The sequence below is a fragment of the Chelonoidis abingdonii genome, chromosome 2, assembly GCF_003597395.2.
Source record: "Chelonoidis abingdonii isolate Lonesome George chromosome 2, CheloAbing_2.0, whole genome shotgun sequence".
NCBI lineage: Eukaryota > Metazoa > Chordata > Testudines > Testudinidae > Chelonoidis > Chelonoidis abingdonii.
Window position 1 is genome coordinate 165,611,938 of NC_133770.1, and position 284,573 is coordinate 165,896,510.

Sequence of the window (284,573 nt, forward strand, 5' to 3'; positions counted from 1 at the left end):
GGACTGAAAGTATCAACCGATTCATATGGGTGTAAATCCATCAGTATGGCCCCTGCTGGCGATGGGCAACAGTGAGAGGAGGAAAGCTCTCTATGATTTTTTGTTTCATGTTTCTATGCCTTTGTTAATTGGTGTATATCAGTACTGTAAAGGTGACTGAAATGTAATATCAGGGGAGAAATAAAATCATTTGGGGTCTCCAGGTTTGGGGATTAATGCCGTAATGTGGGTATTTGGTCTTTGCTGATTATAGCAAGCAAACTGCTGCCTATTACTGTGCCAGAAAGCTATACTAGGGCAATCCCACAAACTAGATTGAAGCCAGAGTCTGTCATACAAGGGCCTGGGCATAAGCGCTCCAAAAAGAGACACGGGCCAGCACCCACTGATGTGCCTTAGACTGCAGGTGGGGGAGTTTCCCCTTGGTGTGCTGGAGGATGGGCCTGGCTGGGGCCACCAGAATCAGAGACCACCTGGACTACTCTCAGAAGGACTGGGTGCATGCTGCAGCACTTGACCAGTGCATGGGGCTGCCCACCCTGGGTGTCCCCTGTCGTGTGCTTCGGGAGGTGAGGGCAGCTTGGTCTCCTGCTTCTCTTGCTTTCCTTGAGCTGGTCCTGTGGGAGAGGGCTCCCACCCCTACCCTTCCATAATGTGTCATTGAGCCTCTGCTCCCAGAGCCTCCCTGGCCACCCCGAACACACCACCTCAGCCAACGGAATGATGTCCAGTCGGTCTGGCTCCAAACTGCATCCACAGCACATCTGTACACACTCGTGCCTCACAGCATCCGCTTCCTTGTGTCCCACATTGTGTGGCAGGACCTGTTGCTGCATGGGCAGGGTGAGGAACTCCAGTGGTCCAGACTATATTCTGGGCCCACCAGGGATATTGGTGGCTCCTCCATGGAACCATGAGCACAGGCATGTATGTGGCATGGATCACAAATTCCTCTGACACTTGTCCCTTCTGCAGTGAGAGGGAGCCCCTAGCACACATCCGTGTAGCGCATCAGGTTACAGCTCCTCCCGAACCTCTTCCTGAGGTTCTAGCTGCACTTTTCCCCACATGTGCTGATTTATGGACATCCCATCCAGGGTCCCACCCTCTCACAGGACAATCTTGTCAGTCTCCTCCTGGCACAGGACAAGGCAGCTATCTATCACTGCGGGAGGGGCGGGTGCTCTGCAATTTGGGGCTTATTTCCAGTCACATGTCCAGTTGTGTCTCTGGGCAGTGTCCACTGACTCCTTAGATGCCTCTGAGGAGCGGTAGGCATTGCTGAGGGTTCTCTGCACAGTATCCTCTGGAACCCTCATTTTTAACCTGTGACCTCACTCCTGTTCCTGTTTTCTCCTTCCTTGTCTCATGTAAGCGATTGTGCTCTGGGTTTAGTGGTTTGTCCCTGTTAGTAGGGAGGGAAGCCCCTTAGGTTTGTGGGGGCCTGGATGCACCTGCCCCAGTCCAGCAAATAGCAGACACAGTGTCCCTATTACAAAACATTTAGAATGCCCCAAAGTCCAGCTAGCCTTTTAAGACTGAGGTCACCTTTAATGCTTCCCAGGACTACTAGAAATCCACAACACCCCAATGTCTAGTCACTTGCAAGAAATTGAAACGTCTTCCCAGCATGCTTCCAGAATGAGTTCTCAAGCTCTATGTCCACAGAGGCACTGTAGCCAGCTCCTCTGGTGGTTCACCCTTTCACAAGCACTCCAAAAAAAACCCTCTCCCAAACCATCACCTCCCCTCCTCCCTCAAAAGAGGGTTTAATAGCTTCCTTCTATTGCAGGGCAAGCCTCAGAAACCCCACAGGTGGAAGCTCTCTCTAGCCCATCTAGTCTTAAAAGGAGACACCTGTAGCCACATCTGCTTAAGGGGAGCAGTTCAGCTGCACTCAGCTCCCAGATTGGAGCCTGTAGCAAGTTTCCTACCTGCAGTAGAAAGGACCCCACTACCTGTCCCCAGCTATACCTAGTATCTCCTTCAAGGTAGGTAAGTCTGAGCCTCCAGTTCAAGTATATTGATTAGGGACCTCCTGTAATTCCTGTTCACCCAAACCACTAAACCCTTTCATCATATAAATGAGGACTACTTACCCTAGTTCCTTCTTGAGTGTCTCCTCTCTGACCCATGTTAAAATTCTTGCTTAGAGCTTGTCTTTCACCAGATCACTTTGGTACAGAGCACCGGGCCCAATCCAGCATTTCTGTACTGGCAAAGCTCCTAATTGAAATCAATAATTTTGCTGGAGTCAAGACAACTGGATCAGAGTAATGCTTGGTAGCAGGTTGCAGACAGCACTCTAGTGTCTTGCTAGCTAGATAGTGTCTTTAAATCTGGAGTTTCATTTATAATTTTCTGCTCTTATCGGGCAGGGATTATTTACAGCTTCATGACAAATACCAGCTTTGACCAGATGTTTAGTTTTCAGTGCTATTGAAGGCACAACCGGTTGCAGGTGTCTGACTGGGTGCTCCAGGGAGGGAGTGAATACAGTGTAAAGCATTGGGATGTGGATTGGAAGTGGGGCTTCCACAAGACTATCTGGGGGAGAAGGCCGATCATGTGTCTTTATCTGCTTTTTACTGTTGAAAAGTCTGCTAATGAATTACAAAGAACACATCACATTAAATTACTCTATTACTCTGAGAATTACAAAGGAAACAAAGACAAAAGAAATGACACCGATCAAACTGCATCAAAGATAAGGTTTTAAATGAAACGCTTGCAATCTGATAGGAATGGGTAGTCAGAGTTGTTGCTTTCAGCAGTCATTCCATCCCTATCTTGACACAGTGCTTAGCATGTGTGTAGGGTTTTACTGTGATCGGTATCTAGGGAGCTTTTCCTACCATTAGCAGAATCTGTACCATAGAGCAATAGAACTTACTGCTTCTCTTTGTTAATTGGTAAATCCATATGCACATCACTTGGTTGAGTTTTCTTTCTTTTGTTAAAGCGCTGGTAGCTATGCACAAGAGATGATCGCATTCACGTTTTCCAAAAGGAGTGCAATCTTCTGGTCACTGATCTAACCAGCAGAGGACCAGGGGTAACAGCTTAGGTGCTTTGTGCCTGTGCTGAGATGGCTTTTCTAGAGTAGTATCCAGACTGGGAGTTAAAGATACCAGCACAAATATCTGAGCCACCAGAGCAGAATTTAACATTTCAACTAGCCTATTGAAATTACAGATGTTGTAGAAAGAAACCAGAGGGAATAGCACATGACATAGACTATTTGCTCTAAATAAACACCCATAAAAGGTGTTCAGGCATTCTCCATGCAATTTCTCAATCAGTGTAACTATTTTGGTAAGGGTGGGGTGACTTTTTTTTGTTATTGAAATAGTTATAGTGGTACAACCTGGAGGGGACACAGTTCTATCAGTACAAAGTTGTCTTAGAGCAATATAACGTCTTCCCTTTCCCAAAACTATGCTGGTCTAAAACTGCATCCACACAAGGGGAGGCTGTACTCTTTTACCTGCGCTAGTATAGCTAAAGCAATATAACTTCTGTGTGCAGACAAGCCCCTGCTGTGCACTCATTATCATGGAAGGCCAGTCAAGTTTGGCTCTGCAGAGAACTGGATAACATGAGTTTCCATAGACCAGGACACTCAGGTCACATTTTAAAAACAGGGTTTTTTCAAAACAGCTGAGGGACACTGGCAGACAAGTGACGAGGGAAGCCATTTACAAAAGAACTGTTACATGTTTGACACTTTGGGTTTTGCATATACTGCAGGATAAGCAGATTTTTCTCTGTTAGGGAGTATGCTGTGATGTTTATCCAGCATCAGGTTGCAATAAGGAGCATAGTTATTAAGGATTTCATGCAACCTAAGTGTTATCTAATCTGGATGATCAAAAGCAGCTCTGTTGTATGACTCCTGTAACCAGTTTTCCTATATTATGTTCCTTCCCCTTTCCAAAGGGTGACAATGGATCTGTTACAGGAAATGAGTTGCACAATTTATAGGACAGCCTGCAATAAGCTGCTACAAAAATAAAAAGGCATGTCCAACTGATTTGTCTCTGGAAAGATAGTCTCATTTTTTGTGAGCGTTTATCTCAGCCCATGGGATTCTTTAACAAAGCTCAGCTAGGAAGGGACATTTGATACTGTAGATGTTTGTTTTGGTGCAAAAGTGGCTGGATGCTTATTCCTGTTAAAAGCTTTATGTGCTCCCAGTTGGACTTTTCAGATGAGCGCTGCCTCTTGCTAGAAATAATCATGGTAAATTAACTTTCACTGATTCTGTTTCCCACATCATCTAAAATAGCCACATTGAACATATAGCAAATACTTCCAAATATCATTAATCCTTTCTACAGTTACGCATAGGCAGATATGTCATTTATGAGTGTAGGCCAAAGGTTTTCAAAAGTGGCTAGTGACTTTGGGTGCCTAATTTGAGACATCTTAACAGGCCCTACATTTTAGAAAGCACTGAGCTCCCCTGCAATCCAAACTTTGTAAGGTTTTCACGTTGGGCATCCAAAATCACTGTTCACTTTTGAAAATGTTGGTCACAAGTTCACATATCAAATGAGGGAAGTATTATGGCACGTTATACAGGAGCTCAGAGTAGATGATCACAACTGTCCCTCCAGGCTTTATAATCTATGAATCCAACACTTGGCCCCAGAGCCACAAAGGTATTTAGGCTCCTAACTTCCACTGAAATAAATAAATGAAAGTTAGACCCTTAAATACGTTTATGGATCTGGACCTTGGTTCATCGAAGCCAGTGTAGTCTCCATGGGTGATTCATACTTGATGGTTCAAAGAAAGGCAAAGTATCACCATAAAGCAGTTAGTCAAGTGTGAAATGCTTTAAGGTGGGAGGCAGAATTCCTTCCTGACTCCTAGAGTGATCATCCCTGAAGCCTGAGATTTGATTACCTATATATTTGTCTTATCCTAAATTGCTTAGAAATTGTGTTTTGCAAGCTCTAAAGAGCTTGGTCATATCCAAAACATGCACAGAAAACTACAACTGATCAAATAAATCACTGAATAATGTTTTGATAGCTTATTTGAAACTTATTATAGAATCTATTTGATGTTTATTATTATCCCCCATCCAGTTATATAGCTGGGCTGATAATTTGACAAATACAATAGTACCCTGATTTTATGAACATTTATGTTATGAATGACTTCTTATATGAACCAAAGAAGAGATGTGGTTCTCTCAAACCAAGAAAAATCAGACACACTGTACTGTAGACATCTGTCACCATTCATTATGTACTCTGTCACTGAATGACTGTAGTTTTGCTATGTTCAATTTTATTAACCCCCTAATTAGTTCATAAAATAGGGGTCCTACTGTATATTCATGAATAGTTTATTGGAACTACATACTATTTTAAAAAATGCCTTTTGATTTGTTGTGTATTCACCTGGCTGGTCCCCTGACCGTGATTCTCCGTTGCATTCATTAATCCTCACACCAGTACTCCAGGTATGTAAGCAGTAGGATTCTCAATTTACAGCTGGAGCGACTCTGGCAGAGATCTTGCCCCCAAAAGATTCCACTGGGAGATTCTAAAAGTCTGAAAGAGCTATGGAGAGTGGGGCCCAGCAGTGCTGCCTTACTGCCCTCTGCTCTGACCACTCTGTAGCACTTCTTCCCAGGGCAAGGACTCCTTTGTTCTAACTGCTAGGTAACACTGCATCCCTGAGCCCGGAGGAACCTTAATTTTCCCCTCTTTTGCATAAGATGTGCCAAGAACAGCTAAACTCTTCCAATACAGATCTCTGTGTTTTCTGGGGTTCATTACTTGTCAGCAAACCATGTGCTAAAAGATGGGCTTGGCTGGCAGCCTAGTGCAAGTGTTGCCCCTATCATTAGTATCCACAGACCTGCCACATGTTTAATGGCAGGTGATTAATGGAATTGTTGATTGGGTTGAAATAGCACAGCTGGGATTTTTTAACATAATGGGCTGAGTGGTGGCATTCGCATTTGATTTCCTGTCTCTTGTCACTTTGCCTCATCTGTATGTGAAAGCCCAGTCCCCAGGTATTTAAAAATACCTATCATTCCTTGCTGACTGTTTTCTACGCCTGGAAATCACACCCCTTTTCTTACCCAGGCTATGTTTTCTTTGTTGCCTGTGTGCATTGATTCCTTGGGCAAACCATTTCATAACCTGAGCACACACTGATTTGTTGTTACAGAAGGTTTGAGCATTGGCCTGCTAAACTCAGGGTTATGAGTTCAATCCTTGGGGGGGCCATTTGGGGATTTGTCCTGCTTTGAGCAGGGGGTTGGACTAGATGATCTCCTGAGGTCCCTTCCAACCCTAATAATCTATGATCTATAAATGTGGGGCTGTGTATGCTGGTTAGTTATTGTAGGGTCACTCTGTAGTACTGGGCTGCATGCACTGATTTGCTCCTTGGTGCTGGGCTCTGCCTGCTGGTTTCTTGTTACAGGACAGCATGTGAGTGCTGGGCCTGTGTGTTGCGTTGTTATTGAAAGGTTACTCATTTGGCTAGTTTTGTTTTGTACCGTTTCTCAGGAGTGTTGGGTGGCTGCTGCCATTTTCATTTTTTTGTTTGGTGAAAAAATGGCAACCTATTGCTTGGTAAAGCACAGCGCAACAAACTTCTTAACAGCCAAGAGCCTGCAGGGACCATCTCTGGAGCTGGGAAGATAACCCTTGGCCTCTCTTCTAAGACTGCTACCACAGGGCCAGATAGTAAAGGCCTGAAACCTCACTAAGGATGAAATGGAGACTCCTTTAAACAACAGTATGACCCAATGTGTTTTCCTGTTGGGTAGAAATACACGATGGCTCGACAATGCATATCAGTGTCCTAACTGGTACTGATAAAGTTAACTCTACTGTGTCCAAGGGAGACATCTCAGCTCTGTCCCAAAGCAAGCAAATCTAACTGCTTTCCTCAGGATAGCCTCAAACTTGCTGAGAGGGGTCGCTTCCCAAGAGGTATGTTCTGCAATGGGACAATGAGGACTGCGTGTTCCAGCTCCTGGGGATCCAGAAATGGTGCTGCTAAGCTGTGGATTGTGGGGGGAATAGCACTACAGAAAATGCATCAGTTGTCTCCAAAAGTTCCAGACATTAGCTTGTCTCTTGGGGGGGGTTAACTGGTAGGAATGCATTTGACAGCAGCTGTTTGCTTCTTCCTCACATGGTTAGTAGCCTTCTCCTTAGCACATCTTTAGTCCCAGGGCGAGTGACCACCGAATAGACATTGGAATGCAAAGCTCTCTGAAAATTATCAGTGCAAATCTGTCACTAACTATTAAATGCACCCTGCAGCTTTGGAAGATTGCTACTGCATCTGTGTTGGGGTGGCATGTCAAGCACAGGGCAAACCTCCTCCCAGTTCACTTCCCATTGCTCAACAGGCTAGCAGAGCCTCCCTCTTGGGTTTTGTCTGCACACCAACCTGCTGCAGACCCCTGGGCAGGCACTTGTATTTCTAGGTAATCATGGCTTAATCTGGTTCAGCTTCACTCTGTTCCTGACTGACTAATGCTAACCTGAAATAAGCCTGATTTAAACCAAAATCAGACTCTCCACATGGGTTTGCAGCTGTGGTTTAACTAAATGGGTTTAAAATTGTGCCTTTTGTTAACCCAGTGCTTTGGAAACCAGACAAGAAAAAGAAGTTTGGTGTTGCATGCAGGTGTGCAATGATGCCTGGTTGGCTCGGGGCTGGGGTGAGCGAGAGCCTCTCCTCTGGTCACTGGTTGCGTTGTAAACCAGTGATTGGCTGTCATTACCACTTGTGGGCTTTCTAGTGGCCTGGGTCCATTTCTTACCACACAGGCATCCACATCACCATAGTCAGTGCTAAGGATCACTCTCCAGGGCTGTCTCTGAGCTGCTAGAGAATGGGCAAGCCCAGAGATGCTGTCTCATTGTTAGAGGCCTGGCCCCTCAAGGATTCAGGCTTTGTTCCCTCTATGTGCAACACAGGAACTGTCTGAGCTAGTAGAATCCTTCATCATAGGGGACTCGGGGCCCTTAGGAAGTCAGGGATCAGGGGAACCCTATCAGAAACAACCCCCCTCACCCTGCCCTCATCTACCCCTTCAGGGTGCAATGGTCTCATCTGCTTGTTCTGTGTTTGTACAGCACCTAGCGGCCCTGCTTTCTCACTGGGGTCCCTAGGGGCTCTTGCAATATAAATAATACTCATAGTAGGGGAAGGAGTGCCCAAGGAGGCGGGAGACCCATGGCACAAGGCCAGACTTGTTCTCTGTTACACCAGTATGAAACTCCACTGAACTCATGGTTAGTTTCATAGGGGGCAGGAGAAGTCAGACCAGAATGTGCCCCCTTGTCTGCTATCCCCCCGAGCCTGCAGCCCTACTTCTGTAGGGAGACACTTACACCTGGGCCAAGTCCCCTTCAATCAATGGTGTTCTTTCTGCACAGGTTCCAGCAGGTCCTGCCCTCCCAGTATACATGCCTGCAGCCTGATCCAATTAAAGGATCAGAGCCCCGTTAGAAATTATTTTTACACATTTGTATTTTATTTCTGGCACTATTGCTTTCAGTGCCAGCTAATGCTGGGAAATGCAGAGGCTGCAGGACCTTATGGCAAAACACTGTTGAATTGAATAGGGAAGGGACACTGAAAAGACCAACAGGATTTCCCTCTCTCCAGGTTTCAGAGGGGCAGACGTGTTAGTCTGTATCAGCAAAAACAACGAGGAGTCCTTGTGGCACCTTAGAGACTAACAAATGTGTTTGGGCCTAAGCTTTCATGGGCTTTTCTGGATGAAGTGGATTTTAGCCCACAAAAGCTTATGCCAAATAAATTTGTTAGTCTCTAAGGTGCCATAACGGCTCCTCGTTGTTTTTTCTCTCTCTTCAGTTCCTTCTGTTGGGTTTTGTATCCAATCCACAGCAGATGAATCCTCTGTTCAGTTCTTCAGGGTAGTTGCTCAAACCTATCACTGTTAATAGGCAGCAGGTTTAAAACAAATACAAGGAAGTTCTTCTTCACACAGCACACAGTCAACCTGTGGAACTCCTTGCCTGAGGAGGTTGTGAAGACTAGGACTATAACAGGGTTTAAAAGAGAACTGGATAAATTCATGGAAGTTAAGTCCATTAATGGCTATTAGCCAGGATGGATAAGGAATGGTGTCCCTAGCCTCTGTTTGTTGGAGGATGGAGATGGATGGCAGGAGAGAGATCACTTGATAATTGCCCATTAGGTTCACTCCCTCTGGGGCACCTGGCATTGGCCACTGTCGGTAGACAGGATACTGGGCTAGATGGACCATTGGTCTGAGCAGGTACGGCCGTTCTTATGTTACCATTCTATTAAGTTCTATGGGGATTTTCCATAGGGGATTAAACTGAGAAGTAAGGGGGTGGAAGAAGCATACTAGGAAGGCTTTGTCATTGTCTCCTTCAGTGTAGACACTCGTGACACTGACAGGCAGGGTTCTCCTGTTCCTGTAGTTAGTCCACCTCCCAGAGAGGCAGTAGCTAGGTCGATGGAAGAAGTCGTCTCTCAACCTAGCGCTTTCTACACCCAGGGGAAGATGAGTTTAACTATGTTGCTCAGGGGTATGGATTTTTCAAACCACTGATGACATAGCAGGGTCAATGAATTAACCTTTCCTAGAGTAGGAAAATCTCCAGTTAACTTCAGGGTCAGTCTACACTGGAAACTTGCATTGGCATAGCTGTCCCTGTCCTGGGTGTGAAAAATCCACCCCCCTGTGAGACGTTGTCAGCTCACCTGACCCCCAGTGTAGTCAGCCCTAGTCGATGGAATAATTCTTGCGTTGACCTAGCTACCACATCTTGGGGAGGTGGATGGCCTGTAATGACAGGACAACCCCTCCCAGCTCTGTCATGAGAGTCTGTGCTGAAGCGCTACAGAAGCGCAGCTGTGCCCTTGGAGCGATTTGTGTGTAAATGTAATCTGAATTTGGCAGGAAGTTTCAGGGAGGGTTTTACTTTATCTCACTATCTTAGGTATTTGTGAAATGCTCAGATGCTGTCCTTTAATGTCTCTCTCCTCACAACACCTGTGAGGGAGGGCAGGGCTGCTAGCCCCATTTCACAGATGGGGAACTGAGCGTAAAAATTTACAGAAGCTACTAGATGAGTAAGGAGACCAAGTCCCATTTCTAAAGCTAACTTAGGCACACAGGTGCCTACAGTCCAAGGACTTCTGCTGAGACTGAGGCTCAGAAGTGACTGGGGTGCAGACTCTGAACAGGTATTTAGGCGCCTAACTTCCATTTGTGTCTAGAAATCTAAATGGGACTAGGTTCCTTACTCACTTGGGGTAACATTTTGTAAGTGACATCCTCAGATCCCCCCTGCAGTCTGTGGTAGAGCAGGAAACTGACCTGAGGCTTTGTCTACACTTACAGTTTTGCAGCGCTGGCAGTTACAGCTGTGGTCGTACAGCTGTGTATGGCCAGCGCTGCAGTGTGTCCACACTGACCAGCGACCAAGCGCTGCCAGTGTAGTCCACACTGTGCAACCGTTGCAGCGCTTGTTGCTGAGTTGGTGCATTGTTGGGCAGCGTATTCCCACAGAGCACCTTGTCCCATTTGTCGTCGCTGTGGTTGTGGGAAGGGACAGAAGGGGTTCGGGTCATTCCGCTTCCTGTTGTCCAACGACCCGGTGCTTTGCCAGGGGAATCAGGACCCCGACGGCCTAGAGGGCCCGCACCTTAGGCAGCCTTGTTTAATTTATTTTTTTTGTTAAACTTACCCCGGCCCCAGTTGCGGTCTGCTCCATGATCCCGCTCCTTTGAGTGAAGCGTGGAGTGGGAGCGCAGGCATGGCCCCGCATCTCCAGCTAGAGCGCCAGCCGGGCTGCGGGGGCGTTGCGGCGCTGCCGCCGGGCTCAGCCATGAGAGCAGAGTCGCGGAGCTTTGCCGCGCGTCTTGCTGGAGTGTGGCAGGCCGGCGGCTTCTGGCAATTCCCCGCTCTCCCGTGCTGAGGCTTTCCGGGCCCTTTAAATAGCCGCCCCTTGAGCCCTGGGCAGTTGAGGGGGGGGTATTTAAAAGTCCTGGGGCTCCAGCTTGCCTCTGGCCACCCCGGTCCTTCAAATAGACCGCCGGGCCCGCTCCCTCGTTGCATTCCCCAGGCTCCCGCGGCTATTTAAAAGGTCCCCAGTAGAAGGTTTGGGGGCTTAAGTTAAAAGGCTGGAGTTCAGCTGCCTCTGCTGCACCCCGAATGACCGTGCCCACAACCAGTCCCGGCCCCCCCTGGCCTGGCAGCCAGCTTGCACCCCGTGGCCCACAGCCCACCTTGCCAAAACACCCTGGCCCTGTTCCAAGCCGAATCCCTCCACACAAACCCGCTGGCAGCCCGTGCCCAAAGCCAGCCAGGCCCTCCACACCACTGCTGCCCGCACCACGCTCTTGCACACAGCTGCCCAGCCCACACCCCCTGCGCCTGTTTCCATGTCACCCTTGACTGCACCCCACTGCCTCGAAGCCAGGCTCGCCCCACACCCCTTTGTCTCCAACCAGCCCACAATCCCATTGCCGCTTGCCTTGCAGCCCAGACCTACCTGCCAGTCAGCCGCCTGCGCCTGCTGTCAAGCCAGCCGCCACGTCCACTGCTGCCCTGCAGGTCCAGGACATTAACCCTTACACGGGAGCAGACAGGGAAGCCAAACATGTGACACCACCCCCAGGAGTTGGCAGGGGACCCACACGATGGTATGAAACAGCAGGTCATTAATAACCAACAACAGGTATATTGATGAATTGTAGTATAATTTTATTATATTGCATATAGTTATGGAAGTAAAAATTAAACATGAAAGAAATGAGAGGCTTTTTTTTCCCCACTTTTTTTTTAGTCATCCCTGGCCAATCTGTGCTTTGCTCTTTGGTTTAGTCGAATTTCCTTTCTCTGGCATTCCTTCTCCTTTATCTTGGTAAGGCCTGTTCCTTTTTCATGGTTTCGCTGTATCCCTCCAGTCTTGCCAACTTTTTATGTTCTGTGGAATACAGATTCATGAACTGCTTTCACAATCTCTGTCTTAGCTCCTGTGTTTTTCTTAGCTTTTTGCAGTCTGTTCAGAAGTCTGCACTGATGGAGCATTATTCAAGGTCACTTTAAAAAAAAAACACAGAGATGGAATAACTGTTGAATACAGAGCCTGCATTGTTTTTAAGAGTTTTGCGTAGATCAATTTACAGCATTCTGGCATAGAGCAGAGAAGCCGCGTGCAGATAGAGGATGGCAAAGTTTCCCCACACGCGGCTCACAAGTGGAAGTGGGGCTGCCACGGTTGGCTCACCTGGGAAGGCGGTTGGGGAGTGGGGGTTGCTTCACTGATGGAAGCCATGGGTTGTCTGATGACTGTGTGGAAAGCAAAGAGTAGCATTACAGGGCGAGAATAACACAACCCTACACCCAATCTTGCCACAGAGCTACTCTCAGAGCGCATCTTGCCACATGCAGCGTCACCTGGGAAGGGGGTGGGGGTTGCTTCACTCTGTGAGCATGGTTTCATGTGGTTGTGGAAAGCGAAAGAGCGAGCTACAGGGAAATTCAGATGGGCTATATCTACAGTCTAGGCATGCTTGCAGACAGCGCATAGCCCCCGCTGCTCCCAAAACATTTGGCGGTTCCTTATAAATAAAAGCTTCTTACCAGGAAACAGGCTCCGTCTGCTGGGCTCTTCACTACCGAAGTCCCAACAGCTGTGACTGGCTAGTTCTTCCTGGCTGTTAAAGATAGCTCCTGCCTTGCGATGATCTCTGGGAAGTCTCCAAACACCTCAGTTAGCGCTCCGCTCTGCGGGTTTCCTCTACAACCTCCCGCCTCCTCTCACAGGCTTCTGAGCCCAGGGCAGTGGAGTGCAAAGCAATGACCAGAGAGGCTGAAAAGGAGATGCTGGGGTAAGTCCTAAATCCTGGAGGGCCAGAATAAAAACGTGTGTAGTGATCCACAACTGATGGACCCAGCGCTGCGATTCACCAGGCGCTTGGTCTTCGCTACACCGGAAGCAGACCCAGGTGTACAGCCAGCGCTGCAAACAGGGAGTTGCAGCGCTGGCTGAGCTTTTAAGTGTAGACACCTGCTAAGTTACAGCGCTGTAACCCCCTCGCCAGCGCTGCAACTTGCAAGTGTAGCCAAGCCCTGAGTTTGTGCCCTGCCCATTGGGCCATCTTTCTTCTGAACCAGTGCCTTATCCACACTGTTCAAAGGGACTGTCTCCAGCTGAGCCTGTGAGTGAAAGGATCAGACAGGGAAGGTAGAACCGGTGCTGCTCTTTGCCCGGGCAGGCAGGGCAGTAATCAACAGTTTGCTTTAGCATTACTCTTGTGCCTTTGATAAGCAATTTCCCCATAAACAGCCTTTCAGACTGTTTACTCTCACTTGCTCCTTTTCATATGGATCCAGAGCAAATTCCCCTTATCTTCCCCTCCTTGAACTCGGGCTTGGCCTTCCTGAAGGTGGATATTATTAAGCAAACAGGCACGTGGTAATTCCCACAGGTTTCCATGGCTGGCAAAGACCTTTGCAGGCCTTGAACTGCAGAATGATCAGGCTAATGCTGTCTGCAAACTTACACTGCTGTCAGGTCAAGTACAGCAGACTGGAGCAATGACCCTGTCAGGAATCTGGTCTCATGCACTGAGAGAAGAAGCTAAAAAGATTCTGAGGTTCAGTGTTTATAGATTCCCAGGCCAGAAGGGACCACTGTGATTATCTAGTCTGACCTCCTGCATAACATGCCCTAGGACTCCCCCATAATAATTCCTGGTCCACTAGAGCAGGGGTGGGAAAACTACGGCCCAGGGGCCACATCTGGTCCTCCAGATGTTTTAATCCGGCCCTCAAGCTCCCGCCGGGGAGCAGGGTCCAGGGTTTGCCCTGTTCTGTGTGGCTCCTGGAAGCAGCGGCATGTCCTCACTCCAGCTCCTACATGTGGGGGCAGGCAGGGGGCTCCGCACGCTGCCCCTGCCCCAAGTTCCACCCCTGCAGCTCCCGTTGTCCGGGAACTGCGGCCAATTGGCGGTACAGGGGCGGTGCCTGCAGACAGGGCAGTATGCAGAGTTGCCACACCTCTGCGCAGGAGCCAGAGTGAGGACATGCCGTTGCTTCTGAGAGCCACTTGAGATAAGCGCCACCTGAAGCCTGAACCCCTGATTCCCCTCCAAACCCCTCAATCCCAACTCAGAGCACCCTCCTGCACCCCTAGCCTCCCATCCCCAGCCCCACCCCAGTGCCCGCACCCACAGCTGGAGCCCTCATCCTCTCCTGCACCTCAAACCACAATTTCATGAGCATTCATGGCCTGCCATACAATTTCCATACCCAGATGTGGCCCTCGGGCCAAAAAGTTTGTCCACTCCTGCACTAGAGCATAGTTTAAAAAAATCCAGTCTTGATTTAAAAATCGTCAGTAACGGAGAATCCACCACAGACCTTGGTAAATTGCTCCACTGGTTAATTACGCTCACTGTTAAAAATGTGCACCTTGTGTCTGAATTTGTCTAGCTTCGACTTCCAGCCATTGATTCTTGTTATATCTTTGTCTGCCACATAGAAGAGTCCATATCAAATGTTTGTTCCCCAGGTAGCTACTCTCAAGCTGTGATCAAGTCACCCCTTAACCTTCTTTTTGTTAAGCTAAATCGATTGAGCTCCTTGAGCCTATCACTAGAAGGCAGGTTTTCCAATCCTTTAATCATTCTCATGGCTCTTCTCTCAACCCTCTCCGATTTATCAGCTTGACTAGCAACTAAAGCATTGGCTACTTCTCTACTTCGCAAATATGGTGAAAGTATGTTTGTTTTCCCATGAGATTTGCTTCCTGATTTCAGCCAAGTTGCAGGTGATGCAAGAACTGCATCTCTTTTGATTATGTGGGGTTTGCTTTTCCACGTCCCCTTGCTCTGATGCTGGAGCCTCCTGTTCTAACCTGCCACCCAGCTGTTGGAAAGGTTGGGATGATTCCTCTCTCCCTGGAGACCAGTAATTCATCCCTGCCCAGGCCAAGTTGTAAAGATGTTTCTGAAGGGCAAATTCCCTGCCTGTAGAAGATACCAAACTGCTCCAAATGGCAGGACGCTCACCCCAATCACCTCATCAGTGAGTTAGACACTACACTGCAGTGTCTGCATGCTCAGTCAATGGCAGACCCTCCTGCTGACTTTGATAGGGCCAGGATTTCACCCAACACATTGATCACGAATCTACACAGACACACACAATATGTCACGGAGGGAAATTAGAACTGTTCACCAGACCTGGCTTAGGTGCAAAGCATCATGTCCCTCGGCTTGTGGGCAGCTCCAGCGTTTTTGCTGCCCCAAGCAGCAAAAAAAAAAAAAGGCACAATCAGAGCTGCCGCCACTTCATTCTTCAGCGGCAATTCAGCAGCAGGTCTTTCCCGCCGAGAGGGACTGATGGACCCGCTGCCTAAGAGCCGGACATGCCGCCCCAAGCATCTGCTTGCTGTGCTGGTGCTGGAGCTGGCCCTGCTTGTGGGACTTAGTAGCAGAACCTTTCATGAGCACTAACCGTGCATGCCGCAGGCCAGCAGCTGCGGAGCCTGCATTCTGGTCAGGCTGGAGAACTGCAGTCTAGGAGCTGAGGTTGTGGATACTGCAGCTTGGATCAAACTTCAACTTGGGTGCGATTCAGCCTGACCCAAGCAGGGGCTCTCTCTCCTTCAGGAATCAAACAGTGAAACCTGTGCTATGCACCTTTCCCCCTGCTCAAACCCTAGTCGAAAGCAGCCAAGTGGTTTCCAGCGCAGTTTTGTTCCTCTTTTAGTTAAAGACCACTGGCCCATTCAGCTGGTCTCTGGATGGGCTCTCAAGGCAGATTTCACTTCAATTTCAGCACATTTTGGTTGGTTGATTGATTTATTCATTTCAGGTCCCAGTTCTACCCTCAGATGCTTACAGTAGCACCACGAGGTCCCATGATGCCACGTGCAGTACGTACACATCATGAGAAACAGTCCCTGCCCCGATGAACTTACTATCTAAATAGAGAAGACAGGGAGGGAGGGGAACCTGAGGCACAGAGCAGGGAAGTGACTTGCCCAAGGTTGCACAGCAGGTCACTGCCAGAACAAGGAACAGAACACAAGCCTCCTGGCTTCTAGCCCAGGGCCCTACGCACTCGCCCGCCCTGCCTCTAATGGATGACGGGCCTGTGCTTTGCATTGACTTCAGCGAGAGTCCTGGTCAGGCACCCAGAGGCAGGACTTGCCCTTCACAAGGGGCACTGACCTCAGAACACTGAGACATGGCTACTGCATGAAAGGCAGGGAACACAATAACTGGCACTGCCAATGGAAACTGCCCGGGCACATAGGGTCCAGAGGCCAGAACGTGCCTGGTCTCACTGCACTGCTGTTCTTTCCAACAAAAGCTGCGTCCCTGCGTTTCTCTTTAACACAGCAAATGTATATTGGGCTGATGCTCACAAGGGCTGCAAAGCTTTTTGCTAACAAAGATTAGGTCCTATTCATAGTGCAAGCCCCAGAGCTCTATGCCCTTAAGTAGGCACCATGCATAGCAAGATCAATGAGATTTTATCCTGAGTCTCCCAGTGTTTGATGTTCTTCTTAAAGCCCTGGTTCCCGGAGTTGTAGGAAAGTCTCAACTTTCAAAGTACCCACGCGAAACCTTGGAAATGCAACCGTTAAAGGCTCAACACTGAGAAGGCAAAAAGAGCCCCCAGGTTCCTGGTTTGTTTTTTAAACCAGACTTATAATTTTGGGGGCGTGTGACTCATGTTTGGCATTAGCACAGTGCAAGGCTTTCCCCCTTTTTGGAACAGTTTAATGGCTCCTGCAAATGACCCTCAAGTGGCTTGTTAATTACTGGCGGGTCTCAGCAGGATATGCCATCTGAATATGTAAGCAGCACTGGTGATCAATGCCAGGAGGAGGGCCTCTGCTGTGAGAACCAGACGTGCTTTGTTTATCCCTGGGCTTGGATGTGGATTGGAGTTAATCAGGCCAAAGCCCATGCTGGCGGCTGGGGAATGTGGAATCCTCATGCTGCTGGGGCTCTGCAGCAGGGAAGGGACTCGGGAAGGGCTTCTCGACCTCTGCCCCAACATGAGACATGCTTGGCTTCTCCTGGGAGGCATCCCAGAATCCTTTGGGCTTGCTCTTTGGGGGCGCCATGAGCACTAGCTCTGTGGTTTGGGGGATGCTCTGAGCATGACAAGCAACAAGGGAACAGGAACCTTCATGCGCTCATCACCATTCCCATGAGGGTGGCATGATTTGCACTCCCAGAAAGGGCATCCAGCTCTTGGAGGGAATGCATGACAGCGCTGGGGCAGGCCAGGCCAGCTCTCGGGGTGGAGAGAAGGGGTCCCCCAGGCCCTCTGCAGATGGTGAGGGAAGCACAAGTCACATAGGTAGCAAACTTCCCAAAAGTCAGACAATCCTTCAGTAACAGGTGGGACACCCTGAGCAAGGAGAAACACAGGGCTGGATAGCAGGGATTGCTGGGAATGAACCAGGTTGGGCTGTGGGCTAGTGTCCCCTGGGGAGTGGGGAAGGTCCCCTTGCTCCAGATACTTTCAGCTAGCAAGTGAGGAATGCCTTGCCTTGCCCTGCCCTGGGGATGGGCTGGGTGGGAACTGTCCAGCCAAGAAATGCAGCTGGGCTTCACCACCTGCACCTTTTGGAAATGTGACCTTCTCCTAGTCATGGTGTGGCTTCTTTTATCTCTTACTTCCCTGATCCTTAAAATGGGGGGAGACCCTGGCTCTGGAACAATGTCACAGGGGCAGGGTGCTCTTATTGACAAGGGACAGAGGGGCTCAAGGAATGCTGTGCAGTAAAGCTGGCTGCCACCAACAAATGTCTGAGGAAAGAAAAATCATTAGGCAAAGAAAGCAGAGAGATGCCCCACCACCACCACCTCCAGACTCAGGCCAGGACCAGCCTGTGCATGGAAAAAGAAACCTCTCCCTTTCACTCTCTGCAATCCAAATGCTGTGCCCTTGTCTAGCAAACCACTCACAGGAGATGCCATTCTCCATACCTTACCCAGAGAGAAACTGAGGCCCAGTGTGAGGCAGTGACTCACCCGAGGACCTGCAACATGCAGTTCAGCCCCTTGTATGTATGCATGATGGTCCAGTCTTTAATGACATAATCGCATGCTATGCTTTGCCTTGACCCCTGGCCTCATTCAGTGCACAGGATGGACCTGCTCAGGGATGTGTCCAGGTTGTGTACTGAATGGCGGTGCCCTAGGAGTCTGGCTGCAGCTCCAGGACTCCTTGGGAGTGGGGTGGGGCTTTCTCTTGTTACACAAATAACCACATCCCCACTATCCAAAAGGTCCCAGATGTGAGACTGAAGGACATGGGTAAATTGTGTAACTGGGGGGAATCTCTTCCTTGTTTTTAAGATGGGGGAGAAGAGAGAGAGAGAGAGATTCATTTAGCTCTTTCCTTCCCAGGAGGCAGGTGTTTCACAAGCTTTGTCCTCCAGTGAGAGGTGATCTATGAATCAGCCAGTGACCATTCTCCTGACTCATTCTCATACCACCATATGCATGTCCCTCTTCATTGGGCTGCTTCGTCGTCTTTCACAAAGCCTGTCTAACTACGTCATGCCTCGGCTATCAGTGTGTCCTGCTCAAATGCACTCATGTGCACACATGCACATATATTTGTTTAATCAAAGGGGCCCAAATGCCACCTCACCATTTTCTGGGACCTGAGAAGTAAGAAGGATGCCAGTGAAAGCCCCCCCCCCCCATCACCATCATTCACTCCCTCTGGAGTCTCAAGCAAACCAACCACACCCCCAAGCAGGGCCATTTGGAACTTGTTGGGAAGCTGCTATTTTCCCTCGTAAAAACTGTATGATGAAAATGAAACATTTTTTGTTTTTGTCAAAAATTGCCTTTGAATTTTTTGGGGTTTTCATCAAAAAATGGAAACACTTTTTTTTCTGCAGTGTTTCACAATTGAAATTTTGAGTTCTGTAGGTTGTTTTTGATTTGGTTTTTTTCCTACAACAAGACAACCAAAATAACTTTTTTCTACAAAAAATTTCCATTTGGTTGCAAAAGCTGTTTTCTGTCCCCCCCCAAAATGTGTTGATGGAAAAATTTTGCCCAGCTCTATGGTATTGCAGGCTGCTGATGGATCAAAGGATTTCAGCACTGACACATTGGCCCTACCCTCAGCTGGCTTACTTGCCTTGATCCTTTTCTTTCCCTGGGCTAAGCTGGTTCCTCGTCATAAGTTAGAGCAGTCTGAGAACTGTTCTAGTTTCCAGTGACTGCTGGTGGCCCGAAGGCCAGCAGCTGGGGAGCTAACAGAGTGAGCAGAACCCTGGTTTGGCTGTTCCCAAGACAAGATTTCAGAGCTGTGTCTCTGTGGACAATACATGGCCGCACTCACTGCTTGGCTCTGGAGTTCATTAGTTCGGGTATGTTTGAGAGCATGAATGGCTTGCAGAGCCTACCTGCCTCTGGGCTAAGCGCTCAGCCCTGCCACGCAAGAGACAAATCATTGGGGACTCTCTCCCGCCCTTGCCCCTCCTTTCCGCCCCCCTTTGCCCCTGCTTTCCAGGAGCCGATCAAAAAAAGAAGCAACAAGCTACAGGCCAAACAAGCTACAAGCCAAAAACTAGCCAATACGCAACTCACAAGCCAATTAAGCCAAAAATAAACCCAATTTCTGCTTTTTTTCCCCCATGGGTTTGGCATGTCTGGTGGCTTGATCCTCAGTGGTGCTGGAGGCCCCCACTGCTGCTCAGGAATGTTCACTGCCTTTGCAGAAGCAAGCATTTTCTGCTTTGCCGCCAGGGATGGGATCAGTGCTGCAGAGCGGTAAGGGATTCTCTGCCACAGGAGCTCCCCTCCCCAGGAGGCCTTGAAGCACAGAGGCAGGACAGGGAGAGTGTGTGTGAAAGGGGAAGGTATAATGGAGATTAAAGCCAAAGAAGCAATTGCAAGAGTGAAAACAAAGCACGATACTGGAATGTGCCAGGCACCATTTTATTTAAATATGTCAGTTCATTTATTGGTCAATAATACAACAAAAGACCTTTAATTGTGGGTCTAGTCATTTAATCATAGTGTAGTTATCATGGCTTTAACACCTGTGAGTTAGATTTTAGAGATAAAGGGATACTGAAGAAGCTGGAAACATGAGCTTAGCTAAGATTTTTCAGTCTAGAGGAGTCAGGTCTGTGCCAGTCCAGACCTCTGCACCTCCATGACACTCACAACAAGTTTGCTTGCCAATAGCAACCCTCTTGCTGTTTCTGGTTACTAGTGAGCCCTGCAGGGGTTGAGAGGAAGGATGGTTTTGTGGTTAAGTTGTTGGCTAGGACTCAAGAGGCCTGGGTTTAAATCCTGAGACTGTTACAGAATCCCTGTGTGACCTTGGAGAAGCCAATGAATTGCTCTGTGCCTCAGTTTCCCATCTGTACAGTGAGGATAACAATAGTTCCTTTCTGCCACCCTTGTCTGTTTAGACTAAACTCTTCAGGGCAGGAAGTGTGTGCATGTACAGCACCTGGCGCAATGGGGTTCCAATCTATGTACCCAGTTACCCAGTGTAATACTAATTATAAAAAGAATGCCATGTGTTCATTGTGTCTAAATTCCCAAGACTGCTTTGAAAATCTCAACCATTAGTGTGATTAAATATTAAGACAAACGCCTGTGCCTCTCCTCTCAGCCAGACTGTAACGGGCCAGAACATTTATAATACATGGAAGAAAAACAAATTGCATTTGCAATGTTTAACAATAATGAACAGTAACAAACGAGACAGAGCTAGTGGCATTCTCTGTGGCTCTGTCCATTCCAAGGTCAAATTCTGCTCTCTGCCTCCTGGGTGCCTCTGCTGGGAGGTGCGGTTCTGTCACTGAGAGCAGAATTTGGCTCCTAACATTTTTGCAAGAGATGCTTCACGTCAAAAATCCTGCAAACTAGAACCTTTTCCGAGTGCAGTGTCTAGAAATATAGACACCGAAGGAAACAGTGCTTTCACAACCCCTGAGGACAAGGGCAGAGCAGATAACGCTTATTGGTTTGGTTTTTACACATAATACAGCACGTAGAAAAGGGAAAGCCCATACAAAGGAAAGTAACTAGCATGCTGCATTTTTTTTTGCTGGAAAACTGTTTTGTGCAAAAAATAATAATAATAATTAATAATAATTCCCAGCTCTAGTCAGCAGTTCTGCCACCCCTCTAGGTGCTCTGACCTCCGCCTCTTTGTGAATTACATGATTCTCTTGGTGACCATGCACAGAACAAACTCCGTGTGCATTACTATGAAAGTAGCGATAAAAATCTCTTGGCCTACATGCATGAAATATAGATCTATGTATTTACAACATTCACAGAACATTATGAAGAGTTATTTACATCTGAGAGAGTACGTTTTGCTGGTCAGCATTGGCCCAGTTCAGACAAAGTTGCGGCACGGGTTGCTGGGGGAAGGAAACATCCATGAAATTCCCCTTGCAGAGCTTGTCTTCCCAGATTCTCCCATTGGGGTGGGGTCTAATGTCAAGGGGGAGTGTTGTGCATTTCCCACAGCCCTGCCTTTATCCTCCTCAGTCATCTTCTCAGCCTTCTCTAGTGAGGGCTGCATGGAAAGGCCAGGTCAGAATCCCAAGAGGACAGCACCATGCAGGAAGCTTGATCCCTGTCAAGTATTAATCAGTGGGTGGGTGATGACCTGAGCCTTTGTCCTTATAAGCATTTAGACTTCAGATGCTTGGGGATTGGTTCCTGGCTCCACAGGGCTTATTCCCTGTCACCTCCAGGGTGGGACAAGCCTTGAGTCTCATGTTGGTAGCCTGGCCATGCTCATCACTGAGCTGCAGGTTCTCTGTCACCCAGAGGAGAAGAGCTTGCTTCAGTTGCAGCCACATTCCTCAATGATCATGTCTTCATGGTGACGGAGGACGACTTCCCCTTTCTCGTAGTACAGCATGGAGAGGGGGCTCATCTTAACTGGAGCACAGGCTGGACAGGGCACCCGGTTGGGCTGGTACAGCTTCAGCAAACTCTGTTGGGAAAGGGAAAGGCATTAGTCACCTGGCTTGTACCAATGCAGCCTGTGGCCAAGGTTTGCCAACAAGTCTAGTGACTGTGGATGCCCCACTTGAGACCCTTACATAGGCCTGATTCTCAGAAAGTGCTAAGCACCTCCCCTTTGGGAATCCGGCCCTGGCAAGTCCTCTCTAGCCATGCTCCCAAAATCACTAAACGGTCAGTTCCAGTAGCACACGCAAGCTCCAGCCATGAATTAGGATCCCCTTGTGCAAGGAGCTGTACAAACGAAACAAAAGCTTCCCCCTGCCCCCAAATAGTCCTTGCTCTGTGAGTAGCCCTGCTGAAGTCGGTGAGGTCACTCCTAGAGCACAGTACCCACTCAACAACAGTATGGGTGGCCCTTAAATAGCCTGGATGCACCAATGTTCTCAGGATAGAACCTGCTGCAGGTAAAGGAGCCAACCCTTGCACAGAACCCCATTGGCTGCAGGGCCTGACTGATATTCCTGTGGCATGAAGGAGCTGCTTTCACGGTGGTGCTTAGGCCAGCGGGTAGTGACCACTTGAGAACCTCCCCATCACCCCAGTCTTAATTAACCCCAATGTGTTCGGGTGGCAGAAGCCCTGTGCACTGAGATATTTTAAAACCAGACTAGACCATACTCTAAAAAGCATAGTGGCCAATCCTGCAGTGGCTTTAGGATGGGAACGGGGACGTGGACTTAATGGGTCCTTCCCGTTTTGAATGTCTTTGGTTCTAGGATGCTGTGGTTGGCTTAGCAGTTCATTTGAGACGTAACTTGGGAAATTGTTCACTATTCTTTTGTGTTTCACTGTAATCTCCATGCGCAGCAGACCACACCCTGCACAGAGCCAGGGGACAGCTCATCTCGTAGTGCTGGGGAGCAGTTCAGGGAACCTCTTCAGGAAACCTCTGCTCTAGCAGAGACGAAGAGGCCTCATTTACCTGGATATATGCATGGTTAGTTGGTTTGAAGGTCTCATCCACGGGCGCTGGGCACTCTCCCTCACACCGGTAGGCGTTGTACTTCTTGGGGTAGACGATCCAGCTTCCCCAGCCAGTCTGCTCAAAGTTCACGATCATATCCACCCTCCTGCACAGAGACCTGCCTTCCTCCCCCAGGCCTGGGGTGGAGAGGTCGGCCATTTTAATCCTTTGCCTCTCCTGCTTGTTCCGGCGGTGCCGGCGGTTCCCCAGCTCTTTGGAGGCGTTGTCAGTCATGACATGCTTGGAGGTCTCTGCAGTTCTGATGAGGGTGGATGCCCGAAAGGGCTCTGCTGAAGGTTTATCTTTGGAGAAGACAACCAGCAGGACCTTGTCTGTCACACCATGGGACACAGCTGGCTCCACCTGGCTGAAGCCACTGGAATTCTGCACACCCGTTGATCCAGTGGCATTGCTGTCTGACCCGGTCCTCTCTCCCCTCTCCTGCGCCTGGAAGCCCTTAGCATCTGCATGCTTCCTGTTGCCAGAGGCCACCCATTGGTGGAGCCATGACTGGAGCAAGCTGGTGATGTTGAACACTCTCCAGAAAGAGTGGCTGACAGCGGGACTGCTGGTGAAGGTGCCCAGGAAGAGCCTGTCCACACAGGTCTGGTTGCCCTGGCACTTGTGCTCGTGGCTGTGGTAAATGTCCACCGTCACATTGTGGGACTGGGGGAAGGACAGCAGGCGGACCCGCAGTTCAGCCAGCCTCACCTCATGGCTGCTGGAGATGGACGTCATGTCAAAAGAGAGAGTCCAGTGATCCCCTGCCTGGAGAGAACCTGCAAGAGACCAACACAATGCCAGAGGTGAGGGACCTGCCCAGCACAAAGCATTCGCTCCACAGCCCTTTCTGGGGACTGTAAAGAATCCAGGGGTTGCCCATGGGGCACTGGTATTGCAGTGAGGGGCGGGCAGAGCTGCAGTGCCCCAGGAGAGCACTGGGGGGCACAAGGCCTCCTAGAACTTCTGGGGGTGCAGCTGCTCTTTGCCTGCTCACACAGCCCTCCCCCCACCCAAGCCCACGAAGGCCAGTCCTGCTGGTTGGTGCAGGGGGTTAGAGCAATAGGCCAGGCCTGGGGGAGCAGGCCTCTCGCTGTCACAGTGGTCATGTCCCCCAGGTGTGGGATGCTTTGCCCCATTCCAGAGCCAGGAAGTATGGCAGGAATGAACCCCAAACTGCACTCTGCCTTCCCTCACTAATACCAGCGCTGCAGCAGCAGCTGAGGGTTTAATGCACCCCACTAGTACTAACTGATGATTATACCCCCAGCAAGAGGGGCAAATCTAATCCTATGCCCTCTGTTCTACAGGAGGTCAAAGTGTGACTCCTCCCCACATCCACCAGCTGCTTCTCCCAGCATCCCTTCCACCTTACCCCAACTCGGTTGCAGCCAGCTTGCCCTGACCCATAGCACTGATTAACACAGTCCTACAGTTAATGAGGGCTGGGGGCTTCAAGGAACCTTTAAGGGAATGAGTGGTCAAAATCTCATTAAAATTCAATGGGATTGTGGCTTCTAATGTACTTAGATGCCTTTGAAAATCCCAGCCTAAGTAGTTTTACTTTTGTTGGGTTGTTTGCAAATGTAAAGTACCATAGCATCCACCAATCAGCCAGGCTAGGCTTTGATAGCCCATTCATTTCCATAGGATCAGGGTGCTGCATAAATACCTACTTCTCACCTAGTGCTTTTCATCAGTCGTTCTCAAAACCCTTTGCAAAGGGGATGGGGAAACTGAGGCACAGAGCAGTAAAGTGACTTGCCCAAGGTCACTCAGCAGAGCAGTGGCAGAACTGGGAATAGAGCTGAGTCCTTGCCCAGGTGTCTAGCTCCTACCGCACACTGCCTCCTGATAGAATTGTTCATTAATGCTGTTCGTGCTGTTGCTATTGGATAAAATTTGCACATTTTACCCAAGTGACTTAGGGTACATGCTTTTGAAAAAGCTCCCTGTTGTCAGTTATTTACAGCATTAATAATATAAAGTCAAGTGGAGAAAACAGGAATTATGCTGATGGGAAGAAGCCCCACCCTTATTCCAAAGCACTAGAATGAGGTTTGCCAGGGTGTCTATTTCCTTCCTTCTAGTAACTTTGCTAGATGGTTGATTATTTAAAACTTTCCTGGAGCTGGCCATGCTTGCTCCTGCAGCTATTTTAGAGGCTTTGCTTGTCATCATACAGTCTTGTTCAGAATGTGAGGCCACTGCCGCTGCAGTCGGCAGGCCGAGGGCTCCCATAAATGGAGTGAGAAATGCAATGCCCATCTGTGCGCTAAGGCTTTGAAAACTGCCTTGTGAATTAGATGGTCTGCTCCCTTCACCTTCCCCAGGGCCTGTTCTCCTTGCTGTGTCCATGTTCCCCTTTGCATCCAATAAGCAGTTAGTTAAAATCACTGCACTCTGCCCCTAAATACTGCAATAGCACTCAGCTAACTCTACAGCCTGAGATGACACCGGCGTGTTTAAGGGCACTAGCCAATCTCCCTGATCCCATGCTGGCCTTTGGCAGGCTGAGGAAGGGACCTACTCCGCTGTACAAAGATTTGCCTTTCCAAATAACCTGCCAGCCAAAGTCTGGATACCAAAGGCAACACCTTAGCTTTTCAACCACTGGCAGGGGAAGCCAGGGCAAGCATCCTCCCACTGTAGAGTTCAGGATCCAGGCTCAGAACTGACCCCTTCGGAGCAAGACACCCCCCACCCCCGCTTCCCTACTCCATGTTTTCTCCCTCTCTCCCCCCACATGCCACCCATTAACAAAACAGCAACTGGCTATTGCCCAAGCTTGTTCCTGCCAGATGTCAAAACAGTACAGATGTGGATTGGGTCCCCATGGGGTCCCTTCTTCACAGACGTCTGGGGTCCCAATCCACAAAAGCAATGGATAGAAGCACTGGAATAGCCAACGCCCTACAGGGAAGAGTCTGATAAGCAGCAATCTGTCAATAAGGTACTGACAAACCTGAGGGCTCAACCCCCATCACTGCATTGCTGCTGCTGAGCCAGATATTAGGGCAAGCTAGAAACACAGGGAAGGAAGAAAGGAAAAAAAGAGAGAAAAAGAATAAAGGAACATCACCTACTTCTAGCCACGAGGCTTAAGACTGAGTCAGATTCCTGCAGTGCTGATGTCTCCATGGTGGGCTGTCCAAGGTGATTCCCAATGACCAGAGATCTGTACAGCTGCATCATGTACAAAGGGTACCGGAGAGCAGGGTGTGGGTGCCGGAAGCCACGGGCTGTAGACAAATTCTTTAGCCCTGGGCTAGGTCCTGCTGTATGTAACTGCTGCTCATCCTTCTGCTGTGAGAGACTAGTCCGCTCTGACGTGCCCAGCTGCATGAGGATGAGAGCCCAACACACCAGCTCCAAGCCACATGTGTTCCTGGGTGGCATAGCTGCTGCTGCTCTCTGAACTAAGCTTCTTACACTTCCCTCTGGCTCCTTTCAACACCCGGAGCTGTCTGGCTCTCTGAGTGTCTTTCCTCTTCACTGCTGCCTATCGACACTATATACCTGAGGCTCCCTGAGCAGGCTCTAGCCTGCAACCTTTGATGTCAACACTCCCTCCATCCTGAGTCCAGAGCTGTCAAACCTTCTACAGTCTCCACATGGTCCCTATTCTTATGCAACCCCTCCCTCTAATGAGGAAGTGATGGGAAGACACACAGAGCAGGTGATTAATTATCTCTCAAAACTCTTCCCCATTATGCATTGGCCCAAACTGGAATGTGGCCTGAGTGATCATTTCCCAAGGGCCTGAGAATGGTCAGATCCTGAAATTCCCCTTCATTTTGGTGCATTTGCTGGTGGCTTCTGCTTTTACACTTTGCCCAGAGAGGGAATCTGGATTTGGGTGGCAATGCCTCTGGTTGTTAGAAGCTCATGATTTTAGTCTGGGTGATTGCCGTGTGGCACTTGTGAAAAGGAGGCTGTGGAGGTGAAGGGTGAATTGTTTTATTGGGACACTTTGCAGTGCAATAAGTGCAAATTAAAGTTATTCAGAGCATGGAAACAGGCTGGCTGATTTTAACAGCAGCAAACTGAAAGTGAAGTGTCATGAGAGACAATATAAAGCTAAATTTTTTATGATAAGGAAAGCACAGAGATTGCGGAAGAACAAAGAGGAGAGAGAAGACTAGGGCATTTCACTCCCTGTTTTTGCTTGTTGCTTTAGTTTTGTAAAGAACCTACCAGTTCCTTTTTACTAAGATCCCATTAGAAAATAGAATTCTCTCTTCACTCCAGAATGGGCATACAGTTAGACAATAACTGAATTTCTCTAACCAATAAGAGGAAGCAAAATGCTTTTTTTGACAACATCCCAGTTTCAAAGCAGAATTTCGTCTCTCTTCTTCAACTGGGCAGAGAAATTCACATCAGTAACATGCCCTGAGGTCAAAGTTTGGTCCTGTGTTCAGTCTGGTTTACGTTGTGCCATACTGTTTTATAAATCAGTAGAGTCCTCTTGAGTAACCCTTTTTACAGCAGCACTGTCACATTGCCAAGCATTTCCCCAGTATCCATCACGGTGCTGGGAGAGTGCTGTGCTGCTGGAAGTGCTCCTGGCACATGAGGCATCCTATGTGGCCACTTCGTTTTTATGGCATGTTTCATAAAGAGTAGGGGCGCTGATTGGCCAAATTCCAGTGAGGATAATTCTATTCTGCCTCCCTGAATTCCACCCGAAGCATTTTCAATCAGATAGAATACTCTCCCGCTAACAATAGGATTATTTATTGAGTAAGATGCTGCTCCGCGTGAGAAGGGGGATCAGACCCTGGCATGGGGAGAGTAAGGACATACTGAGAGTTTGTGGGAAAAGTCGGGAACTGAACAGAGATCTCCCAAGTCCCAGTCTACTGCCTTATATTCAAAACTAAATCACGCTCCTAAATCTTTATATCCTATCTACCTACTGTGCAATTTTTATGTATTGTGCGATGCCATCTGAAGCAGGTATATTAGAGGACAATGAATGTAATTTAGTCCCTAGCCTTGATGGAATAATACATGCGTAAGGGCTATAGGGAACTGTCTGGCTCCATGTGATTCAATGGATCTTTCAGCTAACTCGAGTTGCAAAGGCAAGCGCTAGGATACAGAGATCTCTTGTGGATTTGCCACTCCCTGAAGGATTTTGGGCTCATAAACCAGCAATCCTGTATCCATTTAAGGACCCAGTGGCTTCCTGTGTGGAAGTTCATGGGGGAAATTCGAGTGCAGGATCTGGTCTTGTCATTTTCCCGCCCCAATCTGTGATGGGCATAAACTGGCTGCTAATCTATGGAATAAAAACATTTGTTTGCTTAATCTAGTTGTACTTTGACACACATTGCTGCTGTAGGTGAGAAATATTCTTTGCCTTGCAGCTCTCCAGTTGGAGGAGCCATGAGGGAATGTTTTGATTCCTGCTCCACTGCAGACTCCCTCTGTGACCATGGGAAGTTGCTGAGTCTGTCTGTGCCCCAGCTCTATCCGTACGATGGGGACAAGATCATTTCCTTCCTCACAGAGGTGTGGTGAGGATAAATGCACTGGACTGTGAGGCACTCGGTGAGGCAGGCCATACCTAACATACATAAATGGAGATGGCCCACCCATAACAGGAGAAGAAGCGTATGTCCCGGGTCAGGTCTTTCACCACCAAGCTTGCCCACGGAAACCAACATCTGCCACTGCTTTAACCAAATCTGTGCCCTTGGAAACCCACGTCTCCTCAAAGAAACATACCAGTGCCCTGGCTTCCTGCTCTTCATTTAACTACCCTCAAGGACTCTCCAGCCAGCTACCATAATGAGATCCACAGCAGCAAGACCAGCCACCAACACCAACCCCTCCCAACAGAGGGAAGGAAACTGTGACTCTAGGAAGAAGGGCACCAGCCTTTCTGGTGTTCAGAGGTGTTCTCCACGGCACTCTCTGTTCTCCTAGCCAGTCATTGGCAGCAGCCCTGGCAATACGCCTCCACTCTACATGAAAGAATCCATCCTTGTTCTGATGCTTCAGATCTCATTTGAACGTCCAATCAACTTCAAAGCAAATCCTATCATCTTCTTGATTTGAAAGGAAGTTCCAGCGTTGATCCATAATCCACTCGGGCTTGTTTACCTTGTTTCTTTTTATACTGCCTCGCGCCTTGGCAACATGACGTCACATGTCTGGAACCTGCATCTGGCCTTGCGTCTGCCACGGGCAGCAGAGGAGCCGCAGTCATCACTACTAGAGGCAACGATGCCCCACCCATCAGACTGCAAGGTAAGGCAAGACAGATACAAGGTCATTGGTGGCTAACCCAAACAATGGTCCAGATTCATCCCTGGCACAATCCCATTTACAGAAGTCAATTTGATCCATTATGCTAAGTTCTGAAGGCTGCTGAATGCAGCTTCAGTGGACCACCAAGGAGAGAGGGTTACAAAGGCGGAGGGCCTCTTAATGAGACATCCCTGCCAGTGGCCCTGAAGAGTTCAGCCCCCAGTACTGAGACCAAGAGCCTCCCAGGTCACCTTAGCTGTTGTAATGGGATATAAAGTGAGAGGCATCTCTGGGTTAGTGGGTCCCAGACAGCTTAGCGCAGATTGTCACCAACAGCTTCATGGCACCCTCAGATGAAGCCAGTACCAAGACCTGAACATGGGTGCAATAGGACCACAGTGACCTGCCCTGCTTAGATCATCTGGGTATATCTAATTTAACCAATTCCCTGCCATTGCAGGGGTTACCCCAGTCCCTCCTACTCTCTGCCTGTGTCATACAACAGTTTAGTCTCCTAAGGGCTGTAATATTTTGGTCTAATTCAGGTTGTTGTGGTTGGTGTGCTGTGGCTGGGTGGGGTTTAGTGTCCTGTGGTACACAGGAGACCAGATGATATGGTCCGGTTAGGCCAGAAGGGACCAAACTTTATGGCTCTGTCAGAAGGCACATGGCTGCATTGCATTGCATGGCAAAGGCATGGAAGTCCATTGTGAGGCCACCATCTCTTGGCCAGCCACGGATGGGGAAAGGTCCTTGGGCCCACGAGCTGTGATGAATCCAACTGGAGTCTACCTTGCTGAAAGGCAGGCAAACATTCCCAGTATTCCCTTTTGCTGCCATTACCACTGCCACCTCCTTTTGCTTTTCCAGCAGCTGGCTTGCTGGCACCCAGGTCCTTCTGTTAGCCACACACTTTGGATGCTACAGTCTCATTCAGCTTTGATGATGATACTCCTTTTTAGTGTATCCGTGCAGCCCAGGCTGTTTCACCACCCCTCCCAGTGTCTTCACACACTGCACTCATCGACTAGAAGGGGAGAGGAAACCTATCCCTTCATGAGAGAGCAATTGCCTTGTGCTGCCCTCTGGGGTTCCTCACAGAGGAGGATGTTGGAATCACTTTCAGAGTGTAGACTCTTTGGGCCAGCCATTGTGTCTGCACACAGGAAGGAATGTATGTTTAAGGCAGGATTGGTGACAGTTAAACTGACTCAGATGGAATAGAAGTAAATCGAAATGCAAAATGAAGTAAATCCATTTTTTAAAAAATTCGTCTTAGGTGTTGTAGAGAAGAATTAGTAATAATTAAAAGGGAAGCTGCTACCCTGATGATCAAATAATGCAGCATAGGCTGGAAAAGCTCTGCTCTGAGAAAGTGTTGGAAATCAGTGAGGGCCTAGAAAGCAGGTTCTGTCACTCACGCTATGTTTTGCTCTTAGTTTGTTTAATGCAGCGCATGTCTGGCCAACCAACTGTGAGATCAGCCAGGTGTAAGGTTTGAAAGAAATGGTAGAACTTGTCCAACACAGATCAGTAGCTCTATTGAAACAGAACCTTTTATTTTTTTTCCCCAATATATCCCTCTTGCTTATCCTTGAGTGCATATACATATACTGAAACATTCAGCCCTCACATAAGCAGGTTCAACTTTGTGAGTTTCAAGGCTGTTTAAGGAGCAGTTTCACATATAGCCGTGTGTGAACATTTTAAATAGCACCCAAGCCCTATTTTCAAAAGTGACATGGGTACTTGGGCCCCAGTGGAAATCAATACGAGTTAGGAACCTAAAAACCCTTGTGGCTCTGGGCCTTAGGAGCTTACTTTAAATTCAATGGTGGTTAGGCTCCTAAGTCACATCACATGCTTTTGAAAATGTTACTCTGAGTCTAAAATTGCAAAAGTAAGGTATTTCCGGGGTCCACTGACACTAAGGAGTCGTGGAAAGATGTCTGTCTGCTAGACATTTTAAGCTTGGACGTTTTGTGGCAGTATTGTTTGCATACTTCCCTTTACTTAAGCAGAGCTGTTGTTATTCATGGATTCATTTTCCCTAATGCAAATGTAGGGCTGTTATTTCTGGGAATGTTTTGTATTACATTGCTTTCTAGCATTCGTCTTTCTCCTTCCAGGCATGTCCCTGTGAGCTAGCCTCTGACATGGGTTCCTACTGCCACCCAGCGGCCAGAGAAGTAAATCTTCTCTTTCCCTTACTGTCTTTTTCCCAGAGAAAGGTCTCTTGGGACTATTTTCCATTTCACCCCAGCACGAAGTTAACATACAAGATTCCAGCTCTCTCCTCTGCTGTTAACTTTTCACCAGCATGCATTATCTGGGATGAAGTGGAGCTATATTTTCCCCATCTTGTGAAACACACTGTCCATATTCTCACCGTAGTTATTCCCATCTACCAAGATGAACCAGGTAACTATAGGTCAGTTAACCTGACGTTGATCTTGGGCAAAATCATGGAAAGGCTGATACAAGACTCAATCAGTAAAGAATTAAAAGGTGGTAGCATAATTAATACCAACCAGCACAGCTGTATGGAAAATAGGTCTGGTCATCTAAACTCAATATCATTTTTATGCGATTACAAGTTTAACTGATAAAGGTAATTGGGTTGACATGGAAAAACTTCTATAAAGCATTTGATTTAGATTTGCCAAGTATGAGCACTATATACAATCAGTATAGCTCAGATTACATAGATTAAAATCCAGCTAACTGGTTGATTTTATAAGACAATTGTGAGTGAGGAATCATCATCCAAAGGAGGTGTTTGCAGTGCAGCCCCACAGGGATCTGTTCTTAGTGCAATGCTATTCAATATCTTTATCAATGATCTGGAAGGAAATACAAAATCATGGCTGGTAAAGTTTTCAGATGACACACACATTGGTAGAGTGGCAACTAATGATGAGGCCAGGTCAGCAGTACAGACTGACTTGGATTACTTTGTACACTGGGCTCATTTATACAGCAGTGAATTAATACAAGCAAATGCAAAGTCACATATCAAGGAACAAAGAATGTAGGTCTCAATTAAAGAATGGGGTGGAAAAGTACCCCAGAAAGCAGTAACTCTGAAAAGGATTTGGGGGGTCATGGTACATGATCTCCCAGCGTCATGCTGTTGCCCAACAGTACTAATGCAACATAAGATGGGGAATATCAAATAGGAGTAGGGAAGGAGTATTAGCTTTGTATACCGCATTGGCGAGACTATTACTGGAATGTCTGGATTCTTTATCACTTAAAAGTCTTTAAGTCAATACTGGATGTCTTTCTAAAAAATATGCTGTAGTTCAGGGGTAGGCAACCTATGGCATGCGTGCCAAAGGCGGCACGCGAGCTGATTTTCAGTGGCACTCTCACTGCCTGCGTCCTGGCCACTGGTCTGAGGGGCTCTGCATTTTAATTTAATTTTAAAAGAAGCTTCTTAAACATTTTAAAAACCTTATTTACTTTACATACAACAATAGTTTAGTTATATTTTACAGACTTACAGACAGAGACCTTCTAAAAACGTTAAAATGTATTACTGGCACGCAAAACCTTAAATTAGAGTGAATAAAAGAAGACTCGGCACACCACTTCTGAAAGGTTGCCGACCCCTGCTGTAGTTCAGCCACCAGTTATGGGCTTGATACTGGAATCACTGAAATTCTATGGCCTTTTATTGAGTAGACTTAAAATATATTCATCTATGTATGTAGCTCAGAATAATATAAGAACAGTCATACTGGGCCAGAACAAAGGTCCATCTAGCCCAGTGTCCTGTCTTCCAACAGTGCCCAATGCCAGGTGCCCCAGAGGGAATAAACAGAACAGGGAATCCTCAAGTGATCCATCCCCTGTCACCCATTCCCAGCTTCTGGTAAACAGAGGCTAGGGACACCACCCCTGCCCATCCTGGCTATAATAGCCATTGATGGACCTATTCTCCATGATTTTGTCTAGTTCTTTTTTGAACCCTGTTATAGTTTTGGCCTTCACAACATCCTCTGGCAAGGAGTTCCACAGACTGACTGTGTGTTGTGTGAAGAAATATTTCATTTTGTTTGTTTTAAACCTGCTGTCTATTAAAATAGTAGTTTAACTAGAAGTTAATATTAAAACAGAAGAAGAAGTTTGGTCTATGTTAATGATAGTATACGGCTCATAGCACTGAATTCAGAGGAGCTGTAAGTTGCACATTAGTAAGTTCATGTGAATATGAATTTAATGTGAGGGTAAACTGTTGTAACTTACCCGGCAAAAGGGTAGGGTTATAGCAGGAAAAGCAACAAACAGGAGAGTACAGGGAGCTTTAAGATAAAGTAAAGGGGGAGATTGATATCTCTTAAACTCTCCTGTTAGTCTTGCTAGCAGGAGTTTGTTATAAATCAGTTACTTCACAGATGATCCCTATTGCCATTTTAAGATGAAAATGCGACTGATTCTTGATACATGATTTTTATTGGTATCTGACCCAGCACCAATTGAAATGGCTCTGGGTGGAGCTGGAAGCACAGCAGAATACCAAATGCACATACTCCTCCTCGCCACACAACTCTGCACATGCTCAGGACATCAAGGATCCGCTCTGTCTCTAGCTCAGGATCAAAGAGTCCAGTTATGGCCCCACAGCCACTTAGGAAAATGAAAAGAACATTGTTGTTTCTTCCTTCTGAAGTGTTTAAAATATTGATGGCCTTTAAAAGCGCTTAAAGCCAAGAGAATTTGGACTTAGAACAGACTGATCTTGAAAGCCTGCTTTCACTCTGAGGAAAACGGACTCATTTAACTCAACTGGGGCAAAATGCTACACTCTAATGCGGGCAATGTACCTCGATTCCCAGCACGTGTAGAACTCAGTCAGATCATAGGAATGGTCCTTTCAGTCTGGCATCTTGTCTCCAACACCACCAGTACCAAATACTTCAAAGGAAGGTGCAAGAAACCCCATTCTGGACAATGATGGAATAATCCACCTGGATGAAGAGTTTTTGGTGTAAGCAGAGGTGTGAGTGAGAAGAATTGTGCATACTTCTGCAGTGCCAGAGCCAAAAGGACTTGGAGAGACTCAACCCCACAAGATTGCCACATCTGAAACCAGCAACTTCAACTTCCCAGCCTCTTATGGGACAGAACTGATTCCCTGTGGGTGAGGCAGAAGGATTTCCCTGCCTGAGTTCCACTCCTCTGCTGTAAGACTCCGGCTTGGCTATGTGAGATGTCCCTTTCCCAGGCTTGAGAGCCACCACTCCAGCCCGAGCCATAACATTTACACAAACTCTGCTAGCCGGGATCCAGGCCTGGAGGCCTCCCCAGGTGCAGTGTTGATATACCCTGCATGACCGAGGGAGATGACTAGACTAGCAGAGAGCTCTCCTCAGTGTGGTGATGCAGGAGATGGATGGGAAGGAGGTGGGGGAGATGACAGAAGATCAGGAAACTGGACAGGGGCCTGAGGAAGGGCGGGCGGCCGGGAGGGGGATGGAGTTGGTCAGTGTCTGGGGGCGCGAGAGATGGAAAGATGCCATTAGTGGTAAATTAAGAGAGAGACTTTCAGCACCAACAGGCTGGACAGCAGCTCCCCAGGATGAGGACTCCACCACAAGAAAGCAGCTCCAGGGCACTGTTACAATCCCTTTTATTTCTTCCTTGGCCAAGGAAGGCATTTGCTTTGTCTTCTGTTATTAGTTAATATTTATGTAGACTGCAGTGACTTCCCAAATTCATGATCATCTAGGCCTCCAACATAACCCCGGCTGTAGTATTTCACCCATGATTCCTACTGAGCCCAGCATTTTGTAGGAACTAGTGCACTCTGTTGAGAGAGACAAAGGGAAGTGTCTACCGGCATCCCGGCAAGGACTGCTTGCCACAAGTCTGCCCTCATTTTATGGCTTCTTACGGCTCACGTCATTGAAATACGTAGGTGTCATTGGACAACAAGTACAGTTAGAGAAGGAGGCCAAGATTTGCAATAATGGATGCCCAAAGTAAAGCTCCGGAGTACATATCTAGGCACCCACAGAAATAACCTGATTATACAGGTCAGCTCCCACTAATTGAGTTTGGTACCTAAGTCTGGATTTAGGAGTCTAACTGGAGTGAACCATTTTTAAAAACCTTTCCCTAAATTTGATTAAGATTCCTCTAGATGATCCTTCCCTCCCCTTTTAATAAATGAGCATATTTACCTCAACCTTTATCCAGATTGTGCCATTTCTATTTGTCAGTTACTATATGTGACAATCTTATCTTAGCTATCAGTGTTCAGATACCAAGATGATAAGTACCTTAGTGATACCATTAAATTGAGAAAGAAACCAAGCAAAGTAATAGAAGAGCTGATCTGAGCCTCTAAATAACAGGAAGTATATGGGATGATAACATGGCATTTGCTTCTGAACAAGCCTATTTCTTCCTGCTTTTTGTCTATCTGAGCCCCAAACCATTATATAAACAAGGGGAGCAGATGGGTCCTAATACCAGGGAGACCTTGGTTTCTTTGGTAAATTGGACATTTGTCACTGTTTGTATTACAGTAGCACTCCAAGGCCCCTGTCATGATGAGGGGTGTCATTGTACAGAAGAAGATACAAACATAAAAGAAAAGGACAGTCCAGGCCCCAAGTACTTTACAACCGGAAAAGGAACAAGAGGCATCAGGACAACATGGCATAGACAAGGCTGACAGAAACAAGAATGCAAGGTTGTATAGTCAATTAGCTCAGCATGACATTTGGAGGCTTAAATGTTTAAATAAGACAAATGCTGACGAGACCATGGTGATGGGTGCAATGTAAGAACATGAATAGGATGGAATATTAATGAATCACTAATTGGCCACACACCTAGCCAGGATCACTAGCCAGTGTACCTGGGTATAGAGATGGGTCATTCAAAGGCACTGGAAGTAGGACAGGGTCTGTTCATATTGAGTTGGGGAGGGCATTTGTCCAACTCTTGCCCATTTGGATGTGCAGTTAATGGCAAGGTTGATGCTGTTATTTCTTCCTTTAATGTTCCATGTTTTAAACCACTCACATAGCACGTCAAAGGGCCTCATTGAATGGATGGGAACTTCTCCTTTGATGTCTCAGGCTCATTCAATCACAGGACTCTTCCCTCTCTGTTGGAAAATATTGCAAACTTTTGAGAAAAGATTCATATTCCTTTTGGAGATGCCTGAGAGGCTATCGAAGGCTGGTGATCTGGGCACATGACCAGGAGCCAAGAACAGCAGAGCTCTTCTGTTGGGCCTGTCAATGAATCATTATGTGACCCTGGGCAAGTCACTTTGCCTCGTTGTGTCTCAGTTTCTCCCCCTGTAAGATAGGGATAGCATTTCACAGGGATGCTGTGATGGTGAAGGCCTTTGTCCCTCTCACATTAATGGGAGTATTGACACTGACTTCAGGGAGAGTCCCATTGTCTGTGAGTTAATGTTTGTGCAGTGCTTTGAAGATGAAAGTTACTTTCGAAGTGAAAGCAGTAAAGAGTCCTGTGGCACCTTATAGACTAACAGACGTATTGGAGCATAAGCATTTGTGAGTGAATAGTCTATAAGGTGCCACAGGACTCTTTGCTGCTTTTACAAATCCAGACTACCACGGCTATCCCTCTGATACTTTAGAAGTAGTAATTACACTGCCAGGGTCTGGCAAGTGCATCTGTGAACCACTTCCTTCTATTAGATTATTAGCTGAGAGAAATCTTACCTGTATTAAAGTAGTTTCTATAAGCCAGTGGTTCTCAACCAGGAGTCTGGGGGCTGGGGCCCCCTGGGAGGCCATGAGCAGGTTGCAGGGAGGCTGCCAAGCAGGGCTAGCATGAGACTTGTTGAGGCCCAGAGCAGAAAGCTGAAGCCCCACCACATGGGGCTGAAGCCTGAGGCCCTGAAGCCTGCCACCTGGAGCTGAAGCCAAAGCCTGGGCAAGTTAGCTTTGCGGGGCCCCCTGTGGCATGGGTCTCTGGGCAATTGTCCTGCTTGCTACCCCCTAACACTAGCCCTAGTTTTTATATGTAGAAAGCCTATTGTTGTGGCACACCTGGGCTGTGGAGTGTTATAGCATGTTGTGGGGGCCTCATAAGGAAAAAGGTTGAGAACCCTGATATAGGTCTCAAATCAAGGATTAAAACGCCATTGTGGTAGGTATGGACAGACAGGCATATCCCTTCTTCAGAGTTTAAAAGCTTTAGTTTGAGGAAAGGTGCAACTGTGGCAGCTGGAGGGGAAGCAAACTAAGGGAGGACAAAGTAATAGTGATACTGATGAATTTTAATGGAGACAAAACAAACAGATGCGTTAGTTGGTGTCGGTCTTGCTTTGAGCAGGGGGTTGGACTAGATGACCCCCTGAAGTCCCTTCCAATCCTGATATTCTATGAGTTGCGGCAATCTCAGGTTACCAGCTGCCCTTTTGGCAGAACCGCTTCTCTTCAGCAGCTAGATGCCTGGGAGCCTGGTGAGGTCACAGCCTAGCAGTATGACATCAGCATCGTGCCGGCATGATACTGAGGTGCAGTATGTTGATTCACTGCACAACGGGGGACATGCAGCGCAGCACGCTGATGTCACGGCACGGCACATCACAGTAAGGTCACTGCACTGCAGTGGGCTGATGTCATGGTGTGACACGGTGAGGTGACGGCAAGGCCCGCGGATGTCACTGCGCGGCAGGACGCTACCGCTCCGTGATGGGACCCAGCGCTGGCATCGCCCCTTTATGGAAGGGAAAGGAAATCCCGCGAGAGCCCAGGCGAGAGTTTGGTGCGACTGCGCGGGAGGGAGATGGCGGCGGCGGCGGCGGGAGCAGCGGTGGCGCCGGCGCCGGAGGAAGGGGAGGTGGCGGCGCCGGAGGCCGCGGCCGGGGACCCCCCGGGACCCCCTGAGCAGGGCGCTGGGGACTCCGAGACCGGGTGAGGCCGGGGGAGTGGATGGGAGCCGCCCGGTTACCCCGGGCGCTGCCCCTGCAGAGCCCCCCCCGTTACCCTTGGCGGGGAGGAGGCGGGGCGCTGCCCGCCTGGAGCGAGACGCCGCCGGTACCCCAGGGTGGAGGAGGCGGGGGGCGCTGCTCCTGCAGAGCCCCCCCCGTTACCCTTGGCGGGGAGGAGGCGGGACGCTGCTTACTTGGAGCAGGGCCCCTGGTTACCTCGGGGGCTTCTCACCGTCTCTCTCCTGTCCATGCAGGGGGGACACCACCCTGGTCGATGTCACCGCTGGCTTGGAGACCGAGTCCTCTAATGGGAAGGATCCCCTGGTCCGTGAGTTCTGCAGGGCCGGGGAGGGGCAGCTCCATGGGGCGCTGGCACCAAGTCCCTAGCGGGTTGGAGGAATCCCTGCGGGGCAGGGACCGTTTTTTCATGTGTTTGTGCAGCAGCTGGCACAAGGAGAGTCTGATCCCTGATGGGTGCCTTTGGGCATTGCCACATTACAAAGGAGGCATAACAGTGTGTTGCCTGTGGTATGTTGCTTGTGTGCATGCCCTGCAGTCTGGATCTGGCTCACTGTGCCAGAAAGCCTCTGTGTGTAACTTGTCAGACCATGCATGTGGGTCACCTGTGTGCTCATCCCTAAGATGTTTTCATTAACCCCAGAGGGGTTGCCCCATGAATGAACTGAATCATTTTGTACGTAAAGTGCAAAGTATTTCTGTGGGCTGGACACAGACCTCGCAGGTTGGGGCGTCATTAACACCTATGCAAAGCAGGAATAAAATTATACAACTGGTGTAAGGTCTGGCCCACCAAAGGAAAATTTGTATGTATTTTTTTGCGTGCTTGCTCAGAATAAGAATAGAGAACTTAGTAGGTGCCTGTGCCTTGTCTATAGGTGGGGCCCTACCAAATTCACGGTCCATTTGGGTCAATTTCACAGTCATAGAACTTAAAAATCATAAATTTCATTATTTCAGCTATTTAAATCTGAAATTTCATGGTGTTGTAATTGTAGGGGTCCTGACCCAAAAAGGAGTTCCGGTGGGCCTGGTTGTCACAAGGTTATAGTGGAGGAGTAGGGGGGTTGCGGTCGGTACTGCTAAACTTCCGTCTGTGCTGCTGGTGGTAGCAGTGCTGCCTTCAGAGCTGGGCAGCCAGAAAGCAACGGCTGCTGGCTGGGAGCCAAGCCCTGAAGGCACCTGCAGCAGTAAGGCTGGCATAGTATGGTATTGCCACTTTACCTCTGCTCTGCTGCCTGCAGAGCTGGGCCTTCAGTCAGCAGCTGCCACTCTCCAGCCACCCGGCTCTGAAAGCAGCAGCGCAGAAGTACGGGTGGCATGGTATCGCCACCCTTACTTCTGAACTGCTGCTGGCAGGGCGCTGCCTTCAGAGCTGGGCACCCAGGCAGCGCAGAAGTAAGGGTGGCAATACTGCAACCCCCCTAAAATAATCTTGCGACACCCCCTCCCACCCGCAACTCTCTTTTGGGTCAGGATCCCCAATTTGAGAAATGTTTGTCTTCCCTGTGTAATCTGTATAGTAGAGGATAAAATCACACAAAAGACCAGATTTCACAGTCCGTGGCGCATTTTTCATGGCCATGAATTTGGTAGGGCCTATATATAGAGTCCAATGTTGGCAGAGCCAGTGCAAAAAAATATTAAAAATGTGTGCAAACGTTTGTAGTGTAAATTTCCTCAATGTGTGGCACATTTTTATTTGGAAGCATCTTACAGTCTCTACCCAGATGTAAATAGATACACAAAGCAGTCGGGTGGCAGAGAATCTTGCCTAATATATTTTCTCCGGTGGTCAAGCTTAAAGCTTGTTTTTTTTAAATGTTCTTTTGGTACTTAACAACACCAAAAGCTTAGTACACCTGGCCTGATTCACTTATTACTTTGGGAGGAAACTGTCATAAAGATGCTTGCAGAAAACTCTTTTTTGTCTTTACTAGTGTATTATTCACTGTTGATTAGCACAGAAGAAGGGGAAATATAATTAAAAATATAAAATACTTCCCAGGAGGCATCAATAAAATGTTATTAGCTATCAGCGGCGTGGCAAAGCATGAAATGTCAGAGGCCTTGAAAGACTAAAGTTACAGATTGGCTCGGGTACAGCTGGATTCAGACTAGCGATGGAATGAAAATGCTGGAACTGCGAACTATGTAAAGAAATTCAAACTGAAATTTCAAAAAGTTACTTTTTAAAAGCCATTGCTGTATATGAACAATTAAACATATTCCTTGAGTCCAGAGAGAAAAATTTTTCTCATTTTGGCTTTTATTCACCTCTAAATCTCCTCTCCCTTAACTTACCATGCTATATTGGTCACCTATGCAAAAGGCAATTTTTGATTCAGCAGCTAAAATTGTCACCTGTTTCCATGGAGATGCTCTTGTGGCTGTCTCTGCTGTCTGACACCATCCAGTAGTTAAACCCATTCGCAGCAGAGTTGTACCTCAACTATTGGCATTTTGAAGAAATGAGAAATCTTTTGATCCTTTTAACTTTAGCTATCTCTACAGGGGACTGTAATGGACAAAATATGACTTGATTGACATGGGATTGTTCTTGGCACTCTGTTTAATCAAGTCCAGACCTGTTAATGCTCCTATGATTGCAGGAAGGTGCTGGGGACAGTTCTGAAGTCTTGGACACTCAGACAGGTTCAGTGGATGAAGAGAATGGGCGACAGCTTGGAGAGATAGAGCTGCAGTGCGGGATTTGTACAAAGTGGTTCACAGCGGACACCTTTGGCATTGATACTACGTATGTAATAACTCTCGTTAGTACTCTGCAGATAATCTGTTCTTCTCTTCATATATCAGTACTTATGGCTGCTCAGCACCATAGTATTTTAGTATCTTCCAGAATTTACTCTAAAGTCTATTGAACTTCTCTGTAAAATGGTAGTTTGTTTTTTAAGAACAAACTCCAACCCAGGAACGGCATACTTGCTTGTGAAGTGCTTTTGATTCCAGCTGAGGGAGGTCTCCAAAAAGCACAGTTAACTTAGAGCTAGGGTTGCTCAGGGCTAATTTTTGTATCAGTGCACTCACTAAAAATCAAGGAAATTCCCAGTTAAGGCAAACATAACAACCACATGCACCCTCAGATTTCAAAAAGTTAAAAAGCTTAGTGAAGCAGAGCTAAGGAAAGTAACACATACAGTAGAACCTCAGAATTACAAACTGACCAGTCAACCACATGCCTCAATTTGGAACCAGAAGTACGCAATCAGGCAGCAGAGATCAGAAAGAAAAAGCAAATACAGTACAGTACGGTGTTAAATTGTCCCTTGTTAAGTAGTTTTTTTGGAGGGTTTTTTTTTAAAAGGACATGGCAAGGAAACTGTTTCTGTACTTTTAAATTTAAGATAGTTAAAAGCAGCATTTTTCTTCAGCAGTTAAGTTTAAAAGTTATATTTAGTCAATGTTCAGTTGTAAACTTTTGAAGGAGGAACCATAACGTTGTGTTAAGAGTTATGAACATTTCAGATCTATGAACAGTCACTATTCTTGAGGTGTTCATAACTCTGGGGTTCTGCTGTGTCATTACAAGAGATTCTGAACATTTTTTTACATCACAAAGGTGATGGAGTGAAGAATTTTGTTTATTAAAAGATTCAGATCCTAAACTCAGTCAAATCAGTACATTTTGAAAAGATACTGCCAGGCAGAGGAAGTGCTAAATCTAAGTTTTGTTTTGTTTTAAACAAAAATGGAAATATTTAGAATGTAAATTCCCTGGGGGAAAAGACCTTGTCTTCCTATTTTGTTTGTGTAGAGTCTAGCACATTGAGAGTTATGTAAACAATATAACACAGCTTTACATAACACAAAGTGTTTATATTTTTCTTTCAGTTCAATGAAAAATCTTTGTTTGCATTTAGACATTTTCCTGAAGTATTTGCAGCCTTGGGCTATTGCATGAGACAAATGTGAAACTGACTTAAAAAGGGATTGGGGGGAGGGAAGAGAGAGTTGGCTAGTTTTATATTTGCTGACTGAAGAGCAAAAAAGTAAAGAGACACTGTAAATGGCAAGTAAGTTCAATTTAATATTTGAGGTGTCTAAGGAATCTTCTTTTTAAAGGTAACTTTAATGTGTGTGAAATAAAAATTTAGTTTTAAAATGGACTTGGTTAGTGTTTTATGGGGAAGTTTTCTATAGCTATAGATGTACCTTGACTAATCCATGGTTCATTGTTAAAGGCCCCGAGTTGCTTTCAGCTTACCTTGGTGGCCAAATTTCAGGACTGCTTCTTAAAGCAGAAAAATGACATTTAGTCCATATTCACGTTTTCCAGAATTTAATAGTTTTCATTGTTGTTGACACTGAGTTACCAGATCTGATGAAAACATCAGTGAATGTGTGTGGGGGAATTTTTTAATGAAGAAAGAATAATCATTTTCTTTTTCTGATGTAATGGAAAAGCTGTGGATAGTGTCAAATGATTTTGCTGTTTCACAGGTCATGTCTGCCTTTCATGACCAACTACAGTTTCCATTGCAATGTCTGTCATCACAGCGGGAACACATACTTTCTAAGAAAACAAGCAAGTAAGTAAAAACAAATGCTTACTGCAAAAGCTTGATTTTCTTTCCCTCTTTGAATCTTTGTTGGGGATGGAATGGTCCTGTGTGACCTTTGTCCTGTAGCTGGTTAAAGTCTGTCTGTGGGTCTGGTGAAGATTTGCGGTGCTGATTGCAACACAGCCTGCTGGAGAGCTGACTTCTCTAGATCTGGAGGATGCCACCATTGCAAATGAATTTCTTAGGTTGGTAGAATTCTTACCTTCAGCCAAGGCTCCTCTTTTTATGAGCACATAACTCACTCTAGCATCCTCATTTCCAAAACTCAGGATATTGTAGATGCAAAGCCAACTAATAGAAGTTCATCTAAGCTTAGATCTGCTGTGTTCTTAGTATTTACCAACCTTATTGTTATATATAAATACACTTGACCTTCATCATCAAGGATGTAACTAGTTTTGGTGTATTTTTGTTTTGTTTTTAAGATCTGAAGGAAATGTGCCTTAGTGCTCTGGCCAACTTGACGTGGCAGTCAAGGACACAGGATGAGCACCCAAAAACTATGTTCTCAAAAGACAAGGTACAGATATAATTAGACAGTTCCATCTGAACGTGAGTTATGACTTGACAAAAAGGGAATTTGCCTAGATCCACAAGTTCAGACAAAAATTGACAATGTGAGCTGTCAGTTTCACCGGCTCTGATAGGTCCATTATGTGTATGCTCTGGAGTTGAAAGATATGTTGGCTTAATAAAGTAATTTTAACTCTTATCATATAACTGTTTTAAGGCCTCATTTTATTAACTTTTTTTTAATAGGATATTATACCGTTTATTGACAAGTACTGGGAGTGTATGACAACTAGACAGAGACCTGGAAAAATGACGTGGCCAAATAACATTGTAAAAACAATGGTAAGTAATGAAAAGTTTAAATTTGCAGAGGATCTTTGTTAATGTTTGACCTGCTTTCTGATAGTCTTATCTGAGGATAATTAGAATTGAACTAGAAAAATAGTTCAGACATTAATACTGTCCCTGTGACTTCTTACTTTGTGGTGTGTATCTACTGTAAATTTTACAGTTATTCTTGGGCATGACTTGGTCTTCTGAAGGTGTTTCTAACTCCCATATTTCAGTGTAAAGAAAGGGATGTGTTCTTGGTGAAAGAGCATCCAGACCCAGGTAGTAAAGATCCTGAGGACGATTATCCAAAGTTTGGGCTACTAGATCAGGTACGTGACTGAGGCGCAGGAAAGTTCTCCCTTCTGCTCCATGGTTCTCATGACTCGATGTAACTAATATTAAGAGCATTTGAGCATTAGGACTTCATATTGCATTGCCAAAGACTGTGGTACATGAATGTGCATTGAATGAAAGGTGTGTTTATAAACATAACAATGCATATTTAAGTACACATTTGGAAAGTACGCATGTTTGCCTGCTGTTTGACAATGTATTTACAGTAAGAAACTGGAGACCCCCAGGAATTTAATTCCAGAGACCTAGTTAACTTTTCTGATACAAATTCCCATTATATGTCCTCTTTAGCACATTCTGTGCGGTTGTGCTGTGCTGCTGTTCCAGCTCTGCTGGAGAAACATTCAAGTCAAAAGAATATGGGAATGTTGGGAATTCTACCCACCAGCTGCCTGGCTAAACTCAGTTGCATGATTTGGCAATAATTCTGGAAAGGATGCGTGATAGTCTACTATTGTTGGGTGCTAATCCTTTATTTTCTGGTATGTGCAAGGGCTTTTAAAAGATATCTCTATTTTTATGGCCCTTGTTGCACTCTCTGATGGCATCAGAAATACTCATTCTTAATGCTTTTCTGGTAACATTATGGTGTAATTGAAACAGAGTCCTGCCTTTAGTAATGGAGACTATCCTGTTGTTCTCCTCATCCTTTGTGTTGTGACTCACTCAAAATGCATGCAGGAATCTTGCCTCCATTTTTAAAAGGCATGTCCCTCAGCCAGCGTGGTCTAGCATATAGGAAGGCTTAAGATCTCTACTAACTTATTCCTAGCTGTTTATATGGCATACATGGTGCACAATCCCAGAGATTGGTAACTTCTGATGCTATGTGACTGTTTCTTAGCACAAATAAAAACGGTAAGAGCTTGACCCACAGGGGACTATGGCTGTGTAGTTTGGGTCCTTTTTTTAGAACTAGAAAAAACATAATCCATCCCAAGGTATTAGATGTAAGACTTCTACCCTGAACTTGTTGTTTTATGCCGTGCTGCTAAAGTTTCAATAGCACTTCAATTCTTGGAAATCCTCAAGACCAAAAACTTCTTGCTCAGACTTTGAACTAGACACATGCTCTCAGAACAAGTGGTAAGTACTAACCGGCCCATAAATCTGTAATATTGTTAAACTGAGTTTTTCTTTTTTCAGGACCTTGCTAATATTGGTCCAGCATACGATAACCAGAAGCAGAGCAATGCTGTATCTACTAGTGGAAACTTAAATGGCAAGTTCTTTAATTTTACTAAAAGAAAATGTGCTGAATATTTATTTGGAAATATTTCGCATTTTTTTCAAAGTCCTACAGCTGAGCACATCCTCTGTTATATTAACGTTAATGTTTACAGCTTAATAAAAATTAAACACCTATTAGCCTGTATGTAAATAGTCTCATAACGGCTATTTCCAGAATTTATTGAGCCAAAATTTAAATCTGTCTTGTTTTTCTGTAGTGATATAAATTAGGTTTTACCCCATCACAGATGCATAAGATGATCACACTTTTAGACAGCTGAACATACCATAGTAGTACACGTGCTTGCAAGACAGCTGTTTAAAAAACTGATACCTTCACTGAAAACAGAGTTTGCCTTCCTCTTTCTCTGTCTAACCCCAAAATGTTGATTTTAATTGTGACAGAACATTATCACGCAAACTTCCCTTTCCTCATTCTGAGATTTCAGGAGCACTTGGGAAACTTTATTCAATTATACATTTCCGTGTAATGCTCACTTGCAGCTTAGTGCTCTCCCCCTTAGAGGAATGACCGTGCGGATGGAGTAATCTCTTCGGCTCTGCCCATACTATGAGCTAGAGGAGTGATTGCCCGCTTGCCAACATGTACTCGTGGCTGCAGCAGCATGGCTCAGCTGTCCACCGGGTTCAGGTGGGTTTGTATTCCACTGCTGCATCCCATGTTGCCATGGCTACACAACTATTTATACCCACGTAGCGTGAGAATGTCTGTGCAAGCTGGGAGTCACTTCCCTTGCTCAAAGTGCGCGCACAGCGTTCATGTGTGAGGCAAACTTTTTACTGGTACCTAATATAAACTAGCCACAAAAAAGTGCTGGTTGTGCATGGTGTTAAACCATTTCTCAGTAACCCCACGACCCTGCATTATCTAGTGCCTAACCTGAAGTGGTTCTCTTTTTAAATAAATAAATAAATAAAAATGTGCACCTGTCCATCATTGCAGATCTCTGAGATGTATATTGTCTCCATTTCATGCACTGGTTATGTTTTCCTTTAGTTATTAAAATTTGACAAATACATGGTGCCACTTCTGTCCTTACAGGTGGAGCCTCTTTGGGAGGTGAATATTTACCTTTCAGCTTCTAAAACTTAAGTATTATTGTGGTTTGGAAAAGCTTTTTTGCTCAATTGTCTTAGAAGCTAAAGTGAATTAAAAATCTGAAGCGTGTCCTAAAAATGATTGTAGTAATATTTAATATGAAACAGTAATTCCAGTTTTTAATGTTTAGCAGTTAGAAGCTTTTAAATTGTCATATTCTGCCTCACATGACTGATGCAAAGTGTCCCTTTCACTTTAATTTGTTCTCTCGTATAGGATTCAATTTGTTACATTCTGAACTTCAGTTTAGTATCAGATAACTGGCTTTTGAAGAATTGGTGTATTAAACACAAGCACAGAATTTACACTGTGCTATTGATCAGGTAAAATTCAGACATGCTGGGGTAGCTTTAGTTTTTTGTGGTTTATAAACCTACTATGACAAACTACAGTGTTAGTAATCTGCAGTGTAGATACAAACAAGTACAGTTTTTAGATCAGTTCATGTTTGTGCAGAATATGATCTGTCTCCAAGGTCTCAATCCCTTACGCTGCAAAAGGTATGCTGATAATTTAAAAGCTTGCTACCTTTTTAGTTACGGTACACTACGCAGTTGTTAAAGGTGTTTCACTGCAGTACAGCAAAATCGTGTATTCTTTCATTTTTAGGTTGGTACTGTAAGTAAGCTATATTTTTCCTCTGGGGGATGTGATGTATTTTATCACTTTAGCTAATAGTATATTCAATACAGGTTCAAAGTAATTTGGTTTATCAAATACATTAAAGGAGTTGGGACACTAATTTGGCATAATTCTGGTGTTAGATGTTCTGTTTTGTCTTACCCTGCAGTTTGATGAAACTAGTGTTGAAGACATTAATATTAACATGAAATGCCTTGCTCTTAATATTTACATTGCAAAAAATAACAATTTTGGAAACACTGCAGAGAAACACCTTTTTATTGCTTTTTATTTTCCTCATTTTGGTGTATTTCATTTTATATATTGAACTTAATGTTAAGTGCTTACTGCTGAAGCAGATATTGTGTGTTAGTGTATCGCAAGCATATTGTAAATCATTGAGGCAACTGATAGTCTACTTAAAATGGGAAAAAGTTGACTTTGGGAGCGGGGGTTACTTCTGCAAAAACAAATTAAATCCTTTGTTGTCCTCGTGTGTTTGGAACTTCCATGAAAGTGTGTCAACATTTTGCTCTCAAACTAAATATACAAATACCACCATTTGGAAAGAAAACTATGGGCAAGTAAAGATTTATAATTCACGTAAGAAAATTGTTGAGTTTCCTCCTGTTCAGTGAGTTTTGATAAACTGACTTTATTATCCACACATTTCTCTTAAAACTGATTCGAGACTACAGATAAATTTTATCTTTTGCTAGATTAGTTTTCTCTGAATGGTGTCAATGTCAAACTTCTATATAAGTTTGTTTTTCGTTTAATGAAGCCATTTGATAGTGACACACATGGAGTTTCTGCTCTCACAGATTCCCTGTATCACCAACTGTTGCATATAAAGCACTAGCTGATGTGGATTTGTGGGTAATTTCTCTCCAAAGGGGGCATTCCAGCAGGAGGTAGTGGGAAAGGAAGAGGAGCAAAACGCAAACAGCAAGATGGAGGGACCACAGGAACAGCCAAGAAAACCAGAAGGTAAATAGAAAGACACAGGCTAAGTGAAGTAACTTAACAGTGGCAGATGGACAAAGTACAGGAAAATATAGGGAACACTCTTGTATTGGCCAGGGTTATGAGGGTGGTCTTTCTTAACAACAGAATAAGTGCCTCCCATCTGTGATGCAGTTCTGCACATGCTATTTGGAAATTAAGAGGGTGCAACCTTGTTATAAACGTTAATCTCCCACAGTTCAATCTAACATTTTGATATAATCTGTCCTCACACTAAGCTGTAGACCATCATATAATATAAACTTCCTATATGTGACTATACGCGCAGCTGTTTTAGAAACTGTCACTTTGAGCACCACTTAAGGTCGTCAGCGGTGGGATGCTGTAGTCATCTACATGTCTTTGTAAAAGGCGGGGAAGTATTTGAAGGGTGGCTTTGCTTAAGGAAATGATTAGAATGTTGTTGGTGTCTCTAGCGGTTTATGGGTATGTGGTTCCTGGCAATTATGCTGAAGTCAATGCTAACATTTTTCCTTGTGCTTTTTCCAGTGACCCTTTGTTTTCTGCTCAGCGCTTGCCACCTCATGGTTACCCTCTGGAGCACCCCTTTAATAAAGATGGATATCGTTACATTCTGGCTGAGCCTGACCCCCATGCGCCTGATCCAGAGAAACTGGAGCTAGACTGCTGGGCAGGAAAACCTATTCCTGGAGATCTCTACAGAGCATGTCTATATGAACGAGTCCTCCTAGCATTGCATGACCGAGGTAAGCTGGATAGCCAGCTCCCTGTATGAGGGATCTTCTCTATAACCTCACTGTCTCAGTTAGTAAAGCTTCAAAACATAATTGTGCTGGGAAACAAACATGGATGTTAAATTGAGCATCGCAACCTTTGATCTGTTCACTCACCTGCTTGTTAATTACAAATCGCATCTGTCTTTCTAACTTCTGTAGCACCTCAGCTAAAGATCTCTGATGACAGACTGACGGTTATCGGAGAGAAAGGGTACTCCATGGTACGAGCCTCACATGGAGTGCGGAAGGGAGACTGGTACTTTGAGATATCTGTGGATGAGATGCCTCCAGACACAGCTGCCAGACTTGGCTGGTCACAGCCACTAGGTAAATTAATGCTGAAGACCCCTTAGGAAAGCAAAGCTGCTTGCTCTGGTTTTCATTCCCTGCAATTTGAGTAGCTCAGACCCCTGAACAATAAGCCTCAGTACTAACTCTAGAGAGGAAATTGATGTTGATTGGTTCTGTAAGTGCTAGAACCCTTAAGTATATTTTTCTGAGAATGTGATTGGAGCAGGACTGCTGCAAAGGCTTTGGAGTATTGTGTAGTGAGTCATAGTGCCTGAGTGCATAGTTTCCTGCTTGAGTACAGATTAGTCCTGCGGACTCTTGGCCTCACTGGTGCTGGCTGGGCCTCGCTAATCACTTTAGGGTTTATTAAGTCTAGTCCAGTTCAGCAGTCCGTGCCATAGTTTTAAGAGCTAACAGTAGGTGTGTCATGAATATTTATGAAGTAAATATTTTCAGTATTTAGTGAAAAACTTTGCACTGAAACACACAGAAATATGTAGCCTGGATGGAAAAATCCACGTTTCATGTAGGATTAGATGTTAGTGCCTGGTAAACCTAGCTGCTTTTAGAAACAGTACATTCATACAAGATCCTGAAGAAAAGGATCTCGTGCTTCCAGGTCTGACATCTGGTTTTCTACAGGGAACCTGCAGGCTCCCCTAGGCTATGACAAGTTCAGTTACTCCTGGCGCAGCAAGAAGGGAACAAAGTTTCATCAGTCCATAGGCAAACACTATTCAGCTGGCTATGGGCAAGGAGATGTACTGGGGTTTTATATCAGTCTTCCTGAAGATACAGAGACAGCAAAGTCACTGCCTGATACCTATAAAGATAAGGTAAGCTGGATTCCTCTAGGCTGTGCCTAGCTGGTCTGTTTGTTTAACTATACCAGACCTTGGCTATGATAAACAGGGCCCAACACTTGAACGTGTAGTAACACACAGTGGAAACTGGGCTTGTCCAAACCTCAGTCTTGCAGTAGCCCAGGCTCTATGATGAACTGGAGTCCCTCTGACTGAATGAGAGGCAAATAATGATGTGTTAACTCTTACCACTGACTAAGGAAGTAGCATGGTGTGACGGTCTAGAGGACTAGTCTTATAAGCCCCAATTGCCTTGCATAAACAAAAGTCCTTACCTGAATTCCAGACACTACAAGCGAGGGTCAGATGAGCAAGAGATGGGGAGAAGAAGAGCTTGACTACCTCCCGGTTATTCAGTAAGGCGCATCCATGTCTTGGTTCCACGAATGTGCCAATCTACAGCAATGCTGCAGATGGGACTAGTTCAGAATTCTGATTCCATACTTAATGGAGCCTCATTTGTCATTGGTGACTAGGCATTGATATATCTGGGTCTCCAGTTGTGAGGGGCTTGTGTACTAACCAGTACTATCACATCTGGTTACCATTAACTATATTACAAAAAGTAATGGTGTGAATGTCTTGCAGCCTGGCTCTGTTGCTTACCTTTTTTAGGCTTTGATCAAGTTCAAAAGTTACTTGTATTTTGAAGAGAAGGACTTTGTAGATAAAGCAGAGAAGAGCCTAAAGCAAACTCCTGGAAGTCAAGTAAGTTGGATGTTGGGAGCAGGTGGAAACTTGAGACCAGACACTTTAGAAATCCCTAGAGAACGATAGAGCACCACAAATGTATTGAACAGGTTCACTGTACATTCCCTTATAGATTTGCACTTAAGATTCTTGGTGTTCATTTATTTGAATCTTATTACACACTTTTACAAGGATGTCAAGTTGGATGGTCTCTGTTAAGCTTATACAGACTTGAATAAGCAAGTAATGCAGCTTGGGTTACACCTTCTTTGACTTGTAATAAAACACTGCAGCTAGTTACATTTTGTGGAATGCAAGATTTTAAAGACTGACTTATTTTTCAGTTACAAATGCATGAGGCATCTTGCAAAATGAAGCAAAGAGATTGTTGCTAACAGAGCATAAAGCCTGAATGCATAAGCCAACAAATTGGGGAGTGGGGGGATGAGAGAAGGGCGACTACAAATAACGTAGGGCTAGTCAGTAAAGCATGAGTGCCTCTTGATTCAGTTACTGTTTCTATTTTGCAGATAATCTTCTATAAAAATGGTGTCAGCCAAGGAGTTGCCTTTAAAGAAATTTTTGAAGGTGTTTATTTCCCTGCCATTTCTTTGTATAAGGGCTGCACGGTAGGTACATACTGAGGCAAACGTACAGCTGGTGGTGCTTGGGGGATAGGATTTGTATTATTTGTGTTGGGAGAGTGCAGAGGTGGCCCCCTATTGCACTGGGCAACGTGCAATCACAACACAAAGGGTCCCTGCCAGTGTACCATCTAAATGTTCATTGGGCGGGGGGAGTCGAACAGAACTAAGCTTTTTCCAGTGATGTGGGCCTGGTGCTTTCAGAGTACTCTTGCAATAGCTCATCTGCCTACTGTGAGCTGCAAGCAGATGTATAAAGAGACCCCACTTGAAGCTTCTCTTAATTTTAGTTCGGTTGTTATCACTAGTCTCCATAAAGCTGAGGCAAAGCACTTACCTGTGCTGGATGAGATCATACCTTTCCATGTCACCTAAAACCACCCAGCCTGTTAAATGCTGAGTGAGCAATTTCCCTTGCTACCTGGTTTTTAGTATTACTTTGCTTTGTGTTGTGCATGTCCATGTGATGCTAAATAGATCTAACTCCCTGTCACAGGTTTCAGTAAACTTTGGACCGTACTTCAAATACCCTCCAAGAAACATCACGTACCGCCCTGTAAGTACTAGTTCATAACTACATCTGCTTTTTCTTGTGCAGTTAACATGGTATAGGTTTTAAATTCAATTCTTGTATCTTCATTCTATCAACAAAAGGAAGTTCAAGATTGAGTGGACCCCTCAGTTGTTACGTTGTTCTCTTTTGGAGGGGGGCAAGGAGAAGCTAATCTGACTGTATGAACAGGCATTAATAGTAACTTTCTGCTGACTTTGTAAGGACAGCTACCTTGCCAAGGTGTGTATTTGAGCAACATTTTATTGAGCGGAAAAATAGACTGGGTTTTAAAAGTCCAAAAACACCATCTTAGCTTGAGGTACTTGATGGATGGTGCCAACTATTTCTCTGTAGTTCACATGTGCAACCTTAGACTGTTTTTATCCCATGATGTGCCTGAAGTGCAGTTCCTAAAACAAGGCCCTCTTCACCTCCAATATATTTACTAGAAGTAAAATTAGGGGGAAAAGTCTAAAATCAAGTGGCAGACTTCATCTTTCCCATTACCCTGTATTGCAGACTCTTGCTTCTGGCTCTACTGAGAGCAAGTTAGAAAAATTCAAAGAAGGATTGGACATTTACTTGGCTAATATACTGCAGTTCAAACAGCAAGTAATTCATATCTTTCAAAACACATGCTTAGGGGTCACATTATCCCACATGTGCCTCCAGTCCCTTATATTGAAGCATCTAGCCTAGGAATTGCCAGACTGGATCAGGCCTGTGTCTTCAAATACTGGAGGGTAAAAAGAAGCATTTTGCCTCTGAAGCATTGCCTTAGACTGCTCTAGAGACTCTGTCAACTCCAGTGTTCTATCTGTGAACATATGACCCCACTCACAAATGGAAGGTATTGCATCACGTATTCCTTGAACTTTCCTTTGCCCACCAGTTCTCTACTTTGAAAAGAGTGTAGGCTTGCCAAGCGTATTGTGGTGGGGGATTTGTGTTTTCTCCAATAAATCTTCTTAATTGTCCTTAACCAACTTCCTAAACAGGTATTAAAATAGAGGAATGAGCTAGATTGGAGTAGGTGAAAGCCCTGTATGTGCATTTTATTACTTAGTACAAGACTCTGGTAGTTTGAGTATTGCCTTTTCCATAGGGTATATTCTAGCAGAAAACATTCCTTGAAGGCAGTTTTGCCCATTGCTATATACAACGAAGACTTGTGTGACAGTATAAAGAAACCTTACTTCTGAAGTTAACCCATTTCCCATCAGAGAAGTGATAGAAAACAGCACAGTGCGAAGCTGTATTCTGCACCCCAAGTAATTAAAGCAGGGCTGCTGTAATCTCTTCTCTTCCCCTTCCCAACAGATGAGCGACATGGGCTGGGGTGCTGTTGTAGAGCACACATTGGCAGATGTCCTGTATCATGTGGAGACAGAAGTTGATGGAAGACGAAGCCCGCCGTGGGAGCCCTAGAGGAGATGCTGTATATACTGATTTCTTAAACACTGGACAAACATGGTTTATTTCTAGAGAATTGCAACATCAGTTTCTGAACCATCACTACTTTGTAAAGGATGAACCAGGCTCAGCTGCTACCTAACTGGCAAGTATTTATAGAGGGTTTGGGTTATTGGGGGTGTACACTATATTTTGAAAACCCAACCTCCGCCACCTGGCGTCAGTATTTGATCATATCACAACTTCATTTAATATCCAGATTAGTCACTGCACCAGGAGTGGGCAATAGCCAAACAGCCCTGCTTCATCATACATTTCAATTGAGCAGTTGTAGCCAAATACCTTAACACAGGTTAGTTGAAGGATTTTTAAAACTGTAAACAGCTTCCATACAAAGGGATCTTGCTGTACCAAAAGTACTATGTAAAACTGAAGTTATGGGGGAGAGATTGCGATTTTTATATTAACTGGCAACCAGTTTAAAATAAAACCTTTCCCCAAGCTTGTTACAGCTTTTGTCTGTTTTATGGGTAAAGACTTGAGAGCTTTGATCTGGCACACCACCTATGCTATGGAGGTTTATGATATGCTCTTAGCTTGACCCCCCTTTCTCCAGGCACTGTAGGAAACAGTGCAACATCCTTACCTTAAGGCTATGTGTAGGAGTCAGTCAGTGTACATGTCCACTTAGTCTCAAGAACTGGGGGAGTGAGTTTAAATGCATACTGCAGGGGCTATTCACTAGAACTGTGCCCACCTGATGTAAGTTAAGGTTTGACTTGCAGAGGCCAGCAGCTGTAAGCTACTTTTTAGGTCTTATGGCCCTAAAAGGTTTATTTTGTTGTGGGTAGGTGTAGAGAGCACAAGCTGAGTTATGCTTGAAAGCCTGGCCCCTGGAATTTAATCTTATGTTGTACAGCCTCAGCAATGTAGATAAAGTAGTTAATCTAGTGCCTGTAAAACACTAGATACACACTCCTCCAGGATAAGGTAATCGCAGTGGCTTGTCTCTCAATATATGTTCTGCTACAAGTCTCTTCTTCTCACTCTCAGGTTTCTTACAGATAACACTACTAATAATGGAGAGAGAGGATTTTTATGAAGCTGTTACATTTGCACTCTGTAGTCTAGATAAAGAGAGCCAGTCAAGACTTTTAATCTTTTTCAGCTATATGTTTTAAAAGTATCTATATATCTTACATCACATTGGATTATTTAAACTAAGTCAGTACATTAGGCTACTACAGAATTACATTGCAAATATTTTAGTGTTCTGCATAGCAACAGTCCTATCTCAGCAGGGCCCAGGAATTGGTTGGTTCTAGGGAAGTCAAGCATTGCTTTATACTACAAGGTCAGACAAGCATTGTTGAAGAGTTCACTAGTGGATAAGGAACCCCCACCCCCAAAATAAACTTGCTTAGAGCTCCATGGTCACTGAGAATAAATATTAAATAGTCCATTATGCACATCTATACAAGAAAAATAAATACCTGCAAACTGACTTTATAAATTAACTTCCTACAGCTGAATTCCACTGAGTGCAAAACTAATGCTGGTGTATTGGGTTCTTAAGTAAAAGTGTAAGCTTACAAAGATGCACTGTCCTACTGACTTGATTTCTCATAAGACACTTTATACAGTTAGACACTATCCAGCCTATTAAAAACCAAGACAAGTTACAGAGCCTCCTCTGAAAGAGTTGGGGGGACTAAGTACATGCTTACTGCTCAAATACTGTGATCCAGTTGTACCCAACAGACCAGGCTACTTTGTTGCTCTTTTCAGTCAGCAAAGGATGTAACTAAGTAACTTACTTACATTAGCACATTTAAATGAAACCAAAAGCTAGCTTGGTATAAATTGGCAAATCTCCCTTTGCACTAACACTTCAATAATAGGATCTGCCCAGGGATGGATTGTTGGATATTGCAAGATGCCTCGAGCTATATATTAAACCTGTAACTCACTTCTGATCTTAAGGCTCAAGAGTGTGTTCCTGTACTGCACATTACTGTAAGTAAGTACCTATGAGGGAAATAGAAACGTGGAAGCTGAGGGTTAAGCTGGAGCTCTTGCTGAGTGTTCTACTCTTTGCCTTGAAGTCAAGGCCCCTGTTTGACCGGAAGTAGTTTCGCTGTGCAACCATCAAAAGCTGTTGCAGAGCACACAGCCAGCAACACTGAATCCTACTACATGTAATTACACAGAGCACTAGGCTTTTCAGTCAGTCACTTACACATACTTTCTGGGGGATATTGAAGTGATTGCCTACACCAACAGATCTGATATGTTCAGCTAAGAAGGGAGCCCAGCTGGGTGGTGGTTGGAGGCCTAAATGCCCATTGTTGAACTCAATGTAGCATTAAAAACCTGAACCCATTCATTTTCCCAAAAAAAAGCTCCAAAGCATGTCTTAAATAACACACTACACGGGATTATCAGCTCCAAGGCAAAATCTAAACATCAGGTAGGCTTCTGGCTGTCCCTGAAGCTGCAAATGCCACTGAAGGTTAATAGTTCTTTAGGGTGCAACAGCAACTGCTTCAGCAGCTGACAGCAACTGGAGTGGTGGTGGTAGCCAAGCGCTTGCGGAGGTGGTTGGCAAAGTCTACCTGGGTCTGGGAGAGTACTTGGTTGATTATTGTCTTAGGCAGCCAGCCCTGAAAAAGGAGAGAGCAGGAGTGTGTTAAGCCCAGGAACTACCTCCACTTTAAGGAGTAGGGGGTTGGAGGGAGTCAATCTTGCAGTTTAGGTTGTGATGAGATTGGCAAGTGCGTTTGGATAAAACATGAACCACTCCTTTCTGGTTGGAAAGAGCTGGAATTTCCAGTGAAGATGAAAGGGTTTTTACTTGAGTTAGGAGAATTTCATTTCAAGTAGTTAAACAACTGCGCATAATTTCTTAAGCTTAGACAATGTTCAACTACCCCCTTCCTAAGGAGTCTGCCTGAGAGGACTCATTTATACTGTTTGAATGCAGTTCACCATGTGCACTTACCTTTAGGTCAATGCTGAGTAGCCAGGTTAACTTGGTCTGTGAAGGATTTTCAGCCCGTGGCCGGAGAACCATACAGGTAGGACCATTCTCAGCTCTGGAGAAGGGCAGGAAGACATTGCATTAGGAAACCAGGGGCGATGATTTACCATCCAAGTGTGTGTGTGACAGTCAGTTTTAAAGGCAGGAAGGTGGCAATACCTCACCTCTCAGGCCAAGAGGTGCAGCATACACTACTCTCAGGCTGGAGTTTGGTACAGAGCACTAGAAGATGTTTCTGGGGAGAGGTTGCAGCATGCTCCCAGCAGCCAGAAATTTCTCATGGCACAGTCACTGCTATCCAGGTAGTGTCTTTGTTCTGGTGGGACTTGGCCAGTAGTCCTTCTGCTGATTTAAGTCTCTCTAGCCCTTGACCCCAATTTTTTTTTAAAATTCAGGTTAAATAAAGGATTTTGAAGAATAGATCTGCTTAACGGAGGTGTAAAATCAGTATTGCAATGGGTGCATGTGCCAAGCCTGGCTGCTAGGCTGAGAGGGAAGGGACTAGTTGTTGCTACCACCATGCTATTCACTAGTGGGGGGTGCAGTCCATGCTCCTTCATGGAGTTAGTAGAATGTAGAAATAAGGGTGCATTTACTAGACACCTGATGGGAGAGGAAGGAGGAACAGTACCAGTCAAAAGAGGGGAGGGGAAGTTTAGAGTCCTGCCTATTTCTTGGTAATGGGAATGAGATACCAGATCAATTCCCTGCCATGGTGGCACCTCTATCTCTGCTGCTGAACACTGAAATGCTGTGGGGCTTTGAGCTCAGTAAAGGGACAGCTAGGTGAAATTTAATGGCATGTACTATGCAGGAGGTCAGACTAGATGATCTAATAGTCTCTTCTGGCTTTAAACTCTACAAAGTGAAGAGCCTCCTGTTCCATGGCATTTAAGGCTAGGAGGTCCCAGGTGATGGTCTATGGTACATAGGAGAGCAGGCTAGAGCACCATCTAGATACCGGTACAGTAGAACCCTCTTTAGCTGGCCTAAGTGGGATTAACCAGAGAATGGGAAAATGCAGGGCTGGCTAGTGGCCATAGGAGAGATCGCCAGCTTTTCACCCTTGAGTCCTGGTTGTTAGGTGAATGCCAAGAGCCAGTTAAGGGAGAAACAGGCTATTACAGACTACAGGATTTCAGTCCCTGGGGAGAAACTGAGGTATGATCACTGCCTGAGCCCCAGCAATGGCAGGGAATTGCTAATGATACAAGGTAACAGCTCAAGCAAACTTGAAATGTATAAAATAGGCAGGACTCCAAACTTTAACATACTCACCACTGTTACAGCCCTCCTCCCACACCAGGCTGGTAAGGAGGCTCTGTATGTCAGTAGCTCTCAGAGCTGGCAGCCATACATATGTTAGCTCCACTTGAGCTGTTACTTCCAAATAGCAGCAAGGCCTTGGCCTCTTGGGTTAGCCACCCCCCTACACTCCCACCCGACCCCCAGCTCTGGACTCAGGCAGCTGCAATCACACTGCTGTGTGCACCCGAGCTGGGAATGGCACTTCCTTTTCCTGGCTGTCCAACTACTGCTGCTTTGGCTCAAGGGTTGTAAAGCAAGATAACAGCTGGAGGGCTCCCTACCTTATAAATCCCTTCTGTTCTGGCATCGCGCCGTAGCTTGTGGCCATCCCTGCCAGGACACACGTAGAGCCCCGTCTTCTAGAACACCGCACGCTGACAAAGTCCCGTGGTCCCACCACATTGCCAGGCGTGGCCGCAGCAGTCTCATGAGTGATCACAGTGTCTTTCCCAATCTTCTGGAGAATCTGGACAGTGACAGTTATGCAATGTTAAGCAAAGCCAGCATAACGTGGCTGGTTACACAACCATTCCATTTACTAGCTCGTGGGTTGTGGGGTATGTCTCTGTTACTGTGTCTGTGACACACTTACCTCTAGGGCTCCCTGTACTAGGAATCTTGCAAGGCATTTAATAAAGTTCTGTACCTTCCTCCCCCTAGCCCTAGGCTGCTGTGTCTACCTCATTGGCTGTGTAGTCCCACGACACTGAGGGAGGCTGCGTTACAGATAGGGAAATGGATTTCAGTATTCGGCAGTAACATACACGGTGCTCTAGGAGCAGGCTGTGCTGTGTGGGAGAACGTTTAACCTAGTGTGAGATATGGCTGTCAGGCAGGCGGTACGCCGGCACTGTTACCACTTCAATGTATAAACCACACCCACCCACTTGCAATGGGATTCCATAACCTCCACCTGGAAACACAAGCTGCGGAGATAAAGAAATGGACTTCTGCCATTTGTTAACACCTTGTGGCGATTGCCAAACAAGCTCCATATCAGCTGCAAAGCAGGGTCAAGATAACAGCCGAAGCTTGGAGCTGGCACTCAAAGGCTGGAACACCCTTCAGCCCAGCTGTATTTACCCCTTTGGGCACATTAGATGTTTCTCTCTAAAATATATAGTAGAAAAACCCTTTATTTTACTGCTTAATCATAAAGGCCCCTCTTCAGCAAATCATGTGCTTAAGTCCTTGGCTGAATTGGGGCCAAAACAAGCAGTCCTCCTCCTTTGGAGGATGAATGCAGTTGAGTCTCTCACCTTGATTTCCTTGATGGTTGGATTCCAATCTCCCATCTGCTCCATTCTTTCCACCAGCTCATCATACACAGAGTTCAAGGGCTGGTCCACAACCACTTCTAGCCGGAATACCTTCCCAACGTCTGGGAGCATCTTGCTCAGCACTTTGTCTCCATTCCCCTAAAGAAGTCAAAGCTCTGAAGAGTTAGTATTCCCAGTAGGTTCAGTTAAGAAAGGACAAGTTAGAAAACCACCACAAGTCAGAAATCCTACCGCTACGGTCTCAGTTTTCCAGCCATCCTGGTCCCCGAGGATGCTGAGCGATTTCTGAAGGGCTTCCTCTCCCTGTTTAATGTAGGACATCTCCACTTCACTGAAGGGCTTCTCCTCCAACCTGGAGCCTGAAAGGGGTTGGAGTAGAGGGTTTTACTGGGGCATTTATGCAGTGCTGTTTGCAGCTCTATCCTCTCAATGAATCACTATTGCATTGCATTGGACAGAATTACTTAGTTCAGCTAAGTAATCTTTCCAGTCCAGCACCAGTGCGGGTGGACTTAGGAGTGATGCTGGTTTCCTGCTATCTTTCTGTATTTATATTTTGCAGAATAGGCTGTGCATTTCTATATGCATCAACAGGTCTGAGTCTGTATCACAGATGCAGCCTCTGAAAGGACTTGGGCCCCAGTCCTGCTCCCACTGGAGGCAGGTGCAAGACTATCAGGCTTGAATGGTGCAGGATCACCCACTTTGCTTGTCACTGGACATTTGGCAGACTATGGTACTCACTGAGTAAGGAGCTCCTCCTGCGAACTTGGTTGATCCATTTACTGGGACCAGGGCCAGCAAAGGCGAGTTTATTCAGTTCCTGGCTGATGGCAACAACCGCCTGCCTTCTCAAGCCTTGAGATGAGAGGGTAAGATTGAAATGAAAAGAGCTATGAACTTCACAGTTTACTTTTCATGCTTCACTATTTGTGACCCTGCCTGAAGATAAAGCTGTTCCTGTTCAATTTCCTCCTATCAGGCCCACACTGATTTTTCTTTTAATTTTATTTACTTTCCATCATCATTGGCTGTGTCAGTACATCTACAGAAACAGGGTTTATCATCATCCACACACGGCTGAAGCAGCAGCAGCATGTCTATACAGCAGCTACCTTTGGATTTCTGCAAGAGTGGTGCTCTTTAAAAAAAAATCCATTTAGGCTCTTCCCCAATAGAGTAACAATTGTATTTGGAGACCATACGTGGAGCCTAGGATGTGCAAAACACAGGGAATGGGGACTAGCCACATCCCGGGGGCAGCTTAGAATCCAGCAGTTCTCAACATTGGAAAATTCACCTTACACTGGGACTAGAAGCTGTTTTAGAAACTGCCTATGCTCCTACTTTTCCAATTATACAGCATGCTGGGATTGGAGAGCTGTGCACGCCAGTATGTGCAACACCAGCCCAAGCAGAAGAGAGGCAGACTTCTTCCAAACCTGCAGAATGACTTTTGCCAAAGAAATGGTCTTTGGCATAAACCTGGTGCGATGTGTAATCTAGACCTCAGCCTGGTCCCTAGTCCAGCAGAAACCAAGGCAGCCAGAAGCCAAGAAGAGTCTGGTGGAAGTTTCTCCTGCTCTCTCTCTCCACAGTTTGGAAAAGAGGGCAGATTATCCACTCCAGTTGCTAGGAATCTAAGTCCTTTCCATGTGAGCTCTTCAAGGCAGGAAGCATGTTTTATCTGTACGTAGGTACATTTGTGGCATTATAAACAACCTCCCTGGAAACACAGACTGTTCTGCATTCAGAAACAGGCATACTCTTCCCCCTGTCGAGCTAGAAAGAATCTCCTGACAGCAAAAGGGAGAGGCGAATAGATTTTAAGGCCAGCTGAGACCACTGGGGACATGGGACAGACCTTTAACTCGAAGGGAAGGGTGACAATTTACACCAGCTGAGGGTCTGAGCTGCGTAACACACAGCAGAGAATTCCCTGCTGGCAAGCAGGGCATAGAGCAGGGTTGCCTCCGGTTGCCCAGTGCTTGGGGCAAACGGGTCGCACACAGAGTACCCGTACTAGCAATAAACATCACTGCTAAGGAGCAGGAAATGAGGCACTTTGAATCTGACAGTCAAATCCACAGCAATGGGGCCTTCAAGCCAGCCAGTCCCTCCCCTCCCCAGCCCAGCTCCTGAGGCAGCTGTTGCCACAGTGACAGCTGCACATCCCCCTCACCGGTCATGTTGCGCAGATGCCTGTAGGAGATCCCGGCGCACAGTTTGAAAGTTGCTGGCAGCATTTTTCTTTTCTGGTCTCAGTTCAGGCTTCCAGTATCAGAGACTCCGGGGCTGCCTCCGCTGGACTAGCGTTTCTCTGCTGCAACTCTCCCCACTCGCAGCCTTAAATACTCCAGCTGAAGGATGCTGGTTAGTCAGCAGAGAGATAAGAAAAGACATCACTTACCCAGGCCGGCTGGGGGCCAAGGCCAAACTCTTCTCATGCATCTGTCATGTGGGCAGCGTTACAGAGGCAAAGCTGATTAAGGGAACAAGCCTATCCTCCCTTGGCTACATTAACCCTCTGCAGCCAACCAGACGCTCTCTCTCCAGAGCGACATGTGAGCACAGTTAGCCAGACCTAGTCCCAAAGCAAAGGCTGCCAGCAGGCCAGCGTTTGGAGTTCTTGCTGAACCATAACACTGATTCCCAGGCCCATAGCCTAGCACCACCCGAATGCAGGTGTCCAGCACACGCTGAGAGCGGCCATCTCCTATGGAGGGATCAAACAGTGCAGTGATAGTTAGACATAGTCACCACGGCTTAGATGCTGCCGTTCACCCCAGGCAGGGGTTCTGCCCTCCCTACCCCCATGATTGGACAGCCAGGCCCCAGAGACTGCTGTCCATTGCCCTGGATCAGTGCAGCAGGTCACAGGGAAGGCACAGGATGGCTCACGGGGTCGGCAATGGAAGCTGCCTTCACCTAGGACAGGGTTCCCATTTGGAGAGTTGCTCACAGGCACTGGCTGGCTATTGTAGAGGGGCTTGGGAGTGCCAGGCTAGGGTAACTGAATGGAGCACCAGCACTTTAAGGAACGAGTTGCATGGATTTGCAAACAAAGACCTAGTTGTAACAGGCAGGGCTAGTGGACGTGTCCTTTAACTTAGAAAACATGATCTTTAAAAAGGGGGGTGGGGATAGAGATGCAGCCTCAAGCAGCCAGTGGAGTCACTACCCTTGGGCAGAGCATTAGGAAAATAGAGCCCCTGTGTGCTGCTCATCCCCGGACCAGCCGCGTGCACCCCTTACAAGGGGCATATCCCATGATGAGGGCTGTTCTGGGAGGATAGCCTCTGGGGTTTCAGTCTGGATGCTGGGCCTGAAAGGATCCAGCCCCTGGAGCCTTAGCAGGAGCAGACCTGGCTGAGGAAAGATGCTGCTGGGGGGCTGTATAGGCAGCAGTCCCACCTGTGAGAGCGAGGATGGGGGAAGGTAGGTTGGAACTATGTCATGGGGCTACGCAGCCATCTCTGAGCACAGGGCTGCCCCATTATGTACATCCCTGCACCCTCAGAAGCCCCTCGCCCCCCCTCCCCAGGTGCCTTGAGTGGTCTTCTGAACTCAGCCACCCCCGGAGCCTCGTCAGAGTGAACAGAACCATTGGCTTTGGGGAAGGGGAACCCATTGCTCCCTCCATCCCTTAGGCGCATCACTGACCAAACCTGGCCCTGGGGGTGTCAGCATGCCCCCATCTGAAGCTGGTCAGGATGGAAGACAGGAATCTACAAAGCCACCTAATACAGCTTCCTTACACAGCGAGTGTTAGGGACAGCGCTCTCCCCCACCCCTGCTCCAGGAGCCTGGGCCCATGCTGGCTAGCTGCTGGAACCTCTGAGCATGTGCTTCGCCCGGCAGAGCAACGAGCGTTCTCCCAGCACATTGGGGAGAGAGGAGGACACAGTCTGCCCCTCGAGACAGAGAAGGCTGTCTGGCTCTCGGCTCACCCACTCCCCAGGGCACAGTGCAGTATTCGAACCCTACAGGACATGTACTAACTGAAGCAAGATTAATGAACAGCAGCACTTGGCTTTTATGTGCCCTTTCATCCATAGAGCTCAAAAAGATGTGGTCAGTACCATCATCCCATTTTGCAGAGGGGGAAAGTGAGGCACACAGGGGGACATGCTCAATAATCCAATTGCTGGGAGATGAATCACTGAGGTTGATTAACCAGGGAAACAGTTTGCCAAGGGACGTGGTGGATTCTCCATTTCTGACCATAGAGATTTGCTCTAGGAATGATTTTGGGGAGGGTCTCCAGCCTGTGTTACACTGGAGGCCTGACTAGTTGATCCCAGTGGTCCCTTCTGGCCTGGGAATCTCTGAATGTACCAGGTTACCCGGCAGGGCAGGGGACAGAGCCCAGGTCTCCCCAGAGGCACTGCTCTACAGTGCAGTGCAGATGCAGTCATCCGAGGCAAGGGGAAGTCCCCCTACACTGAGGTTTTCAAAAAGCCTGTATTCGCCGGGCCAATATCTCCTTCAGATGTTGGATTATCTCCCATCAGGGTGGGCAAACTGACAGCGAAACGATAACACTCAAGGATGGGATGACATTTCCCAGATGAGTTACAGCCAGCGAGGCAAAGGCTCAGAAGAGCCAGTGAATCACCAGCTGCTTCCTTTGACGTCAGCGTTCGTACCCTTGTGCGGGGAGCCTGACCTTCCTCTTGATGTTGCAAGAATGGAGGAGGCATGAGGGCAGCCCCCTCCACGCCATTAACCCCACAGTCCGGCCTTAAGCCAGCATAGAGGGGCTGGAGGGGGGTTGGGGAGGGGTGTGGCCAGGGCACCAGGCTGGGACTCAGGAAAACAGGGCTCTGTTCCCCAGACCTGCTTGGCAACTCCCCCATTTTCCCTGTGACCCTTTGTCTTGCGAGCTCTTTGAGGCAGGGACTGAACCCAATTATGACCCTGAGCAGCACCCAACATGGGGTTCCAGCCTCTCGGTGCTACCACAATACAAACAACTGCTATTACTGAGAGCAAGAACATGTGCGTCATCTGCCAGCAGCCTCCAGTTCCTCGACCTGACACAGCTCAAGCTGCTGGGCCGTAATAGGTTCCAGCCAGGGCAGCATCCCAGCTCGGACGCCTGCAGCTGGCCCAGGCGTGAGCGTAGGCCTTGGGCAAGGGTAAAGTCAGGTGCCAGTTCCACACATGGGAAACATTTCTCTCTGGCAGATCAATTTAAAAACCAAGCCGCTGCTGTGGGCCATAGCTGCTCGGGCCATAGAATGGACTCAGGGGAGATGGGCAAGCAGGCAGGTGAATTTCAGACACAGCCATGGTGCTATCATGTCACCGATTCACCCACCCCTCTCAGCAGGGTGTGTGACTAACTATTTGTCCTCACCCTAGCTAGCGCATGCACTTCCCCTTCTCTAAATCGTGCTGTGATTGTTTGTTTCTATGCAGTGGCCTTCAGGCACACAAACAGCCTTTTCTGTCATGCTAGATAAGAGATATCCAGCATTTAAGTGAGTAATAAAATCAATTAGCTAGAGCTGCCTGGTAGGATTAGGATAAAGTGTTTTAATACAGACAGATAAACTATCAGTCCTGGCTGCAAATTACACAACAGGCAACAACTGAAGCACAGCCTGGAGTTGGCTTTCCTCACAACATGGGTCGATTAGAGGCCCCCACCACGCTCGGCTCCAATCAAACATCTCTGAGCAAAAAGGTTTGAGGTGAAACGTGGCTTTTCAAACAATAGGGAGATTTCTGTACGTTTTCCACTCCCCCTCTTCTGCATACAGAGAAAAGGGTCTTTTTCTCTTTCAAAGTATTTGCACAGAAAAGACTCACCATGTTGTGATGCAGCCACAGAGCAGAAAGGTTCCAAGTCTGAGCACGACAGAGATCTATCTATACATACAGTGACCAGATAAAGTCAGCAACAGTCCCTGGAAGGAAAAACCAGTATGTAAAAAGGTCACATTTCACTCAGGAAGATTTTTCCCCCCCATCCCAAATATCAAAGACTCACCTCAGACGTATTACTTGGCTGGTTCTTTGTTTTGTTTAGAGTGGGTAGAAACATGCAGGGGGAAAAGTGCAATTTTTTTGTGAAAATTAAGAATTTTTTTTAAATTAAAAGAAGTTTCCAGCCAGCTCTTTTAGTGCCAGCTCTTTGCTGGAATTCACAGCTCAGCTGACAACACAGGCATGGGAGCAAAAGCTGGAATGACGGGATGAATCCCTTGATAAATTGCTCTGTTCTGTTCAGTCCCTCTAATACATCTGGCACCTGCCACTGTCAGAAGACAGGACCCTGGGCTAGATGGACCTTTGGTCGGACCCAGTAGGGCCACTCTTACGTTCTCTGCCATTTGCAGGAGTTTGAAAGATTTTCCAACAGAACCAGGATGACAAAGCCTATGCCAGGCATCTATCTGGCACGGTGGTAGGCGCCCACCACCGTGCCAGACACCTCCCAAGCAGCCCTGAGTTCAGCCTGGCAGCCCCTGGCAGGCAGGGCAGCATCGCCCCAGTTGACCTAGGAGGAATGGACACACACTCTATTCCCAAGCTGGACTAGAGACGGGCACTCAGCTTAGACCAGCTTTCCCAACGCCTCCACCTACGGGGATCAAGTCCATCCCTGCTGATGGCCACAACAGAGGCTAGTCTAGTCTGAGAGAAGCTGAACCAGACCCAAGTGCAGCTCTGCATTCTGACCAGCACTGGCTGGCAGTACCCTCTCTCCAGAGTTAGCTTGGAGGTGAACAATGCTGCTACTGACCCTGCCTCTCCTCCTCCCAGAGCAGACAGATCATATTCGGTTACTTTAACTCTGGCAAAAGCCATCCAACACCCAGCTCCAGCTGTACTGGGAAAAGCCAGTGTGTGAGAGCATGCCTCCAGACACAGGGCTGCCCACCACTGCCCCTGGAAATAGATGCCAGTAGAGAACACCCCCACCTTCAGAGCATGGCTCTCTTAACATGGCTGGTCTGTGGTTAGTCGGTTGATAACAGGGTTTGTTTTGCTGCCACACATGTTGGTCCCAGTACTGTACTCTGCCCCACCCCAGCCACTGGCTGTTGTGCACCTGGACAGCTCTATCTGCAAACCCCAAGGACAGTGCCGTAGGCTCTGCATTGATGGGACAGCCAGCTGGCCGCCCGCATTGCAGCTGGTAGATAAAAAGAGTCTAAATGCAATTGTTCGCGTCACATCTTTCACAAGAACCACGTCCCCAGAACTGGATGCAGAGCTGCAGATAAACAGCAGCAGCAGGACAGAAAGTCTAGGCATGGCCAGGAGAACAGCAGTGTTTGCAGGGGACAGTCTCTCCATGTGCATAGGCACAGGGAGCAGACCGCTGTGCCAATGGGTAATGAGGAACCATCCCAGATAGGGAAACCCTGAACCCTTCAAACTCCATCTTCCCCAGAGGTGCTGGTCAGACTAGGTAGCCCAGAGCCCGTGTGGTTGTGCAGCCTGTATTTATCCACACAGAGCAGTCGCTCCCAAAGGCAAGGCCTCTGTCCAAGGACATGGTTTTGTTTTGAAAAGTGTCCAAAACCAAACCCACCCCCAAGAGCTCAGGACAGAGCCACCTCTGCAGTTCCTGGTCCCAGACGCTAGTGTCAGTTGTAAGACCAGAAGGGATGATGGGCTGGCCCCGCATGTGACATGCTGGAGAGTGCCTGCAGCAGAGGGATTGCTGAGACAGAGGTGCTGTCTGAATGGGACAGGCCGTCTCACTGCACCAACAGCCACTGATTTGAAATCGATGCTCTCGCCTCCCAAAGCGGAGTGCGCCTGGGTCTCGGAGGGGCAGGGTTCGGACTCCCGGAGCCTGAGGCTTCAGCCAGACCTTCCGGGTAGAGCAGTTGAGTCCCGGGAAGCTGATCATAGTGACAGGTTCCATTTTACAAAAAGCAGCTCCAGCGTGAACAATCCCACCATGGCGCCCTGGAGGCCCTTGCTGCAGCGTGACCCGCTCGGCAAGGTCCTTTGTTTCTCCCAAGACTCTCTCAGGACAGGGGCAATTGCAGCTGGAGGAGTTAAATGTGCTGCTGGCTTCTCCTTTATGTGGCTGGCCCTAGATGCTGGGGCGAAGTGCCACAGTCTGACTGGCAGGCGCTGGGAGAAATGCCACCCTAGAGACTAATTCAGAGCCAGGATGGAAAAGGCTGCCTGCAGCACAGCACCGAGCTGCCAGGTTTGTCTGGAGCCAGGATATCAGGCTCTGAATCAGGGGAACATGGGGAAGGACAAGGGGCACCGATGTTAGAGGCCTGCACACTCCTGGGTAGGGAAAAAGGAGTGACCCAGGACAGGTTATTCACTCAGTATCATAACAATGCCTGGCTCTGACACAGCTTTCTCCTCACACCCCCAGGAGGCAGGGCAGTGCTACGATCCCCCATGTACAGATGGGAGAGCTCAGTGACTTGCCCAGGGTCACACAGGAAACCTGTGGCAGAGAAGGATCAATAGATCTGGGTTACTGTAGGGGCAGTAATCACTTACCCCTTCTATTAGCCACTGGGACCAAGAGGGGAGAGCGGGTTGTCCTAAAACTGAGCCGAGACCCTACAGGACTGAAGTAATCAGGGGTTTCAATCAGCTCCTGACAGCAGACATACTGGTAAAGGCGGGATGCGAACTGGAAAAGTGCTGAGGATCCAGCATCGGCCCCATGGAGCAGAGCAGGGGCTCACATGCTCGGCTCACAGCTGCAGGGGGATGCTGCAAACCCAGCCCGAGCCCACCCTCACACAGAGCCGAGGGTTCTTTGGCTCATTCGGTTTCCAGAGCAACAGGAACGGAGGCGATTTTCCCTGCTCTCCTCATCATTTGCAGGGAGCCTTTGAGCAGCCGGACCTTGGAGAGGGAGACGCGGGAGGCAGGGCTGGCTGGCCAGAAGATACTTATGGCTGGAAGCACCAGATGCTCAACTGCTGCACCAGAGAGGGAGAGGTAGGTGCTGGTGCCTAGAGCGGTCACATCGCCGTTGGGTCTATGGGATGCAGCTGGTTTCCTCGGGACTTGCTCGGGGACGGGCAGTCGGACACCCAGTCTGGCTGTTATGCAGGGAAGGGGAGGCTGACATTTTTGTTACCGGGATTGTCTAACGGAGGCTGGCAGTTTGCTTTTGGCATGGAAAGGCTGAGATGTGCTAGTCGGGCCCTAGGCTCCCAGCGTGAAAGGCTCAGAAAGAACTGTCTGGAACAGACTATTTCCCATCTCCCCTCCGGCCATAGCCGTCAGCACAACTTTGCTTGCAGGCTCTGAGCTCTTTGGGGCCAGGCCGGTCTTTACTTCATATCTGCCCCAGGCCAGCATGATGGTCCCCAGCCTGGTGACCTCTACATGCTACTGCACAGAGAGATGAAACCGCAGCAGCAACGTCCCAGAGGTTCCTGGCCTTCTCTCCTGCAGCTGGGAGCAGGAAGCTCAACAAGCTGCTGGGGTTGAGAAAAGGCCCATTTCCTATTAGAGACACTTACAAGTCTCTCATTAACCTTGCTGACATCCCCTTTCCCACCCATCCCAGGCCCAGCTGTGCCCCAGAGCAGGGGCATGTGCAGGAGTCAAAACCAACAGCTTTTGGAGGGGCATGTTCTGTGCCCCCACTGGGGCCCACAGAGCTGGTCACTAGCACTCTGGCTGTTTCCAAAGGAAGCCTCTCCACCCCCAAGCATTTTACAATGCAGCTCACCCTCTCTCCTCACCACAGTGATGGACAATAGGATCCCTGCAGGGCACTGGGATGAAGCTGGAGCACTGCATGCTGGGATCTGTAGTCTCCATAGGGCAGATGCAAGACTTTGCCCTGTTACACGGTACATAGGCGCTCCAGTCGTGGACCTTCTGTGCCAAGCGCTGTACGAACAACAAAGAACCAGTCCCTGCCCCAAAGAGCTCACAGTTTGGGTGGTCCAAACAGGGTGGATATGGCGACATGTAGAAGTTAGGGGGGTTGTTCCAATCGGAAGATCACCTGCCTTTCACTGCACGCTTCAAATAGTTGGTTTTGGACAATTTTGCCTTGGCAACTTTTCAAAATGAAATATCCTATTTTTTCTGTCCAAAATAAACAAAAAACATTTCAAAACGTTTCTTTTCGTGGAAGTTTTCATTCACGTCAATACAGTTTTGCAAAAACAACTGGTTTACTTGAAACTGCATTTTCTGGCTGAAAACTCGACACATTTTCAACCAGCCTCATTTAGGATCTTGCCTCTTAGACACAGGCCTCAAAAACATATTTCAATAGCGTGTTCTGTGCCCTCAGCCATTGCTAAACACAGATCATAAACAGCACCCCCTGCTGCCCAGACACTGACAACACCAGCAAAGATTAGGCCCTTCTCCTAAAGACGGACGTGTTGTCTAGCTGCCCATGGGGGTGTGCAGCCCATGGGCAGCCCTGATTTAAGGGTTCTATACTTTGGTTCCCAAGTGAGCCCGGTGTCTGCAATCTACAGCCCCTCCACACCCACAGCACACAATCGTCATGCACTTCGGGCTTCTGTGGCTAGCCTCACTGCTCAGCAGGCAGCAATGGCCCCGCAGGGAAAGAGGTCTGGCACCCAAACAAAACCCAGGTACCCCACAGCAAAGCTCTGCCACAGCCCATACTGCTCCTGGGGCTCAAGTGGCAAGCAGCCATCTCAGGGAAATACGGGGCACCCTTCCCCAGGAACGGGGAGCCCAGCAGGGGCGGGGGAGGTTGAATCCAGGTGGAGCTGCAAACACAGGCTCTTTTATACAGGGTGGAGGAAGGAATTTGGAAACAATGGGTCCTCGATTCCCACGTACACTGAGGCCACCTCACCCCACACTCACCCTGGCAAGGGGCGGAGACAATCTGCTCCCATGTTAAAGCCCCTTTCCCATGCCAGAGGGGCTGTGGTGAGCCTGCGAACCAGGCCTGGCACCTCTGAGCTTCCCAGGGCAGGGAAGGCAACTCAGGCCTGTAATCCCCAAGCCCTATGCTGGTATGGTAGTGGAGGGATCCCAGCCCCGGCTCCCTCCCAAGGCAGATATATCAAGCATCTAGGGCCTTTTGCCATGCGTGCAGCCCTCGAATCCCAAGGTCCTGCCTGCTCCACACACACCGAGGATCATGGGTCACTTCCCAAGGAGTCAGGGCTCCCCAGGGTCCTTGGCCAAGCTGTCCTCTCCCCAGCCGGCTGCGCAGCATTCGCTCTGGACATCTGGCTGCTACCTCCGCACTGGCTGCATGTCTAGAGGGCTCTTGCAGGGGATCCATTGAGAGAATGGGATCCTGGGCACAGCTGGCTCCTCTCAGCTCAGCCTGGCACAGTGCAACCAGCCCGTGCTCTCAGACTCAGAGATAGGGCCAGGTTAGTCACGGGGAGCCCAGAGTCGCTGCATTCTCTCTTTGCAGGTGCCTGGAAGTCCCTGCCCATGAGACCATGCTACCAACCAGACAGTGTTGAGAAGATGCCAGAATCCATTCCCCTAGGAAAGGCCTGGGTTATCATGAACCACACAGAGGGGCTGGGGAGCGGTCCCCAGCCCAATGAGAACATGACGTGGTCTCCTTTGGCCCCGGAGCCGTTCCCGTGGGAGTCCCACACCATCATTGTGGTGGCTATCTTCTGCTGTGTGTGCCTGCTGCACTTATCCGCCTTCCTGTATGCCATCTGCTTCCAAATCCAGGGCCACTCCAGGCCAGCCCCTCGCCTTGCCAGCACCGGTGTCTACGAGGAGAACGAGATTGCCACCTTTCAGCCATCCCCGTCCACCACCAACACGCCAGCCAGGGCCAACCCTTCCTGAGAGCAGCAAGAGGGTGAAGCCAAGACACCTCCGAGGCCAGCACTGCGGCTGGTGTAAGTCAGGGAAGCTGCTGATTTCAATGGAGCAAAACCAGTTTGCATCTGCTAGGGATCCAGCCTGAGTGGTTCACCGGCTGGAGCACATGGTTTAAGGGCCCAGCCACTGTTTGCACCAGTGTGACACAGAGGGGGTTAAATTGTGGCATCTAGCAGCCTACTGTGTCTTTGCTAGGGGACTACAGCACCAGTCCTGGACACGGATGGCTGGTGATGCTGCAAACTGGCAGCCCCAGACAGGCCAGCCCCGAGGGAGCTCTCCCCAGGCCCAGCGAGGTCTCAGCATGGCACAAAGGGCCGAGATCATTCAGCAGCCCGAACAGGGAGACAGTTCCACCTGCCCACGCCCCCGCCTGCCCCCTACCCTGCACCTGGTAACTGTTGGGGGCCCCTCTCCATAGGAGGCAGTACAAAAGCTGTGTCACCCCACAGACAGCATGGGGTGGAGTGGGCAGTCTGTGAAATCCCAGGGGAAAGCCATCCTGCAACCTTTGGGGAGCGAGTGCTGTTTAGCCTGTGGGCACAGTGCAGGGCCCAGCCAGTACGGGACCTGGCTTGTGGGGCTGGCATCAGGCCTTTTCCCTGGAGAGCCCCAGTGCACAACACTCCCCTCCATGAACATGGCACATGTGGTGAGGAAGATCGGCTTGTGCATGGGGCACTGGGCGAGGCCTCCAGAGACCCAGGTTCAGGTCCCAGCTCTGCCACATGCTGCCTGGGTTACTCTCTGGGCCCCTTCCAGCAGCTGTGGATGGGAAGAAGGACCCTCCCTTGGTCTGGCTTGGCTGCTCAGGCTGTGAGCTCTTGTGCAAGGACCGTCCTTGCTACATATAGCACCAAGGGGTCTTGAGTGCCACCAAAACGTAGCTTGCAGGATGCAAACCCTGCACACTCGCTCCCTGCGGCAGCCTCCATCCCAGACCCAGCTGCAAGGACAGGAAGCTTTTTAAGTTGCGGTCACTACAGTGTTTTACCTTGTTCTCCAGGAGCTGGGGATCGAGTCTTCTCTCACACAAGCAGCTCTCTCTTCCCCCAGGCTCCAGACAGGGACTTTTAGCCAGAGGGCAAAGGCAGGCAGCCTGCAGAAAAAGCCCCCTTGCAAGTGGGCCTGGAAGCTTCCCCTTCCCACAGGAGAAAACAGAAGAGACCAGTCCTCTCTACCCCAGGGCCCCATTGGTGGCACCTGTGGGAGGAGGCTGGTGCTAATTGATCGTTAGGGGGATGGCAGGAACTTGCAGGTGTGAGAGGCTTTAGCAGACAGGGCTTTGGCTTCAGTCTGAAATCTGTGCCAGGCTCCGATACAGGTTGAGCCATGGACTAGCTCTCTGCAGGCCTGCCCCACCCACTCACCAAGGGTGGTCAGGGGCTTGGGCACTGCCATCTGGTTTCCCTCCCCACACAGGCGCTGCCTGGGAGCCATGTGGTAATAGTGCATAGGGCAAGAGCGCCTGAAGGCAGCAGACAGCTCCCAAGAGTGGGACAGCAAGGACCGGCCACCAGCCTACGCTGCAGCACAAAGCGGGGAGCTGCCAATGGCCCTGCAGCTGGGGAGGGGTGTGGAGATGCTAGAATCCAGCTCACCTACCCCTCCAGGCAGTTGGGCCTCTTTGTCAGCTCCCCCTCCCCACCACAGAGCCTGCCACTGCCAGAAACAGACCTGCTGCCCCAGGCAGCACCCCATCAGCCTGCTCCCATAGCAAGGATGGAAACACTCCCTGGGGGCGCTTCCCTCGACTCTGCCGGCTGCGGGACTGGCCCCAGGGGGATGTAGGCAAGGGGTCTGCACTACGGGGTGCTTTCCTTTCCCTGGCTGGGCAAGCAGGGAGAAGGGTAACCCTCTGCCTACGCTGGCCAACAAGGGGGGGAACGGCACAGTGCTCGAGAATGTCCCAGCTGGCCTGCCATGGCTGCAATGGGCACTGCTACCAAGGAGGGTGCTTGCCCTGCCGTTGCTGGTGCTGCTCCTGTCCAGTCGAGGGGGGACCTGTCTTCAGTGTGGTCAGTTTGGGGGCCTCAAGAGCTGGGGGCAGTAGCACCAGTTCTGCAGAGGGCAGCCAGCTGTCGGGCTAGCCCACCGCAGAGAGCATTGGCAAAGCAAGGGAGTGAAAGGGCCAGAGGAGAACCCGGGCCTGGTGCCTTGTTTCCCACAGACCCAGTTGGGCTACAGCAGCAGCCCCTGTGCATTGCAGACACCTGGGTCCTCTGGCACGGGCCATGTTCACCAGAGCCTGTCTCCCTGCCAGGGTCCACCCCTGCTCTCCCAAGGCCTCGGGCCAGACTCTGAGGAGATCCTGGCTTGCGGCGTGCACCCCCCACATTGGGTGCTGAGCTGAAAATCTGACCCTGAGCCCACAGCCCTCTAGGGCCACCCAGTGGCCAAGACAGCTTCCTGCAGCTCAGGGGTCTGTGACAATTCATTGAAAAAACAGAGCGTAAAGCTGAAAGGGTTATTTCAAAGACCATTTTACCTCTAATGGGCTACAGGGGATGCACTCAGGAACCGCAGGAAGGATGAAGAGGCTCAGGGCTTATGGGACTGATCTTATTTGGTGGGGAGTGATGGGTTTCTAGGGCACATAGGACCTGGCAGAGAACCAACGGCTTCTGCTTCTAGAGCGACAGCATGGGCTGGTGCTTAGAGCACAGCAGCGGATTTGATCACTGTGTCCCCAAGACACCTTAAGGAACATTTCCGCGCTCTCATTATTCAGAAGATTCTTATGTGTTGGTTAGCTCAGCCCTAGGTTGGAAGCCTGCAGTCTCCCTTCCATGGAGTAGCACAGGACACCCAGCCGGACAGGTGCAGCTGCTGCAGGTTATGGCCTCAATCCTGCAATTGTATCTGCCTGGGCTGGCCCCAGCACTCACATGGGGCCCAAAGAGTCCAGCTGCATGGGATCTGGTTGCAGGACCCGGCCCTGTCTTTGCACTCCCTATAGAATGGCTTTGACAACCTTGCGTGGCTGATCAGTGAAATGGAAAGTATCATATGCACACACAGCGCTCATGTTTCTAGGGGAAGGTGTGTATATTGTTACTGGTGAGGGGCAGGAAAACCAAAAATACCTGTATATCCAGAAGTTATAAGGGCACACTCCAAAAAACAAAAATGACCATGCATGTAATTTCAGTGCTTTACAAAATGGAAGAGGAAAAAAAGAAAACCCATCCTAAAATATAGTCCTGTAATTAAAATTACAAATTAGAAAGTTGTAAAAGCTTACTACAAAAATATAGCGGAGTAAGAGGGCTTCTCCTCGACTGGGGTAAAGTGACATCCACTTCTTCCTCTGAGAGGCTGGGTTTGTTTTGTTTTAAATTCCCCATAAAAATATCCCTGAAACATAGATATGTACAAGTCACCACATGGCTTGCTTTGCTGCTTTTAGCTTTAAAATGTACATCCAGGCACTCACCATATAAGGATTTACACATGTTTACAAATGTACAAAAACCAAACTGAATACTCCAGAACCAGAAATTTACAGTGTAAAAAACCCATGGATGCTGAGAGAAAGGAAAATACAAAAATACAGGTGTCTTTTTGCAAGGGGGAAACTCAGTCTTGTTTGGAATCCCCAGAGCATCCCGCTGGAGAAACTGGCACGAGACAGCACCCTATCCTTGCATAGAAACAGACACTGTCCATGTGGCGCACAGTCTCTGTCTGGACAAGCTCAGTGGGTCACAGAGCATCTTTCAGCAAAAGGCAGTTCTCAGTCTGCTTAACAAATACACCCATTTTCTCTCTCACACTCCCTGTTTTCAATGGTATCAGAAGACATTTTCCTCTCCCATGAGATGGAGCAGGATACAATCATATTCAAGAAACTTTCTCTGCCCAGCCCCCCACATAGAATCATAAGTTCTTCAAAAACCAAGCAGAGATTATTTCAGGATCTCTGTTGAGGCTCCAGAGATAAGAGATGTGGCATCTGAAACAATCTTTCCCGGTTCATTTACACCAAAGCCATCAGTTTGTATTTTTCAGTGGGATAGTCTTGTCATCTAGGCCCAAGAGCTACTTTTTCCTAAATGAAGTGTTTCATAGAATTTAACAATTGGATCAACCTGAAAGTGTCAATGAACACCACCTAGTCTGGTTTTACACCTCCTCCTGCAGTATTTGCAACTCACTCTCTGCAACCTTGGGCTGGTTCTGGAGAACTAGGAAGTGAAACCCACTGACACCAACCTGCCTAATTTCTCCCTCCAAGCTGAGCAAAATGCATGAAGGGAACAAGAACACAACTTTTTGCAATCACTTTCCGTTTCAGTTACTGTTGGTAACATGAGTGCAGTGGGATCAGTGTTTTTTTAAATTTGGGTTGAGGCTGTCAAGCAGTCTAGAGGATTTAGACACATCTTCCATTGATGCATCTAAATCTCCTGCAACATTGCACTGTTTTCCCCCTGACCAGTTTGCGCTTCTAGCCAAGCAGGTTGCCAAGACCAGGGCAAAGCAAGGTCCACGCCAGTCCAGCCAAGCCAATGGCTGGGACACAGACACTTCCAGAGACCAAATCCAGACCCCAACAGCTCAGCTCCAGCAGTGCTCCTGGGGAGCAGCCTCTCCAATGCGTCATCACCCGACATTTCACCAGCACTGTCTTTTCCTTATTTTACAACCTAGCATGACCCCCAGAGCACTGATAGCCCTGTCTGCACTGGCAAAGATATGACCCAGCAGTCACCAGTGCCACAGCCCCGCTGGCGAGAGCTGTCGTGCAGGCCAGGCTCAAAGCTGGGTGAGAGACGGTCCCCAGCCCAGCCTGCACTGCAGCTGTCACCAGCAGGAACTCAGCTCCACCAGCGCAAACCGAACTGGGGAGGTGAAGATTCCTCCTGCACAACCACCAAGCAACCAGGAGTCCAGCCAGGCCTCGAACCCCATCACCCCACTGCACTCCCAGAGATTCCCACTCCCCAGAGGAGACATGCTCACGCTAGAAGTAATTTGAATGCGGGACCTGCTGAGGTCATCACAGGCATGGCTCACGCTCCAGCTGAGAGAGGGGAGGGGCATAAGGCTGTAATACCCTTTCTTACCACAGGGGGCGGGTGTCAGTCGAACAGAAATGGCTAATCTTTGGGCCACCGCTCACAAGGTTCGCTCTGGTCAGGCCTAGAAGACCATGGCAGGGGCCAGCTTTACCTGCTGCTCTAGGCATGAAGAGAGGGAGAGCTTGAGTGGGACTGCACAGCAGAGCCTGCTTTTAACCTTGGTTCCCCCCATCAGAGAGCACCTCCCTTGGGACATGAGTCCCCTGCGGCAGATTGTCCCCATGGAGCGTCTTGTTTGGATTCCGATGAGCCGAGTGGCCAGACAGAACGCACAGCTCCCTCGAGAGCCAGTGGCTGGGGCTGGAAGAGCGGGCTACGTGCCCCGCCGGACCCCGTGGCCCACTCCTGCCATCGAGCTCCCCGAGGAGTGGTCAGGCTGAAGAACAGAAGGGGGTTTGTGCATTGGACTTGGAATCAGGGCAAAACCATAAAGTGCAGCGAGTCTGCCGCTCTTGGCCTGGCAGATCTGGTATGGCTCAGGAGTCTTATTGCCAGCCCCGGCTACTGGGACAACACAGCCTCAGGGGCCAGTCTAGAGAGAGGAGCCCCTTTGGCAACTACTGACCTGGGCAGTGAGATGAAGGAATTGTTTCACATAAAGAGGAATTGAAAGGTGTTTCCCCTGCCGCAGCTCATGACGTCGCTAGCATCAGGCAGAGCTGGGAGCTTCCTTCCCGACCCAGCCCTAGGGGGCCGGAACACCAGCCACTGGGCCAAGAGAGAGGGTCTTTACTCTGCCCTCAGCAGGGGAGCAAAGAGGCACCCAGGGCTGTATAAGACATCGGAGTCACACCGAAGTCTGAGCGAATGCAGTGTGCTCATTCAGCAGCTCAGCTTGGGGGTGGTTCCTTGGAAATCTCTTCACTCCCCTGCTCAGAGACCAAGTTTGGTCATTGCTCCCTTCACCAATTCTCTCCAACAAGGGGGTGTGGGTGCAACTGACTGATGGCCTTCGTGACCCCAAATTAAAGTACCCCTGGGTCCTACCCCACTCAGAGTCTCCTTGTTCCCCTGGCCTGGGCTCCCCCAATCCTGCTGGTGCCCTTCAATCCTGACCCACAGCCCCTCTGCTATCCCAGCCCTGGGACCCCCCAGCTCAGAGCTTCACTGGCGCCCCTCAATCCTGACCCACAGCCCCCCTGCTATCCCAGCCCTGGGATGCCTCCAGCCCAGAGCTCCACTGTTGCCTCTCAATCCCAACCTACACACCCCCATCCCAGCCCTGGGACCCCCCAGCCCAGAGCTCTACTGATGCCCCTCAATCCCGACCCGCAGCCCCACCAGAGGGGAGCAGCAAGGTGGAGAGTTCAGTCACATGACCTCCACCTTCAGTTCAGACATTTTTACCCTTCTTTAGCAAACCATAACTCCAGATTCCCCTGCACTGGCAAGACATGGCTGGCTGAGCCCCTCTATCGGTGCTCTTGGCGGAGGTGGGGCAATGCTAGAACAGGAAAGATCCTGCCTGGACTGAAAAAGGCCAAGCAGCTACAAGACACACCGCACACCTGCCCCCTGCTCTCTGCAGCCAGCTGGCTATGGCTGGCCCCTGTTCAGCCTGAGCAGCTAGGGGCTCCCACCCGGGCTGTGAGCCCCACCTCTCCTCTCTCCCAAACCCTGCAGACAGGAGGGTGACACCAGCAGGGAGCACCCTTCTCCTGACAGATGCAGGGTGGGCACAACGCCGACAGTACCTCCCGGGGCAGGGTTCGCAGCAGGAACCGCGGGGGCAGAGCAGGAGGCCACCCCAGTGAGCACGGCAAGGAAGTTATTGGTGCCAATGAACGCCGATTCCATCCTCTCTCTCACATGCACAGAGCGATCCAGTCTCCCTTGCGCAGTCTGTGTTTGGCATGCGGCTGTGCCAGCGCAATGTGCCTCCCGGAGCAGGACTGAGCCAGCTCTGGTGGCGGTACCCAGAGGCAAGCGGATGGAATGAGGTGCAGCGAGAGTATCTGGCACACGGTCCTGCTGGGGGGGCTGCATCTTCCCACTCAGCCTCCATGAGTGACTCAGCCCAGCAGGGTAGGGTGATGGAACAGCCCCTTCACCCCAGCTCTGGCTCCAACAGCCTCAGCTTCACATCCACGGTAACCCTGAGAAGGCAAGGATGGCAGCTCCACGGGCAAGCTCCGGGCCTGCCTGCGCTGGCTCTAACGGAGCAGGGTCTCCATGGTAGAACAGAGGGTCAGGAAGGCGCCTGTGCCATGGCCCGGCCTTGGCAGACGGAGTTGGCCATGGGAGGATGTGAGTTCACGCCCGCAGTGAGGTTGGAGTGTGTGTTGGTGCTGATGGTGTAATCAGCTGGCTGTGGGGGAGACAGATGGGGACAGCGCATCAGACAGGGGCTCAGTCACTCCTGCCTGCAAACTGCAGGCTCCCCGACTATAGACCTGGCCAGGAAGGCAAGGGACAGAGGAAGGGCTACCGGAGAGACACCTGGCAGAGAGACCCACCCAGGGAGCGAGGTCTCAGGGCTGGCCACGTGCCCGAGCCCTTCATACTAACAGCACAGAAACCAGGCAGGGCCGGTGTTGGCCAAAGGCGTCCACACAGCCAATGCAGGGTGTTACTGGGCCAGTCTCAGCCATGAGATGCCTTCTGCCAGAGCCTGGCCAGCTGACCCCAGGCTGGTCTGAGGGGGTGTTCGCTTCCCCTGGGCCGGAGCGGGTCAGAGCGAGCCAGCCTTGGCTTAAGTGCTGGCTGAAGGCAGGCGTGGAACTGGGCAGTCTCTAGTGCCTGCTGAAGTGCATGTGGGGTGGAGGGGAACCCCAGCATGGCCAGGGTCCCAGACCGGGGCAAACGTCTCAGGGTGTGTGGGCAGGACAGACAACAGGCCTTACGTGCCGCCGGAAGAGCCGCTGAAGCAGGCTGCGCTTGGGCGGCTCGGGGAGCTGCTTCCAGTCCAGATCTGGGGAGCGCATCCCATTTGGTCCAAACACATTCAGGTCTTTAAAGCACTCGGTCTCTATCATCTGGGGAGAGGCGCACAGGGGAAAGCTCAGCGGGAGGCACCTGGGGCCACAGGGAGCCCAGAGATGGGACTGTCTCTCAGGCAATCAGAGGCAGGCTCCCTGGGGAAGGCACTCTCCCTGCATCTCTGAGAGCAGGGGGCTGGCCAGGACGGAGGCATTGGGGTGCCAGCACACTGGCGCTACCATCTCTGGGAGCCAGCAAGAGAAGGGACAGCCCCATGCCCTGGGGCTAGGGCCGGATTGGGCTCTTCTTTGTATTCCTCAGTTTAAGCCATGGGGCTTCTGCCCCTCCTCCCGGGGCAACTCCCTCCTGCTGAGTCACCCTGGGCTCCATTCCCACGCACCCTCCTCGGGGCTTGCAGCTGCAGGGGAGAGGCCTGGATCCCAGCTGCCCCAGGCTCTGCCCCAGCATGGTTTCTGGTGGGATGGGGCAGAGGTTCTCCCAGACCCTGCCGTGGGGCCCAGCTGCCCAAGAGGGAAGCCCACCACCTGTCCTGCCAGAGAGGAGTTTGCACACCCTGGCATGCCCCACAGCCCTGGTATGAAGGCAGAGGGCTCAGTAATCAGGGCACCAATCTTCCTTTGGGAAAAGCAGACAGGCCAGAGCCCCCCGACCAGCGACATGGACTCAGCCTCCCTCTTTGCCAGCTGCTGTGTCAGAGAGAGGTGTGGGGGGCACTATCTGCGGGCACACACAATGAGTTGAGGGAGGAGTTCAGCCGTTCTGGCTACAGAGTCCCCGTCCCCCTCCCCTTACCTCATTCTGCCAGGGGATGGAGACACTGCCTGTGGCGAATTTGGCATAGAAATCACTGTCCGTTTGGTCCAGGTTGACGCCCTTGACGGTGGAGAACTGCTCGATGTCCAGCACGTCCTTGCAGTACACGGCCCGAGGCTGCAGGGCCCATGGAGAGGCTCAGTGGGGGGCAGGGGACTGATTGCCCCGAGCATGCTCCCAGGCCCACTCCCCTGGTACTAGTGGCCCCTGGGCTGGGGAGGCAGCCCCCTCACACCCAATATGCACCCACTGGAGGATCAGCCCCTCACCACTGACCCAGCACTGACTCGTGGTCCTCCCCGCTACTGCTTGGCCTGTGCCATGTTGCCCACCCTTCCGCCCCCACCCTGCCTCTCCCGGGCTCTTACATCTGGCACAAACGATGGCTTTATGACCCCAGCCTCCAGGCGCTTGAAGTTGATGGTCCTGAAGAACGGATGCTGCTTCACCTGGGCGGCCCCATCCTCCCCGCAGCCCAGTCGCTGCTTCGGGTCCTTGGTCAGGAGCTGGGGACACAGGGACCAAGGGCCAGTGGTCACATGGGGGGGGGTAACACGGACTGAACGCAGCGCAGCGGGCTAGAAAGAGCGGGCAGGCACTGCCCCCACAGCTGGGTGCACAGAAGAGCACTGGGGATGGCACCCGGCCTGGCAGGGAGCTGGGGAGAACAGTGGCACCCCCAGACCTCAATGAGCCCAGAGCCCCATTGTGCCAGGCGCTGTCCCCTGTGAGATGGTCCCTACCTGGTGAGCTTACTCTGCACTGACAAGGGACTCATCACCCTTCATTCACAGAGGGGCTGGAGCTGTGGCCACATGTTGAACGCAGCAGCAACATCCTCCCACAGCTGTAGCCAACCCACCACCCGGTCGAGGGAAGAATTTGACCCAACGCTGTTTTTCCTGGGGGGTGAGTCAGCAAAGCCGTGAGATTTCCTCTCAGTGCTTCCCCTGTTCCCCAGAGCTGGAAGCTGGGTAGTGTCTGCAGCTGAGAGCAGCAGCAGGCTCTAGACTGTGGGCCTGTGGGGTCAGGGAGGAATCACATACCCACAAACCTGGCCCTGCCAGCAGGGCCCCCAGTGGAGCAGGCCTGGGCACCCCTGCTGCAGGGCGCTGGCCCCCGCTGCGGACAGACAGGCCTTAAGGGATGAGCACAGGGCACGGTGGCTCTAGCTGCCAACTCACCATCTTGCAGATGGCCTTGGTGTCCTCGGTGAACTTGTCGGAATACAGCTCCTGCTCCTCCTGCACCCGCTTCTCCACCTCCTCCCGCTTCACCCTCTCCTTGCGGGCGCGGAACGGTGACTGCCCCTCGATCATCTCGTAGATCAGGCAACCCAGCCCCCACCAGTCTGGGCTGAAGGTGTAGCGCTCGTTGTTAATCACCTCTGGAGCTGGCAGGGCGAGAGCAGGGGGCAGCCCTCAAACAAACCCCATTCGGCATCACTCACCAGCTCCCAGCCAGGACCTGAGGCCAGGCTGCCAACAGGTGGGAGAAGGGCCCTGCCACAGAGCACAGCCATCCTGCCTAGCGGTTTTCCCCTTGAAACCAGCACCTGGCCCAGTGCTCTGGGTTCCAGCCACCCCCCCAATCCTGTCAATGGCAGCCCCAACACCTACCCATGTAGCCCACGGTCCCGACGCGGCCACGAATCATCTCGCCCTCCGGAATCTTAATGGCCAGCCCCAGGTCCGAGATCCGGATGTGTCCTGCCGTGGGAGGGAATTCAGAAGGCTCAGCGGTGGGACTGCCCACCACTGCCACTCCATCTGGTGTTCCCAGCTCCATAGGCCTGCTGCCTCCCTTCAGCAGGCAGCCCTTCGGAGACTGAGGCATCAGCTGCGTGGGCTATTCTATGGAGATGGGTTTAGGGAAAATCATCCCAGAGGGGAACAGAGGGAGCCACTGACCTCAGGTGCAAGTCAAAGGGGGCAGATCGTCCCCTCCCATCCCAGACCATGGCACCACGTCCACCCCCAGCAACAATGAAATGCAGCCACCTCTGGCGTGAGAGCAGCAGCCTGGGGCTGGGTGGGGAATTCCAGCTCAGCAGCCCCTAGTGTGGCGCAGACAGAGCCTCCACTTTTAGTCTCACCTGGGAGGCACTGTCCCCCACCCATGTGGTTCCTGACACTGTTCTCAGGGGGGCACTTCAGACCTGATGCCTAGAGTCTGAAGCCGTTCCCACTATGGCAGGAGTCTGCCCCCTTCACCCTGACATGAATGTAGATTCCTGGGCTGCTCTGTCTTGGGCACCCCCTCCAGCTGGTCTCTGCTGAGCCCAGCTCATGGGGTGAGCCATACCAGCTGGGGCAGGAGGAAGCCCGGCCCCTGCCCTGGGAGGGGGCTCAGGGCTGGGGCCAGCCTGGGTGGAATATGCAGTGCAAGCTGACGCAGTAAAGAGAGTCAGAGCCAAGCAGCAGCCAGGAGGGGCCAGCTGGGCTCCTGCTCCCACCAGCCTGGGAAGGGGCCATGTAGACACAGGCAGCTCCCCCCGGGCGTTCCCCACTCACCGTCATCATCCAGCAGGATGTTCTCCGGCTTCAGATCCCTGGGGAGGAGAGACAGACCCAGCTCAGAATGAGACAACCGGGGCAGTCCAGGCTCAGGTACATCCGCACGTGCTCCCTGGTTCTGCTGTGCAGCGCATGCCAGCTGGGGCTTGCTAGCGCAGCGGAGTGCACTAGGGGAGGGCTGGGGGACCCAGTGAGCCACTCGGACACTGCTGGTCAGCGTAGTGTGGGAGCTGGGTCACATGGCCCAGGCCGTGAGGACGGGCTAGATCCTAGTCAGTGAAGCGGGAGGGCATGGCCCAGCATCTTGTTCCAGGAGCACAGCCCCGAGGCCTGGGGAAAGCCGTGGCCGGCAGCGTGCAGAGCTTGAAAGGACAGGCACAAAGCAGCACAGGGAAGGGGAGAGGCCCGGGGCTGGCACACAGAACTCCCCGAGTGCCTGGCCAATCAGGAGGGGCCCTACAGGGAGCGATCCTGCCCAGCCCCTGGCATGCGGAGAGAGGGAGGAACTCACTCGGGGACCATCTCCTCCCTGGGTGAGCAAGTGCTCAGTAATGGGACAGGGCATGGTCCCGACCCCACAGCCCGGCACTGCCAGTCTGCTGCCTGAAGGCGGGCACCGCTGCTGTGCAGCTCTCATGGGGAGCCATGGATGGCCTGAGTCAGGTCCTCTTACCTGTAGACAATGCCCTCCTGGTGCAGGTGCTGCAGCCCGCAGCAGATCTCGGCGGCGTAGAAGATGACACGTTCATCCTCAAAGCCGGGGTTGCCCATGTTGTAGATGTGGAACTTGAGGTCGCCCCCGTTCATGATGGTCAGCACCAGGCAGAGTGCATCCTTCGTCTCGTAGGCGTAGGCCAGGCTGACCTGCGAGAGCGCCCCGCCCCCGCCAGGCAGCGTCAGAGCCAGCACCCTCAGCACAGCCAGGCCTCAAACAGCTGCCTGTCGCCGTGGCTGCATCAGGTTGTACAGACCGGAGGGCACAGGGTAGCAAGCCAGCTGGGTCCCCCGGCATCTCCCTTCTGCTTTCTTCACTTCAAACCCAGCCACCCCTTTACAAACACCACCAGTCCCAACCCACGTGAGGAATAATGGGGTGATTCCATCCCGCTAACACCCAGTGGGGTCTCCCCAATGGCCAGCTCCAGGGAGAATGGCTCCTTAACCGTCCCGGAGCCAGAGGAGGGAGTAAGCAGTGTCACGGAGTCACCGGGCGATGCTCTGGAACAGCTCCCCACAAAGCCAGTCAGGACTTTGGGGAGCCTCCTCTCCCTTGGAGCAGACATGTTCAGGGCAAGAAGCTCACACGGCTTCACCTCCTGGGTCTCTCCTTGGAGCATTCAGCATCCTCTGCCCCTCCGTGCACTTCCACAAGTCCACCCAGGTGGGGTCCTGGGAAAGCCCACAGGGTCCTGCACCCCACTTTGCAGTCAACGACTGACTTAGCCAGCCAGTAAAACAGAAATTTTATTCGATGACAGGAATAGGGTCTAAAACAGAGCTTGTAGGTACAGTGAACTGGACCCCCTCGGCCGGGTCCATTCTGGGGGCAGTGAGCAAGACCCCCACATCTGCACTTCACCCCTCATCCCGAGCCAGCTCCACTAAACAATCCCCTCCAGCCCCTCCTCTCTGCTCAGCCCTTCTCGGGCCAGGAGGTCACCTGACCTCTTTGTCTCCAACACCCCTTCAGCTGGCACTTTGGCAGAGGAGGGCCCGGCCATCAGTTGCTAGGAGACAGTGTGTCAGGCATTTAGGTGCACTGGCCCTTGCTCTGCCAGATACTTAAGAACTGCCTAGGGGACACGAGGCAACCAACACAGTATTCAGAGAATTTAGGATGGCAATATACAAAACCCTGTAGGACAGCACTTCAACCTCCCTGGCCACACTATAGCAGACCTTAAGGTGGCCATACTGCAGCAAAAAAACTTCAGGATCAGACTTCAAAGAGAAACTGCTGAGCTTCAATTCATCTGCAAATTGACACCATCAGCTCAGGGTTGAACAAAGACTGTGAATGGCTTGCCAACTACAGAACCAGTTTCTCTTCCCTTGGTTTTCACACCTCAACTGCTAGAACAGGGCCTCATCCTCCCTGATTGAACTAACCTCGTATCTTCTAGCTTGCTTGCTAGCATACATATACCTGCCCCTGGAAATTTCCACTACATTCATCTGATGAAGTGGGTATTCACTCACGAAAGCTCATACTCCAAAACATCTGTTAGTCTATAAGGTGCCACAGGATTCTCTGCTGCTTTTATAGTATTCAGAGAAAACATTAAGAACATTCCCAGTTTGTCACAAGCAGCAGCACCAGGCAGGGCTGGGAACCCAGCACTCAGGAGAGTGACACTCACCACAAACCTGCTGTTGACTTTCTCCAGGATCTGCTTCTCATTCAGGGCCATGGCCTCCCCTTTCCGCTTCTTGATCCGCTTCTTCTCCAGCTTTTTGCAGGCGTACATCTTGCCTGTCGCTCGTACCTGGCAGGCACAGACCTGGAAGCACAGACACAGCACAGCGTGAGGTGGCTGGGAAGGGCGGTGCCTGGTGCTTGGGAGATTGGACTGGACTAGCTGGAGGAGACCCCTGGACCAAGGCCCGGCATTATCCTTCCAGGCATGACCAAAGCCATGTCTCTGTCCAGAGCCGTCAGGAGAACAGTCTCGGGCAATGACCCGGCTTCCTGATCCAGTCTGGGCAAGACGCAAGGGGGCTTCCCCCAGGGGATCATGGGGTTTCCGGGCCGGCAGCAAACTGACTTATCTGCTGCTCTGTGTCTGCCCTCTCAACTCAGCCAGCCCCCGTGCCACACAAAGCCAGCCCAGAGGCCAGCCAGCAGGGCCCAGCTGCATGTCCCCATCGGCGAGCCCCAGGCTCCTCCATGGAGGGTGGGGACAGATAATGCCCTTGTGCCCATCCCTCACGACGTGGCTGTGCTCACATACTGGCCTCTCATAGCCTGAATCACCTCATTTCTGGCAGACAGACCCCTGCCCAGTGCTCCTGGGGCTAGCAGTGCTTGGAGACCAGGGCCTCACAAGCTGGCAGCACTGCCCAGGCTGGTGCTGCCATGAAAGGGGATTATTTTACACAGAGGCTAGAGATCCTGTGCCACGCACCAGGGAAAGCAGCCCTTGCCCAGCCCTGATCGCTCCCCGGCGGCACAGCCCTACCTCTCCGAAGCCCCCCTTGCCCAGGATCCGGTACTGCCGGAAAGTGTCCTTGGTCACTGACTGCCTGAAACGACAAAGCCGCAAGGCGTGTTTAAGACCCATGAGACCCTAGCTCAGCTGAGCTTAATGCAGCCCGGAGACAGGCTCAGCTGGGAAGCCATCACTCACCTTTCCAAGTACTTCCACTGCAGGAACCGGTCGAAATACATGCTGTCCTGATAGTCGGCGAAGGGCGCGCCGCTCAGGTACTCATGCATAGGGCTGGGGGAGAAAAGGGGGATGTTAGCTCTGCTCTCCTGGCTGTCTCACTGAAGGATCCCTCTCCAGCCCCACGGATCATGGCCACGCGGTATCATGCATAGCACCGCTAAAGACCAGGCCCAATACTCACTGCAGACAGCTGCTGAAGAGGTCTTTACAGGCACTTTTCTGCAGGTTCTCCATGCACTGGTTCATGAAGGCCTGACTGATTTCCGGCATATAGTCTGAAGACTGAGGCAAAAGGAGAACACGGCAAGTCTGAGTCCTGGCTGACGTCTCCAAGCCCAGCCAGCTCCCCACCTGGGTATTTTCCGCCTACCTGATTGATTCTTGGGCAGGAATCCTGGGAGATCCCAAGCTGCCTTGCCCAGCCCTAGGCAGTCCAGGGCCTTACTAGGCTCCTAGTACCTTGTCTAGCCCAGCAAGAGCAGTGTGAAAGTGCAGCCGAAACCCTGCTTTCTGGCAGGGACGCAGACCTGCATCTTCTCCATGCTGCCAGCAAGGGGCGCACTCCCCTCACAGAGCGAGCATGCAGCTTAGCGGACACACTTCCCTCTGGCCAGCCTCTGCCTGTCTCCTTCCCTTGTGCTCACGCTCTGAGGGCATGCGGGGGACCAGGCACAGACTCACCTCGCTTTTAAAGAACCTTCGGATGATCTCGTCGCCCATCTCCTTGCGCCGCTCATCCGGGGAGAGCTCGTAATCGATCTGGGCGGAGCAGAAAGGGGCATCAGACTGAGCTGGGCTGGATTCCAGCTCCAGTGGTCATTGCTTTGCAAGGCCTGGTGCATTTCAACACCGCTCCAGCCTTGGCAATGAGAGGCACATCCCTCTGCCAGCCCAGGCGGCCCCTCAGCACCTCTGGGTTCACCAGACCCAGACAGGCACAGCCCAGAGTGGTGAAGCCAGACCCAAGTCCCCACCCCCCGCAATGGGCAAAGCAGGGCTCAGTGCATGGCAGGGCTCTGCCTTTTCACCATGGCACCAACTCCAAGGGGTGAAGGAGCCGTTAAGGCAAACACTGTGTTGGTTCCACACCTCTGCCTCCCATTGCCTGGCACTGCTGGGGAGCCTCTCGACAGAGGAAACACCACGGAGTGCCCGGAGGCACCATGCTTCCCCCTCCAGGTGGGCACCATGCTTCCCCTTACATCAGGACCTGGCCTTGGAGACCAGACTGGATGGCCTGGGACTCCCCCTCAGCACAGATGTGCCAGCCCTCGCTTCTCTCCACCCTGTAGCCCACATGCTGCCCTTGATCCCAGGGAGCTTGCACCAAGCAGGGTGGCCCAGGGGTGGGCTAGTGGGGCAATTTGCCCCAGGCCCCGGACCACGCAGCGCGCCCACAAGAATATAGTATTCTATAGTATTGCAACTTTTTTTTATGGAAGGAGCCCCCAAAATTGCTTTGCCTCAGGCCCCCTGAATCCTCTGGGCGGCCCTGGTACCAAGCAGGGTCTCCGCGGCTGAAGCGGCCAGCAGCATTACAGAACCAGGCTGCAAAGGGATTTCAGCATCAGGCCCGGTGCTGCCCTGCCCCAGCTATCCCAGGGCCGGCAGGCCTGGCCTGTCCTTTCTCGCCCTTTATGCTAGAGCTCTGCTGAGACGCTCTCCCCCCTGCCTGGCCACAACACCCCTTGCCAGCTCAGGCCTGCCTGCCACAGTCTTGGGACAGGCTTTGTGCAGTGCTCATGCTCCCCAGGAACAGACCCTGCCCCTGTGCTGGGCACCACGGGAGCTGAGGCTGCAGCTCACGGGATCAGCAACTACTTGCTTGCCATGGCATCATGGCTGGTGCCCCAGATGGCTCCCGGGTGACCTGGGCACCCCTACAGGCCGTGACTGTATTTACCTGCGTAACGTTATTGTCAGTCAGTGTCGACACCTGTGGGATTCTGCCCCAGGCAGAGCTGGGCTAACCCTCCCATCCCTGCAGTATAGCTCCTTGGAGAGGCAGGAAGCCAGCGTGATGGGGTGGGGGGTATATAGCCAAATGTTCCCACCCAGCAGCCAAACAAAAGGAACAGCTGTGCGGACAGTGGGAGCCATTTATAACCAAACAACAAGCAACAGCCTGTGAAGGCGGGGGAGCCACTGGCCGGAACAGCCTGGACCCACACACTGCCTTGGGGAGAGCTAACATGACACATTGCTCGGGGGGACTCACCCACGCTGCATTGACCCCAGGGCTCTGCTAAGCACTCACTGCTAGACCTCCCGGACACAGCTCCAGGCGGAGCAACAGAGGAGAGCTGGCTTTGCTCGTCTTCCCCCTGGGCCAGAACAGCTGAAAAGCAAGGGGGCACAGATCCTGCCTGGGCTCGAACACCAGTGCCTGTAAGGCAGTGTGACGAACTGGGAATGTTCTTAATGTTTTCTCTGAATACTGTGTTGGTGCCTCAGTGTCCCCTAGGCAGTTCTTAATATCTAGGTGGTGGAATAAGGGTGTGTGATTGCTGCAAAGGAAGAGGCCAGTGCACCTAAATTCCTGACACTCTGTCTCCTAGCAACTGATGGCCTGGGCCCCTTCTCTGCAAAGGTGCCAACTGATGGTGTTGGAGACAAAGATCAGGTGACCTCCTGGCCCCGAGAAAGGAGCTGAGCAGAGAGGAGGGGCTGGAGGGGGTTGTTAGTCTGGACTGGCTCGGGACGAGGAGTGAAGTGCAGAAGTGAGGGTCTTGCTCACTGCCCCCCAGAATGGACCCGGCTGAGGAGTCCGGTTTGCTGTACCTACAAGCTCTGTTTTAGACCCTGTTCCTGTCATCGAATATAACCCTCTGTTTTGCTAGCTGCTGAGAGAGCCACGTCTGACTGCAAAGTGGGGGTGCAGGACCCTGTGGCTTCCCCAGGACCCCGCCTGGGCGGGCTCGCTATGGGAAGCGCACGGAGGAGCAGAGGATGCTGAATGCTCCAAGGAGAGACCCAGGAGGTGAAGACATGTGAGTTTCTTGCCCTGAACAAGTCTGCTCCAAGGGAGAGGAGGCTCCCCAAAGACCTGACAGGCTTGGTGGGGAGCAGTTCCAGAGCATCACCCGGTGACTCCGTAACAGGCAGCAACGAACTCTGCCAACCCCACCCGAGAGACCCTTGTTCTGCCGGTGACTCACCCTGGTGCTAACACCGACACTAACAGGCCTGCAGGGCCTGAACCGGCAGAGAGCAGGGGATGAGCTCCCAGACACAGGAGCAGCCAGACTTTTTGGCCAAACCCTCATTAAAAAGCCAATCACACCAGGAAAAACCTACCCTGGGCCAAGCGCCCAGACAACCTCCCCGACGTCTCCTTCCCACTTTGCTACTGTTGGCATGGGACCCCTGCAAGCCCCTCCTGGCATTCCTCCCCGATTTCCACCTCCCTGCCCACGCTTTCCCATTGGGTGTCGGCGGTTTGCCTTCCTCCAAGAGCCACGCTTTGCTGCTATTAAAATCTGACCTGCTGCTCCCTCGGCCAGTGTTTTGGGAACTCAGCTGGGCGCTAGGAGACGCAGGACACAGGAACGACCCCCAGCGGCAGGGATGAGCAACAGGCGAAGGATTTGTTCAGAACTCACCTCTCCCATAGGGCAGCAGAGTCAGGTATGAAGCTGGCTAATCACCCGGTCCCCTAATAAAGAGGGGCTGGGAAGAGAGCCAATCAGGGGAATAAACGGAGCAGGTGCTCTCAAAACCGTCCCAGGCTTCAGCCGCCTTGAACAGGAAGGACGGAAATAGGCTCTGGAGGGCCGCCATAGCGGGGATGGCTCACGGGTCGCCCTCATTCTCAAGGCTCAAGTGACATCTGTGTTTTCCTTAATAAAAAGGCCACTGGATGACAGCCATGAGAAACAAACAGGCTGGAATGTCCCATGAGGAGCTGCATAAGCCTCTCCAAGCCAGCCCTGAACAAGCGTGCTGGCTGGGGGCTCTCCTTCCAGGGCAGCTCCTGAAGGACCACTGAGGCCCCGAGATGCTAGGGAGTGGGAGGGGGCCGTAAAGTGACCAGGGACCAAGCTGTTACCAGTCCACTTGCCAAGACAGGGTACAGTGACAGTAGGTGACAGGGACAGCCCCCGCTGTCCCCATGACCCAGGGTGTTGTCCATAGTTCCACTTTACAGATGGGGAACTGAGGCACTGATCGGTTAAGTAACAGGACCCAAGATCACACAGTGATTGAGTGGCAGAGTCTGAAATAAAACCCTGTGGCTACACACCTGCGCTTCCCTCTGGCCAGAGCAGGAAATAGAACCCAGGAGTCTGGACTCCCCGCCCCTTGCTCTAACCTACTAGACCCCAATCTGCTCCTATAGCTGGGGACAGCATCCAGCCCTCCTTCTCTCCGCTCTAACTCACTAGACCCCACTCCCCTCCCAGAGCTAGGGACAGAACCCAGGAGTCCTGATTCCCAGCCCCCACTGCTTTAATCCACTAGACCCCACCTCCCTAGGGAGCACAACCTGCGAGATCAGCAATTCCTCTATGGACACAAGGCAAGTTCAGCAACTCTCAGAGCCACATGTGGCCCCAGGCCATTTCCCTCCCACCTTTGACATTTCCTGCCAGCAGCCAGCCTCGTAAAGAGAGCAGCCTGTAACAAACCCCAGCACCAACAAGCCAGCACAACCTGCAAGGGCCCCCGGGCATTCAGCCTCAGAGCCAACGCGCCAAGAAAGACACACTCCGTGAAGAGACACCAGCCCAAGGATGTGCACAGAGACGGCTAGCAATCACAGAGCAAGTCCCCAGGGCCCGCGCTGCAAGGTGCATCCGACGTGCCCTCAGTAATGCCACAACACAACAAGACCAGAGCCGTGCACAGGGGCTGTAGGGATCGCTCACAATTGGAGCTGGATGGCAGCACGCTGCAGGGGGGCCAAATGAGACCCAAGCACCACAATTTATCTTTCCTTCAGAATAAAGAGAAGCCTGCCCCTGGGATCGGGGCCTTACAGCACCAGGTAGGCGCAGGCCCTGTCCTGCAGCATTTCCACAGCCGGGGCAGCTCCAGGCACCAGCGCTCCAAGCACGTGCCTGGGGCGGCAAGCTGCGGGGGGTGCTCTGCCAGTTGCCGCTAGGGCGGCAGGGAGGGTGCCTTCAGCGGCTTGCCGGCAGAGGGTCCACTGGTCCCGCGGCTTCGGCGGACCTCCCTCAGGCACACCTGCGGGAGGTCCGCCGAAACCGCGGGACCAGTGGACCCTCCATGCTTAGGGCGGCAAAATGTCTAGAGCCACCCCTGTCCACAGCACAGCCTCATACACACTGCAGCGTTATACACTGCACACCTTTCCCCCTTTGCAATATGCCAAACTAGATCAGTGGAGCATACCGTAGTGCCCAATCCCTGATGCCTTCCAAGGCCAGTGAAACCTCACCCCTCCACCTGTGCTAGCAGCGAGCTGGGAGTAAAAATGCTTTCCTGATCCCCACAGCCCCCTGGGATCTGACAAGTAAGCTGGGCTCCTTCCATCCCACTCAACACCACCAGCAACAGAGACTCTGCAGGCCAGGCTAAGTCAGGCCCTCAGCAACTGCCGTGGAACGAGTTTGCAAACTGGGGGTGCCTGGTCTTTGACAATGGGGTTGCAGAGGCCCAGCGGGGGCAGAATATGGGCTACAGAGCCTATATTCCAGCCGGACCGTCAAGTCCAAGAGGGGAGTGTGTGGACGGACAGCTAGAAGAGCTGTTTCATGACTAGACTGAACTCATTTCATCAGGGCTCCCAAGCACATTTTAGAGAATAGCCTCACATTAAACTTTCCTCAGCAAGTAACCCGACTGCACTAGCTCAACTGCTGCTACAGGAAAGTCCAGCCCTGCCTTGGGGCCAGGAAGAGGGGCTCAGAAATCCAGCTCAGGCCTGGGTGACACACACAGCTGCTCAGGTTTACCTCACAGAACAATTTCAAGCAAAGCAAGTGAAACCAGTGCCAAACCATATGTGGACAAAAATGTCAATTTAATCTTGTTTCTAACAATTTAGCCTGAAGTGGTAAATTTCCAGGTACCAGCTAAACTGAAATACCCAGTTTTAAGCTAGTATCAGTGTGCACACACTGGGACTTGCCCAGGTTTGATTAAAACTGTTTTTTAAACAGACTTGAGTTTACCCCAGTGCGCCGTGTGTGTTTTGACAGCCCTCACAACTGTAAATCCACCAATAGAGCAAGCAAACAACACACACCAAGCATTAAAACCCCCTCAGTGCTGCTCCACATCCCCACCCCCTCCGTGCTGGGTTGGGTTTTGGGATTGCAATTTTTCCGCCCACTCGTCTCCTCCATCCACTAGGCGCAACGCATTGGCAGAGTTACTCTCTTCTAACCTGACAGAGACCTTATAAACCAGGCAGGACTTTACACCACCCCCAACTGTCTTGGGGTCACTTGAAACCCACCAGCAAGGACTCAAAAAAAAATAATTATTTTTTTTTCTTGAACCACTGGAAAGAGAAACCAAAAGGCAGGTAGGCGTGAGCAGGAGGCAGCCTAACCAGTGCCGTTCTCACCTGGCATCTCTGGAGCCATCGCTGGCCCAAACCCACCTTACAGTTTGCCTCCGCCGTGAGGCCTACACCACACTCAACAATGGCTAGGCAACTGCTGTGCTAGGTCTGCTGCCCGTGACACCAAGAGCAACCACCTCCATGTCACCTTGTGCTCCCCCCGTGTCACCTTGTCTCCTGGTTAGATGGTAGGGGCTATAGGGCAGGAACTGCCTGCGTGTGCGTCACTCTCCGGCACAACGCCCCCCCCCACCAATCAAAAACACTACTAGAGACTGGAAACTGGTTTCTTTATTGGGACCGTCTGCATGGAGACGGCGCTTTGAGTGCGCTCCCTGAGCTCACAACAGAACTTCAAGAATGCAGAGCCACACAGCCCCCCGGTGTGATGCCAGGCTGCATGGCTTGGGAGGTATGCAACAACAGCACAGACCCGGAGCCGCGCCAGGAAGAGAAATCTCACTGCTGTGCAGAGGGGTTAGCCCCTGATCGCAAGCTTCTTACAGACAAGCAGCTCATTGGGGAGGCTTCCCAGAGCTGTTAGCAGTTGCCACGGTCATTAGCTTCTCTGTAATTTCCAACATGCCTGGAGGGCCCTGAGCACGCTCTGAACAATGACATGCAGACCGCAAAGGGCTGTGGTGCCCGTAATCCCAACCAGGAAGCCACACGCCCTTTGCATATCGCTGCCAGGGCCAGGCAGGGACATTTCCAAGTGAAATGAGACCAGCGTACGCACTGACACTCAGGCCGATGGAACGAGCTGCCCCCACCCGGCCCTAGACACTGCTCTGGCAGCACACAGGGCCCAGGAAGTGGCCAGAAGAGAATTTTCTCAAGTGCAGAAGCATAGTGGGGGGTATCTCTATGATGCTGTGCTAAAAATCGCCTTCCCTCCAGGCCGTGCCAAACCAAATCTGACCTCATGACTGCACCAAACAGCAGCTGAGAGAGAGCAAACAAGACTCAGAACCCACTCTCTGCCAGAGAACTGTAGCCCACCCACCAACACCCACTAGACCAGGGTCAGAGAGACAGAGACCAGGGGCAGATGCAGCCCTTCCAAGACAGAGCTCTCAAGTTCAGGACGGGATTCCAGAGCCGGGATTGGAGCACAGGGACTGTCTCTCCCAATCCACAGAGAATGGATGGTGCGGGCCAGAGTCTGCGTAGCTTCTCCAGTTCAGTTTCTGCAGCATGCCCAGACTCAGTGACCTCACATGAGCCTCAAAGGGACTCTGCCTGCTAACTGAGCCAAGCATTCCCCACTCAGCCAGCTCAGACAACAGCATAAAGCAATATACGAGCTGCCTACAGTGCCCTACAGGACAAAAAGATGCCCATTCTATCAGCTGGGTGGGAGATGGATTCCCCAAGCAGAGGGCCCTTCCCTGTCTATAGCTAACCACATGCATTAGAACCAGCGCAGAGTCTCGTGTCTTAACCAAGAGGCCTAGTTCTCCTCTCCAGGCATGCAAGAGAACTGTCTGATAATGTAGCCATCACCCTGGAACATAGTGATGCTTAAACATGATCAGCCGCTGGCGTTGGAATGCAGGGACTGCTCGTGGTGTGAAAGAGGAGAGACTGCTTCTAAAGCAGCCCAGACTCAAGCAATCTGGAGCTTTAGAGACTGAAATCACAGCTGAGTCAAGAACAGGGACAAATTTCACCAAGACTTAAGTAAAAATGTTCTTTCCATTTTTACTGGTGAAATTTGGATGTGAAATTTCACTGAAACATCAGAAGTTACATGCTTCACGTCACAAAATCTAAATCACCTCCTTGAATCGCAGTGAATGAGGGGCCACGGCAGACTCTGGGTGTAGAAGGCAGTGCACATACATGTGATGTTGGTCAGGAGAAAACGGCTCTTTCAGCCCACAAGAGAGGTAGGAGAAAAGGAGGGGATTGAAGGAAAGGACAGTGGAGGGAGGAGGAGCTGGAACATCCTGCAGAATTTTACTAGCTGGAGACAAAAGGGTTTGTATCTGGAGACATGGAAGAGTCCCAGTAGGTAGAGGCAGCCTGTGGCTTTGTTACATACCTGTACTTACCAGCAACCACCAGATCAACTTTGGTTGGAGGAGTTTTATTTAATTGACTTAGATGGGCAAGAAAAAATATTTTTTTTTAAAGCTTCCATAAGCTCAAAGAGCCTCACACAAACCCAGGACTGTTTTTCAGGCATGTGTTTCCCATTAAACACCCATATGACTGGATCGGCCTTTCTGCCACTCAGATGCATCAAGACTATGCGAATAAAGAAAAATGCTTAAGTTTTTCTACACCGGCTTAAATTGCTGGCAGGACTGGCTGCTTCCTTCGACACAGAGAGAGATTTTCCCCTGACCCAAACCAAATGGAACTAAGCAAACTCCTCTCAGTCTGAAGGGCAAAAGCTCCCTCAGTTACATAAACAATTTGGTAATGGGAAACACAGATCATTCTGGGAGGCTTACGTTTTCTATTAAACAGCATCTAAAATTGCCTCCTGGCATCAGAAGAGTAACACCAGATGCACATGGATTTCAGATCAGAACTGCAAGTTAGCTAATGAAAAAAGCCCAAATCTTCTGGTGTGACCCAGAGTGAAACCAAGCCCTGCTGGGCAGACCAGGCTTCCAGAACCAGGAAACCTTCGAGGGGAAAAACAAAAAGCCCTTGAGAACGCCAAGATATGATTTCACTAGGAGGCCTGACTGAAGTTACACGTTATCTGGATGGAATTTTTGCACGGGTGCCTTAGAAAGGGCTGTGACACGCACTGCCCCCATAGCACTGGTGCAAAGAGTGCACTTTAGCAATTCCATTTTCTCCTGCATCTAAGAAGCACCAGTCCATCGCCAACACCTAACAAGCCAATAACAGGGAAAGAACATAGATGGAAGGCAAGTGACCTTTTCTCCCTCATGGAAACATCCTAGTGAATGCCATAGGAAATCACCACCTCTATGGAGGCTGGTATTTACAAAGCCATTTGAACAGCAAGAGAAGCTTGGAACCTTTCTACAGAATTCAATGGCAGAGATATTCTCTATGGCCCCATTCAACCATAGGTGTCTAATTGAAGCACATGAGTCGTCCCAAAGCCCTGCACAACTGGGACCCCACAGCTCTGCTGTAGAATTCAATAGGATGGTTCAAAAGATCCTCATTCAATCTTACATCCTATGAGGCTTTAAGAGCAATTTCCAGTCCCCGTGAAGTTGTGTGGGACATTTCCATAGGACTGTTCTGATCAGGAGCTATAGGCACGGTGCAGGGTGGGTTTTCTGTCTCACTACACATGTTCCTGAGAGACTTCCAGCTCCCAGAGAGATCAGTTATTGGCAGAGCCAATGCTACATGGGAATTCCCACAGCCCATACCACACACCCCTACATCCACTTTCCCCTTCCCTTCGGAATCCCATTGCTTTCCATTTGCTGCATCCCTTCTCGCCCCTCCGACAGAGCAAACACGGGGCTCCCTACACTCCATATATTGCAGTGTCATCCCACCTGCCAGTGCCGCCTCCCAGCTTTTTTGCTACCCCAAGCGGCAATGGGGGAAAAAAAAAAAGAGGCCGATTGAGCTGCCACCAAAGAGGCAGACAGGGAGTGAAGGAACCACCGCCGAAGACCCGAATGTGTCGCTCCAATAATGGACAGAGTGCCACCCCTTTCTGTTGGCCGCCCCAGGCACCTGCTTCCTTCGCTGGTGCCTGGAGCCGGCCCTGCTACCTGCAATCGTACAAGACAGACATCCCTCCTGCCACGATCCTCTCAAAACCAGCAGGTTACTCTGGCTTCAAACTGCACCCGACCCCAGGAGCACCAGAGTCCTCGGGCTGTTGGTGACTAGAGGGGCTCTTACCACAGCATCCAGGAAGTGGATACAGCGCTGCAGCTCTGGCCGCCTCTCGCAGAACTGACGGAAGAGCAGCCGGCCAATGGGCTGCTTGTCACACAGGCTGCTGTACTCCCTTTCTGGAAAAGAAAACCAAGGAGGAGATGGGACAGAAGCATGGCTCAGGACCATCCACATACATACTGGGCCATTCTGCAGACACTGCCTTGTGCTGTGCCCCAGAGATCATCTCGCGGACAGACGAGCTCCAGGGCCACCCAGAGGATTCAGGGGGCCTGGGGCAGGGCTGGGTCTTTGGCAGCAATTCAGCGGCGGATCCCTCTTGGAGGGAAGGACCTGCCGCCAAATTGCCGCCGATCGCAGCTTCCCCCCCTCCACTTGCGTGCCTGTACTCACTGGGCGGCGCTCCGAGGCTTCGGCAGCACTTCAGCAACGGGTCTTTCACTCCCTCTGAGTCTTCCGCTGCACTGAAAAACCCGCTGCCGAAGACCCGGAGCGAGTGAAGTGCCCGCCGCTGAAGTGCTGCCGAAAACCCAGAGTGGCTCGCAGGGGCCCCTGCAGGGCCCAGGGCAAATTGCCCAACTTGTCCCCACCTCTGGGTGGCCCTGATGAGCCCTCCCAGCCCATAACCCTCCACAGCTCTGTTCCCAAACGACTGGGTTCTGCAGAGCACTGATGAAGGAGGCACACAGCTCTGCAGAGAAGCATTTCTTTAGAGCACTGCTGCATCAGGCAACAGTGCAACCAGGCCATGGGATGAGAGCCACTGCCCTGCTTTAAAGTACCACTGGCCGCTTCCCTGCGCACACCTGGATCGCTGTTCCAGCTGGTGGACACTGGGTGGTGAAGTGGTAGACAGAGAGCATTGCTGCTGGCTGGTGGGTCACAGAGAAGCTGTGATTTCAGCCCAGATCCAGCCAGTAACTCTGCAGGTGAGCCCCTGAGCTGAGGCAGAGCCATAGGAATGTCCATGGGGCTCTTCCCAGGCCCGATGATCCACCCACACAGAGTCACTGGACTGGGCTCATGAACAATATTTGTCTGTGGGCCACTGCGCAGCCTTCTGCTGCAAAGGCTCTGAAAGCAGCCCCTGAAACAGGAAGCTGCTCCCCCAGCCAGCAGGTTTCAGAGCACCTGCATGTCGCTGCCTTGGTTAAAGGAACAGATGGGCAAGAGTTAAACACTGGTTTGCACAAACCACACCTGTTGCCTTAGCTGAAGTCACTGGAGCGTCCACTGCATAGCATGGCTGGGATTTCTAGGGGACCAGCTCCTCAAGACAGTGCGTGTCCCCTCAGAAAGCCTCCTCCACAATCCCTTTTGCCCCAAACACATCAGTGGCCCATGATCGTGGCCTCTGACCTCGCAGAGGCTCAGGTGCATCTGGACGCTATGCCAGGCCTTGCTGCAGCTGTCTCCAGAGACTCCCCAGGGCAGAGGGTTCTCATGCATCAATCCTGCATAGCGTGACAGGGGCCCAGCTCCATGCTGGGTCCAGCTGCACACAACGAATTCCAGGCCAAAGCCCCCAGCAGCTGCAAGTTGTGAGTTCTAGCAAGACTAAAACATTGCAAATGTCTTTCCCTCCACTCCTCTCCTTTCTCTGAGCTGGAAACTGACCCCCCTGGCCTCTGCCTAACCACATTCCCAGGCCATATAAACACACCCGCTCCTTGGTGTTGCATCCCAAGTCCCAGTGGAAGAAACAGCCAAGCATGCATTAGGGGAAGAGTCACTGACATCTCCGAGGGAGCATGGGAGAAGGACACACTTATCTTGGATTCTGAGAGCGCCTGCGCCAGCACCCTCCCACTCAGCGCGGGCTTCCCAAGAACCCTGGTTCCACCAAACTCCGCTGGGTGCTCAAGGGACAATGTTCCTACGCTCACCCTCACAGAGTCAGCAGCAGATCTGCCCTGGGTTCAACAGCTCTGCAAGATGTGAAGTACCCTCCAGAGGCTGGAGGGGGCCGGGGCTAGTTTTCTCCTCTTGGGCTCAGTCCAGCTTTTGGGGGAGCAAGAAAAGCACCAAGCGGGCACTGCTGATGTCACCCCCCCCCCCATCATATCCCCATTAATGGAGGGTCTGGCCTGAGTAAGGGACAGTGCCCTCCCCCCCCGCCCCCACACACTCCCGCCAATGTGGACACTCACCATCTACCTCCTCCAGTCACTCTTTCTGCGTTGGGGGAAGGTCCCAGAGGAGCTAGGGCCAGGCTTTCTGAGTCCTCCCCAGACACCATTCAGACCTGAGCTAGGGGCATAAAGGGCACTGGTGCCATGCGTGGATTGTCCCAGCCAGGGATGAGGACCAGATCTGCCCTGACTGTATTACATCCCATCAGCTGCCTTGGATACTGCTGACCACAAGGTTTCACTGGGGACCCAGAGGTTGCTAATGGAGTGAAACTCCCCACCCCCCCGTTCTAACCATTAGACCCCGCTCCTCTTCCAGTGCTGCAGACAGAACCCAGGTGCCCTAGCACCCAGTTCCCAGGGCTGGGCTTGCAATTGGGGGGCAGGCCAGGAAGAGAAGATTCACTGGCACAGCAAGGCTGCGCATTCCCCTGAGCAAACAGCTCCAGAATAGAGCTGACTCAGAGCCGGCAGCCCTCCCAGAGAAAGAGCCACAGCCCTTCTATCAAGGGCTTATCGCCCCGCTGCCCCCTTGGACTATTAGCAGGTTTGAACCCGGGGCCATGTGGGGTGGGGTGGGGTGGGGCGATGCCAGACACACAGGGCCATGCGATGGTGGTCGGATGTACGGGGGCGATGTTGGCACACAGGGCCATGTGACAGGCCAACAGAGGAATGTGCAGGACCGGGATACTATTCAGGAAGATCTGGACCACCTTGTACACTGGAGTAATAGGATGAAATATAATAGTGAAAAGTGCAAGGTCATGCACTTAGGGATTAATAATAAGAATTTTAGATATACGTTGGGGACGCATCAGTTGGAAACGACGGAGGAGGAGAAGGACCTTGGGGTATTGGTTGATAGCAGGATGACTATGAGCCGCCAATGTGATATGGCTGTTAAAAACTGTCAATGCGGTTTAGGATGCATTCAGGCGAGGATATTTCCAAGGCAATGAAGGAAGAGTTTAGTGCCAGTTATTACGCGCTGGTGAGAACCCCACCATTGTAATACGGGGTGCAGTTCTGGTCTCCATGTTAAGAGATGAATTCAAACTAACAGGTTCAGAGACGGCTACTAGGTGATCGTAGGTAATGGAAAACTCTGCCTTATGAGAAGGAGACTCAAAGAGGCTTGGCTTGTTAGCTCAGGCCAAAAGAAGGCTCTCAGCAGGGGAATATGCTTGCTATCAATAAATTATATCAGCGAGGGATTAATCAGAAGGGAGAGAAATTATATTAGTTTAGTACTGAGCCGCAGAGGATATGGGTAAACTGGATTTAGGAATTTAGATAACCTTGAATTAGACGAAGGTTTCTAACCATTAGGGAGTGAGTCTGGAACGGCCTTGGCGAGGGAAGTGTGGGGCAAAGACTTTATGGCTTAAAGGCTAAGCTTGAGTAAGTATATGGAGGGGATGTTATGATGTGTACGTTAATTGGGCAATTGGATTTTGGATTATCGGCAGCATAAGTCTGCTCATATGCGTAGGGGATGTTGGATTTATGGAACTGAGTACTGCAGAGGAATCTTTTGGTGCTGGCTTGGTTCGAGTCTGCCCCACATTGCTACAGGGTTTAGCTGATCGCCATATTTGGGGTCGGAAGGATTTTCCTTCCAGGAGGGAATGGCAGGGGCCTGGAGTTTTTTCGCCTTCCGTCTGCAGCGTGGGATGGGATCGCACTTGCTGGTGGATTGCCTCTAAGACAGCTTAGGCTGTCAATCTCAATTTTGAGGATTTCAATACTCAGTCATGGTTCGGGGTTGTCTTAAATGTGTATGGCAGGGTTTGTGGCCTGCTTGTGAGGGAGGTCAGACTAGATGATGCATATTGGTCCTTCTGACCTATCGAGTCTAGTGAGGAACCAATGCACGACACTCAAGTGATGAACAGAATGTTCTTAAATGCTTTTTTATCTGTACTGTGTAGGCCTCAGTGTCCTTAGGCAGTTCTTAAAGTATCTGGCAGAGCAAAGGGCAGTGCACCTAAAATGCTGACACTCAGTTCCTAAGGCACCTGATGCCTTTGGGTCCTCCTCTGCAAAGTTGCAACTGTAAGGTGTTGGAGACAAAAGAGATCAGGGTGACCGTCCTTGGCCCGGAAAAGGAGCCCCTCGAAGCAGAGAGGAGAGGCTGAGGGGCTGTTAGTCTGGAGCTGGCTGAGGGCAGATTTGGGGGTCTAGCTCATGCCCCAGAATTGACCCGGCCAAGGGTCTGGGTTTGCTGTATTACAATGCTCTGTCTTAGACACCTGTTCCTGTCATCGAATAAACCTCTGTTTCACTGGCTGGCTGAGAGTCACGTCTGACTGCAAAGTGGGGGTGCAGGACCCTGTGGCTTCCCCAGGAACCCGCCTGGGTGGACTTGCTGTGGGAAGTACATGGAGAGGCAGAGGATGCTGGATGCTCCAAGGAGAGACCCAGGAGGTGAAGACATGTGAGCTTCTTGCCCTGAACAAGTCTGCTCCAAGGGAGAGGAGGCTCCCCAAAGTCCTGACTGGCTTTGTGGGGAGCTGTTCCAGAGCATTGCCCGGTGACTCCGTGACACACAGGGCCGTGGGACAGTAGGGGAGTGTACAGGGCAGGGTAGGGGCGATGCCAGAAACACGGGGCCATGCAATGGCGGTGGGACGTGCGATGGCAGGGCAGCAATGCTGGAAATGCCGGGCCATGCAATGGCAGGGGAGTGTGTGTGGGGGGGGGTGGCGATGCCAGGAATGCAGGGCCATGCAATGGCAGTGGGACATGCAATGGCAGCGGGGCGATGCCGGGAATGCCGGGCCATGCGATGGCAGGGGAGCGTGCACGTGTGCGCAGATGCCAGGAACTCGGGGCCATGCGATGGCAGGGGAGCGTGTATGTGTGTGTCGGGGGAGGGGGGGGCAATGCCAGGAACGTGGGGCCGTGCAATGGCTGCAGGGTGTGCGGGGGGTGATACCAGGCACGCAGGATTACCTACAGATTGCACGTTTGCAAAAAACCGAAACAGCAAACATAGGACAAGCTTCTGCTTCCCATCTCCAACCTGCACATCTTCTCCTGGCCCCTTCAGTGCTCCACCCTCCCGGCTCCCAGTGGAGCATCGAGCGCCAGGCTCTGGGCAGCTTTAGCATGCGCCAGGCCGACTCTCCTGAGAAAACTGCAGCCCGGCTGTGGGCATCAAGCCTTTGGGACTCCATCATCCCCAGCCCTGAACACCCTCTGCTCATTGTGCCTCTCGAGGCCCTGCATATGGCCCTCGCTCCCACCCTCCCACACAGCCCTGCTCCCTCCTGCTTAGGGCCCTACCAAATTCACCATCCATTTTGGTCAATTTCACAGTCATAGGAATTTAAAAATAGTTAATTTCATGATTTCAGCTATTTAAATCTGAAATTTCAGGGTGCTGTAATTGTAGGGGTCCTGACCCAAAAAGGTCACAAGGCTATTGCGGGGGGGGGCGGGCAGGCGTCACAGTACTGCTATCCTTACTTCTGTGCTGCTGCTGGCGGTAGGCTGCTGCCGGCGGTAGGCTGCTGCCTTCAGAGCATGGTGCCTGGCCAACAGCCCCCGCTTTCCAACAGCCCCACTCTGAAGGCAGCGCAGAAGTAAAGGTGGCAATACTGCAACCCCTTAAAATAACCTGGTGACCCCCCTGAAACTCCCTTTTGGGTCAGGACCCCCCATGTGAGAAACACTGGTCTCTCCCGTGAAGTCTGGTCTTTTGTGTGCTTTTATACAGATTTCATGGTCCGTGACACGTTTTTCATGGCCATGAAGCTTCTGTCGCCTTGGTCCTGGAGTACGCCCCCCGGAATGTGCCCCTTCTTGCACCAACCATTCCCCCTCCACAGCAAGAGCCACACCCTAGCCCCTCCTGAGCTGCCCTGCTCAGGTCTCTCCAGTGCCCCAGGGGTGCCAGCTCCTTGGTGCAGGGGACACTTCTCTCTGGGCAGATACGGTGGCCTAGTATATAACACTGTACACCGTTATGCTGACGCCCGCCTGCCCACCTGCTGCTGCCGCGGGTGGCTGGATGAGCTTTGTGCAGCTAATGGCTCCCCTAGACCCCAAGTCCCGTGGGACCCTGAGGCCAGCAGCAGACATGAGGGAAAGGCCTAACCCCCGCTGCAGACTCAGGAAGGGAGCTCTAGGGAGGTGGCACCCCGCTGAGGCTGGCTGTACCCAGGGGGTTTAGTCTTCATGCTCAAGTGCAGCTCCCTCTAAGTCCATGTGTGTCGCTGGCAGAGGGCGCCCCAACCCCTGCCAGGGAAGGGCCAGGTTAGTCACTGACACTGATCAGGGACGTTTGTGCACCAGGGTGCCCGAGCGGAGAGTTGGGTCTGGGACAAGGTGGGGGTGACGCAGAGTCAGGGAGCGCTGCAGCTGTATCTCCAGACACGTAGCCCACCGGGCCTGCCCTGCAGGAGGTGCTGCTTTCCTCCCACCTGCACTTCTGCCACACACGCCGCCCCTCCCCACCCGGGCAAGAGCGAGTGCATGGGGGTAGTGCCTAGCTGTTCGCAGGCAGCGCAAGTGTCCCCAGTTGTATGCATGGAGCACACCCTCTCTCCAGCAACACTTAACAGCCCCAGCCTTGACCTTCTTCCTGCCTCTCTGCCCCACCCTCCTTGGGCTCCTGATAAGCATCTCTCCTCTGCGCTGGCAGGAAATGATCACAGGCTTTGTTGTCAAGTGCAAGAGCTGTAGCATGGAGCTCCCCATGGGCCCCTGGCATTTCCCACTGCTCTCTCTGTATCCATTACTGCGCCACACTGGCTCTCTCGGCCTCTCTGCTGAGCGCAGCTCGGTGTGCCAGCCTGCTCTCCCCGCACGCTCCCCTCCTTCCCTGCCGGCTTGTACCTGCTTATTCGCAGCAGGCACCCAGGCTCTGCGGCAAGCAGGTTTTGCCAGTTCTTGCAACACAATCCCCGCACGCCCCTGCACGAGGCTTGTCTTGCTGGCCAGCTCCGGGGAGCAGCCGGGTTGAGGCTTGCCGCTTACCCAGGCCTTTCCGAAGGTCATCACACTGGCTGATGTGTGGGAATCTGAGGATCTCTTTCCATTTCTTACTCCTCCCTTTCCGCTTCCCTCCACCTCCTGCAAGGGACAGAGAAGGGGGCAGGAGAAGGAGAAATTAATCCAGAGACAACAGCCGTTGTCATTAGAGCCTGGACACTGAAGAGAGGGACAGACCGTGAGTGCTCATGCAGGAGGAACAGCACTCATGGCATCAGGATAGTGATGCTTCACCCGCCAACCAAGGACTTCAACGCACCCTTAACCCAGTCCTCAAAACCCTCCTGGAGATGTGGGGGAGAATACTCCTCCCCAGGGGAAACTGAGGTGCAGAGAGGGGAATGGACTTGGCCAAGGTGAGGCTCAGAACTGGGCCCTGAATCCACTTCAGACACCAAGGGAGAAAGAGAGAGAGTGCAGATGATGCCCCTTCTCAGTAGTTTCTACAGGACTTTTCCCCCCATTAGATCTGCAGTTTTCCCTCCCCGCCATTGCTGGAGCATCAGAATTCGGGAGAACAGGATCAACTTTACTCCAAAAGGCCCCAGCTCACACTGGGCACCCAGGGCAAGGCAGGGGTGACGCAGAATCAGGAAGCACACGGTCTCCTTTTCACACTGCAGAACAGGGATGATCCAAACCCAAAGGGAAAGAGACTCCCCGTGATGTCTATGGGGCTTTGGAGCAGGCCTTCGACGTGGAGAGGAGCTTCCTGCTCCCAAGCACAGGGGACAGCCTGACGGGGCCCTGCAAGGAGCAGCTCCCAGGCCCCATGCCAGTCAACAGGAGACGCGCCCACTCCTGTGCATGGGCTGGCCTCAGGGTGCTTCGCAAGCTGTTAACCAGTTGTTCCCTGCCCCATCCAGGCAGGCAGCTACTGTCACCCCGTGTTACAGGCGAGGCAGAGGATGATTCAGCCCAAGAAGTCACCCCCCTACCATGTCTGGAAGGGAAAGGGCCACAGTCTGTGTGTTAATGCACAAGCAGTTGCACTCCCGGCTCCCAGCCTTGTGCTGGCCTGACCCAAAGACACCAGCCCCACCAGTGTCCATTTGTGCACGGTGCTGAGCGCACCCAGGAGTGGCTGAGCATTGTGGGAAGCACAGCACCTCTCCCAGGGGCTTGGCATCTTGCAGGATTCGGCAGGAAAGAGCCCTGGTTTCCAAGCGCCCTGCAGCCCCATGGTGCCGCTTATGGCTGAAGTTGCAGAGGAGCCAAGTCTGCACAGCCTGGTCTCCCGCGACTGAACACGCTGTCTCTCTCCGCTCTGCTGTGTCTGAATGCACCGATCAGTGACTTGCTTTCCCCCCACAGCTAGCTGCAGCACAGTAATACGCACCCGTTTTGCTCTTCCCCGCACAGCAGCACTAATATCGCAGTGCAAACCATACCCTGACTGCAGGTCCGGGCAGGAGAGGGGCAGCCCCGCTGCCAGTTCTGACGGCGGCGACCTGGCAGGCAGGCTGCAACATGGGTTTTCTCCACAGGAGCTGAGCCTAGAAGCCAGAAGGGGTTTGCGCTTCCTTCAAGAACAATGCCCCGTCCTCTGCGCTAGCTTGCTAATAACCATCTGGTTTCCTTATCTCTCAGGCTGGTTTATTGTTCCACACGCCATTCTCTGCCGGCCGGACTTGCTGTCACCTATCTGCCCTCATCTGCGTGCAGAGGATGCAGGCCTGACTCTGAAGGAATGAGCTCATGGCCTGGCACGCTTCCCCAGGGGACAGACAACCTGCCCAGCCTCCCTGGCAGCTGCCTGCCCACCACAAGCCACGCATTCCTCACCCCACTAGCATCCCCTCTCTGTCCAAGTCCTGCAGGTCAAGCAGTGGCTCTGGAGAGGAGTACCGGGACCCTGGGAGTATATTCAGTGGGGAGGGGTGGTCTTTTCATACTATGAATGCACAGCCCCTAGTACAGTAGGACAGAGACTCCCTGGTGCAAATAAATAGTAAGTCTCCAAGATCCAGAGCAGAGCTCTCAACCTGCCAGGGAGCGACATGCACAAACGATCCATCCAGGGACAGTAAAGGAGATCCCTGGGAGATCCCTTCCTACACCATCAAGGCAATGGCACTGCAACATCTATTGTTGCGAATTCCTGGCATTTAAAATAACAGAAGGGAGGGGGAGTGTGTGTGGAGGACACCGCAGGGAACGCTGCAGGATCACCCCAAGGTAGAGGAGAACCCTGCAGAGACATCCCTAAGAGATGTTCCCAGCCCAACACAGCACCCACCATGCCCTGGCAGAGTGCACCCACATTCATCATGGGGCCCTCCTCAGCAGGGAGAAGCAGCATTTTGGATTTGTTCGTTATGGAGTGACTGGACGGCGTGCCAAGGGCAGCAGCCCAGTCCCATCCTCTCATGGGGTTCCCACAGCTACGGCAGCAGGGACAGGTGCTGCACACACCAGTCTACTTCAATCACAGCCTGTGGCACCGGCCTGGGCCTCCCACCCCGACACCAAGAGGAAAGGAGGCCAGGGCTGCAGAACAGCACAGATGAGCTGGCCGAGGCAGACACCTGCAGCAGGTGGGTTTAATCCAGACAGGCATCTTACCAGCAGCTCCAGGGCTTTCCCGGGGCAGCCACAGCCCACGTGGGCGTCCTGCTCACTCCACACCTGGCTCTCCGACACGTACAAAGGCTGGAGAGCGGAGCCTCGCAGCAGCAGGCAAGGAGCTACCATGGCCCCACCTCACTTTGCTCCTACTACGCCCATGATACTGCATCCTCCTCTGCTCCCACCAGCAGCACAGCCATGAGAATGGGCCTGCTGGGTGCTCCCTCTCAGGAGGGCAGCCTCACCCGGCCTCACCCCTGCCTCCAGGGAGGGCGAGCAAGGAGCAGCTGTTGGGAGTTCCCAACCCACAGTACTCCTTGCAGGACTGAGACGCCTGCCCCAGACAGAGCAGCCACGCGCAGAGCTGCGCCTGTGAGACTCCAATGCTATTGCCCAGCAGCTCCCAGGCCCAACTACTGGCTGCAGACACACAGCAGGTACCGTGGAACTTGCCTTTGGAGCCTGAGAGCATAAGGGACTGGCGACCCGAACGGCATTGCATACCACTAGCCAGAAAGGGTTTGCTCTCCCACTCTACCCTGCACAGGGCTGGCACGTCCAGTGCCTAGAGTGCCAGATGGCATGTGGCCTTTGAGAGGGGGTATCTTTTGTACAGGTACAGCATGGCTCTGCCTCACCAGCAGGCCTCATTCTGCCCTCAAGAGCCCCAAAGGGGCTCAAACACCATGGCCCAGTCAGTTCTTGGCCTTGGCACGGAGTCCACAAACCAGGGGCGAGTCAATGCCAGCTGTGACATCAGCAGGAAGGACTAGGCCAAGAACCCAGCTTGCTACCCTCACTTCACACCTAGGCCCTGCACAGCTGGGAGAGGATAGCTCCCAGCCACACACACCCCCACCTGCCCCAGGAACAGAGCTGGGTGGGGAAACACGGAAAATTTTCAACCCAAAAAAACCCTGCAAGTTTTCCAGAAATTTTGCAAAAAAAAGATTCCCCACCCCCATTCTGCTCACAAGCCAGTTCGTGGTTACAACCGACAAAAGCCGGGAACCAAGGCAAACTCTGAGACGTGGGGAAAGGGAATGAGCTATGGGGAGCCTTCAGGATCATTGCAGGGTTTCTATGGACTCTTTCTTTCCATAGGCACGTACACATGCCTTTCACTTATGGAGTAATCCCAGTGGGGATCTCACATCAGCATTCATTCCAGCTGCTTAGGGCTGGGTGTCAGCCAATAACAATCTCCACCATTGACCAGCTGCCATCTAAAAGGTCCAGTTACGTCAGGCTGAGCCAACAGGAAGCCAGGACCCCGCTACAATGCTGCTTGACAGAATCCCGGGGTCTTGTCTGCAGAATCCTGGCCAAAGGCCCCAGAGGGCCCATGTTTCACCAAGTCCTCTAGGGATTTGGTCCAACAGAACTTCCTGCCGTAATCAATTCACTTCCTCATGCATGAATAGGCCAAACGTCAGAGTGCTGGAACTGGACAGCAGAGCAGTCCCAGGCCCGGCAGTAAATATGATGCAGGAATTACACCAACTTCTGCTGCTACGCTAATTTGCCTCTGTCTGTTCCCAGCCAACAGGGCTGTACCTGGTAGACACACCATCTGGAAAGAGTCCCTATCTCTCTGCTCCAATATGGTTTCAGGAGCTGGGGAAAACAGTGGATTCCACAGCTTCCCAGTTAGCATTTGTGGTGTGCTGAAGAGTTCATCCTTGAGCCCTAGGATATTGAGGGAACTCATCTGTTTTCCACCAAAGAGGGAAATCAAAAGGAGCAAAGCCATCTGTGCTAGGAAGTGCAGGGCGGCTGCTAGGGGCAGTTTTATCCCACTCAGCTTTTAATGCAGCATATCAGGACATTATTCCTCTCGCGGATAAACACAGAAGCTTGGTTATTATTAGAGGTAAACCAAGAGACAGCCAGGCAGCAAACCAGGGCAAGAGGGATAGTTCAAAGTGCCAGAGGGTGACACTGGAGCAGGACTTTGCTGTTCCACCAAATAGAGACAGGAACAAAATAGCTTTGCTGAACCAACCAAACCAAAAACAACAATAAATACCCCCAGCCTTTCCTGGGCAATCATCCGGCCCATTATTTCTAAAGCCTCTTTCTACAGCCTCCGAAAAAGTGAACCCAGCTGCTCCCATGGAACTGACCTCATGCCAGGGCACCGCGCCATACTCTGCAACAGGTGTCGAGCAGCATGCAGAATAAGGATGGTTTGCAAGAGTCCTGGTCCCATCTTGGGCACCGAGGGTGGGGGATGGAGAGGAGGGACAAGGCCCCGCTTGCTGTCTGGTGATGCTCACTCACGCTCTGCTTCTGGGATCGGCAGTCAGGTGCTGGCTGCCAGGAGGATGGTCTCTAATTTGGAAGGGGCGAGGAGCCTGCAGGTGGCTTCTGTTGAGTGTTTAGCACTGGGGGTGGGGGTGTCAGCTGGAGACAGATTCCCTGGCAGCTGCATTCCAAGGACAACTGTGACTAGCTGGGCCGGAACTCTCCCATGAGCAGGAGAAGCCGCTTTCAGATCAGTAACATCCTTGTTGGTTTGATCAAGGGCTTCCCCAAGGAGCCCTTCTGAGTGCGCCACACCAGCGTGCTCCAAGGAGCGGCGTGATGCAGGATGGTCACCTCCCTGCTGCAGCAGACACACAGCCAGAACAGCTGCCCGGTGGATTCCAGGCAGAGCATTTTGGCCCAGGGAGCCTAGTGCCAGGGCAGAGACTTCACACCTCAGTTCATGCTGCCGGGGGCCAGCCACCCTGGGCACAGGTCTCACTCGCAGCAGCAGGATGCTGTATCTCCCCTCAGTCCTGCTTAAAGGGACAGCATCACTCAGTGCTAATGCCATTTGCACCCTTCTGGTGACAGCCCCAAGGGAGCCACTAGCAGACCAGATCCAGATCAGCTTCCATGATCCTCACCAGCACAGACCTGGCACCAGCTTGGCCAGCCGGCTCCTTCAGCAAAGGAGAGCTTCCCGCTGGGACTTGCTGTTGGTACCAGCATCCCTAAGGGAAGGCCTAGTAAGTGCTGCACATGAAGAGAGCGCGACAAGCATGGGGGCTTTTTGCAGGAGCACTCACATGCTCTGTCCCCAGCTGGTACAGACAGCTGCCCCACTGCAGTCCAAGGAGCTGCATCCTACACCCAGCCATCAGCTCTTTGAATTGCAACCATAGTGTGCAAAGCCTGGGGGGAGGGGGGGGGGATGCTGTAAGGGCAAAGGACACTGTTAGCAATGGCCTTGCGCTAGCCTTTGCCAGCACTGCCAGTTATTAGGCTGCTGGTAAAATTCAGACAGAGGAGGACTCTGCTGTCCAGGCCAGAGACCCAAGGAAGAGAGAAGTTGCTTTTTGCTTTACCCCTGCAGGGTTCTTAGAAACCGCCTTGGGGCCAGGGGTATCCTGCTCCCTCTGCTGCCCTTCGGACATCTGGCTAAGGAGAAGACATGCTATGCTAAGCTAGCCTGCTGCTTTCAGGCAAGGTCTCAGCCAGCTGCTGAGAGCTTCTCAGGGCCAGGGACCCCGTCAGCCAGCACTGGGACCCCAGCCCTGTCTGTCACGGACACAGGCACCACGAGCCTTCTGGGGCCTGACAAGACCCATGGTGGAATTCCAAGGGCCTGCAAATGCCACTGCTCCAATGTTGCTGTGTACATGACGGTTGCTAGGGCAAAGAGCAGCTGATTTGCTGTCAAGTGGTTGCATGGCAATTAGTGCTCCTTAATGTGGAATCCCTTGATCACGCAGTCCATGTGACCCAGCAACTGGCTTCCTGCTCCCCACAGAGCCCTAACCACTGGTCTCCGGAGCACCTGAGACCACAACGGATTTCCCCAGCAGCCCAGGGGTCTGAACTCTGCTCAGCCAAGGCGGGGAGCCTGGGGGCCACACAGGTGTGCGTAACGCTGTGCAGCTAGGTGGGGAAAGACCTAGAGGTGCAGCCCAGAGACTGCCAGGCCCCACCTTACCAGCAGGGGTTTTCCAAAGCACCCAGAACTCCCCCTGGAGCCAATGGGAGACATGCCTACTCCTCACCTGGGAGCACGAGGCCCAGGCTGCTCCTCCAGTGCCTGCTAACAGCAAGGCTACACCTCCCCACCATGTCCCAGTTCCACTGATGCTCCAGGGAAGGAGGGAAGGACTGCAGCACACCCACCTGAAACCAAAGGAGGGATTTTCCTGCCTGGTCCCTCCTCGGACCAACGCCACTGAAGAAGCTGTTTAATATGGATTATTAAAGTGATGAGGCCTTGGATGACCTGGGCTGACTGCCTACTTTCCCGTGTGGATTTATTTCTTTATCTTCTTTTATAGACTTCTGTGAGCTAATAATTCTCTAGCCAGGCTGCCTCAGAAATACAAACTCAGCAGGAAAGGGCCAGGGTTCCCCTATAAACAAGACAAGGCATTCTCTTCTTCATTACTATTATGGTTGCGCCCAACAGCCCCAGCTGCAATCGGGGTCCCATTGTGTTAGGGGCTGTACAGACACATTGTAAGAGAAGCATAAGAAATTTGCTGCTAGTTTCAAGTTATTGTACGTCACTAGAAATGCAGGTGTTGTGTGTGCGCACCAAGATGTGTTACATCAGCAGGATTCTGCTCCCAAAGAGCTTTTTGGTGGCGTGTCAGCAGCTGCTTAAGAAAATGGGAATCACTGTCCAGAGGAAACCAGACAGACAACACGAACAGAGCACATTTTTTACTATATGACCACGTGTCCAAAGAACAAAGACACTATTCCCATGACCAGGCCAGGCCAGGTGAAGCAACATAGATGGCAAGGAGACTTAAGAAGCGCAGGTACATGACATCTGAGCACGACCCTCGAGCACAACCTGGGCGTGGCTCTTAAGAAGCGCCTATAAGCTAAACAAGAACTCTGTGCTGAGCTGCAGGAATCAAAGGAGGGACAAGGCCGTGCCCTTCTCAACTGTACCAGCGGAGAGGGCACCAACCCCAAATTCTCCCCCTTACTCCTAACCCCCTTGGAGTTAAGAAGTTACAAGTCAATACATCAAAACACTGGCTGTTTTGTTCCCAGTTCCTAGGCCAGTGGGTTCAAATTTTGTCCAACCACGAGGTCAGGTTGGCAGCCCGAGGACCACCCTTAATTAGCACAAAGGAGACTGATGCAAAAGTCAGTCTTCAATGCCGCTCCCCAGCTGAAGCAGTGCAAGCTGGGACTTGTAGGCTGCTCCACTGCATTACAGTCCAGGGCAGATGCAGGCAGGTTGCATAGCTCCATGGCTGCTGTTTGCCTAGGAGGCGGAGGCTACTCTCAAAGGAATGAGACGCTGAAAGGGGCTCGCTGCTAGAAGGGGCCTGGGACTCCTGGAGGCCGCTGGCAAATGCCATGTAACATAAGCCAGAGACGCAGGTTGCTGGCGCCGCTGAGGACTGAAGCCCCTTTCCCCTCACTGGCTCACGAGACTAGTAAACCCCACACTGTGTCACATAGAAGAGTGGGACAAATGCTGTTCCAGCTCCTATCCAGCAGCTTGTCCCATCTGTCACGGAGCAGCTCCTAGAGCCAAAGGCCTGCCCCATCCCCAAACCTGAACTTCCCTGCTGCCAGGGCAGCCTCTGATGCCTTGTTCTGCCACTGCTAAGAAAAGCAATGGATCCCTGTCCTGCCAGAGGCCAAGCTCTCCACCTGCCCTGCACCCAGCTCCCCATGAGGACTCTGCCTGTTCCATGTCACCCTGCAGATGTTTGGGTTCGCAGCGATAAAGCCAGTGCCATTAGCTGAGCTGGCTCTAAACACCACAGGCAGCCCCCCACTTGCTGGAATTTCTGCTTGGAATGGCTGAGCATGGCTCAAAGTCCTGTACAGGGTTTGTTCCCTCACAAGCTCAGCCCCCACCCATATTCACACTGTCTCCCCACACAAACGCAAGCGGCCGAGGGGGTGCCAAGCAGAACCAAGAGCTGGCGGGCACTGCTCAGGCAGCACGGACGCCCGCCTCAGTTTCCCTGCGTGACGAACTGGGACTGTTCTTAATGTTTGCTCTGAATACTGTGTTGGTGCCTCAGTGTCCCCTATGCAGTTCTTAAGTATCTAGGTGGTGGAATAAGGATGTGTGATTGCTGCAGAGCAAAGGGCCAGTGCACCTAAATGCCTGGCACTCTGTCTCCTAGCAACTGATGGCCTGGGCCCCCCCTCCTCTGCAAAGGTGCCAATTGAAGGTGTTGGAGACAAAGAGATCAGGTGACCTCCTGGCCCCGGAAAGGAACTGAGCAGAGGAGGAGGGGCTGGAGGGGATTGTTAGTCTGGAGCTTGCTGGGGACTAGGAGTGAAGTGCAGACCTGGAGGTCTGGCTCACTGCCCCCCAGAATGGACCCGGCCAAGGGGTCCTGTTCTCTGTACCTACAAGCTCTGTTTTAGACCCTGTTCCTGTTATCGAATAAACCTCTGTTTTACTGGCTGGCTAAGAGTCACGTCTGACTGCAAAGTGGGGGTGCAGGACCCTGTGGCTTCCCCAGGACCCCGCCTGGGTGGGCTTGCTGTGGGAAGCGCAAGGAGGGGCAGAGGATGCTGAATGCTCCAAGGAGAGACCCAGGAGGTGAAGATGTGTGAGCTTCTTGCCCTGCAGACAGTCTTCTCCAAGGAAGAGGAGGCTCCCCAAAGTCCTGCCTGGCTTTGTGGGGAGCTGTTCCAGAGCATCGCCCGGGGACTCCGTGACACCCTGTAGCGGCAGTTATCCACGTCCCTGAGGGATTGGGACCCCAGCCTCCTTTTCTGAAGCCATGGCCAAAGCTGGGGTCCCAAGCTCTCGGGGACGTGGGTAACTGCCCCCACAGAGTGCACGTGTGCAAATGCACACTTCAGCTTTGCAGCTTGAGAAGGTGGCCCTGGGCCTCTGTTCCGCGGGAGATTCTCAGGCCGGGAAAGGTGTTAGAGGAAGAGGCCCAAGGGCCATGGCACTTCTCTGCCCCCCTAATGAACAGGAGCTGGCTCCCGCTCCCCTACACAACGGCAGCCTATCACAAGGAGTGTCCCCAGGGCAGCTCTCCTGATTTCTCGTTTAGCACATGGTATGGGGATGGCTCATGTGTTGGCACAGAGCTCCCCAACTCGGATGCCTGCGGATGCACAACACTGTGTCATGTCCTGCAGGATCTCAGCCCAGTTCCTAAAGCAATGGGCACCACATCTCACAGACAAGCCTGTCATGGTGATCCCCATCGCTGCAGGCTCAGCAGCGACACCGAGGAGCCAATGGCCCTTGGGGACACTCTCCCCCCCAGAGGACTCTCTAGCAGGGAGGTGTGGACGCAACCTGTGGGAGGGAGGCTCTCCTTCCTAGAGCAGCCAGCCTCTTGCCACTTGCTCACATCCATCACTTAGCCCACCAGAATCCTTCCACTCCATAGGAAAGGTCTCCGCAGCTCCACCCTTCTCCCCCTGCACAGCCTGGTAGCGCTAGCTCTGTGTACAGCCTCCCACTCGACATGAATAATCCACTACTAGCTTAGCGTGCCAGACTGGGGGGAGAGAGGGTAGGCATCGCAGCTCCAGGCCCCTGCAAGTTACTCACCAGAGCTTCCATTTCCTCCTTCACATCCCCTCCTCTCCCAGCTCCCTCCTTCTGCAGCCGAGGGGCAGCCCTGGCAGGAGGCAGCAGCTCCCCACTTGCTGAGACAGATGAAAAGCAAAACTAACAGTCCCTCCTGGCCTTTAGAGTGCAGGAGATCTGCATAGCAAGGGTTGGGGGGGGGGGGTGCAGCCTCTAGTCCCTTCATCATCATGGGGCCACAGAGGCCTGAGATGGGGGAACCAGCCTCCTAGGCACCCACTTTGGCTCTAATACCTATTGCCCCACGAGTCTGTTTCTTTACTGCACTTAGCTTTACCCAGCAGCTCTGGACCGAGGTGCTAAGTGGAGACCCCAACTCGCCTGGAGTCATGCGGAAGCCCAGCTCCGTTGCTGCTCCTCAGCAGAGACTCTCCATGAACTGAATTTCCCAGGGCAATGGGACACTGTGGGCACGAATGGGATCGCTGGTCCCAGGCCCAGGCCCAGGCCCAGGCCCAGGCTCCCGGCAGCCTTGGGTCACCTTGGACAGGGAGGCAGAGCGAATCACACCCTGCAAGGGGGAACACAGACCGCCCAGAACTCCAAATCTGAGCCGTGACCAGGGCGTGCCTGCAGAAGGGAGACCTGGCGGGACAGAATCCCCCACCACATTTATTAAAATCTCATAACATTGGGGCCTGGAACCATGTTTTTTTAATGATCACGTTGCCGATATTGAACCACTCTCTCAGCCTTGTACAGAGATTCAGAATTTTAGTCCCAGGGTAGGATGACACTAGAACAACTCGGCTGTAGCATCGACACTTCCTCCATCCACAGGAGGGGGGTTCCCATCTGTGTGGTTAACCCACCTCTCCAAGAGGCAGTTGTGAGGTGGCTGGAAGAATTCTTCCATGGACCTTGCTGTACTACACTGGGAGTTAAGCCAACCTAACTACATCACTCCTGGCGCACATTACTTCACAGCCCCGCGCAACATAGCTAGGCCTATCTCATTTTTAAGTGCAGACCAGGCCTAAAGCGGAGGGATTGCTCAGACAAGAGGTTTCTGATTCGGGCAATAATCAGGAGAGGAAAATGATCCCTAAAGCATTTGTGTCTGAAATTCATTAATGATGGGAAAGAGCTTTGACTTGAGACCCCCAACTGGTCTCTCTATTCCCAACAGGACTGGAACAGCCCCAAGCCAACGGCAGAGTTGGCCAGTAGCTAGTTTGATGTCCAGAGGTGAGTGCCCAATACAGAGGCTGGGAGTGGAGTCGTCGTTGGTTAATAGGTTCCTTAGCTCCAAGTGGCTTTTATAGAGTGAGTCCCCGTTTTATTTATTCCAGATCACTCAGCAGCACCTGAGCAGGACTCGGCCTGAAGCAGAGAGACTCCAAAATTCAGCAAGTCAAGACTAGCTCCTATCACACAGGGCAATATTAACAAAAAGCACCCTGGCTGTGAATTCTGGCCTGTGGCTTTCAGCTCTGGTTATCTACCCCCCTGGGCGAGGAGGTGGCTTTTCTTAATTTGAGACAAAGAGCTTTGCATTTGCTGGTTCTTGGAGAGAGATTTCTCCCTCTTTCACTCTGCACAGGAACTGAAACCCCCAGCCTGTTCCTCCCCTGTGTTTTAATCAATTTCAATAACAATCTTACTAATCTTACTCGTACTTCATTTCGGTCATCAGCACTAAGCCACGATAAGAATGTAGACGTCTGGCATTCTAATAAAATTACATTCTTCCATGTGTTTTACATTGATTTTAAATAGAAAGGGCGGCCAGTGCCAGGCTTTGCCAAGCTGTCGCTGTTTCCTCCTCTTTCTCTTCACTTTTATTTGAGTTTGAATTCTGTGTGGTTGTTGAAAGGTGCCAGGCTGACCTTCCCCTCTGGCCCATTCAGCCCTCGGCCACCTTTAAGGCCTTGTCATCACTGCTAAACAAGAGTGTTTTTACCAGAGATAGTAAAACAAGGTGAGGTCAGCACTATCCTCACCTGGGATTGGCCTCAACTAGTTTGCCTCTCAGTAAAACCAAAGTGCCTTGTCGTCCCTGTGTTTAGACCTCGGGATACCGTGTGCAGTAGTTAGCTACCCTGATGTCAAAGACACTTTTTTTTTTTTTAAGTAAGGAAGACACAGCTTTAGATTGAGGGCCCCACTTAGCGCTACCAGTGAACGGAGTGACACTCTGCCACATTTCACCAGGGATCCACTGAGCGTCTCAGCAGCTAGTTAAAAACAAAAACACCCCACACGCCACATTTCAGCCACTGCTGCTCCATGCTGGGTTCAGACTGCCAGCCAGTCTTATCCTCTCCTCTTAGCAACAGGATATTCTGATCGAGCTAGGCAATGACCCAGGCAGTGACAGTTAGCTGTGCCTGCTGCAAGAAGAGGCAGTGGCAAACCAAGACAATGGAGACCCTTCCATTTTTAAACTTCATAAAGAAACCCCCCCACAAATTTGGCAAGAAATAATATGAAGTAACATCAAATGCTTGTTTAGGAGAATAAAACTGAAAATTACCATCACAATCAGAGAAATCAGTCAACGCCATGCTGTGCCATGCCCACGAAGGAATGAACTCCTCCCCTCTTCAGCTGCAAAGTCCAGCATCATCCCTGCTGTGCGGCGGCGATGCACCGTCCATTCACTGCTGCACTGGCCACCTCTCTTTCCAACAGCTCCACTCGTGAATGACAGCTCCTCGCCTAGAGTGCCACCCCCTCCATCCACATCCCAAAAGTCAACCTCACAAGCCATATGCTCTGTGTCCTTCATGGTCCAGGTCCCTCAGCAAATCCTCTCCACTGCACTGCCAACTCTTTCCACCTCCTTCTTCACAAACCACCTACCAATGGCTCCCTTCGGGCGGATCCTGAGGCCCCTGCCCAGCTCCCGCTGGCCTCTCTCCCCGCAGCACAGCTGCAGGCCCCACCATTCTCTCACTAGGTGCTACGGCCATGACCCTGGACCAGAACAAGACTCATTTCAAGAGCATCTGATCACTAGGGCCAGCAAAGGTCACACCAAAATAGCCCTGGAGATCAGGGCCCTGTTGCGCTAGACCCTGCACAGACAGTCAGAGACAGACCCTGGCCCAAAGAGCTCACAACCAAAATAGATAAGGCAGATGCAGGTTGGTCGGAGGGTTATTACTCCCTCTTATTTCAGATGACAATGAAGCACAGAGACATTAAGTGACTCGCCCAAGGTCAAGCAGGGAGTCTGTGGCAGCGGGAGGTCTTGAGCTGAGTTCTCCCAAGCCCTAGCCCAGTGAGTTAGCCACCTGGCCACCCTCTCACCTTGGAAGCAAGTGGAGGGTCAGTCCCTCTGCTTGATTCCAATACAAAGGCCTGGAAGCGAGTCGCTGAGAGGGTATTGGAAGGTTTGTGTAAGAGTGAGACACCATCCCCCTGACCAGCTATGGAGGAGGGGCAATGCAGGGGAGCAAGTACCCCACTTAGCCAAGCGCAAGGGAGGGAGGACCATACCCAGCACTTACATGCAGCCCTGGGAGCCCTGGAAAGCTGCTAGGGAGCGCCTTGAGGGAATTCCCCCAGCTTCAGTCTCATGCTAGAGAAGGCTGCATTTCCCCAGTAAGCAAAACAGTGGGGCATGGGGAGCAACGATGTCTCTCTCCCACTTCTTGCACAGAGGGGCCAGGCGGCTCGGTTACACCTGTGAAGCACTAGGAAATACTTGTTCAAGGTCCACTGGGCCATCACGAAACAGAATGGAGCTTGCAGCTGCCTTGCCAAAGGTTAAAAGCAGCCTCCCCATTTTCCTGCACTGTTCATTCCAGTTCCCTCGAAATATTTACATAAGCATTAGCGAATGGATGGAAGCCAATAACCCCCTTGCTTTAACTCTGGCATTTCTCCCCGCACTCTACTGCTGCTCACCTCTCTGGGTAGGAGCAACCAGAGGCGCCTTTCTCAAAGACAATGCTCTGGCTGCTGGGCAGGAATCACTGGGTGAAACTCTCTGACTGTGTGCTGCAGGAAGGCAGCCTGGATGATACCAACGCTCCCTTCTGGCCTTACAGCCGATGCAGTGTGAACATACACACACCCCTCTTCCCAAGTGACAGGTTTCAGTGCTTCCCAGGTCCCTCGCACGCTAAGCCTGCAAACTCAGAGCCCTGGAAACTTTGAGGGGAGCACAGAGCCGCTCTCTACCACTGACAGCCAGCGAGGAGCTCTTTGCACAGCCCAGCCCCTCTGCAGGAGAACCAGCACTCAGCCACACAGAAGGCGCTGTTACAGGACAATATTTGGAAGCCGCTATCTGGATATAAAATAGACAGCAATGGGGATTGCATGCCAGCCCCTCCCTGAGGTCTGACACACTGAACCCCAGACCCAGTCCAGGTCACACACACCAAACTCCTACATCACCTGCAAAGGCAGGGAACCTGACGCGAGCCAGGCTGGGGAAGGCAAGCGAAACAAATCCAGACACACCTCAAAGCTTCTGTGCTCCCAGCCCACCCTGCAGTACTCAGGGGCTCTGTCTGGGCTTCCGGTATTTCACTGCCTGAGGGCTGGCTCTCCATACGGGTCATCCATGCCCCATACGTCACAGGCTGGGCTAGTTAGGACAGTGCCTGCCGTTAACCGCGCTCTTTCAGCTGGAAGGCAGCCAGGATTCTTGCTGGGTCCTTTGGCCCATGAAAGGGAAACATAGTAAAGTCAGCTTGATGTGCCAGCATACAATCAACTCAGATTGTTAACCCATCACACCCTGCAGCAGTGAGACTGATGCCCAGATGGGGTCACGCGCCCTGCCTGCTCCAAACACACGCTTCCTGCAAATACAGCTCCACTCCCAGAGCAGTAGCCTGCCCTGAATCACACCCTGCACAAACTGATAGTCACATAACCAGGGCCCTGGGCGACCCCTTTCACTTACTCCCAGCTCAGATGTGAGGGGAAGCTTCGGGGCAAACTAATGTCTCGGGGGGAAGGGGGTTGAGGAATCTACTGGGCCAACACGCCCTAGTCAGACCCAGCAGGCAGGTCTGCTCTGCTCCTGGGCCAGCAGCTCCATAAGCCAGGATAAGGCATCTCATGTTGTCAGCCCCAGAGATGGTTCCGTGCTCCCGGATACCAACCGTGGGAGAGCCAGGGTGGGTCAGGACCAAGAGACCCCACCTTGCAGAGCATTGCTAATGGGCTGTGGTCATGGCAAATGTACACACTTAGCACAGGACACTGAGCAGGAGCACCAAGCCAAGTCTCTCCCACTCCCACAGCACCAGCCTGCATCTCCCCTCTGCACACAACCCCATAGCACCTGGCCAAGTCCCTCACCCAGTCAAGCCATGGCATCAGGCAGGGACACCCTCCTCCAACACACACACACACACACACGCACGCACACACACACACAGCCCCACCACGGTACTGGCCTAGATCCCACCCACGCACCAGTCACTTGGACAGCTTTTCCCAAACCCCTTGGCATCAGACCCTACACCCAAACCAGTGCCTCCAGCCCCTGAGCTGACCCTCCTGACCCACACAGAGCGGGTCCTGCTCCATCCTGAGTGGCAGACACCGCACTGGGGCAGGCTGCGCTCCTTGGCGTTATTTTTAGCACCTGCAGGCAGGGTGTGCGTTTACAAACAGAAATGCACTATCACCTACCGAATACAGTGCTGGCCATGCGCCAAGCCGGCTAGGACACAGTCAGAGGGTGGCAGAGTTTGGGGACAGGGTTTAACTGTGTTTCAGAGTCCTTCAGGCAATGATCTCACACTTTCCATTCGTCCCAACTGCCTTCCAGATTGCAGTGAGATCTCCCCACCCACCCCGAGTTCCACATCTGCCCTCGCCATGTCTCTCCCGCCCCCTCAGCACTCCCAGGGGAGAAAGACTCACTCACTCTTTCATTCAGGCTGCTCCGCATCAGCATTGGGCCTGTGTCCCGGTGCAGAGCAAGAATCCCCAGTGTGTGTGCATGAGAGAAGGCAGCGAAGTTTAGGGAGTGTAGGCCACAAAGCCACATTACTCATCTTCTCCCACCCCGGCCCCTAGCTGTTAGCCCGAGGGAAGCCAACATCTCCTTAGAAGGCCTGGACTGGAAGGGGGACTCCAGGATACAGCAACAAGAGCTAGAAGAAGGAATCAACCCGCGCCCTGGCCACAGCCTGTGCCTGAGCCTGACAAGCTTCTCCAATGAGTCAACCCTCCAGCCGCCAGAGTCTGCAACCCATTAGCAAGTCCATGTTGACTAATTGGTTTGCCACAAAACAGGAGGACAAGCCCAGTCACTTTCACACAATGTCGGTGGGGATCCCCGTTCTATTTTCCCGAGGAGGATCCAGCACACAGACAGCAACCAGGTTCAGGGCTGCCTGACACACTCCTAACACAGAGAGCTGGGAATCTCACCCTCCAGCAGCTGGCCAGATGCGTACTGCATGGGAGCCCAACGAGAGCAGGGTTTCTGGAGAGAATCCCAACATGCAGCCTGGTTTAAATCAGGTCAGAAGTACTAAGACAGCTCTGCTGTGGGTCCTAGCCGAGCCTGCACAATGAGCGGTGCAAACAAAAAGCCCAGGGTGATGAGCAGAACCTCCCCAGGCCGCATTATTTGACCTGAACCAGGCCTACTAAAACGCGCGCCTGCCTTGAGCGTCCCCCCGTGCTGCCCACATCACCCACTGAGAACTGTGGAGCCAAGGGGAGGTCACAGGTGGGAATTGTTTGTGTCTCAGTGTAGGCACAACAGGCCCAGCTACTATGGTGGGTGCCGTACAAGAGACTGTAATAAATCAATCCATCCCAGCGTGGCTCCCGAAGGCTTTCTGGAGCCCTCCTTAAACATGTGAGTGTGATGAACTGGGAACGTTCTTAATGTTTTCTCTCAATACTGTGTTGGTGCCTCAGCGTCCCCTAGGCAGTTCTTAAGTATCTGGCAGACCAAAAGGCCAGGGCACCTAAATACCTGACCCTCTGTCTCCTAGCAACTGATGGCCTGGGCCCCTTCTCTGCAAAGGTGCCAACTGAAGGTATTGGAGACAAAGAGATCAGGTGACCTCCTGGCCCGGGAAAGGGGCTGAGCAGAGAGGAGGGGCTGGAGGGGGGTTGTTAGTCTGGAGCTGGCTGGGGACGAGGAGGAAAGTGCAGATATGGGGGTCTGGCTCACTGCCCCCCAGAATGGACCTGGCCGAGGGGTCCGGTTCGCTGTACCGACAAGCTCTGTTTTAGACCCTGTTCCTGTCATCGAATAAACCTCTGTGTTACTGGCTGGCTGAGAGTCACTTCTGACTGCAAAGTGGGGGTGCAGGACCCTGTGGCTTCCCCAGGACCCCGCTGGGGTGGACTTGCTGTGGGAAGCGCACGGAGGGGCAGAGGATGCTGAATGCTCCAAGGAGAGACCCAGGAGGTGAAGCCATGTGAGCTTCTTGCTCTGAACAAGTCTGCTCCAAGGGAGAGGAGGCTCCCCAAAGTCCTGACTGGCTTGGTGGAGAGCAGGTCCAGAGCATCGCCCGGTGACTCCGTGACAGTGAGATCCTACATACACTCTGACTTCCGAACCCCTATGTCCAGCCCTCCTCGTAACCCCACAGTGCGGAACCCTCATGCATAGCCTCTCGTGAGCTAGCTCAGCTGCAAACCCCCGACACAGCCCAAAGGGAGAATCTACCCAACCCAGCAAGAATGAGCTCCTGCAGCACCACAGGTGCTGCTTGGCACAGCCAGCTTGCATGAGCCTATCACAAGTCTCACAATACTTTGGGTTTCTCTTGAAGCCCCTGCTCTTGGAGTCCAGAGGAGGAGGCCAGAATCTCAGCTATCACTAACGCATGTGAGTTTCCCACCCTCCTGGTTGTGGAGATCCACAAATCTGGAGCACCTGGGTTGGCAAAGCATCCTGCTTTCCCTCAGGCATGCTGGGGACCAGAGAAGCCCAGGCTTGGCTACGCTGGGGGACAGCAAAGGTGGTCAGGCCCAGCTGCGGCATTGTCATTTGGGGGTGGGGTGAAGTTTGGATTAAAGCACTGAAGAGAGAACTACAATCCTCTGAGGAAGGGGCCTTGCTGTGCTGCCTACGGGAGGTGGGAGGAATTCGGAGTCGTGCTCAAATATCAGACAGACTGGAGGGATGGGGTAGGGGTGTAGATTCATGCCAATCTCTGGACAGATCACTAGTACAGCTAAATACAATTACAGAGCAGCCCAGGTTTCACTAGGCCATAGAGAAACTGCCGAGGGCTCACCCCCCATCAATCCAAGTGATACAGCAGGTCAGAGAAAGACACGGAAATTGAACCCAGGAGTCCTGACCCATAAGGTTTTTCTCCATCTTCTGGGCAGGAACATCACCACACGGGTCTCCAGCACCTTCACACCTCAATGCACTTTACAGGCTGCCTGTCAGCAGAAAGTGCGACAAGCAGCTGCCTCTCCCTGCTTCCCCAGGGGTACTGGAATGCAGCAGACACCCCAAAGCCAGAGGCTCCCAGACCACCAGAGCACCTCAGTGGGTGGGAGCTGGGTTTGCACTGGCGCTTTAATCCCTAATCTAGAACAATCCCTGGGACACTGGCCATTCCCTAGTCTGGGATCTCTCTGGACACTTTTACAGCCCTTATCGCTGTCGTCACTGAGTATCTCACACTCATTCCTGCAGCTGAGGCTCCTGGCCCCGGAGGCAGGGAAGGGTTAGCATCTGTTTTCCAGATAAGAAACTGAGTCATAGGAGAGATTAAGGGTCATACAGCAAAGCCGGAAATAGCACCCAGCTCTCTGTGGAGTGCAATAATCCCTAGCCCATCCTACATAACCCTTGGCTATGGGGCATGAGAGGCCAGGAGAGACAGGCAGTTTAGTCTCAGGGTCTGCCCTGGTTTTCCTTGCCTTAAAAAGGAATTGCATTCCCCATTAGAGACACACACCAGCTACATGTAGCCAGGAGACACAGCGCGACCTGAGCTTCAGCTTGATTTGATTTTGGGGCAAGCGGAGGAAGACTAGAGCAGAGAGATGGCCAGACACGCTGGGGCTTTCCCTGCTGCTTAGGCTGGCTGCCCACTGCAGCTAGTTTCGCCTGGCCACCCATTAGGTTTGTGCTACTGTTGTCCAGTTTCTAAAGCATTAACTAGTTTGTAGCTCACTTCGGGCTTACAGCAGCTCCATGCTTTGGAACGGGTCTGTCCCCACTGAAACTCTGCGCAGAATCAAGCAAGGCTGAGAGAAAGCCAGAGACGCACAGAGCCTCAGAATCAGAGCCAAGGGCTGGCAACGTGCAGCCCCAACATCTACCCTGTCTCTGACAGAACCACTAGTGCTGCTTCTTCCCCGTCCAAGAGGGGAACATCTCCCCTCCACACAGGGAGCTGGATTGAATATATATATCTGGCCTCTTTGTTCGCTACCCACAAAGAGCAGGTGCATATCTGGAACCCTGCAGGCTGGAGACCGTCTCTCCTCAAAGATTCCTTCCCCCAGAATCTTTGCCCAGTCACTGTGCATGGCTAGCAGCAGACCAAGCCTTCAGACAACATCACACTGTGCATTTGCCGTCTCCTGTCCCGGGGCAGAGGAGGGCCACCACCCCAGGGGAAAGGGCTGTACTGAATGGCTTGTAACCTAGTGTCATAGCTTTCCTACTCAAATCTGAACCTTAAAGTTCAGAAAATAAGTTGCTAGCACAAAACCTCCAAGCTTAATTACCAGCTTGGATCTTATAGCGCTGCCACCAGCCAACAAGTTCCATGTATTGGTCTACTGCTGGTCTCGCCGAACCTTCCTGGGGACCCTCAAGACTCGATGCCCTTGGGTCTCCACAAAGGGAAGCCATCTTCCCGGTACGCTCTTCCTCTCCAGCTTCCCTTGCATGTAGGTTACCCTGGATACTTGTTAAACTCCTTGATTCAACGAGAGGGACATTATTCGCCCCTCCTCCTTTTTCCCTGCCCCCAGTCTTTCCCTAGAGAGACGTTCCTGGCACAGAGCATTCCTATCCCTTGAGCCTCAACTAGAAAAGAATCACAAGTTTAAAAGATGACAGCGTATTAAAGAAGAAAAGACTAAATGTCTCTTTATCAAGGTCAATCTACAGGGTCATAATTGGAGTCTAAAGAAAAACCTGATAAACGCCTTATCCAAAAGATGTTATTTTTAACCATTCCGCTTCACAGTAAATACAAAAAATGATAACCTTATTGTCTTTACCTTGTATACAACTGCGGAACAGAGATTGAGACCTGAAGGTAGAGCGTTCCTTCCGAGAGACGAGAGCACAGCAGAGCGACCAGACTAGGACACTTAACCCAAATTCCCTCCCTGAGTTTTTAAATCTGGTTATCCTATTGGTCCTCTGGTCAGGTGTTTGGTTCCCTTTGTTAACCCTTTACAGGTAAAAGAAACATTAACCCTTAGCTATCTATTTATGACACCTAGGACATTGAAAGGTAGTGCATTCATTCAGGACTGATCAAAGCAAAAAATACTGCACCCTTAGCCTGTGGAATTCATTGCCACAAGACACTGAAGCCAAGAGCACAGTAGGATTAGAGAGAGAGCTGGACACTGACATAAGGGATCTGACTATGAAACAATCTTCGAGAGACGATCAGGTGAAGCCAGAGTCTGATCATCTTTAGGAAACATTGCAAGGCCTTCCTTTAGAGAAAGACTTTCCAGCATAACACCACCACCTAGCTCTTACATAGCTTTCCATCAGTACAGCAAAATGTGCTCCACAATCTTGTGTATTTATTCTCACAATCCCCTGAGTTAGAGAAATGCAGGTGGGAAAACTGAGGCACAGACTTGCCCAGGATCACCCAATAGGCCAGTGCAGAGCTGGGAATGGAACCCAGGGCTCCTTGCCCAAAGACCAGATCCCTACATCCTGTACCACATGGTCTCTTCTCTTTGCAAACTCCCCTCTCCTCCATGTAGCCCATCTGACACGAGGGTCTGGAGCAACCACCCAGTGCCAGGATGGCTCTGGAGATGGCTGCCTTTGCTGGTAGGATCTACTCATGGCAGCAGAGCACAAGGCTGGGGGGGATGAGGGGAGGATGAATCAGCCACTGAGGCCCAAGGAGAACTGCAGGCAGGAGATATACATCTTGGTGGAAAGGTATAAGCTAGTATGGAGGAGAGAGACCCACTTCCCTGCATGTTAGCAGCTGGCTTCAGCTTCTCTGTGCTCTGTAAACACTGCCAGGCAAGTGAGAGCCCTCCGCTAGCTAGTGCACACCTCACAGGCACACAATAAAACACAGCCCAGATGGCAACGATGGGACCTACCAGGAGGGGCGGGGGAGAGGTGGGGCTGGGGGAGGGAACCAGCCCCACACGTAAATAAATGTTCCTTACATGAAGTTTTATTTCTTTCCTGTTAGGGGAAGGACGTGGTTATGACAGAATCTTGGAGTAGGAGGGCAGAGTAATGGCCCAAAGTAAATTATGCACATTCAGAGCTTGGAATTAGCTTTCCCAGCCAAGACTAAGTCCGGCTGTGCCAAGACAATACCCCGGGGGCCAAGGAAGCCGGAGCTGTGGCAGCCTGATCCCAGTGCCACTCTGCGTGCCAGATCAGAGGAAAGATCATTTGGGTCCCACCAGAGGGAGTCTGGGGCCCAGGGTGCAATGCGAAAGAAAGATCCTGTTTGCAGTGCGACGGGGCTGCAGATAAGCCGAGTCCTCCTCGCACAGGTCTGCAGATCACTTGGGAAGGTCTGTTCTTAACCACAGGGAAGCGAGTCATCAGTCACAGAGCTGGGTAGCACCACGGAGCACATTCCCTTCAGCCGCTGTAAACCCAGTGAGCAACTTCGCTGCTTTGACATCACACACGACAGGCGAGACGTGCTCTCCCCTAGAGCAGTTAGCGCTGGGCATTTTCCTTTAGGCTGTTCTGAAGCTCAGTTGCTGCTTTACCTGGGCAGGTGTAGCAGTTCCCAGCAGCAGAGGGCTACTAAGTCTGACATGCCACCCCTTGAAGCAGCTGACAACAAAGTCTCCCCTTCACTAGAAACCGCTGTAGCACTTGGATGACGCCCGCTCCAGAGGGCTGGAGGAAGAGTTCCTCTATCCACACCGGGCAGGGGCAGGGAGGAAGGAATCCCTGGATATGCGCCCTTAGAACTTGCCTGCTCCAGAACGTGGTATGTGCGACTCTGCCACACAATGCTGCTCGCACGCCAGGCCCTGTGTTACCACGAGCACTGCCAAAGCCTCTGCGCAGAGGGGTTGCTTGTGCGTGCACAACGCTTGCTGGCTGTGCAGCATGCCACCATTTGCTAGAAACCCCACGCTAAGATCTCACTGTGGGTGCTGGTGAAACAGAGAGGCGAGTTCAACCAGGTTTCCTTAGCTTGCCCCATTGGCCTGTCTGTGCCGCAGCCTACATGGCTTTCCAGTGACACCCCCTCACTCATTGCTACTCCCTGCACACCAGGGCCACAGCAGCAGCCCCACAGGGGTGACTTCAGGACATTGTTCTCCACTCCGAGCTCCCAGCCACCCACCAGGAGCTTGCAAGAGCCTGGATGACTGATGTGCATTACCCAGCTCAGAACACACGCTCTGCTCTCGGAAAGGACTCCGCTGAGTGCTCTTGGCTCAGCATCAGAGCCACCACTGTAAAACAGACAAGGAGGACCCCATATGACTCTCCACATGCCCTCCTGTGGCGCACTACCCCAGCCATTGGCACGGTGCATCACTGTTGTTGCGCCGGCTAAAAATCAGAAGAGGCCCCATCTGTTCTGCATGGATATTAAAGGTACCACAAAAACAATACTGGTTTTATTATTCCAATAACCCCAGCCAGGATCAGAGATCCGTTGCACTGGGCGCTGCCTCCAACAAGGAAGACGGGGAGAGGAGAAGCCTGTGTGCAGATGTAATATCTCCTTGGGCGCGTGCACATGCGGAGCTAGCTGCGTTTCAGCGGAGCGTTGTGTAAAACTTTTTGGGATCCTTGGGACAGAAGAGGGGCTATAGAAGGGCTGCAGTATTATTAGATACTGACAGCAGCGACTGTCAACAGCAAAGGTTTGTAAGTCACCGCAGGTCTCTTTTCCTTCCAGTCCCACAAAGCCCCACTTCTCAGCTTCTCCTGTAAAAACGACCTACATGGAGAAAACGCCCCACAGGCTTGGGGGGGCTCAGCCCCTCCCTGTTTTACACAGAGGTTAAGTGAGCTGCCCAAGGCCCACAGTGGCAGCACTGGCACTAGAACTCAGGAGCTCTTGGCGCCGCCTGCCCAGTGCACTAGGCCAAGCTGCGTCCTTTGGAAGTGAAGAAGAATCAACAGCCCCAGAAGAGGCTGGAAGTCACAGTGGGACAGTGGTGGTGCACTGGGAGGTGCTGGCTATAGAGATCACTCAGGCCTTGTTGCATGGCACACTGTTTGTTCTAGGGTTTTCTGGCCTAGGGCAATGTCTCCTGAGTAACACGGCAACCTGCTTCTGTGCCATCAAGGATCGGCTCAAATGACATCTCAAAACAAGGTGAGGAGCCTCGTTAAACAGGTCTGTGTAAACACTGCCATCAAGCCTTTAGAGTGTTTGCACAGCACCAGAGGCAAGGCCAAGGGACTCCTGACAGCTCTGTGCATTTGCAGAAGGGGATCCAATGCTCCGCTTGCAAGCCCCTGAGGCAGGATTCAGCTGCCAGCCCCCAACATCCCCGCCACCTGGGGCAAGTAGCTTTTGACTCTTCCCAGGAGCCTGTGAAGGCAGGGAGCCAGTCTGGCAGCATGAGGATTGAGCTACGCATTCTGAATGGAGAAGAGAGCTCCCAAGTCAGGCTGCATGGCCTAGTGGCTACAGCATAGGGTTGGGAGGGGAGTCAGCTACCATTCCCAGTCCAGCTTACAGGGTGCCATTGGACAAGGTCTCATTTATACCTCTGCAAAATAGGAAGACACTCCAGCAGACCCCCAGGGAGCTGATGAGGATTAACCTGAGTATTCCAAAGCCCTCAAATGAGAGTAGCTACAGAGGGGGCAGCATTCCCAACCCCTAAAATCCACCTGACAGCCAGCTGAGGAGGGGCCATGCAGTCCACAGCAGAAGACGGGTCCCACTCATGACCAGCACAGCTGCACAGAGGTGCTAACAAGTCGTGCACTGCCAGACAGAACCTGCAGCTGTGGGCAGTCTATGGCAACTATTGGCCCCGGCATACACCATGCTTCGATGGGCCCCGCCACACTGCACACTGGGATCTGCAGTCTGTGGGGCCTCAGCCCATAACAAAGTGTAGGGTAGCTGCGATGTGGTCCTTTCTGTGTAACAGTAAGGGCATCCCACGCATCCCCCAGGGTTCTGGAAAGATGTCATCCCTCCTGGGACCCCACAGCGAGCATGCTGTGCGCAGCTAGTCTCTATAGGATTGTGATAAACTAGGAATGTTCTTAATGTTTTCTCTGAATACTGTGTTGGTGCCTCAGTGTCCCCTAGGCAGTTCTTAAGTATCTGGCAGAGCAAAAGGCCAGGGCACCTAAATGCCTGACCCTCTGTCTCCTAGCAACTGATGGCCTGGGCCCCTCCTCTGCAAAGGTGCCAACTGAAGGTGTTGGAGACAAAGAGATCAGGTGACCTCCTGGCGAGAGGGGACGCGTCGTCGCCAGTGGGTTGAACCCTAGGGTTAACTGGGGAGAGCACAAGGTTCAAGCCGCATAAATTACCATGTGGCTCCTAAGTGTCAAGCACACCCGACGTAAGGGGGCGTGAGACTGGACTGTCCTGGTGAAGCTCAGCACCAAGGAATGGGAGAGATGCTGGGGCATCCATGGGAAACATTGGGTGTGTTCGAACTTCCCCAGGTCGACTGGCTGAAGTGACTCCGCAGTTGGTCTCGAAGGGGGAGAAAGGATGCTGAATGCTCCAAGGAGAGACCCAGGAGGTGAAGACGTGTGAGCTTCTTGCCCTGAACAAGTCTGCTCCAAGGGAGAGGAGGCTCCCCAAAGTCCTGACTGGCTTGGTGGGGAGCAGTTCCAGAGCATCGCCCGGTGACTCCGTGACAACTGGTGGTAGCCGTGGGATGTACTGCACCCCGTGAATGGTGCTGCTTGCAGTAAGTGGCTGGGGAGCAGTAAAACAAAGGGGGGATAATGAGGACCAGGCGTGCTGAAGGCTCGGAGAGGGACGGTTTCAGGGGGCAGTTAACCTCTGGGAGTGTGTGACCAGTGAGGAGGACTGTTGGAGTAACAGGGTCCCCCTGAGCACTGCAGTGAGCAGTCTCAGGGGCGGAGGAGCTTGCCGCTCAACCCTGGGAGAGAGAAGGATTTTTGCAGTAGCAGGGTTCCCCTGGGGATTGCAGGAGCAGTCCCAGGGGTGGAGGAGTCTGCAGCTCAACTCTGGCAAAGAGATGGTGTTCACGAGAAGGACTGGCACACCAGGGGTTCTTCCTGGAAACCATGGGGGAGCCAAGAGCACACAGGCCTGTGAGTCCAGTGCCACTTGGGAACGGTAAAGTGATGGCCTATCACCATCTCCTTAAGAAGGACATTGTGATCCTGTGCACAAAGAGAGGGTTACGCATGGGGAAGTTCACCAAGGCACAGTTAATCGTGCAGTTGGAGGAGGACGACCACTCTGAGGAGCAGATTCCTGACCCAGATGGGCGACAAAAGGATCTGGGAGCAGCTGGAGCAGCAGCCAGGCATCCCTGGCTGGTCCCCAACCAGACGAGGGTCTTCACGATCGGGTTCCCCATCAGGGGATCGGAGATGGATGGGATTGGAGTAGAGCCCAAGACAGTGAGAGGACTGTGAGAGAGAGCAAGAGCCCAAGGAAAAGCTGCAGGAGAAGCAGCAGCAGCATGGACTGGTGATGGTGGAGTGGAGAGATATAGGGGGCTGCCCAGCAGTCAGTGGGGAAACACGCCTGCGGGGGTGAGACCCTGGGACAGAGAGAACTGTGGTGGTGCAGCCCCAAATGTTGAGGGACTGTGGGACCTGGGTGAAGGTCCCTGGGGTGAAGCCCCTCGCCCTGCCTATGGCCCGGATCCCTGTGCAGACGCAGGAGGGGTCGGACTGGCTGGTCATTGGGGTTCTCCAGGATATCAGCTGGGAGGCCCTGTTGGGTGGTGACTGTCTCCCCTTGGGACAGGATCCAGGCCCTGCTCCTATAACAGCCGAGGGTTTGAATTCAGATCCAGGGAACCAATTGGCTAGGATGGAAATGGTCAGTGAAAATGCAAATGACCTGGCTGGCAGTGGGGAGGGGCTGCTGGGCTCAGGATACCTGCCTACCTGTAACCAGCCCCCTGGGACTGAGGGGGAGGGAGAGATGCTCCCCGCCCCCCTGCACACCGGAGCTCACGCTGGCTCTGATGCTGGGACCAGAGCAGAGAGCTCGCTGCCTGTCCCCACTGGACAGCAAGGGCAGTGCTGAGCATGGGGGGAGCTGAGACCCCAGCTGAGTGGGGGGACACCCAGGCAGGGCAGGTCGGCTGCCAACCAGGTTTGCCTGGTCCAGAAGTGCTGATGTGAAGTGATTACACATCAGGGAAGGAGCTACCAGGGACAAGACTCAGAGGGACTGTGACCCTAGGCCCAGCCAGGGAGAGGGAGCAGATCCCACTCCCTGCCCCAGCAGCTGAATCCCAGACCCAGCTGCATAGGGATCCCTCTTTGGAGAAGCTGAGGGAACTTGCTGGCCACAGCGCTGCAAACCCCCTTGGGGAAGGCTGCAGGGACAGAGTCCTGCAGCAGAAGGAATTCCTGTACCGGGAATGGGCTCCCCAAGGAGAAGTAGAACTGGGGCGAATTGGGAGGCAGTTGGTGGTGCCCCAGGAATCCACAGGGTTCTTCCCATTTGAGCCGCTGTATGGGAGGAGAGTGAGGGGACCCCTGGACCTGAAAGGGGAGGATTGGGAGGAGAAGGGGGAAGACCCTTGGGGGATCTCTTCCCTGAGGCGAGAGCCTATCTACCCATCAGGTGTTCCCCGTTCAAAGTCACTGGGAAAGAAACCCGGCTAATCCCCAAGGTGGACAGGATGGTCTGGTTTTGTGTAGGTTATCAGAAGCTTAAAGCCATCACAGTGTCTGATGCCTACCCCACGCTAGGCCTGGGGAGATTCTAGACAAGCTGATGGGGATGGACAATTTGGCCCTGACAGACACTGGTAACATGTGCATCTTTAGCCAGACCTGGGAGGAACAGGTGTCCCAGCTGACGAGGGGACTGGGCTGCCTCAAGGAGGTGGGACTGACGTTAAAAGCTGGAAAGTGTAAGGGGGGATGGCAGAGGTGTTGTGTCTGGGCCATAAAGTGGGAAGCGGCTGCCCAAGCCCAAGATGGGGGTTCTTAACCAAGAGAGCCCGAATCGCAGCCCAGAGCGCTGGGAGAGGACCTCGTCCCAGTTTGAACCCTAGGGGTACTGGGGATAGCACAAGGGTTCAAGCCGCATAAACCTTCCCACATGTGGCCTGCAAGTGCCATCAAGCACACCCGACCTAAGGGAGGGCGTGAGACTGGACTGTCCTGGTGTAACTCACACCAAGGAATGGGAGAGATGCTGGGGCATCCATGGAAACATTGGTGTGTTCGAACTTCCCCAGGTCACTGGCTGAAGTGACCTCGCTCAGTTCGGTCTCGAAGGGGGGAGAAATGTGATAAATTAGGAATGTTCTTAATGTTTTCTCTGAATACTGTGTTGGTGCCTCAGTGTACCCTAGGCAGTTCTTAAGTATCTGGCAGAGCAAAGGGCCAGTGCACCTAAATGCCTGGCGCTCTGTCTCCTAGCAACTGATGGCCTGGGCCCCTTCTCTGCAAAGGTGCCAACTGAAGGTGTTGGAGACAAAGAGATCAGGTGACCTCCTGGCCCGGGAAAGGAGCTGAGCAGAGGAGGAGGGGCTGGAGGGGGTTGTTAGTCTGGAGCTGGCTGGGGACAAGGAGCGAAGTGCAGATATGGGGGTCTGACTCACTGCACCCCATAATGGACCCGGCCGAGGGGTCCGGTTTGCTGTACCTACAAGCTCTGTTTTAGACCCTGTTCCTGTCATCGAATAAACTTCTGTGTTACTAGCTGCTGAGAGAGTCACGTCTGACTGCAAAGTGGGGGTGCAAGACCCTGTGGCTTCCCCAGGACCCTGCCGGGGCGGACTCGCTGTGGGAAGTGCACGGAGGGGCAGCGGATGCTGAATGCTTCAAGGAGAGACCCAGGAGGTGAAGACGTGTGAGCTTCTTGCCCTGAAAAAGTCTGCTCCAAGGGAGGGGAGGCTCCCCAAAGTCCTGACTGGCTTAGTGGGGAGCAGTTCCAGAGCATCGCCCGGTGACTCCGTGACAAGGACCCAATATCTCGGACGGGCTCAGTGATTCCAGCCCCCTAATGCCTGCAGATCTCAGCCCCACATTCCTCCCCTAGCACTCTGGCCCTCACTCCGGTACTGGCCTCTCCCGACTCCCAGTGGGTTTCCAGCCCCTCTCCTGCATGGGAAACACCGAAGAGCTGGGCAGGTTACGCCCAGCAATGCCTCTCCCCCAACAGGAAGGTAAACAGCCGCAGGTGCCTCTGCCCAGCCAGCCCATCAGCAGTGTTTGCCTTTCGGATGTTTTCCCAGGGCAGGTTTAGGGGCCTGATGCACTTGCTGAGCTTCTATTCGACTCCACTTCCAGCCCAGCCCCAACTCCCCCCAGCACCCCCAGGGACCAAGACAAGGGAACAGAGCCCCTCGCCAAAAGGCCCATGCTGGATCTGGCTCAGTGTCAATGGAGCCTCCCACGGCAAGGGATGAGGCTGGAGCTTGGTGCCAGCCGAGAAGGGGAGATGAGCTTAAATCAAATGGAATTTTGAACAAAGTTGCTGCAGCCAGATCTCCTTCCTGAGCAGAGCACACACCTCAATTAGAGACGGCCAGGCAACGCTCTGGCGCCTGAGGAGAGGGGAGCTGCTGAAATAGCCATTTGTAATTGCCTAGTAAGGGTAAATAAGGAATGTCCTGGTGGAGTTAAACACACAGGCGCAGCAGCACTGGCCCAGAGCTGCCAAGGTCCTTGGGGCTGAGCCCGAAGGGTTCGGCCACAGGACGCTCGTATGGCATCTGGGCGGCTGGATAGGCAGAGAATGTGCCAGGCTCCCGGAGACAGTACAAATGCTTCAGAACTTGGGGCAGATTTGGATCCGGATTGGATCTGGGATGGGGCCTCTCATTAGCAAATCCACTCAGCCTGGCCAACGACACCAGCCTGTCCCCATCTCCAATAACTGCCTCTGCACCTGCTTCCTCCCCACACGGGGCACCCTCCTGGGCTGGGCAACAAGGCAATGCCCCCGTCAGCACTGAAATTCCTCCCCAAGACCTACTTGTGACACGCACTTGCAAGGAACTAGCTCTCAGCGGTGAGAGGAAGCTGGGAACACTTACTAACGTGTTATGGCATCAAACGGAGGCCAGTTCTCTGGCCTCTTGCAACACCTTTTCTTGCCTGTGTGGTCTCCTGATGGGGAGAGCTCGCAGCCTAGGCCTCCCTTGTGTCTGTGCAGCATGTAGCGGGCACTAGGAGGAACAGGCAGCACCATCCGCATAGGCTCTCGCCAGCTGTTTGGACGCTACCGCAGCCTGGCAGAGCCGGTGCAGCACAGCGCAGCTTTCAGCTTCCTGGCACACAGCGAGTCCTCCCAGGCACTGGGTCTCGCTCCTGTCCAAGCTGAGCCATCCCCACCCCCCACGGCTGCCAACTCATTGTCTTTCTGGGGAATGGTGCAATAGGGGAAGTTGTCTTAAAGCCCGGTGCTTATGCGACTATTTCAGCTTTCATTACACAGAAGAAAAGTAAGTGTCTAGACCTGGTTTTTGGAAATAAAACCAACACAACTCAAGCATGACCTGAAGACTTAAAAAAAAAAAAAAAAAGCCCCCCAAATGGACCAGAAAATTGATTCATACAGTATTTAAAATCCTGTGATTTTGGCGGCCTGACTCCTGAACATTTGCAACTGGCAATGCTGCCGCATCCAGCCAGAAGCTCCCTTGCTTTGAGCAATAGAGATGGGGGGGAGGTGTTATGTTCTCCCAACACCCCTTTGTAACCTCCTGGGATGGGAAGCCCGGCCCCAGAGTGACCCAGTTAAAAACCTGGCAGCACCACACACACAGCTCCGGCTCGCTTATGCAAACCCTCCATCCCATGGAACTCCCTGCTCTCCTATAACGGGATCCCAGCCCACAACCACCACGAATGTCGCTGGGAATTCCCACAATCGGTCCCTGTCCCCCGCGACACTGGGGTAATCCAGGGTGCATGCACAACCACCCCAGCAGCCCCTTCTCGCCGCAGAGGTCACTACATAACCTGACCAAACAACTCGCTCCTAGCTCCTCCCTGCCCGGGCGACTTCTCCAACAGGAAGCCCATTCAGTCCCACGACATCCATAAGAATGTTCCTGGCACGCAGCACACGGTGATCCCGCCACGCAGACACGAAGTGAGTGTGGGACAGCTGGCTCTCTTTATTTTCCCTTCTTGCAGTTATAATGAAACCCAGCACCAGGAAGCTCAATGTGCTGGAAACCACCGTGCAGGGGCAAAAGGGGGCTTTTATTTGCCTTCGATAGTATATATTTTTAATGATTTTTTTTAAGAGCCCTTAAGCTAAAATTCCTTGGCCTCCATTAAGCTTGTTGTTCACTCTCTCCAAATACCACATCCACATATGAGCTCACGCCTGGGAGGTGAGAAGGGAACAAGAGCCATTGTCCTTGCAGGGCGGCTGCATCTCTTGGTACCTCTGCTGCATCAGGCATTTGGGGGTGGACAGGAGAAATTCCTCCTTGGAATGAGAGCCTCCCGGAAAGCATGCATGGAGCATTATTGGAAAGTGGAGCGGACTGCAGCCAGGAGCCAGGGCTCTGACAGCTGGTTTGCTCCAGGACACTTGATGTCAGGCAGCCAGGTTGCTGTAACTGATAACATTCGGCAAGGGAGTTAGCCGTGGGGACATAGGCAAGATCTCTAGCTCGGAGTTAGCATAAGCAGCCCTTGTTGCCACCTACACTGCATTGGGCCCAGATTCAAGAAAGCTTTTAGCTTCCTCTTGTTGCAGGCCCCAGTTTTTAATCAAGCCTAACCAGTGCTGGCAGCCCCTGCACCTGAGCCAAGGGCATAGGCACCTTCTAATCTCCAAGCAGCTGTTTGACAGCATATCGACTTCTGCACTTGGTAGGGCTATCGCCACACAACTCCTGGGGTGCTTCCCGTCTCTCTGTCATCAGTGCATGTCGTCTTCCCGTCTCCTGGGGGCTGGAATACTTTGGAGTCATTCTGGCTGTTGGGTTTACCACAGGGGGGCTGGTGGCCTGCAATGTCCAGAAGGTCAGACTTCATGATCTTGTGGTCCCTTCTGGCCTTAAACTCTCTGACGGTTAGAACACAGGACTGGAGGTCAGGACTCCTGGGTTCTATTCTAGCTCTGCCCCTGATGGGCACAGTGAGGACCATGGGCAAATCACTTGGGGCCCCACGTTTCAAACCGGTGTAGCAAAGCTCAACACCTAACCCCACACTGAGGTTCCACAGCAAGTGGGCAAGTTTCCATACAGGGAAAACCCTAGCTCCTGTTGAAATCAATATGGATTTGGGGGGCTCCTTGTACCCACTCAAGCTGAGCCAGGCTCCCCATCTGTACAATGTAAACAATTCACCCTATGCTCATGAGGGTTTGTTAACCTCAGCCCCATACTCAGAGGGGAGCAGCCTGTTCTTACCGCTCTACGTTTGGGGCTTCCTATGCCCTTGCCTGCAGCATGAAAGGCCTTGAATGTACCCCTCCTCCCCCTAACTTGTTGGTGTAGGCCAGAAGACCTCAAAGGCTGACCGAAGGAGGCAGGCCTGGCTAGAGCACTGCCCGGTACGAAATCCATGGTAACGGAACATCCTTGACGAGAAAGCAGAGGCTGGGATAAAGGGGAGACGAGGGCATGTTGATCGGCTCTTTGGGCTGGTCTGAATTCAGAGCTGGAGAAAGAGCTGGGAGGATGAAGTCCTTCATTTAGCTGCAGGGTGAGGACTGGGGTCATCAACTCCACTCCTCTGGCACAACAGCACTCTCCACGATGCTCACCTGGGCAGGAGACAGAACTTGCTCCAGGGCTGGCCTGAGACCATGGAATGAATGTCTGCAAGAACTAATGAGCATCCCAAACCTCCCCCCTTCGGCGTCAAGTAGCAAGCACATTTCTTTGACCTGCCTTCGGCAGACAGCACCATCTGTGTGTGTATACCATACAAAACTCCAGGCTCCCCAGCACACACCTCTCCCCTAGGGCAGGGGAGAAACATGCACCACCGGAGTGGGCTCAGATACCACAGCGAGGCAGGGGGAGAAGAACCTGTGTACAACAGATTAGAATCTGCAGGGCTGATGCAGCAGCTAGCAGCAGTGAGAGATTTCCCCACGCTAGTGAACATGTCTCAACCCCATCCCTACGGGCCACCCTCCGCCTGTCTGGCAAGGAGAGAGAACAGGGTTCCTCACTCTTCCATCCAACCAAGCCCTGGCCTCTTTGCTGAGTCAGCCAACAAGAGGCCAGCTGTGACTTTTTCGTAAAGTGGTGGGGACCTGCGGCATGCGTTTCACACCAGACACGGGGCAGAGACAACAGCTTTTAGCCTCTGTCCCCCTGGCCCATTTCGGAGCCAGCTGCCTAGCAGTGAAGGGCAATGGAAACCAGAACTGGTCCCCCATTCCTTGTGTCGTGCAGCCCACAGAATTCAGCACAAGTGCATTGAGTGATTTGTGCACTACGCAGTTTGTTTAAAGGTCTCAAACCAGGAGCCAGCATCCAATCAAAACCTGAAACCGAGCTCCTCCTGCTCTAGGCAGCGCTCAATGGCTCAGAAAGTGCGGCAGTATTTCCTTGATGCAGGCCCCCAGCAAACGCCTTCTCACATTAAGCATGTGTCTGCCCTCACTCTGGCTGCTGGCTACACAGGGAGGGACTCTGAAAGGTCTAAGATCATATGGAAGTCGGGCTGCTCCACCATCATTCTCATCTGAGACACCAGCCCACAGCCAGCCGGCAGCTTGAGTCAGAGCAGGAGCTCTGCTTGGTTGCAGCAAGGCATTTCATTCTGCCTCTCTCTTCTGTCTGTGGCAGACAGACAGAACGGGAGCCGAACAAGAAGCCTGGGACTGCAGCACCTGGTGCCAGTCAGGGATGGAGCTTGTATGCAATACTATAACGTAAACAACACCACAGCCACTGTGTCAGTCACTCCAACCTCGAGAGCCATTCCAACACCCGACTGGCCTGAGAGTGCCCAGCACAGGAGGACTCTCCCCTTCTCCTAAAGGTAGAAATAATTCCTTACCAAATGGCAGCATAGCTACATGTTAACAGAGTGTCCCACGTCAGTGCTTCCTTCATTCTCTGCAGCCTCCAGACTTAGGTGACTGGCAGCTTTATGCAATCAGTAGCCCTTCTGCAAAAAACCCATAACCAAGCCAAGTGCTAATGGCTACAAACAGGAAGTTTTGCTTTTGTAGCTACCTTGCTCAGGTCAGGCCAGCACACTAAGCTAAACCCAGAAGGACCTAAAGACGGGAAGTGCATGAACATGGTAGCACTCTCCCCGGCTATCTGACACGCAGCATGGGACCATGTAATGTTGGAACCAGGCTCTGCAGGAGAAGAGAAAGGCAGACACCTCGCAAAGCCTTTGAAATCTTAGGGCATCCCATCTCGGAGTGATACTTTGTGTGCCACAGACCACTGTGCATCTTTAGACCAGAGCGTCCTACAGGGAGAAGGGATCCTTTCTTTCAATGGATCCAGTACGACCAAGCCAAGGACCAAACTACAAAACATTAAGGGAACATTCTCATGTGCTTCCATTAAAGCCAGTTGAGGGGAGAGGGCCTGGGTCAGAGGAGGCAGCACGGCAGGGTTTGTTGTGGCAAATGGCAGCAAAACAGCCAGAAAATGTACTGCTCCCTAACAATGATGTTTTCATTTAAGGTAATCCCAGAGCAATGGCCTCTTCTGAAAGCAGCACTGATCCAGGGCTCCACGGCAGCAGCGCTCACACAGTTCTAAAGGGCACGACTAGCTGAAAACGAACCAACAAACCAACCAAATCCATGCAGCCCCCATTTGTTCTCTCTCAGCAAGTCCAAGCCAGGCCAGCTCACACAAGTCAGACACCCCCTCGGATGGGAACATTAAAGCAGTGCTTCTGCTGCTCCTTACAACACCAAGGATCAAGCGTCTGCCACTGGAAATTAGCTGACAAGTCGGTAACTCATGATACAGAAGAGAATCCAATTCACTGCCCACTCCCAAAGCTTGAGTGATTTCTCCAGGACTAAGGGGGCAAGAACATGTTTGCGTGGATGCAGCCGCTGATAGGACTGAGTGTACCCACAGAGCAGATGGGAGCAGAGGTGGCACTTTCCTGATTGCGGCGCACAGAGTCTATGTTCGCTCTCTAATTGGAACATGCGGTGACTGTGCAAGCAACATCTGATAACCTCTTATTCAGTGGCAGCTGCTAGGCATGCAACCCATTCAAAGCTGGCAGCCACAGGACCAAGAGGAGCACGGGCAGGGTCATGGCTGGCATAGAGCAGAGAAGGACCGTTGGTTTCCATCAGCCCAGCAGCTGGCCCTAGATTTCACTTACTAAAAATAAATTACTTCATTTAAAGGGTCTAAGAAAACCTGTGAAATCAGACCTGTGAAATCAGAAAAGCTGTTGAATTGTAAAATAAAACTGTTCTCCTCGGAAAGAAGCCCACGTACCAAATGGCAAGACATAAGCATTCGGGTATCCGTTACATCAACAAACCTGTTCAGAGATAAACCCCCCGCCCATCTGTGTCACCCTGCGCTGTCTCAGCCCTGCATGCAGGGAGCTGCCACTCCAGTGTCTGCCCTACAGGATCTTTACACGGCCACAAGCCAGGAAGCTTTTCAGAGACAGACCCACCCACCCCTTCCCTCTCCAGTAATGCCAGCAGTTTTAGACTGTGATTTCCAACAGGTGCCCAAGGGAATTATGCACCAAATGCCACTGAAAACTCTTATTTTCAAATAACGTGTAAGAGTCACAGGCTGGAGTAATGCACACGTTGAAATGGTGCTTTTCATCTCACAGTAGCACAAAACTCTCCACCAGCTTGCGCTCTCCTCAGTGACCGCCCACCCACTGCTGAAATGGAGCCACTCGTGGAACAAAATGCAGCTGCTGCTTACCAACACCTGCAAGTGATTAAGTAGCAATAATGAACCTTTGTGCCACACAGGGATCGATAAGCCCCTTCCAAAGCTGGGTAAAGGAAGGATCGTTATCCCCACTGTGGGGAAGTTACCATTTGAATACCACAAATACCACATGCAGTCCAACTGCAGTCGGAATTTAGATCGGCGGATGCACGGCTGCTGATTCCAGCTGAGAAGGGCTACTCACCTGGAGCTTTCCAAACAGCCGGAGTGCTGCACCCACTTGGAAACCTCACCCCCTTCTAACTGCCTGGATGCCAGCTGTGACTCCTGAGTAGGGCCAAACGAGCCCAGTGGACCTCTTGTGCAGTGGGCCAGGCATGGACTGGAACACAGGGGAGCTGGGCGCTCTCTCCAGGTCTGCCACTGAGCTGCTGAGTGACCTTGGGTAAGACACTTCCCCTCTCTGGGCCACTGTCTTCCCTCCCACCCTTGGCCTGTTTCGATTCTAAGATCTTCGGGGCAGGGACTCTTACTCCGGGTTTGCATCTGCATCAGGCACAATGGGACCCTGGTCTCCGCTGGGGTCACCTGGCACTGTCATAGCACAAAGTGTTAGAAGAAAACAATAATTTGGAGATGATTGAGAATGCCACAAAATTGTATGGGATTGAGCTGGTAATTGATCCAAGATCACCCTAGTATCTGATCTCCAATCAGAGCTCCTCTTCCCATCCTAAGCCTCCCTGAATTTCTGCTTTGCATGCAGCCTAGCTCTCAAAACTCCACCAATGAACAGTCACAGAGTGTCACAGAGTGTGGGGGAGTCTGACCCCTCTTCCTGGGACTCACAGTGACTCTTAGCCAGCCGTAAAACAGAAGGTTTATTGGACAACAGGAACACAGGTTACAGCAGAGCTTGCAGGCACAGTCAGGACCCCTCTATCGAGTCCTTCTGGGCTTTCAGGGTGCTTGGATCCCAGCTTAGGATACCCTGAATTCAGCCCCACAGCCCCAAACCCAAACTGAAAACCACTTCCCTCCTGCCGGCCCCTTCCTTTGTCTTTCTTCCTGGGCAAAGGTGTTGACCTTTCCCCTCCCTTACCTAGCTCAGGTTACAGGCTCCGTATAGTCCATCCCCTAAAGTCCTCCCCTGCTCTCCCATTCCCCACACAGAAAGCCCCTACTCCATCACACAGAGGAGTTCTGATGTATGGAGATTGTATGTTAACTTTTCCTGGTAGTTCCAATCCCACATAATTACAGGATGGGCAGAGGCCTGGAGCCAGGCAGTTCCGGATCTGTCACACTGTTGTAAATCCAGAGTGACTTCACAGAAGTCGGTGAAGTTCCTCTCGGGGAAGCAGTGATTAGAACCTGGCTCTTATTCTTGTAATGTTTTCTGTGGTGAGCAGGTGTTACTCCCTTCATCTCCATGAGGTCAAACAGAAAGAAAAAAAGAACTGCCTAGTTATTCATGGGGCTATCAAAACTAAGCTCCAGGCCTGATCCCAGTGTGACACTGAGCGACCATCTGGCTAAATATACCACCCTAGTCGCTCTAAAACACTCACAAATATCAGCTTTGCTTGGCTTCACACAGGCTTGTAGTTGCTTCTTCAACCACCTTCTTAGACCCAGAAAGAACGTCACTGTTAGTTACAATTGCTCCCTTTGAATCAAGCAGAGTAACACCCTGAAATGCTCTTTGCTCATTTAAATAAGGTGCAGGTTCCTACTGAGAAGCGGTTTGCAGCAATTATTACCCTCTTCCCTGCCTGAATTGTCAGCAAACCATGCAGCTAGTCCATGGTCACCTATCAGCCCAGATGGCATGACTCTGACAGGAGTCTGGCAAGGATTTTTTTCACCCTCTTTTAAACTAGGGTTGTATCTTTTTTCCTTCTTTATGTGGGAGGAAAGAAATCTGAAAGTGATTGGCTTTAAAGTGTTTTTCTTTTCCTGTTTGGTTTTTAATCTTTAAAATATCAGGACTGATAAAGAAAACATCACCTAGCTCTGACAGCACATTTAGTCAGTAGATCTCAAAGCAGTTTACAAAAGATCAGTTTCATTATCCCCATTTTACAGATGTGGAAACAGAGAGTGTGGCAGAGGCACTCTGGTCTCCTGAATCACAGTTTAGGGCTCTCTCTGTTAGACCATACTGCTTGGCTCACTGGGGGGTTTGTTGTGGGTTTCAGAGGATGTTTGTTATGAGCTCTCACACTAACTGAAGGCCAGCAGTGTTAAATCTTAGCAAAGAGTTCCTTTCTCCAATGTGTTGATAAGTCATTGAAGTTAAATATGTACTAAAACACTTCTGAAGCAAGCCAACAAATCCTTTCCTCTCCCCATTGCTCAATTTCCATGTGTGGCTCTTGCAATGGTCTCCTTTAACTAATTCTCACCACCATAGTCTTCCCATCTAGATGGGACCTGAATTTCTAAGGAGATATAGATATAGATATCAATATAGAGCTATTTATATAGATAGATATAAACAAACAAAAAAAAATAAAAAAAACACACCACCCATGCAAAGCAAAAACACAAACCCATCTTCCAGCCTTCCTTCTCCACCCTAAAGCAGCTAAAAAAGGCACAAAGCCCATTTTTAAATCCCTAGTTTGTAACTCGTCTTTAAAAAGGGCCCTAAAATGACCACATTTCCCTTTCAGCACCAGCTCCCTACAAATCTCTCCCCTTCCTGTTATGAACCATGATCTGTTGGGGGACAGTGGGACCTTAATTCATTTCCCTACCCCCTACAAACCACACACACCAGGGAAATTACCTTTCACTTTCCACTTAGAGAACACACACACACACAGAGAAATCATTAACTCAGCAATCGCTTACCAAGTTTGTCTATTTTTGTCCATTTTACAAAGTGTAAAATTAGCAACTTCTTTGTCACCTGACCTACCTGTCACCACTTCAGCTATTCACCCCCAGCAGCAGTGTACATTAAGCTGCAGGCAGCAGAGGAGAGAGAAGCTAGCTGTAAAGCAGTAAGATTTGGGGGGAAGGGAGTTAGCCAACAGGCCCTCTCTGCCCACAGGTCCCCAGGACTGCCCTTGTGGATACAGTACACTGGTGACAAAGGTGTTCTTCCCCCCAGATGTGAAACTTTGAGTTATGCCAGAGAAATACCCGTGAACAGTTGTTTTGTAACAATGGCTTAGTCTGAGGCACTGGTAGATTGGAGCTGAAGTGGTGTATCTAATTAACAGCTTCTAACACTCTAGTCAAGCTAAAGCCGGGGTACTTTAGTCACAGTCAGGTTAGCGCATGCTAACACTGGGGTATGTGTGTGTGTGTGTGGGGGGGTGTTCAGGCCACATCTACATGGGAGGTACACCAGTGTACTTACCTTTTTCCAGCAGAAGCTGCCCTGAGCCCATCCACAAATTGTCTTGTTTGTGGTTTATCTTGTGCCTTGTACCAGAATTGTTAAACCACTTTGGAAGCAGCTTTGCTGTTTCAGTAGGTGTTCTATTGTTGGAAGGTTTGCATGGATGCATCCTCATGCCAATTTCACCACACTGCTTCAGTGAGTCCTCCCACCGCTATCCCACACTGCACTGGTTCACATCTGGACTGGCCTCTCTAGTGACCCTGGGTCAGATGTTCCCACTGTTTAAATGCTGCAGGTACACCCCTTAGGAACATTGATTTGCAACTCAAGCTCATGGCAAGTACATAGATTCATAGTCTATTATGTCACCCATGCTCCAGATTTCCTCATGGCACAGTCTCCTAAGCCATCCCTCATTTAGGGGCCAGTTGAAGGCACAAAGACACAGACCTTGCCCATGCTGGGATTCGCCCAGATTTCAGCCGCTAGTGCAGACAGGCAAAGCACCGCTATGCTGCAATTACTGGCACAGTTTACCCTAGCTCCCAGCAGGGGTGCACACCAGGGTAGCTACAACGGTGGTTGGAATATGGACAGCTGCCCAGTGCAATCTCAGGATTTTAAGAAGGGCCAGGTTCACGGTTTCTGAACACTTGAGGTTGGGAATACCGCTCACAGCGCAAAGGGCGCTGAAAGTGCAGTGAAGCCCCAGCAGCCTGTCAGAGCGGTGTAAAGGGGCCCTAGCGAATGAGGATCCTGCCTGAACGGATTCACTCAAGGTGGCTGGGGGGAACCGCTTTGGGGAGGGAAGTCAGGAAATTCTGGCTCCTGAATCCCATAGCCTCTAAAGACTCCACCCAGAACACCAACGGCCCCAGGAAAGCTGTCCCAGATCCCTAAACCCTCCAGAGTTTGCAGCCTCTCCTTTAGCACTGGTCACTGTTGATCAGTAACCGATCGGCAGACTGAGACATCCATTCCAGCTGCACACCAACCAGCTTGAGACACACTCAGCTCTATCTGCCCTGGGCAAGGGCGAGGCCTTGCCCACAGACTGGCCTGGCTATGCACCTTCAAGTGCCATGGTCCCCGTGAGGAGGAGTGCACGAGTTAAATCAGAGGCCCTGCATGCCAGAATAGGCAGGGGGCAGTCAGGTCACTGCGGACTCACCCCCAGCAATGCTGGCAAGCCATTCACAGCGACCCACATGTAGCCAGCTCCACAGAAGGAACCCAAGGTACTAACCTGGTTTTTACAGGCAACAAGACTAGTCATCCCACCACGGCAAGTAGCTTAAACAGAAACAGAATCAGGTACTACATGTCCACAGAGCGCAATCCCTTTGACCAACACGGGCAGAAGGCAGCAGCTGCTTTCTCTCCTCACGCCCAGCACAGCAGCTCCAGACCAGACTCCTATCTCCAGCTGGAACAGCAGGAGTGGGGACTGGACATATAGGGAGGCAGAATATCCTTGCCTAATTGGCCAGGACTCTAGGGTTATCACCGCTGCATGATCTCTAATGGCTGCACGCAGGCAGGGCCTTGACTCTGCCACGCACTCATGTTTCAGTCCCCCCTCAGCACATACAGAAGTGTTTTTCTGGCCCTGAGACCAGGCTCCCCCAGTGCTGCCCTTGGGGCGGTCAATTGCCACTGAGGCAGAGAGGTTTTCCCACAGTTGCCATTTTACAGTGTTGGCTGTGAAGACACCAGCTGTTGCTTTATAGTCCTGGAACCAGCAGCTCAGCCTGGGACCGGGATTCCATCTGAGCCCATAGCTAATGCACAATGGAAAAAAGCCCTGCAACGAGAGCACCTAACACCTTGCTAAATACGCTGCCAGGCCTTTTCCATGGGATATTGATCAAGTCACAGCACTTAAAAGAGACTCAGGATTCCAGAAACATAAGCATGTATTTCAGTATTGTAGCGTTAAACTCTAGTGCATTTTATGGAGGCAGGGATATTTCTACAATGACATTTGGATCAAGTATTTCCAGATGTCATGCTGGCCAGCATGCAGAAGGGACAGGCGAAGTCAGAGCCCTAAACCATCTCTGCCAAGCTTACACTAGCCCAAAGCCTTAGGACCAGTTATTCAGCCCTAGGCTCACCTCAACCTCAAATGCACAGGAGTCACAAGCAGGTATTCAGGTTACATTGGGTGTTGAGACAGCCCACCCTCTCCAGTAGCATTTCAGACACTCACTTCATGACCAAACACACAAAAGGATGTACCCAAGTGACCAGAGAAGAGACAATCCAGCTGCCCAAGGAACAACGATTAGAATCATCACTTTGTTTGATGGTAGCAGTAGAACAATGCCCAAGAGAAATAAATCCTCCCAGACCCTTTTCATGCCTCAGATCCACCTCTGACTTGAGCTTGGATCCACCTCTGAAGACTTTCAAAGCTGCATTTGGACCCCCAGCACCTGTTTAAATTAAATGGGAACTTGGCATCTGAATCCCCTAGGCATCTTTGAAAGACCGAGTCCAAATACCTTTATCCACAATAAGCCCATTGGAATAGATCATGACCTAGGGTGTGCAGGGGATTTGAACATTACAATGGCCCTGATCTCCTTGGCACTTGAGACGCTTTTGCCATGAGCTAGCTACTGTACATTGGTGCTGCTCCTTAGTGGCACAAATTGTTTGCTGCTCTGAGGTGCAGCAGCAGCATCTCATTCGTGCAAATCATTCCTGAAGGATTCCAGTAGCTCAGGTTTCCAGCCTTGGAAGACTGGGAATTGGAAAAAGTAGACTCTGGCTCTGTCCAAGGTCAGAATGCATGAGGGGACCTCCCACCCACCCCATCCAGGATGACAAGTCAGGGAAAGTAACCTTTATCAAGCCTGAAAGGAAATCGCCTTACTGCACTTGAATAGCAGGACAGGCCATTGAGTTACTTTCCTGCCTCCATCAGAGAGCAGCTTGTGGTCATCTTGTGCTGAAATTAACACACTATTTCTGTCTGAGCTTTTATAGTTGCTCTGCCTCCTATTAAAACTGTCTCTGTTTCTGATACTAGTAATTTACAAGTGATGCATTCCTGCCTGGTGTTCCCCTGCCTAACAATGAGCTTCCTTGGAAGAAAGAACTAAGCCAGGGGTTGGCAACCTTTCAGAAGTGCTGTGCCGTGTCTTCATTTATTCACTCTAATTTAAATTTTTGCGTGCCAGTAATACATTTTAATGTTTTTAGAAGGTCTTTTTTCTATAAGTCTATAATATATAACTAAACTATCGTTGTACGTAAAGTAAATAAGGTTTTTAAAATGCTTAAGAAGCTTAATTTAAAATTAAATTAAAATGCAGAGCCCCACAGACCGGTGGCCAGGACCCGGGCAGTGTGAGTGCCGCTGAAAATCAGCTCGCGTGCCACCTTTGGCACACGTGCCATAGGTTGCCTACCCCTGAACTAAGCAGACGGTCTGCGCTACAGTGCTCTGGTGAAGCCAACTCACGCCAGCTCAACTTTGACTTGAGTTAGCATGGGCCAAAAGGAGCTTTCATTTGACATCCGATGGCTTAAGTGAAAAGAGCTGAGGAGCTTAGTTCAGGAGACAGATGCCCATATACTATATGAGTAGCAAGGCAGCTCACAAAACACACACCACCATGAATGCGGGTCTTGGCTGGAAGGCAAAGGGCTGAATGAACCACAGAGTCTGAACTCTCTTCTGTAGAGATGGTTCTCCCAAGCTACAGGCTGAGGCATAATTAGCAAGAAAGCTTCCCCGCCACTTGGCATGTACAAATATACAAGCGTGTGGCAAGTAGTGTCCATGGGACACTGTTCTCCCACACTGCATTCACTGATAAGAGAGGGGGCCCTTCAGAAGAACGCGCCTTCCAATAAATGCTGGCTTTAAGGATGATCCCACAGCAAGTAAGACATTTCCCCACTGTCACTTTAAGGGATTTCCTTATTTCACATCATTCTATGCTGCTATTTGCTTTTCAGTTATGAAAGTTTAGGAACATAGAGTAAAATTTTCAAGTGATTTAGGAACATAAGTCCCATTTTTAAAAGTGATGTAGGCACTTAGAAGCCTGAGGCCAAGTCTATAATACAGACTGTTGCTGGCATAGGGGTGTGATTTGTGACTGGCATACCTGAACTAGGGGCATTTTCCAGCACAGATGTAGTTACATTAGCAAAACCGCACTTTTGCTAGAACACTGTATTTCACTCAAGGAGTCTGGAATAAGCTATGCTGGCAAAGCACGAAATGTCGTTGGTATAACCATGTTCTCACTAGCAGCACTTTGCCAGTATAGCTTAGGTAGCTACACCAGCAAAGCCTTCAAAGTGTAGAACTGGCCTAAGTATCAGTGAAAGGCAACAGGACTGGCTACTAACTCCCTTTTTGTCTTCTGGAAATGGGACTTTGAAAATTTCACCTCCAACATAAAAAAAAAAAAAAGTACATAAAGAGTTTAGCATTACTGGTATCCCTCTGTAATTCCTGCATATTTACCACACTCGAACAATCAGTGGCCACTTTACACATTAAGGGTTTAAAGATAAGGAAGGTAGAACCATCTTTGTGGTGCAATGGGTGAAAATAAAGAGATGCCATCTCCCAGGACACCACACCTGGTTAAAATGTACCACGACCAGAATTTCTGTTGTGATGTCTACAGCACACTCACACAAAATATACCACACACCAGGTCAGCAGCATGACCACTGTTCTCTAGCATAATAAATTAGATCAAATCTCATGAAACAGACCATCTGTAGAATATCAATGAAAGGTCAAGTATAACACAATCTTGGGATTCTCCTGCAACACAGCTTTAGCTTTCTCTGGTAATTAAAAGTCACAACGTGCTTTCAATATTTTTCCTTGTCTGCTTGTCAGAGTTTTGCATCCAGACAGAGTCGCAAACATGCATTTTATGCTTCCTGTTCAAAAACAGAGCCAGAGTCCAAAGCTTAGTTCACACATGTAAATCACATTGCAGTTCTGAGGTGCAGGGAATATGTAAAATTTCCATCCCTAGGCCATAGTCATTACAGAGAAAACTTTAAATAAAAAACAAAAGCCTGGTTTTCAAATGTTTGCTCTGTATATGGCAGGTGAAAAACACCAGAGGATGTTTTGTAAATGAACCTATAAATGGTAAATAGCGCAATTATAAAGCATCTTGTGGAACTACTGAGGAAACCCACTAAATCCCAGTTTCCAGGTCTGTTTCCTACAGCTGCAATTCAGATTACAAAATATCCTGTTCTCACCCCTCCTCCTCTCCGGGCACAGTTTGCTTTCACTCAGTCAAATCAAACGAGCAGCAATATAGCAGCAGATGCTTCAATCCCTGTTCCCAATTTCCTTCTGTTAGTCACGGTGTCAAGGCATGTTCAGAGACACCCAAATCAAACACCCAAAATGACCCAAGTCCCAAGTTATTCTCTTACCTTCTCTAGCTTTCAGCAGGACTGTGTTGGCCACAATATTCTCCAGTTCCATAGCGATCCAGATTTGAATATGTTGCAGGAGGAAGACGAGGAAAGAGATGGAAAAAGGAAGGAGCAGCTGTGTCCTCGAGAGCAGCCTATGAGGTGGCTAGCCCCCCGCCCCAAAAATGAATGTAGCAAACACACACCCCAAAAACCAATCAATCAATCAAAACCCTCCTGTCTTCTTGTAGAGGAGTCACAGAGGCCAGGATCCGGAGTCTTTGGTGGTAAAGAGGCAGCAGCACAAACCCCAAAGGAGGGAAAGACCTTTCCTAGAACGATTGCAATCCAGAATACAAGACTCCCCGCGACTCCTTCCCCTCCACCTCGTCCCCAGCCCGCCCGCACCCCGGGAACGGGATTTCCAGCTCGTGAGAACAGCCCCCTGAACGGAGTTTGGGGGCACGGAGGTCATCAACACTGGAGGGAAAAAAAACACCCCTCACCCCCAAGGGAGGATGCTGGGGTCCAGTCTCTTGAGTCCAAGGCAGGTTAGGGGCTCAGGATTTCCCCCACCCCCCAGTGTAAATCCAGCTTCCCACGAAGGAGAAGGAGAAGACTGGGATCCTTTATCCCCCAGCAGCAGCAGGAAATAGCATGGAATAGAACAGACTATAGCAATCTGAAACTGACTGGCTACAAAACGTTCCATGGGGGCGTGGCTTAGCAAGCTGACGTTTCATAGGGCGGGGCTAGATGGCAAACGTATTAGGATTTATATAATTCCCCCCCTCCCCCCCCCTCCGAAAAAATAAAGCCTGGAATCATAAATGCACCCTGGGTAACGTAGTTCAACTCGCTCTCTCTCTCCCTCCCCCTTTTCACTTTTGCATCCCCAGTGGTGTGATTTATTATGGGGATAAGAAAGCCAGAAACCTCTCCCTCACACACAGCCTGCTCGGGCTGGCTCTACGTAGCTAACAACCTCAGGCTGGGAATGGCTTTTCCCTTTGCCTACATTTGTCTGTGGTTTGCATACAGGATGACTCCATTTCAGCCAGGACTGGCTGTCCCAGTGTGGCAGGTGAGGGGAGGTCCTAGCTGTACTGGACACAGTATTGGAGTGTGGGTGGGGGCTGGTGGTGCACACCCAGACCATTGTCACCTAACAATGTACCCAGACAGGCCCAAAATCTTCTCACCCAGCCTTGCCAGGGCAGAAGGGAAAGAAATACCCAACTGCCAGATCAGTTCCTCACGTCTAAAGCAGACCATTTTGAAAGGGTGCTTTAGGCTGTGTGCTGTGCAGGGCCAGGAACTCCCATTTGTACCAACAGGGCCAGCCTGTGGCATCCCCTCACAGCAAGAGAACTGACCACACTCCTCTGTAATCAATACTATGGGGAAGTTTCTATCTGTTTTAATGAAGGCAGCTGGACACACAGATAGACCTAGTGGCTTTGCCATGTTCCCTAGCTCTCAGCCTAACCCAGCTGGTACTGCCTATGAACCCAAAACTGGCTCCTCCTAAGTGGGGGAGTTTAGGAGGCATGGAAAAGGCTGCACACCTACCCGTGACACACTGTTCACCTCCACAGGGAGCTCTAAGGTCTTTGCTTGTCCTCTGGAGGCACAATAGCCAACCAGGACCACTGAGACAGAACTGCTTAGGATGGCACAAGAGGATGTAAACAGGGCTTACAAGGGGAAGAGAAGTTATGCTGAATAGGAAGCTCTCGTATGGGTGAAATATATAGAGTGCCATGAAGAAATAGAGGCAGCAGTGAAAACAGAGGTACCTGGGATAGCTGATTTACTTAGTCTTCTCCACCTTCATTGCCTATGAGCCCAGGAATCTCTCAGACAAGATTTGGCATGTAGCACACAGTGTAGAAGGGTGTTTGATATGCTCATAAGAGCTCATTTCAAAACCTGCCTATTAAAGAGCCCATGTCATTTTTCCACAAGACTCGAGATGTCAAATCCCAGCATCTTGGCCAAATTGTAATAGCAACTCTTTGCACCTCAGAAGGATGGTATTAGCCACAATTATAGAGCTAAATTTATTTTATTCCCAAAGTGCACCTGAACTGTAGAGCCTCCTGCTACGTGATATCTGCCATAAACAAATTATATGTAAAGTGAATTCAATAAGAACCAAACTTAAGCACATTGTTAATCTGTTCTCATGGAACTGGAAAGGACACTTGCAACTTAAAAAGATAGATCATCTAAAGCTTTGTGCACTTGGGGAAGTGGTTCAGGTATAACATCAGGTATGAATCTAAACCAATATAGTTGTACCAGTCTGGACACTCCTAATTTTGAAATAAGAGTGCCTCTTTTCAGTTTAGCTTGTCTTGTTTGGGAAGAGGTTTAATCTATACCGAAAAAGCCACTCTTCTACCACAATAAGTGGGGTGTTATATCCATATAATCCACGTAGATGAAACATAAATCCTCAGAAATGTTCCCATAATATATTCCAAATAAAACAGCTATTTATTTGAAAACATTTCCCTGCAGCCTTTGAGACCTAAGCCCAGCAGCACTATAGAACATGCAAATAAAACCTACTTCATGGATTTTTCCTCGGCCAAGATGACAGAATTGCAATAAAATAACTCCCAGGGGGTGTGACAACCATGTGATTTTTTGAATTCTCACTGTTCACTATGCAGGTGGATTAATAAACACACGTAAAATAATGTATCAAATGCCATAATTTGCCTCATCCTTTCTTAAATTTTCTTCAGCCTCAGTGCATGAAGACCTGGAATGCCACAGAATAATTGAGCATCTACAAAACAGGAGGAAAATGATCTTTAGCACTCTCCAGAGCAGAAGCTGTGTTATGCCCATGGAAAGCAATGGTTAGGCCCTACTGGGGAGGAAAAAAAAGGCTACTTTCTCTTTGTAGAATTGTTTCCAGTTACAGCAACTTCACAGGCTGCGGAATTCACTGAAAGTCTCCAAAGCTGGAAGAACTTTTCCCCCACTGGTTAAGCATAGTTTATAATTGATGCAGTCCCTGTTCAGTTTGTGTGTGGTGCATAGCTTATAGTACAGGACGGCCTCAGTAGTGCTGCCCAAACTCTGAGATGTAGATAAAGAAAATGTTGATTTTTTTTTTTTTTTAAAGAAATTGCATTTACTTAAGTAATTTATACCTTCAATATCTCCTATTTTTTTCCCCTAGAGTATTTTCACAGGTTGGACAGTAGCCACAGAGAGTAGTTCAAGTATTATCTATATAGGCTGATAAGTCACCTGGCTAAACACCTGATGCTGCTGGATTGTTCTAGCACAAGGACTAGGAGAGGGGTACAAAGCAGCAATTACAGTAACTCTCACAGCCAGACTGATTTTAAACACAATACCATGAAGTCCTCTCACGGGAAGCTCTGTGCATAGTGCCTATACAGTTCCCAGTGAAGAGGATGAGAATCAGTTTGCATCACACATTTACCTCCATGAATAAAATAAGCCTTCCGGCTCTAACGCCCCTCCAGAGGAAGATCACATAAGCCTCTGAGAAGCAGCTCAAGGGAGAGGTAATAACTGATCATTTCACTGCACCACAAGCCATTTACCTTTGTGGAGATCACAATGAAGAGCCTTACAAGCTTCCCCCAGCAGAACTTACTCTTACTGACAAATTACCATTCGCTGCAGGATGGATGAGGTCTTGTAACATCACTGACATGCTGAGTGATACAGCCTGAGATATCTAAGAGCATTCTGGCCAATTCAGCATCAAGACAGGTGTCTTCTCTGCCATTGCAAGCCCATTCTAGTGCCTGCTGTGGGCACACCTGAGCAGTTCAGCACAGGAATAGTAGGTGTGTATCATGTAGCAAATCCTGTTCCAGTTTCTTGTTAAGAAGAATAAAGTAGGGTAGACCGCACAGAGCCAGGTTAGAGGGAGCTAATGCAGAGAGCTAGTGGATTCCTTGTCTTGTCTGTTACAGACTGATTTAATGACGAAGGGGTGGTTCATACTTGCAAGGCCCAGTCAGAGACAGACAGGCTCCAGCTTTCTGCTGATAAACCAGGAAGTGCCCTACTCCCACTCCCACCCCCACCCCCTCCACTAAGCCAGAAGGAAACATGCTCCAATTTGCATTGGTTTCTCAGCCCACCCTGGACTTTGACACGAGAAACCCTGTAGCTCAGAAGGGAGCGGTGGGGGCATAAGATCCCATTTGTGATCACTACCATGTTCTGTTTGTTCCATATAGATACAGCCCAGAAAAAGCAGATCCCACTACAGGTCAGTATTGATTACATTGTCAGGATCCAGGTTTTATTTACATGCTGAGGAACAGTTTCCCCAAAAATCACTTGAAGAAAAAAAAAAAAGTTTCTCTCCATGCACTGCACTTTAAACTGCACCATCGCATGTGGGTATATTAAAGGCTAGTCAGACACCTTCATTCTTCATAAACAACGATTTTGTGAAAACAACATGATTTTAATAGTGTATCTGTGCCACAGAAAACATAAGCCCAAAATTAAAAAAAAAAAAAAAAAAAAACACCAAAAAACAAAGAACAGCCTTTCAAAACAGACCTACACACCCTCTAGCCAAGTGTGGTCTAAATGCAAAGCGCTCTGCTTGCTTGGACAGAGCAAATTGTCCGATGGGCAGAACACCTAATACTCATCTAGAGTGTCTGCCCGTGGGATTGAAAGACCCCGCTCCTTAAGTGCCTGCACTTTTAGCTTCTCCGATTCCTGCTTGGCTTGCTGTTCCACTCGCTGTTCCTCCAGGATCTCCTCGATCGACACCTGCTGCAAAGGCGTGTCACTCTCCTTCTCCAGGTCCTGCAAAAGAAGCACCATTCAGGGTTGCCAAGAGGGAGCTAGCAGTGAGATCTGTGGCTCTGCTTGCACTGACCACTGGTGACATTACAGAAAGAGCTTAACACAGCACTACCTGGACCACAAGCAGCACATTAACATATTCATGTGTCAAGAATTCATGTGTCACAGGCAGCTCCTCCAATGAGCAGCACTTCACAATGCAGATGCATGGGACAGGATATAAGTCCCAGGATTTCCAGCACTGCCCTAGAGCAGGAGCCAGCAACCTTCAGCATGTGGCCCATCAGGGTAACGTGCTGGCGGGCCATGAGACATTTGTTTACATTGACCGTCTGCAGACACAGCCCGGAGCTGTGGGAAGCGGCAGCCTGCGGCCCCAACTCCCTAGCTTACACAATCACCTAATGTCAGAGAGGAGACGTGATCCCAAAGGGGATGGAGGGATTCAGTTCATGAGAAGCAGGAGCTCTCTACTGTCACTCAGCATGAACATTGTGCTGGAGGGCATGAACCCAGTGCACTCAATGTGGTACATCACTGAGGTTTCGTTTTAATTGGTCCTTAGCAGTTTCACAATTAATCTATTACGTTCTGCTCTCATAACAAAACCAGGAAAGGGTCATTGCTGAGGTCACAGCTCTCGGGATCTGCTCACACTCCAAGAATTCCACTGGGCTTGCTGGATGTCTCAAGTACTCACCCCTCTCTTCTCAATTCAAGGCATTTGATGCAGGACCTACTGCGTGCCTAGTACTGGGGTGAACATTTCCCAAGGAGGGGGAAATGCTGCAGCTGACACTGTCTCCTTAGAACGGAGCACAGGAAAGGGGAAAACAATCAATCCATGCTCCACTTTTGCAGACTGCAAATTGTTGGAGCAACACTGTTCAAGGCTGCCGCTGGCTGGGAAGGGTCAGATGTATGATTTGTTGATACTCTGAATAGTCAGGGCAGACCCAAACCAGAGAGAAGGGAAGACGTGTCTAATCAAAGTCATAAGGGTATGAACAGAAATCTTACATTTGCACTTTAGGGATGCCTAGGCATATGCTATGGACTCTGAAGAGGGCTTTGTGCTCACAGACACCAGAGGGCCTGCTAGATATTTCTGGATGGGACAACCTATCATTGCCCATTGATAGATTCACTGGCCTGCTCTATCAGAGAAGCTGAGCCATGGCAGGATCTGTCTCCTAGGATACATCCAACTCCCCCCATGCCGAGGGTAGATAGGAGCCATCTCAATGTTTCATCCCTGCTCTGGGATGTTGATTTTTAAATGCCCAAATTTCACTAGAGAAAACCATAAAGTGTAAAGAGTACGTATGAATTACAATGGGATTTGGGCACCTACTCCTTAAGTTTCCTTGAAGACTCTAACCTGAAATCACAGGCAATGCAGAGCTCTGAGGTGTTGCAAACACCCATAAAGACAAGGATGCATGTGGGAAACTGCAAAAGGAAATCTGACCCGGAAAAATGCAAGTTTGTTGGTTTTTTTGAGGGGAAGGGGGAGGGAGATGACAGCTGCTCTGCATAGCACTGACCATGCTGCACCTGGAATACTGCCTTCAGGCTGAGACCACTGCAGATTCCTCTGCATGCACTCAGTTACCCAAACATATCCTGTGCTGCAGGCTCACTTTACCCTTGGAGCTGGTGGGAAACGTCTCAAAGGTTCTGTGGGTGTCCACTTTCCCACATGGCTCTGATAAATGAACCTGCACCAAAATCTTTGCCCTACGCTCCTCCTCCCGAGCAGCTAGAGGAAGGCACCATGTTGCTCATTACAGTACTGAAGGGAGAAAAGCTCAGGACCCTTGATCGCAGGGTTGGCCCTTTTGCCTATGTAACAGCACATTCCATGAGCCAGGGTAAAGGGTTACATAATTCCCGCAGTGCTCAGTTCTCTGGCATCGTGTGACCATTTCACAGCACACATATATCATCACTGATACAGAAGGGACCCGCACACTGCCAACTGTTGATGAGACCTGGCTCCAGCGTCAGGTTTGTTGGCAACGCTGCTCAGAGTAACTGAGACTACACTCCTGGGCAGCAAGGGAGCCCGCGCTCCAGCAAAGTGACAGATGAGAGGCTTACTTACTATTTCCCCCAGCAGGACAACGTTCTCGCCTCGCACAACAAAGATGCCTCGAGGGATGTCGCCATATTTTTTGCCCACGTGAATGCGCTCCACCGTCTGGTGTAACACCAAGTTTGCTGCAGTTTTCAAGGGAGGAAGAAAACAGACTCCTTTGTGACTTTGTCTGAATGAGGCTACAGCGTTGTAGTCCCAACCCAAAGCAGAGGGGCTGCAAATGCACTGCAAAGCTGCCCTAATACTCATGCTTTGGTAGCATCCAGGATCTCTGAGCATTTCAGCAAAGGGCAGTTGAGTTTCACTCACCACTTCAGTGCAGTTGTTGCTGGGGTGGAACCGATTTAGCACAATACTGCATCTATTTGCAGTACTGCATAGCACCTAGAGGCCCCACCTGAGATGGGAGCTCCACTGGGCTAGGTACTGTCCAGACAGAATGGAGGCTGTCGCTGCCCTGAAAAGCTTACAGACTAAGTCTTATCTACACGGGGATTTCTTCTTGATTAACTCCATAAAAGGACACACTATCAGAATTAGCTAATCATACTCCAGAATAAAAGTGTCCACACAGAGTTAATCAGGAATAGTTAATCTGCTTTAAATTCACATCCTACTTTAATCTGAATTTACTTTCATGTGTGCATGAGACCTTGATAGACAAGACAAGGGCTGGGAGGAGAAAGGCACAGGGAAGGGAAGCGTCAGTGGCAGAAACAGGAACAGAATGCAGGTCACCTGACATCCAGTCCCTTGGGTTAGGCACCAGACCCCACTGCAAGGGAACTGAAATAGGCCGCCAAGGCTCTGGGCTCAAGACCTACTCTTACAAGAAGCATCATGGCTCTTTAATGAGCACAAGTTTCATGTAGTGAAGTCCAACCAAGAGCATGGCACCACAAGCAGTACAGCACCACACAGGGCACTAGTCACGAGGGAAGCTAGTCACTGGCTCCACTTTCTAAAACTATGACATGTGTCTTGACTGGAGGTTTCCCATCCTAATCCTACTTTTCCTGAAATACTGAACTTCATCTCCACATTTTCAGGGTGAAATGTGACGGAAGTCAGTCAGAATCCAAAAGGGAAAACCGTTGCAAAGTCTCGATATTTTAATTGGTAGATCTACGGATTGCTGTAAAGTTGAAGACACTGGGGTTTGTACAAGCCGTAAGAAAACAAACACTGTACTCCATCTGCAGCAGCAATTAAATGTCACACGGTCCCTGGAGCAGTACTGACTCAACTGTTGATTCTGGGGCAAAGAGCAAGATGTTTCATCTTAAGTGGCTATTTAAATTGCAGTTGTCCTAGACTCAATAAAATTGTTCAGTCAACATCCACAGAAAGAGAAAAGAGGTCAGCATTTGCCAATTAAAAGCAGGCCAAAATATATAGATAGATAGATATCAATAAGGGACGATATATTAGCCAATTTTTAAAAGAAGCTTTAACAAACCATAGAAAGTAAGAACATCTTGACATGTTCTTTTAACTTAACCATAGTTTATTAAAGGGTTGTTTTTTGTTTTTTTTATTACCAACCAAATGCTGCATATATAAAATCCAGTATCTGGTAAGCTAAATCTTAAAACTAGCTTATCCTGAAGAAAACCAGACACCACCATGCGTATAAATTCAAGGGGAAAGATTATGCTGATAAGAATGTTTATAATGCCAGCTTTTAACCATGAGGAGTACACACACTTATTTAAAAACCATAACACAAACAAGGTTTAAATTCAGACTTCAAGTCACACCACTTACACGCATCAGTGCTTTTAAGCCTTGATTGTTTGGAATTGAGGAAATGTGCAATACTGTTCATGACAGGCATGTGACAAGAAATCAGCACTACTATTCTAGTTTATGCATCTATTACACCCAACAAGATCACACAGGAAACAAATGAAACAGGAAACTCAGATCCAAACTTGCTGTTTACAATTAAGTCACTGTGTCTTTAACTGAAGCGGAGATTTTCTGTTTCACTGCTTTTGCTCAGAGATCTTGCAGTAAAATGTTCTCCTGGTTGCTCTTTGAAATTACATTTTATCATAGCACCCTCTCAACCTATGCATTCCTAATCCCTGGCTCTGCCCATCCTTTTGATTATGGATTGCTACGTATCATTAACAGCCATCACTCTAACTAAGCACCATTTGGGTGATCATGCTCCATTTATGTCAACAGAAGGATCAGGCTCTGTACACGTAACCAAGGCTGGCACTGAATTCTATCCAAAATTTAAAAACAAACTCTCCACCACTCCCTCATTTCAGCCAAACACACAAGCAGGGTCAACTTGGCCAGTTGCCTTCCACATCCTATCTGTAGCAGCCCAGCTTGGAGAGTGACGCAGGGGTGGAAGCCAAGAGGTCCCGGCTCTGGCAGAGCCTTTGGGTGAGTCATGTGCCCTGTGTGTTTCAGTGAAGTGAGGATAAAGATCCTCCCCAGCTAATCTACACAGTGCTTTGCCACTGCTAGGCAGACCTACAGATCTTGCACTGCATCTTCAAAGTAGTGAGACAGACTCATCTTGATCTCCATTGGCAGAAAACTCTGCAGCCTTCCACAGAGACTGCCCAGCCCCCTACCCCAAAGAGTTCCACCTTGGGAGCCACTCCAGCTGCATCACACCTGTCAATTCTCTCTGCCAGGGCTGGATGTGGGGGACAGCATGGACCTAGCTCATTCAGGACTTTAAAGATCAGGCACAACACCCCAAAAAGCTCTTGACTCACAAGCCTAGCAAAGCAGGAATGGGCATGGTGCGAGATGTCATCTCAGCAGTGTGCATCCCATCCCACCCCACCCCACCTCCAGGAGTCACCTCCTGTCCCATGCTGTAGCACTCAGTTGGCTCTAAACTCATTCTAAACCAATGTTGCTAAAAGCCCTGTCCACACTGCAAAAATATCCAGGTGTGGGGAGGGTTGGGGCAGAACCATTTTATACCATATCTTTTCCCTTGCTTCTGTGACCGAAGAGCCCGTTATAGTATCAGAGAACCATATTTTAGCCTAGGAATCTGCCCGAGGTAAGAGATGGCTACACCCTGTATTTTCCATCTACACACGGATTAAAATCTGTCACAGCCATGTCATATAGCTTGGTCTACACATGGGCAAGGTAGCATAGATCCTGTTATACCGCTCCTATTACTGGAAAGCTGAAGTACCACAGTGGTTACCTTGCTTAAAGCACCAGGATCCGAACGCTATTGCTTTGCAGAGTAGATGCAGCACCACTTGACGTGGGTCTCAGGAGTCAGCTGGAAGTATCCCACAATTCCATAGGACAACTTCCTTAGTCCTCTATCCCAACAATCTGCAATCCACTCTATTGAAAAGGAAAGCCCCTACGCAGGACCGGCGCTAGGGTTTTGAGCGCCCTAGGCAGACGGCAATTTCACCGCCCTGCATGCTGGTCCCGCGGCTCCGGTGGAGCTGCCGCAGTGGTGCCTGAGGAGGGTCCGGTGTGCCTGCGGGCAGTCCACCGGAGCCGCGCAAGCAGCCGACCATCCGCAGACACGACTGTGGCAGCTCCATCTGAGCCGTGGACCAGCGCAGGCACCACTGCGGCAGCTCCACGGGAGCTGCCTGCCTCCCCTTCCGGCGGCACCCTGACCCAGGGGACACTCTGGGATGCCAGCTGCCATGGCAGCAGCTCAGACTCCCTCTCTGTCCTAGCAGCAGCAGCTGCTGAACCATTTAAAAAAAATTTGGGGGCGCTTTTTGGCACCCCCAAATCTCGGTGCCCTAGGCAACCGCCTAGTCCGCCTAAATGGTTGCACCGGCCCTGCCCCTATGCTTTGCAAATGCTAGCGGTTCAGGACTCAGCGTTAACCCATTCTCTTCTGATCTCCAAGTATACTGTTAGAGAGCCTCTGGGGCTTGCAACAGAGAGCGAATTGATCAAGCCTTTTGCAAAGCGAGCTCCTTCCTAGTACCATGCAGGGTGGGCAGTAAACTTTTCTCATAGTGCCCCATGGTTCTAGGGCTAGAGCAGACACATCTGGGGTGGGGGAGGGGGAAAGAGGGGCACTAGGGACTCTGGGACACTGTTACTTTGATTCGGGTCTGCAGGTGGATGCCAGAGCATGGGTTAGAAACATCTTAACATGAGGTTAAAATACAATGTAGACACAAACTCAGGGTTCCCTAACACAGGTCAGCTGACTTGAGTCCCACTAACCCGGGGCTTAAATTGCAGTGTAGATGTATCCAAAGAGTCCGCAGCACAGCTAAATTTCTGACATCAGCTGGATATACAGCCCAGACTCATAACCATTGTAGCTTCTACTGTTTACACAATGCTGGAACCCATGGATTATTCCCAATCCTTATTAAGTTATTATCTTTATAAGTTCTCTTCCCCCAAAAAAATGTACACCAAGAGCCCCATCCAAGGCATTCCCTCTTTCCTGCCAACAGTATCATTGGGTAGATAAATATTTATGATGCTGGTGAAAACTATGTGCACTTAGCTCCTCTCCATGCTTAAAGCACCGTTTGGGAGGTGTCTGGCTCCCCCTAGCGGTAAGCTAAGAAACTCTTGAAACAATAAAACATTTTAACAGACAGACAACCTGAAAGCTAGAAGCATTTTCAGAGCTATCAAATTCTGATGCAAGATGCATGTCTTTGCGATCGAGAAGGGGTGGCCACATGCCATACAGCTGGAAAATATCTGAGCACGCAGGGAGAATTAAAAGTCAAACACACACAGTGAAATTTCCTCTCTTTTCCCTCTACAGCACTTAGAATAATAGCTGCTTTTAAGTCAGTCAGCAAGCTTCTCCATGGAAGCCAATGCTGATTAAAAACAATGGGCATTCCTCACCTCCCTCCACACCTCCTGGACTGGGTTTGGCAAATGTAACTTTTCCAAGAATGTTTCTATTTGTCACATGTCAAAGGCTTGTGACGCACATGCATCACACATGGAATACTAGCTTTCAGCACTGTCTACTAGACAATTTTAAACAGTGGATTTATAGTAAAGTAGACATTAAGAAATATCATTAAAGATGTACATAATGGGACGGAATGAGGCAGAGAGGGCTCGGACTAAGAGTGAGGCCATGTGATCACATACCAAACTGATCGATGCTTCGTAAATATCCTATCAGTGTTCTACCATCTCGAAGGAGGACCAAATGTTTTTCTGGAAGAGATGTTAAATTAGCATTAACGGTTATAGAAAATATGAAGCACTGGTTACAATCAATACAAAGGCCAAATTCAAAAGAGAGCAATTAAAATGCCGAACAAGAATGTTTTAATCAGCGTTAAATAGCATTAGTCATATTGCGGTAGTGCTTCAGAGCCTGTCATGGATCTGTGCCTCATCATGCTGCATGCTGTATGGAGAGACAACAAAAAGGGTTCTGCTCTGAAGACTTCATAATAGCTTTTCTAGCCAGATTTCCTGAGATGCTGGGCATATGCAGCTGCCACTGAAATCAAGGGGAACTGCCTGCAGGTGACAGACTGCTGAAAAACCAGGCCATTTGTTTGTAAGTGCCACCCAGATCTGAAATGAAGATATCAAGACTCTCTGCAAAGTCACAGTATTAGAGATTTGGAAACACCAACACCAGGAGATGATTTAAAATATACATTTACGAAGTAACCGGCACCCTGGAGGATGCTGAAGCCCTTCACAAACTACACACAGCACCACAGAAAGGGAGTCAAGGTGAGATGGAGCGTAGCAGCGGAGAGAAGGGGAAATACGGGGATTTCCCAAAAGAACGGGAGACTCAGGCTGCTCAGTTAGCGCTGAGATGATCATTATTAACCTGAACTGACAGGCGAGCCGGGCTAATGAGAGAACTCCGTTATAGTGAGAGCAATGGGGGAAGGGGAGTCAACCCGAGAGAGAGACAGCGAAGCCCGTACCCCCAAGCCAGCCCAGCTCGCTCTGGCTGAGGGCAGCGCTCCAGGGAGGAGCCGAGGGGTCTCCCTCCGTCTCAAGATAATTTTGCAACCTGGAGCCTTTTTCAAAAAAGGACGTGAAGCTACAGAGCCCGGGAGCTGCAGCGGGACCCGCAGCGGGACCCGCGGGGGTAGGAGGATACGGCAGCGGGGATGCTAGTCCCGGGGCTCTAGCGGGTCGGGGGGGCTGCAACGGGACCTGCAGGGCCAGGGCCGGGTGGGGCCGCCGGGCGGGTCGGGGGCGTTGGGGCTGCAGCGAGGCCTGTCTGGCCAGCCCGGGGGGGGGGGGCATAGCGGACCGAGAGAGAGGATCCGCGGCCAAGGAGCAGCCGCCCTACCGGACGGCACGCACTGTCGATTTCCTGGATGAGGCTGGCGGTGCCGCATGTAGTTCATCTCTCGGCCCAAGCCGGCGGGTCCCCCCCGCTCCCGCCACCCCCAACACACGGAAGCGCCGTTTGCCCCCGGGGGGAGGACCCTGCTCGCCCCGCCCCACGTGACCGCCGCCCGCCCCGCCGGCGGTCACCGCCCTCGCTGCTCCCGGCGGCGCCGGGGCAGCACGCCGAGGCTGCGTAGGGCCGGAGTGTGGAGCAAGGTGGTGTGATACCCCCCTTACCACAGCCCCGCTCAGCGACCTCCCCCGGGTAGGCCCGGCGGGGGCCAGGCCGGGAGGGCTGGCTTATTAAATGCGGGCACTCGGCGGACATTGACTGTGCCTGTCTCTTACGCAAAACGTGTGTCTTGTTGCACCCCTCGGAGTTCCACTGTGCAGTGATCGGGCCGCGTACGCGAAGGAAAATTGACGCTGATTGGCTAAAATTTTTGTTTGCGCTCGTTTAGATGCGGAAATGCTAGGGTTGACTGACTGATATGCACGGCATGGCGGGGTACCATCTCAGTGCACTTGGCTAAGGCTGCAAGGGCATGTAGCGTTGAGAGTGGCACCTTTAGGGCTATGGCTGAGTGCGTCATCATAGGGTTAAAGTGTATCCTGGTAGGATTGGCGCAGCGCTCGGGCTTCCGCGCAGTGCGGTAGTCGTGCGGGCGAGCCGGTATGTCTGCCCTCGCGGCGGCTGCTTTACCGGCCGGAGGCCGAGCGCTCGCGCCGAGAACCGAGAGCCAGCCCCCGCGGTCCCCTGCGGCATGGACCCCGGGCGTGCCCGCACAACGCCGGCTGGACCGGCCGCCTGGCCGGGCAGTTACGCCCCCGCGGCGGCAGCGGCTGCGAGACGTCCGGCCGGGGCGGCCCCCAGGTCACTGCGATCCCCTGGGGTGGAGCGAGATCTGTGGGGGGTGGTCCTGCCCCGTGAGGTGGGGGTGGAGCGAGATCTGTGGGGGGTGGTCCTGTCTAGAGGCTGGAAGGGCCCCTAGGAGCTGGGAGGGGAGCGTGTTTGGGGGCATCCCCAGGCCTGGCCCTGCCCTAGAGACCAGGGGTGTGGGTGTCCCTTATGAGGATTCTTGAAGGGAGCTGGGGAAGGATCCTGGAGTTCTGGGGTGCAGATGTCCCAAGTGTTTTGGTCTGTCACTAGCCTGGTGCAGAAGAAATGACTGCTCTGATATGAAGTTAAGCTAAATTGCTGCTGTGTTCCTGAATCCTTTGAACTACTCTAATTGATTAGGCATTTCTCTTGCTGTTTCTCTGTACTCAAGCCGACTCTGCATCTACTCGCCCTTAAGGCCAGCTTGCCACAGTCACACTAGTGCACTAAGTTAGAGGCTTGAGCCTACAGCTACTGGAAAGCACCTCTGTGTAATGCCACCTCAAAACCCAGAGAAGGAGGAATTCTGGTTTTGGCAGCTAGTCTGGAGTGGCAAGAAGCTTGGAAAAGCTTGTAATTACATTGTGTGATGGTTTGAAAATAGGTGACATCTTAATATGCTTTCAGGCCCTTATAGTGTATGTTAGAGTCACAAACAGCAGATTGTTCCCTGATTTAGTTGGGGATTGGTCCTGCTTTGAGCAGGGGCTGGACTAGATGACCTCCTGAGGTCCAACCCTGATATTCTATGATTCCCAGCATTGCAACATATCTATGAATTCTCTTTGCATTTTTTTATTAGACATTGTCTAATCTTCTTCTAGTTCTAGTGCTACCACTTTTCATCCCTATGGGGCAATGGGTATGCATGAATGCAAATCATGTGCTCTTTCCTAAGTCTGCACTCATCTCCTCCCCTCGCTAACCTCCTTCCCTAAACAACTCATTTTTCCTGCAGTTCAGGGCAAAGAGGTAACAGACTGTGAATGTATTTTAATTTGGTCCTTTTAGCAGGTGGGTCACCAGGCTAAAGAGAATCTCTCTCTTAAGGTATGTGGGTCTAGACATCACGGTGATGGTAGCCAAGTACGTATCATCTCAGAATCCTTCAGGCAGGCAAAGGGGTGATTAAGTATGGCTGGTGCATTGGAGCTATCTTTATGTGACTTTGGACAGGAAGAACCGTAGAAGGGAAAGAGACATCAGAAAAACAGAATGAGAGCTGAATTTTCCTATCCTAAGCAACATGGAACCAGTGGATCAAATGGTGGTTTCTAGAGTTAACACTGCTTGTTGGACTACAAAGGTTAATTCATCTACTTTAGAGTCTAGAACACGCAGGGTTTTATTCATGGTCAAAAGTGAAATTACCCAGAGCATCCAACTTCTGTAAATTGCATGCTGCCAGCACCCTGCCCTGGTCTGAGAGTTGGGGATCACAAGCTTGGGAGCTTGTCCTCCTGTAAACTGTGGGAGGTATGCTGAGAGCAGAGCTTGCTTGAAGACATGTTAAAACATGCTTTTAGAAAGGGGTTGTGTCTCTTTCAATTCCTTTCTCTTTACAGAACTGCACAATAGGAGCTCAGAGGAACAAAGCAGGTTGGCAATCTCATTGCATCCTGTGCAATTAGAGGAGTAACTTCTTCCCAGGAGAACTGTGAAGCTCATTTGTTTAGTAAGGCAATTTAAGATCCCCTGATGGAAGGTGCTAGAGAAGGACTGCAGATTACAGTTCAGTGCTGAAAAGGATGTCAGATAAGAATAATTTCCTAGCTTTATTGTCACAGTAAGATGTGGACAGTCTGATTCACCCTAAGCACAACCAGGTTCCTGGAAATGAAGATTGCAGCAGTGGCTGTGTTGCTGTGTACAGCTCAGAGCAAGGATTGTCAGTGTTCCACATCAGTTCCTGATGTCAGGCTGATCCTGGCTGCCAGCAGCCAGCTCTCACAATGAAAGGCACCCCTTAAGCTTGAATATAGCAAAGGCAAGGACAGCAGGGGAGATGGGTATAAAAGTGTTGTTTGCAGCAGTACCTAGCATGAATGTCAGTGAGCACATTCCAAGAGGAGCACATTCATGCTGAAGAGTTAACTGCATCTGTGCATCACTGATAGCAAATGGGCAGCATGAGTTCTTGTGGCTGTTTGTGGCCACTGTATCTTTAATGAGTTTGGGCTGCTGTTCCTCATTATCCACTGGAATGAACTTTTCCCCATTCTTTCCCGAATGGGGAGACTTCTATTCATTACTGTGACCGATATGGCAATTTCCTGGGCAAACCTCACTTAAATGAAGTTTAAGTATCCTAGGAGTTGATTGTTTAAAAAATGCTAAAGTTTATGTACAGTATTATTGTGGGATTATATGCAACTTCTTTCATGGGGGTACAGGATTAATGTAAACCCTGGGAAGTGCTATGAGCTTCAGAGGACTCTTTGGAACGGTGTGCTAGACAAACCAAATTAAGTGGGCTTGCTAGGAAATACCTGGGAGGAGGGGAAGGTGCCTTCTCACCCAATTTTTAGAAGCTGGCCCTGAGGAGAAATAGTGCATTGTCTGCTGATCGCCTGTTACATGAGGACAAGCTCAGAATCCCAAACTGGATACAAGACTGACTCTCAGATTTGCAGGCGGGGGAAGAGGAGTGTGCTTGTTCTGAGCAAAAGCTGTTATGAACTTGTGGCCACAGAAAAACTCCTGTGTTGGGGTTGGAAGGACTGTTCATCTGCCAGAAGCCTTATTGGAGTTAGGGGGACATCTCTGGTAAGCTTATTAACATGTGTGTAGGTTCTTTTATTGTTTTTATATCTTTTCTCTGTAATGACTTTTACCTTAAGAATAAAATCTGCTTGCTTAGAGCTGTGTGGTAACTTCATTTTGGGCAATTACACTGTTTGTAGCCTCTGAGGAGAAAAGTAAAGCAGGCCTGCTTAGGCAGTCTGACTTTGCTGGGGAAATCACAGTGTAGGCAGGGATCTGTGCAGCCTGGAAGTACTCCAGTAAGGGGGGAGAGACGTGTGTCTCTGCTCAAGAGAGGTGATGGCTGGGGAACCAGATGTCTGAGAGGAGGGGCCTTTGTTGGATCATGGAGGAGGAATAAAGGTGCAGTTGCCCTTGGACTGTGACCATTGCTATCCAAAAATGAGTTGTTTTATTTTCCTTCTTAGGAGCAGCCTCCTTATCCTGGATATGGTTCCAACTACTGGAACTCTGCGGTGCAGCCTAGAGCCCCCTACCCAAGTCCGTACCCCGCTGGACCTGAGTTACAAAGCCAGGTATAGTAGAAGGGTAACTCTTCTCCTCTTGTTTCTTTTGCAACTGAAAAGTTTGTTTTGTTGGGGTGAGGTTCAAGCCAATACGCCAATACTCAAGGGCTGGTTTCCCTTGAAAAGAAAGGACCCAAGAGTCCCACGCAGGCGATATTCCTAAACACTTGGTTCCTTTGCCCCTTTCTCCTGGCTGCATTAGCCTGAGGAAATCCCACACACTGATGCGAAAATATTAAATTGGGTTTAAATTGGAAATTGAAACTTTAAGCCACTTTAGCATCCATGCCTGAAACTCTTTAGCTAATTGTTGAAGCTCAGTGCAAATGTATTAATCTCCTTTGCTGTCAGTGTTGGTGACTCCCAGCTGCCTGATATGAAATGCACTGTGTCCTGTTGCCAATGAACTGACAGTAATTTTGGGTAATTTTTATATCAGTGGTCCAACTAAATTAATAATCCCAAATGACTCTTCTAGTGTCTTTCAGTCAAAGATCCCAAAATGCTTTACTGACTCTTAAAACAGTCATGTGTTAGGCAGGCTTCTATTCTGTTTTATAAATAGGGAAACCGAGGAACAGATAGATAAAATGATTTGCCTGCAGTCACACACTGCGTCAGTGGTGGAAGTAGGAATAGAATCCACTCCTCTGGCCTAACCATTAGATCACCCTAGAAACTCCTGAAAGCTGTGGGCAGAGTAGACTTTTCCTTGCCCTTCTCTCCCTGCCCATCTTCGATTCACATCTGGAATTCTTGCCCCCTGGTACTGAGTAAATTCTTCTGGTTTCTTTATCCTGCCAGCTGGAAATTAGCTCTGATCTTTCCACTAAAGCAGATGCGACATTGGTAAGGCTGGAGACCCTGTTTATAAAGCCCTACTCTGTACAATAGCAATCTGGTATGTTCTTTTTGAACACTCCTCTCATTGGAAAATGTTATTTAGCTAAGAACAAAGCACGTGCTACTTTAGGGTTTCGTACTTGCATCTCATCTGCTTAAAGTATAACAGTAAAATCTCATCTTATGCTCCTGTAGGATAAGATGCGCTAGGGTTCGTGTTACAGTATGAATTTGGTTTCCCATCATGGCTGTGCTTGGAGCAGTCATTCTCTAATGACTTAACATTTCTTTTTTAAGAACCAGTGTGACCGTGTTTCTTATCTGACAGCGTTAGTGCAATTTTTATTTTGTTGAAGAGGAAAGAGCTTTTTTTGTTTTGAGAAGACTAACGCCCTCACCCTGGTGACTATGGATAAGGTGTGATTCATGTTCCTTGGATGAATTTGGATGTACAGTAAAATCTGTAAAAACACAAGCCATGTAGGAAAAGCAACTTGAATCTTTGGATACGCACAGTTCAAACGGTTGCTACTTGGAAATAGTATAAATGCAATGGCAAGTGTGGGTGAGTAGTGCCTCGCACAATGGGCCTTGTGATGCTTAATGCACTATGAATAAGACATATTTCTAATGAGGAATATTGGAATAATAACACTTATTCATAGGCAAAGTCAGTATTAGCACTATTAAAAGATGACAAACATTTTTGCAGAAAATGTGTCATTTTAATTCCTAGCTTTTGAAAAGGAGCAACTTCATTTATTCAACATTTAAAAAAAAAAAAAATGGATAGCAGTTTCCTCCCCACCTTCCTTATTCATTGGCAAAATGGAAAAAGGTGGGGATAGGAAAAACAAAATGAAAAAGAGTTAATTTTTTCTTCCAACTAAGAGAATTTTTTGCAAAAAAGTCCCTCTTCAAATAGGCCATTTTTTTTAATTGGGATAAATTGTTTGAAAAATGTCAGCCAGCTGTAGTCATTATAAATGACAGGACTTGCATCAGGCATGAGATTATGGAAAGTGTTTAGCAAACCTCACGAATGGGAATGCATATGTGATGTGCATGTAGGGAAAGAGTCTGGTCCCAGCTGCTAGTTGCATTACAGCCGACGCAGTCTAGGAACTCAATGCATTCTCCAATGGAGGGGAAGAGGATGAGAATTTAGTGCTTGAGAACGACTCCTCTGACTTTCCTCTTTTTTTTTTTTAAAGAGATTAACAAAATAAAAGGCCCCAGTTGTGTAGGTAGAGAAATGCCTGCCCAGCAAATTTACCAACAGAGACACTGATAATCTGTAAGAATGGCTGACGCTTTAAATAATTAGAGAATAATCTAATCCTCGGTAGAGGTCAAGCACTATTCATTGTACTCCTGCTTGCCTGCAGAAGAAAAGGAACTGACAGAGCACAGTACTTTTTCTCTGCTCCTCGGTCCCATGACTCACTCTTCTTGGGATGTTAGTATTATTTATTATTGGACTTATAGTAGTGCCAAGGAGCCTGAGTCAGAGACCAGGACCTAATTGTGTTCTAGCCACATCAATAAATATTAATTCACCAGATCACATGCTTTAAGATATTTAGTATCTAAGTTGCTTGGATGTTTCCAAGCAAAATTTTGATAATGCATAGTTAAGGTTATTAGTTTATTCTCCCCTCCAAAATTATCTTAATTTATTCAAATTTTTATCTTGAGAATGTAACCATTATAAAGTCAGCAACTTCTTAAAGTTCTATTGCTGTAACCGCTGTCGCCCTCTCTTCCTCTAAAGACGAAATATACTGTGACGATGAGACAAAACTAACAAATGCTCTTTTTAGTGTTGCAGATTTAGGTACAGAGAGGGGTTAGGTTATAAACACTGCTTTTCCACAGACAGTAACTTTAGCCTCCCACATCTCAGTCCTACACCAGACTCTTCTACCAGTTTACCTGGTCATAACAAAACTGACCGTCTCCAACTGTCATGTGGATGTCACTACATTCCAGTCCCTCTGTCATTGCTTCCTATGCTCCGTTGCTAAGAGCCTTGGTGTATGTCACTGACCACCATTATTACATATGCATGTTGCATCTGACCAAGACGTATGTAGTAAGACCAGGGAGAGATTTCAAGGCTGAAGGCTCCCAGCATGATTTTAAAGGCCCCTGTGACCACTGACTGTGGGCACTCCAAAAACAGCTACAAGTTGCCAAAACTCCAATTTGGGTCAGAGAAACTTGAAGCCAAGACAGCCCATTTTGAGGGCTGAAAGAAACTTGCATATAACAGCGAAGGCAGAGTGTACATCCCTTTCTCTGGGCAAGAGAAAATACACAATTACTATAGGAAAAATGCCAGATTGAGGGGGAAGGTGCCCCCCAAAAAAGCTAGCTGAAAGAGATGTACTTGAGGATGCAGGGCTGAAGAGCAAAGGCAAGTTGGAGAGTGCTGCAGCACAGCACCTGCTGCACCTGGAAGAGGTAAAGCAGGGAGACTGTCCACGACAGGGGGAAGGAAGTAGTGATGATGGAATAAGATCATCCACTGGAGAGGGACATGGCCACAGTTCCGAGGCCAGAAGAAGAGGTGGTGGTGATGGAAGGAGAAGACTCACTGAAAGGTTTTGAATCCTCTCCACTGCATGTAGATAGGGATGTTGGAGGAGACAGTCTGATCCAGGGTGTTGCAGCTGTTTGCTCACACTCAAAACAGGATACAGGCTCTCAGGAAAGAGATGATCTGGTGAAGTGGCTCCTCCTCAAGCTTCTGGAAGGGGAGAGGAGGCGCAAGGAGGCAGAGAAAAGGTGGGAGGAGGCAGAAACAAAGTTTCAGCAATTTCTCCTGGAGTTGGAAAAGAGAGCTAACAAGTTGGCTCTGAGCTCCCAGATCAGACCTGGAGAAGCAGTCCCCCCTCACGTAATGTCTCCAGACCACATAGAGTCATCGTGCTCATTCTGGATACACATTCAGAGGATGTATCGGTGGCTGAAAGACCAGTGGCTCCTATGTATGAGTCTGTGTCTCCCAAGGCAAGTCCAAGAGACTCATTGCAGTGATGTAAGTGGGACTGAGGACTATGCAGAAATGTGTCGGTACAGGTTTAGGGAGCTCAGATTCCAGGAAGCAGAGGGACCCCAGGAGGCTTACGCTCAATTATCCGAGCTGTGCCACAAGTGGATCCAGTCCAAAAGCAAGAGTGCAGCATGGATTGCTGACATGCTAATCACAGAGCAGTTCCTGGAGATCCTCCCACATGATGTTCAGACATGGGTTAGGAGGAACAGGCCAGACACTGGGAGTAAAGCTGTGTCCTTGGCAGAGTACTTCCTGGCCATAAAGGAGCATGCTCAGTGTTCAACACTGGTAAAGTCTCCAGAATGTTCTGTGAGGGAGAAATGTAAGGCTGGAAAAGCAGGGAGTGGGATTATGACTTCAAGGACCACAAATGCACTTTCTGAAGAGAAACTGGGCAGCTTGCACACATGGTCACATAGCTTACCACGGCCCTGAGCATGTGCTGCACTGTGGATGGAGGGGTGGGGATTGGCTTAGATGCTCTCATCCCTGTGACACATGAGGCAACCCAGGGTTGCCACATTTCTTGCTCCTTTGTAGTCTGTTCTATGAGAGCAACATCTATGTCAATAGTTTTCTTCTATGTCATCTGCTGTCCTCTTTTCCATCTTCCACCAAGTGGTGTCCAGTCAAGGGCTTATCTAGGAATATGTTTTTTTTTCTAGGGTTCTCAATCACAGTTAACTCAGATGATTAACTCAAAAAAATTAATCTTGATTAAAAAGATTAATCGCAGTTTTAATTCCACTGTTATACAATAGAATACCAATTGAAATTTATTAAATATTTTGGTTGTTTTTCTACATTTTCATATATATTGTATTCTGTGTTGTAATTGAAATCAGTCTATATTTTTTATTACAAATATTTGCACTGTAAAAATTTAATTCACCTCATACTAATAGTATAGTGCAATCTCTCTTGTGAAAGTGCAACTTACAAATGTAGATTTTTTTTTTTGTTACATAACTGCACTCAAAAATAAAACAATGTAAAACTTCAGAGCCTACAAGTCCACTTAGTCCTACTTCTTGTTCAGCCAATCTCCAAAACAAACACATTTTTTCACATTTACAAGAGATAATGCTGCCTCCTTCTTCTTTACAACGTCACCAGAAAGTGAGAACAGGCATTTGCATGGCACTTTTGCAGCCGGCATTGCAAGGTATTTACATGCCAGATATGCTAAACACTTGTATGACCTTTCATGCTTCGGCCACCATTCCAGAGGACGTGCTTTCATGCTGATGATGCACGTTAAAAAAATAATACATTAACTAAATTTGTGACTGAACTCTTTGGGAGAGAATTGTATGTCCCCTGCTCTGTTTTACCCACTTTCTGCCACATATTTCATGTTAAAACAGTCTCAGATGATGACCCAGCACATGTTGTTCATTTTAAGAACACTTTCACTGCAGATTTGACAAAACGCAAAGAAGGTACCAATGTGAGATTTCTAAGAATAGTTACATCACTCAACCCAAGGTATAAGAATCAGAAGCGCCTTTCAAAATCTGAGAGGGATGAGGTGTGGAGCATGCTTTCAGAAGTCTTAAAAGAGCATCACTCCGATATAGAAACTACAGAACCTGAACCACCAAAAAAGAAAATCAACCTTCTGCTGGTGGCATCTGACTCAGATGATGAAAATGAACATGCGTTGGTCCGCACTGCTCGGATTGTTATCGAGCAGAACCCGTCATCAGCATGGATATATGGCCTCTGGAATGGTGGTTGAAGCATGAAGGGACATGTGAATCTTTAGCGCATCTGGCGTGTAAATATCTTGAAACGCTGCCTACAACAGTGCCATGAGAACACCTGTTCTCACTTTCAGGTTACATTGTAAACAAGAAACAGGCAGCATTATCTCAAACTTGTTTGAGCGATTGGCTGAACAAGTAGTAGGACTGAATGGACTTGCAGGCTCTAAAATTTTACATTGTTTTATTTTCGAATGCAGTTTTTTTGGTACATAATTCTACATTTGTAAGCTCAACTTTCATGATAAAGAGATTACACTACAATACTTGTATTAGGTGAATTGATATATACTATTTCTTTTGTTTTTTACAGTGCAAACACTTGTAATCAAAAATAAATATAAAGTGAGCACTGTACACTTTGTATTCTGTGTTGTAATTGAAATCAATTTATTTGAAAATGTAGAAAACATCCAAAAATATTTAAATAAGTGGTATTCTATTGTTTAATCGTGCGATAAATCGCGATTAATTTTTTCCATCGCTTGACAGCCCATGTCTTTTCACATCTGTACAACATACCCAGATACCTTCAGCCTTATTTCTCATATCATTGTCCCTACTGTCCGTTGGCCAGTCCTTTGTAACACATCAGCATTACTTACTTTATCCCACCAGTGGACACCAAGTACTCTTTGTAAGTAACTCTTATGTAATGCATTAAGGTTCCTGTTGTCAAGTTTCTGAAGAATATAACCTTGTGAGTATCACAATGACATTGTATAACTTTATCTTGGTTCTTATGTGAATCTCCTTACTTTTCCAAATCCAATATCAGTGTCAAATGTGGAGAGTCAGTAATCATGGTGCTTCTGTGATTGACATGACAATACAGCATGACAAACAAGCATTCTTCTGCGATAGACAATCAGTGCTGATGGCCAGTTCAACCAGGAAGTGGAAGCAAAAACTGGAAAGGCGTGTGGAACTTTTTTGAAACTGATAAATATGTGGAGAGGTGGTGGTTGTTCAGAGAATCAGGATGTGGGGTAGTAGTTGCAAATCCTTCACTGACTGTAAGTGTGGTATAAAGGCAGGGATCATGAGAACTAGAGAGGGGGTTGCGGAGGGAAGAGGGCTGTTGGTGCTAAGGGGTATTCTGTCATCAGGGTCTGGTGAAATGGAAAGGAGATTGACCTCTTTGGTTGTCAGGGTGATAGAAATCAACCTTTTCGAGGGATTCTAGGGCCATGGAGTACCAGAAACAGTTATGTGGATAAGCTTGTAGAGGGCTAATCAGTACTAATCAGTATACTGGGGCACAAGGTAGGGACCAGAAGTAGTGTGCTGAGCAGCACCCGACAGTTTAAATAGTGTTGACCTGCCTTACAGGGGTGGTGGAGGGGCTTAATGTTTGTAAAGGATTCTTGTCAGCCTCTCATTGGAATCTCTGTAATGTTTGATAATAAGACATGCTAAGAGGAAGACAATTAAATTTCTACCCTAGATTTTTTTTTTTTTTTTCAACAACCCACTAATTTTCAAATGCAACCCCCCTCTCCTACTTCAATGGTAAAACTTTAATCACTCAAGTGAGGAAAGAATTATGGTTCCCACAGCAACAATATTAATATTCCATACTGGTTTGTGCACCGTTGCTATGGAAACCATAACTCTGAATTTCCTGATTTGAGGTGAAAATCCCTATTTTACAGTTGCCTAAAACCTATTCCACTCTTGTCTACACAGCTCTGTTGCCACTCCTATTCGAGACCTTAGAGCCTTTGGCTACTCATTGAATCACAGAAATGGAGGGCTGGAAGGGCCCTCAGGAAGTTGTCTAATGATCTATCCCCCCCAGCCTCCTGTCTTTCTGGGGCAGGATTTAAGTATACCTAGACAGGGGGTTGGGAGTTTAAGGACAGGTTAGACGATGGGGATTCCACAACCTCCCTTTCAATCTATTCTAGTACGTAATGCTTGGTTAGAAATGTTTTCCTAATATCCAACCTACATCTCCCTTGCTGCAAATTAAGCCGTTTACTTCTTGTCCTTCCCTTGCTGGACATGGAAAACAATTGTGTTGTCGTCCTCTTCATAATGGCCTTTCACATATCTGAAGACTTAGCATATCCTCCCTCAGCCTTCTCAAAATGAAATACGCCCAATTGTTTCAACCTTTCCTCAGAGATCAGGTTTTCTAAACCTTTTATCATTTTTATTGCTGCCCTCTGGACTGCTCCAGTTTGTTTACATCTTTCCTAAAGTGTGGGGTCCAAAACTGGACACAGTTTTCTGGCTGAGTTTTCTGACCAGTGTTGAGTAAAGCAGAACAATTCCCTTCCATGTCTTACATCCAACATTCCTGTTAATACATCCCCAAATGATACTTGCCTTGTTCACAACAGCATCGCATTGTTGACTCATATTCCATTTGTGACCCACTGTAACCCCCGGATCCTTTTCAGCAGTATTGCAGCCTACTCAGTTATTCTCCGTCTTGTATTTCTGCATTTCATTTTTTCCTTCCTAGGTGCAGTCCTTTGCACTTCTCTACATTGAATTTTATCTTACTTAGTTCAGACCAGTTTTCAAAGTGATCTTGACAAATTGGCATTCTAATCCTGTCCTCCAAAGTGCTCGCAGCCCCTCCCACATACAGTCTGTGTCCATCTCTCAAATATGTTCTCTGCTTGTTTTTCAGGGACTGGAGTCTCCCTACACAAATGGAGCCTATGGCGCCCCTGGGGCTGCTCCACACTATGCTAATCTGCCACAGTCAAACACTTACTATTCTTCTGGGCACTCTCGGGCCTCCTACCCGGCAGAGTCTCCGAGCATGTACCGACCGCCATCGCCAGCCTCGCATTGGCATTATCCCCCACCAGACTGCCCTCCGGAAGGTCCCTCTCTCAGGAGGCAGCCCCCAGGATACTCCCCACCACCGGTAAGGAAGCTAGTACAAGAAATACTTGCTTCCTTTGGGAATATGCTTGGACGTGGTGTGAGTACAACCCAGCTCAGTATTGGATATAGCCCTTCTGGAGCAAAGGTTGGCATATGCTTGCCTAAGGGCAGCCTGTCCCTCCAGCTACCAGCCATTCAGGTCTGAGCCCTAGAAGTGCACTACTTAGCTGCTGCTCCTGGCTCCAGCACAGGAAATGTTTATCCCAAGGCTCATCTCATGTCCCGGGTCTCTCATCTCTTGCAACACAGCCCAGTATTTTGACTGACACTGTGCTGACTTAGACTGCAGCTAAACTACATAAATGGCCAAGAGAGCCAACCATGTCCACTCTTATAAAGATGTGTAACCATTCCCTTGGCCTAGGACTCAGAATTAATAGGCTGAGATGGCAGAGCCAAGGTAGCTGGTCTTTGTGGCTCTTAACAAGGAGTGTTTAGTAGGCGTGGAGAAGCACATCAACACGTATTTTCAATGGCTGAGTGAACATGACTTTGAAGGTACTACGTTCATTTCCCTCTTCCTGCAGACCCCAGGTATGCCTGTCCCGCACTATCCATATGGAGGGGATACCAACCCTGGCATTCCACAGCAAGGGCCACCACCACAACCAAGACCCCAGGATGAATCGTGGGGTTCTTCTGGCATCTATGGAATGCAGCCACGTTATGCCTGGCCTGCTGCTTTGACACCCCAAGGAAGTCCATTTATTTCAGAATCATCTCCATCCTGGCCTGGCAATGGAGCTCCTTCTCCTTCTCCTCATCCTCCAGCTCATGACACAAAGGTAAAGATTTAATGCTTTCAAGATTCTTTGACACTTACTGGTGCCTATCTTAACTCAGCCATGTGGGCCATTGCACAGCAGTGCAAAAACCCCTTCCCCAGAAGCTAAACCTGCTCCTTTTACAGTGCTTCTAGCTCCTGCTGGCACAAGGAAGAAGAGATCTTGCTTGGAAATCCAATACTGTTCGATATTTATGTACTTTTTTTACAACTTCAGAATGCTGTACAATGTTAAATAATTGTAGAGTGAGTCCGTCAGTCAGGATGAGCTCTCTGACTGCCGGTCTGTGATCAGACCACTAGATTACACTGCCTTCCTGAAAAACACATGTATTTTTCATCTCTTTGAAGTGCATCCACCTTTTCCTCCTCTGTTAAAGTAATGAGTTCATACTACACAGAAACAAACTAATTAAAAACTAGGAATTCTCATAATCATCTTTTAGATCCGTTAACTTAAATATCCATAAAGAATTTTCAGAGTTATACTTAATGCAAAAAACTAAAAGGTATTGGAGGGGATATCAGATCTCATGCTCCAGGTTTTAAAACGGTCTCTCATTAGCAGGGATTAGGATGAGACCTTTATGGGAGGCAGATTATCCCATATCTGCCTGCTGCAGGGTTTCTTGCATCTTCCTCTGAAGCATCTGGTACTGGTCACTGGGAGCCAGGAGACTGGGCTAGAAGGACCTGTCCTGATCCACACGCAATTGCTGTGTTCCTGTCCAAGTGAACTCCTGGGCACAGGAATCCTTTACTAGAAACTTCGCTAAAAATTAATGTTGTGGGAATAACAGATTCTGTTCCTTCCTAGTCTCACCATTCTCCTCTTTACAGTTAGAGGCCCTGGCCACACCAGGATCAGATCTCTGGAAGGTACAACTATGTTGACAAAGTACTTGCTAGCAAGATTCTAATGTGGATTTTTTTAATAGCATGGCCATGAATTTGTCATCTGAGAATAGTTATAAAATTGTGTAATACGCTCCCTGGAAACAGAGTATCTCTTATGATCCTCTGAAATACATCCACACTTACCAGAGGAATTGTGCTAGAATCCTGCTAGCAAATATCATTGTTAAACATAGCTGTAGCAGCATAATCCTGACCCGACTATGAGCTGTTTCACAGCTGTCGCATTGTCATTCTGCAGACACACAGTTTTGTGAACCAGATGTGGTTCCTCTAACTAGTTTGTTCTTAAATAGATCAAAGACTTGAGCACTAGCTGTCCTTGAGCATTCCTTTTTGGGCTTGTTTATGGGCAGCAATGCTTATGTAAGAAAGTTATGTGAGTTTCATGTTGTTAGGTCACTGTATATTATGACATCATGATGGATGACAGTCTCAAAGTGCAGGCCTCATCCTTAGTAACTTCCATTGCCTGAACCCTTTTTGCACTGCCATCCTGGGCATGCACATCTTCCAAATGAGCAGGGAGGCAGACTGGCCCTTTTGCTCAGAGATCTGCTTGCATTCCCTCTTTGATGCAGGATGTGGGATAAGAAAACTGGTGTTGAAGGAAACAAATTTTGAAACCTCTGCTTGTTTCTGATTTAGGATGCTTCTTATGACAAACCAGACCAAGGAGCAAACCACAACAACTACTTTCCAGAAGTCAATCAGCAGCCCTCTGAGACTATGAATGATCATAAGTCAACTCAATTCAACACCAAACCATCCCATTTCAATCCCAAAGTGCAATACAGCGCACAGCCCCAAATGTATAATAATGTACCTAGGAAACCACCTTTGAACCAGGATGCAGGTTTTAAACCCAGCGACCAGCCTTTGTCAAACTCCCTGGAAATTCAGCCAGGGATTCAAAGAGTTATGCAAGTTATGGAGGAGGTTGAGCAGTTGGAGCAAGAGGTGGATGAATTTGTAGGAAAAAAGACAGACAAAGCATACCGGCTCCTGGAGGAAATGCTGACCAAGGAGCTGTTGGAACTGGATTCCATAGAGACTCATGGCCAGGACAATGTTCGACAGGCTAGGAAGGAGGCTGTTCATAGAATCCAGGCCATACTGGAAAAATTGGAAAAAAAGGGATTGTGAAAGACAAATGGTAACAACTCAAGGCCTGCTATGGACATCCAAAAGTGCTCTGGTTAGGCTTAATTTTCAGCCTGCTTCTAACTACTGTTGACCATGAAAAGCAATAAAGTCTGACTATACTTTAATTTTTTTTTTAAACCCAACAAATGATAACTTGGCTGTGGACGAATGAAGGAAGGATTGAAACATCAGTCCTGAATTTTCAGGTTGTTGTTCCAGCCCAATGAATGTACAGACAACTATGGAATTCTGACACTGCCAAACAAAGTGCTTTTGCCTCTGTGGGTGTCTACGTGCTTTTCATCAGCAGGAGAGGAAACCGTTGTATGGAACAGACTTTTCTGTACTAGGCCAAATGTGTGTCTTTAGATGCCACCTGCTGCCCCATGGCTTCTTAAACAGCTGGAATTTCTGTTAGTTACAAAGACGTAACACACAGCAAGTACAAGACTTCAGGCTCTTGGATTACTATTCTTGGGTATTATTTACAGCTTCATCACTCTAGTCATTGAGATTGATGTGTATTGTTCTGTGTCTTTTTGGTGCATGCTGTAGTACTGTCTTGAAGTATTGGTGGAAGAGCCCATATTAGCAACGAGTCAATATGGCAACTTCACACTGTTTTCTTCTATATAGTGAAGAGCTATTCAGTGATGTTTTATGTGGGGGAGCGGTAATAAGGAACACAATTGGGAGCTTTTGAATTCCGCCTCTAAAAAGGCAGTGGAGCAAATGAGAGATGGCAGCATGATCCTAGCAAGTGAAACACTTGGAAATGATTTTTCATGGCAAATTGGGGTAAAAATCCACTTTTTAATTGTAATGTCCTTTCACATAATGGAGTTTTGTATTCCACTATAATCTGCATAACTGGTGGTTCTGTACAGTGCACTGTGGAGGGGAGAGATAAAACATCTGCCTTTAACCAGGGGGCCTACCACATCTGAAATTAAGTAGTCATTACTGTGTATGATAAGAGAAACTGGCAAGTTTTGAAAATAATTTTGTACTGATAAGAAGTTGGAAGTAACTTTCTTTAAAGTTTGTGTGAAACTATAAATGGAACCTGTTATAACCAAAGCACCATACCGGGAATTCTTTCCTTGCAGCAGATCCTCATAAGACAAGGCAGCAAGTGACATGGAAATGGTGATATTCATGATGTTGAAAGGTGGTTGGTGCTACTTTTGAGATGGCTTAGAGCAGACCAGTCCTGTGAACCCGTTAGCCGTTTGCTCCTAGAACAATGACCCCATTTTCCTGAAGCCGTCTAGCCTGGCATTCTCTATCTCAGTGCAGTGGAAGATATATGTCTGCAGATTCTACATTCTTAGTGCACCTGAATTCTGCTGGTATCAGCTTACCTCTCCAAGCGTTCGGATCCATCCTCATAATCATGCATGTGGTTGGCAGTCTAGAAAATGTACTCTGGGCTACTCCAGAAGAGCAGAGTAATCAGTCCGGGCCAATAAATGTTTTGGATTGGAGGACCGTGTTTAATAGCAATCAGTGCCTCCTATCAGGCAGAGACCAACCAGGCCTCGCTAACGCTGTTTGGGATATAAAGTTGAATCTGATTCCAAAGAGCAGAAGCTATGCTCTAGTTTGTCACTGTATTGTAAGCAGCCTCCAGTTCTAGGCTAATATAAGTGGGGAGATCTGGTTATAAGGACTGAATGTCTGCAGGCAGTAATGGTACATCATTCATGAATTAAACAATGGTTGATGCTACCAGTGCTTCTGAGAATTAATGTTATTCTAGTCTAACACCAACAGACCCCAGTCGCCGGGCGGGATCGGATCTGGGACCTTTGAAGCTTAGTGCATGAGCTAAAGTGCATGTTAGCTAAGGTGGTAGAGCAGACTCATTTTATGTCTCTCCAAGTGGTCTTGGTGCCACTAGATAGGACAGAACATCACACCCAGAAGGTGTGTGGCTTACACTAGCACTTCCTCTAACCTGCATGCTTCATAGCAGAATATTTTTTTATATAATGTGTGAGAAGTTTGCCAAGTAACTACCATTGCTGTCACAGTTAATTATTTTCCCTGGAGGAGCAGAGAGAGGAAACATCTATTTGTTCTGGGAATTTGTGCTCCTTTAATTTAGTGCACAGTTTAAATACCCTGATGCTAGGAATGTTAAATCCTTAATACAGTTGCTGTTGGGTCCTAGCTGGATCTCTATAATGTGCTTAAAATTTTCCCAGAAATTACTGCTTCAGGCTCACAGAAGAAATCTAAGATTTAGCAGAAACTTTGTTTTTGAAAGGGAACATGAATATGGGTACAAAAGTTCCAGGAAGGAAAAGGCTTCTTTGCTAAGATGGAATTAGCTAGACAAAAATTTTACCAGAAAAATTTGCTGTAACCTTACAAAATTAACGGCATAGCTTAGCTCCTGTTCCTCAAATTCTCTGGTGACCTAGGGTAGCGCAGTCATTGTACAGGCTGAGGAACCTCCAGCCTCCTCGCTAGAAGTAAAATGATCAGAACAGGCTAGTGATTATGTAAATTAATGTAACTTTGCCAAGCAACTTTTCATAGAAATGTAGGGATGGAAGGGACCTTGAGGTCATCAAGTCCAGCCCCTGTGCTGAGGCAGGACCAAGTAGACCTAGACCTGAGAGGGGTTTGCCTAACTTAAAAATCTCCAGTGACGGGGATTCCACGATGTCCCTCGGAAACCTATTCCAGTATTTAGCTCTGATAACTACTCTTTGAGTATGGACTTCCAACCAGTTATATACCCACCTTATGGTAATTTCACCTAGACCACATTTCCCTAATTTCATTATGAGAATGTCATGGGGGGAACTCTGTCGAAAGCTTTACTAAAATCAAGGTATCACCTATATTGCTTATCCATTAGGCCAGTAAGTCTGTTAAAGAAGGAAATTAGATGGGGGGTAGCATGCTTTTGTTTGGCATATCCATGCTGACTGTTATCCTTATAAATTGGTTGTTTAATAATTTGTTCCAGTATCTTTCCAGGTATCAAAGTTAAGCTGACTGGCCTAGAATTCCTCAGGGCCTCTTATGTTCCCTTTTTTAAAGGCAGTATTATGTTTGCCCTTTCACCCTCTGGGACGTCATCTGTCCTCCATGAGTTCTCAAACATAATGACTAACAATAACTTTTGTTCCCTCTGACCATAGGCTTTAAAAGCTCTCTTCCATCAGCTAATTAAATACTAATTATGTCAACCACTCAAAAGAAATGAAGAGTTAAAGCTGAGCTGAAACTTCTTGTGACTAACAAGGATTTAAGATGGTGGCATTATATTTCTTCTTAGGTCTGAGCTTTTGCCTGTGCATCTTGCACCATTCTGACTTTGTTAAATTAACTGTGGGCTTGACCATGTTCTCCTGAGCACCTGCCATCTACGCTGTGGAGTTACGCCATGTTTTCTTTGCAGTGAACCCCTCCCAGTCCTGTCTGTTAACACTCACCTTACAAAAAGGGTTATGCATGCCTGCTGAAATGTCCCCTAAAAATGATTTTCAAAATAAAAGTCCTCATTGGACATAAGACTACCTGCTTCATTGAGTTATGCAGCTTAGACTAACAACGTGTGGCATTTGTGTCTTATCAACGTTAATCTTCACAAGTGCTCCCTGTGAGGAAGGTGAATATTATCATTATTTAAGCTTGCAGAGGGCTTAGGGAGCTAGGACACAATTTGAATAGATCCCAAAGAATCCCGACTCCCAGTGCTGTGCTCTAACCACTCCCTTTTCATGCGTTATTTAGGTTTTTTTTAATAGGGGGAAAGATATTCGTCTCTGAGTTTCTCAAGGGCAGAAGCATGGTGAAGACATCCTGGGCTTTAAAACATACTGGCTTATGACTAGCTAGAAAACAGAAGTGCTCATTAAGTTACTTAGTGCTAGCGAACACTTTGAAACTGCTTTTCAAGGTGATGACATCATAATGATGACAACATGGAACAGGACACTAAGCTCATCAAGAAGTCAGGGAGTGCAAATCCAAGAGACTTGCAAAGTCAGTCTCATCTCCTGCCCCTTTGTACCCTTGTGCCTGTGCTGCAAAAAGGCTCACTCTGAACAGTGCCTGAAAGAGGAGTGATACAGAATTCGTAGCCATATCAGGAGGGAGAACACTTCTCTTTTTTTGAGAATGATTTGAACCTAGAGATGAGTGAACAAGAAATGGACAGAGGATTTCTTGTGTATTATGATTATTTTAAATGGAGTTAAGCTTAGCGATGGGAGAGGAAGCCTCGCTCTCTGAGCCTTGTGTATCCTCCGAGTTCAGCTGTTGGTTTCTTGCTTTTGTTAGGCCCCAATTCAGCATAGTACCTAAGCAGATGTTTGTGCTTTACTGAATAGGGATAGCTGAGTGGTTTGAGCATTGGCCTGCTAAACCCAGGATTGTGAGTTCAATCCTTGAGGGGGCCACTTAAGGATCTGGGGCAAAAATCAGTACTTGGTCCTGCTAGTGAAGGCAGCAGGCTGGACTTGATGACCTTTCAAGGTCCCTTCCAGTTCTAGGAGACAGGTATATCTCTTATAAATGCATGCTTAAACCATCTGCTTAAGTCTCATTAAAGTCATTGGAACTGAAACATATGATGACTTGCTTTGCCGAATGGAGGGCTATCATTATTCCTCTGAATCCAAGTGAAAGCAGTTGGTGAATGAAGTTATAGTTCTGAAATGCATACACAGTTATGGAAATAAGATTGGATTGTTTTTCAAGAATAGGCATTGAGGGTTTTTAGAATTGTAGCTGCACCTCAGCCTTTGTGCTGCTTTTCTCTGAGGATACTGTATTCTAAGTGTAAGCTCTATAGCAGTTACTTATTTACAGGTAAGTGATGAAATGAAGTTGTGATTAGATTCAGTAAGAATTTGAGATTCACTGAACTTACTCTTTAGCTTCTGGTTTCCTTTTATTAAAAGCCACATTAAGAACAAAATTGCTGTGCCTCCTACAGTCCAATTTCTTTAATAGTGATTTCCAGAATTCTCTCATGTGGTATGCAACTGTTAGTCACCAGTCAGCTTTAACTGAAGATTTCTGATAACACAGAGGATCATAGAACAATCCTGGACTACCTCACCAGCTAATAGATAACATAACAGTGTTGTGAGCCAGTGCTGAAGAACAACATGCACATTCAGCTGCTTTATAATCCGTGGTGCTCTGGACTGAGACAAAGGCTTACTACTGCTGACACGGGGCAAGAATGACGTCAGTCTATACTGGGGTAGGCAACCTATGGCACAGGTGCAAAAGGCAGCACGTGAGGTGATTTTCAGTGGCACTCACACTGCCCAGGTCCTGGCCACCGGTCCGGGGGGGGCTCTGAATTTTCATTTAATTTTAAAAGAAACTTAAACATTTTAAAAATCTTATTTACTTTACATATAACAATACTTCAGTTATATTATAGACTTATAGAAAGAGACCTTCTAAAAACGTTCAAATGTATTACTTGCATGTGAAACCTTAAATTTGAGTGAATAAATGAAGACTCAGCACACCACTTCTGAAAGGTTGCCGACCCCTGCTCTATACATTCCGAGGGACCAGTTCAAGAATGTGCCTGGTATTTGGGAGTCAAAGTCAGAGGAGGCTTTTTCTTTTTTAAATTAAAAGGCTGAACCACCAACAAAAATGATAGATAACGTGGCCTGCAAACCAATATTGGTTGTAATTGCCTGTGTGAATGTGACTGAATAGATATTCGCTAGCCTTTTAGAAGATGGTGCCCTTTCTAGGGTTTGTAACCCACCGCGTGTGACTTTACAAAATTCATTGGAAAGGTTTGGAGGAGGAGGAGTGTAGTATTCATACTGAAACACAAGTAAGGGGAATGAAAATGTCCCGTTTAAAAAAAAAAAAGGCTGAAATGTTAGTTTATCCTTTCAGCAAGCTTAGTTACTGAACAGCTCTGTGGAAAGGCGTTATTGGTAGATTACACTCTTAGCCAAATAGCAGCATGCCTTTATCCATCGGCCAGATGGCAGCTTTCATTTGTTATAGTGGAAGGTGGACATCTGACAGCTCTGCTGCAGATTAAGGCATGCCCTTCTGTTTTCTGGCCTGTAGAAAATTCCAATTGATATAATGACATTCTGCCTGCTTAAATCCCTACTGCAGTTTCTAGCATCCACAACTCTCACAAACAAAGTGGGGTCAAACTGGGTCAGCACTTGGATAGGAGACCTGTGAGGAATACACCAAATTAGCAATGATGGTACAACAGAAGGTACTTTTGGATATTGAATGAGTGGCCACAGGAAATAGGAGTATTGTGCTATTGGAGGTAGCTGTCTGTCTTTCAGACAAAAAAAACTGTGGTCCTGCCATAGCACTTTTCAAAAGAATTATCCCCAGTGTCCTTGTCCTACTCTGGTAATTATATTCTGCTGTCTTAAATTCCTCTTCAGTTCAACTGGACTTTATTCTTCATTTCTTGCCTTAAAACTATTTGAGTGCACTCTGTCGTGTTGCACTACAGAAGTAAGTTAAGTGATCTTTGTGTATGTGTTTGTAAGGCACTTTGTGATTCTTCTAAATATAAGACAGTATGGAAATGTACAATCGTTATCACAAGGAATTCCAATAGTGGAACACTCGGTTGAGTGCTGCTGTTAAACCCACAGCTAGCAAGGCCAGAATGGACTACTAATTTACATGAATCTCTAGAGTGATGATGCCTTTGCCACCCATACAACAAGCTTGTCTCTTAAATCCACCCCTGGAAATAGAAACTCAAGTAAAAAGTACTTTGAGTCTCTCTACAAAGACAAAACCCTTCCAATTTACTTTGTTTCTCAAAGAACCATTTGTTTAGAAATATGCACAATCCTATTCATGTTAAGCCACTAGGTTGTACTGATAAGCCACAATGCATGCAAGAGACTTTGAAAAATAAAAGTTAAAGAAATGTCTTATGGCACTGATTGTAGATCACTCTCTGAAGTGCTCATTTGCTTTCGAGGTTGTAGGCGGTTGGCATATAGAGCATGGTACCCTGTGAGGCTGCTATGCAGATTGGTTGTATGAACACAAAAAAAATCTATGCCATGAGCAAAGCTACTAGCTGAAACTCCAAAATCAAGGTTTGCTATGATCTCCTAAATTGCTTTGGCTTCAAAAGCTTGGGCTGGCAGACACCTTTTGAATTAATCCATGCCACCTGCTACACGTACTCACTAGAGCTGTGGGCATGTATGCAGATCCCTAGACTGGAACAGGAGAAGGTGCTGAGGATCAGGACTAATATGCACTGGCAAAGTTGTGTGGTAGAATCTTACACTGCACCTTCCTTCTGCTATGCATGACTCTAACCAGTGCTATTCATCACTCACTTTCATGAGCACAAAGTTTCCTCACAAATGTAAAAAGCAGCATGCTATAAAGCCAGTCTGCCCACAGCACATCTCTGGGCCACACGTCCCGGTGAGTGCCTAACATGTCCCACTGATCTGTATTGCACACAGGGCTACAACCCTTTCATGTGGCCCTCTCTGTATTAGCTATGCTGCAACACAGCAGCTGGTATGCAGTGAATGGCTTCTCTTTTCTCCCATTGTTAGTGAGTGAATACAGGCAAAGGCAGGAGATGGGGACAGGGGATCCAGCACCAAACCAGAAAGAGCAGAGTGTTCGCCCCCAAAAGCGATTGTATTTCTCATTCTGCCAATCAGCTGAGCAAGCCAGTGGAATCAGCAGCCGAAGGTACAGTATCGTGTGGCCTGGTCTACACTACTCCTTTATACTAATTTTAGCAGCGTTAAACCGATTTAATGCTGCACCCGTCCACACAACGAGGCCCTTTATATTGATATAAAGGGCTCTTTAAACCGGTTTCTGTACTCCTCCCCGACGAGAGGAGTAGCGCTGAAATCAGTATTACCAGACTGACTATTTTCTCAGATACAACATATGAAGGAGGAATGACAGGGAGTCAATTCCTCTTTGTCTTGCGCCCCCGACCGCCTCAGGCGAAGGTCAGCCAGGAGCCTCATGGACAGCGAAAACGGTACAGAACAACTGTATAACCGTCATCTGATCATCGCGAACGACAAATGGACCTGCAGACGGTACAAGAAACGCACTGGTAACCGTCTCTGCTACTGAGCTGCAAGAAAATGAAATGCTGCTTGTGTAGTGCGCTGTAGTACCGCTCGTGTCAGCTGGCAATCCGTACACATACGGGGACAGTGACAAAAGGCAAAACAGGCTCCATGGTTGCCATGCTATGGCATCTGCCAGGGCAATCCAGGGAAAAAGGGTGCAAAATGATTGTCTGCCGTTGCTTTCATGGAGGAAGGAACGAGTGACAACATTTACCCAGAATCACCTGCGACACTGTTTTTGCACCATCATGCACTGGGATCTCAACCCAGAATTCCAGTGGGTGGGGGCAACTGCGGGAACTACGGGATAGCTACCCACAGTGCAATGCTCCACAAATCGACGCTAGCCTCGGTACATGGATGCACACCACCGAATTATTGTGCTTTGTGTGGCCACGTGCATTTGACTTTATACAATCTGTTTTACAAAACCAGTTTATGTAAAATCGGAATAATCCTGTAGTGTAGACGTACCCACAGTGTGATGCAACAAGGATTAACTGTTCTGGCTCAACTGCAGCAGCCCAGAGCCTCATTTTATAATAAATTGGCAGCCTCCAAGATGAAATGGTTGTTTTCCTTTGCACTGTGTCCCAGTGAGGTCGATTATTCAGGGCCTTGTGTGTCTTGGTTTGAATATGTGATCACTAGGTTGCGCTTACAGCCAGGCAATGTGTAAACAACCTTTTTGTATTCTCAGACTGGCCCGCTCCCTCTAACTGGATATGTGTGGCACGAGAGAGGACCAAATGACATTTCATGTGGATATCACAGTATTTGAATGTTGTGATGTTTGGCTGTTAGTTTAGAATTTACATTGAGTAAGAGTGTGTTTTCCTGTTATGTACTAGCCTAGCAATTTAACCATTGGCATTTACAAATAAAACTAGGGCAGCTTTACAGTATGGAAAAATGAAAATATACAAACTCTCCCATCTCAGCTGCAAGAAAGTATTTTCCCAAAAAACTGTGTTTAAATGATTGGATAGCTGACATAGAAGTTTCATGCCAGCCGATATGAAATGGAACAGCTGGGAAATACATTTATATTATAATTTTTATAATGTTCTATACACAGGCCAAAAATTCTGCAATGTGTATTTTACTCTCTTTTTCCCCATTTTTTTCAGAAGGGTGCTGGCCAAGGGTTGGTGGAGTAGATATTTATTTATACATGCAATCCTTGATATTTTATCTTATATTTTATTTTATGAGATGAGTGCACAAAGCATAGGAAAGGCACTTAAAATGTTTATAAATAGGAATAAATGGAATAGATATGTTATCTAGTTAAATCAAGGTATTCCTAGTATCTGTATCATCCCCCCCCGACATCAGCTGTATTAACATTCACCGTCTGATCCAGCAGTGCTGTATGCTCACTCGTGTGGGCGCACACACATCCTCCTGGCTTTGTCCCTCTCCGCTGTGTTTAACCAAGAGTGACACTTACATGAAATCCTGCTATGGACCAGGACCTTCCTCCTCATCCTCCAGTTTTCTATGGACCCTTCTCCATGAGCTCTTGCAAACAGCAGCCTGGTGCTATCACAGCACTAGATTAGACAGCAGAACAGAACCTGCATGTCCCTACTCTGTACCCCCCGCTTCTCTTTAGTCCCCCTTCTCTACTCTCTAGGCCCCACCCCCTTCCCAGCTGTCCCCCGTTTCCCCTCGCCCCGGCTCATGGATACTAAAGGAGACTGGAGGGCAGAGCTGGCTCCGTGAGCGGCAACTCCCAACCCTGAAAAAACCCCAAGCAAGGCCGAAAGGCAGAGACAGCGCCAGGCCCCAGGGCTGTGTCGCGGGCATTGGGCACCACTGAGGGGCAGGGCCAGAAGCCACGTGCCCTTTGCCCGCTAGCCCGCCTTGGGGCGTCTAAACACCCTCGTCTCTTTTGGGGCCTGCTCCCTCTTCGGGCCCTGCATCCATCCTCGCCCCCCGCGCCGGGACTCCGCCCTCGGGCCTAGGCCCCCCTTGGCCCTCCTCCCGCCTCCCCGCGCCCGAGGAGGAGCCAGGCCGGGCCCTGCCCCGGGAGGCGGTTTTCACGCCGCCATCCGCACGCGGGGGCTCGTGGGCCCGGCCGGGGAGACGCGCACAGACAGAGGAGCCGCCAGGCCGGAGGGAGGACGCTGCGGCCAGGCGGAGTCAGTGGCGGGGAGGGGCTCTGGTTGAGAGGGGAGCGGTCCGGGGAGGGGATGATGGGGGGACGGGACCTGGGGGGGTGTGAAGGCAGCGGGCCCGGGGGTGATTGGGCCGAGCCCTGGAGGGGGTTGAGGGGGCCCTGGAGGGCGTGAATGGGTTATACGCGAGTTGAGGGGAAGCGGGACCTCCCGGGGGAGGTAATGGGCTACAGTGATTGGGGGAAGGGCCCTCTGGAAAGGGGGGACGGGTATTATGTGGGTTGAGGGGGCGGTATAGCTGGTTTTGAGGGGGAGTGGGGCCCCGAGGGGAGGTAATGGGAAGTGATGGGGGAAGGGCCTAGGGAGGGGGGGAGGGGGTGATTGGGGGAGAGGGCCCCTGGCGGGGCGGAGGGGGGTATAGTGGGTTCAGGGGGTATAGGGGTTTGAGGGGTAGCAGGGCCCCTGGGGGTAATGGGAAGTGAGGGGGAAGGCCCGGAGGGAGGGAGGGGGGTATAGCAGGGTTGAGGGGGGTATAGTGGGGAGAGAGAGGGTGATGGGGGAAGGGCCCCGGTGGCGGCAATGAGGAATGAGGGGGAGAGTGGGACCTAGGGGGGGTGATGGGGAGGGGGAAGGGCCCTGGATGGGAGGTGATGGGGGGAGCAGGGCTTGGGGGGAAGGGGGATGTCTGGTGGAAATGCATGGCATCAGCAGAGAGTGATGGAGAAAAAGGGGGTTGTATTTGCCCATGACAGGGTGCTGCTGAGGGCAGTAGTTGCCCAAGTGCCTGAGGAGTTTAATAAGAATGGCCACATTGGGTGAGACTCAGGATTCCTTTAGCCCAGGATCCTGCCCTCTGACAATGGCCAGTGCCAGGTGCACCAGAGGGAATGAACAGAACAGGGAATCATCAAGTGATCCATCCCCTGTCGCCCATTCCTGGCTTTTGGCAAACAGAGGCTGGGGACACCTCTCTGCCCAGCTCTGGGTGCCAGCTCTCCGTTGTTGTACAGGTTTGCTTTGTATGAGTGTGGTGTTTCCCTCTACACCCCCGCCTCCATACCCACACCTATGCGGGGACCTTTCACATGGGACCTCTTTTCTGCTGGGCACCGTTGGAGTTGTTTGAAATTTGGGAAACTGATTTATATGGGACTTGTTGTGGTCTGATGTTAGATGTTGGGGTGAGTGAGGTGGTTGCCTTACTCCCTGGGGAGTTTGGCTGGTGGGTCTTGCCCACATGTGCAGGGTCTAACTGATCACCATATTTTGGGTCAGGGAGGGATTTTCCCCTGGGGTCACATTGGCAGAGATTGGGGGGTGGGGGGTGGATTATGCCTTCCTCTGCAGCGTGGGGCAGGAGTCGCTTGCTGGTTTGAACTAGAGTAAATAGTGGATTCTCTATAACTTGGAGTCTTTAAATCACAATTCAAGGACTTCAGTAATTCAGGCAGAGGTTATGGGCCTACTGCAGGAGTGAGTAGGTGAGGTTCTGTGGCCTGCAATGTGTAGGAGATCAGACTAGAAGATGATCATGAATGGTCCCTTCTTGCCTTAAGGTCCATGAGAACATCCTATATTTAAAGAGGTGCTGTGATGTTGGAACTCCTACTTAAAAATCACTTGTTCATAAGGATGTAATGAATCGCTTCTTAGAATATATAAGGGAAATAATTTCTGCCAGTGTAATTCACCTGTCGCTGCTGATGCTCTGTGTTCATCTGTGGGTCTCTTTTAGCCTGGACACTGAAATCCATGAAGTTGGTTTCCTTATCATGTAGTCAGTTTCACTGCAGCAGGGTTTGGGGTTCCCAAACTGCAGGAGAGTGTGCATGTTCAAAAACAGCTGTTTCCACTGGAACTTTTTTTAGAAGAATTTGTTTGGTTAAAATTTAAATGAGGGGTCAGATCTGAGTGGGGATTTTGAAAATCAATTTGACTTTTTATTATTTATGCTGTTTGTTTAGACTGTTTGCTGTCCCAGAGGGAGAGGGATACAAACTGAGTAGTCAACTTCACCTGCATTTATAGTCAGTTTCACTCTCATGCAGTAGCACAGTGTTGCAATATCTGGATTACAAGGATTGCAGGGGCATGCACTTTTTGTTAAAGAAAAAAAGTTTGTTGAATTTTTAATTTTATATAAAACCTAAGACAATAGGAGTGTTGTAAAAGTGTATCTTTTGGAACCTGATGCTAAAGGTGACTCTATACAAGAGGGGACCAAGTTGTAAGACTGGGGTCTGAATTTTGATCCAGATTGAACCTCATAGTGTCTTTTCAAATTAAAAGAATAAAAATAGAGATTTTTTTTTCCTGTGATAAGGAAAAATAATTTTGAAGTACAGGTGTGGGTGTTGGGAGACCAGGATCCTAACCCCAACTCTGTCACCGACTTGCTCTGTGTAGTTTTGAACACTCATTTAACCTCTGTTTCTCTGTTTTCACATCTTTAAAATGTGTCTAGCATTTAATTAGCTTCTAGGGTGCTGCAAGAACAAGCTAACTTTGTAAATGACTTTGAGATTCTCAAGTGGAAGAGGTCATAGAAAGCTAAAGGAAATATTCTTTGGAAGTAAAGAAAATAAGCAATCAGATAAGAACAGTTAATTCTGTGATACAGGCAGATACTTGTTCTGGGCCCTTTCCTATCACTATCAATATGCTTATGTTTCCTGTGCTTCAGTGTTACATAAGTTTCCTGACTAAATTCTTTCCACTTCAGTTACCACTTTTGTAGTCATGCTTTTTGTGAAGTCAAAATAGGTGTTTCAGTGTATTTGGAAGTGCAAGTAGAATAAAATTAGAAGGATAGGTGGATTTTCAGGTATATGACACTTTTGCTGTAGCAGCAGGCAAGTTTTCCCCTTTGGATTTCGCATGCTGTTAAATCCTGAAATGTTTAATGGAGAAGTATCACTATCTTTCTAAAACAGAAAACTCACTCAAGCAGCACAAGTATCAGAAATCAGGAATGTGTGAAGCACAACTGAACTGTAGTGACAAATCCTAAAGCATTAACTCCGGCTCATTGTAAAATATCTTTCTCTAGGCAAGACTCCTGAGCGGCGTTCTAGGTATGCTGCCTGGTTGTTTTTCATGAGACTCTTGGTTGCATTTGCTATTTTCTAACAGGTTCTCTTATTGTTTCTGCAGCTATTTTATTGCAAAGCCACTGTGGAATCCTCATCTTTCAGACTTTCTGTGGTGGAGTCAGTTGAGCCAAAATTGTATCAGACTTATTTGTTCTGGGGCTTGTCATCTCTGTCTGACATATTATTGTCTTAATCCAAAATGTAAGTTTGTAACAAGTAAGTTATCTCTGCAGCTGGCAGTCTCTCATTTGTAGCAGTTTGCCATTCAGTCTGCCTTATTGTCACAGAAATATGCAGTTCCTGGGAGGGCTAAGCCTATGTGTATTTCTCCTTCCAGTGTTAGTAAATAACTGAAGACATTTTAAAAATAAAAATTCAGTGTTTATTCTGTCTCCATCTGTTTGTTCGTTTAGACGGTGCAATGTCAGCTGTGGAACAGCAACAGGCAGAACCTTCTCCATCATCCAATTCATCCAGTTCCTTTGAAGTAGTGGAGGCAGATACTGCAAATAAGTATGAGGCAGTTGTTCCTCACTGGTTTTACTGCAAGGTAATAGATTCTAGAGAGAGGTGGATCCCTTTCAGTCAACAAGACTCGGAGAAGTTAGAAGAGGCCCACAACTCAAGTAAGTTGAAAATGCCTTTTTGTCAGAAGCGTCTTAGGGGTAAAGGTACATTAGGTTTCAGGATAGGTTCAGAAGGAAGCTGGCAAAATCCCCGCACATCTAGATTAGAGTGGATGAAGTGGTAGCAAATACGGTCTTGAACTACTCTGCACTAGACTAGATGACCTCATGGGATGGTTCCAACTCCGACATCTGTAACTCTCTAGTTTAAATAACCCTTGTGGTAGTATAGCAAACCTTAAAATCTACTGAGGTGAGGTGAATTAACAAGAGTGAATCATGGGTTTTGCAAGATGGGGAAATCTGCAAGAGCAATGAGTAGGCTAAGAATTTGAGATGCATTGTACTGATATTGTCTTGGGGCCAGAAGCTCCAGCTGAGGGAAGTGTTCTAAACATCTTGTGTAGTTTTTGCTATGGGATTTGAAAGTGTTTTCCCTCTCTGGAATTTTAAATTTATCCACATTCTGTGGAAATATCTCTTCCCTAGAAGGGGGCCTATTCATGTTGCTTAAAAAAAAAAAGTTGCATCCAAAAGGCTTTAATGTTCAGGCCTCATTAATTTGACACTTACACTGAGTACGCTAGGTTGTTGGGTTTTTTTTAATTTGCATGAGACAGCATTCGTATACGGTAAGTAGGAATTGGTTAGGAAGCAACGCTAGCTAAATTCCACCACAGTGAGACTTTCCGGCAGATCTTACTCCTCTGTGGATTTATTAGTATGAAAAGGGTAGCAATGCAGACTGGAGTGTGGGTGAAGCTCCCAGGTCCAGCATGGCTCAGACACTTATTTATATTATAATAGTGCCCACAGTGTACTAGGTGCTGTCCATACATACAAAGTGACACCCCTTGCCCTGAAGAGCAGACAGTCTAAGGCTCTGCTTCTGCAGTCAGATCTGCATAGGTGCAGAGCCGCAGAAGAGAAGCAGCAAAGGTTGGGGGAGAGGAATAAAGTTTTGAGTCTTTTGTCCTCTAGCCCCACCCGTGTTCCAGTGGTTAGACTGAAGGGGGTGATCTTGATTCAAGGTGCCATGTTTTGGCGGCTCATGCAGGTAACAAGTGCTGCCTAAGGCAGTGTACCAGTAATCCAACTAATCGGATCAGACCCTATAGATAGTAGAGCCAGGACATTTAGGTGACATTTTTGCTCTGAGTAAACGATGAAATCTCATGGAAGTTCTCAGTCTGTGCTGGAGGGGATTGCTTAGAGGCCTGTGCCTCCACTTGGAAATGATACGATTTCCTGGTGCCTTGAATTCGGACTCAGGCCTTGACCATTCCAGCGTACGGAGCTCAAATTCCAGGGAGCTTACTGTATGCAAGTACACGAATGAGACTGAAAATCTGAGGTCTTGCCTGGACGTTAAAGATCCCACAGCATTTCTTTGAAGAGCAGAGGGGTGGCCTGGGGCTCCTGTCCAGGACTCTTTCTCTTTGCTGTTGTGGGGCATGCTGTGCTCTGATTGGCTGCTATTTCCTTTCCCAAAGGGAGCTGCATCTCAGTGGTACTGTCTGTATACAGTTGTAAGAGCTTTGGGATCATTTGGTCTCAAAGGGGCTAGGGAAATATGAATGAATATAAACGTTTAAGGTCTTGCTGTTCTCAGTCACAGTGGGATCGATGTAAACCACTTAGCTTACTGATATCGTAAGCTGTTCGGGGTAAGGGACTCTCTTTTGTTGTGTGTCTGTACAGCACCTAGCACAGTGGGGGCTACCGCAGTGCAGACAATAATAAACTAGCAATTGTTTGTAGCCTAGGGCCTTTCTCGTCTCTCCACCCCAGAGTGGAAGCTTTGACTTTCTGGCATGATTGTCCTAGAAGGCCTTTTTAAATGGTGACTGTGTTTGTTTACACAGATCATTGTATGGATTTTCTAGGTAAGCTCCATGCAGAAGCGGCTGATACCCCCATGATTTGCATAGTCTAAAAGTCTTGGTAATGTCCCCTTCTGATCTGTTTACACTTCATGGTAGTCCTTGCATTCCACAGGGAAAGACGATGAACAGCTGGTAGTTCCAACGGAAGGGGGCAGGTATGACGTGCATTTGAAGAAGAGGCTGCGCTGTGCCATGTATTGGGAGGAAGAAGTGTCTGAAGTGAGACGCTGCACCTGGTTTTACAAGGGAGACAAGGACAACAAGTATATTCCCTACTCGGAGAGCTTCAGCGAAGAGTTGGAGGTACCAATGTCTCAACTAATAACGCTCAGCCCGTCCAGGCTGTTCTTGAGCCTTGCTGGCTTCTGCTTGTGTAACATCCCGAATTCCATGAAGGGTCTTGGCACTGAGTTGCGTCCAAGGATGTGAACTCAAGGGAGACTTTTAGGTGACACTTCAGGTTTGATTAGCACCACTGGAAATACTGTGCCTCTCTTCTCTGCAGCCTCGCCCACTGTCTCTCTCCAACTTGCCACAGCTAATGCAATCTCCCCATCCTCATATCCCAGCTCTGCCTCCTTCCTGGCTCTTGCTATACAGTTAAACTGCCTGCCCTCATTTTCAGCACAATTCCTGCAGTCCCAGCCCTGGCCACTCTGCTTTGCTCCTTGTGACCTACATTCTGCCAGATCTCCTTGCCTTGCTACTCACTCCCTCTCTCCTCCTACCTTTTCGTTCGCTGCTCCCATGCCTGGGCCATCCCGTGTCTCCCTCTTCATAAAGCATAAAGTCCCTCCTTAAAGCCCACTTCTTGTGGCTTGCTTCCCACAGCCAATCTCTGCTTCAGTGCTACCTGCAGCTCTTCTTCTGCCTGACCTTATTTTCCTAGGCAGTGGTTGATTCTTTCAAGCTGCAGACACACTTATTTTTCACTGTCCTTGTCTGCTGTAATGTCCATATTTTTCTAATCTAGGCCCTGATCCCACAAATGCTCTCCCTTGAGAGTAACTTCACTAGTGCAAATAGATAGTTCCATTGGCTTCAAGGGCACTATTTATGTAACTAAAATTACTCGTGCATATGAATTTGCAGGATCAGGTCCATAGTAGTAGACTACAGAAAGAGAGCTGCTAAGTGAACTGAAAAGTGCCAGGCCTATTTATGATTTCCTATGAACATTTAGTATTAATGGCCAGCGACTCTTCCTATGGAAAATGATTTTCCATAAAACTTTAATCTGATATTACTTCAGTAGAGTCTAAAGTGGAAGCCGTTGCCTCTATTAAAACTGGTAGCCTAAGGGGTGCCACCAACGAACACTTTGTAAGACAACATTTAACCCAGGGATAAGACTGTTACCGATCCAGACTCATGTCTGATTTACCTCCCTTTGATCAACAATATTTTTAAGAGCTACCCTACAATGAGAGGGGAAGGGGTAAACCTTCCAACTGGTGGAGTTCCTGTGGAAATGTTTTTGACTTGCAACGGTTTCTCTTCTCTCCAGGAAACGTACATGATTGCCATAACTCTGGACGAGTGGAAAAAGAAACTTGAGTCCCCTACTAGAGAAGTCATTATATTGCATAACCCAAAGGTAAAACCTGATGATTTAGTAGTTGTAGCATGGACAGAGTTGTGTTTTCCCCTTTAGTTCTGCTTTCAGTGCTGGTCTGTACTCGGTTTTTAGAAACCAATATACTTAGTGATATGCTCTCGTCATGTGGATGCATAAAGGTCCTTATAGAGCTACATTTATGGGAATAAGGTATTGTGTCGTAAGGCACCTTTCTACTGATATGACTGCAGCCATGCCAGAGCATTGTGCCACTTGAACTATATCAGAATCTAGCTTAGGTACGTCTGTTCTGCTGTTAGCATTGTATCTGAGTGACTTGCCCAAGGTCATACAAGCCAGGTCTGTGATGAAGCAGAGAATTTAAGGTGAGTTTTCCACTTCCCAGGCTAGCACCCTAATCACTGACCCATCTTTCCTCAGGTATAAAATCATTCCATTCTGTTTTCTAACTGATGCACAGTGGAATCCTGGCACCCAGAGACAGTGTGGTATGGAATACGTACACCTGTCATTCCCAGGTGGTGTTTATTGTAACAAGGAAAATGCAGTGCAGAATTATGCATAGAACTATGTATAAAGTAGCTAAAGTGCTGAGATTGCAGAGGAGAAGAACATACAAGTACATTTTAAAGAGTACAGTGAACTCCATCTATCCAATGTCAGTTTCCATCTGGGTCCTCACTAGTGTAGTGTCTAGACAGGTTTGCTCTTTGCTCTTTGCAATGGTATAGGTGTGCTCCATCAGTTCCTGGCAGGTGTACGATGAGTTACTTATCCCCCTTTATAGGAGATGGTGAAATGTGTTGCATGTACCACAGAGTTCTAACACGCTTCTCTTCCTGTTTTTAAGCTGATGGTGCACTACCATCCAGTGACAACCTCTGACGACTGGGGCTCAACCCCTACAGAGCAAGGTCGACCAAGAACTGTTAAGAGAGGAGTGGAGAACATCTCTGCTGACATCCCCTGCGGTAAGTTACACATCCATCGAAGTTGAAGAAAATGTTTCCCAGCTTGTTTTCTCAGACCCTATCTGCCTTTCTTTTGTATGATATGGCTTCAGAGAATTTAAAGCATTTTTTTTTTTGCTTGAGACTAAATAAGGGCTTATGGATGGGTCATCTCATCTCGCTGACAAATTTCCTTATGTACTATTTCAAATATTATAGTAGTTTCTACAGCCTGCAACTGAGACGACGTCCCCACTGTGCTGGGTGCTGCACAGACCTAGAGAAAGTCCCTGCCCCAAAGCACTCACAGCCTGAACAAACAGGAAAGGGGGAAGAGGAAGTGCTCAGCACCTGCTCTCTGAAAATCAGGCATCATCAATTGAGCCCTTCAAATCACTAGTCACTTCTGAAAATGGTGTACTTTTATTATTAAAAACGTAACCAAACCCACGTCTTCGTATGTGCATATGTATATATCACACAGACATCCAGGCTCTCTCTCGTGTACACTTTACAGAATGTAAATCGTAACTGTGGGCCAAATTTGACGCTTTTGAATAGCAATTGAGCTTTGCCACCAAGCTTACCACTTGCCAGCACTAGCTTTTGCTTCTGTCTGTCAAAACCCTTCATTATCCACCTACAGGCTCTTCTAAAAAGATCTTATGTAAACTAAAGGAGCTGGGAGAGAAGAGTATGAAAATCAAACATTGCCTGATGCCTGCTTTAGTCAGAGAGGCCTCTGCAGAAAGGCCTGCTCCTGCAAGCTGCTGAGCCATAAATCTTTAATTAATGACGTATCTCATTAGTGGCTCAGTGGGGCAACCTGAAGTACAGTTGAGCGATGGGAACATGTCTTCCTACCTTGATGATATTGAGAGAGCCTCTTAATCTAATTGGCAAGGGCTGCAACACCACGTTATTGTATTTGTGTGTAAAGTCTCTACCTCTGCACGGCCACATGAATTCATCTCTAAGAAGCTGAGGGTGTTTGGTGTTGTGGGTTTTTTTTCTTTTTTTGTTTTTAATAACTCAGAAGTATATTATTCGACACCCAGTCAGTCTCACTGAATGGTTGTGGTGACTGGGAGGGGAGAATGTCTAGGCTTTGGGTTTGACTGCAGAAGCTTCACTTCACCTGCATAGCCTCTCAGTCACATTTCACAAGGCAGTCTGGTGTGGAGGAACCAGTGCAGCACTGGGAGTTCTAATCCTGGTCTTGTGCCCAAATCGCTTCACCTTCCTCAATTTCACTCAGCTGTAAAATGGGGATAATGCCACTTACCACCAGCCATGTGCATGTATGTTGGTGAGGGTGTGTGGAAATTATCTGATGTGTAGGTAATACTTTAAATATGAAGTATTATACTGAGCACTACTATTACTCTTGACACACAAACCAGAGACCAAACTTCATAATATTCTCGGACCTGGAACTCTCTTAGCATTATCCCTTATCTGACCCCTTGAGGGTTTCACACATCTGCCTCAGGTTGAGATCACAAAGGAATATTGCTTCAGGTAAACAATTAGCTGCTGTGTAAATGGTTCTCTCTTTCCTTCTCTTAGGGGAGCCTCTGCAAATAGATCACTTGGTTTTTGTTGTTCATGGAATTGGGCCAGCATGTGATATCCGGTTCCGGTCCATCGTCCAATGTGGTAGGTGTGCACAGGAGATGATACCATTTCACATGCATCACTCCTCAGAGCGCGCAAATAAACACAGATCTGATGGGGAAAACACATGAGGTGCTGTCATCACATATTTAAAGAATTTGACAGTAATCTTGGCAAATGGTAAGACAGAACTTGCTGACTGCCATGAAGATGCGTAGTTTTGAATATACGAGCAATGAAAGCTGATTATCTGGATAGAGTTGGACGGATTTGGACAATCATTTTTATCGGAATGATCACTGTGTCCTAATCCTTCAGATAGTGAGCTTCCCAAATCAGATACAGATTCTTTAAGTAACTGAATAAATCTGTCCTCTACTCAGTCTATTGTAGGTGGTAATCTTGTCCAGTAAAGTCTAACACAAGTTAATGTCCCATTCAAGGGTCTTTAGAAATGTGACAATTTCAGAGTGTGCTTATATTGTCATTGTAACTGCCTGAGTCTTGGAGAGGAGATCTGTAGATAAGCTGTGTGTACCATAAACAGGAAAATTAAGATGATGTAAATTTCTATAATAAAACCAAAGCTGTTGCATACTTCAACAATTTGTGGAGTCAAATGTCTTTATTTCTGGTAAAGTGTCCCTTCTTTTTTCATGCAGTCAAGCCTTCTGATACTGCAGTCTGCCTTACAGTATACATCTAATGGAGCTACTTTTAAAAAGGTTACTGTCAGCTTGAAATCAGTCAGTGAACTAAAATGAGAGAAGTAATTTAAAACCCAGCCCCTGCCCCTAAGTCTCCGTACTGATATGTGAGACTTTTACAGTAGGTTTCATAGCTCTTTAAGAAGTTTCTCTCTCCTTGGTTGCTGTGCGAAAGTTCCAGCAATGAGGGGAAACAGACTTGCTACAGAGTAAACGGTAATATCCAGTTTATGCTCCAGCTGAGAAGTAGAGTGTTTGTCTAATCCCTCAATTAGTGATCTGCGGTGTTACTTGTAATAACAGTAGGTTAAAAAACTTCAGACTGAGGTGGGCTGTTTTGTCTTAAGCTGACAGTGTCCCTTCAACTCAGCTTGTTCAGCATAGTAAACGCAGTAGGCATTTCCTAGCAAACTGTTTGGTTTTTCTAGGCCTTGATAACAGAGCTCATATTCTCTTTCCAGTGAACGACTTCCGTAACGTTTCCTTGAGCATGCTGCAAGCACACTTCAAGAAAGCCCAGGAGCAGCAACAGATTGGCCGGGTAGAGTTCTTGCCTGTAAACTGGCACAGCCCTTTGCATTCCACGGGGGTGGACGTGTAAGTAAATTCTAGCACCTCAGAGGTAAATCTACTGTAGTAATCTAGGAGTGTCTTGCTCTTTTTGTAAAGTGCCATGCCTTTGCTGCAGTGGGTGAGAGATGAAAGAGCTTTCAGTGCAGTCTCTGCTGCTGCTACTTTACATCAGGAAACACACAGGTGAACATAAAAAAAGGAACCAGGAACTGTTTGTAGCATCTAATATGAGGATTCCAGCCCTGCTGTCCAGTTTTCTCATGAAGCCAGACTGATGTCTAGTTTAAATTGCACCACAAGTAGTCTATTGGCATGTAAAGCCAGAAGTTCGGACCAGTGTTTCCAGTTGCTGTAAGAACACAGAGCAGAGGATTTGGGTATCCAACCCCCATTGGGAGTCAATGAGAGTTGATACCCCTTCTGAAGCATACCGCTGCACTGGGGAACAGCATATCAGCTGCACAAATGGGGAGCAATTGTAAATGCTCCTGGAGCAGGGAAGGTTGGCTCTTTGCATCCATACCTCAGAGAACCATGTTCTGTTTCTGAGGAAAGGTGGTTTTGTAGCTCCTTTCTGTTACTATGTTCTGTTAACATGAATTAAAAATTCAGGTGAAATCCTCAATGGCATAACTGCCATGGACTTTGAGAGTCCGGATTTCACCCTGGAAACCTACTAGGTAATAGCTACGTGAGCCGTGGGTGAAGTCTCTGTCCCTCATAACAATCCCTTGTTCCATGTTTAGCGATTTGGAGCGAATTACCTTGCCGAGCATCAACCGCCTGCGGCACTTCATAAACGACACCATACTGGATGTTTTCTTCTACAATAGCTCCACCTACTGCCAGACCATAGTGGATACTGTTGCTTCGGAAATGAACCGTCTGTATCGGCTCTTCCTGCAGAGGAACCCTGACTTTAAAGGGGGTGTTTCCATCGCGGGCCATAGCTTAGGTAAAGGGTTTAGTCCTGGGTATCCCAGTATTGTGTATAATACTGTAGAATCTATAGAATGTCTGTATGCACGTGGCACAGAACCCTGGACTGCAGTTTAGTGCTGAAGACCCATTTCCATACCATGGGACACTTGAGTGTGGGAAAGGAGGAGGGAAGCCCCCCCCCCCCCTTACCAAACAGAGGGATATGGACATGTAAGTATATTTATTCCAGCATAAGATCTGACCGTTCTGCTCAGAGACTGTGTATGTGGCTCTTTTTTTAGGGTCGCTGATATTGTTTGATCTCCTAACAAATCAGAAAGATTCCTCTGAGGATGAAGCCGGCAATAAAGAGGTAAATTCCCCATGGCTTGTGCATGTTAAGAATCTCATTGATTCAGGATGGAATCTGTGGGCTACATCCACACTCCAGTATTTCCATAACTGCTGCAATGCAGAACACTGTTGTTGTCTCCTGCTTCTGTAGCAGAAGAGCTTTGAATTCTCAATGCTATCCTGCCAGGTGTAGATCTAAACAAACACAACGATCCCACACCTACTACCAATACTGTAGCCAGAACATAAAGGAAGGAGGAGACCAGCTCTATAAACGTGACCCATGTGGCTGTACTTGCAGGGGTCCCAGCTGGGTGCCTATGGACAGGGAGACATTGGGGGAGTGAAAGAAATCCTGCAGAAGCTTGAGCTATCTGAGTACTACAGTGTCTTTGAGAAGGAGAGAATGGACACACAAGCACTGGTAAAACAGCTCTCCCAGCTGTGGAGCTACTGTCCTTGTATGTTTCACTGCTTGCCTGCAGATGTATTAAAGTTCACATTTTTCTTCTCTGTGCCCATCACCCTGATATTGGGGCACGTTCACAGAGGTATTTCTTGGATATGTCTTGCCCTCTGGTTAGAGTAAAGCCCACCTGGCCTAATGTACCCTAGCTTTTGATAAGGCTGAGTGACTAATACCTCTGTAGGCTCTTGATTCTGCCCATGCTAGCAGCAGCCCTGGTCTCCTGTGTGTGGCAGATAGGCTGGCGGCATGCTGAACTGCACACTGGAGACTGAAAATGAGCCATAGGGGGGAGGCATTTCTGCACTTGAGGCTGAGTTCAGAGATTGCTGCCCCTCTCTCTCTCTCTCTCTCTCTCTCTCTCTCTAGAGCAGAGTGATTCCCATGCAATCCATGCTCCCTCCCTTCCAGAGGGGCACACTGAAATCAGAGCAATTGGCTCCCAGGATCCTGTAATGCTGAGAATGGAATATCCTTTGAGTGCAGAGTTTCCTGTACTGTAGTAGTAATGGGTTGTAACTTACTGTCCAGGCTCTGTGTACGGAGAAGGATCTTAAAGACATGGGAATTCCCTTGGGACCAAGAACAAAGATCCTTCATTATGTAAGAACCAAAGACGAAACACAGGTACGTTTTTTGTTTTTTTTCCTAGAGGGAATGGTCCAGTCCCAAGTGGCGGCTTGTTTGGAGTCAGGAGGAAACAGTTGTCTGACCATTGTTGCCAGCGCAGCTGCTTATGTATGTTGCACTGGCACAAGGCATGGTGGATGCAGCTGCATGCACTGTTGCTCTAGTCATTTTGGGGTCATACCTACAAGAATGCTAGCATTTTCTAGACACCATTGCAGCGTCAGTTCTATTGTGGCCTCTGGGGTGCATCTGCGTGGCAAGTGGAAACCTGCGGCAGTGAGTGTCAGAGCCAACGTCTAAAAACTGAGTCTTGTGGGGCTTGCACAACAGTGCAGAAAATAGCTGTGTAGATGCTTGGGCTCTGAAATGGACCCTTCTCCCTAGGTTTCAGAGCCTGAGCTCCAGCCCAAGCCCAAAGGTCTACACAGCTGGTTTTGGCCACTGTGAGAGCCCAAAACTGTAGATCTGGGCTCTAAGAATTGTTGCTGTGGGAACTCTGGGAAAGTGGGGCTGTTACTTGGGGTTTAGGTATGAAGTGGTCTGCTGTAGCTCCTGCAGCTGGAGCCATGCTGGTCTCTCTCTGGAGGGTGTTTCTGCCAGGGTGGCAGCTGTTCAAGGCTTTGCCGCTGAGCAGAGTGGACATGTCCAGAACACCAGAGCCTAGAACCTCCCACCCTCTTGTGCTGTATGAACAAAGCCATTCCCATGACATGGTCAATGACCTCAGCATGTCCACACAGGGAACTGGGGAGCCAGTCAGTTCACTAGCTCAGGCTTGTTCCCAGGTGATGTCTCCTTGGCTCCCCCATGGCCATGGGCCCACGTGAGCTTGCTGCTGTGTGGAAGCTCACAGAGGACAGCCCTTGCAGTCTCTCCCATTCTTGTTGGTGCAGGATGCTCAGCAGCAGGCCCATGTCCCTGTTGGGAATAACGACAAGAGCGAAGATGCTCCCAAACCTGAGTCAGGGTCATCTCCGCAGCTGGGTGCCCGGAGCAGCAGCATGAATGGTGGGGGGAAGCGTCAATATTTGGATGTTGGGCTAGGACAGGTAACAACTCACGTTTGTTGATGTGGCCTGGTAGAGCTGGTGAATGTGTAATATGCAGAACTCAGACTAATGGGGACTGACTTAATGCCAACAGAGCTCTGGGGAGGATGGCTGCTAATTGAGGGTCACTTCCCCATGCTTCTGACAGTCTCTGATTCTGAGGGCAGAGCTACCGTCATGGTGGTCCCCAGGTCCCAGCCCACTGTCCCCTTCTCTCCCCCAGCCTTGCAGGTAATGCATTGGCCTCAGCTGCCTGGAGACTCTCAGTTGGAGACTCTTGTAAGTAGCTCAGTGCTGGAGCCAGGCTGAGATGCACCCCATGGAGGATGACATTACCAGGTGCCTCTGAAGTCCTATTTAAGTGGCTCCTAGGCCTCGCGCTGGCTCTCTGCCTGGAGCAGGCACCTCTCGAGGTGCAGATCTCTCCTGGCCCTGGTTTAGAATCCTGCCACATTCACACTTCTCTGTATGTGTTTGCCCTAAAGATGCAGCCGAGACTCCTGAGCTGGTTCCAGTCTTGTGTGACTGCTTTAATCTTTTTGCTCAGGCAGGATGGAATAACATGTTGGCCAGGATATGTGCCTTCAATGTAGTGACCAGGAGAGCCTGGCTCTGCCATGGGCCTATTGTGTGAGCTTGGGCAAGTCCCTGCCCCTCTCAGTGCCCTGACTCTTCAGGGTGTGGAAAGCACAGTGGGACTCCAGTCTCTGGTGGAACCCCTAGGTGCTACTTTAATACAAACAATATCCTCTGCGGGAACTTCCCACATGGCCATCTCTGGTATTGTCTGACGGTGCCAGGGAGGTCAGCATGGAGTCTAAACACTTCTGTTGTGTCTTAACTCTGTTAGGTCTCAGCAAATTACCCTCAGCTAATCTACAAACCTGACATCTTCTTTGCTTTTGGGTCTCCCATTGGGATGTTTCTCACTGTACGAGGTGTGAAAAGGATTGATCCAAACTACAGCCTTCCTACCTGCAAAGGCTTCTTCAATATCTTCCATCCTGTATGTATGATCAATTGACACAATGCTTGCATGCTAGATCTGCTGTAGCTAGCAGGCTCTTAAACCTACGCACTCTGAGCAACTCTCACAGCATAGCCCTGGCCCCTTTGCTATCCTGTACAGTGGAACAACAATTAGCAATGACTTTGCTGTCAGTACAATGCTTAGGGGCTAGGGAACGAGAGCGCCTCAAGTTTGCATTAGAACTATCTGCTTTAATGGTGTAGCTTCCATTTTGGCCTCATGTTGGGGGCGCCTGGTTTCTCACACGGGGCAGGGATTAGGTGAGCGTAGAGCTGAAGTGAGTGCTGCTGTTCTCCTTCTATGCAGTTTGACCCGGTGGCGTACAGGATTGAGCCCATGATCATTCCAGACCTGGAGTTCGAGCCCATGTTGCTCCCTCATCACAAGGGCAGGAAGAGAATGCATTTAGGTAAAGCACAGAGCAGGCCTTCCTGATGGCTTGGTGCAGGTCTGTAACACTGTTGCTTTATGCAATGCATGTTACTGCTCAAATGCCTCACCTCCGGCACTTGTGTGTTTCAGAACTGAAAGAGGGCCTGACTCGCATGGGTATGGATCTCAAGAACAACCTGCTGGGGTCACTGAGGATAGCCTGGCAGTCTTTCACCAGACCCCCACTGCTGGCTGTGGAGGCAGCAGCCACTGAAAACAAAGCTGAAACTAGTTTGGAGAAACAGACAGGTGAAAAAAATAAGGGAACAATTGGTTTCAGGCCCAAGCCCCAGCTCAGTGCTACTAGTTCTCCTGATGTGGGAAGGACACAAGGATGTGAATGAATTGTCCCAGGGCAACCTGGACACCTACTCCTGGGTTCTCCTTATTGCCGTGGTCTTCCCATTCTCACTGCCTACCAACCTCACGGTGCCTGATAAGATGACCTCTACCTAAGGAGCTTGCACTCCCTTCTGCTGCCTGTGTGGGAGAGGCAGGCCTGGTGCTTGGGGCACAGAATCCCAGTGTGTGAATCTTAATGCCAACAGTCTCCTCCCTGCAACCTGCTGCTTTGGTTATAATACCAGGGAGGGAGACCAAATGCAGTCTACACTAACTTAAGCATGTGCCACTGTGCGGTTTGCTTCTCACAGCAGCTGCCTTAAACCCAAGTCCCTTTCCCCCGTTCTTAAGGTAGAAGGCAGGCCCTGGAGTTTTGGGAGTTCTGTTCCTGCTGCTAGAGTTAGACAGGCTTGGCACGCTCTGGCTAATAAGGATCCCGAGGCTGTGCTGTTGCTGAATCATGCTATTTTGGTTAAGTCCATTCAGATATGAAGCCCGAAGAGCCTGCTGCTACAGGGAAGGAAGACACCCCTCCTATCAATGTGGGAATGCTAAATGGAGGCCACCGGATTGACTATGTGCTGCAAGAGAAGCCTATAGAGAGTTTTAATGAATATTTATTTGCACTACAAGGCCATCTCTGCTACTGGTGAGGATCTCCTTGGCCTAATCTTTTCAAACTCTCCCTCTGGTCCCTGGCACCTTCATATTCTTGTAATGTGCATCTTTAAAGCTGGTGTGGTGAAAGCAAGTAGATTCCAGTCACTTAAAAGGCAAACAGGTTATGTATGATTCTTGCCTATAGTAGCCCATGCCTCAGCAATGAAGGGGTTGCCATGTGCTCTCTCTAAGAATGTTAATTACCCTGTACGTCTCGGTGTAGTTCTAACACTCCGCTCTTCCAGGGAGTCTGAAGATACCGTTCTCTTGATTCTGAAAGAGATCTACCAAACACAGGGCATTACATTAGATCAGCCTCTACAATGAAGTCAGATGACCAGCTGCACTGTTCTGGCGACATGATGTAAGTTACCGTGTTTTGATGAAACTGAAGCCGTTGACATGTTTACTGTGAAATAACTTCTTGCTTCATTTGGGAATGGGTGTTAAGGGTGTAGCTGTCTCACCTAGGAGCATTCCATTTTCCAGCACTGTGCCTTAGACAAGTCCAGTAATACTGTCTGTCAGGTTATGAATGTTCCCAAGGGCTGTAACTAAAACTGAAGGAACTTCTAGAATCTAACTCCTTCGCATTCATGCTCTTCGCTGTGCTTGGGCAGTGAGAACGTTGAATAACTTGTGCTTTAATGGAGCCGTTCAGCTGAGAGGCCCAGGGATTCTCTCACATGTTCAATCTCACTGGGTCTGGTCAGTGTCCATTTCATAGGTTAAAGCCGGAAGATCCCACCTCCTCCAAATCACAGCTCAGAGCATTTCATTTAGTGATTCCTGCATCAAGACCCATAACTTGTGGTTAAGCTAGAGCATGTCTTTATAAAAAGATATAATCTTGGTTGAAAGACTGCAAGTGATGGAGGCTCTATCACCTTCTTTGGGAAGCTGTTCCAGTCCCTGAACCCTCACTCTTTAAAAAAATAAATAAATAGGCCTTCTGTTTTGAATTTGTCTAGCTTTTATTCCCAGCCAGTGGATCTGGTTATGCTTTACTCTGCTAGCTTAAAGAGCCCTCTAGTATCCACTGTCTCCTCCCCAGGAAGGTACTTGTGACTTAATCACAGTCTACCTCTTAACCTTTTCTTTGATTAAACTACATTGACTGCTCTTATTGCAAGATGTTTTCCAGTCATTGGATCATTCCTAGAGCTCTTCTCTGAACACTCCCAATTTTTCAACATCCTTTTTTAAAGTGTGGACACCACAGCTAGAAAGAATATCCAGTAGTGGTCTCACCCGTGCCATACAGAGAGAAAATCATCTCCCTAGGAATAGACCCCACGGTGTTAAGAGAATGAATCTGGACTCTCTCTCTCTGCCCAATTATGCTCTTTCCTCAGCTTCTAGAACTTCATTATTTACTCAGGAAGGTGTTTAAGTGAACTTAGTACTGGATAAACACTACTGGAGACACACATCCTGTGTTAGAACCTTGACTAGGCTGGCACAGCTAATGGCACTTGAGGTGGTGACAACTTTGTGATGTGACTCATGTGCATTAGGAAATGGCCTGAGGTATGCTACTGGCTGATGTGGGAGTGGTCTCACCTATATGGAAAATGCTTGTGCGTTCAGGCTTTAATGCTGCATAAACCCTGCTTCCTTGTAAGCTGTGTGGCCTTTCCTGTTGCTTCCCTAGGTGCACACCAAGTGACTACTCACCTGGAAAGCCCGGAGTTCCCTCTGCCTTCCTATCCTCTGCTGCTACTGTATCCTGCATGCTGCTTCCCGCATACCTGCTGCTGCCTGGAGCACTGGGAGATCTTTCTCATTTTGGGGGGGGAAAAAATCAAGGCAAAACACTTCTCCTAAAATACCCACTATGGACTTGCCCCTGTGCCCATTGTGACACCCATGGGATCGTTCACGCCAACACCATTCAGCTGACTAGTCTGACCATCTCGTAAGTTACAATACTAGCTGTTTTAAGTATAAATACAGAAGAGAGGTGGTTGGGATCTGGTGCTGGAGATTTCAGAGCCTCGTATTGAATCCTGGTTAGTGAGCAAATGTGTTGCTTGTGAAAAACGCCTTTAATGCCCTGGGCACATGCCATGCTACAGAAGTAGAACCACAGTAGCTTAGCAAAGAGTGGTGCTATCTCTTGGCCTTTTGAGGTGTCATGAACACTAAAGAAGCACAGCAGTCCAGCCTTTCGTGGAAGTGCAGACGACTGTTAAGTGTTTTGGTTTTCTTACACGCCTTCTGTCATGACTGACTATCTCTATTCCACACACCCAGGGTGGGTGGCTTGTCAGTAATTGTGTGACAGCCTCATCTGCCAAGGTACTATATGCTACCGCTTTGTTTTTAAGTGGCCAGCTCCCCTAAGACACCCGAGCTGAATCATGCCTGTAGAATTATGTTGCAGTGGGTGGCCAAATAGGACTCCTTCATGAGGCTTGTGTGTTTCCCCTTGGTGTCCACCCACAGCATGGTCTCACTGTATTAAGGGAAAAAAGTGTTTTATGGAAGCAGGTGGGAACTGATCTCCTAATCTTGCTTTATACCAGCTGAAGTCATGACAGGTGTTTGCACCGGATCATGAAGATGTCTGATTGCTGCTTATATACTATTAACAGAACTAGCCCAAGGCTTAGGAATAAACCCAAGTGTGGCTTCATTTCAGTTCAGGCTGCCTACCTCAGTGCAGTATTTCTAACACAGACCCAGAGCCCTGGGCTGTTTGAGGCTGGCACATCAATGAAGGGCTGAAGCCTGAACCAGCCTGGATTCTGGCTCTAATTCCATTCTCCTTCACAGGCAAAACCCCTCTGCAGTAGGATTGGGACCTGTCCAAGGAAGAGGGGCTTAAGCCCAGTAACTGCAGCAGGGGGCTGAGGACAGACCAACTCCATGTCCAGTTCCTTAGCAAAGCATTCAATCTAGACTCAGTCAAGACCTCATTAGGAGAAAAAATAGCTGCATTTGAGTGTGGATGAACAGCTGTGGTGGTAGAGGCTTTCAGTGCGATTCATGGGCCAAACGCTCTCCTTCACCCCATCCATTCCACACTGCTGAGTTCAAAGTGGCTACATTGGTACAGCTGAGGGGAGCATCTGGCATCATCAACCAACCTCTCCTGTATAAACAGGTGCTGTGACACTAGATCCACGTTCACAAAATGTGGGTGACCCTGCTGATGAAACCATAGCAACCTTTTGTAACCAGCCATGGCTTATGCTGTATTAACCAGGAGCTGTTGAACGATTGCTGTTAGAAGCACGATAAGGGTAACTTATGGGGCAGATACTAAAATGATAAATCCCTTGTAACCAAAGATGTACAGGGTAAACAACGGACTAAACTAACTCCTCAGCATGTGGATTCCTTTGAGCAAGGGGGAGCAAATGCTGTGAGGGTGAGATAGTGTCTCTGGGTTGGGGTCTGGAAGTGGCCACTCCCATGTTCCCCCTCCTGCTGTTCAGTGCAATAGGCCTTTTCCCAGTGCAACGAGCTTGTTTGTTTTTCTTGTGTGTATTATTTGCACTATTTAAATGCATTTTATATTTCCCAAACCTGCCCCCTCCAAAAGAACTAAGAGAAGCTGTACTCACACCTGACTGGGCAGTGATGTTCTGCACAGCTAAGCTCCTGGATTCCTATCGCATCTCCTGGAGGTATGTAAGGAGGAACTGTTTGTGAAAGGACACACAGTCATGACCAGCTCTTCAAGTTATGCACTTTGGGTAAAAAATTTAAATGCATTTAAAATTGTTATTTTGTCTTTTTCCAGTCAATACAAAAGTAAATCTATGGCTGCAGTGGTTGTGTTTGTGTGTTAGGGAGAGTTTGAGGGGGTGGTGGAATATGAGAACCTATTATTGTGGGATGTCACTTCATGGCAAAGTAAAGCTGTTGTCAAAATTCCCAAGAGGAGCCCTTGGCATTTTACAAAAGGCCACTGCAGTGGACAAGCATTACAGGAGAAAACAGAAGTAGCACCAACTGGAAGCACCTCTTTGTTCACAGGCAGGGAGAGCTGCTTCTAAAAATGAGTATTGCTGTAAGGATAAGAGGTTTTTCAGCAAAGCCCATGATTCAGCCTCTTGTTCTTGGAAGCAGAGAGCATGAAACAAAGGAGATGCCCAATTCTAAAAGTGGCAGAGCTCACCTTGTTACTGTCCTTCAGCTATGTATGAAAGAACCTCAACAAACACTGCCTGCTTACCTCCAGCCAGCAAAAACAGGTGCTTTTGAAGGTTATCTTAAAAGAAAGTAGCGGTAATTTCTTTATGGTTAGATTTGAGAGCTATAACCCTCAACAGTTGAATAAACCAAACCCTGTGACAGAATACACTTGCTTTACCAGTCAGCCTTTCAACAACTGTGAAGACAAACGGCGTTTGCTTCTGATTGTCATCTCTCATTAGTGTACAGTAGGGAGGGAGGAAGCAAACCTTGCCTAGAATTGCTAATAATGGACAGAAAAACTTGACCTACTTTATATAAAAAGAACCAGCTACATAAAGACAGATGATGTTCTTTAGTACCAAAAAGTAATAGAACTCACTTCACTGAATTAAAACCAGCTTTTTATTTGACATTAAAAAATCCAGTAAATGACATGATTCAGGTACTATGCGGCTTTTTCTCCCCCCAAAAATCACAACAAGGCTGAACTCTTGCTCTTGCATACTCTGAACTATTTTAGGTGTGATTAACAAGATGTACTTCACAGGCCTCAGCTGGGCACAGTCAACAGTTCCAGTACTTAATGTTAAGGATACAGTACATTTGAAATTAACGTATTTCCTAGGAAACAAGAATGCAAATTGCTCAGTTGGTCCACAGGGAAACATTCTACAAGGAAAGATGCTGCATCCTTTCACCTTTAACAGTTACGGACAGAGTGACACATCCTACCCATAAAGCGGTATCTGTACAGCATTGGCCATGGGCTCACTATCTCAGTGCCCGGCTGCTTCTAGGTTGGAATTAAATATAAAACATCACAGCATGCGCCCCCAGCTTAGCTGTAATTCTTAACAGTAGGACCATGAGTGACAGCCCCTCATGGTATTGGGCAGTCATGCCGGTCAGACAGCACCCTAGCACTACAGTGCTGAACTTGGCCTTGGGAGGATGTGGGAACACAGGACCGGATTAAAATCGACCAGAGTACTGAAGACACTGTCCAGCTATCCTCAGGTGAGAGTTGGGGCACGATTCTGGAAGCAAATGTATTTACAAGCGGGCTGATGCAGTCTGTGCAGTGTCCAACAACACGGCATGGAGAGATTTCAAAGCCAGCCAGGGTGCCATACCAGGACTTCAGCCCAGCATCTGTTGGACCTGCTGTAGGACAGAGCTTTTTCACCAAAACCACATCTAGTGTGCCATCTCTAAATGCAGTATCCACAGTAAATGCTGTGTACCCACAACACTGACCAGCTCTTCCTCTGTGCATAGTGTCCTTTAATAAAATGACATTTTTCACTGGAGAGGGCTGACTTCCCTGCACATTACTACATGGCCCCATACACCTACAGGATTTCCACCAAGCCTCCCCTCACAGAGAGCCAGTTCTTACTTTAGATGGTGTCATAGTCAGCCTGCTTCCCTCCTTCCTGCAGGCTGGAGTACAGTCACTTACACAGCTTCCTCCAGGGCTGGCCTTAAAGAGGGGAGCATCTCTCAAACAAGAACAGTACAAGCCGAGGCCTGCTGAGCAGGACCACTTACCACATGTTTACAGGAGCAATTCCTATTCATCTATCAGTCGCATCCTCCTTTAGGTTACTGGGTTACTTCACCAAGTAGGCAGTGAGCGATAGTCCCAAAGCCTGTACCCTTCCCCACGATGCAGGCTGAAGAGTGGAAGGAATGATTACCCAGGGGCCGGTCCCAGCAAAGTGGATCCCATCATTATATTTCCAGGTGGAAGCTGGAGCTGGCCAGCTTTTGCTTCTGTGCTGGTGGTAGTTTGGATTTACACTGCAATGGTTTATGGCACTCTGAGTCAGTCAGGGAAGGGTAATGCTGCCTGTAGCATAGGTATGCAAATGTGAAGCCAATCACTGAGCCAACCAGCACATCTGTGGGGTGGAAACAAAAGGGTTATTCACCCCCAGCTTGCAGCACTGTCTCACTGAACCCCAAGAAGCTATGCTTAGATACCACGACGATCAGAAATGTGGGGCCCAGCAAATCCACTGCTGTTCAGAGCTCTTACTGGGACCAGGCAACGATCCCTGAATATATTTTCCCATTCATAAGTACCCATCCCATGGCACAGCTCCAGGCACTACCCATAGCAGAACTGAACGCCCCACTGAGTACGATGCCTGCTCATGGTGCTCCAGCAAGAGTTGCCACTTAATCTTCAGCTCCAGTGCTGAGCAGAACACACATTTCACAGTGAGCTCTTTGCCTCCGCTACTTACAGCCCAAAGAGTATGATAGATCACAACCCTGGAAATGACTTTTTCTTCACCAACATTCCTGTGTCCCACTTACAGCCCTGAACATCACTGCCCCATGCAACCTATCCAGGGTCTTCTATGGTGCTCACCACCACGGTTACTGAGCATGTCCCAATTACATAACACTGTTCCCACAGCCCCTGCTCTCCTCTCTCCCCGGCCAGCATCCTCACCTTGCCAGTGGTGCTTGTAATCGCAGGTGCGGGACAGAGCGATGAGAAGAGCACAGAGCAGTGGTGATAAGAAGGCACAGAGCCGCCAGGATTTTCCACGCCCGCCAGGGGCAAAGCAGTGCAGCTTTCCTGCCAGGTAGAAGGCAGAGAAGGCAAGACCAGCAAAGGCAACTGGGCAAAAGGGGGAAATTCACATCACTGAAGAACCCATGGTCCAAGATCCCCAGCAGACACAGAAACCCCGGCTCAGGAGCCATCCATTGCCAGGAGTGATCTAAGAGGATAAAGGCCCCCTCTGAGCTTGTCCTGAAAGGACACTAGGCAAAAAGCCGGGTCAGGGAGCCTGGGCTGGGGAGGAAGTACTGATACCCGGCACTTAGGAGCTCTGCAAACAGCAGTGAGCTTTGTGCATCGCCATTTTAGAGAGGGAAAAGTGAGGCCTGGCAAGAAGTCAATGAACATGGCCCAAGCCACGTGGCAAGGCAGTGGCAAAGTTGATCCCACCTTCCAGGCACCTGCTCACCCTTGTTTGGTTCTCCCATGATGCACCGCAAAGAGGAAACAAACGCTTACAAGAGGAATGCCCACTTGGGAAGCTCTTGCGTCCCTCAGTCACCACGTCCAGGTCACCGGTGCATACCAGCTTGGCGTTTGCCCGTCCATCCGGAAAGCAGCGGTAGAAGAAATCCGGCCGTGGCCTAATGGGCAGAGAAGAAAAGCATGTGACCCTGCACCATGCAGAGGAGGAGACACTTAGCAGCTGGCATAATTTGACTGGACGCTCCCCAGCTCAGGCTAAAGCACCAGAGGGCATCCTTGCCTGCCTGTTCCAGAATCCCCCCAGCACAGCACAGCACAGCACAGCCCTTCCTGGAGAAGGAAGAGTAGAGAATGGGGCTTGGAGTAGAGAATGGGGTATGGAGTCCTGCACCCCAGGTGGCTGGCAGCTCTGGAAGTGAGAGAGCCTGACTACAACAGATAGTCATTGCCCTCCAACAGCTGCTCAGCAGCCTGGGTGGTGGTGGTCAGGGGGGAGAGGGAGTGTCCCAATCCCAGGCCCTGAGACTGACCAGTAGCCACACCTCAACTAGCAGAGGAGTAAATGTGCTACAATGACTCAATTCCCCACGGAGCCTGGTAGAGACCCTCCAAGAATAGGCTCATGCATCGGTGAGAGCATGCAGGGAAAGCTCACCCTGCCATTGCTGCTTTGTGGAGAGACGCTGTCCCCCACTAAATTCACTGAGGGTGGGTGGTTAAGAGAGTGCCCCCAGCCTGTCCCTGCACTTCCCTCAAAAGGGTCTGGGAAAATATAGCCCGTCTCAGGCAACACATTGCTGACTGCTATGTAAAAGACTGCCTGGGTCTGTGGGCACAGGGGTTGGTGATTAATGGACTTTCTTACCTTCCCACGACTAGCTTCACAGCATTGGTGAAGACCCCATTCAGGGCAAGAGCAAGGCTGGCAGCTGGAAGAGAGCAAAGAGCCCATGTCAGCACCAAATGCATGTTAATATTTAACCAGCCCATACCCACAGCAGTTGTTGGAGAAACTTTGCAAGTGGAGTCGGCCAAGCACCTGATCAGCAGCCTCTATCAGAGGGATGCTTCACCTGGTGCTGATGCTGCATTGGCCTGTGTGCCTGAGTTGACTTGAGAGGTGGCACTTTCACCTTATATGACACCTGGCACACGGACAGTAGGGAAGAACGTCCCTTGCCCAGCAACACTGAGCATTCCCTGCAGGTGTTTGCCTTAAGGTTGAAGGGAAGGGCTGGACTCTGAGTCAGACAAGAGGGGACAATGGTCTGGGAGGGGTTAAGTCTACAGAGCTTTTTTAAGAACAATGGGTGAAATCCTGGCCCCATGAAAGCCAATGTTTTGCTACTGACTTCAGTGGAGCCAGGATGTTGCCCAGTACATGAAAGGCACACAGTGGGAGACAGTCCAGCAAATAGTCCCCAAGCAGGAAGAAGTTCCCAGTTTCCTAATGCACCCTGGCCAACATGCTGTGTGTGACCAGCAATGGATTCAAGAGACCTCTCCTCCCCTCAGGCCCACTCTCCATCACACGGAGGTTCCTGAGCTGTAACAAGGAGATGCTCACCCAAAAAGGCCTCCTGCGTGTCTCTGCGGTCAACTTTCATGAGGAATTTTGCCAGAAGGATGAACATCAGGGGACACAAAAACGAAATTAACTGCAACGACACAAGACAGCACAGTAACAACATTGAATGTTTGTTCCTGGAGCTCCCTTGGCTTCCCAACCAAAAATCAATGCATGAGCTGTTAAAGGAGGCTAAAAATCTTCACTTCTAAACCAAAGAGTGCTCCCCCATTTACTCTTTACAAACCGAAAGTTGATCCCAGCTATTAGCATCAGTAGCTAATACTGAATAAGCGTAGGTACCAGTAGCATGGCTTCCTCTCTGTTGTCTGCCATCCAGTTCTCACTAATGCCCTAACCTGCAGGAGGCAAAGTCCATCAATAGGGGGCTCTCCAGATACAAGGACAACAAAGGTAAAGAAGAACAGCAGCCAAAAATTCTCCCTGTTAAAAAGCTCCAGTCCATGTAATAGCCTTGCCCTGCTGCTGCTTCTGTTTAGGTGAGCTCTTAAGGGGGCTTATATTCATATACGTCTGCAGAATGCCTCGTAGGTGCTGTATAAATAATCACACTGACATAGGGGCCTGCAGCCTCAGCTTGCTTTCGTTCATCACTTCCGCTGTGGCGCTCCCTCGCTGCTGCTCATTCAGACGTTGCTTCCTGAGAACAGTAAGGACCTGAGCATGTTTCACTTTCTAGGCGCTTTGCAAATATTAACTACTTAATCCACCAGCTGTATCATCCAAATTGTTTGCCAGGGAGAAAAACAAGAGCAGCTGTCATGAGTCAACAGTTGTTATTGCTGGTATCTCAGGGACAACGGACTCTTGGGGATTGTGTCACAGCACTCAGTGCTCCAGGGAATGCTCTTGTGGTCAGACAGGCCCAAATGTCATTTGCGGTCACTTTGGGAGTCTAACATGGCACTTGACCTAAAGGTCAACTCACCAAATCCAAATGCCATGCAAGAGTTTTCTCCTTTAGCATTTCTTACACGCTGTACCTGCCTCTTCAACAAAAAGGAAGTGGAGTTCTTTGCCCCCAAAGCCACTGACCAATCCAAGAACTGCAGAATCTCACCAGGAATGCCATTTCCGCAAATCAAGGGACACAGCCCATCAACGAAACACTGGCTACCTGAAAAATGGTGAGTTTACTTTTAATCTCACATCCTACCCCTGCACTGGAGTCCAGTTTTTGCGGTTCTACAATCACATTTTCCTATTTTAAATGTTTTTTCTCCCCCGTTGCTATGTGAAACCCCACACAACCCGCCGGGGAAGCTGTGTCCGGGCAGCACTGTACCTGCAGTCAGCTTCACTATAGGAACTGATACAGAATTAAAATTCTCTCTTCCAGTTACAATGATCTTAAGTGCCACCTGCAGCTGTAGTAGGTAAACAGTTTTCAGAGAGGAGCCTGTTTTTTTCCTGAGGGCATCCCTATAATCCTCTGTGTCACCACTTCCATTCTTCTTGAGCTTCATTCAGGTTCCGAGTCATCACAGCACTTACGCATGTGCTTAACTCTAATCACAAGCTAAAGTGCTTTGCTGGATCAGCACTTCACTGACACCCAGTAACCACTCATCCAATCGATCATCACTTCTCCCTCTCTTCCCATCTCATCTTTCCCCCACCTCCTCTTTATCTAGGGAGCTACATTCCCTCTTCTTTGGCTTGCTTGTATAGTTATATCTCCTACCTCACCATCCAATAAAAACTTTTAAATCACCAAAAATTTGGCCCAAAAGGCGAGGTTTTGTTAAAAACAATTTCTTATAAAACTTAGAACAGAAACAATTTCATATTTAATAAAATAAAATTCCACTGAAAACAGTTGATTTGAAACAATATTCCCTGGCAGCGTGTGAAATGCAAAGGTCTGCAGCATTGAGAACCTGACAGTAAAAGCGACTGTGAACAAACATGAAACTGATTTTCAGTGTCCAGGCTGAAATGCAAAAAGTGATCTCAGAGCATCAGTAAGGACAGGTAAATCAGATTTTGAAAATTCTTTCATGTCTACTAATCTAAAATATCATCAGTATCGTAAATTAAGAAGAGTGTTTGTTTCCATGATTTTTTAGCTGATAGCTATTATTTAAATTAAAAAAACCTAAATAGAGTGTAGTGACCTGGGCGAATACTTACAAACATGAGCTTGGTGGGTACATGGTCTGCTTCTATGTATGGGTTTTTATAAAGCCACATCTCTTCAGGCTGTATGACACGTTGAAATGGAGGCAGAAGTTCCATGATCCTAGAGAAAAAATGAGAGAGTTTGGAGTGCCGGGATTTGCGTAGTTCTAAGAAGATGGTCAGTTGAGTGACTCCTACTTACTCTCTCAAACAATACAAGAACAAGGAGACACTAATGAAATTAAAAGGCAACATAGGTTGAAACTGATGAAACACTTTGCATGCACCTATTGCCACAAGGCATTGTTAGAAACACAAATCACCCTGCCAGCAGTGATTCTGTTCCATTACCAGAGGATCCCAGAGGTAGATCAAATTAAAAAAGGCACTAGCTATTCACATGACTAATATGAATTCCATTCTCATATATACTAGCTATGATGAAAACATATGTGAGATAAAACCATATGCTTCAGGGCACAAGCCAACCACTGACTGCTTGGGGCTAGGAGAAAACTTTCCCAATTAGAAGGTTATTGTATGATTGTCCATGATGCATCAGTTACAGGATACAGTCAAAGGCTAGGTACTGAAATAGATGGGTCATTGGTATTCTCAGATATGTCTAATCCTATCTTCCTAATTGCCTAATGAGTAGTCAGGTTGCATCTTGGGCTTGTCTACAAGAGAAAGCTACACTGGTTCAAGGGGTAAATTTAAACCAATATGGTTAAACCAATGCAAAAAGCTGTGTGGACACTGATTCTGGTTTACAGTGGCTTATCTCACAGGAATTGCCAGACTGGATCAGACCCAAGGGTGAGGTCCCTCTAGTCCTGTACCATATCTGTAACCGTGGCCATCACTAGATGCCTCAGACGAAGGTCCAAGAACTCTGCACTAGGTAAATGCGGGATACTCTGTGGTCAGCCTTACGGCTCCTTCTGATCTCTCATAGGGTATGTCTACACTACGAGATTATTCTGATTTTACAGAAACCGGTTTTTTAAAACAGATTGTATAAAGTCGAGTGCACGTGGCCACACTAAGCACAGTAATTTGGCGGTGTGCGTCCAGGTACTGAGGCTAGCGTCGATTTCCAGAGCATTGTACTATGGGTAGCTATCCTATAGCTATCCCATAGTTCCCGCAGTCTCCCCTGCCCATTGGAATTCTGGGTTGAGATCCCAGTGCCTGATGGGGCAAAAAGCATTGTCGCTCATGCTTCTGGGTACAGCCTCACCCCTCCCTCCGTGAAAGCAGCAGCAGATAACGTTTCGCGCCTTTTTTCCTGGGTGAACTGTGCAGACGCCATACCACGGCAAGCATGGACCCTGCTGAGCTCAAGAAGGCAATTATGGACGTTTTAAAGACCTCGCGCATTCTTGTGCAGTCTATGCTGAACCGGGACCTGCAAAGCCAGGCGAGGAGGTGGCAGCTATGGCAGAGCGGCGACCAGAGTGATGAGGACATGGACACAGAATTCTCTCAAACTGCAGGCCCCTGCGCATTGGAGATCCTGCTGGTAATGGGGCAGGTTCTAGCCATGGAACGCCGATTTGGGGCCCGGGAAACAAGCACAGACTGGTGGGACCGCATAGTTTGCAGGTTTGGGACGATTCCCAGTGGCTGCGAAACTTTCGCATGCGTAAGGGCACTTTCATGGAACTTTGTGACTTGCTTTCCCCTGCCCTGAAACGCCAGAATACCAAGATGAGAGCAGCCCTCACAGTTGAGAAGCGAGTGGCAATAGCCCTCTGGAAGCTTGCAACGCCAGACAGCTACCGGTCAGTCGGGAATCAATTTGGAGTGGGAAAATCTACTGTGGGGGCTGCTGTGATGCAAGTAGCCAAAGCAATCATTAAGCTGCTGCTCTACGAAAGGTTGTGACTCTGGGAAAATGCAGGTCATAGTGGATGGCTTTGCTGCAATGGGATTCCCTAACTGTGGGGGGGCGATAGATGGAACCCATATCCCTATCTTGGCACCGGAGCACCAGGGCACCCAGTACATAAACCGCAAGGGGTACTTTTCAATGGTGCTGCAAGCACTGGTGGATCACAAGGGACGTTTCACCAACATCCACGTGGGATGGCCAGGAAGGGTTCATGACGCTCGCGTCTTCAGGAACACTACTCTGTTTAAACGGCTGCAGCAAGGGAATTACTTCCCAGACCAGAAAATAACAGTTGGGGATGTTGAAATGCCTGTAGTTATCCTGGGGGACCCAGCCTACCCCTTGATGCCATGGCTCATGAAGCCATACACAGGCAGCCTGGACAGTAGTCAGGAGCTGTTCAACTACAGGCTGAGCAAGTGCAGAATGGTGGTAGAATGTGCATTTGGCCGTTTAAAGGCGCGCTGGCGCACATTACTGACTCGCTCAGACCTCAGCCAAACCAATGTCCCCATTGTTATTGCTGCTTGCTGTGTGCTCCACAATCTCTGTGAGAGTAAGGGGAGACCTTTATGGCGGGGTGGGAGGCTGAGGCAAATCACCTGGCCGCTGATTACATGCGCGCAGCCAGACACCAGGGCGATTAGAAGAGCACACCAGGAAGCGGTGCGCATCAGAGAAGCTTTGAAAACGAGTTTCATCACGGGCCAGGGTACGGTGTGACTGTTGTGTTTGTTTCCCCTTGATGAACCCCCCCCCCCTTGATTGACTCATTCCCTGTAAGCAACCCACCCTCCCCCTTCGATTACAGCTTGCTTTCTAAGGAAATAAAGTCACTATCGTTTAAAAATCATGTATTCTTTATTAAAAGTTCATTATAAAAAGAGGGAGAGAACTGACAAGGTAGCCCGGGTGTGGTTTGGGAGGAGGATAGGAGGAAGGAAAAGGCCACTAAAAAAATTTCAAAATAATGACAGCCTTTTGGTTGGGCTGTCCACTGGGGTGGAGTGGGGGGGTGCACGAAGCCTTCCCCATGCGTTCTTACACATCTGGGTGAGGAGGATATGGAACATGGTGAGGGGTGAGGTGGTTACACAGGGGCTGCAGCGGCACTCTGTGATCCTGCTGCTGTTCCTGAAGCTCCACCAGACGTCGGAGCATGTCAGTTTGATCACGCAGCAGCCCCAGCGTTGCATCCCGCCACCGCTGATCTTCCTGCCTACACCTCTGATCTTCCTGCCGCCACCTCTCATCTCGAGCATCTCTCCTCTCTCCCTCCTATCCTCACGTTGGTCCCTCCTGTCCTCACGTTCACTGGCATCTTTCCTGTAATTTGATACCACGTCCTTCCACTCATTCAGATGAGCTCTTTCATTGCGGGTCACTTCCATGATTTCCGAGAACATTTCGTCGTCTCGTCTTTTTTTTCCGCCGCCTTCTCTGAGATAGCCTTCGGGATGGAGTAGGGAGGCTTGAAAAATTGCAGCTGCATGAGGAGGGAAAAAAAGGGAGAGAAGTATTTAAAAAGATACATTTTACAGAACAATGGTTATACTCTTTCACGGTGAACAACACTATTCACCTTACATAGCACATGTGATTTCACTACAAGGTCGCATTTTGCATCTTAATATTGAGTGCCTGCGGCTCTGGTGTTAGAGATCTCACAGACGCAGGTCCGGGCAGCAGAATTCAGCTTGCATGCGGCCATGGTAAGCCATTGTCTTTCGCTTCTGCAGCCTTCATATACACAGTGCCCTCCTTTCCCAAATACCAAGCAAAGCCCGTTGAGTGCTGCTTCTTTCCTGTTAACATGCAGCAGCAGAAACCACCCCCCCCATCCAATTCTCTGGGATGATCGCTTTACCCCTCCCCCCCGCGTGGCTGGTATCATGGAAGATCACTGCTAATCACCCCCCCTTCCCCCCCACCACGTGTGGCTGGTAGCAGGGAAGATCCCTGCTAGCCAAACGCAAAAAAAGCTCAGCGCCATTCATTCCCCCCCCCCCTCCCCTGCTTGGCTACCTGCAAGGAAGGATTTCTTTTAAGCAACAGGCAAACAGCCCAGTAGGAATGGCCATCTCTGTCCCCTTAATTAAATTCCTGAATTTCAACCAGGTTTACCATGAACGATATCACTCTCCTGAGGATAACACAGCGAGATAAAGAACGGATGTTGCTTGAATGCCAGCAAACACCGGGACCATACGCAGCTAGGCTTTGTCATGCAATGATACCAGATTACTTGCTACATGCATGGCGTGGTCAAGTGTCCTACCATGGAGGACGGAATAAGGCTGCCCTGCCCAGAAACCTTCTGCAAAGGCTTTTGGAGTACCTCCAGGAGAGCTTCATGGAGATGTCCCTGGAGGATTTCCGCTCCATCCCCAGACATGTTAACAGACTTTTCCAATAACTGTACTGGCCGCGAATGCATCCCAAGTCCTCAGGGCAAATTAATCATTAAAAAACGCTTGCTTTTAAACCATGTTTTATATATTTACAAAGGTACACTCACCAGAGGTCGCTTCCATGGCTTCATTGTCTGGGCTAGTGGCTTGGGAGGGCTGGGAGGGTAATTCCGTCTGGGTGAGAAAAAGCTCCTGGCTGTTGGGGAGAACGGAGTGCTGTGTGCTCTCTGCAAGCTCGTCCTCCTCTCCTCCTCCTCATCTTCCCCATCCGCAGAATCCTCAGCCATGGCTGAGATTACCACCCCCCTCGGAATCCACGGACAGGGGTGGGTAGTGGTGGCGGACCCCCCTAGAATTGCATGCAGCTCAGCGTAGAAGCGGCATGTTTTCGGCCCTGCCCGGACCTTCCGTTTGCTTCTTTGGTTTTCTGGTAGGCTTGTCTGAGCTCCTTAACTTTCACACGGCACTGCACTGAGTCCCTGGTGTGGCCTTTCTCCATCATGGCCTTGGAAATTTTTTCAAATGTTTTTTTCATTTCGTCTTTTGGAACGGAGTTCTGTTAGCACGGAATCCTCTCCCCATATAGCGATCAGCTCCAGTACCTCCCGTGTGGTCCATGCTGGAGCTCTTCTTCGATTTCTTCGGAGACTGCATTGTTACCTGTGCTGATGAGCTCTGCGTGGTCACCTGTGCTTGTGAGCTCTCCACACTTGTGAGGCCAAACAGGTAATGAAATTCAAAAGTTCGCAGGGCTTTTCCTGTCTACCTGGCCAGTGCATCCGAGTTCAGATGGCTTTCCAGATCGGTCACAATGGTGCACTGTGGGATACCGCCCGGAGGCCAATACCGTCCAATTGCGGCCACACTAACCCTAATCCGACATGTCAATACCGATTTGAGCACTACTCCCTCTTCGGGGAGGAGTACAGAAATTGGTTTTAAGAGCCCTTTATATCGATATAAAGGGCTTCGTTGTGTGGACGGATGCAGGGTTAAATTGGTTTAACGCTGCTAAATTCGGTATAAATGCGTAGTGTAGACCAGGTCATAGTTAGAGATTGGCTTAAACCCTGAAGCATGAGGTTTAATATCCCTGTTTAGCATTAATTATTATTCTGGATATTCTTTTCATCCATATAACTATCCAGGCCCTTTTTGACTCTTGTGAAGTTTTTGGTCTTAGTGACATCCCATGGCAATGAGTCCCGCAGCTCAATCATCAGTTCTGTCAGTTTAGCAGGCACAGATGTAAGACATACTGGTCTGTAATTCCCAGGATCCAGAGCCATTCTTAAATATAGACACATTTGTTACCTTCCAGTCTCTACTTTACTCCACAGGTTTAAACTAAAGTGTCATGCACCAGTTTAACTGTATCAATTCAAGAACCACTTTATGTTAAACGGGCAACTTTCCTACACAGTCAAGGCATCTATCTCCATGAAGGGAACCTCCTCTGTTCTGAAAGTGAGGTGAAAGAGGAAACATCACAGCCAAGTCAGCCACACACCTCTGTGCTGAATCCCTCCAGGCTGGCTACACTGCAGGAGAAAATGGGGCATTCCACACCAATACAGGTTTAACCTAACCTCTAAAAAATAAAAGCAGGTTCTCTGTAGTTGCTACCCAGTTTCCTGGTTCTGGGGTGTCACAGATACCACTAGGGCTGTCTTGACTCCAGAGCTTCCCATCATGAAGTCATAGTGCAACCCCGGCCATCGGTGACAGTAGTTACCATTTGGCAGCCAGTAGCCCAAGTGCAATGAGCAGGTTAGCTCTCAGTCCAGTGTCCAGATGACACAGAAGGATCACATCAACAGAACTGGGAGTGGTGGGGGGCCTGTCCTGGGGGATCCCCGTGTGCGGTAAGGTGCGGGGGGCTGCCCCGGGATCCCCCGTGTACACTAAGGTGGGGGGGAGGGGCTGCCCTGGAATCCCCATGTGTGCTAAGGTGGTGGGGCTGTCTTGGGGGATCCCCATGTGTTTTAAGGTGAGAGAGGGCGCCCTGGGGTTCCCCCACCCTGTCCCTAACGGGGGTGTTTCCCAGGGGGATCCCCGTCTGTGCTACATGTGCAGGGGGCCTGCCCTGGGGTTTCCCCTGTGTGCTAAGGTGGGGGGTTCCCCCGCCCTGTTCCTGCCAGGGGTGTTTCCTAGGGGGATCCACATCTGTGCTATACGGGGGGCTCCCCGGCCGCATCCCGGACCGGGTGGGGGTGCTTCCCAAGGAGACCCCCCCGCCTGCACGACGTGTCCCCCTGGCTGGGCCCCACTCACAGGAAGGCCCCGACGAGCAGGCACCGCGCGCCCACTTCGGCCACCAGCCGCTGCCCCTCCATGGCCCAGGCGGGGAGCGCGGCGCGGCCGCTCTCTGCAGACACTCGCCGGGGGTCCGGGCCGGCGGCCCTCCCCGCCCAGGCCTGGCGACGTGGCTGCGCCGGAGCAGCCCGAGCCCGCCCTCTGCCGTGAGCCGCCCGCTACTGCAGCCCCACCGGCCTCCCCGCAGCCAAACGTTACACAACCCATCACCGAGCAAGCCAACGCCTATAGCACCCACGAAGCCGCAACAAAACCAACCCCCCTGGAAACACAGGGCACTGGTGCAATGCAGGGAACTCCCTGCCTTTCCAGTGAGTAGTAAAGAGGTTAGACCTGAACTGTCAGAACAGCTTGCCCATTCTGCCCCTAGGAGCGTTTACTAATACCTGTGCACTAGATAGATGAATTGTCTTTTCAAAGTAAAATCATGGGGGGGGGGGGGGGAAGAACTTCAATGTTTACCTTTTTTAAAATGTCGGAGAAGAGGGATTCACCAAATAATCCCTTCTACAAATGAAGCAAAATTTAAAGATACCCGAGGGGAATTGGCAAGGGTTTAAAAACAAAAGATTTAATAACTGAAGCATATTCTGAACGTCAGCCACTGGGCTGTGTGGTTACCTCTTTGTGCTGAAATCTGTGAGATTAAGCTGCCTCCTCTAAGGTGTCTGTAAAATGTCCAGTACATTTTGGGTGCTATATAAATAAAGACCAACAGGAAACATTTAAGCCACTTGCCAGAGTATCCATAGATCAGTTAATTTTCGAATTGTCAAGATTACCAAACGAAAACCCCTTCCTATTGAACCAGTCCTAGACATATAGAAAAGCACCTGCTCCAAATAGCTAGCAACACTAGAATTCACAGTGGTACTGTATTAGAGTCTCTGGGCAGCCGCTACTTCTACAATCCCATATGAAGCCCAGTTACTGGTATAAATGTCAACTGACAATATTTTATAAATGACAAGCAAGATGTAAGATCACAACCCAGTTGCACATTAATGTAATTTAATGTTTGTGCTTTTCTAAATTTAAGATCTATGAAATAGATGCTAGATTAATGCTCCAGTTCAACTAGGATGACAGCACCAGAGAACAAGTATGAAAGAATCAGGCCTTGACTTATTTTTCAAAACAACTGACCCTGTTGACGCTAGAGACTTTGAACTATAAATGTAAAAGCTGTTCCTTCTGGTTATACAAAGTTCCTTCTGGTGTGCTTTGTAAAACAGAGCTACAGAATGCTTTCCATAGATTCCAGGCCTTCGCTCTGTGATCATCCATGTTAAAGAGGCTCTGTTATAAATATATAGTGGCTCTCTCTACAGAGATTTTCAAATAGACCACATTTGTAACTTTTTTATTCTCAGTTGAATTCATACATGGGTGTCAATAAATATTTTACATTATATCGGTTTATTGGTCACCTGGTTTGCTCTGTGTTTTTGTTGCAGCTAGACAGTTCAGAAGTATCTATGTTCTCTGTCCATAGATTGAAAGTTACAATATGAAAAAGTTCACATTCTTAATTGGAACATTCAGAACAATTTATTGAAGTCAACCTCAAGCAAAATTTTAAATCAGTGGAATGTCATTAAAAACCTTTCCAAATTAATCCTCACAGAACCAAAACACACATCTGAATTCCAAATTATCTGTAAAATAAAAAAGGCAACATCTCAGTAAATATAATGTACAAAAATTATATGATCCTACCATCACAACATTCAGTAAGAAGCTAAAATATTACAGGCAATTCTAAATACACTATAACTAGATGACAATAAGCTATCTATATACAGGTTAACCAAGCTTTACAGGTTTCACACTATGCAAGAGAACATAGGCCAAACAACAACCCCCCTCCCCAATATTGTATATCTCAAAGTCTATGCAGCAACATCAAGTCATAATACAGTAATGCCCCAGTGGAACATCCCCCGGGAAAATTAACACTACTTTGTTAGTGTCAAGAGCTTCTAGCCAAGTTCTAGAAACTCCTAAGATATCGACTTTAGTGAATGTTGATGCTTTGCTATTAAAGACTCAAGTGATTTAGTTAAAATAACATTTCACAGAATCTACAAAGTTTGTTACAGATAAAGTCTACAGAAATAACGCCTCTACAAAGGTCATTGTTACAGATAAAGATTACATGGAAATGAAAACAGAATCTGTAGGTATCTGTGTTTGTTGTGCAATATCACTTGTGTAGGTATAAATGGGTTCAATTTTAATAGCAACCCCAAATATGCACATGCCCTTATACAAAAAGGACAATCTTATTACTAGCCAGTTGTAATAGTTATTTCATCATCTTGGTTTCAGTGGCAACGATTAGTTTGCTTATAAATGAAAAAATATGATACTAGAAATGAGATACGGATCCATATTAATTAATAGGAAGCAAATGTATTTCATCCAGTCTGTTTGTAAATCAAAAGTGAACAAGAATTCCTTAAAACGTCCAGTGCTAGGCTATGGGACAAAGGTTTGGGAGAGGATCAAACATATAGCCATACTTGCTTTTCAAGCTAGAAGAGACCATTAAAAATGGTAGCTCTTTCACTCCTGTGCACAAATGCAGTCAGTACCACATGACAAACAGTGAACGCATGGCTTTGGCAAATTCATATCTGTGTTCCCTTTTTGTTTTTCTATTGTCCTAGACGAAGCACAGACAGTTTCAGTTTTATAATCCTCCCACCCTCACTAGGATAAAAGTACCTGAGTTTGCCACTCAGGAGCAGAATATAATAAGAAACAAGCATTTTTTTCTTTTTCTGAATGACATCTTGAATACATCCAGAATTTCAGGAGTGTATCATAAGTGCAAATGTCTTTTGCTATACAAAAATAAGTGGTGTAGGGTGAGGGAGTTGATACAATATTATAAAGTAAAGGACATCAAAAAGTTGCTGATGTCTCATGCAATATACTTCTCACTTAGAGCATACATAAGTCTGAGACATCTGCTTTGAAAAATCTCTCCATTTTGCCTTGAATACACTGTACACTGGGAGTGGAAAGTAATTTTTAACTCAAGTTAAAGGGAGAGGTAAAGAGACTTTTGATGTCGCATATAAAAAATGTTATCTATGTATAAATAAAATAGCTGTAAAAATAATGAGCTGCAGAGCTTCAAGTACATTAAACCCTGAATTCAATGAGGCAGAGGTTTCAATGTTAAAGTGACTACTTCGTACCAGCGGCAGACATTCTTATTCCCCTACCCCACCTCCCTAACCCAACCCAGATAATTTTTTTTGTAAAGTTCAGTATATACATTTTACGTCTAGACATTCACCTTCTATTATGTCTAGTAAGTGTGTCTGTCTGATTCCACCTGGAAACTAAGATATAACAAGCTTTTAGTGGAAACGCCAAACAAAATATTCTAACCCTCTCACTCCATGTTAGACTCTCTAAGCCTCTGGTGGTAAATGTAGTGAAGATAAATTCATCCAGAAAAAGTTGCCCTTACAATTAGCTGTCCTGAGCTGCAAACGCCTTCCACTCTTATGTCCTACTGACATGACGACAAGCCAATTTTACAAACTATTGGAAAACTGCAGTAATTAATCCTTACCCCATTAGGGCATGGTGCACAGAACCTCTGATTTGAAGTAAGATGCACACTCTATAATAAAAGGAGTCCAGTAAAGTAAACCAGAAACATCTGTGCAGGGCAGCTCAGGTACTGCATTACTGTGTAGCCAGCATAATAATAATATCTAGAGTCAGGTGTCTGCTGAAAGTTTGACCCTATTTTAAAACTTAACAGACAAAAAAATCCAAATGAGGGGGAAAAAACAATGTGACTGGCACTTCCTTCACTTAAAGGGCTGCCAGATTATTAATTAGAGCTCTTCATTTTCCAGCCAGGAAGTAACAAACCAACCTCAGCATTCTCTTCTTTGCAGCAAATTGTAGGACTCTGGACTAAAACTTACAAACAAACAAAACAAAACAAACAAACAAACGCCTCTAGCATTCTTCCTACAGCTCAATTCAGACACACTGAAAGTTGAATTCAACAGCCCAAAATACATAGAAATACTGAAATCAAAATGTCAATATTTACGGTAACAAATTTATAACAAATTTCTGCTTTACTACAAAAGTTGTGTTATTCTTCCATTCACTTTAAATAATGTTACAAAAACATGGTTAAAATTTGTTTTCAGCATATTCTGTGTTCTGCATACAAAACCATCACCTAAATAAAGAGAATCCCCAGTTGTCACCAATTTATTTCATCACGATGGTCTCTTCTTTCACTAAAAGCTTCCTGATGCTTTGGAAATTCTCCCTCTGTCGCAGTTAGAAAACCAATTCAAGTTTTATATTCATAATTATACACATTTAAAAGCTGTCCTTGTCCTCACACTACCCATGTCTCAGCCCAGCTGTTGGCTGCTTTTAGTTTCAGTTTTCTCCTGTAAAGGATTAGACAAGAGAGGACAATCAGCAAGAACTTTGAAACAGAACATATAAAGTGACATGGCAGAGGAGTGACAACTGACTCCATGACCCTCACAGCATTATATAATTTGCTAAAAACTTTCAGAGTACCATCATATACTTGGTTACGCCCAACATGCTGATATGTCACAGAATATATTTTGATAATTTCACATGGCAATTAATATTTTTAAACCACTGTCAGTTCATTGACATCTCAAATGCTTAAGGCATTTTGACATAGCCATTCCTCCTCAGTCAATGACAAGACAGTGTTGACATACTATAGAAGAAAGCACATGGGAACACATCATACAATATTTTAAAAGTTCAGCACTTTCTGGCTTACCATATCCCCAAATCGTCTGAACAACAGAAAACCTAACATTTTATTATGCAATGTAAACAGATCAGGTCTTATGGACACTACGAAGGAAAGAGCTGTGTTTGGAATTTTAGAAAAGGGTGAAAACCTTCTCCATTAAGAGCTTTTTTTTTTTTTAAATCACAAACAAAAAAGCTAAAAAAATAAAATCCTATTTTAATTTTTTTTTTTTTGTAAAAAAAATACCAAAATATAGGACTGCTTACAAGCAAGATTAGTGTTTTAGACATTCACTTCAGTATTGGCCATAACAGGACAAGTGATCTGCATTTTCCATCAGCACTCTAAACTATAAACTGACCCGAAGATCACATGAGAGATCTATACTATGTAATAAAACAAAAAATCCCAAACAAACTGAGTTTACTGGAAACGGATCTGTAAATTGTTCCAAGAGGAATAGCTGCCAGGTCAGTGAAATGGCAATTCAGGCGCTTCAAAGGCTGTAGTGTATTTAGTTAATTTTGCAATTGCACCAAGAAAAAAAAAGAACAAATCTGACACACACACACCAATTAGAAATAATTTGAGAATGCAAAAGGAAACCTGGTACAAAGGCAAGTTATATTCCAAATCCCCATGGTATTATTTTCCACCTCTTTATTAGTCACTTTCTGAAACTGAGATGCTACCATGTACCTGCAGGTCTATGCAGATATTTTCCCAGAGACAATGCTGAATGTTCTTCAGAATGAATAAAGAATTATCCCTCTGCCATCTGCCAGCCATACCTTGTTATTAATTCCTTCCAGGTGGGGGTGCTCCGGAACACCCAGTGGCAGAAAGTTAGTGTAAAAGTAGCTAGCAATATCAGAACATCAGCCATTGCCTACAAATTAAAGGATTACTGTTGACTATGTTAACTATACTGTGATATACACAGTACTTTGTAAGATTGAGTGCCTTAGTGTTGGCCCAATATATACCCTGTTAATTCAGGAAGTGCTTTTAAAAACTGATTTTTCACTATTCGATAAAAACCAACGAAGATAAATTTAATTGGGAGATTTATCCCCACCCCTGCAAATCTAAACACCCTTGTTCCCCAAAGCTCTTTTAAAAACACATCATACACACGAGGCTGATCCCCTATTCCTTTAACTCTCAAGAACTCCCTTTGAAACCAATGGGAGTTTGGGAGGAAGGTAAGAAAGGATCAGGCTCTAGGAAAATCACCATGAAACAAGCACAGACTAAATATCTGATAAATACATCAAAAAGGGCTTAATCCTGCACCCAGTGAAGTCAACGACAAAGCTTGCAATGACTCCAACAAAAGCAGGATCAGGGCTTTCGCTACGATTATTGTAGTGCAATGTTCAGATGACTAAGCTGACCATGAATCCTCTCCACCCAAAACTGCCCTCCAAACGAAGCGAGGCAGAAAAGTGACCACCGCACAATTAAGCTCTTTCTAGGCCTGCTTTGTTAGCTGACGCCACTCATTTTAACAATGAGGGACTGAGATTGCTTCCTCTCCCTCTTTTTGTTAAAATATCTATTGAAATAAAAAGCACTTCAAGAAAAAATAACTGGATAATACTCCCAATTTCTTATGTGAAAATCTTTACAACATTATTCATAATAAATTAAGCATGATGAGATGAAATCCATCTTCTCAAAAGACCTTTAAAGATGACCAACTGGAATGAAGGCATTCACTGTCCACTGCTCTGAAACCCACATCAATCCTCATGGTGTTATGTGAAAGCTGTTTGTAGGTTGCGGAGGGTTGGTCCTCTCCCTTTTTTTAATAACTAGACATACACGTTATACCGGACTGGTTTTGCTACTCAATTATTTTTTTAGACACGCTTACTGATCAGGACCAGAATCCGCAACATCCTTTAAAATTAAATAAATAAATATGCTATGTTTTTCCTTCTACACTCAAAGAACACATTTTAACACACTATTCTTTTCAATGTCAAAAGGTTTGCTTTTTTTGATCTTTTTTCCTTAAGAAAGCCAAGATATTTCTGTTTTCCAACAGTAAGAGCTGCTGAAGCACATTCAAGGGTAAGGTAAGAAAAGGACAAGAACAGAAAAAAACCCCAAAACGGACACGACTGACTGCTTCCGCCTGCCAAGATTAGATGGTCCCTTTCCCAGTTCCAACAAGGCAGCGCCGATGATGAAGACTGAATGTGCCATAGCAGTCTCTTCAAGTTCATCACCTATTTGCCATTTGTTGTTTGTTTGAACACATTTATTCCTTTGCTTCTTCTCCGGGGTTCTGGGGTTGCAATTTGCATTTGATCTTGCTCCAATACTCTGGTGCCACAGGAGATTTGGGGTTATGTTCGGAGCAGCAGAGACGGCCATCCAATGCTGATACCACTAGGGCTCCCTTCTCATGATCTTTACAGAATGAACGAGGGCAAAACTCACAGAAAGAAATTGCAGGATTGCTACAGATGTCACAATGGTGCCACGGACATTCCCACTTTCCTGAAGATGGAAGAAGGAAGGGAGAGAAAGGAAAGAGACAGGAAGTTGAAGTTAGTCTTTATCTGCGATAGATATGGGAATTGGTCTTTGTCATTCCATGTAATACCAGAGTTATTCAACTTTATGCATAAAAGGTACTTCCCAAAAGCCAGTTTTTATTAAAGTTCCTGCATCTGTCTTTCACAAGTATTGGATTGGAAGCAGTTATTTTTGACAAATTTATATTTGTGAGCCTCGGGTTGACTGTAAGCAAAACATTACTGCACTGTAGAGCCAAATGTAACCAGATCCACCTGACTTGGCATCAGAACACACTGTGTACTTGCAAGATAGAGCATTGGCTTCTATGCATGTCTGACTTGTGAAATTCACTGTTTTCTGGATCTGAACATGGTAATAATTTGGATACACTGACTGAAATGGGTATCCTAAATCAATCTTTATAACAGAATAACACTGCACTATATTGTAAAAAACATAGAATGGCTGAGTTCGGAGTCATAAATGAGAATGTGCCTCAGACAAGAGTGGGATACGGCAATACCATATTTAAGTACAAGCAAACAGAGACCACCACAAAAACATGCAGGCATGCATTAGCATAACCACATGCCCAACTGTCAGGTTGTAAAATTAGACTGAGCATATCAAAAAGGAAAGTTAACAGCTTCTCCTTTCCCTCACATTGAAATCATGCTATATTCCTTCAAACTGTGTTGCTGTAGAGAAAACAGGAAGCACTCTCCTTCTTCGGGACATAATGCACTGCGTCCACAACATGACCAGACTCTTAGTCCAGAGAGTACGAACAGCACTAAGACAGGACTACAGACCTCTAGCATCGCTGTGTCTGCCTCCACCGGGACAGGTAAAAAACAAATTTTACTTCTTGAAGTCGTTCACCAGCATTTTCCTGCTGATCAAATGTAATAATTTATGTCGCTAGTAAAGAAAATTTGGAGGGAAGCTTTCTGTACTTCCATATATTGCTGTCCTGAAAAGGCACATCTCAGATTGAACTCCATTCACAGCACAAAATCTTCCACTTAATTCAGTCATGGACTAATGTGAGCCTCTAGTTAATTTGATCAAGGCCTCTAGAAATAGTTTAAAAACCAGGATAAAGTGGTTTTGTTTTTAAATAAAATTTGCTATTGTTGGTTATCACTGGATAATTTGAGCCTAGGCTGCAAAGTGCTGCCTTTTTAATTAAATAAGGAAAAAAGACAAAATAAAAAACAGAGACCCAAAGAAAACCCACATGATTAAAAGATAAGCGATTTAGAGAGCCCATTAAAATTTAAGTACTACCATGTGCTGTGCATAGCTGTTATCATAAGCATTACCATGTGATATGAACATGGGAGCCATATGAGATCAAGATTGTCTAATTATTTCAATCAAAATAAAATAAGCAAATGTGATCCAAACAGGAGAAAGGCTCTGCAATTAAATCATAGCTTTGTAACTGTTCGTCTCCACACAGATCTTTAGAAATATTGCTACCCAAGGAGATTTCTCAATACAGAAGAGCATTTCAAAAGCAAACCTGTCACATTTACGGTAGGGGGACATCACAGTTTGGATTAAGCTACAACTTTCTATGCAGCATGATATCCATGAAGCAAGCAAAGAGTTTGGTGGCCATGTGAAAGCACTTACCAAATGGTGGCTGAGTCAAGTTAAGGCATAGGAGGTGGTACGCTTTGGGGCAGTCCTTTTTGTCACACATGACTAGTTCTCCTCCATCTCCACACTGGAAACAGTTGTCCTCATGCATCTGCTTCTGCTCTGTTTTTATTTTCCGTTTCTTCTGCTTTAGCTTGGCATTCTTTGCCTTCTCTTCATTCGCTGTTGCAAACGCCGTCTGGCCATTAAAAGGAAAAAAGTCACAGCAGTAACAATTTTAGTCAATAATAGTCACTTAAAAAAGCCATATGGCCCCCCAAAAGTCAATTGTGGCTTATTATTTCTGCAAATCATGCTCAACAAAGTCTAGTCTACCCAGTGACTCCCACCTTCATCTCCCCTGCCACACACATTTGAAACAAGTTAGAATGTTGCCAGATTACTATTAGTGAGCTGTAATATGATGGTAATGGCCAAAGGCCCAATGAGGATTGGTCCCTACTGCAGTAGGATTTGTATTCCTCAGAGAGCTTATGCATAATAGCTATGTGAGCAGAGACTTCAGTCACTTCTCTGCCCCTACAGAGATGCTACTTCATAAGAAGCTGACTAAGGTCAGCACTCTGGGCTGGGACCAGAATGAAGCACATCCGCAAGACAAGTTTCCAGATCCTCAAAAAAGCAGGGGAATTTCACGATGCTTTCCATATAGGAAGGGCAAATACAGAAGTAAAACATGTGACAAGAAGATTTTTTTTTCCAATTTTTTTTTTTTTTTTTTAAGTCAGGCACCCTAAACACAATGGGACGGTTCCATGCCACGTCTGGGTAGCATACTGGCTCTTCCATCTTGGAGATGGGTACATTTACAGTAGTACAAACTTGTAAAGCCTTTGGGGGAATCTTCAAAGTACTAAGGTATTACATTAAAGGAAACAGACCTCTATTCACTCTCCTTCCACAAAAAGAGCTTTCAATACAAGTGCGTTGAGCTCAATTTTTATTTCTGTGCAACTAACCTTCGGCCGTACTCCTAGGAAGCCACTGCAGTTTTCTGCTCCACAATGGCATTCAGTCCTACCATTGCCCAGACAGTCCAAATTATAATTAAATGTTAACTCCATTCCTGAAAATTTAAAGAAGAACTATTCACACACAATACGGCAATTCAGCTTTAGCATTTTCTCTCTTAATATTAACACCACTGTTTTTAAAAGGGCATAGTTACAAGATCACAATATTTATAACTATATCAAAAATATTGAGATAAAACATACTCATGAAGCAACAGCGAGAGAAGCTGTAAACAGCAAGGCAGAACAAAAGATCCAGAATCCATGTTCTGAGGATGACAACTCAGTTTTGTTCTGTTCTAAAAACCAAATGAAGATTCAACAACCAAACTTTGTGGTTGTGGAACTATAAGTCTTATGAGCCTGGCTACAAACCTAGCACTGAAATAATTTCTTTTTAAAACACTCTTTTCTAGGTGGAATACACTCACATAGAAGCCCCAGGTAGTCTTTTTCCTATATTGATTGTGTCCATTTTCCCATTTGGATAAACATTGATTACTGTTCTTTTTAGTTTTTCTGAAAAGAAACAAAGCATCCTTCCTCTGCTTTGTTTATACAGTGCCAGCATAGCTTTGGGCCAGACAGGAGCACTGCACATTGTTTTTCTACAGATCACACAGAAACATTGGCTAATCTATCATTTTAATCTCAGCTTAAAGTGGTAGATTGGTTACAAAATGATGTTAGGGAATGGATCTGAAACTGGGGATCTATGCTAGCTGAAACAGTCTATTCAGACATAGCAAAAAGAGTTAACATTGAATTTTCCTGTGTTTTCAACTATTAGGTGAAGCCCTTGATATTTTTTGTGTTTGTGATAGAGCAAGTTTCATCTTTAATATTCTGCATTTCATCATAAGTTGCTCCTAATGAGACTCTACATATAAAGATCTAGAACTTCTTGATTGTGCATTTTCTTTGTCCCAATGGGTAAGTTAGGGCTGGTCTACACTACGGGGTAAAATCAATTTTAGATAAGCAATTTCAGCTACGTGAATAACGTAGCTGAAGTCGAATATCTAAAATCGATTTACTCACCTGTCCTCACCGCGCGGGATCGATGTCCGCGGCTCGCCATGTCGATTCCGGAACTCCGTTGGGGTTGGTGGAGTTCCGGAATCGATATAAGCGCGCTCAGGGATCGATATATCCCGTCTAGATTAGACGGGATATATCGATCCCCGAGCAATTGATTTTAACGCGCCGATACGGCGCGTAGTCTAGACATGGCCTTAGTAATTGTAAATGCTAATGTGACCAAGTAACTTCAGAAGGGAAAAAGTGGGTGAGCTGGCAACTGATTTCCATTTTAGGAGAGGAGGGCACATGCAGGATGGAGGCTTCTTTTTACCTGCAGGAATATCACAGAGAGCAAAGAGTCCAACTCTAACATCCCCATTCACTGTCCATTTCTGTGTTTCACAGTTCGGATTACAACTGTGGTTCATAAAACGAGAATAATTCCCCTTTGGACCAGCATCAATTATCCGGTCCTTCAATAAAGAGACAAAAACACAAATTTAGGATCAGACAAACAAAAGTCTTCCTTTGACAAGTCAAGTAACGACGAATGTAGATAATATATTTAGACAGGTACTTGATAAATGAGTTATAATGGATATTGGCTTTTCCTGGGAGTAACTTTTACCTAAAGCTCCTCAGCGCTTAATGCACGGAGAAATGAATAGCTTATGGTACTGCTAAGAAGCTCTGGATCCTTTCATCTCTGGTTCAACCCCAATCTTGGTCAATAGAGACCTAAGTGAGTTACCCTCCAAATACAACTGTTTGGTGACTGATCAGAAATATGTTGGAATTGCAATGCAATTCTATCAGACAGGTGTCCACATTCCACTCCGACTGACAGGCTTGTTGGCAGTATCAGCAGACACACTATGGACTGAAGACCATGGGAATTCATTTTCCCACTCCCCACAGAAGCTCCACTAAGTCAAGGCTGAAGCACAACGGTCCACAAAGTACACACTGTATGAAAAGAGGACGTCACTCTCTTGGACCTTTCACCTGCACTAAATACATTACATTTTAGCTAGAAGTGAAAGAAAATGTAATTCTTGTGCTTTAAACATGGCCCCTGATCCTACGATCCCAGACCTTAAGGCCTAGTCCCTTAAACAGCAGTATATTTTATATTGTAGAGATATGGTGCTTTACCTTTGTAACAGTTAACATATAAAAATTGGTTATGCTGTTCTCATGGGCACGTTTGATCCGCAATCGGCATTCTTCTTCATCAATTAATTCACCAACATATTCGTTTACAAATTCACCCTGCAAAGTCAACCAAAGAAACCCACGCTTATTGCTTGCTATCAGCATAGTTAAAGAGAGAAGAAGCATAGAAAAATGGGATGGGAAGCCCTTGTCTAGGTAGGGTGGCTCCTCAGGATAATCAAAATACTGAGAACTGGTTAAAATAGAAGTACTACACAAGAGTGACCAGTATAGAAAAATACATATGCACACAAGTTTAGATTAAGTTATAGAACTGTGCTTCAAAATGGAAGCATCACAACTAGGATTTTTAATAAAGCAGCAATTAAAAATAGTTATGCGGTTCTGAAGGACACATCTGATTAATGAGTTGTATCTTTTGTGGTCAATTGCATATAGCCTGTTCAAGGCTCTGCTTGTACTTCTGTCCTTTTTAAAAAAAGAACTGTATGGTAAGTCTATAGAAAATGAGAACGTATTTATAAGAATATATTCAAACATCCATGAGAAGACACTACTTGGGCACTACATTTATTATACATTAAGTATAGGGCAATAGCAAAGCCAGAATTAAGACTGCTTCTCCATGCACTGGTCCTAGTCATAGCAGCACAGCTTAGGGTGACCAGATGTCCCGATTTTATACTGACAGTCCTGATATTTGGGGCTTTGTCTTATATAGGTGCCTATTACCCGCTCCCCCGCCCCGTCCCGATTTTTCACACTTGCTGTCTGGTCACCCTAGCACAGCTACAAGATTCTACATTATTTAGAGGTTCACTGGCAATATTTTAAGTCACATGCTCTCTTTTCTTTTTTTTCAAATTCCAGGCTAACATATAGATGCCCACAGAATATCAACCTGATATGACAATAGAACTTACTGTACTGCTAAACATTTTCACTGAACAGCATTTCAACAATTCATTTTAACAGGACTTTTAACAGTCAATAACAAACAAGAAAAGTTTGTGATAAAGTTTTAATGTAGAACAGATATTACAAAACTGGCTTAAATAATTAAACCACTAAAAACAAGTTAAAAGTGAGCCTTCAGGCTGACTGCGTATTCCCAGCTTTCACATGATGGACTTTGAAATGGCCAGGAAATGATGATACCTTGATACAAGGGAGTTAACACTTAGCACACTGAGGGTCATTTTATTGAAACAGTCTCAACAGTTCTAGTGCTTAAACATTTCCAAAAGTAGCTCTTTGAGATGCTCAAATTTAAGTGTCAAACAAGTGTCTGAGCAGTTTCAAGGTTTTATCGTTTTGTTTTTTTAAATAAAATAGTACCAACACGTTATAGACTATGTGGCGTCAACTGTCTGACAAAAGTCCATGAGCGCTAATGGCTGTCGTAGCTGGTTGTGGGAATGGCTCCAGAGAGACCTGAATCATGTCCGTTACATTCTGGAGCTTTGAAGGAGAAAAGGCTGTACTGCAGGAGGAGATCATCAGGATAACATTTTCAAAAGCGCTCAAGTCATTCCTGGAAATGGGATTTAGACTCCAACGAACACAGGCCCCTAAGTTACTTGGACAAATCTGTCATCTCTGGGATGAAATTTTCAAAAGTGCCTCTCTCTTTTCCCCACCAAATTCCTTTTTGTTTAGACTGCGTGTTTTGGAACAAATGGTTTAATCAAGTGCCCAGAAGGGTTTTTCTAATGGAGCCACTGACAGAATTTTTAGTAGAGCTCCTACAGGACACAAATACATTGTTTCATGCTTAGTATGTGAAGAAAATTCACAGAAAATCCACCATAAAAATGCTATGAACATTTACCATGTACTTGGTGCAGAAAGAAACTGAAAAGAGTTAAAATGTATTCTCTGTCAATTTACTCTAGTTTCCTCTAGTTACTTGTAAATTATTTAAGTACCCAGGAGTAGAAATGTCCCAAGTCCAATCAAAGGTTTATAGTTTCAGCTGAAGCAATGGTTAAAAACACAGATTTGAAACTGGTTTGTTCAAACATCTCTGATATTGCCACAGGTAAGTGAATACTTGACACATCCATATAGGCCCTGCACAACATTTCTCTATCCTAAATTTCTATGTACTAAGTTACTAAACAAATACAAGGTAGAGACCCCTAGAACTGACAAAAGCAAAGAATTCACAGTTAAAAGTTGCTACTATGCCTTTGCCCAAGCCCATTTGCCTGGGTACTGCCGGGTCACTTCAGACTAGTAGATAATCCTTTACTATCCACGTGTAATATTTAAGCAGCATATAAACTTAAGGATGAAAAACAATTCAGAATCTCTTTGCTTTTGTCTAACTGTTGAGATTACACTATGGAGCAAAACACATCATCATCCAACAGCGAACAAATCACGTCCAGCTACAATCCAAAACGTCACATCATAATCCCGTCCGGACAGCAGTCAGCTTCATTTAACAGAGAATCGCAGTGAAGATCTTACATCAAGTTTAAGTCCACCAGAATTGTGGAATGTGCCTTCGCTATGAGAAGTTCCAGTATACCTTCTTTAGCAAGACGTGTGCAAATTCAAAGTGAAGAAAATATGAAGCCAATTGAAAGCAAAATAGTGCTCTGAAGTGAACTCTGAGGATGCAGGTCAAATGATAAAAACAACTTGTCCTGAAGTCTTAATTGTCCATTCCATCTGCAGCCATAGCTGGATCTTCCATTCTTCAGGTGTGCTCAGCCTCCTCCTTGTTCAGAAACAACGAAGCCTGCATGAGTAAGAGCAAAACATACATCTGTCCATCAAATCCAATCCTCTGCCTGCCAAGTTAAAGCAGCCGTGAAATCCAGGCCCATCATCCTCATGCTTGCCTCGAAGTACAGCAAGACTGCAATCCAGTGTAAGATTTTGTTTTTCCATATCAACTGTTGCACATCCCACCTGAATCCCAGTGGATAATCCCAGACTGGTGTCCCCAGGAATACAGTGTGCAGCGATACAGTGTAAAGGAAAACCAAAATGATCCATTTCCAGTATCTTTATCACATGGTCAAGAAAGGTTCTTTCATCCCTCACCCCACCCATCACTGCTACCCCAACTGCTACCATTCCTCTAAGGACTTCAATCATTCTAACATTTATGTTAATCCTCAATATTTCCTTAAACTAATCAGTTCTTGGTGCTTTCAGTTATAACAACTGCACCATGTCCATCAATAGAAATCTCTGTATCTTCATTATTCTTCTCTGCCTTCTTGAACTTTAAATAAGAACTTAAGCGTGTTGTCCAATGTAGCCTGATCACCACAAGCCTTTTATTAATCCCCTCCGAGTTCTTCTGAAATAAATCCAGTCTGTAGAGTTGAGTGTCAAGGAGGCTATGTCAGCTCCCTGGTGACCAGACGTTTGTAAGAGCAATGTTGCATCCCCTCCCACGCCCAATCCAGACAATCTGCTATTGAGATTTGCAGAGTGATCATCTTACCACGTAAGAGCTTAAAAGAAAAGGCAAAAGAAAGTACAGAAAGCTACCTTGACGTAACCCCTCGGAAAGAGGCTGACCATCTTAGGTTGCCCCATCTCCCATCCTTTGAGTTATTTCATATCATGAAGTGTGATTAATTTCATTTGCTGTGTTAACTCTGGGGTTGAGGGAAAGAGAAAATAATGGAGGTGTGGTTTATTTTTTATTCCCATCTCTCTAAGACTTTAGCATCTTCAAAAGCCAGGCTTGGTCAAAAAAGCATCTGAAACCATCTAAAAAACTATTTTTTCCCTCTCCCTCCATGCTCGGAAGTCAATATGAGAACTTAGGTACATCACTATCTTCTAGAAGAAGTACTGATAGTCCTTATCTCCTGCCCATCACCAGTGAAATTTATAATCAGTTGAATCTAACTCTTACTCTACAAGAAAGCATTGTAACAGCAAAAGAACACCTCTGCCAGATGTCTCATATTCCATGAAGTTGGATTTATTATCATTTCTTCCATTTGAGGAAGTTTCATGCCTCGTAAATTTAAAGAAACAATTGTGTGTGCAGGATGAATTCACTTCAAAATATTAACTTTTTGATATATTTTTTGTTCAAGGTACAAACAATAAAAGAGTAGCAGCACTCTCCTCAAATAATCTCTTTAATGGCTCAGTATTTGTCCTAAATTCTACCTTTTTAATGTTCCTTTTTGTCCTGAGACCCCAGCCACGTCGATCTGTTTTTATGATTTCAGCATCTGGATAGAGTCTTTTGGTGAAGCACTGGTTCTGACAGCGCTCTCCTGCTGGGCACACTTGGGGATGACACTCATACTGTAGCATCCTATTCAGACACTCTGACTCTAGGCCACAGGGGTTCTCATCAGATGGCTTGCAATTACAGCGAGGAATTTCTGACAAATCAGCAACTTGAATCTGAACTTTCCCTATTACCTTGTTGGACTGTGGAACAAAAACAAAAACAAAAAAGACAAGGGATAAATTTGGATTTATGGCCATACGCACAGAATTTAGATCAGAACCACTAAAACCAAGGCCCATGACAGTCAAGATATTTCAAAAGGTAGGCAAACACAACAGCTATTACACATACCGCTACTAACATCAGAAACAGCTGTATTTTTTTTGTTCCTCTCTAAAAGCAAGTGTGTCAACTAAGAAAAGGCAGCAAGGCTAAAATACTTCTCTGCAATCTAGGAATTTCAGAGGCTGCATCTGGCACTGCTCTACCACTAACAATCAAGCATCTCAGGTGTTCAGAAAAACCAGCAATGAGGTATGTAGCACAGAACGTGGGACAGGACTGTTTCAGACTGTATAGTACATGCATTAGTATGACAGCTCTTTTGAGGCATACAAAAATAGTTTAAATTCTTGGGAATTGAGCATATTATAAAGTACAATCAAATAGATAAGTGCACAACCTGCGGTACTGTGCCCCAAAATTGCTGGCAAAAAAAATCTAGATCATCTTTTTAGTATCCAGATTTGGAGATTAAGTTCTCATACTAACAGTTTGTTATTTTTCAATGCTAATATAATTTCTTACTGGTAAGTAAGCCCCAAGATTCATCTGAGATGGGTGGGACCCACTTGCAATTATCAAAGTCCTTTGTCTTAAGTAAAACTGGCCTTAAACTCAAAGTCCCTTTTACTGATATTTACACCTTCCTTTTAACAATGAAAGGACCTCTGGTATTAAACAAAGCAGGCCAGAAGAGATCTTTGAAGAATGGTAGACTGATTATCTGAATTTTCTTCTAAGCAACAATTTGCTTCCCTGTTTAAATCTATAGCTCATTCACACTAAGGAGAGGACTCACTTTAATATGTTTGTAAGGTGGGGGTTTTCTTGAATTCCTTTCAATCTCTAGTGCTTCTTTGCTTTCTCTTTGTGCTTTCAGTTCCTGGAAGCGTTTTGCAGCTTCTTCAAGTGCTGTGCAAGGGAGTCCAAAATGAGGAGGAATTAGTATTGGCTGCTGCTGCTGAGAGACATTTTTGAAAAGCTAGGAATTAGAAATCTACAAAGAACAAGCAAACAATGAAATATTACACTATGGCATGAATGAGTTTTAAACCAGGTAGTTTTCAGTACATATTTAAACACTATAGGGTGGCCATCTGCATCAGAGCCCAGGTTCCACCTCATAACTTCTTTCCAAGTTAAGTGGGGAAGAATTGGGGCTGCCTACAAACAGCACAGAGAGGCAGGAAGTTAGATGCTAATAATATTTTAACCTCTATCCAATGGCGCTATACAAAGTTTGCAGCTTAACACAGACACAAAAAACTAGCCACAATTCTCATGCAAGTTAAGTGATGATGTAGAAACAAACATGGAAGTTTTGTTATAAACCACTATAAACTTTGTTTAATTTTACCTTTCTTGAAGGTCTTGTTAATACTAGTTTGCCCCTCAGCAAAGCTTTTATCTCCTTCAACATAAGGGAAAACTCTGCCCTGGTGCACCCAATAGTAGTCATGTGAACCAAAGAAAAATACCGGGAAGTCCCCGATATCATGTTTGAGGCCCTGAATGTTGAGAGGCACAGACCTGGGATTGCAGATCTCTGCTGGCCACCACCTGAAAAATCAGAAAAGAGAAAAAACTCAAACTCTATGAAACAAACGCAAACTGCTTGGCTTCTCAGTCTAGGAATTCCAGTTCAAGTAGCAAAAGCTAAATTTACTTCCTAAGAAATGTGACTGCAGAGGATCCTATCCCAGTCTCCTTACACAAGCAAAACTGCCTTTGATTTTACTTGGGAAGCTCCACAAAAAGATATCCACCTTTACAGTTCTCATGCTCCCAAATCCGGGATATGGCTTTGGGCCTTGTGTAGTATATGAATTTTGGGACTAGCTATCTGATGAGAGAATCTTTAACACAACTGTCCAGCTGTACTTTACAATATTTTTACTGAAAAACAAATCATTGATATAGCTATTTAACAGTTACAATCAAACCAAAATTTAAATGTTTGCCAGACATTCAACTTGTTTAGATCCACCGTTTAATGAAAGACTTTTAAAGTTTTGTTTTTTTTTTAAATGAAGTTTTACAAATCCTGATATGAGAAGAAAAAACATTGTGACTTAATTTTTCCCCATGGAAACTTTTTTAAAGGAATGGGGGGGGGAAGAGAGTTAATCCTCTTGCAGTACTGGAAACCCAAACAGCAGCATTCTGCTAATGCATAAGAACCAGAAAGTAAACTGGCCAGCATCATTTCACTGCCCAAGTGAGCAAAGCGAAAGCAATAAACAGCACTAGTGATGAAAGAGTAATTTGGATTTTTAAAATTCTGTTTAAACATCAGGAATTCCCTTTCACAGACTAAAAATCAGAGAAACAACATGAAAACTCCAGAACATAACGTAAGAATGGCCATACTGGGTCAGACCAGTGGTCCATCTAGCCCAGTGTCCTGTCTTCTGACGATGGTTGATGCCAGATACTTCAGAAAGAATGTGCAGCACAGGTCAATCATCAAGTGACCCATCCCGTCATTCACTCCCAGTTTCTGGCCGTCAGAGGTGTAGGGAGATCCAAAGCAGGGGACTGCATCCCTGACCACCCTGGATAATAGCTATTAATGGACCTATCCTTCATGAACTTATCTAATTCTTTTTTTAACCCAGTTATACTTTTGGCCTTCACAACATCCCCTGGCAATGAGTTCCACAGGTTGACTGTGCATTGGGTGAAGAATTATTTCTTTATGTCTGTGTTTTAACTTGCTACTATTAATTTTGTTGGGTGACCCCTTGCTCTTGTGTTACATGACGGGGTAAATAATACTTCCTTATTCACATTCTTCACATCAATCATGATTTTATCAACTTCTATCATATCCCTCCTTAGTCATCTCTTTTCTAAGCTGAACAGTCCTGGTCTTCTTACTCTCTCCTCATACGGAATCTGTTCTATACCCCTAATTATTTTTGCTGTTCTTCTCTGTACTTTTTTCAATTCTAATAAACATTTTCTGAGATGGAGTGACCCAAGCTACACACTATTCAACAGGTAGGCATACCATGGACTGATGTAGTGGCATTATAATATTTTCTGTGTTATCTCTGTCGTAATATTGTTAGCATTTTTGACTGCTGCTGCACATCGAGCAGATGTTTTCAGACAACTATCCATTGTGACTCCAAGATCTCTTTCTGGAGTGGTAACAGCTAATTTAGACCCCAACATTTTGAACCAAATAAAAGCATAGTTGCCTCTGGCTATGTTCACTGAATGGCCTAGGTTACAATTAACTAATACCATTTGTAGTGTGATTTGACAATTTCAAGTAAATGGAGTTAGAAACCAAAGATGAAGCTATGGGCCAATAGTGAGACCAATTCTGAATATTTTCACACAGCAATTCAACTTGGGAGAGACTATGAACACTGTAAAAACAAAAACAAAAAACCATCAAAAACCTACTTTTAGTGTCATTTTCTTATGCTCCATTTGTCCACTGAAGTAAAGGTTTAATCACAAGATCATGTTTAAATAACCAATGACATGGACGCATTTCTAGTTTTAACTTTATCCTGTTGAACATGTGTAGCCAACGTAGGCTAAAACACTAATGTGTTGAACTTAAAGGTAATTAGAAAAGATAAGACTCCACATTGTTTAAAAATAAATTATATACAGATAATTAATGTGTACATCAGCAACCTGAAGTATATATTCCAACACTTTCAACCTCTGAGGAACTTGGACCCCTTTTGGGTTGATTCTAGGAAGAGCCAGAGCTGGAGATCTGAAGATTCAAATGGTAAATATGACACTATGTCTACAAGATCTCAGATAAGGAAGACAGTTTGTAAATTTAACTATTATTGGAAAGACAGCCCTATGCTCTGAGCAACTGTAGCAAGAGACAGGCCTTTAATTGACTGTACAATAGTTAGTCTTGGACATATTTCACTGATTTGTAACAATTCCTTGGTAGTTTTGTTGTACTTGTGAAAGTCTGGAAATAAAAATTAAAAGCAAGGTTGTCCCTTACAATAAAAAATGGGATTCTAAAAAAGTCCTCCATGGACAACTTGAAACTGCAGTGCCAAAGGCCATCTGAAGTACTTGTTCTTTGGAGGTGTTCTATAGCCAGATAGCCACAGAGGCAGCAAAAAGTGTACCTGAGATGAAAATCCCTGGCAACCTCCCGGCCTTCCTGGTCTTGGGAGATAGAGGACTTTTTATCACCTCCACCACTGTCTATTAGACTTGCAGCATTTTATTCATTGCATTTATTTGGAGGCACAGGTGGGGACTTGCAAGAGAGAATCAACCACCATCTGCATTCCTGCAGAGGCCTTTTATGAATGATCTCTAAACACAAAAGCAAACTAGGAAGTTTTGATGCCCTAGGTATTTCCTGATCTTCCCCATCTGCAGGGCACATTTAGGGAACCCACAGACAGAGCTTGAGTAAGTATTCACCTTAATGCCTAAAAGCACATGAGTAGCATTTAATTAAAAAGCCATACAACAACATCTGACCAACTGTTAGATACAGTGCACACTTTTGGCTCTTGTTTACTAACACTGGGCTGCTCTGGTTGTTTACCTGCATAGCTGCAGGATATAATAAAAACTTAACCTAAAACAATAACTTTAAATAGTTTCCAGTTGTATTCAGTGAACTTGCCTGTAATTTCCAAGCTTGACCCAAACGATCTGCTTGTAACGTAGTTTCTTTCCAGCTTTACAGTCATTGCAATTCCAACATCCTTCTGGCATCTCTATGTTGAGACATTCTGGATGGAAGGACGCTGGACAGGACTCGCAGCACAGTAACTTTCCACCTTGAAACAAAAACTCACTCATTTTACAGAAATAAGGGTTTAAGGCTTGAGAGAGTTTTTTAAAAAAAATTATTATTTAATTAAATGCATGAAACTTGGATTTGCCTCACACCAAACATATGGCAAAAGGAAGGTATCAAGTCAAAGTTACAATGCTGGATTAAAAATAAGTATTTTTTGTATTATTTATGTCTCCTCTCTTTACATGAAATCATAATTCCTGACTGCATCACAAATTGGAACAAGAAAGCCAATGAATTAAAAAAATTCAGATTATATCGGGCAAGTTGACATTACATCAGACCCCCGTAAGAGAAACAGTCTTGAAAACTGTATGGCTTTTTTTTTTTTTTTAAATCCAGATGGTCTGGCAGTGGCCAATACCTTTTCTTGACAATTAGACAAATTTTGCACTTTTTTTGAATACTTTTTAAACCAACATTGTCATGACTAAATCCCTTAGCAATCAGTTAGTGTGCATAAAAATCAGCCTATAGGTTGATCAATGTTTTTCTGCTTTCAAAGTTACAAGAGAAAAAAAACATTAAATTTGTAATTATAAATCTGTGCATACTCTTCAAAATGAAGGTTTACCAGTGTGAGCACTATAAATTTACTTATATAATGCAGAATGAGATATACGGAAAGATTTCCTCCTCCCCCAGAGTTCCCTTTGAACACAAAAGGGAATCTGATCTAAGAATATGGTAAACATTACTTTTTTAAAAAAATTTAGACAATAAAGGTTCTTTTTTGGTTGGCTTGTTTTCTAGCAGGTGTGTTTATTGTGGGCACTCACGGCACATCTAAACCATTGGCAATACACAAAGAAGCTCATACAATAAACACATTTGCTACAATCTAGATAGAAATGTAATGAACTTTTTAGTCCCAGGGTAAAAAGACTGGGAGAGATTTAAAACAGCATTTTAAGCAATTACCATAATATCTGAAGTTTGAATTTTTACTTTCAAATATTCATCAGAAAATCTTGTCCACCTATAGACTTTCAAAACTGTCATTGATTTGATCGTAATATATTGCAAAAAGCATTCCTTAAAACAATCAGTGACAAAATCACTTACTATATTTCCTCTGCTAAACATGTAATAAAATTCAAGCATTTGGACTTTCCTGAGCTCCCGCCCAATGATCAAGTGTTCATTTTTTAATGAATTTTTGAAAGTGTTGTTTCAGAGGAAATACAGACCCAGCATAAATTACTGAAATAATATCCAACATGGTAAAATGCCAAGAGATGCGAAAACCAAACAAAAATCAAGAACAAAAAACTCTCAGAGCTAAGCAAGAAAACTTTGCTCTTAGGATGCATTAGTAAGATATTGCTCAAGCTAAGCATAGAGGGCTCAAAATAATTTTTGTGGTCAGAAGTTACATAAAATAAAAGCTATCTACATCTAGCAATGATCTAATTTTAAAATGACTGACTGGGAACAATTTCTGAACACTCTTTGGGAAATCAAATTTTTGTGGGGTTAGAGTATGACCTCTGAATCTTACAGACACATACAGCTGGATCTGTTTCCATAAATTCCTTTAAAAGCAATAGCATTACCAGCGTAAAGCAATAAATTTTTATGCCTGAAGAAGCTTCTGTCCTAATACTATTGTAACTGCCCACCTGCCTGCCTTTCTTGACAGGGCAGAATCCCTGTTTGTTCGAGATGCAGCACCTTCTGCCACTCCAATAAGAAGCATTGTTCCAGGAAGTGAGCAGTCAGTCACATGAGGAGAGAAAGGAGCATCAGTCTGCCTGCACTAACAGAAATGAAATACAAGACCTCTGGATTGTAACAAAAACGCACAGGCAAAAAGCCATCTGCCTTCCTAAGTCTTTGGTCTTCCAATGGAATGCCAATATACCAACAAACATTCAAACGGATAAATTCTCTATTCTGACTGTTGCAGGCTCTAAGCAGGCTTCAAAATAGACTTCGTCAGATAAACAATTTAAGAAGTTTTAAAAGTCATTAAGCTGACACTGAACTACAACAATATTAAACTTTATTCACCTCCCCGCCCCCGCAGTGATAGAATTATGTAGATTACTCCAATTTTATGGAGACTACCTAGTGGCAGATACACGATTTAACCTTTTGTAGAGAGGGAAAATTTAGTGATATTAATTATTTTAAGCCCTTTTATTATAATAAATATTTTGCCAACAACATGAACACACACTCACAATAATCAATGAGTGAAATTTACTAAAAGCAACAGGTGGTGCTCAACAAGCAAACATTTTTTGTTTGATTTAAAAAAGAAAAGAAAAAACAGGAAAAGCGAAAGTAAACTGAAGAGAAAGAAACTATTCGGTTACCTTTCTCACATTTCTTTTTGGAAGCTGACGAAGGAGGAGGAATCATAGGTAATTTCATCAACTCAGCACGATTTGATTCATTCAGTAGGTAGTGGGACTTATAGGCATATGAACTGAACAAGGGGTCTGAATGATCCTGCACTACCAGCCCTATATGAAACAAACAGAAAGAGATGAGTTGCAATGAAACTACCCATGATTCCATAAAGGAGAAAATAAAATAAATCAAATCAACACCTATTATGCATATATGTGTTATAAGTTTGAAAGAAAAGATAATATGAAGAAAAAGAAAAGTGTGACAGAAAAGGTTTCTATATCTACTAAAGGAAAAGGTTATGTGTCAGACAGAATCTGAGTGTAAGGAAAACTGAAGAGTAAACAAAAACTACTTCTAAATGAAATTTTACTTGTGCAGTAGTTTTAACTTGCACACTTTAAAAAAAAAAAGCACCAGAAAAGTACCTGCCGCTAATTCCCTATGAGCCATCCTGCCCCCAAAAGAAAACAGCCAGTCAAATTACAAAATAGTAAGACTATATCTCTGCATCAGAAACAGTACTGGCAGTAGGGGGTATACACTGGAGAAATAGAGATGGTATATGCAAGTCCCCATATGTTCAATAATTCCACAGCCATGGAACTCACCACTTGCCACAGACTTGGGCTCCAGGATCTCACCTTTAATTTTAAAAAAAAATTTACGTTGTGTTTCTTGCCCTTACAGTTGTGGAGAAAACCCCAAAAGATGTGTGCCAAACATGAGCCAACAAACAGTGAGTCTGTAGGGCACCCGAAAAAATAACTGTGAGGTGTGGCTTGCCCTACTTTTCTCAAGAAAAGCTCTATGGACTCTGCATTTCCATGGCTATGGAATTTTGCCACTGTCAATCACCTGACATTTTGTTTTCTGTCTCCCTGCATTTGCCCCCTGCTCTCCAACAGCACAGCAGTTAAGGTCTGGGAAGATGAAGAGCTGAAGCCAGCTACAAGTTCCTCCCTGCCAAGAGAAGGAGATTCTGAACTGAGCTGCCTAGACAGTATTGCAGGAGCTGATGCAAGGGGAATGGAGCCACTGGGGTAGCATAGCCAAAAAAACAACTCTCATTCTCAAAAATAATCAACAAATTTCAAGTAAAATGTGTATTTCCACTTTGAGCCATAAAACTGCTTCTGTGGGGCAGAGGGGATTGGAAATGAAGGGTATTTCCATTGTGATAAAATAGACTAATACAGATGCGTCATTTGGTCCCACTGTTGAAGAGTACACCAGGCCCTGGCTACATGTAGCTACTAGGTAAGTTTTTGATATATTCTGCTAGTGTTTTGATTTTCCCACTTTTTAAGACAGCATACACAACTCTCTCTTCCTAATACTATTTAGCATGTTAAGTGACAGGTATCACTGTTTGCACATGCAATAAGTAAGAGAACATTTGGAGGACATTTAATTCCTCAATTCTTCCTCACAAGGGATTCTCACAGTGCCCTCACCACCCAGAGAATTTCACCAATTCCTACTCCATGCCACCATCCTGATCAAAGGAAATCCTGACTGGAAGGAAATCCATTTTGAGCCAGCAATACTGCTGAATGGGTTGAGGAAGGTGCACCGTGCACCTCCACTGGCAGAGCACAATGCCTCCCAGTGTCAGCTATCCTGGACAAAAACAAATCTATACCAAATATTCTCCAAGAGTTGCCATATCCCTACCATAATACAAAGTGGTTTCATTTAGTGTCCAGTTATTTTACAATTTTTTTTTCAATACACATACTGAGTACACAGGAGTGCAAATGTATTTTAATTTCCATCTGCATGGTGCTGAAAGATTATTTCTACTACTATAAGGAGGTGTACCCTTATGTTCAGTTCAGGTTCCAGTCACAGGGTTTGTAAGTAGTTCAATTCAGATAATTCAGATAATAAATTAGATGTGAAACATATATAAATCAAGTAACTGTCAAAACAAACTGGTGACAGAAAAAAAAAAGACACTTTTTCTGTAACTTGCATACTTTAGAAAGTGACAGAAATGCCAGATCTGCAACTCCATTCTCTGGTGCAATCACAATAAGAGTAAGAGGAAACCCCTTTTCATGCTAGTAAGCAATCAATATTCAGATTTGGAAGCCTAGCACCAAATTCTGCTTTCAGTTGTGCATGTCTCCCACTGACTCTTGATGGATGCCAAATGCATGTATGAAACTTCCCACCTGTAGGGGACTTACCTAACAGACAGAGTAACTGTCTTTATTTTGTATTTGTACACTGCTGAGCACATGGTCAGCACCTTAAAAAATAATCCCAGAGAGCTTCATTTTCATAAATGGAGATGAATACATTTCAGGTTTATAAAGAGATGGGCGGGGAGGTGCAGAACACAAGAGCAGAGAGATACTCAGCTTTCAGGAGCCAGTTCCATATATGTTGTGGTCCTTCACAGAAACAAATACTGCATGCTACCGGATAGCTAATTATCCTGGTATTGTAACCTAAAAATGCTGTTTGGTATATTGCAATATTACAAACACACTACAGCTGCTCTAGAAATGTTTGTGTTCCTCCGTTCTAAAAGCCTATTATGGAATTAAGCTCAGATCTCATTACAATCACAGCCTTTCATAAACTGAGACTATCAATATCTAAACTCACTGTGGATATCTAAACTCACAATGGATATAGCCCTATGACCTGCCCCATCATTGAAAAAGCTACAACAACAGTAGGTGAAGAGGCAGTGTCCCAGAGTATGGAATCCCTCATGTAAGTCTTTATAGTGTCAGGCTGAGGCCACTGCTGACCCTTTTAAAGAGCAATTTCTAATCTGATCGCTCATCAACCAACAATGATTCAGTCACCAATTCTCAGCTGATTCTTCATGAGTAGGCTATAGGCTCCTGCATCTGAGACCAAAGTCAAAGTGTTTCCATGCAACTAGCATAAATTCTGAAGCTCTGGACAGTTTTGTTTTACATCTCTCTGCCCTGCTTACAGTAGAATCCATTCAAGAGCTTTACTAATTCTATGCTGAAAAGATAGAGAAGACGAGCAATTTTTCCTGGGCACCTGGACATAATTGTTAGCTAGAATATAAATATGAAATGAGTGAGACTTGTTTGACATAGGTGTTCAAATTAATGTTTATAACAAAAAGTACCTATATGAGTGGTTCTGTTAACATATACAAATGGGTTTTGCTAGTTTTAATTCAGAGATCTGAAAATAGGATTTTTGTTTTTAGATTGTGCACTTGTACACATGATAATGAAGTCAGAATCAAAATAAAACTTAAAGTAGGACAAAACACCTATACAGATATCTACAACTCAGCAATAAAAGAATAAAGATACATGCAACATCCATACGTTTGTCTGCATGTGTGTATGGTTAAGCAACACCAGCGTGATTCACTTTGCATATTTCCTTTTAGAAATGCCCCAAAGCACTGAAAAGGCTCATTAAAGGAAAAGCACTGAACCACTTGCAAACACTGTTTCACACACTTTGAGAGCCCCTCCCAGGCTCAGCAGCCTAAGACTTACTGTTTCCCTCTGAACCTCCGGAGGCCATTTCTCTGGAAAAAATTAGATGTATTTAAAAAGGAAAGAACTTTGTTTTACCTTGGAACCTCTGTGACAGCTCCATTTCCTGTACTGTAATTAGAACCAGGAAAAAAAATCCAACTCTGAGACCCCTCTTTCTTTCCTTTTGTCTAGATTCTGTAGCTAGTAATCTGCTCTCACTCATACAAAACCATCTTTACCACACAAACTAGGCCTCTAATTGCATAAGCTGAATACAAGCAAGCGGATTCAGGATTTGTCATGTATTTACACTCTTTTACTATTGACTGTCAAGCTGTTGAAAGACATGATGCAGTGTGAACTTTTTGAAGTATTACATATCACGTGTTTTTACATTTTTATATATACATACATACACACACAAAATTACAAACAAAAACTCTATGCATCTAAATTTCACATCCCAAAAAACATGGTAGAGATATTTTTGCACTGGGCTTTTTGACCAAAGTAAAATAAAGCACTGCAATATTTATTCCTACCTTCTGGCAGAAGTTAAAATAAATAAAGTGACTGACAGACTTCTGAGGTTTCCAAAAAAAATAGCTGCAGCATATGGAAAACTGTATTTTTACTGTAATCAGTTAAAATCTAATTTAGGTGGTAATTTCTGTAATATTTTTCTAAAAAAATATTTCTCAAATAGGTGTGGGATGTCAAAACAGGCATTTTCTAGCTTATGAGCAAACCGCATCCACCCACCTAAAAGATGCTCCATTATTTTCAATTTATAGAGGGTGAAAGCAACCCCTCTTGCTGAAGCAACAGAAAATCAATGTTTACTGATTTGACTTGCAACTGCTGGAACTGGGGACTCAGCATCCACTTTCTTCTCAACTGGCAGCACAGTATGCCTTCTCAGTGCTTCAAAATTGTGTCTGAACACCAAACACACCCAAACAAAATTGTATTAAAAAACTCTAGCATGAGAAATAAATGAATATCATGTGTACTATCCCAGCAGTCAAAGAGAAAGCTTTAAAGCTAATGGAGAGCCCCAAGAGGAAAAAATAATTGTGTAAAATATCCCAGCTTCACCATGTAACCGTAGTAACGACCACAGCAGACATATAAACTGAAGGGGGGAAAAAAGTAGTGCTCACCTCTTGCACAAACGAAACAAAAGCCTACATTTACAGCTGATGAAGAGTGATTCCTTTTGGAATGGTTGCTACAGATGAGAATGTGAGATGACACAAACAAGCTTCCTGCAGCAATACAGCCATCTCCTGAGTGATAGGCAACTGGACATCTCAAACATCTCACCATGCGTCCTGTTTAATATAATTGCAGAAAAATGCACCATGTCACAGTGGAATTAGGATAGGGCAGAAGACATCACAGACTGCGATACAAGTTTGGTTTTAGTTTAACCAGGGTATTAGACATTAATGTCTTCAAAAAAGCAACATGTTGTTTCACTCTGTTAACTCTTAACGTTGGATGCAGAGCTTCCAAGTGAAGACAAGACCCGTTTGGCTCTAACTACTCTAAAACTGCTTTGTTTGCTTGACCATTTTAGTTCACTTCTAATGGAAAGGACCTCTTTGGAACAGAACTTCTGTTCTACAGTCCATTGCTATCTGTCTAAGAGTACTTCAGCTTTGTACATCTGACCTTTAATTTAAAGCAAACTCCATAAGTCCAATAGCCAAATAAGTTCAAATGACACAGAAGTTATTCCAGGTGTCCTTAGCACTACTTCTCAAGATGCTGGCTGTTTCACATTACCCCACAAGACTGACCTGTTTCACAGTGAACCCACTGTATTAATGATCAAACTGATAATTAATCCGTTCATAATAAATTTATGTCCCCTCCCTCCATACTTTACACTCATAATGTAATACAGTATTACAATCATTTTCATTTTCTGCTACATGTCTCAATGTCAGGTATTTTAGTTTCCGGCTACTATCCAAATCCAGCTGTGCTCTCACCTCTACTTGCTTTGTGGATATCCTTATCCACTGAGCAGGCAGTACAGCAATGCTGCGGGCAACGGAATCCTCGTGACTCAAAGACTGCAGTGGCAAACTTACGAACACAGGCTTCATGATAAAATTTACCACAAGCATTGACTGAACAGCGCTTCACATCTTTACCAGGAAGCTTGCAGGAAAAGCATGTGTGCTGTCCTTTTAAGAAAAGGAATAAAACAAACCTCAGTATGAATGCTATCAGTTATTTCCTGAGAGGAAAATTTGGCAGAGGAGGAAAAACTCTGAAGTTAATGCAATTCCACCAGTGTAAGCAGAATATCTCCCCCTCACTACAAAACAACAGATTATGACTACTGCACATTTATTAAGGCCCCGATCAGGATGAGAGCCCCATTGTGCTGGGTGCAGGATGAACAAACAGGAAGACATAACCCTATCACTGAATTACTAATTTTCCTTTTAAAAGCACTTGCTAAGTGGAGAGGGAAGGAAGTTAGCACTGAACTTTATTTACTATAGAACATCTCTGCCTCAGTTTGTTCAGTCCACCATATGATTACTGAAGCCTCTTCCAATCACTGTAATCCATCAGGCTCCTACACCAACGTTTTCCCCCCATCACTCAAACACATTAATGCATTTACCATTTTTACACTCCACGCAGATGAACTTCCCATCAGGTATTGATTTCAGTCCCAGGCATTCCATATGGAAGACTCTACAGCACTCTGCTTCACATGACACCAGAGACTCACCAGAGCTTTCACAGATCTTAAACAAGCAAATAGCTAGTCAGAGAACAAAGCTGTTGACGGATGATTCAATTCAAGCGACTAACAGAACCAAAGCAAGGGAAATTAACCAGTTGAAATCTCTACATACTATGACACTACAGCTTCCTGGTTTTTGAACAAGGCAGGAGAGTTGGCTAAAGCCACTGCCATAACCTAGCAACAGTAAGGGCACTGGAAGCCTTCACCAGCCATTGAATGTGTTCCCTCTAATAAGGTGCACCCATCCTTTTTGCATCAGCTTAGCAGGGTTATTATGTGGTGCTTTCAGGCTTCTCTTAGCCACTGCTGACAAACATGCTTTCCCCTCCCAGCCATATATAGAATCTCAAGCAATTGGCAAGACAATTGCCACATTCTCCCTCAGATGCAGACCTTGCCAGTTAGCCAGGCCTATGTCTTATCTAGACTAGCATACTGTAATACTCTCATTTTGTCTTACTCTAAAAGACCATCTGGAATCTTCAAATAGGGCAGAGCCGAGCAACTTGCTTGCTTGGTGATATTACCCAGTGCAGGTTGTATTATATTGTCTACGGACTCAGGCTTATTAACCTGCAGAATGCCATTTCCATATTTTTGTAGTGGAAAAAAAATCACCTCTGGAGCATTAAACGTACAATGGCTGGGTCATTTCATCATTTTTCAGGATGTTCAATGTCAAATTATGCGATTTGGTCAAAATACAATAGCGTAATTTAAAAAGAGTTTCCTACTAGACCAGATTAAAATCAGAAGCAGATAGCACATCTTTAGCATATATTTGTTTATAATACCATCATGCACTTTCCACCTACCTGACAAACAGTATCCTTCTTATTTGTTCCAGTGCCTCTTCTTGATAAGCTAGAGTCTACTGATTGTACATCAGAAGCATCAGCATCTGCAGTAGCTGATGGGCTGTCAGAATGCTTTCCAAAGCTACCCTATAAAGAAATCAATCCACAACCATTTTTAAATAAGCGACTTTAAAAGGCTAGCTATGGCATGGAAAAAATTAATTCAGTGCTGATCAAAAGAAAAATGCTTTTAATATACATTAAAAGACCATTTGAAAGTTATCTGAAAGCTTGTGAACCTCAATATATAGTGACAAACAATTTACTGCCCATTTAATAGATATCCTTTTTCAGCACTGGACTAGGATGGGAAAATACACAAGATGCTTATGTCCCTCACAACCGAACACTGAAATATTTTTCTCACCATTGCCATAACATTCTATCAGATTTTTTAAAGAGCAAAACAATTCAGTTATCTGAATTTGACTATTGAGTTACTTGCTTATTCAAAACTGCAGCCATCAATAATGCCAGGTTTCTGTCAAACATACTGAAATGTACATCGGTGTGCAAATACCACACATTTACCTGCAGATCATTAAGTCCTCTTGAATCAGAGTCAGATGTGTCTCTGTATGCTGAACTAGTCAGTTCTACATCCGTTGAGGCCCGACTCCTTTTCTTTAGAGGTTTACAAGAATCTGAAATCTCGCTGGCACCTTAACACAAGACATTGACATTAATCCTAAAATATTGTTTTCATTTTCTTTTTAAATCATATGGAGAAAAATGACAGAGACATGAAACATGAAACCACAAGGCAGGACTTTACAAGCATCTCACTTTAAGATTTTTAAGTTCAGAACTTTACCACTAAACATTTCAGTGCTCCAGGGTAAAAAGTAATTCAGCCAATAACGTTCAAATGCCATTAAACAAAAAACAAAACAAAACCTTTTGTCAAACTGCTGGATAGCTCATGTATTGGCACAACCTACTGAACTATCACCATTTAGGGAATGGCTACATTTGCAGACGTAGAGCACTGTGAGTTAAACCCGCCTTCGTAGACCACAGTAGGAAAAGCGCTGCAGTCTGTCCACACTGACAGCTTCAAGTGCACTGGCGTGGCCACATATGCAGCACCTGCAGCGGCACTGGGAGCAGTGCATTATGGGCTGCTATCCCAGCATGCAAGTGACTGCACCATGCTTTTCAAGTGGGGGGAGCAAGTGGAGTGTGACAGGGAGTGTGTTGTGTGTATGTGGGACGGGAGAGTGGGTTTTTGGGGCGCTGAGAGTGTGTCGGCATGCTGTCTTGTAAGTTCAGACCCCCTTCCCCTGCCTCTCTCTCACTCACTCAAAGCAAACAGTAAATGTTTGCTTTTTCTTGGAGCTGATAAGCAGCCCGCTTCTCCAAAATGGAGCTTTGAAAGGGCATTTCCGCATTCCTGCAGCCAATTATTTCACAACGACAAGAGTGGCAACTTGACTTAAGGGGATTATGGGACATTTCTGGAGGCTGACCACAGCGCAGTAATGCAACAACTCGTTCACACTGGTGCCACAGCGCTCCAGCAGAGGCGCAGCAAACGTTATTCCACTCACTGAGCTGGAATACCAGCAGTGCTGTAGCTGCAGAGTCAGAGAGCTCTACGTGCCTTGCCAGTGTGGATGGGGAGTGAGCTAGGGTGCCCGGGGCTCCTTTATTGCGCTGTAAGTTGCAAGTGTAGCCAAGGCCTTAGGTACGGATAAACTCCAATAAGTAACATCACATAATTTATCTTATAAATATGACTATGTTCAGACACCCTCTTTTTTTTTTTTTTTTTTTTTAATAAGAATCATGTAGTGAAAACATCAAAGCAGACCAAGCATACACTCTATTCTCCCAACTGTTATTACAAAAAGGCCATAATTCAGAGGAACCAAGGTAGATCAATACAATGGAGTCACTAACAAACATCTGGGAATTGTGCGCAGTTCACACAGACTGAAAGCCATCAGTGAAATATAATGAATGACCTGTAAATGGGGTACTTATAATTAACGTTTTTATTCAGCCAAACTCACCTTTCTGTAATCCAGTCTTCACTGCTGTCTGTGGAACCATTTCTACCTGTTTGGACAGGAAAATCTATAGTTAACAGAGGAATTTTTTCCCCTAGTATAAAAAAGAAAAACACATCCAAGTTTAAGTGATTAGCATATCTGAACTCAGATGTAGTCTGGCAGTCGCTTCTCAGTGTAAGCCTTCTGTCCTGCTGGGATTTAATCCTAGCTGCCTAGGCTGAATACCAGGTGATAAGGCAGCCATATGTTCAATAGCAAGGTCCTTTCCAATCACTCCCTTTGTGCTTGAAGACAACAGGAAAACTTTATCCATGTCCAGCAGGCAGGAGAGGGGTTCATTCCTGTAACCAACCCTGATGTTGTTGTAAAACCCCACACCTGTTAAGGTAAACTTGTACTTATACAGGTCTGACACTCAGGTTAGTGAGACACTTAATGTATTGCCATATTAAGGCACTTCCATCAAGCATGCACTCTTGAGCTTCTGGGGATATGGACTTTCTCTCTGTATAGAGTTCTGCAAGGTCCATAAAGGTAGGGATGAGGACTCCATATAGAGCATTGCAGAGCTCTATACAACTGGAAACTCATGTCAGTACAAACTTAAGACGACAAGTTTGTGATCTTCCAAAAGCATGTCATGTTCTTGGTCCTACATCAGAACGATGAAATTAGAAATTTTTCTGCCAATATACATATAATACATGTGAGAATTTGGTGATAAAAAGCATAATTAAAGGAAGAAAGTTGTTTCCTAAGGTCCTGGTTTTAGGCTAAGAATTGCAGGCTTTTATTTCTTTGCAATGTGGTTAACAAAGCATAGAGAAACACATTTAGTAAATATTTAAGGATTAATCTAATTTTTTTTAAAAAATATTTTATTTTGTTGTACAATAGGTAAAAACATACAATAGAAGGATTTGTATAGGATACAGTTCGTAATACAAATATAAAATCTAAACAATCACTTGTATTTCTCTATTTCTCACTGTAACAGTAGCATTAACATTTTGTTTTTCCCATTTGTATTCATTCCAGTTATAAATTTAAACCAAGCGGTTGCAGATTGAATTTGGGAATCGGTCGCAAGAAAACTTGACTTTGGGTAACATATATTGTTGCATAATTGTAAGAAGTTAGTAAGACTTATTTTGAATATAATTTAATACATTCAAAGTTATGTGCATTACAGTGCATCTTTGATTATTTTATTACGTTTTAGTCACATACTTTGCCTGAGAAAAGCAATTTAATGTACTATGTTGCCTTAGTTAGCTACATAGTATAAGCAAGCAAAGCTAACCTGGAACCACAATGTTCCTATTGTTGGTTCTTATACCTTTGTTAAATTCAGAAGAATTTGTAAATGCAAAAGGATTTATTTAGAAATACGGAAATCACAACTTCTCATGTCAAGAAGTTAAAGGGCCTATGTGTCAGCTATTTTACATCCAACATTTAGGTTGCCTTTTAAAAAGAAAGTTTCAGTGACAAAAATTTTTAAAGTGAAAATTTCTTCTGTCCCTTTGGCAACCCAAACACAGAAGTGTCATACTAGTGCATCAGAACCAAAATATGAAACTTAAAAAAAAAAAAAAATAGACAAGGCCTATTTTCATCCTTTAAAGATAATTGAAGTGCAATAAAATAAAGTGTAATGGGCAAAGAATAAATTAGGGTTTTTTAAAATATCCACTTTACTCTAATGAATTTTAAAAAAACCTTTAACCTGTGTCTCTTTTTCAAAAAGCCCATTGGAAAAACCTGTATTAAACATTTGTTATACAAAAAAAGTCACAGGTTTCAATGGTGGATGCCCTTAGGGTTTAAATAGGGAAAATTTGATGGTAAGGAAAAGAACCAACAACTCTGACAAACTTGTTAAATAAGTGTATTGAGTTAAATATTTAAGTATGTCACCTGCTCAACTTGCCTACTCATCTCCACTCAGAACTTTTTTTTTTTTTAAATAAAGCAACAACATTTGTCTGTCTGGCATTCAGATTAAAAGAGTGCCCCTGTACATGTTAGTTCTACTTAAGGGGGAGAAAAAAAAAAATATCTAAAATCTGTTTTTTTGTTTATGTCTGCCAATATAAAAGTCAGATTATTCATCTTTAAAAATAGATCATTCTTAAGTCCATTTTCAAAAGTGATCAAATAAATCAGAAACTTTGAAAAACAAAACCTCAATACAAACCAGCAGCTAAACCAAGAGTAAGAAGAAGAAGGAACCTGGTGGCAATTCCATCAAATAGGTATTATTAAAACAAAATCATTTTGCTCACAACAGAAATCTCAAAGTTAACATGTCAGGTTCATAAGGAGTCTTGCGTCATTGAGTTCCCATTATCCAAAGCCTGAACTGATACTGTGAAGATGCCAGTAGCAGAGTCACAGCAATAATGGTACTGACAGGGGGATTTCATGAAGGATAGTCCAAAAAAGAAACTCGATGGGCAAAACGGAGAAAAATAAAAAGGCACCAATATAAGCCACAACATTTATGAATACAAAATATATTTTAACTCTCTACATGGAGGAAGCCAACCTGCTCCTTTTTGATCTTCTTCTTTGGCACAACTTCAGTGGATTTCTCAGACTCTGAGCGGGTTCGAATCGATCTTCTCTGTTGCTTCTTTTCTACAGAACCTGAGAAAGAAAAGGATTCTATTACATGATTCCTTCTATTTCAGCTTAGTGTGATAAGTTCAGTACCAAGTCAATGGCTGTAATAGGGAAAGCAAAGCTTTTTGCGCTTTTTTGATATTTAACAGATTTTTTAAAAACAGTCAGTTCAAAGTTTTTTTTGCCAGCTGGAGCCCTGATTGCAGACAATACATCTAATGGAGAGAGGCCTGGGTTCAGAAAAGACACCAATAAAAGGGTGAAGGGAAAGGCTGGAATCCACATGTTTGGAATAGGGTAACAGTCTGTCACAGCATGTTACTTTCAGAGCATCCGGTCTGATCATTTTCTAACTAACTAGTTTGCCTTTCACTTCTTTTGGAAGGTATCCATAACTCTGAAAACCTCATTACCTAAAATGTCTTGATATTCTACAGATTCAGGACTTAGATTCCAAACTTTCACTCTCCAAAACGTGGTTCTCGGGGCCTTTGACTTTATGGCCAGGTGGATAAACTGATTTATCAAATATCAGAACTCTAGATATTAGGAAAAGTTTAGTCAAAAGCTAGGCTACCATAATTGCAATAAATAAAAAAATTGACAACTTTAGATTAAGATTTCAGGATGCTGAAAAAAAAATTGAAAACAAATGGTGATCAATGGACAGGATGCTATTCTAGCAGACAAAAACTAAAGAATACGTTTCTTAAATTTATGCCCTGGAAACCAAGCTCAGATTAATAAGGGTGATTAGGATACTTGAAGACACCAGAACACAGGCTACTTTTTAAAAAAAATGGCAAGGGCAAAGGAATATTCTGTGTTACAACACTGCTCCTGTTGAGGAACATCTGCACAGCATTTGTGCAATGTGTAATTCTTGAAACATAGCACACAATTAAAGGTGTAAGACAGACAGAAAAGTCCAACATTCAAAAATTCTTTTTTAGCACGTGTTACAGTCTTGTTCTTCTGCATCAGGTGTTTTCAGCCTAACAGGATAGAAATTAAATATATTTTTTATAATTTAAAAAAATGATTATTTAGAAGAATAAAAAATACAGATCTGGAATATTTTGTATTCTGTTAAGAGGATTCATGTTGGAGGCCATAAGTGTCTGTGCTGCTTCCATTGATAATATAGTATATACCTAGAAAAAGAGGCAGGCTGTAACCAAAGGCTAGAAATTGTTCCAGACGACTCTAGAAGCATGGAACTCCACCTTTCCCTTATGCACTTAGATTAATATTTATTTAGTGAGGTTTCATGTGATGTGCAATTACTCAGGATTATCTATTGTTAATCTTGTTTTCTTGTTATTTAGAAAATTGTGCATTTAAATTGGTGCAATGGAAGTTGATAGGAACAAATGGCAAATATAAATGGTTTAAAAGATTTTATTTTTAAAAGGGACACAATTTAGAACATTACATGTTTTCGTGGAGAATCTTAGTGCCCCTGAGGTTTAGAGTAATTTAACTTTTGGGTCCTAGAGAGTGTTCCCATATTGGGATTTAGAAGGCAAGAGTATACCTCAAATTTTACTGTGTATTAAAGTTGCTCTGATTGGCCCAAGGCACCTGATCTGCAGCCCCTCCTGTGTCACCTCTATGTTCAGCAGGCATGCCTTGTACTATCCATGAAAAGGGTTCACTAATTTTGGACAAGTCTGACTGGGAAAGTTCAACTAATCAGTTTTCTTCTTTCATCTCTATGCTCAACACAGCAGAAGGAGTTATGTTGTGATGAAAGACCTGTATCAGAGAAGATAGTGCCGCTGGAGACCAGTGCCACTTCGTATTGGATGCTAGTGGTATGCTCAAGTAGTGCAACATACACTCCTTGTTCCCCATTCCCCAAAGGTTCAGTGCATCACCTCCACAATACTCTTATCCCACTTCTGTGCAATTTATGAACAAGAGCTAGGTTCAGGCTGGTTTCTAATCAGCTGTGCACCTCACTAGCTACTAAGTCATTGGGTCAGTTTTGTTTCCATTTATACCTCCAGTCTCCCCTTTAAACAGAATTCTCAAAGTAGTTCTCTTATCAGATTCCAGGTTACAGAAAACAGATTTTCCCCAGTATTATGGAATTCTGTACATTTCACTGTGGCTTATCCATCAGGGCTCCCAGAGTCATTCTGTAAAATACTTTACCGTAAAGGTATTCTGAAGTTCCGGTGACCTTAAATTTGAAAAAAGGACTTCCAGTTATGTTCCATGAGAGGGGACCAATAATTGTCTGCACTTTGGAAATGGCTTTGAAAGTGACTGTTTGGAGTGTATACTGAAGTAATGCTCATGCACTGTATGGGGTGTTATCAGGTGATGTTTTACGTATCCAAAAAACCTGAGAAAACGAAAAAAAAGAGGCTCAGAATTCTCACCCTCCCTATGGCCTAAGAGCCACTGCGAATTGTGGAGGTGATGCCCTTCGTTTCCAGGGGAGGGAAACAAAACAGAGAGCACCTCCTCTGTTGTTGGGCAATTAACAAAGTAGCAATAGTTTGGAAAAAGCTGCCAGAATCATAGCAATTAAAAGCTGGAGAGACAATGACTCTGTCGTCAACAGCAGATGAAACCCCATCTTGCTCACACCAGGGTCAAAAAAATCCAAAGTGCTCATCTTGCATTTGAAAGTCCTCAGGCGCAATCTGCTGTGAAAACCCAGGGGATAGCAGATTTAAAGTAACACTACATAACAAGAATTACATATGCCGAGGAGCTGAACTGTGTGGGCTGGGGAGGGTGTTCCAATATATGCAGAATGGTGTGAGGTTTTTTTGTTTTGGTGTCTTTACTTTTATTTTTTTGTTTTGAAAAAAAAAAAAAGCTAACTACACTAGGACCAGGTCCTTTGCACAGCTACAAAACTAAAGCCAAGGTGACACTGAATAATGTTACAAGATAAAAAAATCTATTAGAAAGAGTAGTCAGTTTTATGGCACCTAAGCTGAATCCAATACCTGCCTTTTCTGGTTCCAGACTGAAGACAACTTTTCATCCTGCTGTTGAGTATTAAAATGAATGCACTCTGATCCCACCCCAAACTTACTTTGTACATATTCATTATTAAACTAGGTCTTCTCCACAGTCTATAATATCTCTAATATGATTACAAACATACACCTCTACCTCGATATAACGCGACCCGATATAACACGAACTCGGATATAACACGGTAAAGCAGTGCTCCGGGGGGTGCGGGGCTGCGCTTTCCGGTGGATCAAAACAAGTTTGATATAACACGGTTTCACCTATAACACGGTAAGATTTTTTGGCTCCCGAGGACAGCATTATATCGAGGTAGAGGTATACGTCCAAACACATAATATCTCTGATGTGTTTTCCACCTCGGAGATAAAGACCATTTGACTGAAATACTAAAACCACTACAATAGGAGGAAGGACTTGAAAATGGAGTTCAATTTAGAATGTCTCTCTCCCCCATCATTTTCCACCCTACCATTTTCTATAGTATGTCTTATCAATTTGCTCCCAGAGACTTTCTGCTGGGATTAGCCCTTCCCCACTGAAAGAAGAGCCAAACCCATAGCCATTTCTGAAGTCTCAGCATCAATAATCATTGCTTTTCTTCTCCAAGGTAAAAGTTACTTATTCAATTTAAATGCTCACGCCTCTCTCCCTGCATGTTATTAAGTTCAGTTTCTTCAGATAATTTGCCTTAGGCCTTCTCTTTCCTATTCTAAGCCTCTAGATACTCTTGATTGCTTCACACTCTTCTCTCTTAAAGACACAATACTTTATACGTATACAGTGTCTAATAAGATAGTGCTCAAAGTGCTTCAGAAAGGTAAGCATTATCCCATTTTACCACGGGCATTAATTGAAGCACTGAGACATTAATTATCTTGTACAAGGTCACACAAGAAAACAGTAAAGTTGGGAATAGAATTTACTCTTGATTCATAAAGCCTGGCTCTAACTACAAGACCATGCTGATTTTGGCCTCATTTGCTTTGGTCCTAATTGCTGCTTTTGAAATTTGATGCCAAAAGCCATTGTAATGGTTTGCTAACACAGAACCATTTTATTGCCTCCCAACTCAGTGAACTATTACATTACCCATTGTTCCCTATCTTTTCTCCACCATCACAGCCATCCAACAGATATGTTGACTTGTTTCAGATTGGCCAAGCATTCTTCCCTCAAGTCCAAGATTCTAACCGGTTTAGTTAAGGGTAGTTCACCCATCACTTAAAATCTTACAGCCATAAAGATCACCCCCCTCAAGTATCTGCACCCATTGTGGATTACATGTGCCACACTTGCTGCAATAATTATGTAAAGAGAAATATGTTCATAATGCTTTTTTAATTGCTGAGGGAACCTGACTTTTGCATCCTGTTTAAATGCTCATTTGTTAAGATTTAGTCAAGGAGTCCCAACCTTTGCCTACCTGTTGACCCAGAAGCTGTTTCAGGTGAGGATGCATTTTGCGCAGTGGCTCTCTCATTTTTCTGGTTTGATGTAGAAATAAGTTTGTCTTGTCCCTTGACACTTATTTCAGTTTTGTTACCAACTCCCTTTTAAAGAACATGAATAAAGTTAGTGATTACCTGATCAGACTACCATGCAAATTAATTCAATAAACCACGAAGTCTATTAGGATATCACTTACAACTTGGAATTCAAGAATGCACGCCACAATGTTGAGCATTACCACGAGGGAGAGCAATTTAGAAACAGTGAGGGAAACCGCCAAAGATAGTCTCCAATTGTCCCCCTTCAAATAAATATACTGCATGCACCAGTCTCTCACTAAACAGCACTAGTGGGTTTTTTGTTGTTGTAGGTATTTCTAATGCAGAAGGGCTCCATTATATACATTTAAAAGTACATAAATGTCCTCAAGGAAGACAAGGCAAAAGAGTAAGGCAGCCAATTAGCCCCAGTACTGCTACTTACACTGACTGAGGGGTTGCTGATAATCTGCATGAGACTAAAAGGTAAAAGCTATTTTTAAAAATGTCTTTACCATACAGGATTATTTATTTTTTTGCTTTTAACTCACTATTTACACACCATCTTGTAATCTCACCTGTTGCAAACAGGCGTCAAAGTTGTAGATCCAATTTAACCCAGACAGGCTGAGCAGCTCAATTCTGATTTAAAGTGGGAAACTAGAATTAAACAAGTGGTTTGTTGTAGCTATTGATTTCAAAAGTTCTCAGCAATAGCTTGATGGTTTTGTAGAAACTTCTGGTCACTAAAACCAAAGAGTAACCCTCTACCCCCCTTTCTTAAAAAAAAGAAAACAAAAAAAACACACAGACTCTTGGTTGTACTAGCCCTTGTAGCTAGTAAAGTTTAAAGAGGTTTCTATTTATAGGGGCTGCTGATAAAAAGCAGGGCCTGACAGATTTAATGTAGTATCCAATAAAAGCGCCTGCATGGACCATCACATTTTGAAAGTTAGTGGACACTTAAGTTTGAGCCCCATACTAAATATCATGGGTGTGTGTTATTTATAGACAAAGGAGTTGGTAACAAATAAGCGTGTACCTTGGTAGAGTAAACAAACTGATCGATGAATTTTCCATCCCCAGCAGCATTCTGTAGGGCAAAAACTTGTTCAATTTTAACAACTGGAGACATGTTACATTTCTGAAGATCCAAACTCCCTTTATGCATGGTTATTGAAGCCGGTAATGATTTTCTGGCTGCAGCTGTTTTCCAGGCTATTTTCACAGGCGGTGGCGGCTCCTCTTCTTCCACACTTGATTGCCTCCTTTGACTTTGCCTTCTCACCTCAGTATTTGATAATGAGGGGGATGCCGACACCACCTTGGTCTGTTCTGTCTGAGCGTTCAATGCTGGTTTAGGCCGACGATTCTTTTTAGCCTCTGATTTAGGGGCAGCAGTCTTTTTGGCTTTGGATAAAGCCTCCTCTGGCTCCTTGTCTATATAAATGAAGGTATACTGTTCTATCCTTTCTTCCCGAGTCATTTTCAATGCTTTCTCAGCATGGGCAATACCAATATCCCACTGAGCACGCTCTCTTTGTGGCCTTGGCTTACGAATCTTTAAAACAAAGACAAAAAGAGAACTCAATTACATTTATTTATTTAGCTTCCTGGCTACACTAAAACAAATGTGCAATTAAAATAAACTAAAATGTGGTCCTGCTCTTCAAAATGACCCTGTGTAAGCCATTCCAAAGTACCTGATTTATCTCAGATTGAAGGTGACTGTTTTTTCAGTTTATAAGATATTTCTGGGGACCACCACCAGGCCTGCAAACTCACACTGGAATTGACAGTCAAACTGGATTCTTATTGGGCCATACTTCACCATCACCAATGAAAGTTGTGAATCAGATTCTGCTCTGAGTAACCCCACTAAAGACAACGGAAGGCAAAGTTTAATCCACAATTCTGTAGATACACAAACCAGAAGATAATCCAATTCACCCACTTATTTTAATCCTGTTTCTTCCTCTGAACCTCCCATTCCCTGTTCATTACTACTATTAATTAACTTAAATATCTACTTAAGAAGCCCACCAAAATACAGTGATAAGTCTGGCCAATTCCCTTCTCTATTAAACAAATACAGTAGATTTTGCTTAAGGGCAATTCTGGTATTGGTAACTTTCAGTTAATGGCAACATATAGCTGAGAACTAATCCCATCCCAGTAACATCAATGTTGATAGGATTTGGATAATAGCAACAACGTGCCACTTATTAGCGAAAATTATTGGAAGAAAGAAAACATCTGCAGGCATGTTTGTGAGGCTACACCCCTACAAGGAAACGCCAGGATGTGCAGAGCACTCTCTGCAGGCACGTTTGTGAGGCTGCAGCCAGGAGAGGAAGTGCTAGTACATGCCTCCTCTGGCTCCAGTCTCACAAACCTGCCTGTAGCCAGTGCTCAGCATATCCCAGTGTTTCCTTCTGGGGCTGCAGCCCAGCATGCACACACAGACCACACAGGAAGGGGCAGCAGAGAGGAGAGGCTGTGGGCATGGCAATAGCAGGGAGGGGGCTGCAGCCCAGATGCCGGAGCTGCACGGTACCTCTCCCTGCCTTCTCCAGCATCCCTGCCAGAGGGCCGCATTGATACGTTCTGAGACCCAATCCAGGGAAGAGCGCAGGAAGAGGTACTGTATAGCTTCATGGGTCCCAACATGCCCGCTCCCTACAGAACGCTCCAGCATCAGGGCTGCAGCCTCCTTCACTGCTGCTATTGTCCCTGCAGGCAGGTTTGCAGAGTGCAGTCAGGGAAGTCACCTCCCAGCATTTCCTTTCCTGGCTGCTGTCTTGCAAACCTGACTTCCACTTATTAGCAATTATCAGATAATAGCAACTTTTTGCTGGGAACTGAGGGACTGCTAATAAGCAGAATCTACATAACACAGAAATTTATGGGATACTGAGAACATAAAAATTGCTATTTAAAATGTGCACTGCTTTCTAAGGAATATATTAATAACGGAAACACTGAAAATTTGTGATCTAATATTTATTCTGAAGTTACACACACACACACACACACACACACACACACAAAGTGTCCAGAAAAGCGCTACAACCATGGAAGTTACAGAGATAAAGGGGATAAAACAAGCTCAGATAACAGCTTATCCATAAGGAGGACATAAAGGCATGTGGACACATTTAACTATCTTTGTGAAGAATGATTACTTGGTCACAGGTGGAATGCATACAGTACTTTATTTTTCCAACATTCAAATATGCACCTATTTACAATAGGTTTCAGGATGGGTCCTCTTTGTAATTTTAGGTTTTACTTTGATAGACATTGTGGATAACATATCTGAATGTAGTGCTGAACATACCTTCTGTTTCTCAGAGTGATTGCTGGCTTGCTTAGTAGCCTCTGCCAATAACTGTTCATACTGTTTATGTCCTTCATACTCTCGAACCCGCTTCTCATGCACCCATGCCCTCTCAGGCTGGTTGCTAAAAAACTGAACATGGTATTCACGGGCACCTGAAATTAAAACACACTCTAGTAAGCAGGATTATCAACAGAAGTCAGTTCATGTGTTTACTTGGATATATTAGCTTAACATTCTTACCCCACTCCACTAACTCAATTCTTGCAGACAAAAGTTCTCCTTAGCTCTATAGAAGCTAGAAAGTAAAACGCATGCAGATCCATTTCTTATACATCAGATATGGTTTTTTAAAAATGCCTAAATAAGATTATGCAGTCATACTAGAAGCTAAACAAGGGCTACTAAGTCAATTTGTGGGGGGCCTACTCTGACATCCTCGCCATCTAGTTTTTTAATCTGCTTGGAACTCATCTCTGTTACACAGAAACATTCAACAAAACTAACTTTCTATGAGAAATTGAAGTTGCACATTTATGTATTGTAACAACTTTGCAGAACACTTTAAAAAGTAAAGGAGGCGTTGTCCCTGCCTTCAGATTTACAGTCTAAGAGTGGCAGCACCTGGTCCTCACACTGAGCAGTATCACTGGTATCAGTAGGTCTACTTGTAAGGATACTAACCCAACAAGAGTTAAAGTGGCAGAATCTCTCTCTAAACTAAGTAAACACACACGGTCTGAGAGCATACATGCATTTGTTTATTGATATTGCTAACTGAAGAATCATGCAACATTATGTGCAACTGAAGTTTTCCTATTTAACAGACTGAATGCTTATCTCCATGTGCAAGTCCATAAGGGCCAGATCTTCCAGATGGAACCAGGGGAAGCTAAGCCAGATAAATGAAGTAGCTATGGCAATCTTGGGGTTTTTTTAAGCATTCAAAATTTAATTTTCAAAATATCCAGAGGTCAATTACCCCCAAAAAATGCCACTTAGAGGACAACTTGTTTTTCTTTAAATTCACTCCAAAATATCTTCAGCGGTTATTGTTTTTATATAAGCATATGTATATTTGTTCTAAAACAAATATTGGGGGAAAAAAAGATAAATCAAAATTAATCATTTACTCAGTTGCGTACTTTCCTTTAATGTTTCTTTTTAAATGAACAGTTGAATATATTTATAAAAAAAATTAAGAGAATTCTGCATTTCTTAATTGCACTAGGTGAACCACAACAGAAGAGATCTGTTTGTGTCACATTGAGAGAGTTAAATAAAGTTAGTTTTTTGGCTCATCGACAACGTCACTCTGGGAGCCCTCTCCCAATTGGCATAAGTTGTCAGTTGTATTTTATAGCAATATTTTTAATTAAGGAGCAATTACTGATACAGTATCTAACATGTCCGCTCAATGGTTCTCCTTCTTTACCTCTTGTATTAATTTTGGTATGAACCTCAAGCTGTGGATCACTTGAAACCATGCAAGGCCACCAAGGATAAGTTCCCACCTTGGACCAGACTAGATCGCCAACCTGAAACTTGATGTCAGTTGTAACTTGCGTTGGAAGAGATGGTGAGAACTGCTGGACCTATAAAGAAGATAACGGTTATATCAGCTGCCGAAGAAAACAATTTAATACCACTCACTAAAGCACAATGATTCAGAAGGTGTTTTGGTTTGGATTTTTTTTTTTATTTTTATTTTTTCATCAATTTAGTTTTTTCTCTCTTTCTTCTTTCAGCTGGCACTGATTGTCAAATGCAATCATGACAACAGGGGACACTCAGACTCCAATTGCACAGATCACTGAGGATGAGCAATGACTGATAAATCAAGACATTCTAAAGAGAAGATATCCCCACAGAAAGTTTCTACTGAGTAAACCAGTTACAAATATCAGAGGGGTAGCCGTGTTAGTCTGGATCTGTAAAAGCAGCAAAGAGTCTTGTGTCACCTTATAAACTAACAGACGTTTTGGACCATGAGCTTTTGTGGGTGAATACCCACTTCGTTGGATGCAAGGATCCGATGAAGTGGGTATTCACCCACAAAAGCTCATGCTCCAAAACGTCTGTTAGTCTGTAAGGTGCCACAAGACTCTTTGCTCCAATTATAAATGTCATTTTGGTGTTCCTTTATTCTGTCATCATATACAAATAGGGTGAGCACTGGCCACAATAATAATTATATAGCCATTTCCAATAACAGTGACTGATTTATTTGATAATAAACTATACAATGTTCACACTGTAATGAGACAGCAAGATAATTTCTATAATACTAAGAGTCCAAGATTTGTTAATTTATATAAGTACTAACCGGGGTTTCCTCCAACAGTGTATCTTCTCTTGGTCTTTCTGATAGCACACTAAGCCTCTCATTTGGTCTCTAAGAAAAGGGTAACAATAAGGAGAGAACAGGAAAATAAAAGTAAACAGGATAAGGGGGACGGTAAAACAGAAGAACACACCACAGAGAATAGGAGCAGGAAAAAATAATTAGCAGAGAGAAAAAAACCACCATCATAAAATCAGAAAACATGACCAACTCCTTATGACTAACCTATGTTCAGTTTTAAAATACTCATCTCTCCCACACTACTTAATATATTTTCATTATAGCAGCACCCAGCCAGGTCAGGGTCTCATCGTGCGAGGTGCTGTACAATTTACAATGAAGAAGTCATTGTCCCACAGAGCCTACAATCTAAACTGAGATACAACTCAGAGGAAATAAGGAAGGGAGGAAAGGAAACAGAGCAACATACACAGTTACACACTGTGAATTGGTTATATGAATAGACTGCAGTATTAGAGTTATTTATTGGTTTAAAAATCCCAAGAAACACGAATGATATTAGCTGGCAGTTCACTTTAGACATTATAGCATAGGCAGGTTTGTAGGAAGGATCTGAAAGAGAACAGGGTAGTGGCTTTACAGGTTAATATGAAGAGGACAGGCATTCCATGCTTAAGGAATAGCATGGAGGAAGGTAGGAAAAAGGAGATAAAGGTTCAATAGGAACTAGCATTGCCAGAGGAGTAGATACAATAAGGCACATGATGTAACAGGTAAGTAGACAGTAGCTAGGTTGTAAAGGGCCTTAAGTGTAAGGACCCAAAGCTTGTGTTTAATATGGTGGAAAAGCAGCAGTCAATGGAGACACTCAAAGGGAAAGACAGTGGACATACATGGGAAGGGTGCGTGTGACAAAGCATTCAGTCAGAAACTCTAAAGTACCATTCAGCTAGATTATAATTAGTCCACTTAAAATGAAGATCTTTTCCCTTGAAATTACACATTAGCCCCATGATAATCATAAATATGTACTTCACACTGAAACGTCTAAAAAATGTTCACTTAAAACACACTGTCTAGTACATGGCAATTAGAGCTCTCAACATGTGTTACTTTAGACACATAGAAAAGTTAGTACTTAGTTTTAAAGTAGTACACAAGGGTTATTCTCTACAGGTTGTCTAACCTCAACCAAATAAATACTCACAGTCTACAAATTCTTCCTTGCTACACCAACCTGTGTTAATGGCACATATACGTACATCTTCTTCTGCCTGTGATTTCTACTACAATGAGCTGACAAACTATTTCTGCCCAAATAATTGCGCTAGTCACACAAAATAGAGTCCGAACAAAAGACTGCACACTTCTCATTTGGTTTCCTAGAAGCAAATTCTAACCAGTTGTTTGACTTCAGACTCAAAATTTTTGTTTTTAAACAAAAATTAAAGCACAGAGTTCAATGTTTTCATTTTGATAAAGTTTTAATTACATACTAATTTTATTTTAAATGTAAATATTCCCCTGAAGAGTTTGGGTTGCGCTGGATTTCTACATTAGAAGCAGGAAGTAAAGGACTACAAAATCACTCGTTTCAATGCCCAAACTGAATAAAAAGCAAAAAGTAAACTTTTAAAAATGAATTCAAATTTTCAGTATTCGGAAGTGTTATTTGAAACACAGGTATTACCTTTTAAAAAACTTTAGCTTGACAGTGTCCCTTGAAAGGGAAGCATAAGATAGAAAGAGGGCAAATTTAAAATAATTCCAGTTCCTGGTAGACAAAGTTCTATACTACACTAGTTACCACCTTTTGCAGGTCAATAATCCTTTGAGTGCCAGTAAAACCCCATATACCCATTATAAGGATAAAATATAGCGCCTTTAAAACCAGACTCCAAGAGTCTGGTGAATTTTAGCTGCCAGATAGAGCACATGACTGAAGGAGGATCAAGTGACTGCGAATTAGGACTGCCTGTGGGATTATATAAGGCAATGATTTTGGTTCAGTCTGGGGGATACCTGGGAAGATGCTCTTCATGGTTGCCAGGCAGCAGGCCTGTATCAACAACGTTCCCCACACAGAGAAAACTGAGACAGAAGCAAGATTCAAGCGAGGCCCTGCTATGGAAGCATGGCAAACCTATGACACAACATTGACTAAGGCCTGATGCAAAGGTGACTGTTAATGCTAGGGAAAGGGCAAGAAAGGAAGCCCAGATACAAGGGTGAATACTTTGCTGAATTATATTAACAAACCAGATTAAAGGTGGTTTGATTTCCTTTGAAACACAGTTCTGCAGCATTTGATCTAAGAAGGGAAACTGAGGCACAGCAGCATGCAGAGGCAGAGCTGGTACAGCAACAGTGTGAAACCACCTAAACTGGTAGTTTCAGCAGAAGCACCAAGGATTAAATAAAATGCCATGAAGACTAACTTTTCCCCTTCATGTGGGCCAGGTAGGGCAGGTGTGAGGCACACTGGCAAGGGATGATGTGTAGGGGGAACCTGCACTGCTGCTGCCCATGCTATATTTTTGACTAATGGTTTGTCAGCCAGACACCTTCCAGAAGCACCAAAACTGGCTTAAATACAACTGATCTCCAAAAGCAAGAGAAACACACACACACAATCCAAGTAACTGTATTCTGTTAGACAGCTTGTTCCAAGTTCGCACTAGCATTAGTCACTCATTAAAATCATACTGAGCTTCATTAGTGACAACTACATGGATCAAATCTGGCATAAATTCAAATCCTTTTGATAAGTAACCTCCAGAAGATGTAAGCAACAACAAACAAAGAAAATAAAGACAAATAAATATAAGCTTTGAAATACAGTTTTCATTGGCAGCTAAAAACATTTCGCACACAAGACTTTACAGGACTAAACACTGTTTTTAAATTTAGTTAAAATGGACCTACTGCAGTTCTCATTTGCCAAAAGTGCAAACATAAGGTAACACTCAAGGCTGTGGATTGATGGTTAAGCCTATGAACCACTGCATGGGAGACCTGTGTTTGGGAAAAGCCCACATTCAAGTCTCTAAAGCCATCTTTTCTGCTGTAGAAAGGAAATAGTCACTGAAAATGCACTACTGAAACACAACCTAAGGGGTTAAAATAATGTCCTTTAGACTAGATACAGAAGTTACTTGAGGACTGAAGTCTTGTGGGGGACTGTATTGAAAAGGAAGGCTTTCTGGCTGCCGAGAGGCCCTGACTGCCTCTGACTCCACTTCTTTAGAAGTCCCCATCCTAGGCAACCTGCAGCTATATAAAACTATTATAAGACACAGAAATGAACGTGATATGATGGGACCAAATCTGCCTGCTTACAATGATGGAAAGTGAGGTGGGGACATGTCAAGGACATGGAAATTGCCATACTAGACCAGAGCACTGACCATAGAGCATAGTATCCTGTCTTCAACAGCTGCCAGTACCAGATGCTTCATAGGAAGGTGAAAAAAAAAAAAAAGCCATGCAGTTTGACAATTCCCATATTCCTGACATGTCTCACCTTCTCTCTTCTGACAGCCACTCTCAAACTAGGAAAAAATAAGAAAAGGACAACAGCAGCACATGGTCGGCAGAAACAATTAGCTGGAAAGTGGTCATGTTGTCATGCACACTGTGTGCTCTTAAGGGTGGAGGTAGAAGTCCAAGTGTTCATGGGGAGGCTCATTTTATTGAACATGGAGGCAGAGAAAGGCTGCAGGTACTGAGAACCAGCACACTTGTCCTCCGTGAACTAGGGGTTTACTTACAATACTATTATTTCTGTGCAGTGTACACATACATATTGCAAAATGAAATCTTGGCATCTCCTGCATCTAGCAAAAAGCATTATGGACACTGATACAGAATTCTCTCAATCAGTGTGGGCTGACAGTCAACTGACATTTCTAATTTGCATGCCACACTAGTACACTAATTTTTGTTAGTACGTGCACGAAATACAACCACCTCTTCACTTATTTAGAATCATACAATCCACTATAATTATTAAAACTGATTTCAATGGCAACTGTCAGTTAAAACATGTGGTTTAAGTGTTGTATAGAAAGCAGTATACTTAGATAGTTATAACATGTTTTTAGGTGCCTCTTAGAAATAAGAAACATTTCCATTAAGTTGGAACACTAATGATGAATACTTCAAATACCACAAAACCCCAGTAAATCACATTTTGAAAAAAGAGAATTCAAGAATCTTTTGATAGTACACTTTTATGAGCAGGGACTGCATCTTCCTCTGAGTTTGGAAAGCACCCAGTTTTGAGCACTACTGCAATCTAAATACTACTACTCATAATTCTTTCCACTACTCCTCTCGGATACATAAGCTTCGCATCTGAGCTGTAATAGACACTTGCTAAACAATTCTGATCATTGCATAGTGTGTCAGACAGTGAACTACAGGCTCACAATGCCTTTTAAGTACATAAACAACTAATAAGAAATATAAAGCTGCAAAAAAGGAATTCCCTGTTAATAATCACAAAAAGATGAAACTGTTATTCCACTTACATTTTGTTCCTCTGGTTCTAGTTTTGGAATTTTGTGTGACTTGCGTTCTTCTGATCGTGAAGAGTCATGCTTGCTACTTTTTTTCCTTTTCTCCTTTCTCCCTTCATGTTTCATCTTAGCATACTCACTTGCCTGTACTTCATTCAAAAGGTCCCCACACAGAGAGGACTCAAACAATTCCCTGCCATTCTGGATAGTTTTGGTTATTTTTAATTTGATTTCTGGTGAACCAGTCTTCTTTGGAATCACCGTTTGTGGTACTGAAGGAGGTGGTGGTGGCGGAGGATGTGGAGGGGAAGATTTTTCCAGAACTTCATGCGGTCTCATGTTAGAGTTTTCCATTTGGTAATACTCTGGGGGACTAAAGTTTCTAACTGCACCAAAGCCATTGGCTGAACCATTGGGATACTGACTGTATGTCTGGTATTTGGCTTGAGGTTCATACATATTGATTGTTGGTGGATAACCATTAGTGATCGGTGGAAGATCCTCTGTCGTTGGAGTAGGGTACTGAAAGCCTTGCTGCAGGGCAGTTTCATATGGTGTCTGACCACCATCTTCAGCGATGTCACTGCTGGCATCAAAGGCATCCTCCTGGCGGATGTTGGCTGAGTCAATGAGCTGAGGTGGTTGCTGAATTGTGTTTCCCATGATCCCTTGCATGAAAGAGAAAGAGAAATCCATTGTTCTGCTCCAGCATCCTTAGCTTTCCCTTTCTCTCATAGGGCCTAAAAGTAAAGAGATAAAAAATAAGTAATCAGTGTAAATCAAAGGAAAAGAATTAAGCAACTGAAACAGTTAAGAAGAAATAGAGCTACCAAGAATATGAACAACTTTCATACCTCCACTTTCACTAGACACCCTCTTACACAGTCAACATTACCCTGCACACAGAGTACCCCCAATGCACCCGACTCTTCACCAGCTGTGTAACACCCTGACCGTTCTGTTCTCTGCATGGGAAAATCAAGACTGAAGTGTGCCAAATTATGTGGTAGTTTTCTAATGTTAACAATAATCTACTAGGGATTTATATGGGTTTGCCCAATTTATTTACATTCAAATTGTAATGAAATTCAGAACTCATACACACAGATGATCAATAACGTATAATACCCAGATAGGGTTCCAAAGATGAAAAGCTACTTTGCAAACAAGCCTCATACACCTATTTTCAGTAAAAATAAATAAATAAATAATTTAATCCCATTATTTGTAATATCCACCTAGAAGTTTGAAAATGGAAATTCTCTCTCACCAAACATTTGTAGTGGAACTAAAATAAGAACAGTCCTTTGTATACCAACTTCCATGACACCGTCCACACATTTCTGTGCACAGGCTTTTTGACTTAATGGCTTCTCTTCAGCCAGCAGAGGAGAATGACCAATTTTTTTCCAAGAGTTACATGCATTTCTCAGCAATGGTCATTTCTCAAGATATTTGAAACAGAAGAAATTGTCAGCTGCAGGAGTTTTAAACACAGGTCAAACTGTGGGCCCAAACTAAGAGTGTTAGAATAATGGTTCTAAATACTTTATCAGACCAGAAAAAGCTAACGGAGATCACTAGAAGACTGAAACTGTGATGCTTATTCAACTTTGCAGCAGTGCCTATCCAAGGCTCCAGGTACGATACAACTATTATAAATTCAACAAGCAGGAAGGGTCATAGAAAGACCTCCAAAATCACCAATGTATGTTTCTTCTCTTCCTTCTCCTTAAAAATCTTATTCAAACTTTACCTCTCCCCAGCAAAGCCTGTGAAAACAGATGAGCACTGATACATGCCCTGGAAGTTACGAGGCTCTGGCTGTTGGCTTTTTTAAATACACAATAGCACAATTATAGCAAATAGATGCTAATTATTTCACTGCAGCTGGTGAGAAAACCCAAAGAGCTCTACTCAATGGAAGGAGCATTTTTCTATGCCATTAGACCTTAAACAACGCGTGGTAACAATTGATTTCAAGACTGAGGTGGTTAAACCAAGGCAGAAAATAAGTTATCTTGCCATTAAAATGTTCACCTCGGCACCACCCAATGTAGGCCACATTTCTCTCCCAGATGCCTCCTGCCCTCCTAGTCTTTGGAACCACATACCAGAGAGGAGAGTTCCTCCCTGAAGAGACAGGAAGGAAATTCAGCAACCATCTAAGCCAAATTCAGATCAAGCCAACTCTCGGCTTCCTTTGGAGAACCTACATTGACCTGCCCAGGTCTGTCACATGGTAGTAATAACGCTACCTTTACCACTGCAGTATCTGAGGTCCTGGAAATTTTTACTGTATCTCATAAGACTTGAGACAGTTTTACAGCCACTTCAAACACAGAGGGAAAGAAGTTCAATGAAATGTTACATGCTCACAAATTAGCCTTCCTCCCTATTTAAGAAATTTAAACCATTTTAATGCTTAGTTGGAGGGAATGGCTTAACAGGTTACACCTCATGTTTGAAATATTGGCTTGCTACCCAGTAAGGTCATTTTAGTCCTTTCAAGATAAATAAATGGAGTATCACAATATGTGCATTTTTGTGTTGAGGATGGAGGTCCCGAATGCTCTTTCATACAAGATTTTTTTCTGGTCTGTAATTACATTAAAGATCCCATGACATACATTTCACAATAAGGATCTGCCCACTTCCTTGCCTGAGTTTCATTCTCATCCTCCCCATGCAACATATCCAGATATCTTATTCAATATTTTCCATGTCAGACTTTAAAGAAAAAAACCCCTCCTCCTCAGGAACTAGTAGAGATGTAACGAAAAACCAACTACAAGAAAATATAACTTCTCTAATTACACAGCAAAAAAGTACTAGTCAACTCCACATTCACAGATTATACTGATGCTCAGTTTTACTTCATGGTGATATTAGCCAAAGCCTCATGGGATCCAGCTACAAGTGGCCTCATGAGATCCAACTACAAGTGTCTTGTTTGACTCAAGTCACAAGACAATTCAACCCCCTCAGGGTCAGGTCAGCTCCCCTACCTCTTGCCATGGGGTCAGCATGGCGACTGCAAGTCCCATTCCTGCCAGCCGCCACCACTTCACTGTGTTGCAGCATGATATTCCTGGGGAAACTGTGCGCAACTGCAGCGCAGCAGAAAAATCCCCCCTCTGCAGTATCCCTTTACTTCCTTCAGGGCCAGCTCTACCATTTTTGCCACCTCAAGCAAAAAAAAAAAAAAAAAAGCAAGCTGCTCAGACTGTGCCACCCCAAGAATAGATGAATGCCACCCCTTAGCATGTGCGGCCCCAGACTTTCCTTGCAGAAAATGGTTTAGGTGGGGAAGCAAAGAGAAGCTACACCAGCGCTCACTCACCCCTACCCACAGCTCAGATGCTTCTCTTCAGGCAGCCAGGGGAAGAGGTAAATCACTGGGGGAGAGAGGGGGCTGGGGATGACCTGGCCATCCAGGGACAGCAGTCCCAGCGGGGGGTGGGGGAGAGAACGGAGACACAGATCCCCCTCCCTCTTCCCTGCATGGAGCAGTTGGGGATTGGTCAGATCAAGCTCCAGAAACATCCCCTAGCTGCAGAAAACTCTGCACCATATGTGGGTTTGTTCGTTTTTCCCAGGTGTGGGGGGAGAAAAGGGGGTGCAGGGGGGGTCTGGATGCACAGGGGTTGGGAGGACAGCAGGAGCAACTCCTTGTACAATGACCCCTCCCTCCATGTGCACACCTGGAACACTGCCCCACCAAGCTCCATCCAAATCAGGAGCCCTTCGCACCCACAACCCGACACACTGAGTTCCAACTAGCTGCACCCTGACCCTCCACCCCACCAAACCCCACTTCCCCTCAACACTGAGCCCTAACTACCATCACCTCACCCATCCCTTGCAGAGTCCCATTCCCCCTGCACCCAGGACCCCACACCGAGCCCCTGTGTACCCAGATTCCCCCAAACCTAGACTGCACCACACAGAACCCTGGTACTCTTGAGGGAATTCTGCAGTGAAAAATTTAAAATTCTGCATATTTTAATTGTCAAAATAACACAATATAATCACCATTTTCAATTATTTTGGTAATTTATTTCAAAATACTTGTCAGCAAATAATTGAAAATGATGTAATTATATTGTGTTATTTTGACAAATAAAATATGCAGAATTTTAAAATATTGTGCACAGAATATTTAATTTTTTAGTGCAGAATTCCCTCAGGAGTCAAAATAAGCATGCTGATGACTCAACTGCCTCTCACTGTGCAGCATGTCAAGGCAGCAGGAGCGGTGCACAAAGCCACCTATCACTGTGCTTCACGCATGTCTCACAAGCTCCTGGTGCCCTTTTGCAACCTTCTGAGGGTCACGATGCACACTTTGGAGATGTTGCACTAGCTCAACCAGAAAGTATAGGTGTGATGCTGGAATATAACTGGGAGAACTTCTATGGCCTGTGTTATGAAGGTCTATGAATCTATGAAACTGTTCACTATACAAATTTGGTTAACATTCTTATGGAAAGTTAAGTCAAATGTTCCTATACTGGACCTTTGTGAAGATGTTCTAGAGGTGAGTGGAGAGAGTTGCTAGTTTATCCAGTGACGTTTGTACACATGCATAATATTAGTTGACAAGGGTTGCAGTTACAACAGATGAGAGATGACAAAGCTTGAGCCAATCACTAACTGATGAGGATTAGGAAGAAACTTCCCTTATGGGCAGGTTTTAACTATCCACTAAGGAATTTCTATTTTCCTAGACTAGCTGGGACCTGTAGTAATTCCTGTGTCCCAAACACATCTAAAACCACACTCGTGCCTATGTTCACACCCACTTTCACAAACATTATTTTCTGGGGTAGCTTCCAGTTAGAGTTCTAGAAAGATTAACTACCTGTTAAAAACACACTCATTAACATTTTTCCTTAACTGACACTGATTCACCAACTTCCTCTTAGGGTATGTCTACACTGGCACTTTGTTGGCAAAACTTTTGTCCTTCATGGATGTTTAAAAAAAAAAAAAAAAAAAACACACACACACGACAAAAGTTTTACAGACGAAAAGCATTGGTGCGAACAGTGCTTTGTCTGCAGGAAAGCCACTGCCACTCACGGGAGGTGGAAGTTTTTTGTCAGCAGAAGAGCTCTCTCCTGCCGACAAACAGCAGCTACACAGCCCAGTGGCAGCGGCACAGCAGTGTCGCTAAAAGCTGCGCAGTGTAGCCATAGCCTTAGTGTGGTCTAGCGGCAGCAAGCAACTAAAGCAGGTGCTGGCTCCTCATTTCCAAGAGCTAAATGGCATTAAAAGTCAACTAATAATACATTAAATACTTTACTAATATTAACTTCAGCAATTGCTTACATGGAAAAGTATCATATAGATATTAAGGAAAGCTGATCCATAAAACACTGTATTCAAATGTGATGTACACTATGAAAAAATTGAGGATAGCTAAATTAAAATATGTTTAGTTTTCTTTTTGATTTTTACTGCTACAGAAGTCAGGCTGCCAGGCCATGCTCACTTAATCCTAGGCAGAGATTGCTAACCATGGTAGAGGCATTTAAGACCTAGGCCACAAAAGAAATTGCACTGATTTAACTACACCTATTTCTAAATTGTGCAGCCTCCTTGTGTGGACCTCTGAAACTGGTTTAAGAGTGGCTGATGATATTATTAAATTCAGTAACAAATCTTTAGCAGCCATGAACTTATCCTCCAGAGATGGAGCATCACTCTGTAGATTTTGCCCTAAAGATGAAAATACACCAGCTAATAGGTATCTGTGTGTCCCTAGATTCCCCTTCAGCAACATCACAAGTGATTTCTGTGGAAATTATTATATTCCAACAGCTGTCAAACTGCAGGTGAGAAAAAAGCCAATTAACTTTTAACATAGAATATTTGTTTGAAGTTCATCAGCTCTCATCCAAACTCATTTCTAAATAATTTCTTTGTTTGTACAGTGCCTAGAACAATGGTACCTTTGGCCTTGACTGGGGTCCTTAGGCATTACCACAATGGAAATTTACAAAAACACTTATCATATTTTTCTATGCGGCACCAACTGCTCTTTAAAGGCTTCACTGACATTGGGCAAACCATTTAACCTCTGTTCCTCAGTTTCTCCATCTGTAAAGTGTGTGCTGCAAGACTTGCAGTAATTCACTGATGTTCATAAAGTGTTTTGAGATCCTTAGCTTGAAGGCATAAAGGTGCAAAATATTCTTTTAAGTTTCTATGCCAAAGAAGAAAAGTTCAGCCATGCAATGTTGACTTCATCCCAACAGCTACCAAATCTGATGTTTTACAGTCAAGCAAGGAGGCCAGCTACTCATTTTCTTTACTGAAATTGTTCAGTACAATGACGTGCAAGTGACTCACACTGCAAGGGCAGAACCAAAGTGTATACCACTGTTACTAAAACAAAGAAAACTTATCCAGCTAATACTATCCAATTTTGATTTATAGCCCTCAAAGACTATTATCTCTACTCTTTAAATCAGCAATGACCACATTAAAGGTGATTTGTATTTAGAAAATTACCTTGCTTCTGTTCATCCCTTAATTTTCCTCTAGTGAAGCAAAGGGCTTTTTAAAGACTTTTCTTCAATTATCTCTAATAGTAATAAAGACCAAGAATTTTTGGATGAAGAGTCAGTCAGGAAGAAAGACGGAAATTTCTCTTTGAAGATACAATGTCTTATAAATTACATGACTGGCTAGCCATAGTATTCTCTAGATAGTGATCTAAGAAAATACCTGCTCTGGAGCATCCAATAGGAATTTTGAGCCTCACTCTGACATTTTGGCCATATTTTAATCCTACCTAAGGATCTCAGTAAAATTAAGCTACAGCATCAGCTTGACACGTGTATAAGACATATCAGTAAACAATTATACATAATTCACAACCAGTCAACTCACTTGGTTCAGGAGTCACTAAGAACGACATTAACATGAATAAAAGGTCTTTTCTCCCTTAAAAAGCATTATACTAACTTTCAACGCTAGGAAATCAGAGCAAAAACAAGGATGTAAAACACTGGAGAGAGGTTTACACTACAGACTGCAACATAACTGTATGAATAAAAAACATGAGGCAGGCAATTTTTCATCTCTCTCTTACAAGGATATTTGACGTTTAGAAATTGGGATTTAAAGGCATCTATATTCTGCACAGTTTTTTAGTAGCATAATCTTTCTAGTACAAAGCAGAAAAACCAACTAATATTTAATCTATGGGAACACTGCAAGATTATGCCAATCAGATCATGTCCAACTGATTAAACTCATTTCATTAGGCCAATGGTACATTTAGATTGCACAACAGTCTCTTTGATCATGAGGTCACCAATTTTAATCCAGCCTATACAAGTATCAGCATCTTTTGAAAATTACAAACTGATGGCTTTCAGAGATTTAAATGAAATCATTTAGTGAGTAGTTGGCATTAATTAGATTCCTGTTACCACTCTCTGCGGGGATAATGGATACTGAACCCACACGTGGCCCCTGCAGGTCAGAGCTCATACACTTTGGCAGGGAAAACCTTGCATTGCTACTTGGTTTACTGCAGGGGTAGGCAACCTATGGCATGCGTGAGCTGATTTTCAGTGGCACTCACAGTGCCTGGGTCCTGGCCACTGGTCCGGGGGGGCTCTTCATTTTAATTTAATTTTAAAATAAGCTTCTTAAACATTTTAAAAACCATATTTACTTTACATATAACAATAGTTTAGTTATATATTATAGACTTATAGAAAGAGACCTTCTAAAAACGTTAAAATGGATTACTGGCATGCAAAACCTTAAATTAGAGTGAATAAATGAAGACTCCACTTCTGAAAGGTTGCCGACCCCTGGTTTACTGTATCAGCTCCATGGTTAAACAAGATTCAGTTCCCAGAGCAGCAGATTTCACAATAATTAAAATTTCAAAGAAAGTGTTTTTTAAAGACAGCATAACAGGATGTGGAGTGTTGGGTTTTTTTGTTTGGATACATTAACCTACAATTACATCTACTAATTTAGAAGTTACTGGTAGAAGTCTTAAGTTTTTCAAAAGCTTTCAAATAATCCCTTTTTGTGGGTTCATCTACATGAAATAATCTTGATTTTATTATGCACTCTGGCTATTTGGGACAACTTATTCATCTGGTGTACTACCTTCCAGTACAGAGTGCAGCAGTAGGGACTTTTGCTTAACAGAAAGTCTACATTGCAATGGTCTTCTAAGCCCAATTCTTCTCCTCCCACAGAGATTACACATCAGTAGCTCCCTCCTCCAGAGTCTTTGAATTCATCATCACTATAGTTAATACCCACACACTTTCCTATCCCCCCTCCTTTGCAAAATTTTAGTGGGTGCTTTCAAAATGAATATAGTAATATAAAGTAGCATCTGGATTATATTACACTGAAATAATAACTCCTGGGGCTAGTCAAAAGCTAGAATAATGTGAGACCATAAATGGAGGACTCCATCTCAAATCTTAACCCTAAAAGAGGATTACTTTTGAGAAATTAGATTCCACCCTTGATGCAGACAGTACCATATTTCTCCTCAGCAGCCCTCTGGCTGCCACAGAAGTGCCACTGAAGGGCTAAAAAGGAGGTTGGACGTAACTCACCCAAGTAGAAGAACAATCTCTAAAAGAGCTGGAAGTGAGGATGTTCAGCAGTCTGAGTGAAGCTTATAAGTTTTTATTTTATGCAAGTTAGGTCTCTTGGATCTCCAACTGCTGCTGTTGTATTAACTCAGAGTCCACTTCCTGCAAGTACAGGATTCAATATCCAGATAAAGGATGTAATGATCAAAAAATTGATACTACACTGGATCTCAGCCAAAGGATCAAGAAGAATGTAGCTAAATTATTTAAGGCTTCTTAACAGGAAACAGTTTTTGGCGCTATTGGAGAAAGAAAACAGTTTGAACAAAGATCGTGACGTCTGCAAAACTGCAACAGGAATAGTTTTTCATTGCCTATAGGGGGCAGAAAAAAAAAAAGATTATTCTCCAGAATTATGTACTATATTCTGCATCTGTCTTTTCCCTGCACTACCTTTCTGGGGCCTAAGGCAATGTAAACAGAACTTGTCAGTGACACTGAAACTAGAGACAAAATTTTCAAAACTACAATAATGTCCAAATAGGAACAGTATTTAAACAAATTAAATAAATTTTTCTCCTTTGGAAAATGAAAACTATGTATTAGGAAAACAGTATAATCTAAAGTGATTAGGCTAGATCTCATGAGAAATGCTACCCTAATTTAACGGCAAATACGCTTAACTTCCTACCCTAAACTCTCACATAGTATTTCTGTGGCATCAAGAAGTGGCTGCAATTTCAGCGATGGCTGAAGTTATTCATACATAGACAAGTTTATAAAGTGCTTTGGAATCTTTTGGGAAAAAGCTTCTCTCATTGAATCACTATTACATTTATCTAAGGCATTTTTAGGACCTATATCACAAGTCTCAGACTACGACATACCTGTTTGGTGCTCGGATACTAGTGACATGCAGTATTATAAGCTACATAATTATTGTATCTCTAAGGTTTTCACAGAGATGTTACTAGACTCAGTAGCGGATGCTGCTGATCCAATTTCCTGTCTTTGATAATTACTGAAAGACTTTTGCAAAAAGGAGAGCCTTGTTGGCTTCTTTGAGAATGTCAGGCTTAGGCTATATAATTTACTAATATCCCATGTAGTCTCATTAAAACTATGGATATTAGCTAGTCTCAAAAGAACGTTCACCTGCAAATTGACCAGGTTAGTAAGGGTACCTTATTACATTCTAACATGCTTTGAAATATCTTGAGAAAGAGCAGCATTATTTATTACAGAAATGTATGAAGATGCCAATCACTGCATCTGAGTACCACCACAAAGTTACTTTCTATTCTTACCTTCTACTTTACTAAATATCCATTAACGATATCTTTGATAGATGACCGTAAAATACAGCTTCCCTCAAGTGTAGGGACTTTTTATTGTTATACTCAAGCTTTCACTTTTTCACTTACTACGGATATAGGATGAATTAGAATAGGTGACCTAATGGTCAAAGGGCTGAAAATTAACAATATAAGACAACATGTAGCTTTAAATGTTGAAATTTTCTATTGAAACTAGCTTTAAGGGAGGGGAAAAGGAAACAACATTCCCCTGCAACCCATATAACTCCAGCATCTTGCTGAGATAAGACAGCCAAAAATGAAATTGTTTAGAAAGTGAAATGCACAAGGTAAATATATGGTTAACAATTAATTAAAGGTAAATCAGATTTTTTTTAAATGTCACTTTTAGTACATTAAGTGACAACAACAACAAAATGTGTTTACACATTCAGATTAAAATGTTGTATAATTGTAAACCATATTGTTGTAAATGCTATCTGAATTTCTGACAATACTAAGCTAAACAAAAACAGAATATAGTGAAACCACAACCAAGTAAGGAATCTGCATTACAACTTGATTGGCTTCTCTAGACTGGTGAATGAAATAGAGAAATATGCCAACAGAATATTTATAAAAAAAAATACAAATACAAACAAGCATTCACAGCTCTCCAAGTATGACCTAGGAAGACTGCAGTTATCACCCAGCCACAAAAGATCCAGCAGCATTAGGGAAGATGAGATCTCATTTTCTAGATGAGATCTCCCAATGTCAACACTGCCCCTCCTCTTTCCCTCACCATCACACACTTACTATATCACAGGAATACAGAGTACAGTCCCCAAAATCTGAGCAGAAAGGGCCAATCAACATGATATGCTGATACCAGAATTCCACAGCTACAGGTATTATGAGTAAATTGCGTTTACCTATCCACAGGCAAACTGCAGAAGCCAACACAACATTCACAAAAAAACTGTTACACCTAATACTTGTTCAAATACAAATTCAGAATGTTAACAAGAATGACTGAGACCCATAGTTTCAGTGCATTTTCCTGGCAATAATGACCAGCCAGAGGAGCTCCTGACTGAGAATGAAGCATAGCCCCATTAATTTGCACCTGATACTTTAATCACCATGCAGTACCTGAGTTGAGAATACCACCACTTTGGTTGAAGGTGTTAGCAGCAAAAAGTTTAAAATTAATTTCCATAATACATTTGATTGACTTAATCTTTATTGTCCACTGTTGCAATGTACTACTGTGGGGCTATCTAAAATTGTATGTTATACGGTTTGTGGAGGTTCACACATTGTTGGATGTTGGGCATTCCACAGAGATGTAAAGAAACTACTTTAAGAACTGATACTTTATTATTGGCTCATTGGTAAAGGTAAAGAGAGAAACGAGAAACTAATTGGAAACAAATTTTTACATTACTTATAGTTAAACATGAGGTTAGTGAACAGTGCCACTGCTTGGCAAGGCTGGGCTGGACTTTCCAATTATAGCAATCGCCTGGAAAACCAAAGTTCTGGGATATAGCCTCAAAATAATCATAGCACATTAGCTAGGCAGGCCCCATTAACAGAAGCAGGAGTTGCAGCACTAACCCACATCTGAAGAAGCGAGGCTTTTTTACCCACGAAAGCTTATGCCCAAATAAATCTGTTAGTCTTTAAGGTGCCACCAGACTCCTTGTTTTCACTAATCCACAGAGATTCCAGGTTGTTTATTTTCTAAACCCTGAAAAAGCTGTCAAAGTTATGCACAAAGACTTTATTACTTACTTTTATCTTTTGTGCACATTTTTTTCTAAAACATGGAGCAATCTGATTTTTCCTTACATATGACAACACTTTATTTATGCAGTCCTGGTCGTATCAAAAAGCTTAACCCATGAAACTGCCAATTTCAACTCTTGTTTGTTTGTTACGTGTGTCTTATAAACAAAGAGATTGCATTGCTGTGGCAGGCTACTTTGCCAATTTGTTGCAACACATAGAAATCTTAAAGCATCCAAACAACAGTAACTATGCTGCTATTATTTGAAAATGTACAACTGGTATTGTGAATAGGAAATTAATGCAATAATCCTTGAACTTCAAAGAAACTTCTGACCACAGCAGAGCAGATTTTGAATTTATACTGCAGGCACTTTTTATAGATGTGAAGAGACTCTTAGGTGTGCCACACTAATATGAATGTAAAACAATTCAAACAGTAACTGACTAGTCTAATAAATTATGTAAATAATCATTAATTTTTATATAAAATTTGCTAGGATGTCCAGAACAGGACAACATAAAGCTGAGTGTTTTAAATATGAATATTGAATCCAGTAACAAAAATTAATTCTGGTGTTTGTATCTGAACTGCAGATAGCCTCAACTCCACAAGACAATACTAAATTCCATCAGATAATTTTTTCAACTGGTTCCTGGCATACCTGTATAGTTTACAATTGTCATTACAGAAAAAGACTGACAGTTTTCACAGAAGCATCAATACCATATGTGTGCACTGAATTTTATCTAAAAATTAATTAATTTAACTTAAAATTTTGAATGCAATTTTAATATTCTGAAAGGAAGAATAAAACTAGTGTACGTAATAAAACATCTTTTAAAATAATATAAGTCATTTTGGCTCACAGCAAAAGTAGTCACTGTAAACGAAGTAATAAAAACGGAACTAGGATGCACTTGATAAATGAAATGATAAAACAGTCTTCAATCCTGCACTGGGATACACTAGCAGACCTCTGTCCCTGTGAGGATTCCCACAGACTGCAGTGGGACTATGCACAAATGCAAGGGTCTCTGATAGCAAGGAGCTGATGTAGGATGGGTCCTTAGTGACATGATTCCTGTTCATCCTTTTAACATACCTAGTGAGTTTGATTATCCTCCCTGTGCACCTTTTCATGGGCTGCTGAGGTTTGCTGTTTGTTTTGTCGAGGGGGAAGATGTTTCCCCACTGTTACAGAAAGTAATCTCTAGGATAACAATATTGAAAATCTCAAGCATTCAAAACTCATGAGCGAGGCACCACAAATCAAGATAGCGATTTAAAAATCAAGAGATTAGTTTTAAAAAAATAAATAAACCTGGAGTACTCTTTATTTGCTCTTTAGTTTTGGAGACTCTAGGGTTCCATTAGGTCATGTTTTCAAGATTTTTCTCTGAAACCACAAGAGCAAAATTCTTGGCTTTGATTTTTTTTTTTAAGTGGGATTTTTACATAATCACATGAAGCCAGGAGCTAGGGCTTTAATAAAACAACAAATATCATACGACTCACAATAAGTCTGCAAGAGTTGGCAATGCTTGGATAACATTAATGCATACCAACTATACAAAGTACTGCTTTGAACTTTAAAAGCACACACGGCAGCAGAGTTCAAAAGTAACTCCACATACAAAGGAGTCCAAAATTATTCCATACTATATTAACGAAAAGCACCTTGTCATTTAGATGCACAACCCCTCCTCTCAGTCCATATTTTCATTTGGTGTCTGTTCTCCTTTGGAGCCAATAGCACCTTTTGAAGTGGTCCAACGGACACCCACATTTGAATATTGAAACATTTATTGCACATCTGCACTATGAGCCATATGAAGATGTAAACAACAACTAGGAAGTTATATCACTTACTATGTCATTGTTTGGTCCAATATGCAAGGTGTGAGGGTTTTAGTCCACTGGAATTATTCACTCTTAAAATCTAACAATAATACAATTCTAACTGACATAATTTAAGATCCTAAAACTGCGCACCAGTGAAATATGTTGAGAAAAACACCAGTAAAGAGATTGATGTTACACTGAATCCACAGCCAATTACAGAATGAGAGAAGAGGTACGCTGTAATGTGTTACTTTAAAAGATATCCATAAATTCTACATAAAATGGCTAGCTATTTACAAACATGCAGTACCTGAAAACTCCTTGTAAAGATCTCTTGCTGTCTAAACTAAATTGGCAAGTATGTGGTTCAACCTACAATTTTTTTAAAAGGATAAAAATAAGATTACTTGAAT

General features: G+C 46.9%; 9 protein-coding genes across 28 annotated transcripts in view; 3 read left to right on the plus strand and 6 right to left on the minus strand.

Annotated features, from left to right (window-relative positions):
- Positions 1-21,171: 21,171 nt before the first annotated feature.
- LOC116821423 (nodal homolog 2-A-like) lies at positions 21,172-26,621 on the minus strand. The gene is made up of 3 exons (XM_032774619.2): positions 26,104-26,621; positions 22,976-23,796; positions 21,172-22,021 (listed from the first exon to the last, which is right to left on the minus strand). Exons 1-3 carry the CDS (start codon positions 26,414-26,416, stop codon positions 21,869-21,871), a joined length of 1,287 nt encoding a protein of 428 aa, XP_032630510.1. The 5' UTR covers positions 26,417-26,621; the 3' UTR covers positions 21,172-21,868.
- An 11,460-nt stretch (positions 26,622-38,081) lies between these two features.
- ASH2L (ASH2 like, histone lysine methyltransferase complex subunit) lies at positions 38,082-53,705 on the plus strand. Its single transcript, XM_032774616.2, has 17 exons — positions 38,082-38,190; positions 38,462-38,531; positions 40,838-40,983; positions 42,687-42,775; positions 43,234-43,328; positions 43,568-43,663; positions 43,888-43,983; positions 45,155-45,230; positions 46,302-46,319; positions 47,876-47,969; positions 48,495-48,712; positions 48,902-49,069; positions 49,676-49,869; positions 50,512-50,604; positions 51,117-51,215; positions 51,727-51,786; positions 53,104-53,705. The coding sequence occupies exons 4-17, from the start codon at positions 42,703-42,705 to the stop codon at positions 53,209-53,211; spliced, it is 1,488 nt and encodes a 495-aa protein (XP_032630507.2). The 5' UTR covers positions 38,082-38,190; positions 38,462-38,531; positions 40,838-40,983; positions 42,687-42,702; the 3' UTR covers positions 53,212-53,705.
- A 1,226-nt stretch (positions 53,706-54,931) lies between these two features.
- Positions 54,932-67,398, minus strand: STAR (steroidogenic acute regulatory protein). The gene is made up of 9 exons (XM_032774620.2): positions 67,318-67,398; positions 64,642-64,739; positions 61,007-61,194; positions 59,569-59,682; positions 59,056-59,183; positions 58,804-58,962; positions 57,826-58,010; positions 56,198-56,291; positions 54,932-55,859 (listed from the first exon to the last, which is right to left on the minus strand). The coding sequence occupies exons 3-9, from the start codon at positions 61,068-61,070 to the stop codon at positions 55,743-55,745; spliced, it is 861 nt and encodes a 286-aa protein (XP_032630511.1). The 5' UTR covers positions 61,071-61,194; positions 64,642-64,739; positions 67,318-67,398; the 3' UTR covers positions 54,932-55,742.
- A 6,261-nt stretch (positions 67,399-73,659) lies between these two features.
- Positions 73,660-147,622, minus strand: LOC116821421 (G protein-coupled receptor kinase 5-like). Of its 6 annotated transcripts, XR_012655297.1 has the most exons (17): positions 118,856-118,958; positions 102,883-102,978; positions 95,768-95,880; positions 86,059-86,136; positions 85,559-85,659; positions 85,336-85,428; positions 85,168-85,231; positions 84,349-84,489; positions 82,662-82,852; positions 81,986-82,023; positions 81,092-81,181; positions 80,657-80,865; positions 79,841-79,978; positions 79,452-79,589; positions 78,563-78,694; positions 76,989-78,027; positions 73,660-76,284 (listed from the first exon to the last, which is right to left on the minus strand). XR_012655297.1 is itself a non-coding variant. In XM_075062778.1 (16 exons), exons 1-16 carry the CDS (start codon positions 146,959-146,961, stop codon positions 77,908-77,910), a joined length of 1,794 nt encoding a protein of 597 aa, XP_074918879.1. In that variant the 5' UTR covers positions 146,962-147,622; the 3' UTR covers positions 73,660-77,907. The 6 variants fall into 6 exon arrangements, 5 of the variants coding, with proteins under 5 accessions (XP_074918879.1, XP_032630502.1, XP_074918880.1 ...); XM_075062778.1 differs by lacking the exon at positions 118,856-118,958 and adding an exon at positions 146,910-147,622 and having other exon boundaries at positions 73,660-78,027; XM_032774611.2 differs by having other exon boundaries at positions 73,660-78,027.
- Positions 147,623-151,171: 3,549 nt separating this feature from the next.
- Positions 151,172-160,157, minus strand: LSM1 (LSM1 homolog, mRNA degradation associated). The gene is given in 5 exon segments (XM_032774609.2): positions 151,172-151,718; positions 153,826-153,941; positions 158,920-158,988; positions 160,114-160,145; positions 160,147-160,157. Coding segments are annotated over 5 exon segments (399 nt in total). The 3' UTR covers positions 151,172-151,547.
- Positions 160,158-162,181: 2,024 nt separating this feature from the next.
- Positions 162,182-180,653, plus strand: BAG4 (BAG cochaperone 4). The gene is made up of 5 exons (XM_032774603.2): positions 162,182-163,786; positions 164,191-164,298; positions 172,604-172,846; positions 173,394-173,651; positions 175,214-180,653. The coding sequence occupies exons 1-5, from the start codon at positions 163,598-163,600 to the stop codon at positions 175,709-175,711; spliced, it is 1,296 nt and encodes a 431-aa protein (XP_032630494.1). The 5' UTR covers positions 162,182-163,597; the 3' UTR covers positions 175,712-180,653.
- A 7,569-nt stretch (positions 180,654-188,222) lies between these two features.
- Positions 188,223-206,633, plus strand: DDHD2 (DDHD domain containing 2). 5 transcript variants are annotated; one of them, XR_012655300.1, is made up of 19 exons: positions 188,223-189,241; positions 189,454-189,666; positions 191,665-191,855; positions 193,060-193,149; positions 193,982-194,102; positions 195,651-195,740; positions 196,867-197,002; positions 197,725-197,933; positions 198,202-198,272; positions 198,555-198,677; positions 199,251-199,346; positions 200,243-200,398; positions 201,249-201,404; positions 201,735-201,837; positions 201,951-202,109; positions 202,689-202,851; positions 203,108-203,226; positions 204,517-204,780; positions 205,641-206,633. XR_012655300.1 is itself a non-coding variant. In XM_032774599.2 (18 exons), the coding sequence occupies exons 2-17, from the start codon at positions 189,462-189,464 to the stop codon at positions 203,187-203,189; spliced, it is 2,160 nt and encodes a 719-aa protein (XP_032630490.1). In that variant the 5' UTR covers positions 188,226-189,241; positions 189,454-189,461; the 3' UTR covers positions 203,190-203,226; positions 205,641-206,633. The 5 variants fall into 5 exon arrangements, 2 of the variants coding, with proteins under 2 accessions (XP_032630490.1, XP_032630491.1); XR_012655298.1 differs by having other exon boundaries at positions 188,227-189,241; positions 202,680-202,851; XR_012655299.1 differs by having other exon boundaries at positions 188,227-189,241; positions 202,680-202,851; positions 206,413-206,633.
- A 762-nt stretch (positions 206,634-207,395) lies between these two features.
- Positions 207,396-221,089, minus strand: PLPP5 (phospholipid phosphatase 5). 4 transcript variants are annotated; one of them, XM_032774606.2, is made up of 8 exons: positions 220,970-221,089; positions 213,737-213,845; positions 211,583-211,673; positions 210,881-210,944; positions 210,049-210,173; positions 209,476-209,646; positions 208,470-208,915; positions 207,396-208,432 (listed from the first exon to the last, which is right to left on the minus strand). In XM_032774606.2, exons 2-7 carry the CDS (start codon positions 213,839-213,841, stop codon positions 208,746-208,748), a joined length of 726 nt encoding a protein of 241 aa, XP_032630497.1. In that variant the 5' UTR covers positions 213,842-213,845; positions 220,970-221,089; the 3' UTR covers positions 207,396-208,432; positions 208,470-208,745. The 4 variants fall into 4 exon arrangements, with proteins under 4 accessions (XP_032630497.1, XP_032630496.1, XP_032630498.1 ...); XM_032774605.2 differs by lacking the exon at positions 220,970-221,089 and adding an exon at positions 220,307-220,408; XM_032774607.2 differs by lacking the exon at positions 220,970-221,089 and adding an exon at positions 219,543-219,866.
- Positions 221,090-221,873: 784 nt separating this feature from the next.
- The window catches only part of NSD3 (nuclear receptor binding SET domain protein 3), a 64,510-nt gene continuing 1,810 nt past the window's right edge, over positions 221,874-284,573 (minus strand). Inside the window, exons 1-24 of one of the 8 annotated variants that reach the window (XM_032774587.2) lie at positions 279,247-279,599; positions 270,653-271,380; positions 266,142-266,210; positions 265,251-265,410; positions 263,816-263,970; positions 261,518-262,036; positions 260,412-260,538; positions 255,912-256,012; positions 253,361-253,406; positions 251,877-252,007; positions 251,304-251,432; positions 250,360-250,486; positions 249,713-249,910; positions 248,876-249,046; positions 244,185-244,334; positions 241,687-241,843; positions 238,411-238,613; positions 237,853-237,965; positions 236,702-236,971; positions 232,532-232,648; positions 231,708-231,849; positions 230,300-230,406; positions 229,314-229,518; positions 221,874-227,651 (exon numbers count right to left, since the gene is read on the minus strand). In XM_032774587.2, the coding sequence (XP_032630478.1) occupies positions 227,410-227,651; positions 229,314-229,518; positions 230,300-230,406; positions 231,708-231,849; positions 232,532-232,648; positions 236,702-236,971; positions 237,853-237,965; positions 238,411-238,613; positions 241,687-241,843; positions 244,185-244,334; positions 248,876-249,046; positions 249,713-249,910; positions 250,360-250,486; positions 251,304-251,432; positions 251,877-252,007; positions 253,361-253,406; positions 255,912-256,012; positions 260,412-260,538; positions 261,518-262,036; positions 263,816-263,970; positions 265,251-265,410; positions 266,142-266,210; positions 270,653-271,336 (4,323 nt within the window). In that variant the 5' untranslated portion in view covers positions 271,337-271,380; positions 279,247-279,599 and the 3' untranslated portion in view covers positions 221,874-227,409. Of the gene's footprint in view, positions 227,652-229,313; positions 229,519-230,299; positions 230,407-231,707; positions 231,850-232,531; positions 232,649-233,095; positions 235,302-236,701; positions 236,972-237,852; positions 237,966-238,410; positions 238,614-241,686; positions 241,844-243,491; positions 243,623-244,184; positions 244,335-248,875; positions 249,047-249,712; positions 249,911-250,359; positions 250,487-251,303; positions 251,433-251,876; positions 252,008-253,360; positions 253,407-255,911; positions 256,013-260,411; positions 260,539-261,517; positions 262,037-263,815; positions 263,971-265,250; positions 265,411-266,141; positions 266,211-270,652; positions 271,381-279,246; positions 279,600-284,573 lie in introns of those variants that run through there. The other 7 variants (XM_032774586.2, XM_075062783.1, XM_032774589.2 and 4 more) reach the window with 7 other exon arrangements.

What these genes read in the sequence shown, in the direction of transcription:
- LOC116821421 (XM_075062778.1), bottom strand. Translation starts at nt 146,961, where the DNA reads ATGGAACTGGAGAATATTGTGGCCAACACAGTCCTGCTGAAAGCTAGA. An exon ending in GAAGGTTCTTTAAAAGCGAG is followed by an intron (nt 85,660 to 86,058) that starts GTGAGTCTGTGC and finishes CTTTTGCCTCAG; the next exon opens with TCTTCAGACTATATGCCGGA. An exon ending in CCATCCCCTGGCAGAATGAG is followed by an intron (nt 78,695 to 79,451) that starts GTAAGGGGAGGG and finishes GCCTCTCCCCAG; the next exon opens with ATGATAGAGACCGAGTGCTT.
- STAR (XM_032774620.2), bottom strand. Translation starts at nt 61,070, where the DNA reads ATGCTGCCAGCAACTTTCAAACTGTGCGCCGGGATCTCCTACAGGCAT. An exon ending in GAACAGAAGGGATTTATAAG is followed by an intron (nt 56,292 to 57,825) that starts GTAGGGAGCCCT and finishes GCCCTTCTCCAG; the next exon opens with AGCTGAGAATGGTCCTACCT. An exon ending in TACTCAGCATTGACCTAAAG is followed by an intron (nt 55,860 to 56,197) that starts GTAAGTGCACAT and finishes CTCCTTTTTCAG; the next exon opens with GGCTGGCTGCCTAAGACAAT.
- PLPP5 (XM_032774605.2), bottom strand. Translation starts at nt 220,368, where the DNA reads ATGGAGGGGCAGCGGCTGGTGGCCGAAGTGGGCGCGCGGTGCCTGCTC. An exon ending in GTGAAGCTAGTCGTGGGAAG is followed by an intron (nt 210,174 to 210,880) that starts GTAAGAAAGTCC and finishes TCTGCCCATTAG; the next exon opens with GCCACGGCCGGATTTCTTCT. An exon ending in CCCAAGTGGGCATTCCTCTT is followed by an intron (nt 209,647 to 210,048) that starts GTAAGCGTTTGT and finishes CCTTTTGCCCAG; the next exon opens with TTGCCTTTGCTGGTCTTGCC.
- LOC116821423 (XM_032774619.2), bottom strand. Translation starts at nt 26,416, where the DNA reads ATGCCACCCAGGAACACATGTGGCTTGGAGCTGGTGTGTTGGGCTCTC. An exon ending in CTTAAGCCTCGTGGCTAGAA is followed by an intron (nt 23,797 to 26,103) that starts GTAGGTGATGTT and finishes GGTCTCTTGCAG; the next exon opens with GTTCTCTCCAGGCAGGGGAT. An exon ending in CTAACCATGCATATATCCAG is followed by an intron (nt 22,022 to 22,975) that starts GTAAATGAGGCC and finishes CTTTCCCAACAG; the next exon opens with AGTTTGCTGAAGCTGTACCA.
- DDHD2 (XM_032774599.2), top strand. Translation starts at nt 189,462, where the DNA reads ATGTCAGCTGTGGAACAGCAACAGGCAGAACCTTCTCCATCATCCAAT. An exon ending in GAATGGACACACAAGCACTG is followed by an intron (nt 198,678 to 199,250) that starts GTAAAACAGCTC and finishes CTTACTGTCCAG; the next exon opens with GCTCTGTGTACGGAGAAGGA. An exon ending in TGGATGTTGGGCTAGGACAG is followed by an intron (nt 200,399 to 201,248) that starts GTAACAACTCAC and finishes TAACTCTGTTAG; the next exon opens with GTCTCAGCAAATTACCCTCA.
- ASH2L (XM_032774616.2), top strand. Translation starts at nt 42,703, where the DNA reads ATGACCAACTACAGTTTCCATTGCAATGTCTGTCATCACAGCGGGAAC. An exon ending in AGTTTGGGCTACTAGATCAG is followed by an intron (nt 43,984 to 45,154) that starts GTACGTGACTGA and finishes TTCTTTTTTCAG; the next exon opens with GACCTTGCTAATATTGGTCC. An exon ending in TGGCTGGTCACAGCCACTAG is followed by an intron (nt 49,070 to 49,675) that starts GTAAATTAATGC and finishes GGTTTTCTACAG; the next exon opens with GGAACCTGCAGGCTCCCCTA.
- BAG4 (XM_032774603.2), top strand. Translation starts at nt 163,598, where the DNA reads ATGAGGACAAGCTCAGAATCCCAAACTGGATACAAGACTGACTCTCAG. An exon ending in CAGGATACTCCCCACCACCG is followed by an intron (nt 172,847 to 173,393) that starts GTAAGGAAGCTA and finishes CTCTTCCTGCAG; the next exon opens with ACCCCAGGTATGCCTGTCCC. An exon ending in CTCCAGCTCATGACACAAAG is followed by an intron (nt 173,652 to 175,213) that starts GTAAAGATTTAA and finishes TTTCTGATTTAG; the next exon opens with GATGCTTCTTATGACAAACC.